Here is a 202,685-nt window from a genome sequence, read left to right on the forward strand (position 1 = left end):
AATCAGAAATACTAACTCTGTTCCATCACTTCATAAAGGTGTTAGAGGTGAGAAAATTGGGGAAGGAAAACGCTGGGTACCATTTTGTTTTGCTTTACCAATAAATAGCAATTCTGCCTCGCCCGCAGGAAAAAGAATCTCGGGCTGTATGTGATGTCATGTATGTATCGGACAATAAATCTGAAAGGATAAGAAGGAATAGACAAATGTGCTGGAGAAACTCAGCAGGTCACGCTGAAAAATCAAGACTCCTTTTATTGTCATGTAATAATAATTTTTAAATGTAAATTTTTAATTTGAAAAAATTTTAGACATACTGCATGGTTTCAGCCCAATTGACACAATCCCTGTATGTTTTGAAGGAAACCAGAGCCCCCGGGGAAAACCCACGCAGACACAGGGAGAACATACAAACTCCTTACAGACAGCACGGGATTCGAACCCAGGTCGCTGGCTCTGCAACAGCGTGGCGTTAACCGTGCTGCCCCTGTAATGTAATGTCCACAAATTAAACTTTTGTCTGCCGTAAGGCAAACAGAGTCACCATGAGTATTGCCCAATGCCCCAAACAATAAGAGAAAGAGAAGCAAAAGGGAGTCCCTTCAGAGTCACTGAGTGTCCGGGGATTCGCCTCCAGCGATTCCCGCAGCCACACAGACTCCTGTTCGATCCATCGGCCACCTGAGCTCCAGATCCGAACCTCAGGAAACCTTCAGCGCTCAAGGCCCTTTCCCTCAGCCCCCTCTCAAATTCTGGCTCCGATACCTGGTTCCCGTGAGCCAGTCACCAGCGGCCCACAGCCTGGTGCAAGACCTCTGAGCGCAAGTCCCCAGCAGCCCACAGCTCGTTTGGGTCCATGCTGGTCTGCTGCCATGTAAGGTCATCTCCCACGCTTCTCTTTCTCAACGTGGTAAAGGGTAACAAGCTTCTTATGTTCTTATAGCACATTTGCGTATCGCACTCGACCCCAGCATCTGCAGATTTTCTTGTTTAACTCTTAAAAGGAAATAGGATGAGATTCTAAGGTAAGGAGTTGGCCAAGCATCATCTATGGAAGAAAATAGATAGTCAAAGTCTTGGGTTAGAGCCCATAGGACATATAAGATTTAAGATTCCTTTATTGTCGTGCAATATTACATGGAATTTGTTGTAAGGCAGACAGATTCACCATTGGAAGAAATTGTCCGAAGTGCCTCTTACAGTCAGAGAAAGAGAGTCCCCCCAGTCATTGTGTTCCCATGATTCACCTCCAGCACTGCCACATCCGCACAGAGTCCAGTTCAAACCATTGGCAGCTGGAGCTCCAGATCTGAACCTCCGACGCGATCCGTGCCCTTGGCACCCTCTCACATCCCAGTTCCATTGGAACAGAAATAGGCTACTCAACCCAGCGAGTCTGCCCCGTCATGAGCTGATCCATTTTACCACTCAGCCCTACCACCCAGCCTTCTCCCCACAACTTCTGATGCCCTGGCTCATCAAGAACCTGTCAATCTCTTCCTTAAATACACCCAGTGACCTGGTCTCCACAACTGCCTGTGGCAACAAATTCCATGGAACAACCCTTCATCGGAAATGGGAAGAGGGAAGGCAGAAGGCCAAGTAAAAAGGTAGAGGGGGTGGGGGTGGGCACAAGATGGCAGATTATGGCTAAATACAAGCTAGGGTGGAGATTGTGGTTTATTGGGGCCAGAATTAGAGGCAGATGTTGTAGCAACAAATTTCATGGCAATAAACCTGATTCTTATTCAGGGTTGGTGGGGGAGGAGTAACGAGAATCAGGGAAAAAAAAACAGGTAGCAACTTGAGGATTCCTCATGGGGCAGCATGGTTAGTGCAGCAGTTAGCGCAATGCTGTTACCACGCTAGCGATCTGGGTTCGAATCCCTCGCGGTCTGCAAGGGGTTTGTACGTGCTCCCTGTGTCTGCATGGGTTTGGCTCTATTTCCTCTGACCCTTCAAAAGTGTACCAGGGGGTGTAGGTTAATGGGGTAGAATTGGGTGGCATGTTACTGTGCCCAATGTCGAAATGTAAAATGGTCCAGTTTTGAGGATTCCTCAAAAATGAGATAACTTCAAACCTTCAAACTATGAACCTCTAACAATGGCAATTTCTGGGTTGAAATGGTCAGTTGACATTTGGGTTCTGGGGCTTTCATCCAGTCCTGGTAAAGCAGTGGTTTTCAAACTTTTTCCTTCCAACTCACTTTAAGTAATCCCTCTGCCATCGGTTGCTTAAGATGGTGAGTGGGTGGAAAGAAAAAAGTTTGAAAACCACTGTTTTAATCGTCCCTCATTGACTCGTTATGTGCACGGCTTCAGAATTTTTCAATTTTTCTCAAGCAAAATATTTCAGAAACAATTGGGTCTAGAGCAGTGATTCTCAACCTTCCCTTCCCACCCACATTCCACCTTAATCCCTGACAGAGTATAGGGATTACTTAAGGTGGAAAGAAGAAGTTTGAAAACCACTGTGATAAAGGGTGAGAAATCAAAATATTGACTGGCCATTTCTACCCATTACAGTCTCCAGGGCAGCAGCGGACCGGCAGCGCAGGCACCAAAAAATGGGAGGAAATCCCCACTGACGAAAAGAAGCTGGGGGAACGACCCTGCAGGTCGGTGACCAAGGCACGGATCAGCGGGAAGTTCCACGGCTGAGGGACGCGTGCAGGTTGAAGGCAACCCGCGGTCGAAGGACCCACACAGGCTGCTGGAGGCTGGCTCCTGGGAACCAGGTATGGGAAGAGGGTGCTGAGGGGGAGGGGCCTCAGGCACTGAAGGCTTCCCGATCAGTTTGGACCTGGTGGCCGATAGATCGGACAGGAGTCTGAGCGGCTGCAGAGGCTGCGGGAATTGCTGGAGGTGAATCCACGGGCGCTCGTCGACTCTGAAGGGACCCTCTTTTGCTCACGATGGCAACTTCGGCACTTGACAAAAGGCAACCTGCTGGCAGGTCGAGAGCCTCTGTGGGAGTGAAGGTGGGCGGGTGGGGGGGGAAATAAAGAATTTAGGGTGAAAGCTCTGCCAGCCTCCGATTGTGCACATGAGAAGGAGGGTTTCAGACCTTGCTGTGTTTGGAAGTTCATTTCCTTTCCTTGGGATGGTTATTTTTGGAGTCCAAGAGAAAGTTGAAATGTGAACTTCCCTCATCTCCCCGCAGGCAGCTTTACACGGCTTGGCAGTCATTTAATCTCCTTCCAACAACTGACCGCTTTCTATGATTTTGCAGGAAACTCAAGATCAGAACACATTGTTACTAAAAGTGAAATCATACCAAATAAACAAAATAATCCCACTTGCACAAGGCTGTGGAGACACAATGGGGGGGGGGATATTGGAAGACCAGACCAGAACTGATCAGCGACAGCTCACGGCCCTCAGAATGTGCAACAACTAGCGTTGCTCCAACATTCCACATCTCCATTACGGTTGGCGCGGCGCCAGCCATCGGGACCAGACCTGGATTCGAATCCCGCGCTCTCTGGAAGGATCAGTTCCACGTGCCTGCATGGGGTTCTTCTGGAGTGGGGGCTCCGATTTCTCCCTACCCTTCAAAAATGCACTGGGGTGCAAACTAATGGGCAGCACGGACTCGAAGGGCCAAATTGGCCTGTTACAGAGCTGAATGTCTAATTTAATTACAGAAGGCACTGGGAAAGGTGCTGGTTCCTGGTGTGATGTTGAGGGAGAAAGAGGAGACCTCTTCTCGGACCCTGTCCATGCTCAAAACACCCTCATAGTGATCTGCAGCAGTCCAGATGGCAAAGATGGCATTCAAAGGTCAGATATGTAGTACCTACAGGACATCACATAAAACCCTGGGATTCTTTTGCCTGGGAGCCAGGCAGAATTACCACTTATCATTGCTACATTGAACAGAGGGAATAATCAGGACATTGGAAAATGAGGGTCATTGCACTTTGAACTCTTGTGAAGTTGTTGAATATTGCATGGTCAATAATTTTCACCATGAGTCAGTGCAGTTGGCGCCGCGGTTAGCACAACTCACCTGGAGAAACAAATGCATTCCCTCGTACAGTCGCAGGCTTCCTCAATCGTGAATGGTACCATGTCAACTGAATCAGAATCTATTGTCATAACATGTCATGAAATTCGTTGCTTTGCAGCAGCGAATATGAAATTACATTTAAAAATAAATTAATTAATGTAAAATCAGTTCTGCTGTCCATTCAGAAATCTGATGGCTGAGGGGAAGATGTGCTCGTCTTTAGGTTCCTATACCTCCTTCCCAATGGTGGCAGAGAGAAGATGGCCTGGGAGGTGGGGATCCTTGAGGATAGAGGATGCTTTCTTAAAGCACCACCTCTTGTAGATGTCCTTAATGGAGTGAAGAACTGATGCCCGTGATGGCATTGGCTAAGTTCAAAACTCTCTGTCCAATGCATTGGCACCTCCGGACCAGACAGCAATGCAACCAGAATGCGCTCCACCTGGAGAAGTTTGCAAGAGTCTTTGGTGACATATCAAATCTCCCAAAACTCCTCACCAAGTATATCCACTGGCGAGCCTTCTTTGTGATCGCATCGACAAGGAATACTGTTGATTGGGGATATAGACTTAGAGGGCAGTGTTGACCTGGTGTCCTTAAGGTTACAATTGTTACAACTGTTAACACCAAGGGCTTCTGTTTGCAACTTATCCCTGAGGGTCAGAACATGCTCGGCCCTGGACTGGAGTGCCAATCCAGACAATGCGCTCAGGTCCCTGAGTGGGAATCGAACCCATGAACCAGAGCAGCAGACACGTTGCCCACTGAGTCACAGCTGACACCTGAGCGTTGAGAATCAGTGCCAACACATATGGGACTGCAGGAAAAGGGTCAGGGTCTTCAGAGAAGCATCGGTGTCGGACGACCTCCAGAAATAATTAGTCTCTGAATTCTGAAATCATGTTGCCCTTGCTCTCCCGACGATCTGTTTGTTACCAAAGAACTGAAAATGGGAGTGAGCCAGTGGGACACAGCAGGGAAATAACCCACACTGAGATTGAGAAAAGGAAGGCCTGAGGCTCTCCAATTCAATCTGTGTGTCAGGAGGTATCTGCGTCCTAATTATTTTTGATTTGCTTTGCTGTTCCCAAGTCTCAGTAATGTGCATCAGGAGCCATCAGCCATCACTGATGCACATTAGAACTCAGAGCATTTCTTCGCAAACAGAAAGAGCCCAGTGGTCCGCAAACAACCAGCCTGTTTCCAGCTAAACCCACACACAGTTCCTGGCATTCATGCCTCACAATGGAATGGTGTCCACATTTCCCAGACACTGCTGTACTCCAGCCTCAACCTGGAAATGCAGCTGCTTGAATCGAATCTCACTGAGCGAGAGAGAGAGCATATCGATCTTGAGTGAACAAAAAGAGGCTGGAGGGACTCAGCAGGTCATCCATAGGTAGACATGATCAGTCAGCATTTTGCGTCGAGAGGATACTCCACCTTCTCAGAGAGATGGTCAATGTTTCAGGTTGGGACCCTCTTTCGAGATACCATAAAGGGGCCATTTCTCTCCTTCATTCCTCCAGCTTCTCTTTGTTCACTCGACATCCTGGTGTCTTCAGTTCACGCACTCCTCAGTTCCCCTGAAATGAGAAGGTTCACCAACAACAAGCTTGCCACTGGAGTTGAGCCAATCTACAAGCAGTTTGATGTACATCACCTCCCCTCAGAATGAAGGTCACCACCTTGGTCACAGCTAGAAGGACTAGTTGCTACTTGCTAATGTGTACTGATGCAACCCAGAGTTCCAAGTTATCCACAACTGATTCACTGATGCATATGAAAGGATGGGCCTTTGATTTCACATTCACACTACAAACATTTTCTTTCCACTCACATACCATCTAAAGTAATCGCTATGCTATCGGTGCTCTGTGATTATTTAAGGTGGGATGTGGGTGGAAAGAAAAAGTTTGAAAACCACTGTTTTAATCGTCCCTCGTTCACTCGTTATGTGCACGGTTTCACAACTTCAAAGGAAATGGGCCAATGACAATTTTCCTCAAGCAAAATATTTCAGAAACAATTGGGTCTAGAGCAGTGATTCTCAACCTCCCCTTCCCATCCCACCTTAAGCCATCCCTTACTAATCACAGAGCACCGATGGCATTGGGATGGCTTAAAGTGGGATGTGAGTGGAAAGAAAAAGGTTGGGAACCACTGCCCTACAAGGATCTCCAACACCTTGCTCCTGTAGTACAAGAGTATTTTCCGTCAATACAGAGATCCAAGAAAATGTGCAACATTTCAAACACGGATGACAAAACTTTAACTGATTGAGGAAAAGGACGAAGATTAAGATTTCAATGCATGGTCTGATAGGGAGTAGTGAAATCTGCTTTCCCATAGACTTCTGAGACATGGACCCTAATGCACCTTAAGGCATTGATGAGACACTGCCAGGATCATCTTCTCAAAATCCACGGTACGGCAATATAAGCCAACATTAGCATCGTCTCCCAGGCTACTGTTCCGGCACTGAGGCCCTTATTTGGGCAGCATGGTGAGTGTGGTGGTTAGCACAACACTGGCAACCTGGATTCGAACCAGGTTGTTCTGGTTTCCTCTCATGTTCCAAAGACTACATTTTAAAAATTTAGACATCCAGCACGGTAACAGGCCATTTTGGCCCATGAGTCCAGGCTGCCTAATTTACACCCCATTAACCTACATCCCCGGTACGTTTTGAACGGTGGGAGGAAATCGGAGCCCTTGGAGAAAACCCACGCAGACATGGGAAGAACATACAAACTCTTTACAGACTGTGCGGGATTCGATCCCCGGTCCCGATCACTGGCGCTGTAAAGGCCTTGCGCTAACTGCTGCTCCATCCTCTCAAGAAACCTAGACTATGATGGGTGTGAGATAGGAGACTTCTTCCCACACATGCTGCCTGACCTGCTGGATATTTCCAGCATTTTATGCTTCAGATCTCCTGCATCTAATTATTTTTCAGCATCCTTGTTGTATACCAATTTAAACCATGTTTGTTCAAGCTACAGTAAAACCCCCAGTAGCTGGAACCTACAGGGATTGGTAGATGTCAAATAAGCGAGTTTTCTGGATGCTTGAGACTCACTGCCTAACTATTACACCTGCATTAAGAATAAGCAGTTTAAAAGATAAAAATACTCTACTGTACTTACACTAAATAAACTTCACTTACATGAATATATAAACCTTAAAGTGTTTTACTTTATTTTCAGTCACATTCTTTGAAAACATTTAACCGTCACTGCATCTGCAGATTCCTCCCCCTCCAATGGAGCCGCCTGAAAGACGAGCAATAACATTGAGGATAAATAACACCTCCCCAATCCCCCAAGTTGCCAGATAAAGCCTTTGAACGCGACGACTCTTACTAAGCAGGGATAAGGAGACATCCCCAGCAGTGAGCGGCATCAACCAGCTCTTCTTCATCCTGGGTGATGACATTGCTGTTTTAAACATGTATTTTTAGCTATTCATTCTCATTTCTAATATTTATTTTCCTTGAATTTTTTTTTGCCGGTTTCTTGAGGCTGTCAGTTATTTGAATTCTGAATAACAGGGGTTTTATCAGCTCCTGTTGCCTTATACCCCCCACCCCCCACTCCCGCATATCCACCTCCAGTTATTTGCCTGAATCAGGAATTATTTGCAACAATTCCTTTTTTAATAAATCTGAACTCTCCTTTAATGTAAAGCATGACCAATTCTTTTAAAGTCTGAGGTTAACAGATACTTGGTTCGTTCCATCGTCAGACTGTTGGCTTATTTATTTATTTTTCCCGTGGCGACATTTCCAGCCATCTGCAGTCTTTTGATTTTCAGCAGATGAATGTATTGTCCTTGTTACAGACCGATTTTAACCATGTTCCTGCCTCAGGTTATCAGTGGGCAACAGACTCAGATCTCAACTCCTCCATGTTTGTGCCAGATAGCCGAGTATTGTGATCTACTAAGCCAATTTGGAATGCAAGAGAATAGCTGATAAAAAGAACAGTTTGAGAGAACCACCTTGTGTTTGCTGAACAACTCGAGCAGTGTCTCAAATTTAAAATTCTTTTCAAAGTTTAAAATTCTTTTTCTCATCGTGACCTCATTGAACACAACAGTTCCTTCTTAGTTCTGCATTGGAGACACTGGGAGGTCGCTTCGTTGAGCACCTCGGCTCTGTCCATCGCAAGAGCGTGGATCTCCCCATTTCAATTCCCCGTCCCATTCCCTTGCTGACATGTCTGCCCATGGTCTCATGCACGGCCAGAGTGAGACCACCCTTGGCTGTAAAGTGCCTTGACATAGCCTTTCTAACAGTGAGGGTCCACCATTCGGTATCGTCCTGAGCCAGCACGCAGGAGGATGGCCATTAAACGTGTTCAATTGCAATTTGCCCCACCCGCCGACATCCAGGCAACTGTCAACTCCTGTGCAGCTATGTGGAAATCTTTTTGCTGATAAACTGGTTCGATGGGATTTCTAAACAAAAATATACAACGTGCTGGAGGAACTCAGCAGGTCGGGCAGTGTCCACAGAGAGCAACGGACAGACAGAGAGAGAGCGAGAGAGCACCATTGAAATTGGTGGCCCCTGGGTTTCTCCTCTACCCTGGTCAATAGTGTTTCTTCCGCAAACACTGAAATAATTATCAACCGAGCAGCCGATTTTCACCTGTGGGATCCCACTGTGCCCGAATCTGCGGTGTTCCCCGAATGGCTACCCTTGCAAAACATTTCCTTGACTGTCCATGCCTTTGGGGTGCCCATGGTGAAGTTGCGAGAAATGGCCATTCTTTCTTCAGTTGCCATGCTGAGAATATCCAACCTTGGGACACTACTTACCACTCACAATTTGTTTCCTGGGGTTTTCCCACCTCCTGCAGCCAATCCCTCCCTCCCCCCCCCCCCACCCCAACATCCTCCAAAACCCAGACGAGAAACTTGTGGCATGTGCAATGAAAACGCCTGAATATCCTTTACAACCTATTTGGTGTTACAGCTGTACTTGGCTATGCAAAACACTTCAAAAAAAAATGTATTTCAGCTTATTTATTTACAGGACTGCAGATTACATTGTTTAACTTGAATTTGATTTGTGGCACAATGGTTTATTATTTGATAGAACAATGTGTGAGTTTGAAGTGCATCTGGAAACAATACTGATCACTACAAGAAAGAGGAAACTAAACTCACCTGCTACTTCAGAAGGTAAAACTAATCCTCAGTTTAGGGTTAGAACTTGAGCTTGCTTCGCTGTGATTCCAGGAAGTTACCATTATTGAGCTATCCTCTGTTTCTCTGTAGCAGAATCATGAATTTATGAGAAATTCTGCTGAATCTTGAAGAAACCACATCAGCGCCTCCTCTTCCTCAGGAGTTTGCAGAGGTTTGGTACAACATCGGAAAACCCTGGCTGATTTCTACAGACGCGTGGTGGAAGGTGACCGGCTGTGTCACAAGCTAGCATGGGGACACCAATATCCCTGTGTGTAAAGCCCTGCAAAAGGTAGTGGACACACCCCAGGACATCACTGGTAAAACCCTTCCCGCCATCGAGAACGTCGACAGGAAGCACAGCCGTCGGAGAGCAGCAGCGATCATCAAGGGTCCACACCACCCAGCACACGCTCTATTCTCACTGCTGCCATCAGGAAAGAGGTCTAGGGGCCACTAGACTCGCACTCACCAGGTTCAGGAACAGCTGCTCCCCCTCCACTGTCAAACTCCTCAACGACAAATTCACTCATTTAAGGGCTTGTGTGTTTTCATGATTTTTTATTTTCTCTCTGTCAACCGAAACCGGAGAAGTTGATGTTTAATGCCATCCAGTTGGAGGGAGCCCAGACAGAAGATGAGGCGTTGTTCCTCCAATTTGCAGAACAAATGGACAGACACATCAGCAAGGGAATGGGATGGGGAATTGAAACAGGTGGCCACTGGGAGATTCCCGCTTCTGAGGTGGACAAAGTCGAGGTGCACAACAATGTGATCTCCCAGTCTCTCCAATGTAGAACAGACAACGGGAGCACTGGGAACAGTAGATGACCGCTGCTGATTCAATTGGAAGGACAGCTTGGGACTGTTGGACTCTGGCTTTAATTTATTTACTCTTAATTTAGTCTATGTGTGAACTGAGTCCAGCGCGTTCGTTGAATGAAGTGATAGGAGAAGGTATTCGGTTCAACAGTCAGTTTATTACACCACACAGCACAGCACAGCACAAGAATAAAACTTAACAGAGCTCTGGGTCAGTCTGTTAGTTCATAGGTCACCTGCCAGTGAGCTACTCCCCGAGACTGACCCCTATTGTCCAGTTGGCACAGTTTATATAGGTCAATCTTATCACACAGAACAAAAGTTGTTTTCCCTGCTAGATCTTTTTGCATAAGGGTTATCACAAGTCATCTCCTGTTTTGCAGATTTCTGGGGTGTAGCATTCCCATGTTAATCCTCCAGGCCAGACTATCCTGTTGTTTAGATCTGAAATTAATTCATCCCCAGATATTTCTAATCACCATTCGGTCCCTGTCTGGCCAATTTCTGCTGTTCTCTTTAACACCTCCTCGTGCCTTAATCTTCCTCCTAGACTGGTTTTCCATTCCCTTTGATTCTTGTGGGCCATTCTTTGTTCTGATCTGGCCTGTGTCTCCTGTGCTACTTCCCACCTCCTTCAGTTGAGCATTCCTCCTAAATCGTTTTATGCATATCCTCTCCCTGTATCTTGGGAGCAGCCAATTTTGTTCAGCCAACTTTGCTCCATGCTGTGACAGCCACTTAGCCACATTCCTCTTTCCCTGACTCATGCAGTACAAATAAACTTATTGATTAATCATTTATTTCATACTGTTTTAACCCCTAGATTCCAACAGTCCCCCTTTTGGTCTCATGAAAATGAGACCAACCACCAGTTAACTTATTAGATAGAGAAATCCGGGTTACATGCCAGGGTTGGCATTTCTGATCCCTTGTAATCATTACACTCTTGAGAGGGCAGTAGGGACAAATACATGCCTTGGGGTCTGGGGATGTCTCTCTGTGACAGCGCTCGTTGAATGAGGCACTGGAGGCAGGGAAGGATGCATGGGATCAGAATCAACGCCAAAACCACAAATCCAGCAACTAGCACTATAGTATGTATCCATCCCCAGTCTCCAGAGAACAAATTTCCCAGCCATGCGCTGCCCAAGGGTCGCCAGGTCTGAACCGGGACGTGAGCTAATTTGCGAATACCTGAAGAAATCTCCTTTACTGCTTGCCCATTGTCATCGATTTTTAAACAACAATAGATTCTACCATCAACAGTCCCCGGAGTCCAATATGTTCTTTAAAGGGACCCATTCAGAAAGTTCTGAGTCCGTAGTTGCTCACAGGTTCTCAGTCGCCGCCGTACGAATCTGTTCCAGTGTCCGTGCTGGTGGGTCCGTGGCTGCACACTGACTCCAATGATACCACGTCTCGCCTTTTCCCTGTAGTCGAACCGCATGGGACGTCCTCTCCACCCCTCGGTAGGGTCCTGTCCACCTGGGCTCCGACCACTTTCTCTTGATGACCTTTAGCAGAATCCACTCCGCGACTGAAGGTATCGGTGTTTCCCCTTCTCTGTTGTGACTTGTGACCTGTTGTGAAAAATCTGACACCAGAGCCGTTAGTTTATCATAATACAGCTTGCATCCCATTGAACTTACCTCATTCTTCGTAGTCTGACTTCCGGCTCCCGGTCCCGGGAACTGGTGCCCCGTTCGTAGTTCATATGGAGTGAATCCTGTCACAGAACTTACCGAACTCCTTATTGACATTAATGCCAGAGGCAACGCATCCACCCAATTTAGTTTGGTCCGTGCCTGTACTTTCCCGATCTTACCTTTTATTGTTTGGTTCATCCTCTCCACTATTTTCTGCCATGTTAATGCCTTCATGGGTAAACGTAACATTTGGAGCATTCAGGATCTTTTCTAGTCTCGTCTGCCTTAACGAAGTCATTGTAAATGCTGTGGAGCTCACAAATGCTACAATACTATGTGTTGTTAATACTGTCAGGCCATGTCCCATTACTATGTGTGCCACCTTTTGTAGAATCTTTGCTACTCCTGCTGCATGTCTTGTACATGGTGGGTGTCTGTCTTCCGTTGGGTCTAGTGTGATACTCCCATACATGAGCACACATCTTCCACCCCCTTTTTTCTGAAAAAGAACACCATCAATTGTGTGTGCTTTTTCAGAAACATCCAAAAAGAAAGGTAGTTTATAATTTGGAATCGCCAAATCTATAGCTGTTGTAAGAGCTTGCTTCAATAGAATAAAACTCATCTCAGCCTGTGCAGTCCAATCAAGTGTAGCTCCCAGATTCCTCATCCCCTGCTCATTCACCAAAGTTCGCAGTGGATGTGTCAACTCACCATACGATGGGATAAACTGCCTACTATAACCTAACAAACCCAAAAACAAAAGCATCTCCTTTACTGTCTTTGGTTTTGGATGATGTAGTATTAGTGTTTGATGTGCCGGGGAAATCCCTGTGCCTTTCGCTGAGACCATTCTCCCTAAAAAGGTGACCACCTGCCTGCAGCATTGCAGCTTTGAGCGAGAGACTTTAAAGCCTGCCTTAAACAGCTGCACTAGCAGGAGACAGGTGGCCTCCAAACAGGAAGCATGATCAGGTGCTGCTAATAGGATGTCATCTACATACTGGATCAGAACTACCCCACCTGGCAGTGCTAGCCCCCCCAGCTGTTCTTTCAATACCTGATTAAAAATTCCTGGAGATAAGATAAAGCCCTGCGGAAGCCTAGTATACCGCAACTTTCTTCCTCTATACGTGAATGAAAACACATCTCTTAATGGTTCTGCCAGCGGCAAGCAAAAGAAAGCATTCGCTAAATCAATGCAAGAGAACCACTTGTGGTTAGGGGTTAAAGCAGTCATGGCAGTATATGGGTTTGGTACTGGAACTGTGGGTGTTCTCACAATACCATTGATGCGCCTTAAGTCATGGGCCATCCGATATTTGCCCGTGTCTTGTTTAGGAACCGGTAAAATGGGTGTATTCCAACTAGAACGCGAATGTTCCAACACCCCTGAATACATAAGGCCATCAATGGTCTTTGCCAAACCTTCCTCAGCTTCAGGTTTGTGGGGATACTGCATCTGCCAAATAGGGGTGTAATCTGACAGTTCGAAGGTTATGGGATCAACCTGCTGACAAAAACCCACATCTGCTGATCCCACTGACCACAGGTTCTCAGTCTAGCATAGGGGCTGAGTCGGGGTGATCCATCTTCTCCCTACCATGAAATCGTTCAATCTGTCTATGCTCAAGGAGGACTTGATCATATGTAATGGACCAAATTCTGTATGCCTGAGCAGATGAGGAGAACTGCACTGTCGGTATTTGGGTGTCAGACCAGTCCCTTAGGGACTTCAAGTTCCGACACATCGGTCTCAAATCTTTTGCCTGATGAGTAGTGCCAATTGCAAGGGTGACATGAGGAATGGCCTCACCTGCCATCTCATACCATTCCAGCTGTTCAGATGTCAGTGCCACCGCAGCGGCCACTCCCTCCTTTCCTATCACTATGTAGTCCGAATTAATTTCCCATTGCCTGCCCTCTACCTCTTCATAAAAGGCATGCTGATACATTTCATCCCCATCCCTATCGTAAAAGAGGGTCATATGGGGGGGTCCGAGGGAGGGGTATACGGGTGTAACGTCTGGATCCACGGCTTCCATTGATTATAAAGCTTTAGCAGCCCTCCCTTCTGTGGGTCCTCTGGTTGCAACAGCCCCCAGTAAATGTCAGCCCATAGTCCCTCCGATGCGGATCCTCCAGCTGCCGCCAACAACATCTGAGAACCGGAATGCAGTGTAGTTACTGAACAGTTCATAGAATATCCATTTGGAAAGGTGACCTCTATTCCGCTGGGTCCACAAAGGATCGATGCTCCGCACTTGACCAACAGGTCTCTGCCCAAGAGATTGGTAGGGCACCTGGCTGACAAAATGTACTGATGTGTAAAAGTCTGTCCTGCCACAGAAGTGACTAGTGGTGTAGAAAACGGCAGATGTTCTGGTGTACCCGAGAACCCTATCAGCTGGACGCTAGAGGATGATGTTTTATCTTGGAACTCAGCGCCAGTGAGTGTTGAAAACCTGGCTCCTGTATCCACTAAAAACGATACTTTCATGTCCATGACTTTCATCTGCAGGAAAGGGTCTGCCAACCTAGCCTGCTCGTGGGTACTCGGGCTCCGTCACTGTGGGCAATATTGCTCCTCCTCTGTCAGCAAAGGGAATTGTCTCCTCGGAGCTAGAGCCGCATAGGGTGCCTGATGTACCAGGGGTGGCACTGACGATCTCTGGGGCTGGACCCAAGGCTCCTGTTGTGGTGGTCCATAGCCCCTTGCCCCCGGGTCCCGAGGCTCCCAAACTAGGGGACAGTCTCTCTTCAAGTGTCCTGGCTGACCGCATCCAAAACATACGGCTGGCTGCCTTCGTGGAGCACTCCGAACTCTCCCTCTTACTCGGAATCCCCCCATTGGACCTCCCATTCTGCCCCCATCGGTGGGACCCGGTGCCCAATATGGGGCCGGGTGCCAATTAGTATCATTCCCTTGTGGTGGCTGCGGTGGCTGCTGAATCATCTGGTTCGCACCCTTTGAGGAAATCTTTTTTTCCTCATTTGCCTTTTGCCTAGCCTCTGCCAATTGAAGCTTAAGGAGTTGCCAGACTCCGTAGTTTGTTTGTCCTCCTTTTGCTTAGCCCTGTAACGTTTCAGGTGATGGGTCAAATATTTTTCCCATTGCTCATTCGAGCAGCCAGGAATATCAGGGTTATTATCTAACGTCTCCCTCACAACAGCTGGCAGTCCGCTTGTTACTGCAGCCCTAAAGAGAGTAGTCTGCAAGGGATCTGCGGCCGGGTGTACTCCTGCTTTATTGGTCCAATTCTCCTTACACTGACTCAAAAAAGTAGAGATCTCCTCATCATCCTTTATGGAAAAAGTCAGGGACTGCATGACACCGGGGGGAACGGGAAACTTATCCCGCATTGCCCCTCCTATTGCCGTAGCATGGTTGGCAAATGGCTCAGCATCGAGGCACCTAGTGATTCCTGCGATCATTTCTACCTGCTGAATCTCCCACAGCCCAAGCTGTTTCCCCAATAATGCTCTCCAATCCCCTATGGCTATCTTATGTCCCATCGTAAATTGGCAGAACTTTCCCATCCACGCTCCACCTCCCTCAGTCGGAGGTGGCATTTTGTCCAAAATACAATTCATGTCAGTGAATGAGAAGGGTTGATACCTTTCCCCAATTTGCGGACCCTCATAAATTAGCGGCATCTGTCTATATCTTTCTGGAAGCCGTACTTCCCCCCTTTCCCGCAACGCATATCCCAAAGGGAAGCGAGGGTTCTCCTGACCCTGTCTTCTGTGTGTGATCATGCTTCCCTCTCTGCTTCTCCTAAGTACAGTAACAGCCGGATTTTTTCAAACCCTCGTGGTACCTTCCCCTGACTCTGAAGCTCTTTCCAAATCTGTTCGTACCGTTCCCTAGCCTGTCCTTCCTCTCCCTTCGGTCATCCTCCCAGTAATTGATTCCTTGTATTTTCCCACTGTCTGTCTACAGATGGGGGAACTCCTCTGTCTTCCCCGAACTCTTGCCCTACATCCCTTATTACTCCTTCCATCTCTGTTCCGATTTTTATCCCTTTAGACCTCGTACTCCCTGGCTCTCTCTCCTGGTAGGATTTTGACACCCTGCACTCTACTTCGCCCCTTTCCACGTTATATAACCACCAGATGACCAGCAGCTCCCTGAAAACAGGTGTTCCCCTTCAGGGATGATCAGAGAGAGAGAGCCAGGTGGGGGATTATGTGTCTCGTGGTTGTGTGAAGTGTCTATTGTTTGTTTTGTGGTTAGCTTGTTAGTTTCCCCCTTTGTGTGAAATGTACATTGTTTGTTTTGCGGTTAGTCTGTGTACACTGATGCCTCACTGTGTGACTGCCTATCCCCACTGTGTTTCCCTGATCCGTATTCTAAATACCTTGCCTCTATGCCCTCTCTACCCTGTAAAACAGTACAATCTGTAACCTCTGCTACCCCTTTTTCAGAAGTACTTAAAACATCGAGAGTAATACAGTGATATACACAGCAACAATACCAGCGTGCATGAAAAAACAGTTAAATGCCGAACACCTTATACAGATACTTATTACTATTATGGTACACGATTCTTAAACAAATGCTTATTACACACTATAGAAACAAATAACTATAACACAATACACCTTATACGGATACTTATTATACACTACTATGGTACACGATTCTTAAACAAATACTTATTACACACTTTAGAAACAAATAACTATAACACAATACACCTTATACAGATACTTATTATACACTACTATGGTACACGATTCTTAAACAAATGCTTATTACACACTATAGAAACAAATAACTATAACACAATACACCTTATACTACTTGGCCAAGTGTCTAAATCTACCTCTCGAGATTGCTACAAGGGGCTCCAACCCCGTTCTACTAGAGGGACCTCAACCTCCTTAGAGGGATTCCAACCGGACCTCAACCTCCTTAGAGGGATTCCAACCTTTTCCTAGAGGGACCTCAACCTCCGTAGAGGGATTCCAACCTCCTTTTCCTAGAGGGACCTCAACCTCCGTAGAGGGATTCCAACCTCCTTTTCCTAGAGGGACCTCAACCTCCGTAGAGGGATTCCAACCTCCTTTTCCTCGAGGGACCTCAACCTCCGTAGAGGGATTCCAACCTCCTTTTGTTTTATTCTTGTCTTTAACTAGGTCTTTTGCAGAGTAGTGACAACGCACAATTTTATCTTTGCCAATAGCAGAACTTCGTTTGAACAGGCGTCTGCTTACCTCACTCTGTTGAATGGTCACTTGTTGTTATCATCACACCACAATCGACCGGTGTTTCGTATCTTTTCTTCCGTCACTTCTCCATCTTCATCACGTCGGGGTCACCAAATTGTTGGACTCTGGCTTTAATTTATTTACTCTTAATTTAGTCTATGTGTGAACTGAGTCCAGCGCGTTCGTTGAATGAAGTGATAGGAGAAGGTATTCGGTTCAACAGTCAGTTTATTACACCACACAGCACAGCACAGCACAAGAATAAAACTTAACAGAGCTCTGGGTCAGTCTGTTAGTTCATAGGTCACCTGCCAGTGAGCTACTCCCCGAGACTGACCCCTATTGTCCAGTTGGCACAGTTTATATAGGTCAATCTTATCACACAGAACAAAAGTTGTTTTCCCTGCTAGATCTTTTTGCATAAGGGTTATCACAAGTCATCTCCTGTTTTGCAGATTTCTGGGGTGTAGCATTCCCATGTTAATCCTCCAGGCCAGACTATCCTGTTGTTTAGATCTGAAATTAATTCATCCCCAGATATTTCTAATCACCATTCGGTCCCTGTCTGGCCAATTTCTGCTGTTCTCTTTAACACCTCCTCGTGCCTTAATCTTCCTCCTAGACTGGTTTTCCATTCCCTTTGATTCTTGTGGGCCATTCTTTGTTCTGATCTGGCCTGTGTCTCCTGTGCTACTTCCCACCTCCTTCAGTTGAGCATTCCTCCTAAATCGTTTTATGCATATCCTCTCCCTGTATCTTGGGAGCAGCCAATTTTGTTCAGCCAACTTTGCTCCATGCTGTGACAGCCACTTAGCCACATTCCTCTTTCCCTGACTCATGCAGTACAAATAAACTTATTGATTAATCATTTATTTCATACTGTTTTAACCCCTAGATTCCAACAGGACCCCGAATAGTGGTGGATAAAATGAGTCTGTGACAGACCTTATCATACACAGCAATCACTGAATGAATTTTTTTCCCACAGTCAGCCACAGGGTAAAATGGCAGGAGCTATTGGCAATACTGGAGAGATTTATGCTGCTTTCCTTGAAGTTGCAATGTTCCAAAAGCTCCCTTGGGCTGCCAAGGTCTTGCCTCATTGTTTCCTGTCTTTTGGTTTCAATGAAGCAATTTCCTACGGTGGCCTTACCTCACTCTGTCAAAATGTAGGACATTATTGTGGGTCCCACAGTGGGAGAAGGATGGAGGAACTTGTCAACAAACAAAGGGCGACATTTTCACTTCGTGTTTGTTACCTCCTGGCTAGTGTCCCGCTCTGCACCCTCGCCTCATCCAAAGCCCCGCTTCAGTATCCTGCACAGCAGGCCCTCCTTCCCATTTTGCTCATGGTCAGAGACCAGATTTTAAAATTCTTGTCTAAAAGTCCTGTGGTAGCCCAGTCTCCATAATCTCCTTCAGACCTGGAGATTTAGACCATGAAGATCTCAAGTTCCTGCAGAAAATCTTCAAACGGCAGAAAAAGAAATAACGGGCAGCCACTGACCTGGAACTTTAACTCTGCTCCTCCTTCCACGGACGCTGACTGATGTATTTTATTTCGGTTTTCCAGCATCTGCAAGAATGGTCACTTTGGCTGGGTATCAGAGAATGGCTGAGATCCACAATCATGACAGAGGAAATTCCAAACATATATCATCACTGTTCCTTCACCGTTGCTGGTCAATAATCGGAGAACACCATCCCTCCCAGTACTGCGGGTGCACCCGTGTCTCAACAAGTGATCCAACAAGATCTTCACCACCTTCTCAAAGGGCATTAAAGATGGGCTCTGAAGCACATGAAGCCTATGTCCCTTAAATAAATAAAAAACATCACACATTGAGGGTGTATTGAGGGGTAAAACACAGGATTCTGTTGACACTGTGGTTAAGTGAAAAAAACACACAAATGCTGAAGAAACTCAACAGATCTTTATCTTTGCTCCATAAAGGCACGGTTTGACCCTCAGGTCTATTGAGGTCTGCTTCTCTACCAAATAACATTGGACAACAATTTTTTTTTCCCCCCAAAAGGTTTGCTTCCTGAAAATAAATTGGGGATTATGATAGACAACTTCAAGCTGAACACAAAAGATCATTTCAGATTTGTTGCATCACGTAGGAAGTTGGAGAAACGTTAAATTCACGTTGATTGAATTTAGCAGGTTTAATCACAGGATGACGCTGGCACATTACGTTAGTTCAACTGACCGAAAAAATGTTTGGCCGCTGATTTTAGCTTGTACGCAGCATCTGATGCCTCTCAGGTCAGTGTCCAACAATAGTCGGCTGGCAGTGATGGATTCCAGTTGCCCTGATACCATTTTCCCACGGTCGCAATGTCATGGTGAAACCATGTTTGTTACTGATGGCACCAGGATCAGCAGGGAAGACGGCCAAGTGCGAATGCAGAAAATTAATTTTCAACAACATGTCACACTTCATGATTTTGTCTGCTTGACGTGGACTTAAAATAGGTCAGGATTTCATAAAAATAGGTTATATCTAAAAAACGGTACGTGATAGAAAATTTTTAAGGTGCTCAGGAGTCAAAATCCATAAAATACTTCCAAATTTGTTCAGGAAGTAAAATCTTTGTTGTCCAGTGTAATTAATTTTAATGATTATCATTGATGAGAAAATGGGAAGACATGGTTGCAAAGCCGCCTTCTGTCAGATTTGCTCAGGGCCTTGACTGGTTTGGGAGTCTGCAGGTCGCTTGATCTGTCGAAGCATTTCCAGCAACATTGCTGGTCTCCAAATCCGAAGCGACTGTAATCCTTTCAATATCGAGTGGGATTTGAATATTGGGGGGGTCCTGTACTGGAGAGTTTAGCAGACAAGATCACATCCTGAGGCAGACACAGGTGACCAGAAACTCAACAGGAAGCGAAGCAAGGAAGTCCGCGGATGCGGTGATTGTAGTGAATCCACAACAGGGTCTGGCGAAACTCAGGAACTGCCACTGTCTAACCAACGTTCTGGGTCAGAGTCCTCGTAAAGGCCTGAATAATAAGCCTGGTGAGGGAATAATAAGGGCAGGGGAAGGAGCTCAGACCAACAGACAAAAGGTGTTATCTGGATGAAGATAGGACAGGGAAGGTGAGAATTGATCGGGGGAGGGGGGTGGCTCTGTGAATACAGAGCTGGGGGGAAAGGGGACAGAAGGATAGGGAATGAGAGAGAGAGAAGGGAGTTGGAGGAAAAGTGACATTGGAATAGCGAGAGAGAGAGAGAGAGAGAGAGAGAGAGGAGGGAGGAGGGCCTAACGCAAACTGGAGATCGACGTTAATGCCATTTGGAATTTGTTGGTGGCCTCAGTTTGGCAGTGCATGAGATCATAAACAAAGATGATGCCCCCATCTTTTTATTCAGCCGCCAGCCTGCTTTTTGCTCACACCTTGACAGGCTCAAGCCCCCCCCCCACCCCGAAACATCGGTTATATATCTTTACGTCCTTATTGAACCTGTGAGACAAGTCGAGTCCCTCCTGCACCTCTGCGCAGAAACTCAGACAGGAAGGTGGATTTTATGAAAGAGAGATAGGGCAAGGTGCTGAGGGAGGGATTTTGAAGGATTGGAGCTCAAAGGACATGTCCCACAAGAGGAAAATGAAAGGGAACCAGGAACGTGCAAAGGACAGTGAAATCGAGAGATTCCAGGGGAGAAGACAGAGGAGTCGGCAAATAATAACTTCAGAATGGATGATATACCTAACGGAAGAGGGATCCCACGCAAGAGGGGCAATACAGGCTCGGACAGTGGCTTTCGAACTTTGGATGTGCTCTTTGTTCAACATTTAGACGTACAGCACAGAAACAGGTCCTTCCGACCCACAAGCCCGTGTCACTCAATTAACCCCTTTGAAGGGTGGGAGGAAACCGAAGCACCTGGGGGAAACCCTCAGGGAGAACGTACAAACTCCTTACAGACAGTGTGGGATTCAAACCCGGGTCACTGGCACTTAATAGCATTGCAATTAGTGCTACACTGACCGCTCCGCCCTTACAGACCGCGGTCTTTGTGAAGGGGAGAGCACAATGGATCACAGTGCCGGAGATCTTGGTTTGACCGCGAGCCCAGGCACAGTTAGTGTGGAGTTTGCATGTTCTCCCCGTGATTGGGTGAACACCCAGATGTTTCCTCCTGGTCGTCTGGTTTCCTCCCACCTTCCAAAGACATGCGGGTTGGTAGATTAACTGTGAATTTCCCCCTCGTGAGTAGATGGGTGGTGGAATCTGAGATAAATAGATGAGAATGTGCAGTGAATACAAAGGAGATTAGTGTAGGATTATGTAAACGGGCAGCACAGACTCAATGGGTTGAAGGGCCTATTTCTATGCTGGGTCAGAGGGTGGGAGGGCAGGGTGAAGAATGAAAAGTGGCAAGAAAAGTTCTTTCGAGACTTTTAAAAATGACAGTGATGTCGAACCTGGTTATAAGTGTAAAACGAAGGCAACCACTGAGAGCCGGTCCTTGAACCCTGACCGCCTCACACTTGCAGCCACTCTTTCTGAGCTCCCGACTGGCCCTTTATCTCGATTGAGCCAGAACTCTCAGCAGGGAGCCTGTGTTATTGTAATGTTTCTGACTTGGCTTCCTGACCATCTTTTTCTCACAGTCTTCAAAAAATAGAAAGCAGGCTTTGGATCCAGATTCTGTGTGGGGGAGTAGAGATGTTGAGAAGTGAGTTCCTCGCTCACAGACCGTAAAAGCTCCCTCACAACTATGTACTCACATAATATGAGGCACATTACCAACACACACACACACACACACACACACACACACACACACACACACATACACAAACACACACACGCTTACACACACACACACACACGCTCACACACACACACACACACTCACACACACACACACTCACACACACACACACACTCACACACACACACACTCACACACACACACACACACACACACACAGAGGCAACATACCGCAAGCAACACGCACACACGAAGGCAAACATACACGCATGCACACACACTGCCACACACGTATACACTCACACACCCATACTCACACACACACATGCACCCACATAGGCAACATGTACGCATGCACACACACACCCATACTCTCACACACACATACCCACATACATGCACCCACACGTACATTCTCACTCACAGACACACACACACACTGGCAACATGCACGCAAGCAACACGCACACAGGAAGGCAACAAGCGCACGCACGCACAAGCAACATGCACACATACACGTATACACTCACACATGGACATATTCACACACATGCACTCATACACACGTACACTCTCACACTCGCACACCCTCACGGGCACATATGGTGGGAAACACTCTCATACATTGAATTACATTGAAACACTATTTTTTGTGTTACCCAGACAAGTTAACTTCTTCCTAGTACAGCAGGCAGTGCAAAAAAAACCCCACATGTTGAAATAAAACAAAAATACAAGGTATAGAGTTTAAAAGTAACAGTGAAATCGAGGAAAGCATCATCTTATTAAATGGGAGATCCATTCAAAATTCTGATAGAAGAAAAGAGATTGACCTTGGATCTGGAGGCTCATGTATCTTCTTCCTGACAAGAGGGGTGAGGAGGGAAGAGGGTGTGACTGGGATGGGAGGGACCCTTTTACAGGTGCCCCCCTACTTACGATGGTCCGACTTACGATTTTTCGAAGTTACAAAATGGTTTGAATCTGTATTTTCAATTTCAATTTCTGTTCTGTTCCCGTGCTTGCGATATGTGGGACATTATTCTCTCGCGATGATGGGCAATGGCAGCATTGTGTGAGAGCGTCACAGCAGACTTCAAACATTTAAATATAAAAAATGGTAGGTGAGGTACTCTTCTTCGACTTACGATGTGTTTGCCGGAGTGTAACCCCATTGTAAGTTGAGGAGCACCTGTATATGTTAGTTGTTCTCTTGAGGCAGTGGGAGGTGAAGAGGAGGTTGGCTTGCTTTTACAAGTGTGGCCTTTCGTAGTTCTTCTATTACTTCCATGTTTCCTGAAGAAAATTCTTTAACCAGGGAGCAGAGAACTCAGACATAGGAGGAGGTGGAACTGTTTGGTAAATATGAAGGGTAATTAAAAAGCAATGCAACTTCTGCACAAAGCTTGGTTGGACCGTTCTTGAATAATTCCAGTCAATGTTTCCAAGGTCTCATGAGCCCATGGGCAGACTTGCCCATGTGGGAATGGGGCACGGAATTGAAATGGGTTGCCAATTAAATTGCTGAGGCACAGTTGGCATGCCGGTTAGCGCAACACTTTTACGCCAGCGATCTGGACCGGGATTCAAATCAATTCAAATCTGGCGCTGTTTCTAAGGAGTTTGTACATCTTATCTGCATGGGTTTCCTCTGGGGGGTCCGGTTTCCTCCCTCCATTCGAAAAAATCACCGGGGGTTGTGCAGCACAAGGACTTGGCCCAATAGGGCCTGTTATCATGTTGTACATGATAACAGAAATAAGTGTTTTCGTTCACTAGAAAAGGACTCATGGCCTGTGTAACATGAAGGAATAGTGAGTAAGTTGAAGTTTAAGGAAGTTAAAGAGGATTACGGCCACCCTGGACAGTCCTTATGCTAAAAGGCCATCATCACTACTGCAGATTCTGCGTAATTCCAATAAATTGCCTCTGCACTTTCCTCAAGGCCCTGACATCCTTCCTGAATGCGGTATGCTGAATTTGACATGATCCTCCAGCTGAGAGCTGGACCGTGATTTATAACAGTTCAGCACAACTTCCTTGTTTTTATGCTCAAGGTTTCTATTTATAAAGTCAAGGTACCTCTTTAGTAGCCTTTACGTTATGCAACGGACCTCACAGACCTACTTATCCACACTCTAGTTCCCTCGGTTCCATTTAAACCTCCTGCAGGTTTAAATTGTTTAATCTGCCTCTTCTCAGACTTCCTTGCTAAAACACATCCCACCTTAATCAACCCTTTATTAATCACAGAGCACCAATGGCACAGGGATTACTTAAAGTGGGAAGTGAGTGGAAAAAGGTTGAGAAGCACTGCTGTAGATGCTGCGTGGCCTGTGGGGTTTCTCCAGCACTTCTGTGTACTCTACGACCCTCAAGGATGGGATTCCAGCTCCTCTGGTGTACGGGGTAAATGTGACGAGGGTTTCTCCCTGTCCTGTACCGTGAGCTCCAGGTAATGACCACCTTTCAGGTGAATTTTCCCCCACTCCACATTTCCCTTTTGATGATTCTACCAATTAAACCTAACGGTGTAAGCACAACGGCCACATGAAGAATGACTGAAATTTCTTGTGGAAAGCAGAGCTTTAGAAACAAGTCTTGGGATTTTTAAAATTACTTTTGATGCTCTACAAACAAACAAAAAAACTTCCTTTCTCTGGCCTCCGGGAAGGTAGGAGTTCAAACAGAAGCACCTCTGTTGTTCAGCACAAGGTCATTCTGGTCATGTGATCTATGGGACTATGCCTACTGCAATGGACACCGATGTCACATGAGGCCCGGCCTCCATTCTTTCTAACTTGTCTGATACATAAAGAAAAAGCAATCGCATTTCCTTTCCATCCGGCTCCAGGAAGAGTTCAGAATCCAGGCCTTTGCTGCCCTCTTAACAGCACTGCATGGTTAAGGAATCCCTTTTGGCTTTTCTGCAGAAAGACGTCGTCATGTTGGGACGAGTATCAGGCTTGGAGGGTTTACCGAGAGACGAGTCTGGACGCAAATCTTACAATCACACGTAACTTTAATTAACACGTGGGAGACAAACAGGGGAGAATGTTGAACTGTGCTCGATCACTACTTCACTTAAAACATGATATAGACATTCATCCAGCGTCAGCGCCAAGGAGGGGCATTCGCAGGCATTGCTCCCCCAACCAAGGTCCTGTGCCCATCCCCCCAAACAGGCACAGTGTTGCACCCATCTACAGGCCAAGCCTTTAGCACAAAACTTTTCTCATTGAAATATATTTTTAATATTAAAACTTACCAACTTACTCATTCTCTAAATGAATTTATATGAAAAACAAACAGAAACAGGAAAGGAAAAATACATGATGTCAGAAGGGAAGTTGCATTGTAACGCGTGCAACGCATATGCGCACGTGACGTCATACTGCGGCGCCACATTTAACAGGGGCAGGGGGAATGCAATCACGGCAGCACGCGGAGGCAGGTAGGCACCGGCCAGCACCCACTCCCCCGCTGAGTGAGTTTTAGAGCTCAAGAGTGTGCCTCCACCAATGCCCCCTGTTAACACTCGCTCTGGCGCTGACCCTGCATTCACCGCACACTTCGGATGGACTCCGACAAAGGCAAACCTACACAGGCAGTCCCTGTGTTAAAAACGTTTGACTTATGGACAACTCATACTTACAAACTGACTGTTCCTCCAATTCGTACATGAATGTCCCTTCTGGTATTCAAGACATCACTGGAACAAGAGTGAGTGTTAACTTTTAACCGTGATCTTTTTCCTTAATTTTTTTGCATAGCAAGGTAAACTATAAATATTTGACTAATTGTCACTCAAATTGTTACATAAAAACCGTACGTACCTTTTAAGAACCGTATGTACCTCTTCACATTACCTACAATTTTGACTTAAAGACAGACTTAGGAATGGAACTCGTTCGTAACCTGGGGACTGTCTGTACTCAACCCGCTCACACACCACAAACAGGGACTCTTACCTGTTCCCTGTACCAATGGGGTTGCGGCTCCCTGCAAGTATTAATCTATCGCAATACTATGGCTCAGCTTCAGTGTAGTGCACATCTTACCCGCGACATGTCAAGCGATGTCCACAGTAGCGACCGGGCGCGGAGTGAAGTCCGGGGCTTCGACCATGAGGCAGAGAGAAAGAATGTCCTGTGCGTTGCTGTTATATACAATGCTAACCTGTGCTTCTAGCCAATAACAACCCCAGGTGATGTAAATTAGCCAACGGCAAGGCGTGAACTAATGGGTGGCCGGAGTCCAACCTTGATTGACAGGTGATGTGACTTCCGAATACGTTTCAGATGGGGAGGACACGTGACCACCCGCAATCCACACATTCCAGACAGGCAGGGAGGCCATGCTTCCTCCGCACACTACAGACGCTGACCTCTGATTGGAATTTATTCCACAGGCCCGTGGTTTTCCCCAAATCCTTGCTCATGGGGGAGTCTGAGCCATGTCACAAAATTTGTCATTCTGTGGCCGCAGTATTGTGCATTACAGATGAAAAATTGCAACAAATTATGGCCCCATAAATATAATATTTAAAAATAAATAATTCATGTAAAAAAGAGAATAAAGTGAGGTGGTGGCTGTGGTCCATTGTCCATTCAGAAATCTGATGGTGGAGGGGAAGAGGCTGTTTTTGTACCACTGGGTGCTCATCTTCAGGCTCCCCTTGGTAGCAGTGAGAAGAGGGCATGGCCTGGGTGGTGAGGATCCTTGATGATAGAGACTCCTTTTTTGAGACACCACCTCTTGTAGATGCCCTTAATGGAGTGGAGACTGATAATGTCTGTGATGACGCTGGCTGAGTTTTCAACCCTCTGTAGCTTTTTCCTGTCCTATCCATTGGCACCTCCGTACCAGGCAGCGATGCAACCAGTCAGAATGCTCTCTTTGGTATGCCTTGGTAGAAATTTGAAAGTTTTTGGCGATGTACCGAATCTACACAAACCCCTTACCAAGTCTAGCCGCTGGCGAGCCTTCTTTCTGATTGCAGCGACATGGAGGCCCCAGGGTGGATCTTCAGAGATGTTGACACCCAGGAATTTGAAGTTCTTTACCCTCTCCACTGCTGACCCCCTCGATGAGGGCTGGTTGGCATCCGCCTAAAGAGCTTCCAGTTCTAATCTGGAGGCTGCAGGAGTGGAAGATTAATCTCCTGGACCCTGTTGGTTGCAAAAGCTAGAATAAAAATATAGAAAGATAGGCCCCAGTTTGGGCCTTGGACCATTGCACACCTGACCCTGCCCCCCATCTGCACTCTAGCCCCACTAGCAGCATAATCCAGACCCAACTGGCTCCTTTCCCAGCAGGATCTGTTCGCATGCCTGACCCCAGCCAATTCCATCCAGAATAATGCATACACAATCTACCCACATACATACAATTACACACACATGCACAACACTCACACATACACAAATACACACACCTCACATTCAGTTACATACACACAATTACATACACTCCACAAAAGGCAAAAGAATATGACTTTACTCTCTTTTCCCTATTCCCTACGTATTGAGTTACCAAAAGTACTCTATAACACTCGTGTAATAATCAAGTTTTTGGGAGTAAATTTTCAGGTCAACTTTGGGGGGAGCGACTACTTTTGACCGGGATAAGTACCTGCGTCATTCAAGGAGCCAGGAGCTCAGATGGCTGAGACTGGGTTGTGAGTCCACGTTCGGGGAGTTAGGAGCTCAGTAGGTGGGCGGCCATGGCCTATAGGAGAGTGTTGCAGCCTGGGCTTCGGGAGCTTGGATGGGTGGACGGCAGGGCCGAGGATCAGTGTTCGGGGGATTGGGAGCTCGGATGGGCAGGAGGACAGGGCCAAATATAGGGGGGGGGGGGTTGGAGAGGGGTGTCGACTTTTACAGTGTCAAACAGAAAACGTATGATATTTGGGTCTAAAAAGGAGGGGTCAATTATTACATGGATACATACAATACTACTCACTACACAGCTGTCTTGTTTATTTATTTATCTATCATTATCGCTCTACCTTCTGCATGTGTTGACCTCCCTGGATACCAAGCAGAATGAAGCATTTTATTATATCTCAATAAACAGTTCAATTATTCTCTCTGCATCCTCACCATCTTCCCCAGTTTCACCTCTCACATACGCAAGAGGGTCGGGTGACAGCAACCAATTAATCTACCAATCCCCTCGAACTTGGGACACGAGAGGAAGCTAAAGCTCCAGAAGGAAACCCATGAGATAACAGGGAGAACATTCAAACTCCACATGGACAGCGTCAGAGGTCAGGATTGAATCTAGGTTTTTGGCACTGAGAGGCAGTGGCTCTATTAGCTGTGCCACATCGGATTTCAAATTTATTGTCGGAGTACATGCATTAATTACGTACAACCCAGAGATCCTTTTTCCTGTGGGCGAGGCAGAATTACCGCTAATTAGTAGTGCAAAAAAACTGTACTCAACGTACACATGTAAACAAATAAAGAAATGTAAACAAACTGACTGTGCAATACAGGGGAAAAAAATCAATAAAGTGAGAGTCCTTAAATGAGTCCCTGATTGAGTTTGATGTTGAGGAGTCTGATGGTGGAGGGGGAGAGCAGCTGTTCCTGAACCTTGTGGCACCGACACCTCTTTCGTTTTGGTAAAAATGTAAAGGTTCCATTATTGTCATGTAATATTACATTGAGAATGTAACAGGCATGAAATTCTTTAACTTTGTCTACCATAAGGAAGACAGAGTCACCACTTTGTCCAGCACCCCTCACAGAAATGAGATCCCAGTGAGGACCGAACTCACGATCCCTGGTTTACAAGTCTGGAATCTAACCACTGAACTATCGGAGACCACACTCAGTAGCGAGAACAGAGCGTGCGCTGGGTGGTGGGGGTCCTTGAGGATCGCTGCTGCTCTCCGATGGCAGAGTTCCCTGCAGATGTTCTAAACGGTGGGGAGGGTTTTGCCTGTGATGTCCTGGGCTGAGTCCACTACCTTTTGCAGGGCTTTACGCTCAGGGGTACTGGTGGCTCCTTACCACACCATGATGCAGCCGGTCAGCACACTTTCCACCCACTGCACATCTGTAGAAATTTGCCAGGGTTTCTTGGCTGTTACCTGTTAGGTGTGCAGATGTTCGCAGCTGTGGATCCCCCATTTTGAGGAGGGCTGTAAAGTAAATTGGTATGGACTGAGGTAGTGAGAGGCAGGGCAATCACGCGAATCCGTCATCACTTGGAATCGGATTAATTGGTCTTCCGCTCACTTGCTGTTTGTGGAAGCTAGCTGCGTGAACAGCAACAGTGAGAACTGGTGTTGAGCCGTCCACGTCAGGAAGGCACCAGCATGCTACTAGTGGAAAGCAAATGGTGAGGCTCTTGGGGCAGCAACTGTAAATATCCAAGGGAGGAAACAATCTTAACAAGCAGAAATCTCTGAACAAAGCTTCACAAAAAAAGCCCCTCTTAATTCATATTTGGTATGATGTTGCCTGTAATACATATCTTGCCTGTTTTGTGCACCATGTTGATTGCAAGCAGGGCCTCCTGACAATTAAAGGAAATAGCTGCCCTTGAACTGAGAGCGGCTGAGGCTTTGATGTCCCAGCAACAAACAGATTGTCAGGCTGAATGAGTGTCTGACACTCCTGCCTGTCACATTCATTAACCCCAGCGAGCAGACGCAGCCAATCACATCCCGCGGTTGTCCTCCGAGAAGCTGCTGCGTGCTGCTTGCTCATTCATTCATATCAAAGTGACTTGGATTGCGTTCAGTCTCCCTGTGGTCACACCGCACATTCTTCAGCAAACGACGGAGCGAGAGCGGAAGTGCCAGTGGTTGTTTAAATCGGAGGGGGCAAGGACCTCGGCTCACACGTGTCCCCCGTTCACCTCCACTCCCCGAGCTGGGGCTCAGCTTCAGTCTCGTGGAAAGGCCGGACCCTTCCCCCACAATGGCCTGTTGTCTTTGTCCGGGACTTTCATTCCCCCTTCGCTCACCTCTTAAGTGCCTGTACTCTTCCCCTTCCTGGACAGATCTGCTAAAAGCCTGTTGCTCACAGAGTCTGTAGCACAGAAACATTTCATTTAATAGGTCACCTAACTACAGGAAAGATATCAATAAGATAGAGAAGATTTACCCGGATGTTGCCGGGATGTGAAGAACTGAGTTACAGGGAAAGGTTAAACAGGTTAGGACTTTATTCTCTGGAGTGTAGAAGAATGAGAGGAAATTTGATAAAGGTTTTTAAAATTATGAGGGGTAAATGTCGATCGGCTTTTTCCACTGAGGTGAGATACAAACCAGAGGACATGGGTCAAGGGTGAAAGGGAAAAGGTTTAGAGGGAACATGAGGGAAAACTTCTTCACACAGAGAGTGCAGGGATTGTGGAACGAGCTGCCAGCTGAAGTGGTGGATGCGGGCTCCACTTTAACGTTTAAGAAAAATTCGGACAGGTACATTGATGGGAGAGGTATGGACTGGGTGTAGTCCACTCGCTGGGAGCTGGCTAACAGCGACCCAGTTCTCTGACTCTCAATTCTTCTGAAAATCTCCACAAACACTCAGTGGGACCAATAAATCGACACAGACTGGAAGGGTCTATTTCTGAGATGTAATGTTCTATGATTCTTCAGTTATGATTTGCTTGGTTAATTGTCTGCTGTAAGTTGACCCTAGCATGTAGGCGAGCGGTAAATTCTCCAGGAGTTGATGGGAATGTGGGAATAATAAGACACATTACTGCAAATTGGTGGTGGGTGCTGGGGGGGGGGGTTTGAAACAGAGCCTGAAATGGAGTCAAGTGGGGACATTAACTACCAGGTAGTTGAAGCTGAAATAAATCTTTGCAAATCATTTTCTGGACGCTCCACTGCTTCACGCTAAATATCTTCGCCAAGTTTCATCAGCAGGAGGGTCTCCGTCCGAGGGTGCTTGTCAATCCAAGGATGTCAGAGAGCCACAGCGTCTCCCAAATCCTTGTCGTGGGAGATTTTGGCTGTTGGCATATTGACAAATGGGTGTGGGTACATTGAGGAAAGGGAGGCACTGTGCCAATAACCTGATCTTAACTAATCCTCCTTGATCCCATTCCCTTGCGGTGCGAAGGGGGTTAAAATCGAGACCTCTCTGTCACCTCCAGTTTAAGGTAGCTTTATTTTGGGGATCGATGAGGGGTGTATCCAGGGTTCGTCCGTCCAGGAGGAAAACCTGATGAGCACGCTCTTGGTATAACAGGCCTCTGCCTCGTCTTGAAGCTGGACATGACATTGTCAGAAGGAGTGAAACACAAAAGTCTACAGATACAGTAAAAACACAGAAATGCTGGAGGAACCCAACGTCCAACGGAGGTAAAGATATATTACTGATGTTTTGGGCCTGAGCCCTTCTTCAAGATCTGAGTAAAAAGCTGGCAGGCTGGGGAGAAGGGCCTGAAACATCGTTGTACATCTTCACCTCGCGGCGAAGGCTCATCAGTGCCTATACTTGGTGTGTCACCAAAGACTCTCAGAACTTTCTACTGGTGGGGGAGCATTCTGTCTGGTTGCATCGCTGAATGGTATGGAGGTGCCAAAGCACAGGGCAGGAAAAAACTCCAGAGGGCTGTTAGCTCGGCCTGCGACATCACGGGCACCAGACTTCGCTCCCAAGAGGCGGTGTATTATGAAAGCAGCCTCTATCCTCAAGGATCCCCCACCACATAATGTATCTTATAGATTGAGCTTTGAATAAATGGGAAGGGGGGAGGGGAGAGGGAGGGAGGGAAGGGAGGGGGGAAAAAATGACACTGTATATATTCAAGAGAAAAATGTCTGTATGTATTTTGGTCAGTATGGTTTATAGTGTGAAAAATTTTAAAAAAGGATCCCCCACCATCTAGGCCCTGCCCTCTTCACTCTGCTACTATCAGGAAAGGGGTTCAGGAGCCCGAAGACGAGCATTCAGCTTCTTCCCTCCGCCATCAGCTTTCTGAATGGTCAATGGCACCACCTCACCTTCTCCTATTTTCTTGCACAGTTTTTTTTGAAATGTAATTTCTGGCAATGTTTTCGCTGCTGCAAGACAACAAATTCCGTGATCTTCCTGACAGTAAGTCCTGGTTCCGGTGGACGCTGCGAGATCTGCCGAGTTCTTCCAGCGTTTGTGGAGATTTTCAGGGGAATCGAGTTAGTTAGCCAGCTCCCAGTGAGTGGCGATGTGCCATTGGCCCCGTCCAGCACTCTTTGGCTCCAGTTCGCATTTCCTATTCTGCTCCTTGTAACCCTGGGGAGCGCTGACATTTTCACCCAGTCCGCATATAGCCCTACACTTCCTGCAGGAGGTCCGAATATAGCCAAGCTGTTAAAATCCTGACAATTTGCTTCAACATTATGATGACTCAGGCAACTGATTGATGGTAACAATTAAGTTAACCACAAGTACGAGTAGTTAACCCTCAAACCTTCGCACACAGGTCCTTAAAACCACAATCGCAGCTTCTCAAATTATCACAGCCTTAATGCAGCACGGTTAAGCGTAGACGGGGACGTGGTTAGCGTAGCGGGTGACGTGGTTAGCGTAGAGGGGGACGTGGTTAGCATAGAGGGGGACGTGGTTAGCGTAGAGGGGGACGTGGTTAGCGTAGCGGGGGACGTGGTTAGTGTAGAGGGGGACGTGGTTAGTGTAGAGGGGGACGTGGTTAGCGTAGCGGGGGACGTGGTTAGTGTAGCGGTTACCACAACACTGTCAGAGGGTCAGCAACCCGGGTTCGAATGTGGCACTGGCTGTAAGGAGTTTGTACGTTCTTTCCGTGTCTGCGAGGGTTTCCTCCCACTTTCCGAAAACGGTTGTAGGTCAATTGAGTGCAATTGGGCGGCACAGGCTCGTGGGCTGAAAGGGCCCTGTTACCATGCTGTGTGTCTACATTTAAAAAAGCACGGGAACTGAAGGGGCCTCAGTCCCTTGAGCTGGTAATCCATGTTTTTGTTAATGGTCTCGGCCCGGAACATCAACTGTCTGTTGCCTTCCACGGGTGCTGCCTGACCCGCTGAGTTCCTCCAGTTTACAGGCATTCGCAGACTCTTTGATTCACCCACCATGTAAAAGTGCATCTACTCCATGGCGTAAAGGAGATGGAGACTCTCTAAGCCACGGAGAGGTCTTCCCGCTTTCTATGGCCCATTACTCCTCATAAGTTTCCTGCCACATTTCCCTTTCATTGATTACGCTCAGCAGATATACAGTAAAACCTCTGGAATCCGGCACCTAAGGTGATTGGTAGATGCCAGATAAATGTATTTTCCGGTTGTTTGAGACTGACTTGCTCAATGCTTAATTAATGTACCCGCATTGAGAATAAACAGTTTAAAAGACAGAAATACTCTACTGTACTAATTTGGGGGTGGCACATAGCGGTTAGCGCAATACTGTTACAGCGCTAGTGATCGGGAGCAGGGTTCGAATCCTGTGTTGTCTGTAAGGAGTTTGTACATTCTCCCCATGTCTGCTTGGGTTTTACCCGGGGCCTCAGTTTGAAACATACTGGGTGTGTAGGCTCATGAGGTGGAAATTGGGCAGTACAGGCTCTTGGGGCGAAATGGCCTGTTACCACGCTGTATGTCTAAATTCAAAAAAATTTAAGAAGCAGTACATGATTGGAAAATTTTAGGGTGATTTTTGTAATCAGCCAATAAAGTACATCTAAAAGTGTTCAGGAAGGAAAATCTTGGTTGTCCAGTGCTCCCAAATAACACATCAAGGATAAACCTATTTTATTTTAATCAAGGGGTCAAACAGGTGGCTTCCACCTCAAAACAGGCCACAATGTTGGCTGATGTAGACCACAAAGATTGACTAAAGGATCTATACTAGGCCATTGTGAATTTTGCCTGCCATGCATTTAAAAAAAATCTCAATGCTGTCAACCACACAAACTAATCAATAGACTCAAAGAAGTTCTACGAAGCAAGAATTGATTTAAGAAAACCTCAAAAGCTGAATTTAAATGAAACTTTGCATAGGGACAGGGAAGGAAAAAAAAGAGAACAAATGTGTCCTGTCTAATGAACATGCTGTATTCCAAATTTTTTATTTGAACCTCTAGTTAAACTGAACGTTCAGAGTAAATCTATAAAAGTGGATTTATCTCTCCATCTCAACATGCTCCAGTAATTGCCTTTGTGTGTCAGATCCCTGCACCTGCTGACCAGCTGTCAAACACAGAGAGAACTCACTCGCCCCTTCCACTGATGGACAATGGGGAAATTATTGGAAAATGGAAGTTAATCACGATTTTACTGACACAGAGTGTGGAAAGAAGGAAGAAGGAATCAGCTAGAAATTATTTCGCTAATGAATCTTGAAGTTTTGTTTAATTCTACTAAAGGGTCAAGTTCATTTATTCATGGGCTTGTTTGATGTGTGTGTGCACGTGTGTCTGTGTATGTGTGTGTGTGATTTGTATGTGGTTTGAGTGTGTGTGTGTGTGTATATAAATATAAGGAGTTCATAACTAGAAAATTATCAGCTTATTGAACACTACAGCAATGTAGCCCTCGATGCCATGCCAACCTATATATTCGTATCAAATTGTTTTTAAATGAAACCCTTCCTAACTCATAACCCTCTATTCTTTTTCCATCTATGTGCCTAAGTGTCTCTTAAATGCCCCTAATTTTCTAGCCTCCACCACCATCCCTGGCAATGCATTCCAGGCACCCACAACCCTCTGTGTAAAAAAAACTTTCCTCCCTTCACTTTTTACAGATGTTCTCTTGTGCTTGCCACTCCCATCCTGAGAAAAAGGCGCTGGCCGTCCACCTTATCTAAACTTCTCAGAAGCTTGTAGACCTCTGTTAAGTCTCCCCTCATCCGTCTTCGCTACCGAGAGAAAACTCCCAGCTCTGCTAACCTTGTCTCATAAGACATTTTCCAATCCAAGCAACATCCTGGTAAATCTCTGCACCCTCCCTGTGAAAAATAATAGCAAAATTCCGGTTAAGAAAGGCAAAAATCACACTTTACAAATTCATGGGTTTCTTCAGTACGGGGCTACCTCTGGTTGCAACATTTCTGAGAGACGAAAGAGTGAAGGGCGAGTAATCAAGGGCTCCTGCTCCCCACGACTAGCCAGTAACCCTTCTGATGCCGCTAGAGGCCAGTAAAGGATTTGATTATAAGCTCCAGTCACGTGAGCAAAGTTCCACACTCACAGCAGGTTGGTTCTTGGCCCAGAGGGTGCCTGCCCTCCAACCTTGGGAAAAGTAAAGAAATAGCTCTTAAAATTCATTCATAACATTAGTTCCGGCCTTCTCTTTGGCAATTACTGGAATGCCTTTAGCATATTTACTTTCACGAACACTCAGTGACTCTGAGACCGACCGATCCTACCCATAGCCCTTTGCATGCTCCCATTCCACTCTGCCTCGATTGATCAATGAGGTTGACGGCTGTTCCAGTCTATAGTTAATAAAAGCCCATCAGTTTCACAACTTCAGTCTTTTGTGAATATTGACGGTGCATCAGGACTCTCGTTTGCCTTTCTCTTTAACTGTAAGGAGCGCCAGGTTATACTAATGATGACTCTCTGCCCTTATGGCTGGCAGACAGAAAGCAATTTTGTGTAATATTACATGTCCTGTACTATTACATGACAATAAAGGAATCTTGAATACCTGGTATTCAAAGAAACAGAACCTCAACTATTCAGTAATATCTCTGAACATAAAGTCCTACAAAAGGTAGTGGACACATCCCGGGTAAAACCCTCCCCACCATCGAGAACGTCTATGGGGAACGCTGCCGTCAGAGAGCAGCAGCGATCATCAAGGGTGCACACCGCTCTGTTCTCGCTGCTGCCATCAGGAAAGGGGTCTAGGGGCCACAAGACTCGCCCTCACCAGGTTCAGGATCAGCTGCTCCCCCTCCACTATCGGACTCCTCAACGACAAACTCAATCAGGGGCTCATTTAAGGACTCGTACTTTTGCACTTTATTGATGTTTTCTCTCTCTCTGAATCGCAGTTGTTTACCTTTCTTTATTTTTTAGCGTGTATGTTGAACACAGTTTTTTTTTGCATTACCAATAAGTCGTAATTCTGCCGCACCCACAGGAAAAAGAATCTCAGGTTTGTATGTGATGTCATGTATGTGCTCTGACATTAAATCTGAAATCAGTATAGGTGTTTATACTCGGACAGACCCTTCAGATCTTTGCTCCTTTTACCTCACTGGCAACTCTGTTTTTTCTTCATCTCAGAACCCTTTTGCAGATCATTGGGATTTTTACCAACCAAATCTGAGCCATAAATCCTACTTGCTCTCAACCGTTGTTCCCTCCGAGCTGGGCATGAGTGCGCACATACGTTTTGCAACCAGCGCCCAAAGGAAATTAATGTGCTCACAAAAGATTAGTTAACTAAAATGATGTAGTTATTAATAACTATACTTATTGAAAGTAATCTCTTAGCGAACTGTTTCTGTTAACTGGTTAGTCAGTTCAACAAGTAGTTAATCAGACTTGCATTAATAAAACATGCCAATACAGTTTTTATTCACCATGAGAGAGTGGCTGGGTCAATATTATCTTGAACCTATTTCAAGTTTACATTTGCACAAATATTCATTGTGCACGTACTTTTGTCACAGGAAAAAAAATCACACAATGCAAGATTTTTGCGTACACTGACCACTAAAAATTAGAGGGAACATTGCTCGCAACTACTTAATATTGATATATTGTACTGTAAGGGCTAGAATTTCCAATGCACTAACGTGAGCAGGGTAGACAGATCTCATCTGCGGCAAGGTGCCTCGGACTTTAAAGACTGGGATAAAGCACCTGAAGCAAATGTTCATAATTTGTGGGCTCCATTACCAGAAATTTGCCAAGTTTGTTGCTGCGACATTATTTATCTCCTGCTCCAGTGCAGGGTCCTTAGGGTTAACAAACAGAAAAACAACAATCAGGGAGCAACATCCCTTAAAAACATGGAAAAAAATACTACAGGTGCTGGAAATATTGAAATCAGGACAAAACTAAAAGGCCAGCCAATGTCTGGAGAGACAGAAAAAGAATTAATTTTTCTGGTCATTTATGGTTTTTAGACTGCAGGCATGTAACGGCACAATCCAGAAATTTCACCGCTACACGGGCCGTCGAAAAGGGAACGTGCAGGAATTTGCAGTCAATTCCTGTCCCGCGATTTATCCTGCAGGACCCCAGCAACTTTTTGGAGGAAGTGTGCAGTGTAAATTCACTCGACAGCATGTCCAACCCCTGGGACTGTTGCTGTCAGGGACTTGCAGTCTAAAAAGGCGCCCAGAGTGAACGACCACACGGGCAGTAATTATGTTAATTTTTTTCCACAATTTTCCCGACTTTGCAGTCTAAAAAAAACTCTTGATCAAGTGCAAGAAGTTCACGTGGTGGCACTGCGGTGAGTTAGTTTTGCTGCCTGCTGACAGTATTGCGATGTGGAGTTAAAAGGATTGGTCAAGGTGTTGGCGGGAGAACATCAGATCAGAAGTCAGGACAACGCAGGTGGAATTTCTTTCACAGAAGTGTTTTTTTTAAACCTTTCCTTAATTTAAAAAAAATACAGCACGGTAACAGGCCATTTTGGGCCACGAGTCCACGCCACCCAATTTACATCCCATTAACCTTCAATCCCCGGTATGTTTCAAAGTGGGAGGAAACCGGAGTCCCCGAGGAAAACCCATGTATACACGGGCAGAATCTATCAACTCCCAACTGTTGGCAGAGATCTTGCCTAAAAATCTGCTGAGGCTGAGGAGTTGTTTTTATATGATTCAGAGCATGAAGGTTTGTAGAATCTAACAATGCAAATGGAGTTGTAAAAAGAAGTGAAACACTTAAGTCTGCAGACGTTGTGATTGCACTTAAAGTACACAGAAATGCTGGGGAACTCACAGCGTCCATAGGGGACAAAGATAAATTGCTGACGTTTCAGGTTTGAGCCCTTCTTCAAGGAATAAGGAAAGAGGCAGAGAATAAACAAAAAACAGGAAATCTCAGAATAGAGACAGTGCCGGCTGGAAGAGGAGTTCAGACCAACAAAAGGTGTTAACTGGACATGATAAGGGGAGAAATTATGTTGTCCGTATGAGGAACTCAGCTGGTCAACAGTGGACTTTATGGAGCAAAGATAAAGAGACATAACCAACGTTTTGGGCTTGAGCCCTTCATCATTAGTACGAGCAAAATGTCGGCAGGTGGCATCATGAGCTAATTGAAAGGGAGAACAGGGTCAAGGGGCTGAATGTCCTCTGAGGGATACTGCTCATGAGCAAGATGTTCAGCATCTGGAAGTGCATCCCAACAAGGATCTTCTGATTTCCATTCGAATGAACTGCAATTTAGTTGTTATTTATTAAAACTCCAGACAGATCTCTTCTATTACAGAATGTGACAGCAACTGTAACAGACGTGTGGACACACACACAGAGGAATATGACTGATGGAATTTCTCTACTTGGAGCCAGCATACACTTAACAGGCCAAATGGCCTTCTTTGCTGGAAAAGTCCTGAATACTGTCCTGTAGAGAGCGGAGTCTTCTTTGGAGGTTACATAACCAGTGAAACAAATTGAGCTCCAACCTATCATGGATATTCCCTTTGCCTCGTCCATTCCTTTTCCTCTGTCAAAGTTCCAGCAAAAAGTCTTCAACTTGAGGTATTATTGAGATTGAGGGTGGCACGGTTGGCGTAGCAGTTAGCGCAACGTCGTTACAGCAATCGGGACCGGGGTACGAATCCCGCGCTGTCTGTAAGGAGTTGGTATGTTCTCCCCAGGGGCTCTGGTTTCCTCCCACCATTCAAAACATATTGGGGGTGTAGATTAATGGGTGTAATTGGGTGGCACGTGTTCGTGTGCCGGAAGGACCCGTAACAATGCTGTACGTGTAAAGTTAAAAATTAATTAAAAAATTTAAAATAAACTTATCTTTTCAAACCCCATCTTACCCATCTCCTGCTTTTTATTTCTAAACCATTCATTGGTAGACCACAAATTAAGGGCTTATGCAGCTTGCTTTCCATGGGCAAACAGGCTGTCAGAATCAGAATCCAAATTTATTGTCATAAACGTGTCATGAAATCAGTTGTTTTGCGGCAGCCCTCATAGTGGAAACATTTCTATAAAACACATTTTGAAATAAATAAAAATAGAGCAAGGAAAAAGAAAAAGAAAGTGAGGCCGTGTCTGTGGTTCATTGATCATTTGGGAATCTGATGGCGGAGGGGAAAAAGCTGTCCTTGTGGCGCTGGGTGCTCGTCTTCAGGTTCCTGGACCTCCTTCCCAATGGTAGCAGAGTGAAGAGGTCATGTCCTGGGTGGTGGGGGTCCTTGAGAATAGAGGCTGCTTTCTCAAGACACCACCTCTTGTGAATAACCTCGATGGGTGAAGACAGGTGCCTGTAATGTCGCAGACTGCGTTAACAAGCCTCTGGATGGTTTTGATGTTTTGAGCACGTCCAGACCAGACAGCAATGCAACCAGCCACAATGCTCTCCATGGTCCGCTTCTGCTGGGATGTCCAAATTTTTAGAAATCGAGCCCAACAAAATGCAGACAACTCCGTCTCATTTACACCTTAATGAAGCAAAACTAGAAATATTTTTTCCCCCCAATACAAATGCTTTAAAAGTCCTAAATGGTGCTGAAGGCAGATATGAGCACAGATTGCACCTTGGAGCACACATGGTGAAACCCCACTGGAATTAAGCAAGAGCAAGGCTTCATTCAGTGATTTGACACCAGTGCTCAAGTTTAATAATGTTCAAGTGTTCAGTGGCAGGAAGGATCAGCTCTCAGAAATCACTTACAGCAGGTCCTCACTTAATGCTGTTCCTGGAAAGTGCTACACTATGTGAAACAATGTTCAGCAAAACCAATTTTCAGATTTATTATCAGCGTATCTGCATGACATCACATACAATCCTGAGATTCTTTTTCCTGCAGGCAAGGCAGAATCACCTCAATGTACACGTGTAAACAGATAAAGAAATGTCGAGAAATGTGCAATACAAAGAATTTTTTTTTAAATCAATGAAGTGTAAAATTAAGAGTCCTTAAATTTTACCATAGGGTCAAAGATTAAAACAAAAGTGAAGTTCCTATGGTTTATTTCTGGTCACAAAAACATCACCAAACTTCTAAATAATGACCCAAAACATTTCTATTAAATAAATATGTGCTCTATAGACATTTAAAAAAGATTAATAAAAACAAATACAAATTATTTGATCCATTTTTATGAATCAGTGAGTGGTGGCGGTCGTAGTGGCATGGGGAGGGAGGTGACTGGGATCCGGCAGTGACCGTCGTCACTGAAGGGTAGAGAAGGAGCTTGGTTGACGCCATCACAGAAGGTGAGGGTGGAGTGACAGGTAGTGCTGATGGCCGTGGTGTCGCTGGAGCTGCAACTGCTCTAAGTTATTGATCAGCCAGTCAATAACGTGTCCAAGGTTTGTACCAGCAGCTTCTTTGTTAGCAGGAAGGATATCAATAAGGTTGAAAGAGTGCAGATAAAATTTACTAGGATGTTGCCCAGACTTCAGGAAAGGAGTTACAGGGAAAGGTTAAACAGGTTAGGACTTTATTCCCTGGAGTGTAGAGGAATGAGGGGAGATTTGATAGAGGTATTTAAAATTATGAGGGGGACAGACTGAGTAAATGTAGATTGGCTTTTTCCACTGAGGGAAGGTGAGATGCAAACCAGAGGACATGGGTTAAGGGTGAAAGGGGAAAGGTTTAGGGGGAACTTCTTCACATAGAAGGCACTTTCAGGTGGCCAAAATACCCCAATGTAAAGCCACCTATTCTACCCCAATGCAGCTGTCAGGAGGCCACCAGAAAGTGGAGAACCCGGCCAGGAGGAGCACTTACCTAACCCTCCTCCTCTAGGTATATTCTCTGGCTCTGAGAATCCCCCATTGCACCTGAAAGCAGCAGTGGGACTATGGCCACAGTCCACAGGAGCCGACATTCGCTTGCACACGGCTCTCCTTCAGCCGGTACGTTCAGGTGACAGAAAGGCGCCTTCTCTGCGGCCACCTGAACGTCCCAGCTGCACTTCCCCCAGCCGCTTCTGCCAGTGCATTAAGTGTCTGAGCCCCTGAAAGCGGCTAGAGAGTGGAGGGAGGTGAAGAGGTGAATATGGACTCAATATTAAAGGATTCAGACAGGTATATGGATGGGAGGAGTATGGAGGGTTATGGTGCAGGTTAATGGGCTAGGCAGAATAACAGTTTGGCACAGACTAGAGGGGCCAAAGAGCCTGTTTCTGTGCTGTATTATTCTATGGTACTAGCGGACTCACCTGTTATCTGTGTTATGCGATTTTGAGTGGTTTCTTAAAACTCTCAAAACAAATGAAACTTGCCACATAGGATTCACTTTCAGCACCTGAGCCCTGTTGTCTCTTCAGTTCTTCAAATAAACTTAAAGCTTTCATTTGTATGGTCTTTAACAAACATGGAGAGTTACGCTGATGCAATCTTCCATCCAGATATTCAAAAGTCTTTCTATATTTTCCATTTCCTCTCTGAGACATTTTGAATGCTGAAAGGGCTGGACTGAGTAGATGAGGCAAGGGTGTTTCGCATGGTAGAGGAGTCTAGGCCAAGAGGTCCCAATTTCAGGATAAAAGGGTGTCAATTTAAAGCAGAGATGCGGAGAAATTTCTTTAGCCAGAGGGTCGTGAGTCTGTGGAACTTGTTGCCACAGGCGGCTGTGGAAATGAGGTCATTGGATGTATTTAAGGCAGAGATTGACAGGTATTTGATTAGTCAAGGCATCAAGGGTTCCAGGGAGAAAGCCGGAGAGTGGGGCTGAGTGGGAGGATGGATCAGCTCATGATTAAATGGCAGAGCAGACTCGATGGGCCGATTGGCCTATTTCTACTCCTATATCATGTGATTCTACTCTGTTAATTTTGTAGCCCCTAAAAGTTAAAATTTGAGCACTAGCTTTAACCTTTTCGGCATTACTGCAATTGTTTGTACAGATTCAGATTTATTGTCAAAGCACATACATGACATCATGTACAACCCTCAGGTTCTTTTCCCTGCGGGCGAGGTAGAATGACCATTTATTGGTAATGCAATAAAAAACCTGACTAAACGTACACATGTAAACAAATAAAGGAATGTGAACAAATTGACTGTGCAATGCAGAGAGAAAAAAAATCAATGAAGCGCTAGAGTCCTTAAATGAGTCCCTGATTGCGTTTGTCGTTAAGGAGTCTGATGGTGGAGGGGTAGTAGCTGTTCCTGAACCTGGTGGGGTCTGTGTCTTGTGGCCCCTACACCTCTTTCCTGATGGTAGCAGTGAGAACAGAGCATGTGTTGGGTGGTGTGGATCCTTGATGATTCCTGCTGATCTCTGCTGGCAGCGTTCCCTGTAGATAATCTTGATGGTAGGGAGGGCTTTGCCCGTGATGTCCTGGGCTGTGCCCACTACCTTTTGCAAGGGATTTTTGCTCAGGGGCATTGGTGTCCCCGCACCAGACCGTGATGCAGCGCACTTTCCGACACCCATTTGTAGGAATTTGCCAGGGTTTCCGACGTCATACCAAACCTCCGCAAACTCCTGAGGTTGCAGACCAAGAGCTCTTCTGATATCCACAGCTCGCTGTCCATTGTCAAATCTCCTAAACCTTTCTAAAGTAATATGTTTTCTCTGTTTTATTGTGGCCACAGTCAGCCAGATCCACAAATCAAGAGATAAATGTTTGAAAAGCATTCAGTTCAAACACAATCACAAAGTGTGGCATTAATTATTTATTCCCATCAATGTTATAACGAAACAGCATTAGTCAAGGACTTACTGCACAGGTTATTGCAGGCATTTTCTTCTGGTTTATTGTTTGAAAGTTACAAGTGCCTCGTGCTTTCCTGCCGTGCCACTGCCCTGCTGGGGTACATAGGGAGCGCTAAAATTAGATGGTCAAAAAATTTCAGCTCTAATCCAATTGCCTGTAGTACATTTGCGTTAGCAGAGGGCTCCCTCGCAATGCAGGATGATTGGGGGACTGAGCGTGCTAAGCAGGCCTGGAGTTTAGAGCGAAGGGAAGGATAGAAAAGTTCTCAACAGGAGGCCACATCCATCCGGGATGTAGAAAGATCAATTCAAAGGGGAACAATATGCGGTACTTCTGTCCAATAAGGAAGTCCTGACTGAAATATGCCATCTGCTGCAACTACAATTGCTGCATTGCAAGTAGCTGTGAAGATTGCTGCAGTAATGAACTTTTATGCATCTGGCTCCTTCTGGGCTGCAGTTGGAGTTAATTGTAACCCGCTCTCGGTTTGTTGCCCACTGTCATGCAAGGGAGATCAGTGGAAGTGTCCGTCAGAAAACTAGTGACGTGTTAGTCTTGACCCCAAGAGCGCGGGGCATTGAGAATTCTCAGCTTTACTAGGATCAGGTCATGAAAGCGGTGTTTTGCAACAGCTTCACAGCGCAAACATCTATTTTACATTACAAAAATAGTGCACGAAAAGTGAGGCAGTGTCTGTGGTTTATTGATCATTCAGGAATCTGATAGCGGAGGGGAAGGAGCCATCCTCGTGCCGCTGAGTGCTCGTCTTCAAGTTCCCGACGGTAGCAGAGTGAAGAGGGCATGGCCTGGGTGGTGGGGCATCTGAGGATGGAAGCTGCTTTCTTAAGACACCACCTCCTGTAGATGGTCCTATATGGAGTGAAATCTGGTGCCTGTGATGTCACAGGCCGAGTTAACAATCCTCTGATGTTTATTCTTGTCCTGAGCGTTGGCGCTTCCATACCAGGCAGTGATGTAACCAGCCAGAATGTTCTCCACGTTACACCTGTAGAAGTTTCCGAGAGCCTTCAGTGTCGAACCGAATCTCCTCAGATACCGCTGGCTAGCCTCACATCCTACCTCACGATAACAGGTTAGCATTCACTGTAAACATATCACTTTGCAGGCACAAAAATCAGCAGGTAGGGAAGGACCAGGGACCAGAGCGGCCATTCCCAAAGGGGGCCCTATGGCTTCCCGTGAGGGTCAAAGCACATTGAAATAAAAGCCTCATTTTCTTTTCACTTCATGTCACATAAATATTTTTAAACTGTTTTTTTTGAAGTAGAAGAGATAAATACAAGAGGACATGGCTTTAGACTGAAAGGGGAAAAGTTTAGGGGGAACTTCTTCACAGAGGGCGGTGGGAGTATGGAACGAGCTGCCATCTGATGTGGTAAATGTAGACTCATTCTTAAGTTTTAAGAATATATTAGCTCGATATATGGATGGGAGAGGTCTGGAGGGTTATAGGATGGGTGCATGTCAGTGGGACTAGCAGAATGATGTTTCAGCACAGACTAGAAGGGCCAGAGGGAGAGAAGTATGGAAGAAACTAAAACTTGACTGCTTCATAGGGAAGGGGGCCATAAACTTTGAGCAGAGTTCTAGAGGGGCAGTAGCCAAAAAAAGGTTGAGAAAGCCTGCTCTGGAACCCTTCTTTTACCGCGCATTGAGGGGCTGAGACCACAGGGAATCCCCTTGTACGACGGGGAGGGGCGGGGGGTGGTGAACGACAAGGTGCCACAGTAGTGGTGTAAATTGAAGAATGAATGTAACAAGGTACAGTGATGGAAATGTACGATGTGACACAAAGGAAGTGAAGACTTTAAATGGTTTCTTTTTCGTAAACAATCTATTGTGAATAAAGTTCACTTTTATAAAAAGAAGAAATGTTTTGCAGTGATAACTATTGGTTGATGTTTCTCGAAACTCGCAAATTCTAGAGTGGACTGGGAGTGTGAAGCCCTTATTCAAGGCCAGAGAGGAAAACCTGAAGTCAAATATTGTTTTATGAAAGAGGCTCTTTTTAGATGAAGTTATTAGAATTGCACTACCAATAAGAAGTAATTCTGCCTCACTCAAAGGAAAAAGAATCTCAGGATTGTATGTGATGTCATGTATATACTCTGACAATAAACATGGAATCTGTCCATTCCAAGCCCACCGGCTCCCATTGCTATTTCAACATCCCTTCACCTACCTGTGGTAAAAACTCCATTCCATTTTCTTTCTTCCTCCCTCTTGATCGTATCTGCTTGCATCCAAGTCTTTTCAAGTTCATTTATCATCAATTGCACCAGTACAACCCCAATGAAACAGCTTTCTCTGGTCCACGGTCCAACACATAGCACACAAACAATACATATACACAGAAACTATATACATCTATTAAAATGAATATTAATAAACAGTAGAGTCTCTGGGGAGTTGTTTTAGCAGGTTACTTTGTGTTGCCCTTATTTCTTGAACATATTTTCTATTCTAATTTGTTCTTATATCCCAATATCTAACCTCTATAGATTGACGACCTTATCTCTTCGTGAAGCCTGCACCCCCTTTCCCTGCATCTTTAAAATTCTATTTCTCTTCTCCCCCCCCCCCCCCCCCACCCAGTTCTGATGTGAAACATGGACTCTGCTTCTCTCTGCAAACCCTGGCAAATTTCTAGAGCTATGTGGCAGAAAGTGCCCTAACCGGCTGCATCACAGTCTGGTGCCCCTGAGCAGAAAGCCCAGCAAAAGCGATCATCAAGAATCCACGCCGCCCAGCACATGCTGTTTTCACTGCTACCATCGGGAAAGAGGTCTAGGTGCCACAACTCTTTCTGTATCACTCCATCAGTTTGTTTACATTTATTTACATGTGTATGTCATGTCAGGTTTTTTTTTGTTGCACCGCCAATGTCATAATTCATCCTGGCCCACAGGAAAAAAGAATCTCAGTGTTGTATATGTCTGACAAATCTGAAATCTGATTATGTGGTCTGGAGGAACTACCAGAATGAGGCAGTACACCTGTGGATTTTAGTGTCCTCTGAGTTAGTACTTTGAAACAGTCTTCTGTTTCTTGTTCTCTCTTATGATCCCTCTGGAGAGAGGCAGTTTGCTTGGCTTGGTCAGCACTCATTGATCATACACAATTTGTTTGAGGTAGTAACAGCAAGAGCTGTAATATTTAGCAAGGCATATGCAGAGATTTAGATTCCAGATTTATGGTCAAAGTGCATGCATGATGTCACATACAACACTAAGATCCTTTTTCCTGTGGCCCAGGCAGAATGGCCACTTATTGATTGTGCAAAAATAAACTGTGCACCACTTACGTATTTAAACAAGTACGGAAATGTAAACAAATCACTGCAATACAGGGAGAAAAAAGTCCTAAAACGAGTCCCTGATTGAATTTGTTGTTGAGGAATCTGATGGTGGAGGGGGGAGCAGCTGTTCCTGAACCTGGTAGTCCGAGTCTAGTGGCACCTACACCTCCTTCCTGATGATTGCAGCGAGAACAGAGCGTGTGCTGGGTGGGGTGGATCTTTGATGGTTCCTGCTGCTCTCCGATGGCAGTGTTCCCTGAAGATGCTATTAATGGTGGGGAGGGTTTTGCCTGTGATGTCCTGGGCTTTGTCCACTAGCTTTTGCAGGGCTTTACGGTCAGGGGTATTGGTGTCCCCGTACCAGACCAGTCTATCATTCTTTCTCCAAGGCTATGGAAATGTTATGCCCCAGTCACCTTATCAAACGCATTTTTCAAAATCTAAATAATTTTATCTCTACTATTTCCCCTCAATCAACTTCTATGTTCTATCCTCAATTTGTCAAACAATTCCTATGCCATCGGTGCTCTGTGATCAGTAAGGGATTGCTTAAGGTGATACATGAGTAGGAAGGGAAGGTTGAGAACCACTGCTCTAGACCCAATTGTTACTGAAATATTTTGCTTGAGAAAAATGGTCATTGGCCCATTTCCTTTGGAGTTCTGAAACCATGCACATAACGAGTCAATGAGGGACAATCAACACAGTGGTTTAAAACAGTAAATGATCCCTTTCTAATCACAGAGCATCTATGACATAGGGTTTACAGAAAGTGGTATGAGTGGAAAGAAAAAGTTTGAAAACCGCTGTTCAAACATGATTTACCTTTCATAAAACCATGCTGGCTCTGTTTAATTTCCTAAATGATTAGCCATTTCCTCTTGAATTATTGATTCTAGCATTTTGTCAATAATAGCTGTTAAAGCAGTGCTTCTCAATCTTTTTTCCCCCCACATTCATATCCCACTATGCCAGAGGTGCTCTGTGGTTAGTAAGGGATTACTTAAGAAAAAAATGGTTGAGAACAACCGTGTTAAACTAACCACCTTGTAATCCTCTGTCTTCTAGTTTTTGAACAAGTTAGTCACATTGGCTGTTTTCCAATCTTCTGCTACCCATCTTCTTTCACTACAGTAGTTACATTACTCCAAATGTTCTAATGGATGGAGTGCTCCAGAAATTGCATTCATGATGAAGGGATGGTGACATTTTGAAATCAGAACGCCATGCAACAGATGACTCCAACCAGAACCATCCCATTCGTCCTGGTTCTTCCTCCAGTTTTCTGTCAACTTGTTCTCTCTCAGACTTCTTCATTAATTTTCCTTCCTTGCATTCTTTTCCAACATAGAAATGGATTACTTTGCTGCCAATTCACCTCTTAGACCAAAAGACATAGGACCAGAAGCAGGCCATTCCATTCATGAGCTGATCCATTCTCCCACTCAGCCCCACTGCCCAGCCTTCTCCCCATAACCTTTGATGCCTTGAGTAATCAGATACCTAGCAATCTCTGCTTTCAAAGCACCCAACGACCTGGTCTCCTCAGCTGCCTGTGGTGACAAATTCCGGAAGTGCAGCAGTTCACGTAGCTACCTCACGACGTGAATTTAGGCTCATCTGCGATCTCTGGTACCATCTGGGTGGATGTTCTCCCTGTGATCTCATGGACTTCTGATGTGTGGTTTCCTCCCAAAGACAGTGGGTAAATTGCCCTCTGCAAATGACTTCTTAGCGTAGTCAAATCTTCTTCCTCTCGTCAGCAATGAGATCACTGAACGACTGATTAACTGCTCCACGATGCAACTATTACTGTGCATTCCGTATATTTTGGCGGATGACCCTTGAACCTACCTACCAAAAAAACACTCTGAGAAAAAGGGGTCATCCTGTAGTCCAGATAAAAAGTGACCATAAAATACTACCCAAAATACCAATTGATGGTTCCATAACCCACCCCATAACAAATTTTAAAGCTACCAGTATATTAAAAAACCTGCTGTCATGTACACAATTTTTAAACCAATAAAAGAATGATAAAATAAAAATCACAAACATTTAAAATCCTTGAAAGTTACTAGCTTTGTCATCTGAGGCAAAGTACTTGGCAAGCACATTCGGAGTCTCACTGTAGATGCTGCCATCATACGGGTCCCAGTCTGAATCTGGGGAGTCGGCTTCGTCATCAGTGTCCCACAATAAATCATCCTCCGTTCGGTCCACTGCGCGAGAGACACCACACCTTTTGGAAGATTTTATTAGTTTCACTTTATCCCAAGCTTTGGGCACAAAACTCACACAGCACACCGAGTGGTGCAGCACACATTGCCCCGTCTTTTGTAAAGGATTTCTCAGCATTCATCATCCAGTTACTTCATCCTTCACATACGATCTTTAAATAACAATTTGATAACTTTTCAAAAACTGGTTGACAGAAGCCACAGACTGAACCGTGAGTCACTTCCCCCACCTACCGGCCACGTCCACCAGCTCAGTCAACATGTATGGTACTGGTATGTTTGGGGCTTGTCTTATACCACCGATATGAGCTAAAACCATGAAATTGGGGTCTCATCTTATCTGAAGTTTGCCATATCCACTGAGATATACTGTATGTATTGTTTGTCTGGATGTGTGTTATGCTTGTATTTGCAGTGTGTTGCACTGAGGACTGGAGAACGCTGTTTCGTCAGGTTGTACTTGTGCAATCAGAGGATTAAACTTGAAATCGCAGGATGGTTAATGGCTTAGAAATTGAGTGCATGGCTACAGAGAAATTAGAGATAACAAAACTGCAGATACAGAAAATTTGAAAGCAGAAATGCTCTTCATCAGTTCAAACAATGACTCCAACAGGCAATGGAACACAGTCAAGTACCATTGTCTCTGGAATTCTCTTTCATCAATGCTTGCACCGTGGCAGCGATGGACAAAATGGTCCTGACACATTCCACATTGGGTAGTAAGAATATTTTCCACCTGATTGCACTATGAAGAGTTTTGGAATTGATTAAGAATAAACTAATCGGGTGATTTGTCAAATTGGATTTGTCCTGCTTCTTGCAGTTGAAGGGCCCACACAGGCTCTGAGCAGCTGGAGACTGGCTCGTGGGAATTTGAGAGGGTGCCGAGGGCAAGAAGGCTTCCTGTATTAGAGGTTAGGACCTGGAGCCCAGGTGATCAATTGATCGAACAGGGGTCTATGGGATCGTTGGAGGTAAATCCACGGACAAGGGGCTCACTTTTGCTTCTTTTTCTCTTATTAGCCTTGGACAATGCTCATGGCAACTTTTTGTTTGCCTTACTTCAGGCAAAAGATGAAGTCTGTCATGTATATTAATTTTTGTATTACAGCTATTCCCCAATATACATCCGAGTTTCGCTCTGACTGACCAGTCGTATCTCAAAATGGACGCGTTAGAAGTATGTTAGCGTGGCATGTCAATTCCAAATCGAGGTCTTCCTCGGCTCCTTGCCAGATCTATCAGCTGATGTTTTTTTCCTCTTGTTCGCCATTTTCTTTGGCGAGTTTAATCACATGGCGACTAAGAGACAGTCACTATTGTACGCACACAGCTGTTATTTTTTTCGGTTCTATGTATGGATGGTCATAAGTAGTTCTATTACGTGACATAAGAAATGGGAGCAGGAGTCGGCCTACCGTCCCATCAAGCCTGCTCCGCCATTCAATAAGGTCATGGCTGATCTGATCATTGACTCAACTCCACCGACCTGTCTCTTCCCCAAATCTACCTAACTGAATCGTAAATATGTTTAATGAAGTAGCCGCAACTGTTTTCCTGGACAGAGAATTCCACCGGTTCACTACTCTCTGGGAAAAAGTTTTTCCTCATCTCCGTCTTAAATCAACTCCCCTGAATCTTGAGGCTGTGTCCCCTAGCTCTGGTCTCACCTTCCAGTGAAAACAATTTTCCTGCCTCTATCTTACCTACCCTTTTCATAATTGTATGTTTCTTTATGATCTCCTCTCTCATTCTTCTGAATTCGACTATCTACCGTGACAATAAAAGGAGCCTTGAACCTCCTTGGGAGCAGATCATACCCAAGCAATTTTCCAACTGTCAGGTAGATCCCAAAGTTGAAACTGTACTGAAATAACTTTGAGAGAGATGCAGATAATTCTGAAGGGCAGGAGGTCTGTCATCTAGTTTCTGGGGCCTTTGCTTGTGATCACATGGAACGAATTGAATTGATTTCTACAATGGCAGGATTTTAGGGAGTAAACTGACACAGTGCATCTGCCTGCAAAAGGTTCAGCCACCTTTAATGCAGTTTAAAAACTCTACACATGGATTGCAAAGAGCAGTTCACTCTCAGTTCTACTTCACCTTCAGTTAGATTGCAGCAGGTTTACACTTGCCCTTGACTGGTGTTCCTCTATACCAAGGTTTTCAAACTTTTTCTTTCCACTCACATTCCACCTTAAATATTCCCTAGGCCATAGGTGCTCTGTGATTGCTTAAGGTGGGATATGGGTGGGAAGAAAAAGTTTGAAACCCAGTTTTATTTGTCCCTCATGGACTCATGTGCAGGGTTTCACAACTCCAAAGGAAATGGGCCAATGACAATTTTTCTCAAGCAAAATATTTCAGTAACAATTGGGTCAAGAGCAGTGATTCTCAATCTTCCCTTCTCACTCACATCCCACCTTAAGCAATTCTTTACTAATCACAGAGCACCAATGGTCTAGGGATTACTTAAGGTGGGATGTGAGTGGGAAGAAAAGGTTTGAAAACCACTGCTCTATATATTTACATAGCAAAATAATGCCTTTGAGCCTCAATTTAGGTAAACAAGAGGTAGGCAGGTGATAGGTGAATGCTTGATGTGGGGGGGGGGGGGGGGGAATAAATGGAAAGATTGCAGAACTTGCAGCTTTTGTGATTCTCTTCAGAAACTTTAGCACGGTCACCGCCACGCTGTTACAGCTCCAGCGACCCGCATTCGAATCCAGTGCTGTCTGTAAGGAGTTTGTACGCTCTTCCGTGTCTGCGTGGGCTTCCTCCCCTCTTCAAAACGTACAGGGGTTGAAGGTCAATTGAGTGTAATTTGGCAGCATGGGCTCAAGGGCCTGTTACTGTGTTGAGGCCACATATTTTTTTTTCTTCACTGATGACTGTATGTTTACAATATTCAAAATAAGAAAGGAATTACATGCCAAATCGATCTGAATAATTTCTAAGGGATCCATGAAGTGAATAATATTCCTTCAAACATAGCCAGATAAAAAAAGAGACGTTCCTCAAACATATTTCACTTATTCTATACAGCACGTGCTAAACATTGTCTGTACAAATATAGGCAGTGTGTTCAATAAAATTGTTAAGCAGAGCAAGATTAGCACTGTCCAAAACTAGGGACTGCTATGAATATCAGACATTGCACACAAAACAAGACAAAGGAGACAATCGTGGACTTCAGGAGGACCAGGAATGACCACCCTCCACTACACATCAACAACTCTGCAGTCGAGAGTGGAGAGCACCAAGTTCCTTGGGGTTCACTTAACTAGTGACCTATCAGGGACACACATCTCCACACTTGTCAGGATGGCACAGCGACTACACTTCCTGAAAGTGGGCAAGGCTACTGGCCACCATTATGTCAACCTTCCTTAGGAGATCTATCAAGAGCATCCTGGCCAGCTATCATAGGGTGATACGGTTGGTGCAGAGAAATAGATTGTAGGTAAATCCACGGGACCATAAGTGTGGCAGAGAGGATCACTGGATTTCAACCCTCTCCCCTCCCACCATCACCAGGATTTTTGTCTGAAGAGGAAGCGCAACACAACTGAGGGCCCCTTCCACCAGCACACAGCATCTTTCAGTTGCTCCCGTTGGGGAAGAGATACAGGGGTATCAGAGCCAGGCTGAGGGATGGCTTCTTCCCACAGGCAGTGAGAACGTTGAACGACCCAAGGGATTGCTCACACTAACCCTCCGAGACTCTCCTATTCATTAAACAATATTTATTTGTATAGATGAAATACTTCTCCTGCTTATTATTGTTCGTCTGTATGTTTGTGATGTCTGATTGTGTGTCTGTGTGTTTTGCACTGAGGACCAGAGAACGCTGTTTCATCAGGTTGCACTTGTACAGTCAGATGACAATAAACTTGACTTAAGAAGCCCCAGTGTTGTTGATGTCGAATTTTAACTGCCATTTTTGCCGTCACAATTTTTATTAAACATTCACTGAGCACACACTGATTCTTATGCACATCATTCACAGAATGCTAGGGAGACAAAAAAACCTGTATTGATATTAATTGTACAAAAAACCCCAAAAGGAAATCTAATTTTTGGTGGTTGCCACATTGCAGGGTCAGTCTAAAAACCGTGTGCAGATTTAATTCTTGAACAGCCACAATAAAAAGACAACTGGACTTCCCTCTTTCCAAACCTGGAATAACTTGAACACAATTTTACTGTTTTGGCATGTTAAAAAAAAACGTAGAATAAAAAAGTTTTTCCTTCACTTAACTGAAATGTAAGATAAAGTAATAATTGGAGATTGAATCTGACTTTTCCATTGCAATCAAGTTATGTCGGTGCATCCAAAATGGTATCACTATCACGGCATGTTTACATCAAGGAAATAATAATCTGTTCCATCTCTGTGATGCCTTTCATATCTAACCCTGCCAAATAAAGGCAGTGGACAGTATGAAATTCACTGGCTCTCATCAGGTAATAGCTTTCACTATACACACAACCCAGGGTGGAGATGCCAATGCTAGCTCCGCCTCGGAGCGATGTGCCAGGCTTCTCAAGATCACTCCGTAGTACAGAAAGAAGGTGGGCTTGGAAATCAGGCTTGTTACTGTGGCTTGGACCGATGCCATAGTTTGCTTGTCAAGGATCCAAGGGAGAGGGTAGACGACTTATGCTGTGATAGATCAGTTATTCGTTGCTTTTCTTCCTGGATTTTGAGAAATGGAAAGGTCAGTGTTGTCAACAAACTCACTGGCAGGACTAACTCAGCCAGTTTAATCACTATGTGACACATGAAATAGGTAAGACAACTCATGCGGATCAAACTGCGGCAAAAAGCAACAACATCGGGGTGAGATGGAGGTAATTCAGGTGGAAATTGAGTGGTTATAAACTACTTCAATCGGTTAATTTTGATTAATTTACTCCAAGAAAGTTGAGACAAGAGAATTAGGATTCCAGAGGAAGGGGGATTGGAAAGGAAGCAGGGGTTCAAGTTCAATCCTGGGAGTTTGTGCAGGACTTGCTGTTCCCTGTCAGTTAACAGGGATGGGTGATACCTTTGGCATCAGAAACGCCAAGTGTGGAGGGAAATGTTCAATGATATCTCTTGATAAATGTTCAGCAATCTGCATTGGGTGATATAGGATAAATGCTTAGAAGCATTTCCAAAGTTGAAAGGACTAGACCAGTAGTTTTAAAACTGCCCTCCCCCCCCCAAACTCTCATTCCACCTTAAGAAATTCCTATACCACAGATGCTCACTGATTAGTAAGAGATTACTCAAAGTGATATGTGAGTGGGAAGAAAAAGTTTGAAAGCCAGTTTTAATCGTCCCTCATTGACTCGTTATGTGCAGGGTTTCACAACTCCAAAGGAAATGGGGCAATGACCATTTGTCTCAAGCAAAATATTTCAGTAACAATTGGGTCTCGAGCAGTGATTCTCAACCTTCCCTTCCCACCCACATCCCACTTTAAGCAATCCCTTACTAATCACAGAGCACTTATGACAAATGGATTGGTTAAGGTGGAATGCGAGTTTAGCGGGGGAGGGGGGGGCAGTTTGAAAATCACTGGCCATAGAGTAGACGTGGCAAATGTTCTTTCCAATGATAAGGGAGTCGAGGATAAGAGAGCACAACTTCAGGGTTGAAGGGCGCCCATTTAAAACCGAAATGCAGAGGGATTTCTATAGCCAGAGAGTGGTAAACCTCTGGAATTTGCTGCCATGGGTGGCTGTGGAGGCCAGGTTGTTGGGTGTATTTAGGTATCTGAATAGAAATTGATCGGTATGTGAAGAGTCAGGGTATCAAAGATTATGGGGAGAAGGCAGGGGAGTGGGGCGGAGTGGGAGAATGGATCAGCTCATGATGGAATGGAGGAATGGACTTGATGGGCCGAATGGCCTAATTCTATGATTTATAGTCTTGTGGTCTAAGTGCAGATATTGGAAATTGTCAAAATTGTGCTGGACTGTGATACTCTCACAATCACAAAACTGGTATTCAATGCCCAAGGTCAGACATAGAGATCTCCTCCAGGATGACTAGAACTCCTGTAAATCTCTGCAAGGAGGGAGGAAAGTCTACCCAAAGCAGCCATGTGGCTCATTAACATGGAAATGCTAGTGAAGCTAACAAAGAAGGCACGAGAAGCTGGGAACTTTTTAAAATTTAGATATACAGCACAGGAACAGGCCCTTCTGGCCCATGACCCCATGCCGCCCAATTAAATTACAACCCCAAACGTTTTTGAAGGGTGGGAGGAAACCGGAGCCCCCAGAGGATAGCCACGCAGACATAGGGAGAACGTACAAACTTCTTACAGAGAGTGCCGGATTCGAATCTGGGTTGCTGGCGCTGTAACCCCTATGCTCACCATTCCACCCTTAGTGGAAGACGAGGTACATCCTCAGCCACGTCCATAAGGACCACCACTCCCAAACTATTGGGAGTAACGGTGGCAGCTGTGTAACCTCTCAACTCTGAAATAATGTGCAGGAAGCTGGGGGAAAAACAAGTGCCTTATGAGGATTGAATGGCGTATATAAAATGAGGGTCTGGACTGAGCAAACAGTGGGAAGCTCTTCCCATTGGAGCAGGGTGGAGGTACAAAATAAAGGGAACTACTAAGAGTGACGTTATCAGTGAGGAGTTTGCACCATTCCCTCCGTAACAGTGTCTTCCACCCTTCAGGTTGTAGGTTAATTGGGTGTATCTGGGCAGCATGGGTTTGTGGGCCAGAAGGGCCTGTTACCGTGTTGTATGTCTAAATTTAAAATTTAAAAAGATTTTTTTTTAAATCAAGCAAGTGGTTGGAATAGAAATGCACTACCTGGCGATGTGGTTGGAGGCACGTTCCACTTTAGAATATTACAGAGACGGAACTGGTGAGTTGCTCTGGCTGAGGACCAGTCACGACGGGCCAAACAAACACTCCATGATTTTACTTGGAGTAGCACAAGTGATTGAGAACAGGAAGTGATAATTATCACAAAACGTGAGAACTGTTATTTATATTAAAACCGTGGCTCAATTTTCATTGGGGGGCAACAGTGGCCATTTGATGTACCGACACAAACAATATTCTCACCTGCACTAGAAGCTCTTGTCTCTTTTTAAATGCTTCAATTGGATCATCTTCAAGAGCATAATTCTCCAGTACGGATCTGATATCTTCAACTCCACTCATAGCAATTGCTGCAAAGCAAAAATAACCAGACATTATACAGTTAAAACATTTCAATGAAGCATTCATAAAACTGACTTTGATGCGTTCATTAGAAAATACACGATTCAGATGTCAGATCACTTAGATGATGGTAATCCTGGTTTAACTAATACAGATTACCGCACCACTATTACACTGCCAGCGTCCTGGGTTTAAATCTGTCGCTCTCTGTTCTACCTGTGCCTGTGTTTGGGCAGCGGGCCAGAAGGGCCTGTAACCATGCTATAACTCTAAAATAAAACAATCAAAATGAGACCTTGTTGTGGTGGGCAGGCCATGGGCAATGTTCATTGTGTGTGAATGCATGCAATGTTGGGGCAGGAAAAGATAGGCCCTCCTGTAAATTGATGAGTTAAGTGCATAAAGGCCTTTGCCAGACAGCATTCAATCAAATGTTTTTTTTTGGTGGAATAGTGTTTTTACCTACATACAGGAAGGCATTCAATGCCATTAAATGTGGAGGCTGGCAAATAGGGAGGTCGCTTTGCTGAGCGCCTTCGTTCTGTCCGCGTCGATGACTAGGATCTCCCAGTGGCCACCCATTTCAATTCTGGGCCCCACTTCTGCACTGACATGTCTGTCCACATCCTCAAGCACTGCCAAGCCAAGGGCACCCATAAATTGGAGGACGACACTAATATTCCGTCTGGGCACTCTCTAGTCAGATGGCATTAACATCTATTTCTCCCGTTTCTGCTAATCATTCCCTGTTCCCTTTCTCTTCCCTATCCCTTTCACCTGTCCTCCAGTTCTCCATCCCTCTCCCTCTCCATTCACAGAGCCATCCCTCCTCCCCCCGTTTGCTGGTGGACCCTCCCTCCCTTATATAACCTATTACCTCCTGCCTCATCCCTTTTTATAAAAGCTGTTTCTTTACAAAATGGGCAGCACGGTTAGTGTAGCGGAGTGGTTAGTGCTACGCTCTCAGAGCGCCAGCAACCATTTCGGCCCACAAGCTGTGCCGCCCAATTTACACCCCATAAACCTACACCCCCGGTACATTTTTTGAACGGTGGGAGGAAACGGGAGCCTCTGGGGAAAACCCATGCAGACACGGGGAGAACGTACAAACTCCTTACAGACAGCGTGGGATTCGAACCTTGGTCCAGTCACGATCACTGTAAAGATGGAGTCACTTGATAGAGATGTACAAGATGATGAGAGGCATTGATCGTGTGGACGGCCAGAGGCTAACACCAGGAGGCATAGTTTTAAGGTACTCGGGAGAGAGTTGGGGGGGGGGGGGGGGTGTTGGGGTTGGGGGTATGTAAGAAGTAGGTTTTTTTTATATACACATAGTGGTGGGTACATGGTATTCGGCACCGGCAACAGTGGTGGAGGCAGGGACAATAGACTATTAGATAGGTACATAGAACTGAGAAAATTTAAGGGTTATTAGGGGAGTTATCTCAAAAATCACAAGATCTAAGAGCAGAAGTAGGCTCACTGACCCATCGAGTCTGTTCCGCCATTCTAATCATGAGTTGATCCATCCTCCCACTCAGCCCCACTCCCCAGAACCCTGACTAATCAAATACCCGTCAATCTCTGCCTTAAATACATCCCACGACCTCATATCCACAGCCTGTGGCAACGTTCCACAGACTCACAACCCTCTGACCAATGGATTTTTTCTGCATCTCTGTTTTACATTGACGCCCTTTATCCTCAAGTTGTCCTCTTTCGTGCTGCAATCCCCTAACTTGGGAAGCATCCTTACCACATCTACTCTGTCCAGGCCTTTCAGCGTTCAAGATTAAGTCAGCACAACACTGAGGGTTAAAGCCCTGTGCTGTGCTGTAGATTTCTATGTTCTAAAGAGTACCTCTTGTATATCCTACCATGGAGATATTTGGGACACAATGAATGCTATTTTAGAAGAGTTAGTTATTAGGAGTGTCACTGATATAGATTTAACTGTGCCATAATGGTCCCCTCTTTTATTATTGGGTTTGAGCTGTTGACCATTGTAAATTCAATCTTTTTGATTAAAATCCACATCTTCAAATTAGACACTAGATACCAATTTAATCCAACTGAAAGCAATTACACTAAATACACTGAGACCAATGTATCTACCATCAATAATGTACATTTCCTGCATGAAACTTTAAAGTAAAGCATCATCTATCCATTGTAACACTGAAAGAGTAGATAGCTTAGTTCTTTGGAATAAATATCTCCAATGACCTGACTATGGGCCAAACACGCACCATACCTCTACTTTCTTAGAGGTGCAGCATCTTCCCCCTTGTTCCTTAACAACTGCTACAGCTTCTCCAGAGAAAGCAAACTTGCTGGATGCATAACAAGGGTACGAGAGCCGCTCTGCTCAAGACTGGAAGCGACAGAACGCATTGAATGCATCTCAAATCATCAAACTTCCCACTCTTCCCTAAGCTTCATCTACTTGGTTTCTAAGGAAGGCAGTCGACAGACTGAAAGAGCCATCATACCCCAGACACCTTCTCTTCTCCCTCCTCCCATCAGGGAGAAGACAAGAGCACGAAAGCCAGTTTCTTCCCTGCAGCCATCAGGCTCCTGAACGAACCCCACAACAGACCTACCATTGTGCCCTTGCTTGGTGTCAATTGATTTTCCTTTTGTTCCGATCCTACACTCTGTAATTATACTTATTATAAGGCTGCACCGACCGTCAAGCACAATTTACACTCATCCCATTTTAATGTCTCACATTTCCATCAACTACCCCCAGCTCTACCAGTCACCTGCATACTTGTGGCAATTTACAGCAGACAACCAATGTACCACCTGGGAGAAACCTGTACAATTACAAGGGGTATCTGCAAACTCCACAGACGGCACTGGAGGTTAGGACAGAACTGGGTCATGGGGGTTGTGAGGCAATGGCTCTACAATTCGAGCCACTGTGTTATCCATTACTCGTTGTGCCACTCATGTCTGTGCTGACATAATAAGTGGATCGATTACACTAGACAACAAAGATTTTGCTTTCTGAACACTTTTGGGTGTATTTTATAGATTTTGGATTGCTCATCATGGAAATCACCTTAAATTTTTTCTATCGTGCACTGTTTTTTTAAGATGTAACCTGTTTTTGTGATGTCCTGTTATATTTTAAGTCTACTAGTATATTGCCCACAAAGCAAGCTGTTTTGGGCATGTACTCAAATGCAGGTGCTATGCAAATGTCGTCTTAGGCCTGGATATGCTTAGTCAGGATAGACGCAGACGGGCTATAAAAGCAGCTCACATATACAGAGGCTGTGCATTACATTGATGTAGATTGAATGCATGTTGGTGCATATGTTCTTCTGGAAAATGCAGAGTGAGTGCTCTTAACAATAGCATTTATTGTCTTCAGGAAGACTCAATGCAGCAGAAATGTTTCGTCAATGTAACATTCTGTTATATTTAAGGCTCAATGATGCAGCACGACTGCACTTATTAAGAAAGCCTATGAGCTCTACTTTGGTTGTAAAATGGGTGACCAAGACAAACCCTGGGCTCCTCATAGTTGTCGTGCAACATGTGCAGCCAACTGGAGAGCTTGGCTCAGAGGTATATTTTGAGATTAAACCTGCTAAATTCAATAAAAGTTCTTTGAATGTTTCTCCAACTTCCTAATTGATTCAGCAAATCAGAAATTATCTTTGTGTTCAGCTTGAAGTTGCCTATCATAATCCCCAATAATATTTTTCAAGAAGCAAACCTTTTGAAAAAATTCCTTGTCCTGTGATATAAAAATAATTCTTTTGGCTATGAAGCACCATGGGACAGCCACAGGTGGTGCATAAATTGAATACTTTACCTTTACACACTAAACCATCGAGGAATGTGGGATTTAAATTTAATTTATTTCTTTCCAAAATAAAGATCCAGTTTTGACAATTACCAAGGAAGAAGAGCGGGAAGAGTGTTCACAGTCTGATCATTGCACGAAGGTCATGGACTGCTAACAGAATGGAGTCAGCCTTCCTTGTATCAAATTCAAAGTGAAACTTTAGATTACTCACACTGTAATTAATTAACATCAAGAGGAAATTTACATTTCCACAAGGGACATTACTTGAGGAGAGGGTTTCAGTTGAGATGTCTCTCTCTCTCAGATCTATTCGGCCACGTATTACAGTAACAAATTCCTTTTTCCAGACCTCCGACATTTTTGTTTTAAAGCCATACAAACAGGTATTCTATGGCAGCTCTGTTTCCCGTTCCAGGCTTAGTAGCTGGAGCCATGACCTGTGCTTGAGGATGGAAAATGGTGAAGAATTTCAATCCAAGCAGGCTCTACAACCTCTGATGTCAGTGTTCCATCCTGTCCACCAAAAATGGGTAGCAGTCCGTTTTTGCTATTGTACCCTCTGAAAGCATTACACCATTACTGAAGGCTTTCAAGCCATGGAACTTGGTTCTTTCCCGTTAATTCAAGAGGCAAATGTCAATGGAGAGGGAAGTCATAAAATCAAATCAAACAGGCTCTTTGTTCAATTCTCTTTGGTTATTGGGAGTGCAGGTGTTTTTTTTTCTTTTCTTTTTGCAAACTTGACAACATTACCGATAATAAAGTTCCTGTCGGTGGCAACACGGGAACTGGAGTCGGGAGTGCAGGTGTGACCTGGAACTTCTCACCTTCCAAAGTTACCAGTCTAATACGGATCCGGTATATGATAAGAGATGTGCAGCTTGGAAACTGGCCTTTGGCCCACTGCATCTGTGATGATCATCAAATCCACCCACATTCATCTTATTCCTGATTAATCTTACTCTGCGAGCACCACACCAGGAGTGAATTAGATTCAAGATTCCTTTATTGCCATGTAACAAAATAGATTGCCTGAAATTTACTTAGTCTGCCATAAGGCAGAGATTGACCTTCAGCAGAAATTGTCGGGCGCCTCTTTCAGTCAGAGAATTTACAATAACGATTAATAGTCGGCGTAGCAGTTAATGCAACACTGTTGCAGCGCCTGTGGCTGGGGTTCGGATCCCACGCTATCTGTAAAGAGTTTGTACGTTCTCCCTGTGACTGTGTGGGTTTCCTTCTGGGTGCAGGATTCCACCAACCCTTCAAAAATGTACCGGGGGTTGGGTGGCACGGACTTGTGGGCCGAAAAGGCTTGTTACCGCGCTGAATGCCTAAAAAATAGCTATCAACAGTCACACCTTTTAGCGAGTGGAAGGAAACCAGTTCTCAAAGGGAAACCCACGTAGTTATCGAGAGTATGAGCAGACTTTACGCAGAGGTCAGGATCGAATCTGGGTGTCCTATTAGACAACTGTGCACGGCGCTGTCAACTTCTCTCCCAATGCCAACCCTGCAAGAACGTGAAATTTCAAAGGTCTCTGCCACTTGTCAAGTGCACGCACTGCCTTTCCAATCAGCTCAGCCACCTTTCCTCTATGCCTCTTACACGCGGCGTGAATGTAATCTCAGACGCGGATTTACCACACTGCAATGGAGAGGAAAAGAGCCATTCTCGCCAGCGGTGGGCACTGCCTGTATCAGCAAGATGGAGAGATTCATTTGCTCATTGCCATCATTCACAGAGAAGATAAGTGCAGCAAACAATATCTATTTAGTTCTGGCACTTTCGTGAATGGCTCCTCAAGGAGGCTTTTTGTGCAGGGTCACCAATGCAATTCACAACATTGGGTTTCATCCAATGGCGCTTTTTTTTAATAGAGGTAATCATTTCACAGAAAAGGGCACAAGAGTCGCCAGCTCCCTGACATTAAATTTAACAACATAATGTCGACCCTCACAATGCAATTTTAAACATGCCCCAAGCCCCTTTCAAACCCTGTGTCACAGATTCTCTTTAGCCCCCGTGACCTTCTAACCTCTGTTCATTCACAGGCACAACAAATATTTAACTTGTTCATAACTAAAGAAACCATTTGGTATTGTTCCCCCCATGGACCTCGGACCTCGGACGATGCCAGATGGCATCACTGCAGCTGCTCGCAGCAACGTGATCTCTGGTAAGTGGCATCACAATGGCAGTGCAAGGTGAATAAGTTAATCGACATCAATAGAGAAAAGAGGAAGAAAAAAATACATTAATAAAACACAAAGGACAAATAACCAGATTGTCATAATTGACCCAAAGGTCTTGGGCACATATGCCTCTTGCAGCTCTCCTACGATTAACTGTTGAGGTACCAGTTGCAGAACTTATTATGGAAACTTTAAGCTCATATTTGTTCAGCGAGGTCGGGGGGTGGGGGGGGGGGAGGCAGACGGGCTTGGGGAGGGGCTAAGCTTAGAGTAGCAAAACATGATAACCCAGCAATTTGAATTTGTGTCACAAAGCCTCTGAGGGAATCCCGGTCTTGAGGATCAGGAGAACAAAACACATCATGAGACAGCAGGCAGATGGGAGAGCTTACTTTTCAGGAATACCGCGAGTTCATATAGGGTTCGGTCATCAGAATTTCCATTCCATTTCTTTAGTGCAATGCCATTGAATGGCTGGAGACTGAACGCTTCCTTTTTGCAATCCACAATAATGACTTTCGAAGGATCTCTATTCAGGCAAGACACATCCTAGATGAACAGAAAGAGAGAATATTACACTGATAAATTAAGTGTCTGGATCAGGTAGCACCATGCCAACATTTGATTTACAGTCTATCCTATTAGACAATATTGGTGCCAGAAACAAATATAAGATCAGGCTTGACCACAGTGCTTCTCAAGCTGAATGGATAGATAATCTGATGAACATGGAGCACCGCAGTAGAGTACAGGCCCTTCGGCCCACAATGTAGTGCTGGCCTATATAAACCTATTCCACAACAATCTAATTCTTCCACCCTCACATCCATGACCCTCTATTTTTGGCAGAACAAATGGCCACTTTCAGCATTCGAATGGCCTCCAGCTGCCAGAAACATCAGGCACAGGAGGAAAAAAATTAGTTTAAGGGACCAGAGAAAATTGATTAAAATCTAAAAGAAAATCCCAGTCAACATGAATTGCATATTAATAAAAAATATTAATATTGAAAACATCGCCGTCACCATCTGTGGATATAGAATTGCCATATTGTTTAATCTAATAATTGTAAACCCATCTGCTCTTGAGTAGAATAAATCAGTCATTATTTAACCAGAGAAAACTACTAATAAAGCTGTTATGCGTCACCTCTTCATAACAGCATAACCTTCTAATTAATTGCAATTAAACCAACCCGCAATCCTTGGACATTCCATCCATATCAAAGGAACAGTTTGATGCCTTTCAGGGAAACGTATCAAAAGTTCGTATGTTTCCATTTTGCAGATATTTGACATTATTCCAGAGACGTATTAACTTGAATGAGGGAGAAACATCAGAAAGCAAGGGGATTTCTTCAATAATATTTTCATGGCACAAAAAAAATGAGCAGGTAATCACATTATGAATACATGGAGTATTCGACTTATTGCTGACATTTAGCCTTGAAAATGAGAAATGTGTAGATCTGAACTTTATGGGTTAGATATTCAGCAAGTGTTGAATTAGCTAACAAAAGAAGAGATGGCTGGAAGAATGACGCATCATTCTCCAAATTACTCGTCCAGTTCTTCTTTTTAATGATCTTTGTGACTGGCTTCTGTCCCACAATCCTGCTGTGGTCCTAAAAGAGAGGGTGCCACGGTTAGCGCGATGCTATTACAGTGGGTTTAAAGCTGGCACTGTGTGCAAGGAGTTCTCCCCGTGTCTCCCCTTTCATTTAAAAATTTTAGTGACAAATTTTCAAGTCAAACAGTGCAAAGGACAACATGTTTCTGAAATAAATAGTAATAAATCCATTAATAGCTGTTGTATGTCTAACTATAATTAAATGTACCTCCTCTCCCCCCTCCTCCCCCCCGAGAAAAAGAAAATTAGAAAAAAAATAGAGAGCAAGAAAACAGGATTATTCAAGACAAGACTAAAAAGAGAGGAAAAGATGAGAGGCTGTCAGGTATGCACCACCCTCCTTCCAGGCCTTAAATTATCTAGCTCTTCGATCCACGGGAGGAGAACAGACAGGGTGCTCCGAAGTGAAAGGGTGGTGGGGGGGAGGAAACGAAAGATTTACAGCTATTTGCCGTAAACATATTTGATTCTCAAACCGTAAGTGATTTTCTCATGGGGAACACAACTTTGCATTTCCGCATTCCATCATAACATTCCTAGATGCGACTCAGACTTCCAGATAACTGCTGTACATTTCCTGGCAACTGCCAAAGTGATCTTTACAAATTGGGTTTGAAATTTGGACAGCTTCACTGTCGATCTTACGCCCATGATGTTTCCCAGTAAAAAAACAATTCTGGGTTTTGTGGAAAATGTTTTCCTATAATTTGTTCTAGGAAATTCCCCAGATCTACCCAGAAGGGCCGCATCTTGGAACATGATGAGGTTGAATGTAGAAAGGTTCCCACCTCAGTGCTGCATCTAAAACATTGGTCTGAAATTTCTGATTTGTTTATTTAATTTTTGCGGCGATATATAACGGATGCAAGAAAATATACTCTACCAGCCTATATCCCTCCCACCCTTCAAAATGTTTGGGGTTGTAGTGTGTAATTGGAAGGCCCTGGTTTAAATAGCTGGAATCGGCTTCTACTGTGCTGTAAGTAAAATTTAAAACTTAAAAAACAATTACCACCAAGACCCAATCATTTTTAAAAATTCTTGGTAACCTTTCTAACTTTCGCTCGTTTTCTACACACCAATTTTACTATTATCTCAACTGTACTCCATGAGATCACAAATTCCCTCTCTCCCGGAGACATCATCTGGGTTACACATGTATGCCAACGCCACCCTGCTTTATCCTCAATCCCCCTCCCCCCAACCCCCGAGAGTGGCCGTGCCTTTCTAACAAACATTCCAAAACCAAGTTGTATAAGAGCTCGAAGATCCTTCGCACTTTGGCAAGACTATATCTATCCTGTTTAAAACTCATCAGAAATTCCACATCCTTGCCCGATTGCTGTGATTGCAAGGTGAAATTAAAGCAGATTGTACACAAATAGCATGTATGACAATCTGAAATTTGAATACATTCAGCCCACCATTCAAGGCTTAATGCTACTCCATCAGTCCCAATGGCAATCCTGCAACAACCTTCATTGAGAACACAAGGTTCAACAGGATGCACTGAGCCTCTGAACCCCACCATCACTCTTCCATTTTCTGCTTACTACAAGTGTCCTTGTCAACCATTTATTGCCCAGCTCTCAGCACTGACTTCAATGTGCCTTGACAACTGCTCAGATTTCAGATATATTGTCAGAGTACATACATGACATCACATACAACCCTGAGATTCTTTTTCCTGCAGGCGAGGCAGAATTACCATGTATTGGTAGTCCAAAAAAAATTGTACTCAATGTTCACACGAAAACAAATAAAGAAATGTAAACAAACTGACTGTGCAACACAGAGAGAAAAAAATCAATAAAGTGCAAATGTAAGAGTCCTAAAATGAGTCCCTGATTGTGTTTGTTGTTGAGGAGTTCGATGGTGGAGGGGGAGAGCAGCTGTTCCTGAACCTGTGGTGTGAGTCTTATGGCACCTATACCTAATTCCCTGATTGTAGCAGCGAGAACAGCGCGTGTGCTGGGTGGTGTGGATCCTTGATGATTGCTGCTGCTCTCCGACTCAGCATTCCCTTTAGGTTCTTGATGGCGGGGAAGGTTTTTACCAGTGATGTCTTGGGCAGCATCCACTACCATGGCTCACTCCATTTTCTTTGCAGCCTTATCCAGCCTACATGTCTTTGCTGAAGTTGGAGAGTTCGGAATTTTCATTCTCCATTCAGATACAATCACTACATTTAAGATGCATTGAGACACAATGAAATAAGTAAGACTGTTGTAATGCGTGGAAATTGGATGAGTGCCAATGGGTGAAAACGTCAACATATATGACATGCCACTGGATAAGAAATACAATCTGACTTGAGGTCTTGTCAAAATCACTGGACATACACAAAATCATACACAGACACACACAAAGAAGTACCTTGATGATGGGATCAATTCCAAAACATTGGTTATGTATATCTTTGCTGTATAAAGTACCCCGTCTGACATGCTGAGTTTATCCAGCATTGTGTTTTTACGTGCACACAGACCCACACACCCACCCTGGATAGCCCAAAAGACATTGAGGAAACATCATGAAATAGATCAGACTTAACAGCGTCACAATAAATGACAGAATGCAGAATCCCAAATGATAGTGTATTTGCATTTTGTTGTCAAGATAGGATGCAAGCAGGGACAGCTTCTCAAAGTCCATTGCTGGGTGTCTCCCAGCCGACATCTAAAGACTCATTTTGCAAAGGGAAGTACAATTTCAAAGACGCATGAGTGTCAATACACAAAGTATGGCTGTAGAGCAATTTGTAAATGCTATTCCCAATCAATTTTTTTTCTTGGCTTTGTGATTTCAGATTTATTGTCAGAGAACATACATCACATACAACCCTGAGATTGAGTGATAAAAGACAGAGGTAAATATGGATTAGATGGTATAAAAAAAAAGAGCCTGATACTTTGCATTTCATATGATAAAAGATTTGACTAAATTATCCTATTTTCAGCTATCATTATATATAATTAAAAAGTGCTCTAGAGATATTATTTTTCCAGTTAGGTGTAGTCAGAAATTATATTGGAAACTGGGTAACATTTTGAAATTGCTACAAGGATGTGGAAAAGTTAACCCATCAATAAGAAAAATTAATTTTCAAATGTATATTAAAAATGGTAATACCCACCTTAAAAAAAGGAAAATCAAGGCAAACCAAGATCTTGATCAATATACAAATGACTGCACACATCACTGGAAGCCTGTCATTTTATGGCGACATTGTACAGTCGGCATACATAGGAGCTATATAGACAGATACGCTGAGTTTCACCAGTGTGGCTTCTTGTTTGATGGTTTTACTGGCGCAGGTTGACTTTTGACAGGGCCAGAAACTGCACAGTGATGAAGGCAGCAGAGCAGCATTTTGTCAGGCGGCAGATGGGTGATGGGAGGCTTTGGAAGCCACTGTCACTCTGCCCCTGCATCTAATGAGGGCTTCAGACTATAGCTGTTGAATGCAATGATTTGTAATTATCAAGAACATTGTTCCAGTTATCTGAAAGCCTACAAATAACGGGTGATGAATAATATATAAATATATGTACACGCACTTGAAAGGTCACTTTCAACTATATTGTTTATGTCAACACCGTATCGTAAATCCTGTCTAATGATTAATGGATATGCTTTAGACACTTGATCTGCACTTCTTCCCATCTTCCAGTGATAAGATGGGGCACGCTTGTAAACTGGCTGAACTGTAAATTCTTTCAATGCAATTACAACGAAGAATTAAAGCCAAAATGGGTCCTTCCCTCGTCTGAAGAACTCAGGTACTACTCTGAATTCTCCGAATAATGCACACACCCCTGAATAGTCTGGCAACCAGGACATAACTCTATCAAGGAACCAGACTGTGTAGCCCTGACCCATAATGGGCAATGCATGCCAATCAGAACACAGAAGTGGAGAAACATGTTTTTGGTCTAAAATAATCAATGTAGATTTGTTTTCTTTCCATTGGAGATGCTTCAATCTATTCTATGATGTAATAACGTTACAATTTTTAAAACTTTGACACCAAAAAATGATTAATTTAAAAAAACAAATTATGGGCGAGGTGGTTGGCATAGTGGTTAGTGTGATGCTATTACAGCGCCAACAATCGGGACTTGGGTTCGAATCCGTGCTGTCTATAAGGAGTTTGTATGTTCTCCCCGTGTCTGCGTGGGTTTTCCCCAGGGGCTCCGGTTTCCTCCCATGCTCCAAAAGAAAACACGTACAGGGGTTGAAGGTCAATTGGGTGGCACACGTTTGTAGGCCGTAAGAGCCTGTCACTGCACTGTATAACTAAATTAAATTAAAATTTTATAAAGCATACTGATGATTAAATTGTATTAGTTTAGAACACATTCAACAAAGAAAATGACTTCCCAAGATACCCTGTATTTTAAATTGGAAAGTACTGGATATACCAATATGGAAGTGATTAAGAATCTGCACAGTCGAAGTTTTGGACCACTAATCTAGGGTCATGAGTTAAAACCCACTATAGATGCTGGGGAATGAACATGAGTAGATGTAGAAAGGTTGTTTCCTATGGTGGGAGAGTCTATGAAAAGAGGGCATAACTTCAGGATTGAAGGGCATTCACTTAGAACAGATGTGGAGGAATTTCTTCAGCCAGGGGGTGGTGAATCTGTGGAATTTGTTGCCACAGGCGGTTGTGGAGGCCAAGTCATTTAAGGCAGAGATTGATAGGTTCTTGATTAGCCAGGGCATCAAAGGTTATGGGGAGGCGGCCGGGCAGTGGGGCTGAGGGGTAAAATAGATCAGCTCATGTTTGAATGATGTGGCAGACTAGATGATTAGCCTATTTCTGCTCCTGTGTCTTATGGTAAAAACTTAAGTAATAATTTTAAAAATGCATAATTTAATAAGAAGGTTGCCCCTGTAACAGTAACCATCTGGTTCACTAATGTCCTTCAGAAAAGGAAGTCTGGCATCCTAATCCAGTCTGACCTCCATGTGACTCGAGACATCTAATGCTTGACCTCTAACTACCTCCTTAGTTCAGGCAGATAGTAAACGTTAGAATTTCCAGCAATGACCACATCCTATGAATAAATTAAAAAAATACAATTTATCTCAGCTGTTACAAAGAGGTTGTGGTTTTAAACACAACTTGTTATACAGTAGCTCTTTGTAATTAACTATACTCTTGAATAAATATCCAGGTACTCCCTGACTTATGACCGTAATTGGGACCAAAGGATTGGTTGTATCTCGAAATGCATGCAAGTTGGAATTTTGCCTATGCGTGTGGAGTATCAAAGTCTTAATCGAATCTTTTTTTCATCATGGATTTGACGATAACAACTTAAAAGCTTCCCGAATTTGTCGATCAACCGTGGCAAATCTTTCCACATCTGGTCCATGCTTATCTTGTTAGTCCGCAACTTGGGGTCTGTAGGCTGGGAACAACCCTCTTGATTCATGTGCACATGTGCGAATCTTTGGTTGGTGCATGTGCACTGGGTTCGCGTCTTGGAGTTTGATTGGTGCACATGTGAGAATTACGCATCCTAATGATATTGAATTTGTGAACTTAACTGTTGCGCATGCGCCAACCAAACTCCAAAACGCAAACCCACTGTGCATGCGCCAACCGAAGACTTGCGCATGCGCACAGGAATCAAGATGGCCATGACCAGCCTAGGGACCCTGAGATGCCAACTAACAAGACAAGAGTGCACATTTTGGCTCTTACCTGCCCTGTATCCCTGTTATAGTTTATTAAATACAACATAATCTGGGTAAATTTTATATTAAAAAAAAATTTCAGTTGTATGTGAAGATGGTTGAAGGTCTCAAGTCGGGGAGTACCTGTACTTTCATGGAAGAGTTGCAATTGAAATGAACAGTTGTGACAACGCTGGTGAGCAAGATAACTGAGGAGTGTGTAGCATCTCAAGATATGGGTGAGGGTACCAATGGCCAAACATGATCACCTCATAGTCTTGGGGACTCACAGAGATTTGGGGAGGGTGTGGGGTGGTTGAGCAGTGTGTGGTAGGATGGGGGTTCAGTGGAATTGATCTATGTAGGGGTGGCCAACCTTTTAATTTAGATATGCAGCCTGGTAACAGGCCATTTTGGCCCACGAGAAAGTTAACTGGGTGGCACAGACTTGTGGGCCAAAATAGCCTGTTACCAGGCTGCAAGTCTAAATTTAAAAATTAAAGGTTGGGCACCCCTAATTTAGAAGAAAGGATGATGGAACATAGAGAAGCAGTCGAGATTGACTGCATGTTCTAGTTCTCATTCAGATTTTGCTACTTTCCACATCATTCTTGCGGAAAGCCTGGAATTCCATCTCTATTCATGTCAAGGTGTAGGCTTGCCACATTTACTTTATCATGCCCATGATTAAAGCAACCCCAGCACAGCTGAGGCTGCCTTGCAGTCTGAAGGAGAGACGATGAAAACAAGAGAATGCTGTCGGTTACACAGGCAAGACATCATCCACAATTTGAACCCTGCCTTAAGAACCTAAGAAATGGATGTAAGACTATGTCAATCAGCTCCTCAAGCTTGCTCCAAAATTTTCTAACATCTTGGTTGAACCAACCTTGGATTCAATAGGACTTTGCTACTCTTGCTCCACCAAACCCCTGGACTTAAATGTCTGTCAATCATTCAATGGCAGTCTCTAAAGCAATGGTTCTCAACCTTTTTTCCCCCCCCACTCACAAAGCAACTTTTTTTTTAATTTAATTTTTTATTTTTCACACCATAAATCACAATAGCCATGATATACACTTTTTCTTTTTCACACATTTACAGTGACTTTTTCTCCCCCCCCCCTCCCTCCTCCCAAGCCACCCCCCCACCCCCCCCTCTCATCCATTTTAGGTATACAATCTAGGTTGCATTCATTCAGTCTCACAAAGCAACTTAACTAATCTATTGACTATTAAAACTAGGTCCACATGGGATCCCATAGGTGCTCTGTAGTTAGTATTACTTAAGATCGTACGTGAGTGGGGAACCACAACTCTAGTGTATTCCCACTAATCGCCCCTTGGCACCTTCTCCTGTGACCCCAGGAAATGCCATGCTAGTGTCCACAACTCCTCCCTCACCACCATTAGGAGCACTTGTGAATCTGTGGGAATAATCGACTGCATCCGGTGCTCTCATTGTGGCCTTCTCTACATCAGAGAGACTGGACGCAGACTGGGAGGTCGCTTCGCTGAGCACCTTCGCTCTGTCCACATCAATGACAGGGACAACCCAGTGGCCGGCCATTTCAATTCTGCACCCTATTCCCTTCACTTCAATCATGGCGTCTGCGGACCTTCGCACTTTACTCAATGACAACCTCTGATTCTTTCAGGTTCAGAAAATTCCAAAGATTCGTGAATCATCGAGAAAATAAGATGCATCTCATCTCCAATTTTAATGCCCAATTCCTTATTTTAGATCATCTCATTAAGGGAAACGTCTTTCAGGAACCATTCTACTCAGAATCAGAACCTTACATACTTCAATAATTTACACTCTTCTAAACAGAAACCTTTTTTCACACCTCAACAGCTTCATCCCAGGAATCAACTTACTGATGCTTTACCGCTCTGCCTCCAATCAGTCCTGTCCTGTCCCTCGGCAGACTCTCTGCGTCCTCAGCACTACCTGTCGTTCCATTAATCTTTGTATCATCTGGAAACGTGGCCACAAAACCATCCACTCCGTCATCTAAATCATCTACATATGACATGAAGAGTAGTGGACGCAACACTGACTCCTGCACAACACCACTAGTCAGCCAGACAGGGTGCCCCTTATTCTCAGGCTTTGCCTTTTGCCAGTCAGTCAATCTTCTGCCATGTCACTAACTTTCCTGTAATGCCATGTACTCCTACCTTACTTAGCAGTAAGTGAGGGTACCAATGGCTAAACTTGATCACCTCATAGCCTTTGTCTGTTCTGCTTGTTAGTCTTCAAAGGAGTTGTGGAAGAAATGTGCTGATCAGCTGCCTCGAGGTCTGGTATGAACACCAACACCCCTGAGGACATCATGGGTAAAACCCTCCCCACTACTGAGCTCACCTACAGGGAGCGCTGGCGTCGGAAAGCAGCAGCGATCGTCAAGGATCCACACTCTGTTCTCGCTACTACCATCAGGAAAGAGGTGCAGGGGCCACAAGACTCGCACCCACCAGGTTCAGGAACAGCTGCTCCCCCTCCACCATCAGATTCCTGAACGACAAACCCAATCAGAGACATTTAAGGACTCTTACTTATGCACTTTATTGATTTTCTTTTTGTTCTCACTGTATTGCACAGTTTGTTTGCAGTTCTTTGTTGACATGTTTTATGCTATGAAGTTTTTTTTTTTGCAGTACCATTTAGTGGCAATTCTGCTACTCCTGCACGAAAAAGGAATCTCAGGGTTGTATTTGATGTCGTGTATGTAGTATATACTCTTGACAATTAATCTGAAGTATTCCCACAGATTTGTCAAGCAAGATAAAGAAAACCGTGCTGACTTCAGCCTACTTATCTTGTGCTTTCAAGTATCTCAAAAATTCATCTTTGATAATGGGTTCAAGAATCCTGCACTGAAGTCAGGCTAACTGGCCAATAGTTTCCTATATTTTGCCTCTCTCCCTTCCTAAAGATTAACATTTGCAACTTTGCAGCCCTCTGGAACTATTCCCCGCTCTGGTGATACTTAAAACATCACTACTCTTCAAATACCTCTTTCAGAACCCTAGGATGTAGTCCATTCAGTTCAGGTAACTTGTCCACCTTCAGCCCATTTAGATTCCCAAGCACCTTCTCCTTAGTAAGAACGACTACATTCACTTCTGACCCCTGACTCTCATGAATTTCTGGTACATTGCTGTCTGGTATTTGGTCCATCCGTCATTTCTTTGTTCCCCACTCTGTGGTTCGGTGGGCGAAGCAGTCAGGGTTACGCTGTTATCAGACCCACGATCAGGACTGGGGTTCGAATTCGGCCTCCCCGTTTCTGCGTGGGTTTTCCCCGAGGGCTCCGCTTTCCTCCCACCCTTCAAAATGCACCGGAAGTTACGTCAATTGGGTGTAATTGGCCGTCATGGGCTCGTGGGCCGAAAAGGCCTGTTACTGTGCTGCATGTCTAAATTTAAAAATTCCCACTTCTCCAGTGTCATTTTGCAGTGGCTCAATGACCACTCTCATTTCTCTTTTACTCTATATATCCGAAAATATCTTTTGGCATCCTCTTTTATGTTGCTGGCTAGTTTACTTTCATATTTTATCTTTTCACGTATGGAGACCAAAACTACAGGCAGTACTCTGCGCCAAAATTCTACAATTTAAATCAAAAAATATCACAGCTCAAGTACTCACTACACTCTCCCCCCAGCTTGCCTGCTGAGAGAAGCCAGTCTTCTGCTACAGAAATAGGTTCCAGTGTGCAAAATGTAATAGAACAGCCTCCAGTACTTTTAAAACATAGATGTATGAAATGAAGTGGTGATAAGAAAGGAATGCGGAATTGATTAAGATTTCTAGGAGAAATCCTATGATCTCAGTTAAATAATATCTTGGGAGTTTTATTTTGCATCCTCCAGAGGACGTTGGCCCTAGTTTTAAGAGTTAAGATTCTTTTATTGTCATGTCATCAGAATCAGAATTTATTGTAATGAACAAGTCATGAAATTCGATGTTTTGCAACAGCGTCACGGGGCAAACAATCATATTATAACCATCTTACGACATTACTATAAAAAAATAAAAGTGCATGAAAAGTAAGGTAGAGTCTATGGTTCATTGATTATTCGGGAATCTGATGGCAGGGGGTAAGAAACTGTCCTTGTGCTCGTCTTTAGGGTCCTGTCCCTTTTTCCCCCCAATGGTAGCAGCGTGAAGAGGGCATGACCTGAGTGATTGGGGTCTTTGAGGAAAGAGGCTGCTATTTTGACATCACCTCGTGATGGAAATGTGACATTACACAAAATTTCCTTTAGTCTCACCGCAAAGGAAAGATTCACCACCAGCACAAATTGCCCAGTGCATCTGACAATCAAAGAGAAGCAAAAGGAGAGCATCCCCACCAGAGTCATTGAATGTCCACGGATTCACCTCCAGGGCTCCTGCAGCCACAGAGCCTTGAGTCTAAACAATCAGCAATCCAAACCTCTGACACGAACAGCAAGCCCTCAGCGCCCTTGGCACCGTCTCGCATCTCGATTCTGATACCTGGCATCTCATTGAGAACACAGTACCTTGGGTCAGTGCAGCACTCCATGAGTACTGGTCTCAGGGGCTTCATGCAACCCACAATGACAGATTTAGGAGGTTTTTCTATTTTTTGTTCCTAAAAAAAGACATTTAGAAGCACCAAGAAACATCAAAACAATGAGATAGCGAGATAAGTGACCAAAGAAACATGAAAGTAAAACGAAGTTGCACAGACACATCAGAAAGCATAATTTGCAAGGATATGAGAGGGGAATTGATGGGATTTCTCTAAGAAGCCAGTATGAACTCAGCAGACCAAATTGTGCCATGGCAATATAACGATTCTAAAAACAGGGACAAGGCAGCAGAGAGTTCCAGACTTTAGAGCAGAGGCCGGCTGTTCCTAACGGAGCAATTAAAATTGGAACAGGCAAGAAATCAGAATTAGAGGAATGTAGAGCTCTATCTCAATACTATAGGAAGAAAGGAGCAAGCGAATTGTTGGGGGGGAGAAACACTTGGAGTTTTGAGGTAGTAAAACGTTCTGCATTCCAAATCTGGATTAAATTTCCACTCACAGTGACATTCTCTGAGTCTGATTATTTCTTTTACACTTGGATGAACAGATAACTGTTTACTTTATACATCTATTATATACAATTCACTCCTCGCCACACCACCCCACCCCACCCCCCTCCCCCCCCAAGACAAGTGTATTGTACAGTTTGTTGGTTAAAAATGTACAAGATGGAACTTCAGTAAAAACAAATAAATAGGGGCAGCACGGTTGGCGTGGCGGTTAGCACAATGCTTTTACAACACCAGTGATTGGGACCAGGGATTAAATCCCGCGTTGTTTGTACGTTCTCCCCGTGCCTGCGTGGGTTTTCCCCGGGGGCTCCAGTTTCCTCCCACTGTATGATTGTAGGTTAATTTGGCGGCACGGGCTCGTGGTCCGAAATGGCCTGTTACTGTGCTGTATGTCTAAATTTAAACTTACATTTTTTTTTAAAATGTAAAAAATTACAGAGAATTAACAAAAAATGTGGATGTAGGAATAAACTAAATATAAAGCAAATAGCAAGGGCACAACAAAGATCAAGGTGTAGAGTCTGTAGGCAGAGAGTGAGATGTGGACAAGAGATTTGGCACCAGTCTACATAATTTTCTTAAATGCCACAAACAGTTGTACTGAAGAGACATTGATATGTAATTAAGCACTCGTGGCTGTAACTACGCATGTCTTTCATCTGGAAATGAAAAGGTCCTTTGGGGAATCAGCCTCTAACACTATGGTTATAGTACTAGCAGTCTTTAAACTATCGTAATCTTAACTACACAGCAGGTCTGTCACTGCCGTTGCTCTCGGCAAGCCCCAGTCTTTTTCAGGAGGGGATGCTGTGTGCTCCAAAAGGCTCCCTGGGTGCCACAGGCCAACAGATGGGAGGTGGGAAGCAAAGGCAGAAGGCTCGTAATAATGCAGGCCACACATACTATTGTAGACATGGTCATTTCAGGGGAAGCTCAGATTACAGAACATGGGCAACACACTGCCTCGTCTGCCCCCAACACACCCCCTTCCCCCAATTCATCTATAAACTTTTGCTTTGTAAATATTGTAGAATTGAAGCTAGTGGCAACAGACAGATGGGATACAGAGGATTACTGAGGCTGTTAACCCTTTAAAGACTACTATAAGTTACAAGAACAAACAAGATTCTATTTCTCTATTGAGCGAGACATGGAAGTCTGCAGAAGCTGTGATTGTAGTAAAAACACAGAGATGTTGGAGGACCTCAACAGGTCTCTCCACATCGACAGGAGGTAAAGCAATATAACTGACATTTCGGGCCTGAGGTATACCTTGAAGAAGGCCTCAGGCCCAAAATGCCAGTTATATATCTTTCCCCACTGTAGATGCTGCAAGGCCTGCTGAGTTCCTCCAACACTGCTGTTTATTTCTCTATTTCCTCATCTCCCCGATGATGCTGCTGGATTCTGACTGAAGTAGTTGCACTTACTTACACATCTGCTGCTAAGAAAGGTCTTCCTCCTCTATCGAACACTGAGATAAAGTTCATATTTTAAAAAGCACAGTAACAGGCCCATTCGGCTCTCGAGCCCAATTATATCCACTTAACCGACAAGCCTGGTACGTTTTGAAAGGTGGGTGGAATCTGGAGCACCTGGAGGAAACCCACACAGACATGGGGAGAACTTCTTACCGACTGCACCAGATTCGAACCCTGGTGCCTGACACTGTCACAACATTGCGCTAACTGCTACACTGAGTGTGCCGCCCTTCAAACTTAAGAAACAGAATTCTTTGATTAAAATCTCCTGATTCTGGAAAAGGTTGTCTGGGCTCTGGGTTTCCACCAGGTTCAGAAACCATCACAACTGCTCCCCCTCCGCCATCAGACTCCTCAACATCAAACTCAGTCAGAGTCTTTTTAAAGTTCTCTCACTTTTGCACTTTATTGATTTTTCTCTCTCTGTATTGCACAGTCAGTTTGTTTACATGTCTTTATTTGTTTATATGTGTACGACAAAAAGTTTTTTTTCCACTGCCAATAAGTGGTCATTCTGCCTCACACACAGGAAAAAGAATCTCAGGGTTGTATGTGATGCCTTGTATATACTCTGACAATAAATCTGAAATCTACACTGCAAAGTCTAAGAGGATCACAGGCAAAGCAAAAAGAGAATTAGGGGTCTCCAAAAAGGAATCAAAAATTAGTTGAGATTTCAGTATTTTGAATATCTACATCAAATGAGTACAGAAAACTCCAATAACCTGATACAGGATCTATACATATACATATGGTCATTGTTTTGCCAAACTACAAGTTATTAATTCTGTTAATAATCCAAAACACCTTTTGTTCACCTTTTATCAAAAGAGAACCACATAATAGTATAATAATTGTTCTAGTGTTCTTAATGAGCATGCAGGAAATGGAACCCTGGTGAGCTTACAGGGAGCAAGGGAAGAGAGAACCCTGGTGATTTAAAAAGGATCATGGAAAACAGGGCTTCACTGAGTTTAAACCAACCATTCTCAACCCTTTTTTTGGGCTACATTCCCCTTAGGACTCTGCTCAAAGTTTAAGGGCCCCCTTCCCTGTGAAGCAGTCAAGTTTTGGTTTCTTCTCTCGTACCAATTGCTTAAAAAAACATTGAAAATATCTGTTACACGAGATGAAAAGAAAACCAGGCTTTTACTCAAATGTGCTGTGGTCCCCGTTGAGAATGGCTGGTTTAACTGAGCAGGGGGATCAGGAAGTTTAAAGGGAGTGTGGAAAATGGGGCCAATGTGAGTTTAAAACGAAGATGGGAAATGAGTTATAGAAAGTAGAAACGGAAGTTTGTAGAAACAGGGCTCTAATGAGTTTAAAAGGAGCTTTGAAAACATTGCCCGTTGAGTCAGGTTTGTTTGACGAGTTTTGAAAGCAGTTGTATTGGGGTAGAAGTGCTATGCTTGAGGTCGAAGAGTAGAGGCTTTCATGATTGAGGCTTCACAAGGTGGCTAAGTGGTGACAAGGCACGGTAGGTAAGTCAAGGCAAAGTCTTTCATCTTTCTTTCTTTTAACCCAGTACTATCTCTAGAGGTAGAAATGGCAGTGAGTGGCATGGTGTACACCATCTGTGCAATGTGAGAGTTCAAGGAGGAGACGAATATCTTTGATAACCACACTGACACAGAGTGAGTCGAGCTGCCGCTCCTCGCAGACCACATGAATGAGAGGGAGCAATAGCTGGACTCATTGAGAAGCATATAGGAAGTAGAAAGTGTTATGGATGAGTTTGAGAGAAGAGGGCACGTGCAAGTTCGGTCAGACAGGTATGTGATGACCAACAAGGAAAGCCAGGCAGTGCTGAAGTCCCCTACTAAGGCTATCGCCCTCTCTAACAAGTATATTGCTTTTGATGGCCTCCCAAAGGAAAGCTCAGCAGTGGCCACATTAATGGCCAAAGTCTTGATTTGTAGTAATAATAGGGGAATGTACTGTCAGGGTGAAGGCAGGTGTTTCTGTGGCCACACATGAGACTATGGGATAGTGCACTGCCTCCTTGGCAGTGTCTTGGAGCAGGTGCTGGACATTCTGAAAGAAAAGGGTGAGCAGGCCAGAGCTCATGGTCCGTGTTGTTACCAATGACATAGACAGGTAAAGAGAGGACATCTTGCAATGAGAATAGAGGGAGATAAAAGGTTAAAAATGAGGACCTCTATGGCTACGATCCTCGTGCCACATGGTGGTGAGGGTAGGAAGAGGAGGATAAGGTCAAATAATGCATGGCTGAAGAGCTGGTGCAGGCAGCAGCTACTTGGGATCTTTATTCACCTATGTTTACTGCCAACACCTTCCCTGTTCTTTTATCAACTACTTTCCTTTCAAGTGCATCTACACTGGAAGTTTCCAGCATTCCCTTGAATAAAGTTTCACATTAACATTCAGCAGGTAAAGTCCATAATACAAGCAGATCAAGCAGTAATATTTCAAACTTCAAAAAAAATAACTGTTGGGTTAGGAGAATAAGACTGATGGGTGCCCTCTGGGACTTGCCATGAACTCAATGGACTGAATGGCCTCTTTCTGTTTCGTAAGGAAATAAGCTGTTGCTTGACCCACTGAAAGTTTCCTGCACTTTCAGCTTTGATGTCAGATAGCCAGCAGTTTTCTGGTTTTCAAATGCTTTGGAATTCCCTCTGAGTACGATCTCATTAGTGGCTATCTCACGGCGATGGATGGCAGTGGAAGCACCCCCATCTGTAATAGCAGTGTTTTCTCCACGTTGGAAACTGGAATATGTGACAGTTCAAATTGAGGGATAATAGCTCTTACACCAGCCAAAGCACTTTATTCAACAACTTAGCAGCTTGCGCCAAAACGATTAGGAAGATTTGGCTCATTGCCAAATTAAATGTCTTATAGAAGTTTTCAGCACCTAGGAATTCACACCCTATTGTAGAGGCATTCTTAATATTCCACAAATGCAAAGTATAAAATCAGGAAAGGGGCAAATACCTTGATGTGGTGACCGTCCATGTAGCGAGTCGCATCCCTGAACAAACGATACATGATAAATCCATGTGGATCCACGCTGTCAATTAATGGATATGCTGTCTGTAAGGGATAAATTTGAAGAGATATCAACAACTAATCTGAATGCATACTCAGAGGTGAGTCAATATAAAACCAATCCCAACACATATACATCACCTAACCTGAAAACAAAATATAGTGGCCGGACATAGAGAACTGACCATGAGAGAGCAGAGTCTGGTGCAAGAATGGAAGGATGTTGTGAATGTTGGTGAAGAGCCCATGAATCAGGGAAGGGGACTTGTCAGTCATGGATGAGGGTCACTAAACTGGATGGAGATTGATTGTGACTGAATGAGCAATCTGTGACCCTGAAGAGAGTGAGGCTGGTTGGAGGGGAAAAGGGCAGAGGGGCTACTGAAAAGGACGGGGCTTAAGGACAGAAGAGCAGACTCTGCTGACCGCTGCTGCCATGGAACCTTCAGAAGTACAAATGAGCTTTAAGTAGGTTGCCTTTAGCCATGTGGCCACCCAAGAAATATGGAATATCTGAGTGAGAATCTCTTATTTGGAGTGAAACACGAGTCTGCCAATGCTGTGAGTGCAGTAAAAACATGGAAATGCTGGAGGATCTCAGCAGGTCTCGCAGCATCCATAGGAGGTAAAGATCTATGACTGATGAAACAAGTTCAACAGACTAAGCAGTAAGTCCAAAAGTCTGAAATAAAGTGATTGGCAAAAAATGATTGGGAGATGAGAATGTTTTGAAAAACGTTGAGTAATATTCTGTTATAAGCTGTCTGAAAGGGTGGCAGAAGCAGATTCAATCGTTCTTTTCAAATATTGTCTTTTTTTTTCATTTTTAATGTAGACACACAGCATGGTAACAGGCCATTTTGGCCCATGCGTCCATGCCGGCCAATTTACACCCCATTAACCTACACTTCTTGTACATTTCGAACGGTGGGAGGAAGCTGGAGCCCCCCCCACCCCCCAGTGAAAACCTACGCAGACACAGGGAGAACATACAAACTCCTTACAGACAGCGTTGGATTCAAACCCTGGTCCCGATCGCTGGCGCTTTAACCAAGGCTTTGGAAAGGACACAGAAGACGTTTACCAGGATGTTGCCTAGTTTAAAGGGCATGTCCAGCACAGAAATATGGGTTGAAGAACCTGTTCCTGTGCTGTATTGTCCAATGTTGTTGATGGAGGAAAAAGGAATTTCAGGATAACAGACCAGGTAGTAGATCTTATTGAATGGCTGTTTTAAAGATCTGCCAGAAAGGCCAGTGATTCTTGTAAAAACACGGAAATGTTGGAGGATCTCAGCTGGACTCGCAGAGTCCATAGAAGGTGAAGATATATTACCAACGTTTCAGGCCTAAGCCCTCCTTCACAGGCTATTTTGAACAAGGTTCAGGCCCGAATTAATCCCTGGGCGATTAATTCTGACTGTCCACCCAATCTTGTAAACCTCTTTCAGGTCTCCCCTCAGCCTCCGACACTCTGGAGAAAACAGCCCAAGTTTGTCCAACTTCTCCCCATAACTTCCCCGTGGGAAGAAGCTGATCCTCAGCCTGATGGCGCTGGCTCTGATCCTCCTGGATCTCTTCCCCTAATGGGAGCAGCTGAAAGATGCCGATTGCAGGGTGGAAGGAGTCCTCAATGATTTTGAGCGCCCTCTTCAGATAACGATCCCGGTAGATCACGTTGATTGGTTGGGGGGGGGTTGGGGAAAGATGGTCCTCTCTGCCACCCTTATGGTCCTGTGGATTGACCTGCAATCATGGTCAGCTCTCCTTCCCTCAGTGGAAGGATCTATGTGCCCTGCACGAAAGGGGATTTCGTGATAACGAGTAATCCCTGTCAAGCACTGGAAAAGCATCACCACAATCTATCACCTCATGATGCTTTTCCAGCATCACTTAGACAAATATTATCATATTTCTGTTTATGGTAAGTGCTTGCCATAAAATGAAAATACACGCTCGAAGATGCTTGCATTTTGTGGCCTTCTCAAGTCATACAAATGCCCATTTTAAACACCACTCTGAATAACAATTCTCCTAAACCATTAAAATCAGTATCAGGTTTATTGTTATGAACGTGTCACAAAGTTTGTTACATCTACAGCAGCGGCATTGTGCATTACCGGTGAAAAAATGCTATAAATTACGACTGTTTGAAGAATAAATAAATAAATTAGTGCAAAAGAAGAGAGAAAAAAGCGAGGTGGTGTCTGTGGTTCATTGTCTATTCAGAAATCTGATGGTGGAGGGGGAAGAAGCTGTTTTGTAACATCAGGTGTTTGAGACACGGGAATTACTCACTGGTTGCGAAGCAAGGTCAAAAAGTAATTGGGCTGCTGCTAAGTAGAGTTAGGGTTAGGGTTAAGTCAGAGTCCACAGAGACAAGCTGGTCAGCCCAGTGTGTCTATGCTGGCCAGCAGCTATTTATAGGAATCCCATTTTACTGCACTTAGGCGGCAATCTTCTATGTTAGGGTTCCATTTAAATACAGTAAAAACCCATGTTATCCGGCACCGATGAGGATTGGAATATGCCAGATAAGTGAATTTTCCGGTCGCTTGAGATTGTGTGTTGCGTGATTGGTGAAATAACGGTGGGCCGCACCAATTTTAAACCCATATTTTTTACCTATTTATTTGCCAATTGCTCGAGGCCGCCATTTGCATGAATTCTGGATAACTCTATTTTTTCACAAACATTTCTATGACTGCTCCCACCTGCATTGAATTTGTCCATCGTTATTGAATGAAGATCTACCGGGACCAATGCCTGAAGAGGGCGCACAAAATCAGTGAACCGGTGCGGACTCGAAAGGCCAACATGGCCTGTTTCCACTCCGTAAATGGTTATATGTCATTCAATCCAGATTTCAACCATCCCCTTGGTGAAACATTTCTTCCTCAGATTCCCTTGAAATCATTTATCCCCTACCCTAAACATGCCTTCTGTTTTCAATGCCTTGCTAAGGGGAAAAATTTCCTTCTATCTACCATATCTATGGTCCTCATAATCCATTTCAATTCCCCGTCCCATTTCCTTGCAGACATGTCTGACCATGGTCTCATGCACTGCCAGACTGAGACCACCAACAAATTGGAGGAATAACACCTCATCTTCTGTCTTGGCTCCCTTAACATAGACTTCTCCGGTTTCCGATATACCCACCCTCCCCCCCTTTCCCCCAGCTCTGTCACTCTCACAAAACCCAATGATCTTTTATTTAATGGAACACAAACTAAACAAAGTAGTTCAAAGTATAGAATAAAATCTTAACTAAATATGTTACTTTGTGGAATACAATCCTATTTGTAATAATAAAACATGCCAATACAGTTTTATTCGCCACGAGAGAGTGGCTGGGCCAAAATTATCCTGAAACAATTTTAAGTTTACATTTGCCCAAGCATTCAGTGCGCACAGACTTTTGTCACAGGAAAAAAAAATTTGCACGACTTAAGATTTTTGCGCACACTGAGGGAACATTGATGCAGCTGGAAAAAATAAGGCTGCAAAATGGCAGATGGAATTTAATGCAGGCAAGTGTGAGGTGTTGCATTTTGGAAGGACATATCAAGAAAGGTCGTGCATACATATGGTAGAGCACTGAGGAGTGTGGTAGAACAGAGAGCTATGCGATACAAAATTCCCTGAAAATGGTATCATAGGTAGATAGAGTTGTAGAGAGAGCTTTTGGCTCATTGGGCCTTCATAAAACAAAGTATTTAACACAGGAGCTGGGATGTTGTCGTGAAGTTTGGCGAGGCCAAATTTGGAGTATTGTGTGCAGTTTTGTTCGCCCAGCTGCAGGAAGGATGTCAGCGGGATTAGAGGACCAGAGAGATTTGCAGGGGAGCTGAGTCGAGGGGAGGGGTGGACAGGTTGGGAACGTGGAAAGGTAAGGGGAGATTTCACAGAGGTGTGCAGAATTATGATAGGCAGGCTTTTCCCACTAGGGATGGGTGGAATAGAAACTGGAGGACATGGATTGGGATGGAGGGGGAATGCTCGGGGGCGGGGGGGTTCATTGGGGGGATCTTTACGTGGAGGAGGTATGGAGTGAGCTGCTAGATGGGTTGGTGAATGGGAGCTTGATTTTGAAATTTTAGAGATTTGTATGGACGGGGAGGGCGTGGTCCATGTGAATGTCGGTGAGACTAGGCAAGATGGTGGTTCAGCACAGACTGTAGGGGCCAAACTTCACCACAACATTCCAGCACCTGTGTTCAATACTTTGATTAATGAAGCCCAATATGCCAAAAGCTCTCTTTACGACCCAATCAACCTGTGACACCACTTTCAGGGAATCTTGTATCTGTATTCTCAGATTCCTCTGTTCTACCGCACTCCTCAGTGCCCTACTGTTTCTGCGCGGTAGCGTTCTGTGGCTTTAACTTCCCAACAGAATGCACAAGATATAGCCTATCTAATGTAGTAACATAACTTTCCTGTTCTCGGCCAGTGAAGGCATATCCCAAATGCATTCTTTATTATTTATCTGAGCCCCTACCCTTGGTAAGCTTGGAACTTCTACACTAAGGCCCCTCTGTATTTCTGGGGTCCTACCTAGCATTGCGCTCATCCTTGGTTTATTGGGCCTGGAAAATTTATCACTTCACATTTTTTAGAATTTAATTCCCTGCCCAGCATGCTGCAGTTTAGTAACAACAAGAAGTTAGCAAATAAACATCCCCCTGCAAGCAGACAGAAACCTGCCACTCCACATTCTTTGTTTTCAGTTCCAGAACAAGTTCATCTGATTTGGATCACTTCATTTGCAATCTTGCTTTAAGAACATCTTTGAATATTTAGTAGTGAGCATGTGCCTAGAGACTGAATCTGTTGCAGAAGTTTTTTTTTGTTATTTACTTTTCAGCTGGCATTTCCCAAACACTGGCTTCACACCAAACCACAGTTCAGTGAACACAAGAAAATGCTTACATTATTATAACACCTTCACTGACTCTACAGTTAATCAAGCAAAAGTAATAAAACAGAGAGCTGAGGATACTCAGTAGGACAAGCAGCACCTGTGGGGAGTGAAACAAGATCTTCCATCAGGACTAGAAAAGTAAGATTAAAAACACAGTGCTGGAGAAACTCGCAGGCCAAACAGTTAGTACGTAACTTCTTTCTTTGGCTTGGCTTCGCGGACGAAGATTTATGGAGGGGGTAAAAGTCCACGTCAGCTGCAGGCTCGTTTGTGGCTGACAAGTCCGATGCGGGACAGGCAGACATGGTTGCAGCGGCTGCAGGGGAAAATTGGTTGGTTGGGGTTGGGTGTTGGGTTTTTCCTCCTTTGCCTTTTGTCAGTGAGGTGGGCTCTGCGGTCTTCTTCAAAGGAGGTTGCTGCCCGCCAAACTGTGAGGCGCCAAGATGCACGGTTTGAGGCGATATCAGCCCACTGATTCACAAAATGGTGAGGCGGGGGTGGGGGAAGAAGCAGAGGCGGGGAGGAGCATGTTACCACAAAGACAGGAGATAATGGGTGAATAAGGGAGGGAGGGCACACCAGCAATGGGGGGGGGGGGGGGGGGGGGAGGGAGGATAGCTCTGTGAATGGAGAGTTAAGGAAAAGAAAACAAGGGGAAAGGAAGGGAGGGGGAATGGGGAGTGGGTTAGCAGAAATAGGAGAAGTCAATGTTAATGCCATCTGGTTGGAGAGTTCCCAGACGGAAAATTAGGTGTTGTTCCTCCAATTTATGGGTGGTCTTGGTGGGACAGTACATGAGGTCAAGGACAGACATGTTGGCATGGGAATAGGGCATGGAATTGAAGTGGTGGAAAAATAAAAGGAATGTTTTACCTTGCATAAAGTGGGAAGGGCAGAGAAAACAGGAAATGTCCAATGGAGCTGAAACCAAGGCTGTCCAGCTCTTGCAGTTGCTTTTTGTGCCATCCAAGAGGGGGAAATGATTTCTGGTTATTCACTGCTGGCTGACCTGTCTGGCAAGAGTGTAAATGAAGAAAGAAGAGAAACTGAAATGCACAATACAGCTGATGCTGGAAACCTGAATTAAAAGGAAAAGCTGAAAATATTCAACAGATCAAGTAGCATCTGTGAATAGAGAAAAGGTTGACAGATCAGAACTGAAACAAATAGAAAGGACTGGTTGACTGAAGGAGTGCAATTCAATGTTGAGTCCTGGGGGCTGCGACCTGTTTTTGCTGAAGCAGTGTAGGAGGTACAAGATCAAGAAAGATTATTAAAAAAACAAGAAGTGAATCCAAAACTAGATGGTAAACTCACCATTCCCGTTTCCGTGGTGAAGATAACAATTTCATAGAGTGGCGCTAACTGCTGGAAAAGGTAGTCTATACCTGGCCTCTTCTTAAACCGCCAGCCTGTGACTAACTTAAAACAAAGACAGAAAGTGTGAGTCAATTTAAACACGTTGAAGCCAGACTCCATATTCAGTGAGCTAAGAAATTTAAGTTTTATTTACAACACAGTAGAAGTCAATTCTGGCCATTTAAACCCAGGCCGCTCAATTACGCCCAAATGAACCTACAACCCCGTACATTTTGGAGCGTGGGAAGAAACCAGAGTCTCCCCCCCCCCCCCCCCAGGGAAAACCCACGCAGACACAGGGAGAACATACTTACAGACAGTGCCGGATTCGAACCCAGGTCGCTGGCGCTGAAATTGCATCACGCTAACTGTGCTACCCTATCCAATGGTACTACACAAATAAAATTATTGGGGTTCTCCTCGTCTAAATTTATCTCTCAACCAAAAAGAACCATCACTAAAAATCATTATTTTGCAAATTATTATCTTGCAATGTTTTCAATGAGTTACTTGATTATTGCCTTTATATTACAAATAGGGATCCCATTGGCTCTCGTGCACAAACAAATGCCCTGTTTTCCTGTGAATACTACCACATAGCCGGTCAATAACTTACACTTTTCACAATTTTCTTCTTTGCCGAAAAGTATCTTCTATCTCTTGAAACTAAGGTGCAGATTTTTTAAACCAGTTGCATTAGCCTTGACAATAGGCATCAGGTGTCCCAGACACCAGAGTCAGGATTCCCCTCATCTTCACCTACCACCCAAACAGCCTCTGCATCCAGCATATCATCCTCCACTATTTCCGCCACCTACTACAACCAGACACATTTTCCCCTCTATTCCCGTCTCTACCTCCTGCAGGAACTGCTCCCTCCATGACTCCCTTGTCCACTCATCGCCCCCTAGGAACCGTTTCCTGCAGCTGCAGAAAGTGCTCCACTTGCGCCCACACTTCCTCCCTCACCACCATTCAGGGCCCCAACCTGTCCTTCCCAGTGAAGCAACACTTCACGTGTGAATCGGCAGAGGTCATCTACTGTATCCAGTCCTCCCGCTGTGGCCTCCTCGACATTAGAGAGCCTGGACTCAGACTGGAAGATCACTTTGCCTTCACTCTGTCCTCTGCAATGACGGGATCTCCCAATAGCCAACCATTTCAATTCCACACCCCACTCCCGCACCAACATGTTTATCCATGGCCTTAACCACTGCCAAACCAAGGGCATCCGTGTATTGGAGCAGCAACACCTAATACTCCATCCGGGTGTTCTCCAATCAGACAGCATTAACATCGACTTCTCCAGATTCCTCTAGGTCACTCCCTGACCTCCCTCTGTCTCCTTTCCTCCAGCTCTCCATGCCCTTCCCTATCGATTCCCTCCCACTATCACCTCAGCTTTTTCTCATGGTGTCCCTCCCATATCTACCTTTAAAACAAAGTGCACCACGTTGAGTCAATTCAAAACAACTCAGAGGCATTCAATATTTGTTTCTTATGTCTTTCATAACATACTGAGGCCAGATATGAAATACATGTTCCCATTAAATGGCACTTTTCTCATAGAGAAATGAGCAAATCAATGCTAATTCCGATTCATCGAGCTGGGAGTCTTCTATAATAACTGAAAGCATGCTGAAGTCACCCACACCCACCCCTCATTTTATACTTAATGTTTAAAACATAGGGTGACTGCACAACCCAGCCCTTTGAAATGGTTTGTGTGAAGAGATTTAATCTGAACTCTAATGCACTTCCAACATCAACTTGTTCGTGCTTCCAGGAGAGAACCCAGAACTTCTCCAAGCTCAAGGTAACATAATAAAACAGCATTTCCAAGAATATTAAATTATAAAAGTTCTCATCATCTTGCCTCAGGACAACTGTTTTCATTATACCTCTACATTGTTTAAAAGTACTGTAATAAAGATCACTGTGGTCCCTCCTCTCTGAAAAGCAGCATATGGGGAGTCCTCACCTCTCTGCAACCACCTGCTCCCTACTCAGGTGCTCATGTTACCTTGGACTGCCCACTCAACAGGTGTGGGTTTCAGCGGATTCAATGAAATAATTAAGCACACTGATACTAGTAGTCACTGCACAGTCTGCGAAATTGTCGAGTCGAAGCTCAACGTGGATTGGAAGTAGAGGTAATGGCAACTGGTCTCAGCACCTCTGAAATCAGGTGGGAAGGAACAAAATCCCTATTTTGCTGTCTGAATTTGAGCATGCATTGGAAACAGCCACAACATTGATGCCCTCAGTAGCAGGCAGACTGGAGTGAAGAGATAAGCACACAAAGAACCATTAATTGAGGAAAGCAAGGGTGGTAGAGCATGGCAAAAGTAATTGGACAAAACAGGCTGAAAAGGAGCAGAAGTGGAAAAAGATTAAGACAGAGCAACTGTTTTTTCTTATTTACTCATTCATGTCAAGTCCACCCTTAATCACCCACCTTTAAATGCTTGTAGCTTGCAAGGATGTTTCAGAGAGCAGAACCCTAAGACTCTGGAGTGAGGCCAAACCAAAATGGAGATTTTTCTTCCTGAAAGACTGAGGTGAATTTCTATACCAATCAAATAACTTCACGACCCTTCAAAAATGTTACAGCGCCAGTAACCCAGGCTGGAATCTGTCGCTGTCTGTAGGGAGTTTGTACGTTCTCCTGGTGTCTGCGTGGTTTTCCTCCCACCCTTCAAAACGTACGGTTGGGGGGGGTGGGCTGGAAGGGCCAGTTACCGTGCTGTATGCTTAAATTTAAATGTTTAAAATTTAATGGTACTAACTTTACATTCCAAATTTATTTAAAGTTAAGTTCTTTTGGTTCCAAGGAGGTGGAGTATTCAGTCTAGAAGTCTTGCAACAACTGTACAGGACATCAGACCATACCTGGAGCATGGTATTTTGCTTGCAATCTTTTTTTTAATGCAGAGATGAAATAGAGTGAGAGGCAGATCATAGGGTGTTCAAATGATTTATTCTTGGGATGGGGAAGGGGCTTTTTTTTTTATATAAGTAAATAGGTGGGTCATAAACTCATTGCAATTTAGATGAGTGAAATGTGATCTTATTGAAACAAAACATTTCAAGGAGGCTGGGCAAGGTAAACTTTGAGATAATATTGGGAATCTGGAAGCAGCATGGTTTCAGAATGAGTGGCCGTCCTTTCCAGAGATGAAAAGGAATTTCTTCTCTCAGAGAACTGGAATTCTCCATCTCAGAGAGACATGAGGGATTATTCATTGAATGTACTTAATGCCAAGAGAAGCCTATGGGGAGATGAGGTCTACAGTAAACAGGCAAGGAGAGTGGAGGGCAAGTTCAGAAAACGTTCATCACAGTGACTGTTGATGCAGCCTCTAAGGGCCAGGTGGCCTATTCCTGGATCTAGATCTACAGTTATCGAAACAACAGGCACGAAATAGAGACCACTTGATGCAATGTGCCAGTGCCAGGTAAAAAAAAAGCTACCCAAACTGAACCTGCCTTTGAGCACTATGTCCACAGACCTGCAGGCTGTGTGTGGTTTGTCCAGCACACCCAGATACATTATAAATGCTGAGCAATTCTCCCCTCCCCATACCACTCTCTCAGGTAGCAAGTTCCACACCCCCACCATCTTATGGGTAAGAAATATTTTCTTCATCTCCCCACTACTTGTACCAATGACTTTATTTCCATGTTCCCTGATTTTGATCCCCTAAGGAAAACAATTTTCTCTATCTAGACACTTGATAAGTTTGTAATACTCAATTAAATCTCTCAGGACTCGAAGAACACTGTGTTGTCCCATCTTTCCTCAGAGTTACAGATTTTAATCTGTTCTTTCCTGTAATGTGCTCAAGGCTTCTGGATACTGGTCTAGTAACCAGTATACCACAATATACCCTGTGGCTTATCCTAGGAAATTTTTTAAAAAGCATTTTTCCTTCAGTGTTGAAAAAAGAACTAGGCATGATGCTTTAATCTGAAAAGCAAGCCAATTAAATAGGTCTGAACATTGTTAGGTATAGTTAGATTAATGATAATAATGTGTTGCAGTTATGGCAGTCAAATAGTTTTTTTAAAAAAAGGCTTTTTAATGAATAATGAAACTTTACTTTAAACAAAACATAGAAAATTCTCTTCATTTTCCTTCCACTTGCTAACGGATGCCTGGAGGTGTTGTAGAATCAGGTGCTGTGAGACTTACCGACCATTCTGGGTGCAGTAACACATCTGTCAGCTCGAACACAACAGTGTACGGTGGCTGGTAATACGGCTCTTTAAGGGGGTCTGGCAGCAGCTTCTGACTGGTGGGCTCAATTATCATCTGGGGAAAAAAAGGAATGAAAGAAAAAGGCAGGATCAAAGAAATGTGCAACAGCTTATGTTACAAGGGCAAATTTGTAAAAAAAACAATACTTTGATCAGGCTGCAGAGGCAGGGAAAGGAAAGTTTCTTTTCAGAGCGTCCCTCCCATCTATTGATGACAACCTCAATGCCACTAGTTTTCTATTGTTGCATACAGAGAGCTGCTGCCTCAGCCAGCTCCCAGCTGTCAGGGGATTACTACACACCTGATCCTTGACGTGGAGCACAGGACAGCCCACCGCAGCCATCGTAACATCGACTGGCGGTAACACAAGTACCCTTAATAACCCATTTATTGCAGTTGTGTGTCAAACACCACCACCCAGTCAGCTGGCTTTGGTCTCTGCCTCCAGAGACAGCTGTTTGCTTTCAGTTGGAGGGGCTGCAATTTCGCTGGTCTGGAAGACCAGCTTTCAGCACAGCTGCATCAGCGAACAATCTGATTTCACACAAAATTTAATGTCCTCAGCGGGTCCGACATCAGGAAGGCAACATTATCGTTTCAAGATTTTAACGAGTGAGATAGGTTATGTTAATACTTTCAAAGGGCTCCGGTGTAGTTTGCAAATATTCTGCGTGATAATGAATTAAAAGTCTGTGTCTAACATTTTAAACAAGAGAGAACAACTAACATTAAAAAATGAATCTCATTAGATCTCTCCCTACACTAAAATGATTTCCTGTATAGTAATGGAATGTCAGGTTTCAGAAAATCATGAGAAAGGAGTCATTGAACTTTGGAAATGGATGGGAGAAAATGATGAGAAATGTTGAGGTTACAGGACATTATAATAAATAACAGAGGAAACAACATCTAAATGTCAGCATTGTCTGATACCCCTTTACTCCAGAGGATTGCAAAATCTTGCTAATCTCTATTTCAATAGTCCATCGATGCTCAGTTTCTGAGTATATTCTAATGCAGACCAAAAGGTTTTGAGGTACCAAAGGAAGTCATGGCCTGTAGTATCAGGGAGAAACAATTAGAGGCAGGAATCTTGTTGAGTTTCAGAGCAAGTCAATTGGTCTAATCCTCCTCCTACTTGTTTGAACTCCACCATGTCCATTCACCATATGGCAAATGGATAGAGTAAGGTCTGAAAAGACACCCGGCAATGCCACACTTTTGGTCGGTGTAGTCTACAATTTTAGGAATTTACTTATTGACCAGGAGGAATCTAGTCACGTCCATGTCATGAATCGCACCTATGAATTGAGTGAATACAGACCGGTTGCATAGCCTGACGAAGGGCTCAAGCTTGAAATGGTGTTTCTGCATCTTTATCTTTGCTCTATAAAGGACACTGATTGACCTGCTGGGTTTCTCCAGCGTTGTGTTTTGACTTCAATCGTGGTGTCTGCAGACTTTCGTGCTATACTACAGGCTGTATGCTGTTCTGCTTAATGGGATAAATATCTCTTCATATTTTTAAAAGACCCACCTGTCTGTAATCTTTGAAGTAGCGATACGTTCTTCGTAACTGCTGGACCACAGGAGGATCTGTAAGACAAAGTGGCAGGCTTTAAACCAATAAATTCTTATTTGCCACCACCATTAAATGGATGCAACACCTCCCTCTAAATTACTTCTCAATAAAGAAAGATTTAACTAACTCACTGTTTGGTACCTTGGAAAAGTAGTACCTTTAAGCCTGGATATAAAGTTATATACAAACATACATAATTTAAACTATTTTAATGACTCAACTAGGTGCTTTTTGTTAAGCCATTTAAATTATTTTATCATCAAATGAGTAGCTGAGGTGAATAATATACCAGTAAAGATGCATTTAATGGAATCTAATAAACACCGAAGGGAGAAATCTGAATGGTATCCTGGCAAATGCTCATGCACAACCCAATAGACTAAAAGGCTTGTGGAGGCCAGAGACAATTTAGGAATTTACTTATTGACCAGGAGGGAATCTAGTCACATCCACACCATGAATTTCACCTATAAATTGACTGAATATTGGCTGTATTCCCAATGAAGGGCTCAAGCCCGAAGCAGTGTTTATGTATCTTTATCTTTTCTCTATAAAGAACACCATTTGACCTGCTGGGTTGCTCCAGCGTTGTGTTTCTACTTCAATCACGGTGTCTGCAGACTTTCACGTTTTACTACAGGTTGTATGCTGTTCAGCTTCTGTTCCCTCCTTCTGCAGGGACTGCTCCATCCGTGACTCCCTCGTTTACTCTTCCCATCCCACTAATCGCCCCTGTGATCGCAGGAACTGCTCCACCTGCGCCCACACCTCCTCCCCAACCATTATTCAGGGCCCCAAACAGTTCTTCCAACGTTGTTTATAAATCTGCAGGGGTCATTTACTGCATGCAGTGCTCCCATTGCGGCCTCCTCTGTATCGGGGAGACCAGACGCAGACTCGGAGATCATTTCGTTGAGCACCTTTGCTCAATGACGGGGATCTCCCAGTGGAAACCCATTTTAATTTCACACCCCACTCCTGCAACAACATGTTTCTTCATGACCTCATGCACTGCCAAACCAAGGCTACCCATAAATTGGAGGAGCAACGCCTAATGTTTTGTGTAGGCACTCTCCAGCCAGATGGCTTCATTAACACTGACTTTTCCAGTTTCCAGCTACTCCCCTGTCTCTTTTCCTCCACTTCTCCACCCCATTCCCTCTCCATTCACAGAGCTATAACCTCCCCATCACTTCTCATATTCTTTTTCTCTTTTGTCCTGCTACCCATATCCACCTAAGATCTCTTGCCTCCTGGGACCTGTGCTCCACCCAACCCCCCCACCACCCCCACCATTTTATTCAGGCTCCTGCCTGTCTGCTTTTTGCTCATACCTTGATGAAGGGCTCAAGCCCGAAATGTTGGTTATGCATTTTTAAAAAATCTTTGCTATATGAAAAACGCTGTACGACTTGCAGAGTTTCTCCAATACTTTTGTGTGGACTAAAAAGCCTAAATTATCCATTCCTTTAAGTTCTAGCAACAGGTTGACTGGAAGAGAAACAAAAAAAACACTGCTAAAATTAAAAATAAATGCTTGGATAAAAATACCCCTAGACCTAGAAACCACAGGTCATTTTTTGATGTGTCACACAGTGAAGGGGCTACCATGATAGCAGTCTCAGCTCCAAGTCAGAAAGTAGTAGGTTCAGGTCTTACTTTATACAAGTTCAGCCTAACAAGCACTGTCTGCCACCAGTTTTTGGATGGTACATTAAAATGATACAAAATCCACAGGAAGCCTAAGGTTCCATCGCACTATTTCATATGTGGGATTTTTTTTCTCGAGTACAGTTATCGATAAGTTGAAATTCTGCCATGCCCGCAGGAAAAAGAACCTCAAGGTTGTATGTGATGTCATGGCGGTACTCAGACAATAAATCGGGAATTATCACTGATTCCTCAGTGTCATTACAGTATCCTCCTCAACCTACACCTGGAAACCGATGCGATTTCATTGCTGTTTGTGGGAGCTTGCAGCAAATGAATTGACTACCCTCCTCTCAAATTATAATAACAAAATAATTCTTTTTACTCCTGTTTGTTGTGGATCCCCCTTTATTGCCCTTCAATTGCATTCAAATTCAGTGGATTTTAGTCATTTTAGATGATATTGATGAGAGGACCACAGTGATAACTTCTGAATTATAAACAAATTCATCTAAGGACATAAAGAGGATGAGTGAATCAGAGTTTTACAGTAATCTGATAGATTAATAACTTTAATTCCAGGGTTTGGTAGAAGGAAGAAAGAAGGAGACTATTTTCTAAACAGGGAGAGAATTCAGAAATTGGAGATCGAATGGGCAGCATGGCTGGCGTAGCAGTTAGCGCAACGCCTTTACAGTGCTAGTGATCGGGTCTGGACTGGAGTTCAAATCCGGCGCTGTCTATAAGGAGTTTGTATGTCCTCCCTGTGTCTGCATGGGTTTTCTCCGGGGGCTCCGGTTTCCTCTCACCGTTCAAAATGAAACAGGAAATTGGGCAGCATGGACTCGTGGGCCAAAATGGCCTGTTGCCGTACTATATGTCTAAATTTAAATTTTAAATTTAAAAAAGAGACTGAGCAGTCTCAGTGCAGGATTCTCTAATTGCATTTGCCTTCCTTGCTACTGACTCCAGATGCAGGTTAACAATGCCAACATTCGCTCTGAGAGAATGAGAATATTTTTTTTTAAAATGGAAAGCTGATGCTTTATAAAGCAGTGGTTAAACCACATCTGGAAGACACCGAGCAGATTTGGACCCCATATCTAAAGAAGAATCTGTGGCATTGGAAGAGTAGGTTGATGAGAATGATCCCGGGGATGAGAGGGTTAATGTTTGATGGTTCTGGGCCTGCAGTGCTGACATTTGGAAGGATGAGGAAGGATCTAAACCCACTGAATATTGAAAGGGATGGATAAAGTGGATTTGTAGAGGATGTTTCCTGAAAGGGGATAGCCGTTCTCAACCTTTCTACTCACATACCACTTTTAACTATCCCTTTGCCATAAGTGCTCTGTGATTAGTAAGGGAGTTGGGGGGGGGGGGGGGGGGAGGTTGAGAACCACTGTTCTAGACCCAACTGTTACTGAAATATTTTCGTTTCAATTTTTTTTAATTGAGTTTAACATTTAAGCATAAATACAGATTTGACAATTACATCATAATTCATTTCTATACAAGTAAACATGTGCAAAAAAAAAAGCCAATAAGGAAAAAAAGTAGATAAAACTACATCGATAAATGCTTATATAATACCTCAAAAGCATCTAATTAAACAGTGGGTTTCAACCTTCTCTTCCCACCCACATCCCACCTTAAACAATCCCTTACTAATCACAGGGCACCAATGACATAGGGATTACTTAAAGCAGGATGTGAGTGGAAAGAAAAAAGTTTGAAAACCACTGGTTTAGAGGGATATAGGCCCAAATGCAGGCACGTGGGATTAGTTCGGATTGACTCTTTGGTCAACGTGGACAAGTTAGGCTGAAGGACTTATTTCACACGTGTATCTCTACACTGGGGCACACTAAAATGTCTAATAGACCTTCCTGGTGGCAGGTTTAATGGACCAGGCAACCTTATTTTGGGGTTCCTGCTGGCTGCATTCCCTGACATATGAGATGCCCAATAGCACTAGGTCTTTACCATCAAGGCTTACATCAGCAATGGCTATTTCTGTAAAACAGGGGAGGACAGCAGTGGTACGGGCAAGAGAAAATAGAAAAAAGATTGAGGTATGTGATCAATGCCCAATTATGGTCGCTATGTCTTACACACATGACCTTTAAGTCGACTGAGCTTTCCATATCCGATTACTGCATAATCAACACAATGGCAAACAACACTGAAGCAGTTTTTACAGTTTAAAATAATTATGCAGTACTTATATTAATGAGCCCATAATAGATCAGTACCAAACTTGAAAGCAGATGAAGACAGCAGCTGATTTTCAACAAGTCCAACGCATCGTATTTCTGGAACTACAGTCTCAGACATCAGCTCAATATAAAAGTTAAAACATTTGAAGTCACCTGGAAATTTTGAAGGGAAGTTTCCTTTAATGGCTTATTCTTATTTTAAAATATTATAATTTCAATTTTCCAAGTTTGCAAGGCTTTTACTCATTTACACAAATTCGTCGAGGTACTCGAGATGGCAGAGGTCGACAGCATCGAGTCCACGCTGCTGAAGATCCAGCTGCGCTGGATGGGTCACGTCTCCAGAATGGAGGACCACCGCCTTCCCAAGATCGTATTATATGGCGAGCTCTCCACTGGCCACCGTGACAGAGGTGCACCAAAGAAAAGGTACAAGTACTGCCTAAAGAAATCTCTTGGTGCCTGCCACATTGACCACCGCCAGTGGGCTGATAACGCCTCAAACCGTGCATCTTGGCGCCTCACAGTTTGGTGGGCAGCAGCCTCCTTTGAAGAAGACCGCAGAGCCCACCTCACTGACAAAAGGCAAAGGAGGAAAAACCCAACACCCAACCCCAACCAACCAATTTTCCCTTGCAACCGCTGCAATCGTGTCTGCCTGTCCCGCATCGGACTGGTCAGCCACAAACGAGCCTGCAGCTGACGTGGACTTTTTACCCCCTCCATAAATCTTCGTCCGCGAAGCCAAGCCAAAGAAAGAAAACAACCTTCCACTTCATAAAGGTGCATTTAGAAAAATTTAAGTCCAGTTTAAGATAGTAAAACATCCAAGAGTCTCAGATGCAATTCTTAGACCACAACATGGTCATCTATTATCCTTGTTTAAAAAAAAAACTTATCAATAACCACAGTAGGGTCCATGTATTAACACCTTGAATTTTCAAAATGTAAGTACATTCCAAACTTCTATAACTGCTTGCAAGTCGAAGTATTTCTCAATTTCAATTCTGAAACACCAGGCTTTAATTTTTGGCACATGTTCCCTTGCCCTTAAACACACAGCAGCAGAAAGTTTCACCTCAAAATAAATCACGCCCTAGCCTATATTTCATAAGTTATAAAACTAGTTTTTATTTCACTTTCAAAATGTAGGTGAGGTCAATTCAGGTTTGAGTGAGAACTGCTGGAGTCAGCCTCTCGTTTCCCACAGGTCTGAGTGGGACGTTCAATGGGTCACAGTGAATGATTAAGCTTCCCATAAAATAACAATCAAATGCTAGGTAGAAAGACTGGCCTGAATGACAATCATTCATTAAGTTATTTTAGCCAATGGACATATTTTTTTTTTCTTTTTTCTTTTGGCTTGGCTTCGCGGACGAAGATTTATGGAGGGGTAATGTCCACGTCAGCTGCAGGCTCGTTTGTGGCTGACAAGTCCGATGCGGGACAGGCAGACACGGTTGCAAGGGAAAATTGGTTGGTTGGGGTTGGGTGTTGGGTTTTTCCTCCTTTGTCTTTTGTCAGTAAAACCCCTGGTATCTGGCAACCTATTGGATTGGTAAATGCCGGATAAGTGAATTTGCTGGTTGCTTGAGATTGCGTGTTGTGTAGATTGGCAAATAAACAGCAAGGCACGCCAATTTTAAACTTCCTTATTTTTTACCTATTTATTTTCTGCAATTTTCTTTTTGCCAGTTGCTTGAATTCCGGATAACAGGAGTTTTATTGTATATTCTTTGGAAAGGGTGAAAGTTGTTGAGTACTGAATGAGAGGAAGACCAAGCGACAGCTCTTGGCCTGTACTCACTGGGATTTAGAAGAAGGAGGGAGGATTTTACTGAAATGTTTTAAATATCGAAAAGAATGGAGAGAGTAGATGGTGAAAGGTTGTTTCCCATGATGGGATTTCCCTGAAATCTAGGACAAGAGTGGACATCAGGATTGAAGGGCATCTGCTTAGAAGAGAGATGCAGAGGAATTTCTTCAGCCAGAGGGTGGTGAATCTGTGGAATTTGTTGCCACAGGCGGTTGTGGAGGCCGGGTCATTGGGTGGATTTAAGGCAGAGATTGATTCTTGATTAGCCAGGGCATCAGAGGTAATGGGGAGAAGGCCGGGCAGTGGGGCTGAGCAGAAAAATAGATCAGCCAATGACTCGATAGGCTGAATAGCCTATTTCTGCTCCTATGTCTTATGGTCTTAACAACAGCTGCCTACGCAGGTACCTGTTAAAATGGTGGTCCATAAAAGTGATGGGCCAGTTAATTCTCCAGGTAAATGTTGAGACTAACAGTCATAAAAAGGAACAAAATTTCACTTCAGAGGTGAGTTAATGAGAACACTGATAGGTACTGGCAAATATTATATGTAAGGAATGAGGATAAATTGTGAAGTATAACTATTGTCAATGGTGCACTTGTACCCCTGGTTATAGATTCATTCTGGCAGCAGATTCTCTCCAAGTTAACCAAAGTTTGCTTTAAAAACTCAGCCTGTATTCAGAATTGGAGTGTGGCACTCAATGTCCAATCTCCTATTCTTCATACCGTTGCCCCACTCTATGTTTATCTTTTTCTTTAATATTTTATCTTTCTGTCCAATTTATCTTTTGTTATTTACCTTTGTAGCACTTGTCCCACACATTGGTCAATCAGCCATCAATAACATAAGATATAACAAACAGCTAGATTTAAAAAAATACCAGGGATGCCAGCATCCCTAAAAAAAAATTAGCTACGTCCTCACGCTCTCCCCACCGGCCATCTTTGACAGATAAGAGAAAACTATTTACAGAGGAGGATAGGTGGCACGCAGTGGTTCAAGGCACAAGTTAAGGGTTAAACTGGTTGGGAAAATTAACCGAATTTTATTCGATTGTTTACGTCAGACAATAGAGAGCAGTACTCTGGTAATCTAGGTACAGCTGGCGGCTCGTGTGCCACTCTATTCCTCCCTGTGCGGCTGGGAGGTGGAGCCAGTTTGGCAGTGGTGACTGCGTAGTAATTACTAAACGCTCCTCTGAGAGGAGTATTAGCATTTTGGTGCCTGATCTTATTCAAACAAAAAAGGAGTGTTAATCAATCATCCGGAGTCCTGCTGAATGATCCCCGATTTGTTTTTTATTCTGATGTTAATACTGAGGAACAGCTGAAACAGATGACTGCTTAATGATTTCAAATGTGCTTTCAGGTGTTAACCTGTGTGCAGCAGGGGAAAGAAGCATGTGGAAAGAAGGATAGATGAAAGGAAGAGACGGAGAGAGGACGGAGACGGAGGGAGGGAGGACGGATAGAGGGAGGGAGGACAGACAGAGGGAGGATGGACTGACAGATGATGGATGGAGGGAGGAGGGACATGGAGGGAGGAGGGAGGGAGGATGGACATGGAGGGATAGAGATGGGGAGGGAGGATGGAGATGGGGAGGGAGGATGGAGATGGGGAGGGAGGATGGACGGAGCGAGGGAGGATGGACATGGAGGGAGGGAAGATGGAGATGGGGAGGGAGGATGGAGATGAGGGAAGATAGAAATGGGGAGGGAGGGAGGATGGAGATGAAGGGAGGGAGGGAGGGAGGATGGAGATGGAGAGAGGGAGGATGGAGATGGAGAGAGGGAGGATGGAGATAGGGAAGGGAGGGGGAGGGAGGATGGAGAGAAGTTGGAGGGTGGAACTGCATACAGGAAATAGGCTGCATTCAACGTTCCAAGAAACCACTGGTGAAAAAGAGAGAAGATCCAGGCACCAGTTGAGGCAGAAGGAAAGATAAATTGGACAGAAAGATAAAACAGGAAATAAAAGATAAACATAGAGTGGGGCAACGGTAAGAAGAATAGGAGATTGGACATTGAGTGCCACACTCCAACTCTGGATTCAGGGGTACAAGTACACCAATGTGGCCCTGTTTATTAACCAATGAGGAAATTGGTAAGTTTTGAATTTGACATAAGTTTTGGAGGGTGCCACACACCCATTGGAATGTGACCATGGGAAACGTAGGGAGGAGATATTTGGGCATGGATCGGAAATAAGAGTGGTGGGATGGTTCAGCTTTTATTATAAAAGAAGATACAAGCTAAACTTCTTAAATGAAGTTTCTAAACTTTACCTCAAGGCACCTAATGCTAAAATTTGAAACTGCGAATAACATTTTGCTGCGAGCATTGAGAAATAAAGGGCTAGGGTTTGAATAGGCAGTGCATAATGATACATTAATGCTTCATGGTCCGTTCAACATATGCTGACCGTGTCAAACTAAGCAGGTAAAGCAACTCAAACATTCACAGAACAGTTTTAAATCAAATCACTCCACTCTGCAAAACCAGTTGCTTTTACATCTCTAATACCTTTAGTGCAGCCTCAGAGCCCGGTTCTATACAGCATTTGGACTCCTGTGGGAGAATGTTTCAAAATTTGCGTTTCTGCTGTGCAATATGTTGCAGGAAAGCAGCTGGGAGGCCTGAGCTCGGAGTCCTTGGGGACCGCCATTTTATCTCAGCCCCCAAAGGTCCTCATTATGCTTCATTACACCATTTGCCACCATGCTCCCTGTAGCCATGCCTAAAGGGCAATGTGGAGCCACGGTAGGCCTATCCTCTCACCCTGACCTGCTGTCCTTACACAGGGTCAAGCGCTGTTAATGCAGAACTACAGCTGTTCCTTCAACCCAGTGCAAACAGCTCCTTTATCCAATGTTTTGCAAATCTTATTAGAATTGTAAAGCGCATTTCTCTGCTCTGGTTCTCTTGTGCTGGTTACTTACCATGAGAAAGCCTTTGAACACATAGACCAGAAGGCTCATTTAAGCATGGAAGGTATTTTGCATTTACAGTGCATGCTTAAACTAGACAGTGAATTATCTTCAGACTGAATTCTCATGTTCCTTGAATAAAACTGAATTTAAAACACACATGAAAATGCATGTGCACCTCCTGTTTACTCAACAGACTTCCAAAGGTCACAGGTTCGCATTCTAGCCAAACGGAGTGTGTTTGTTACCGAGCTCTGATTATCTCTTCCTACCTGCTTCACCATCAATACTAGTTACCTGAAATTTTATTACCAGTCCATAGCTTCTCCTGTTTACTGAGACTGACTGGTGAGTTAAAAGCAGATCTGTTGGAAATGCGATTAGACTGCCTTCACCCTCTGTGTAAATACCATAAATCGAACCCAGGACCCCTGTGGTGGGGTTTTGTCCATTTCACAAAGGAATATAATGGGATGGTTATACCGAGACCAGGAGGTGTAATGCAGACCCCAGTATCTTAAATTTGCATAGACAGATTGAGCAGAACTGACCCTGTTAAACTGACACACTCAGTGGGGCAGCTTGGCTGTAGAAATATTTTTGGCCATACACAATGCAAATATTCAGATGGGATGATTTTTCCCCCATCCAGAATTCACCCCCCCCTCCCATCCTGAAGCCAATAACTCAACCTTGCCCTTTGATAATACGAGCACCTGGCCAAGAACCCAATCTTTTCAGGCATGTCTAGACAGCGAGTATCAGCAGGTCACTTTACTGCAAGGCACAACTCATGCACAATCCCATTCACCCGACTTCCACAAGCTCTCAGGCAGTGATGTTCGACATATTCAGTTGCCAGGAATTCTAGCTGATGTGCACAGCCCTGTGAAACAGCAGTTCCTGGCCTTAGCTAAATCAAGAAAAAAAAAGAAATAAAACTCTAGAACATTACAAAGTACTTACCATCAAATAGGTATTTTGATCATTCATATTCCTTATTTTCTTCTGATTGTGGGGGACATTTCAACCCAGCAAATCAGTGCCACATCTCAGTGAAATCCAATTCCCCCCTACTAATTTTCCTTTTATATATAGGTCAGAATAACAACATGGGCCGAAAGGCCTGTACTGTGCTGTAATGATCTATGTTCAAACCCACTCTCCCTATATTACCATCAGCTTTCCCCAGACTCTACCATCTGACACAAGGTGCAATTGACAGTAGCCATTTAAAGAGCACACCTTGGGGTACAAGAGACCTAGCCAAACTCACTCAGTTACAGAGCAAACAGGCAAACTCCACACAGCAATACAGAAAATGTAACAACCAATGTACACACAAATGGGTCCAAGAAAAAGCAATGTGATAATGACCAGTTAATTCTCTCTTTAATAATGTTGATCCGTGGAAGAACATCAGGCAAAACTAGATCCCTGCTCTCTTCAGTTGGATTTTTTTTACAACAATCTGAGAAAACAGGCAGTTTTCAGCTTAACATCTCACCTCTTAAAGCTCTGTAGTTTTTCGAGATGAGCATGGGTAGTGTTCTTCTCAACTATGCTCTTAAAATTTTGGGTGGGAATTTGAATCCAAGTAAGTCACAGAAGACTCTGCAAGCCCAAGGATTCCAATAGAAAACATCAAAAAATGCAACAGCGAGTCCCAGCAGTTGAGGTGAAAAGAACTAACGGGAAATAATATGGCTGGAACGAACAAGAACAACAGTACTGTGGTTCCAAATCAATTATGGGTTTTACACTGCCACAGTGATAATTTCCCATCAACAATTTTCACACTTACCTTCCAGAGTGGCCATCCATACAGGAAGGGCGTTTACACTAAATACCTAAGTTGCGGTATTTTCATAGGCTGGACGAGGGTCGATGTCGACTGTGACGAAGACCCTGCGTGCCACGTACAGCGTAACCATCCTCAGTGATGTCATTCATCTGCGTCAAAAAAAGTCTCCAGACAGAAGAGCAAAACAGTTCTCGGTCCACAGACCATGTTAAAGTAAGCAATGAGTATGTATAGCATTATTCCAACGAACCCTCATTTCATGAGTTTCACGTATGCACATTTAAAGATCCCACGAGTGTCGCGAGCCGAACGCGTCATCATATACGTCATATTCATTAGCCCATTGTTGCGGACGGCCTGCAGTTCAGTTTAGACTGCAGGCAGTCCACGAAATTGTCTAGGGCTGCTGAAGGAAAAATCTTGGAACAGGAATAAATCTCTCATTTCCATTCCGAACCTTTTACACAGCCTGCGTGGTGGGAATTTAGCGAAAATTTCCTGTTGTGCAGCAGCTGTGTGAAAACCATAAATGTCTGTAAGATTTGAACTTCACTAAACATCTGTCTGATGCATCTAACTTTTTAGAACTGATCTGGAGAACCTGCAAATCGAGGAACAGAAGTTCAAGCTGACTTTGGAATAATCTCAAAACAAGGTTTCCTGTATATCAAAAGTCTGAGTTCTTTTACGAGAGTTATACAGCTATCCATAAACTACTTCTGGACCATTGAAACATCACCTTTTTTTGAACGAACTGTGATTATTTATCTATCCTCTTATATTCATGACATATTGTGATAAATTTAATTCATCCTATTGTTGGTGCATCTTGGGTATAATGTAGCTGCAGCAATTAAGAATTTTGGTGCCTCTATACATTGAACTTGTGTCTCTGACAATAATCTCTCATACTCATTATCTCTAATGAACAAACCTATCATAGAGGGGTTGAAAAGAGGGAAGAATAATGTAAGAGAGCAGACAGCAATTATATATTGTTACATACATTGTTTCCTACAAGGATACAATAGGAGCCCACCTCACTGACAAAAGGCAAAGGAGGAAAAACCCAACACCCAACCCCAACCAAGCAATTTTCCCCTGCAGCCGCTGCAACCGTGTCTGCCTGTCCCGCATCGGACTTGTCAGCCACAAACGAGCCTGCAGCTGACGTGGACTTTTTACCCCCTCCATAAATCTTCGTCCGCGAAGCCAAGCCAAAGAAGAAGACAATAGGAGTCCGAAAATCCAGACTGCTTGGGGATTGGGTCAGTCCGGATTTTCCCCATTCTTGGGCAGTATTTTTAGAATTCAAATTAAAGGAGGAATAAAGAAGAAGTGAACAGGTAAAATGTGATTCATTAGCAAATACAGCATAGAAAAATGAGCAGTTTTAAAGAAAAGTGAAGTGAACGTGACAAAATAAATATTTTACACTTCAAAAAAGTGTGAACCCCTTGAAATTATGTTTAAAAGTGAACATAGTGAAAGAAACAATGCAGTATACAAATGAAAAGTTTGATTGCTCGCTTCATAATGGGGACACATGGTCACTTGTGCCGCTGTTATATGTGGCACTTATGCACGCATGCACACAAAAGCCTGCTAAATTTAAAAAGTTTGAGTTTTCAAGAAGTCTGGATTCTCGGGTGGTCCGAATTTCTGGACTTCCACTGTAGATTTATTTCACAAGTAGATAGTTTCATTCTGGGTGACTGACAGAGTGAATGCAGTGAGCTAAAGGGCCTGATTCTGTGCTGTATGTCTCTTTGATTCAATTATTTCATTTGACTGCAAAACGTTTTCAAATATTAAAATTTCAAAATTGCAAATTCTTTTTTCCTCCATGTCCGCTTTAATCAGCTGTTACAACATTCAGAATGGAACCTCTCTGCCACTCTAAGGTTCCTATGCATTGGCCTCCAATCTATTTCTCTGGAGCAAGGAAGACATAACTAATCTACAGGAAATTATTGAAGACTTCGTCCGCGACGTCAAGCCAAAGAAGAAGAAAGATAAAAAAAAGTGAACCGGTGTGGACTCGAAAGGCCAATATGGCCTGTTTCCGCTCCGTAAATGGTTATATGGTTAATACAGGGGGTGGGGGGCGGGGGGTGGTGGCCACACTGCAATGAATAGTTTTGAGCTTGAATCCCCAAGCTGCGTCAGGGTAGGACTACAAGGTATTCCGGTCAACAGCAAGTAGCCCAGCAGCAGCCATTTATCTTTCTACTTCTGGCCACTCATACCGTAGAACTGCTTCTTGCAACTTTTTTTGTTGGATCACAGGCAAGTAAAGCAAAGATAAATCCTTTAAGAAAAAATTGGCTTCTGAATTTCAGATCCCGGGACCTGTGGCACACTGCACTGAATCAGCAAAAGCTTGGCTTGTCAATGCATGGGGGGAACTTACTCCCTCCATACAATCCAACTGAAAGTCTGCTGCTCATTTATGCAATACTTATTCTCTTGTAACACTGAATGATTTAACTCAGAATACCTGGGAACATTAACATTACGAAGCAAGCAAGCAAGCATCTTAAAGCCAGGAAACCTCTTTGTGTGTTAAACAATGTACTAGCAGCAAAGATAAAGAGACGTAAGCAACATTTTGGGCTTGGGCCCTTCATCAAGGTTTGACAAAATGTAGGCAGGCGCACGAACACCTCTTTGTATTCCTTCAGTCAGCTCTAGCTGATTAACCCTGTTTCTCTAACTCAGACTCCAACCTGTAGCCTATACATCACAGCTTGAATGCCTCGTCTGAATAACAAATCTAAAATCTGTAATGTTTGGCCCCTCCAGTCACACATGACAACATTTAGCGCACAATGACTACACACGGCACGGACAGACACATTTGACCATTTCATGTTAATCTATTAAAACCAATTCATCTCGTTTACACCAGAGTATTAATCTCAGCTAATTAATATGCAAATTGAAAGGATTTTGGTTACAATGAGTGAGTGATTAATTAGTTGGGTGGTTTTGTTCTATGGCCAGTTAAATTTTATTTATGAGCATTTTTTTCTTGTCTGGATGTTAACAGTAAGGAAATTGAGTCTCCAACTAGTAGCCAGACTGCCTCAACCCTTGTGTGCCAATAATTATTACCAGCAGAAGAGAAACAAAATAACACATGGCAATTTTGTCCTTTTCTGAAGTCAAGCTGCCTCAACCACTTTGTGATTATTTATAATTGTGGAGTGGCTTTTCACTCAGCATTAGGGAGCAACCATTTCTCTGCAAACAGAACTCTTAACAAAAAAGGTGTCAAGTACAGATGCTACCACTGCACCAACAGACTGCTCAGCTCAAGTCCTTATTATGGCTTTGGCCCAATCGTTGAGAAAAGGCATGAACTCGTGAGGCTAGGTGAGGTGAGAATTGTTCCCCCCCCCCCCCACTTAGAACTTACATTTTTATTCGTTCGAAAGTATCTCCCAACCCTCCGGGAGGGGTCGATCACACAGGAATGACCAAAAAAACTGATATCCATATCGCACCGCGGGTTTAGACCGAATGCCTGAAGTGTGGTATTTATTCATTAGCCCGTTGTTCGCAGATTGTCTGCAGTTCAGTTTAGACGCAGGCGATCTGTGAAAATGCCATGGGGTCGTGGAGGTAAAATTTTGGATCTTTATGAAAATTGGGAGTAATTTCCTGGATGTAGCAGGTGACTTTGGCACAAGAATATCAGCAATAAATTACAATCATGGCGATCCTTTATACCAGTGCCATTTTCTTGTACTAAACTTATAATATGCTTGATTCCCTTAATATCCAAGGATCCACCAGCTGCTTTCTCTAATATCGTGCACAAGGACAACCCGACGATACAGCATTCTCCGGACCTTGGTGCAAAACATACATCACACACATACAGACAAACCACACATATGCAGGACAAGTATTCATAGATACAAATACATAAATATTGTTTCATAAATTGAGACTCTCAGAGGGTGAGTGTGAGCAGTTCCTTTGGTCGTTCAGCGTTCTCACTGCCTGTGGGAAGAAGCTGTTCCTCAGCCTGGTGGGGCTGGCTCTGATCCTCTTGGATCTCTTCCCCGATGGAGCAGATGAAAGATGCTGCATGCGGGGTGGAAGGGGTCCTCAATAAACTGCAAATGAGCCTCCAGAACTCTCTGGAGTAGAGACTATCATAGATTCAGTACTCTCAGCTCTAAATAGCACACCTATTTATCTGAAATTATGGCTCTAGGTTCTCGTCACCCAACAGTTGGGGGGGGGGGGAATCATTTTTGTCTAGACCTGCAAGAATTTTGTTATGTTCCAATTAGATAATTTTCATGCTTCTAAGCTCAAGAGAGCATTAGTTTAATCTTTCCTCAGGGAACAAACTTACTATCCCAGGAATCAAGTGGATCTATAATGTTCTTAATCTATCGTAGGTATATAATTCCATGTGCAGGAGAACCAGAGCTAAATATAAATGCCCAGATAGGTTTGCAAATCCTCTTGCAATACAACAACCAAGAAAGTGACCAACGACTTTACTCTCTCGGGTGTTTAAGGAAATTCAGCCTGTCCCCGTGGTTTCTTACCATGTTTTACAGTTGCCGTGGAGATTAGGAGCTGTTCTGCCCAAGACTGAAAAAGAGTAGGGTTATGAATGCAGCTCAGGCAATCGCACAAACCAACCTCTCCACCATTGACCGTTTGTACCTCCCACTGCCTCAGGAAAGCTCTCTGCATCCCACTCTAGTCACACTCTCTTTGCTCTCCTTTTAATTACCAATCTTAAAAACATAAACCTCTGGATTCGTGGACAGGTTCTAACCGCTAGGCCAACCATGCCAGTTGAACTCTCAGCATTATTATGTGATGAAACCTGCTAAATTCAATCAAATTTAATTTAATGCTTCTTCAACTTCCTACGCGATACAGCAAATTTGAAATGATCTTAGTGTTCAGCTTGAAGTTGACTAACGTAATCTCCAATTGAATCTCCAACCTTTTGAAATAAAATTGTCGTGGTATTATCAGTTTTATTCTACTTTGCATTATTAGAAAAAAGGCTGAGGTTAACCATGAATTGATTAACAATGAAATAGACTCCAATAAATAAAACTATTAGCAGGTTGGTTTATTTATATACCTTCTTTGCCAACTTTTAGATGTCTGAAATCCCCTTACTGCCAATAATATGCTTTTCTGAAGCATTGCATGGGCATCGTACATCAGAAGTCCCTGAAACTTGACACAGTGCATCCAAGCACCCACAAGGGACATGACAACAGAGGTGCTTTAAATTATGTTTAAATATTTGATTGAGAATTCTGGAGCCCTCTCATTATACAGATTTATTTATTTTAATTGTAAACAAAATTAACCACAGTTTGGCTTGATATTAATTCAAATTTAGGAAGCTGCTGCAATTAAGAGAAAATTGCTAAAACCAAACAAAGGAGGACAAATTTCAGACATCAAGATTGTGCTAACGTTCTTTGAAGTGGTGAAAAACTTGATGAGGCAATGCAGCAGATGTGGTGTATGAAAACTCTAGAAAACCCATGACAAATCGTCACAGAGGAGACCGTTGGGGAAATAAGAGATGTGAAATTTTAAGGCAATGGTTGCAAATTGGATTAAAACTTGTAAAAAGGCAGGAAACAGAGGAGAAGTTTGGACTGATTCTCAGAGTGATTGGAAATAATAAAGTCCGACAAAAGTGCTATATCTCTATTTACAGCATGAATGAATGACTTTGAAATGAAGATCTAAAGATGTGTCAACATCGGTACACAATTTTAAAATAAGGAAAATTAAAAGCTTTATTTATAAGATGGAGAAATAGGGTAAAAAAATTGACTGTGAGCAAAGGGTTAGATTGGTTAAACCACTATTAATAATTACATAGTAAAATCCCTGTTATCCAGAATTCAAGCAATCTGCAGTCTCAAGCAATCGGCAAAACAAATCAAGGAAAATAAATAACATTAAATTAATAGATTTAAAAAAAACAAGTTTAAAATTGTAAATGTTCTGAAAGAACACATAAAGCTTGGTGAAGATGGGAGCAAATATTAGCCAGTGGAGGGCCTTGGTCGTGCTTTGCTCGTAGAAGCTGTTTGAATAAAGTTGAGTGTAACACCAACAGCATCGTCTGGGATCAAGATGATGCCGCTCGATGCTGGGGCGGCTCCTTATCCTTGTTCAGTAAGAGCCATCCCGGTCAGAGGCTTCATCTGCGAACTTGGGGTGGGGAAGGTGGTTTATTATCTCCAATTATAATTCATCTTTTATTTTAATAAAATTCATCTTTCAGGCAACTCCATGGAGGGGGAGGAATCTTCCAATGTAGCAACAGGTAAATGTTTTCAAAGAATGTGACTGAAAATAAAGTAAAATATTTTAAGGTTTATATATTCACGCAAGTGAAGTTTGTTCAGTGTAAGTAGTATTTTTGTCTTTTAAACTGTTTATTCTTAACGCAGGTGTATTAGTTAAGACATTGTAATGTAAGTAGTATGGGAGACACCAATACCCCTAAGCATAAAACCCTCTAAAAGGCAGTGGACACAGGCCAGGAAAAACCCTCCCCACTATTGAGTTCATCGACAGGGAACACCGCCGTCGGAGAGCAGCAGCAATCATCAAAGACCCACACCATCCAGCACACACTCTATTCTCACTGCTACCATCAGAAAAGAGGTCTCGATGCCACAAGACTCGCACCCACCAGGTTCAGGAACAATCAGACTCCTCAACAACAAACTCAATCATTTAAGGACTCTTAATTTTGCAATTTGATTTTTTTTCCCCTCTCTGTGTTGCACTGTCAGTTTGTTTAGGTTTCTTTATTTGTTTCCATGTGTACATTGTGTACAGTATTTTTTTGGGACCACCAATAATTGGTGGTAATTCTGCCTCGCCTGCAGGAAAAAGAATCTCAGGGTTCTAATGATGTCATGTGTGTGCTCCTGACAAAAAATCTGATAGTGGCCTTGTTGAATCAGTAGATACTTCTCAGTGTCTGTGAATATTTCCGTTCACAGGTCTGTGCAGGTTCACAAGTCATGTTCAGGGACTTAGTCTGTATTAGCTACTTTCCATGGGCTCACTCTCAGGGGGACTGATCAGACGTCCGGAGCGATGACCACGGGTGCAAGTGCGCCTGAGGTTGATGCGGTGGGTGCAGCTCACTAATCTCCTGTTTGAAGTAAACGTGGAGTGCATTGGGGAAAGATATGCGGTTGCTTGCTATCCACGCCCTGCCACAGTCATCAGGTATCTATGAGATTTGGCTGGGACCCAAGTTTGGTTCAGTACTGCCTCTTGGCGTCTCCAATGGCCTTCTGCAGAGTGAACCTACCAGTTCAGCCTTGGTTTCCAGTTAAGGAATACACGGATTGCAGCTTTTACTAAATGGCTTTGTTCAGTATGCAAAAACCTGGCCTTGAATCTCTGTTTGACTCACTATAAGCCTGATCTCATCTCCCAGTTCTAATGAGCCTCAAGGAACAAGACCATATCCTTTGATTAAGCACTAATTTCAAACGTTTCTGATCATAAGTGATCAGGACAGCAAAGCAATTCCAGGGTAATAATTCTGACATTTGAGCTCTTCTGGATTCATTTTTTCTTCCTTGATCCATTGCTGCCCCCCTTTGGTCAGACAATCTTTGCTTTTGCCGTTCATCCTCTGCTATTTTCCATCATCCTTTCATGGACCTTTCCTTTGATTTCTTCCACATTTCCACCCTTCCCACATCCATGTACTTCCTGGTTATTATATTTTTTTTCCCCCAGTTGTGAAATATCAAATGTGAATCGCCTGACAAAGCTCTGATTTGCTCATCAGAGACGTTGCCTTGCCAAAAGCATTTATTTCCGACTACAAGGAACCAATTTAAGGCATTAGAACAAAGTCCAACGCAGAATTACTGGGTAGGTGTTTGGTTTGAGAAAATTACAAAGAAATGTAACATTTAAAATTCAGGAAAATTATATCACAGAATTCTTTGACATTCCAGATCTTTGCACTGCTGCTAATTTCATGGAGAGTCTGACATGTTCAAGAATAAGAAGGATCTTCAAAGTTGAAGCACAAAATAAGTCATTCTCCTTTTCTCGGCCCCGCCCCCCCCACCCCACCCCACCAACCTGCACTGTCCATTGGAGTACCTGGTTTTCCATCTGCACACACTCCACAGATGACATTAACATCAACTTTTCCCGTTTCTGCTAACCTGCTCTCCAGTTCTCCCCCCCCCACTTCCTCCTCCCTTTACCCAGCCATCCCTCATCCCCTTGATTGATGCTGTGCCCTCCCTCCCTTCCCCACCTATCACCTCCTGCCTTTGCGACCGCACCTCCACCTCCCTACTCTTTTGTTCGGATGGCTGCCGACATTTTTCCATACCTCGATGAAGGGTTCGAGCCCGAAAAGTCAATTATGTATTTCTACCGTTGCTATTAAAGGACGCTGTTTGACCAGCTGAGTTTCTCCAGATTGTGTTCTTACTGAGTCCATTCATACCGTCTCCACCTTTGAAACTTTTTCAGCCACTTCATTCCCATGCCTGAAATTCTGAAGTGTCAGGTCACTGCGCCCATCTCTCTCTTTCCACAAGAAACCTCATTAATACAGCCTATATCTAATCCACAGCTTGTAACTGCTTCTCCAAAACATATTTTTTATCCAGTTCTGATCAAAGATCAACCTGAAATACAAACGTTGTTTTTTTCTCTCCACATTTGCTATCTGACCTGACCTGCTGGATGTTTCGAGTATTTTCTTCTTTTATTTCAGATTTGTAGCATTGCAATAAATTGATTTTGCCTTTCCTTTTGTTACTCAGAGCTAAATATTACTCAATAATGCTCAATGTGGGAGATGGTTCTATTTTTAAAGAGGCTCTAAGTAAATGATTGCTTTTGCTATTCTGACCAACTTTAAAATGATGCACCAGGTTCATTAATGAATCATTCCTCTGGAGAGTTGGAACTAGATGATCTTGTCCAAGCAACAATTGACTTTTAATGTCTCAAAATGGCTGTAAATGTAGCCAAGCAGCACCTCTTATAAAGCTACACCTTGAGAATAAATTGTCAAAAATGATTTTGTCCAGCTGTCTAAATGCTCTATCTTGGACCCAACACACAAATGGGATCATGAAGAAAGCAGGTCAGCGCTTCTAATTCCTCAGGAGTTTGTGGAGGTTTGGTACGACATCAGAAACCCTGGAAAATTTCAACAGATGTGTGATGGAAAGTGTGCTGACCGGCTGCAACAAGGTCACGTACGGGGACACCAATACCCCTAAGCATAAAGCCCTCCAAAGATTAGTGGACATCACAGGTAAAACCCTCCCCACCATCGAGAATATCTACAGGGAACGCTGCCGTCAGAGAGCAGCAACAATCATCAAGGATCCACACCCCCGAGCACACACATGATTCTCACTGCTGCCATCAGGAAAGAGGTGTAGGTGCCTCAAGACTCGCACCAGCAGGTTCAGGAACAGCTGCTGCCCCACCACCATCAGACTCCTCAACCACAAACTCAATCAGGGTCTCGTTTAAGGGCTCTTACCGTAGCACTTTATTGATTACAGGCATACCCTGTATAATGTATTCCAAGCAAGTTCAGTGCCATGAAAAAAATCGCACTGTTCAAAGCATTATTACAAAGTACTTCAACGTAATACGTTCCAATCCTATAAAAAAGGATATATAAAAATGATCTTTATTGGCAATAAATGAACATCATTTATTTAAGAAAATATATGTCGAATGTAGATTTGTGTCAAATCACTCACATGAGACTTTCACCAAAGTTAGATTGGACCACTGCGGAATAGAGCAGGGAGCCCAATCTCAGCGGGGACTGCAATAACTTTCAACACAGCCACTTAACTCTCTCTATTTCACAGCTCAGTGCTTTTATTTCATATATTTTAAACTAGAGAAGTGGTTTTAAATCTCTTTCTTTCCATTCACATACCACTACAAGTATTTCCTATGCCATAGAGGCTCTGTAATTAGTAAGGGATTACTTAAGTTGGTATGTGGGTGGAAAGAAAATGCTTGAAAACCACTGTTTTAATTGTACCTAATTGACTCGTTATGTGCACAGTTTCAAAACTCCAAAGGAAATGGGGCAATTACAATTTTGCTTGAAAAATTAGGTCTAGAGCAGTGGTTCTCAACCTTCCCACTCACAACCCACATTAAGCAATCCCTTACTAAACATAGAGCATTGATGGCATAGGGATGACACAAAATGGTATGTGAGTGGGAAGAAAAAGGTTGAGAACCACTGTATATCCTATCATCTTTAAGCACCCCCCAACCTTCTTTCCCCCTTCGCATGCAGTACCCTCTTTCCCTTGCATTGATGAAGAGTCCAGACCTGAAACATTGACTGACCAATTTTCCCCACGGATGCTATCTAACGCGATGACTGCATCAAGATCAGCAGGGAAGAAGTCCAAGAGCGAATGCAGGAAATGAATTTTCAATGAACATGTTGCAGTTCATCGTTTTGCATGCTTGAAGGAGATTTAAAATATAACAGGAATTCACAAAAATAAGTTACCGGTATATCTAAAAATGTGATAGGAAAATTTTACGGTGATTTTCGTGATCAACAGCCTAAAATCCAATACACCCAAAGTGTTCAGGAAGCAAAATATTAATTGTCCAGTATTATTAACGCTTACATCTCTGAACGTTTATTGCTCTGTACAGTGACGAAGAACAGTGTTGAAGAAGACTGCTGCTCTGGGAATGACGGTATATCTTTTAAGTTATAAAAAACAGAAACTTTAGACCTCTAGCCACATTCTCCCCCAAGCTCATACAGCACTTTGGGTTTGATATTCCTCAGGCTGTAACTATATTCTACAAACAATTCATTTTGTAAAGATACAGTAAAATTCTTAAAATCCTGACTGCTCGGGGATAGGTCGGTCTGGATTTTAAGATTCTCAAGCAGTACTTTTAAAATTCAAATTTAAGTAAAATATAGAAGAGATGAACAGGTACATTTTGATAGTTTATTAACGAAACATATAAAATACAAAGTTGAAAAAAAAATTATTCATTCATTTCCAGGTTGTCTGTGTACCTGTGGGGCTCACGCCTGCATGGGCGCACATACAAATGCCCGCTCGATTTAAAATGTTTGGGAAATCCAGATCTCTGGATTTTGGGACAAGGATCCCCAATTTCTATCACACATAAATCCTATTTTTTTTTACAAAGAAGACCATCTGTGATCCAAAGTAACATTTTTCAGTCATTATTAAGTAATTTTAAACATTTTTTTTTCTCAAATTGTGCTACTTTGGAGAAGGAAACTGGCTTCTGCATGCCAAGACCAAGCTGAGCCCAGCAGGGCAAACAATTGTAGGTTGATTTTACTCACCATTATCAAATTCATCTGGAATCTGCAGAAAGGAAAAGCAGAAAGAGTGATCAGTTTATGCAGGCTGTTGATCAGCAGGTTGAGAACACGCTACAACACCATCCCATTCTCCCAATTAAGATAGAAATTAATCTCCAAACATATGAATATTCAAATACATCTGTCAATGGTTGGGGGAAGCAGCTGGTTCCCAAATCCCCACCAACACCCATACTGCAAACGCAAGGCAGGTCTGCTGCTAGGCCGAGACTTTATTAGCAGTATGCAGTGGAAGTCAATCCACATATTTATTCCCATCTCCCATTCTATCCTGAAGGCTCTGACTCTTGCCGGGTTTACAAACCACTTGTACAAGTAGACATTCTTTGTTTTAAAGATTGACTCCCCACAGGCTAATCACTGGGTACGAGTGCCAAGCCCAATCCTATCTTCCCGCAATGACAAAACAGGGGGCGAGAACATGAGCTGATTTTTAGCAGACCCTCCCCTAAGCCGCAGACCAATTGTAATGGTCCATTTATAGTTGTGGATAAAATTAGCTATCACAGCAGACAAGAATTAAACAGCACCTTCTGGTTTGCATGGTATCATGTATTAAGCAGTGGCCAAACCAACAGGCAGCTGCACTTGTGTATTTTAAAAGCCTAACACTTAAGAAGTAATCAGGATCAAGAAGAATGGGTATCTGAGGCAGAGATAAGAAATTACACAGACAGTTCAGTAGCAGTGGAAGTTTTAGACAAATAGTCCACATCTGCCTTCAGAAGGAAACAAAACCATCTAATAAGAGTGAATAAATGACTTGATGTACTAAGTGTTTAAATGTGGTGTTCAAAAGGTAGTGAAAAATTGCTCTAATTCTCTGGTTTTTTAAACTACCTTTGAATTTGAAGGTGGCAAATGGAACTCAATTGTTCAGCTCTTAAAATAACGGAAAACGAAGCATCATGGGCCTATTAGCCTGACATTAGTAGCAAGGAAATGCTGGAAATCTAATACAGGTACACGATCCTTTATCCGGACATCTAAAATCCAAAGTCCGGCAAGTGGGGACCGGCGGTTGGGAGAGGCGGCCGAGGGACCGGAGGTCGGGGGAGGCGGCCGAGGGACCGGCGGTCGGGGGAGGCGGCCGAGGGACCGGCGGTCGGGGGAGACTGCCAAGCAGTCGGGAAGGCAGCCAGGAGAGACTGCCGGGTGGCTGAGGGGTCGGGGGACAGGCGGTCGGGGGAGACTGCCGGGTGGTCAAGGGACCAGCGGCCAGGGGTGTCTGCCGGGCGGCCGAGGGAACGGCGATTGGGGAGGGGGGGGCAGCCGAGGGACCGCGGTTGGGGGAGATGGCCGGGCAATTGGAAGGGGATACGGCAGCACAACTTGGGTGGGCTTTCCAAAATCCGGAAAAATCTGAAATTCGGAATACACTGTCCCCCAAGGGTTCCGGATAAAGGATCGTGTACCTGAAGTAGCATGGCAACAAAGATTCTTAAAAAAAACACGATTAGCCTTATTTAGGGAAATGTTGTTTACCAAATCTATTAATATTTAGCCAGCAGGGTAGATAAGAAGGCATTTCAGATAGCATTTATTCATTATGATGCCACACAAGAGAGACAAGATTAGGACTGGCAGGATCGAAGAATTTATTGGAGTGAGTTCACAACTGACTAGTTAATAGAGAGGAAAAAATAAATGAGTCAAGATTGACATGTATGACAATGGAAATCTTTGGAATTCTCAAACCTAAAACAGCACTAGTCATTCAATCAATGAACAACCCGTTAAACCCAATGGAATCAGGAGATAATAGGGGTAAGTCCGGAAAGTGGAGCTAAGGCAGCACTGCCATGATCTTACTGGCTGGGAAGACATTCATCTTTTAATTTCTAAAGGGAGATCTTTGATAGATTGCATTGCCACTGACTCTAATAGAAATCGAAAACTAACTATTCAATATTCCATCTTGGCACTCTCCATCCGGATGGCTAACATCGACTTCTCCAGTTCCTGCTGGCCTACTCCCTGTTCTCCCTCTCTTCCCCATCCCTCTGTCTCCTTTCCTCCAGCTCTCCACCCCCTTCTCCCTCCATTCACAGAGCCATCCCCCCTTCCCCTGCTTGTTGGTGAGCCCTCCATCCCTTATCCTCCTATTACCTCCTGCCTGTGGGACCGTGCTCCTCCCCTGCGACTCCCCCCCACCATTTTGTTCAGGCGCCTGCCTACATTTTGCTCATACCTTGATGAAGGGCTCAAGCCCGAAACGTTGGTATATATCTTTATATTTGCTATATAATGTACGCTGCTTGACCTGATGAGTTTCTCCAGCATTGTTTTTTTTTTTAACTTCAATCACAGAGTCTGCGGACGTTTGAGTTTTATTCTGTTCAATCAATGGGCTTGACAACATTGCTTCTTTAATGGATAACACTCTTGTTTTGAAATCAGGAGGTTCTTTAGATCCCAAGAGCACAATTTCTTTGCAAATACAGTAGTGAAAAACTGTTATATTATCAGGTGATAGCCTTATGGGATCAGTATAACTGTCAGAAACCATTCATGAATGTTTACTTTATATACTCTATATGCATTGACTTGTTCGTCAAACTTGAAGGAGGAATCAAATATCACATCAAAGGATTTGACGTGTGATTTAATAAGGGTGGATGAGCTACCAAGGGTACTGGAGATAATTTTGGTGAAGTTGGGAGACCAAATAAGATGATCTTGGATTTGCCTTCATTTAGCTGCAGGACATTTTGAGCCATCCAGCACTTTATGTCCTCCAGACAGTCAATGAGGCTGGTTATCTTTGCTTGGTTGTTGAGCTTTATCTTCTCCTGAGTATCATCAGGACAGCAGTGGAAGGAGATGCCATGTTTTTGGATGATATAAATCTTCGTCCACGACGCCAAGCCAAAGAAAAGAAATAAGGAGAAGAGAATGGGGCCCAGAGTAGACCAGTGTGGGACCCCCACATGAAAGAATAGCAGAGGAGGATGAAAATTTGCCCATGTTGACTGAGAAAACATATTTATACAATCATATGGCCTCAAACTGCTCCTGTTGTTTGCAAATGGTGTAGTTTTCTACATTGGCACGGTTAGTGAGGCAGTTAATGCAATGCTGTCATAGCACCAGTGTTTAGGACTGGGGTTCAAATTCCATGCTGTCTATTTGTACATTCTCCCGGCGTGGGTTTTCCCCGGGGGCTCCAGTTTCATCCCACCTTTCGAAACATAACAGTGGTTGTAGGTCAATTGGGTGGAATTGGGAGGCATGGGCTTGTGGGCTGGAAGGGCCTGTTAGGTCTAAAAATGTTTTCTTGTTTTTCTTTTAAATTTTAAAAATCGAATAGCTTTCACACTATGTAATGCCAGAAGTGCAATTATGTAGAATAATTCAACAACCCTTGCCAGATGCACACAAATAAACAAGGTATAGTTCATTGAATAGAACAGAATTACAATAGCAACCTGAAGATGCTTTACCAAAAGCGGGGGCATTGAACTATTTCTGGCAACTCTTCACAGCAATTTTCGCCCTTAGTTCAGCAAAGACATTTTCCGTAACTATTCCAAGTAATAAGATAGGATGACAACTGCTGTGTTTAAAACTCTTTAAAAAAAACACCATGACGACACCTTCCTTCATTCATTTATTACTCAAGAAAAAAAATCAGTAGTTCCTGGAAATTTCATGTGAAACTGTCAACCTAACTTAACGTACCCCAGCTTTGTGATCATTTGAGAGCTGGTTTTCACTTGTGAGTTTCCATGTGCATTATAAATGTCATACCCACGCTCCTGTTCGGCTCCGAATCATGGGTCCTCTACCGGCATCACCTACACCTCCTAGAACGCTTCCATCAGCGCTGTCTCCGCTCCATCCTCAACATTCATTGGAATGACTTCATCACCAACATCGAAGTACTCAAGCTGGCAGAGTCCACGCTGCTGAAGACCCAACTGCGCTGGGTGGGTCACGTCTCCAGAATGGAGGACCATCGCCTTCCCAAGATCGTGTTCTAGGGCGAGCTCTCCACTGGCCACCGAGACAGAGGTGCACCAAAGAAGAGGTACAAGGACTGCTTAAAGAAATCTCTTGGTGCCTGCCCCATTGACCACCGCCAGTGGGCCGATATCGCCTCCAACCGTGCATCTTGGCGCCTCACAGTTCAGCGGGCAGCAACCTCCTTTGAAGAAGACCGCAGAGCCCTCCTCACTGACAAAAGACAAAGGAGGAAAAACCCAACACCCAACCCCAACCCACCAATTTTCCCTTGCAACCGTCCCTGCCTGTCCCGCATCGGACTTGTCAGTCACTAACGAGCCTGCAGCAGACGTGGACATACCCCTCCATAAATCTTCGTCCGCGAAGCCAAGCCAAAGAAAGAATAAATGAAATGGCTCAAAATTACAAAAACTAAATTGGAACTATTGAGAGGATTGAGCAATTTATGTCCATTTACAATTCTAAAGGCCATGCAATAAAAGGGCTTTGGATACATCTTTGAAAAGTGTGAGTTAGGACATGCTTAGAAAATTATTAGTACTGTACAACATATGTTCCCGAGCTCCAAACACAGTGGCACAGAATACTATTGAGCAGAAAGGTTAGGTTTAATCTTTATTTAAAAAAACTAGCCAGTCGACAAATGGAGCAATGAATTCAATTCTGGAAGAAGTGACAGTTTCTCTAAAAATTCCTTAAGCCATATCCAAAAAAATTGAACCTTATTACATAGCCAAGTCAAGTGTGAAAAAGAACCTGCCGGTACTTCTTTGGAACATCTAAAACATAAATCTGAAGAAATTAAATTTAATTTCTGAGGAGTTAAATACAATTGATGTATCCGCTCATAGATGTAAAGTTCAACAGTGACCAACTACTGCCCAGTCGCAAGTTCCCACATCCTGAGCCCTTCGGTGCTGTCCTTCCCGTGAGGCCAGACCTCACAGCCTCAAGTCCTCCATATTATCCATAGGGCCTTGTCACAGCTCTGCCACCTTTGTTCACGCCAGTCGCCTTCTAGGACTCTGCCCTCTCGCCTTTCCACTCAACCCGACAGTAGACATTTCCGACAATGCTTTCAGAGAGCCGAAGAACTACCTCCTCCAGAATCGCGGCTTCCTCCGTTTGCCCAAGTCTGAAGCTTCATACCTCTTCATCACCAAAAGTGATGAGAAAATTTTTATGTAAAACAGAATGGTTAGAATGTAAACTACCCACATTGACAGGGTGGTAACACAAGTTCAATGGTAGCATTCAAAAAGGAGCTGAATAAGTACAGTATCTAAATGTTTTGGAAAAGAGTCAGAAGGAGACTTTAGAATTGTGTATAGATGGATTGGACTCAACAGGCCACGCTGTCCCCTTCTGTGTGGTAGCTGGAGACATTTTCTGATTCAGTGAAATTTTTAGACACACTCACATCTAATGGCATAGGCTGATTTGATTCTTAACTGGCGATGGTAAGAATCTCTCAACTGTACCCCTCAGAAACACTTAATTTTTAAATTAAAATAATATCAAGTATAGCCTCTTGGGAGTGAAACATAAAAGTCTGCATCCTGAAGATGTTTCTTTAAAGAGATTTCTGACAGAATTTTTCTCACTGCTCCCCTGCTGCTTTCTAGCATCTTAGGACGTAATAATGTAGAAAATCTACCAAAGGACACAAATATAGATAAAAATTTTGAAAGCACCCACACCACCAGAACTTTAAATAGGTAAAGTGTGTTTCCAGACACATTTAAGCTGCTCCAAATGGAATGTTTCTTCAACAAAGTGCTAAATGCTCGTCACCACAGCCTTACCAGAGGTACAAGGTGGGAATTCGTGTTCCCACAAACCAAGTGTTAGTTCCTAGACCCAGAGACAGATGACCTTACAGACAGTTTTAGATATTCCTGATTATGCAGGAGCCTTTCAAATGATATTGACAGATATTTGTCTCAAAACTGTGACACACGAGCCCTTGAACATGCAAAAAGGTGATGAATGCTGAACATTACTTTGCCAATCGGATTAGGTACATTGCAATATTTTCACATTGAAGCATCACTATAAACTATTCAAAAGATTTTAGAATCAGGATTTATCGTCATGAACTTGTCACGAAATTCATTGTTTTGCAGTGGCGTCATATAGCGCAAACATTCAGATTATATAAAAATAAATAAATAATAGAGGAGAAGTCAAAGTCAGGCAGTGTCTGTGGTTCATTGATCCTTCAGGAATCTGATGGCGGAGGGGAAGAAGCCGTCCTTGTGCCGCTTGGTGCTCGTCTTCAGCCTCCTGTACCCTTTTCCCCGATGGTAGCAGAGTGAAGAGGGCAGGGCCTGGATGGTAAGGGTCCTTGAGGATAGAGGCTGCTTTCTTAAGATGCCGCCTCTTGTCAATGCCCTTGATGGAGTGGAGACTGGTGCCGGTGATGTCGCAGGCCGAGTGTGACAAATAGAATGACCTGCATCACAAATCTATGATTTATTCACTTTATTTTACAATTCTTTCAACTTACTATGGGCTGAGAGACCACCTTCCCCACCTGGCAGCACTAACGCGTGTGGTCTTGCATATTGAATCAAACTTTGGCTGATTCAAAGTTCATTTAAGGTAAGCTTCAGTGCAACACAGCACTTGGGCAGAAAAACTGGAGTTTAGCATGACCACCAGCACATTCCTGATTTCCATTCTGCAATGCATAGGCAAGAGTCAAGAATGTGCAGAACTGCATTGAGGAACTCCCCATTGGTTTTCTTCCATACATGGCATAAGCATGTTTCAACCCATTGATTTTGCCTGAAGCTAAGCAATTATAATATTGTGCCTCAGTGATATTGTATAAGCCACTATAAGATAAGCAGTGCAAGGTTGGAAGGAATGATTTACAAATACATGTACCCAAGTAATATCATGCACTTGAAACCATAAATTGTTGGTAGGAACCACAAAAAAACCCCCCAGAATTTATTGTCCTGAACAAGTCACGAAATTCGATGTTTTGGAGCAGCGTCACGGTGTAACATCCATATTATAACCATCATGCAACATAAACAAGTAATAGGGCATGAAAAGTGAGGCAGTGTCTATGGTTCATTGATTATTTAGGAATCTGATGGCGGAGGGGAAGGAGCCGTCCTTGTCCCGCTGAGTGCTTGTCTTTAGGCTCCTGTACTTTTTTCCTGATGGTAGAAGAGTGAAGATAGCATGGCCTGGGTGTTGGGGGTCTTTGAGGATAGAGACTGCTTTTTTAAAAAAAAAGACACCTCCTCGTGTAGATGGTCCTTGATGGAGTGAAGTCTGGTGCCCGTGATGTCGCAGGCCGAGTTAACAACCCTCTGGAGTTTATTCTTGTCCTGAGAGTTGACGCTTCTGTACCAGGTAGTGATGCAACCAGCCACGGAACACCTATACAAGTTTACTAGAGTCCTCAGTGACATATCGAATCTCCTCGGACGCCTCACTAATATTTGCCGCTGGCAAACTTTCTTTGTGATTACATCAACTTGGAGGATCCAGGACTGATCCTCGGAGATGTTAACACCCAGGAATTGAAGTTCTTGACCCTCTCCACTACTGAGTCCTGGGTCGTGTTCCCCTGACTTCCTCTTGAAGTCCACAATCATCTCCTTGGTTTTGCTGACTTTGAGTGAAAAGTTGTTGTTGTTTTCCATTCAATGAGCTGACCTCATCCCTAGTTGTGATTCTGCCGACAACTTTGGTGTCTTTGGCAAACTTATAGATGGTATTGGAATTGGACACAGTCATGGGTGTGTAACGAGTAGAGCAGTGGGCTAAGCACATATCCTTGAGGTGCGCCTGTGTTGATAATCAGTGAGAAGAGATGTTGTTTCCAATTGCTACTGACTGCGATCCTCTGAGGAGAAAGTCAAGGATCCAGTTGCAGGTGGGGGTACAGAGGCCCAGAGTTTATAGCTTTTGAGCAGCACTGAGAGAATGATGGTGTTGAAGGCCGAGCTGTAGTCCATGAAGAGCAGCCCTAAGTATGATTTTGAGGTGATCCAGAGCCGAGTGGAGAGCCAGTGCAGCGATTGTGATGAAAGGCATGCAGTAGGTCCAGATCTTTACTTCGATCCGTGTTAATTCTGGTCATGACCAGCCTCTCAAAGCATTTCATCACAGTAGAAGTTAGTGCTACTGGGCTGTAATTGTTGAGCTCCTTGGGTACCAAGATCATTGATGCCCTTCTGAAGCAGGTGGGAACCTCTGACTGCTGCAGAGAGAGGTTGAAAATGTCCGTGAACACTCTGGCTAGTTGGTCGGTGAAGATTTTCAGTCCCCTACCAGGTACACCATCAGGGGGTGACGGCTGACAAACCAAAGCTGGCTGTACTACTGTACCTGCAGGTCATACATGATCATCAACCCTTCAACTGTTCTAAAGGCAACAGCGAGTAATTCATGGATTCTGGTCAATTCAATATTATCATAACTCATCCTAATACTTTATCTAAGTAACCATGTAAACTGCCTCCTCAGGCAAGATACTACAAAAAGCAATGAATGGAAAGAAAGCAAACAAGATGAATATAAACCATTTTGGATTCCCATATATCCTCGATGCTCTTATCCCAGACCCTAATTCAGTCGGTTTGAAACCCAATCAACCCATAACCTAGTTTAAAATTCAGGATTCAGGAATGATCAAGGTCCTTGATCCAGTCCTTATTGAGGGGGTCAGCAGTGGAGAGAACCAAGAACTTTAAATTCCTGAATGTCTACATCTCCGAGGATCTGTCCTGGAGCCTCCATGTTAATACAGCACTGAAGAAGGTTCGCCAGCGGCTAGACTTGGTGAGGAGATTCCGTTCGTCACTGAAGACCATAGTAGACTTCTACGGGTGTTCCGTGGAGAGCAATCTGGCTGGTTGCATCACTGTCTGGTAGAGAGGCGCCAACACTCGGGACAAGAATAAACTCCAGAGAGTTGTTAACTCAGCTTGCAACAACATGGGCACCAGTTCACATTCCATTGAGGACATCTACAAGAGGCAGTGTCTTAAGAAAGCAGCCTCTATCCTCAAAGATCCTCATGCCCAGGCCATGCCCTCTTCACTCTGCTATCATCTGGGAAAAATTTACAGGAGACTGAAGATGAACATTCAGCGCTATAAGGACAGCTTCTTCCCTGCTGCCTCAGATTCCGGATTGAACAATGAACGACGGACAATGCCTTACTTTGTCTTTTTCTTGCTCTATTTTTATTTATTTTTTAGGGTGGTGTATAGAAATGTTTGCACTGTTACGCTGCCGTAAAACAACACATTTCATGACATGTTCATAGCAATAAATTCAGATTTGGAATCATCTTAGATTTAGGAACACAACAGTGAAATTTAGATTAATTCAAGAAATCGTTCAAGCACAAACTTGTACAAAATAAGCTGTTATATGTAAGAGAATAGAATTGCACGATTGCGATTAAGACATTTTGCTGCTGAGGAGATGCTGATAATGGAAACTTGCAAGAAGGTGGGGGGTCAGGGAAGTACCACTTCACAATGGTGTGATGGATGGAGAAGTGTCTCAAGTATTTGATGTGTAAAGATCAACCCCAGGGCAGTACCATCAGAATTTAAATTTATTGTCGCTAACATGTCACAAAATTCATCGTTTTACAGCGGCGTCACAGGGCAAATATTTACATAAACCACATTTCAAAATAAATAAAAATAGTGCAAGAAAAAGACAAAGTGAGGTAGTGTCTGGGGTTCACTTGACTTCAGGCCCCTGTACCTTTTTCCCAATGGTAGCAAAGTGTAGAGAGCAGGGCCTGGGTGGTGGGGGTCTTTGAGGATAGATGGAATTAAGACTGGTGCCCATGATGTCACAAGCCGAGCTAACAACCCTCTTGAGTTTTTCTGCCCTGAATGCTAGCTCAAGTTTTTGAGAATGGTGACCTAACAAATCTCCTCACGAGCCTTCTTCGTCACTGCGTCAACATGGAGGCTCAAGGACAGATCCTCAGAGATGTCGGCACCCAGGAATTTGAAGTTCTTGACCCTTCGATGAGGACTGGGGTTAGTTTCTCCTGATTTCCTCCCAAAGTCCACAATCATCTCTTTGGTTTTGTTAACGCTGAGGGCAAGTTTGCTACTGTGACACCACTCAACTAGCTCCTTCCTAAAAGCTTCCTCATTGCCATCTGTGATTCTGCCGACAACCGCGGGGTCATCAGCAAATTTGTAGCTAGCGTACGAATTGTGCCTGGCCACTCCGTCATGAGTGGAGCAGAGGGCTAAGCACGCATCCTCGAGGTGCGCCTGTGTTGATCATCAGTGAGGAGGAGAGGTTGTTTCCAATTCATGCCGACTGTGTCTATAAGCAACAGGATTAGAAGCTAAAGCGAGGAAGGAGGGAACAGACAGGTTCTCAAGACATCTTTGCTCATGATCAACCTGTGGCCATTGCTGGAGAATCCATTTTCTTGAGAGCTAGGTGAAAAAAGAACACATTAATAAAGCATGCACGCTTACACTAGATAATGGGAGAAGCTGTGATGAGAACAAATCTCCAAAGAAAAAGTACCAATCTTACTTCAGAGATTTAAATTTCTAAAACAAACCAATGGGTCTCAAAAGAACCATGGCAAGAGTTAATTTTCATGGTCTCACAAACACAAAGCTTTTGATACAATGCAAGACATTCTTTATTAGATCAACAAATGCAGGTTCAAAGTAGAGGGATGTGTTCAAGTTACTTCGTCAGGAGTGTGCTCTTCAACTATTCATTTGTAATGTGTTAGGATGAGACTGAAGAAGCAAGGGGTTTCCCAGGGAGACTCAAAACATGAAGATTCCCACACAGTAACTTACACTGCAACTAAACTCTAAATTGCATCACTTTCAAAGGGACCTCTGCAAATCATTAAGAAAGGGATCCTTACGCATGGATGTTAAAAGAGACTGGTCAGTGCTCAAATCAGGCGCAAGTACAAAAGGGAGGGTGGGGGGATAGAGCAGAAGACAAAGAGGAAGCAAGCTCATGATTTATTGAACTAAATTACATCAAATAATTCCACTCAAATGTGCTGGGCAAGGCAAATAATTCTGAATTACTTGCAAGTGTTAAACCTCCAAGTCAAAGAGTCAAGGGACCAGTGCAGATTGATGACATAATAAAAGCAAATTGTCGTTGGTTTTGCATTTATAGTTTCAGCTAGTCAACAGTCACGAACGCACTGAAATAAGGAAAGGATTTTACCGACCAGTTGCATCATTCAAGTGCCGATGAATGCAGAAGGCTGCATAAGGTTGTAAACACGGCCGTCACAGGCTCCAACCTCTCATCCATTCAATGTGAAATGGTGCCTCAAGAAGGCAGCTAACATCATAAAGTGTCCCCATCAGCCCTGGTCACAGCCTCTTCTCGCTGCTCCCTTCAGGAAGGTACGATAGCTCGAAGACCACTGCCTCCAGGTTCAAGAGCAATTTATTTCCCACTGGCATCAGGTTCTTGAATCCCTCCTTACTATACTAACCATAAACTACTCTGACGCCCTTAAAAGCACATCTGCACTATTGTGTAAAGCCACTTTTTTCCCTTGAACTATGGTAACTGTGGGTATTTATTAAAATGCAAGTCACAGACTGATGTAAATTGAAAATCTTTCAACTAAGGAAAATGTAGATGGGTAAGGGAAGGGCAGGCAGATAGGAGAATTGCCTGGAGTTGATTCTTGGTGGTTGGTTTCCAAATTAATTTATTATGAAGATGTTCCTGCACCACCTTTTAGTAAGAGGCCCTTCTATCATATGAATGGGTTTTTTTCCAGCGAGCAGTGACTTCATTGCTGGTCTTTAGAGGCAGCCCAACATTTTACTCAAACTGCAGGCTATCTCAAATCCCTGCATATCTTGTATTCAGAATATTCATCTGTAATCTTGATAGTTGACATTGGTGAACAAACTGCGACCTCGCACTTCAAATACGATCACAAAAGAGCAATTTCAAAGACACAAGGTATTACGGTTCAGGGAGCGAGGGACGTTTAAGGCTTCTTACTTTTGCACTATTGATTTTTTTTCTTCTGTGTGGCACAGTCAGTGGTTAACATTATTTCTTTATTTATATGCATACATTGAGTCAGTTTTTTTCTCGCACTGCCAAAAAGTGGTACTTCTGCCTCGCCCCTGCAGGGTAAAGTATCTCAGGGCTGTATGTATTGTCATGTGTGTACTCTGACAATAAATCTGAACCTACATCTATAGTCAATATTAAAAGCACAGTATTAATCCTGGTTTACATTTCCGAGACATCATAATTTTAGTGGTGAGGTACGGGTTCTACAATTGGACGTGATTTCTCCACAAAAAGTACAATCATTGGAGATAGAAACATAGAAGATAGGAGCAGGAGTAGGTCATTCGACCCTTCTCCGCCATTCAACGAGATCATGGCTGATCTTTAAAGTTCAGTACCCCGTACCCGCCTTCTCTCCGTAACCTTTAATAAACTGTGCAAGGCACGTGCACTAAGGCTTGACATCAATAGTCAAAAGCAGGGTGTTCTAAATAAAGGTGAGAATATGCCTAAATGTTCTATCATTAAAAAATCCGACAGTAAAATTCATCTCTCCAAAGCCCACACAAGAATTCATGGATGGAAATACATGCTGTGCAGCAGAGAGCTGAACATGTTGAATCATCTCTGAAAATCAGCCAGTGCCATTAGTCTATCCTCCACTAAGTACATCTACAAGAGGTGGTGTCACAAGAAAGCAGCATCTATCATAAGGACCCTCACCACCCAGGCCATGGCCTCTTCACACCTGCTATCATCAGGAAGGAAGTACAAGAGGCTGAAGACGAACACCCAAAATTACAAAAACAGCTTCTTCACCTTTGACATCAGATTTCTGAATGGACAATGAACCACAGACACTACCTCACTTTTTTGGCACTAATTTATTTTTTAAAATTGTGCATTTATTTGGACAGATCCTTGGGATAGGCTGCTCAGTTGTGTTTTTATATGGTTTTTTTTAGTAGATCAGTTGGGTTTTAAATATATACCCTTTGTTAGGAGAATTATTTCTAATATATCAGGTTTTCTCTCTTTGGAATTTATATGATACACGCCTGTAGACTTGGACAGACCATTTTAATTGTGTTATTTCTATTCTCCTTAAGCTGTATATATTATGAAATGCTAATAAAATTATTGAAAAAGAAAAAAAATTGTGCATTTATGAAATAGTAATTTCCCCCCCTGTAATACACAATATTACTGCCGCAAAAACAACACATCTTGTGACATGTTCATAGCAATAAACCTGATTCTAAACACACTGGATCCAGCTCAATGTAGGAACCCTTTCTAACTTGCATGAATGTAAGTTTTCCAATTACGCCTCTGTGTCAGACTGGTGAAGTTTGAACGATTTGGGGGTTATAAGATGGAGACAGAAGCTATGACTGGAGCGACAATTGTACCAGATTCTCATCAGGAAGTTGCTATTAATTTTTACTTGCCTGTTATATTAAAGTTAACTGCTGGCATTATATGATTAATCTTACCGTTATCAGTAAAAAGAATTGAACTTTTTGAGAATTGCCTTCATGCATTCAGAACTAAACTTTTCACTGGAGCTCAGTATATGTGACACACAAATTTGTTTATTGCAGACAAACATCTGAGGTAAATGTTGGTGCTTCGAAATAAACTCTAAATTTGCTGTAAAACAATTGTCAAATGCTCGATTGTACTTCTTCTACAGGTGAAAGTTTACTGACAGGTTTACATCTCAGCCAGCAGATAATGTGTCTCACACATCTCTCTCTTCCTCCCATCTAAAAAAAAAGATCCCCTGCCCCACCGAACTACTACGGTCTTACCTCAACACCATCTAAAATAATAAAGGCCTTCTTCCTCCTCTCGTCCTGGCCAACTGGCCGCTCTGGATCTTTTGATCACCAAGACATCGACTGTCTCACTTCACCACTTCCCTCTCTTATTCCAATCTCACCTCCTCTGAATGCTCTTGCCCTCCACTCTCTTTGCAACAATCCCAACCTGACAATCAAAACTCGCAGACAAGGGTGGTGTTGTGGGTGGTGGTCTGGCGCACTGACCTCTACCTTGCCGAGACCACACAACAGCTCTCAGACTTCTCTTCCTACCTACCCCTTCCACAGGGCCCCACCAAAGCACATCAAGACGTCATCTCCAATGATATCCCCCAACCTTATCACCTCTGGTCACCTCCCTCCCACAGCCTCCCACCTCATTGTTTCCCATCCCCGCACTGCCGGGTTCTACCTATTACGGATACACAAACTCAATTAGATGGGTTGACCATTGTTTCTCCATACTTCTGACCCATCGAACTAGTATCGTCTTATCTTGCTCCATCTAAAAAAATTAAACAAAACCTCTCCTTCTTTGCTAAAATGGCCTCTTTTAACAGAGATTCCATTTGTATTCTCTTTGCTGAAAGTTCAAATTGAGCATTTACTAGTATTGGATAAAGTGTAAAGAACCTCTTTCTGCCCTTGAGTTAAGCACAGAAACAGATTTTTTTGTTTTCTTTTTTTACATAGAACTTGCATAATTTTTCCATTCTGAACTGTCTCTCTATCTTCCGGGAGTTGGTTGTTCACACAGGAACAACCAAAACTCCAAACATCGCGGGTTTAGACAGAATATCTGAAGGGCGGTATTTGCGGTAAAGGGAAATACTACATTTAGAATGTAACATACATGAAATTCTTTTAACTCTTGTCTGCTGTAAGGCAGACAGAGTCGCCACTTTGTCCAGCGCCCCTCAGAAGGAGTGGAAGGAGGCTCAATGTCCTATTCATTAGACGGTTGTTCACGGATCGCCTGCAGTTCAGTTTAGACTGCAGGTGATCCATGAAAATAATTAGGGGTTGAGGAGGTAAAATGTCGGAACGGGAAAGAGTCCCATATTCCTGTTCTGATCTTTTTACAATTGGAAATCATTTCCTGGAACACAGTGGTGTTTAAAAATTATTATAGAAAATAAGACAGGAGAAGGCCATGCAGCCCTTCAATCTGGTTCCATCACTTAATACGATCTTGGTGAATATATGAATTCACAGGAACCACCCCTCTTTGCATTGCTTCTGGTACATAAAATAATTCGTAAATCTCCAAGATTTCTTTCGTCATTCTTCAGCAAACTCAGATTCACGGAGTCTCTCTTCCCATCCACACGCACCGACCGAGTGCACCAGGATGAATTATGTTTCACTTGCCATTTTCCACGCACTCATTGAGTTCATTTAGCATTTACTCGGCTGCTTTCAATACAGTCGCTCCTCATTTAATACAGTTGCACAATTACAAGTCATTGTGTGCATTAGTAATTAGGGTGAAGCTAAGTAACTCCTCTCAATTCACCTTCACAGTTCAGCATGACAGATGAGAAATTACTCAGCATCTCTTGAATTCAGTTGAATTGCCTTCATTATTTCACAGAGGGAATTAAGTTTGCATTGTGTTCACATGAACAGTTACACAGACTATCTAATTGGGTCAATTATGTCAGATAAGTTCTGTGGAACCATTTTTTTCTGGAATGCCTCCCAGCACACAAAACTATTTCCTGCCATTCTGGCCGCAACTCCCGGCACTGGTGAAATCTCTTATCTTTATGACATTTTCTATCGAATCCACTCCTAACCGTGGCACAGTTAGCGAGCCAGCGACTGGGGTCCAAATCCCATGCTCTCTGTAAGGAGTTTGTACCTTCTTCCCATGTCTGCGTGGGTTTCCTCCGGATGGTCCCATTTCCTTCTAACCTTTAAAAACGTACCAGGGGTGGTAGGTCAATTGGGTGGCTGAAAAGGCCTGTAACTGTGCTGCAGGTCGAGTTTAAAGTTTCAAATTTTATGTGATCAGTTTGCTTCACAATGTAAGCAATGAATACGTTGAGACATTTTGGGGAACTCATTAGTGGATAAAAATCCCACATTTCAAAAGAAAATTAAACTTTACTCAAGTTTCACCCAGCTCCCCAAAGCTTTGGACAACAACACATTTATTTTCAGTATTAAAACCAACAGACATAAAATAGGGTCAACTCCATCAGCACGTATAAATACATCTCATCCACAAGCTAGCATCATTTCATTCATTAATGTCCTACTGCAGGGCTGCCTGAGCAGGAAAGCAGTGACTTTGTCTGGACATGTGGGCAATTAACCGAGTAACAGGGCACAGGCAGGAGAGCATGAATTCAAACTTCAGCGTCAATCTCTTCACCTTATGTCCCAAACAGAAGAGAAGTGTGCTGCATGCTAAAAGCCCACATGCCCATTTGCAAAATACAGATGGCATAAGCTGAGCTCAAGATCAAAAGAACAGCTTTCACATCCAAATGTGAACGTGTGCTACATTCACATTCCCCTTGTTTAGCACTAAACAAATGAGGATGAAACAGATGAAAAAAGTCTGTGGTGCAAGACCTCCAAGGGATTTACCTGCATATAAAAAGACCCCATACTTCAAAATCTGAAAGTATAAAAGTGCTGGTGCTATCGATTCTAGGATTTGCACTTAAAGGTGATGAGGAATTCTCCCACCATACATCTCCATCAAAGAGGGCTTTCTTCCATGTCTGAATGCTCATATTTTCTCACAGCAGAAATGACCATTCGTCCCATCTCTCGCAGAGCTGGCTAATAGATTTCATTTAGACATTTTTTTTTAAAACGAGCAAAGTTAGGTGCAAGGGATTAAACAGCCGTGCAATGGAAATTCAAAACATTACGGGTAGCATGGCATAATAGTGTCAGGTCTTTTTCTCTGACAATAGGTAATTAGAACAGTCATCTCTGCCAATTGCCAAAAAAATTCAGGAATCATCTGCAGCAAGGTGTAAAAAATTAATTTTAGTCTCAATTCAGTCACTGGCAACAAACCGCACATCTGCTGCCATAAACCAGTTGTAGCTTACATCATTAAAATTGTTCAATTAGGGTTTCTGCTACTGAATGTGAACAGCTTTAAAATGCTGCCCTGTTCCTTCTGTTGGTACCAACCCTCATCCTCAGAGGCATGTTGTTCCTTTGTGCTGTAAGAACCATGTTCTCTCTTTTTTATTCATCATTTTTCAGGACATGAACATCACTGGCCATGCCATCATTATCTGTTTAATGGTACTTAGCTACCTTTTTGAATCATTGTGTAGTCCATCTGGTGAATGTATTCACAGTATTGATGGGTTGGTTGCTCCAGAATTAAGGTTTCATCGATGATGAAGGAGCACCAACATATTTCTAGATCAGTAGGGTACGGTACTTAGAGGGGGACTGTAGGAAATAGTTTACCAGTGATTTTCTGTCCTCGGGTGTGGTATGGAAGTAAACAAGGTCAATAAATGCAGTGTATTTTAAATATTGTAAACACTGCAACCGGAGGAAATGAAGTACCAAATAAACTGACTGCTTTGCCCGGATAACAAGAAGATTCATGAAATTTGTTGGAAATTTAGACATCCATATCACACAGTAACAGGCCATTTTGGCCCACGGGCCCGTGCCACCCATTTACATCCAATTGACCTACAGCACCTCCCCCCCACCCCCCCTACATTTCTGAAGGGTGGGAGGAAACCGGGGTCCTTAGAGGAAACTCACACAGACACAAGGAATATGTACAAACTCCTTACAGACAGTGCGAGATTCGAACCCAATTTCCAATCGCTGGCACTATAACAGCGTTGCACTAACCACCATGCCACCCCTAAATAGAGTGTATTCCATCACCCTCATGGCATGCCTTGTAGATGGAGAAGGTTGGGGGTGTTGAGAGACGAGTCACTTTCTACAGGATATCCTCTGATCAACTCTGAGTGGCTGGTCCAGCTGAGTTTTTGGATGATGGTGACCAATATGATGCTCATTCTGGGAAATTCTTTGGTGGAGACAGCTATTGAGGGGCAATTTTGTTGCATGAATGTTACTTGGCACTTATCAACTCATCGCTAAATGTTTTCTGAGTCTTGCAGCATGGAGGCACGGGCTGCTTTGTCGGTTGAAAAGTTTATTAGAAATAACATTGTAAATTCATTAACAATGCCTCCAATTTTGAACTCTTGATGCAAGACAAGCCAATGACAAAGAAACTCAAAATATCAGGGATAGGACACTGACCCAAGGAATTCCTGGTGCAATTGACCTGGGGTTTGGAGAGTTGACCCCCAACCATCTTCTTTTCTGCAAGCTATGACTTCACACCAGGGGCTCAGCGGCTGAGGGACCCACACAGGCTGCGAGCGACCTGAGGTTGGGTTACACGCACTGGCTGCGGGCTGCTGGATAGAGGCTCAAGGTATTTAGAGGGAACAAGGTATCAGAGATGGGATTCGAGAGTGTGCCAAGGGCAAGAAGGGCTCCCGAAGGGCCACGGGTGTTGAAGGCTTCCAGACTGTGTCGGGGGTTTGGATCCAGAGCTAATGACTGCAGAGGCTGCGGGAGCGCTGGAGGTGAATCCACGGACACTCAGTGACTCTGAAGGGACTCTCTTTTGCTTCTCTTTCTCTCTTGCTGCAAGGAGCACCAGGCGATATGGTAGGCAGAAGGCAATTTCGTGTAATATTACATGTTCTGTACTATTACATGACAATAAAGGAATCTTGAATCTTTTCCCCTTGATGTCAATCAGGACTTCTTGGTGTCACACACAATCAAATACCACATGGTCACTTTTTCAATGAGACTCTTCTCTTGTTCTATGCTTGAATAAGGACATAATGGAGCCACGTGGTTCTATTAAAGGGAGCAGATTATTGGTGAGTAAAAAAGCTACGAACACCATCGTATCACCTCATCACTTTTCTGGTGATTGAGAATTGACAGACGCCAAAGTGATTAGCCGCCAGGGTTAGATCTGATCAGTTTTCTTTGAAAAGACATACTGATAATTTGGCAATTATCAAGCTGCTTTCACACTTGCGTCCAACTGAATCGGCCATTCCGTGTCCTGGGATAGGAATGGAGGGGGTTTGGCTTTTCACACTTGACCACTCCTAACTGGGACACTGAACGCTTTCACATTTGCGAGGAGCTATCCCTGGGGTTGGACTGCTCTACCTTCTCCCGGTGACATCATGAAGCATCGAGCAATGGTGGACCTGCCCTAAATCCTGATGTATTATGATCTTGTATTTGAACAAAATTAATCATGCCTAATTATAACATAATTAAGCTTTATGTACAGCCCAGTGTGAGCCCTTCAGCCCCTGTTGTTGCTGTGCCAACCTATATAAACCTTAATAAGAGACCGTAGGAAAGTGCTAGAAATAGCAGACTATTTTAACAGGGAAAGTTGGTAGCATTCGTACACAATTTAAACAGTGTGGGAAAGTTGGTAGCGCTATTGCACACAATAGATAAATACCGTGGGAAAAAGCAATGGCAGACCTGTTCTCCCAGAATGCCGTGCAGCAAAGTAAGGGCTATATGCATGGCTGCATGCATGGAGCACTCATCGAGGTTTCTCTGTCGCACGGCATTATGGGAAGTCAGGTCCACCTTCACTTTTCCCCCCACGGTCTTTATAAATTGTGCGCTATAGCGCTACCAACTTTCCCATGCTGTTTAAAAATTGTCCACTATTGCTATTTATTTCCTCTCATTCCTGCTGCAACTTTCCCATGACTAAGTTTATACCTTCATTTTAATTTTTTCTTCCTTCATGTTCCTGCACTCAAGCAAAAATCGGGTCATTTCAATCCCCCATTGCAATTGCCCATTCTATAATTGCCTCATTGCAACGCTGGCATCTGCAGATGCTGGGGATTGTACGAGGCCATCAATCCCCGGCATGAAATGACTTCATCTGATGCCGGGTATTCAGAAGATTTTTCTTTCACACCAAACACTTTAAAGGCCAACTGACCATTAATTCCTGGGACCACTTGCAAGTGTGAAAGGGGCATCAGGTAGATGTCAATACTGTAACGGTAATGGTCTCTTGCCTGAGACATGACTAGTTCTGGAGCCTGTGACTTCAATACCACAACTGGGGACATTTCTGGTTTTTTTTTTTTTTTTTTTACATAGAATACGTCTTTTTTTTCCCATTCTGAAGTGTCTTCCTACCTTCCAGGAGTGGCCATTCACACAGGAATGATCAAAACTCCAAATACCTGTATCACACCGCAAGTTTAGACAGAATGTGTGGTATTTATATCCTATTCATTAGCCTGTTGTTTGCAGATTACCTCAGTTCCTTTAGATTGCAGGCGATCTGTGAAAATGTCCTGGGGTCGCAGAGGTAAAATTTCGTAATGGGAATTCCCGTTACCAGACTGCATTCTGGAAAATTGGGAATAATTTCCCAGACACAGCAGCTATGTAAAAAAAAAGATCATTGTCAGCTCTTTATTGTATCCATTGCTTGCAGTCATTTCTTTATATCTCATGGAGAAAACCAAAAATGACTGTACCCAAATTTCCGAGCTCATCCCTCCTAAGTCACTTGCTGCTGCCAGAACAGAAATGAGATTGAAAATATTATAAACAGCATTCCAACTTTCCCGTTGTGAATAAATGAACTGCATAATGATACCATGCAGACAGTAAATCCCAGGTTGATTTACTCAACCTGAATTGTCAGCCGGCTGAGCAATAGGGGTGTTCCAATTGGTCTGCTTGCCTCGGGCTAAGGGGAAAATTAAAAAAAATCCATCAGCTGGGGCCTCCAATTCCAATCGTCTTCAGCAAAATCCACTCAAAATAGGATTTGTCAGGGGGGCAGAGTGATTAACACGACACCGTTACAGCGCCAGTGACAGGAGTTCAAATCTTGTGGTGTTTTTAAGGAGTTTGTAGTTCTCTCCGTGTCCACACGGGTTTCCTCCAGGCACTCCGGTTTTCTCCCACTGTTGAAAACGTACCGGAGGTTTAGGTCAATTGGCTGTAATAGGGCAGCCCGGGCTCGTGGGCCAAAATTGAAAATTAATTTAAAAACATTTAGGTTTACATAGATGCCAAGTAACAAGTTCCGCATCTGGGTTGCCTGATATTCGTTCCTGTTAAAAGGTTTTAAGATATGAAATTTTAGGATGCAATTTTGCAACAAGTCCATGAGACTACATTTCCCTGCGATAAACCGACTTCTCTGCAAAACTGTACCCCAGCAAGAGTCCACATCTGTGAAACTATACTTTACTGAAAGTTAACACCAATGGATATTCCAGTAAGCCTACATCTGGAGAAGCAGTTACTGAGATTCTACACCTTTGAAAGCAGACTCAACTAATGGTTGACACCTGGAGAAGTATTCACCATTAAGTTTACAGCTGTGAAAGCATGCCCTGGTAACAATTTACACCTATGAAGTGTATCCCAGGTACAATGTACACCTGTGAAAACATATCACTGTGTAATAACTCACAGAGTTAAGTAGTGTTCCAATTAGTGTCTTCACCGGGTCATTCTTTTTTACAGTTTAACATCTATGGTTAAAATGTTTAGGATATCAAATATCAGTTAAGGTATGTTTATTAAGAAATTGCCCAGGATTTTCTATATTTTAGTCAATAAGGAGGCAGGCCCCTTGCACTTCATGTGTCTTCAGTTCTTTCCCCTCCTATCTCCCCTACCTATGCAAATGTTCAGCTAGCTGTAAGCATACAATCCAAGATGCATGACCAGGCTAACCGACTGCACAGCTGAAGACAGAACAAATACGATGAAATCTGCACCCAAATGGCAGCCCATTGTTTATAAATGGAACGTTCACCAAATGAAAATTCTTTCCTTACATCACATCAGCTTGGTTCTTAGCTAAAAACATCTAGGATCATGAATCCTGCAATACTGGTGCTGCATTAAGTATACTGCGCTACCAAAACATCTCCCGTGATAAAGCCCTTTAAGAGGTATGGGCTTGTGGTAATGCTCCACAACAGTTGCAAGAGTTTTGTTTGAACTTCTCTAACTTTCTAACCACAGCAAATAGCCAAGCATTACAAAATTAATTTTATATTTTATTTTCAACGTCTGCATAGAGCCAAATCCAATTATTGGAGTGGAAAAATAAGTTTCTATCTAATCCACAGAGAATGATAAACAGATGTTGAAATCTCGAGCGGAACACAAACTATTGGAGGAACTCAGCAGATCTGATATCATCTGTGGAGGAAAAGAGATGGACAGATTGAGCGAGTCTACATTCAGGCCTTATGTGGGGTCTGGATGTAAAACATGAAGACTTTACAGAAGGATTGAATGGAGTAGGGCAACAAGATTAGTGCAACAGTTGGCGCAACGGTGTTACAGCGCCAGAGATCAGGACCGATGTTCAAATGTGTCTATATGGGTTTTCCCGGGGGCTCTAGTTTCCTCTCACCATTCAAAACGTACCAGGGTTTGCAGGTCAATTGACTGGGTGGGATGGCCTCGTGGGCCTAAACAGCCTGTTATCGTGCTGTATGTATGTCTAAATTTTAAATTAAAACATTTAAACTCTTTCTTTCCATAATAACAAGTAATAATGTTTCACTAAAAAGGCAGTTTAACTGGATGCTTATATAATATGTAAAAAAAAATAGATTTAATTTTGGAAGGGTAATTGGGAATGAGGTGTGTGGGAGTATTAGAAATTAGCAATTGATCAAACCATTTCCAGAAACAGTCAAGTTTAAAGCAAAGGTTTTCTTCCAAACAAAGTTCCTTTCCTTAAAATTTAAGAACACACCCTCAGAAGGTATTCACCTACTCGGCACCTTACTTTTGTCACATTATCACCTTTATCTTTGCTAATCTTAACTGAGTGTTGCCTCATTGGCACCTAGACACCCTGTTTTGCATTATGCGCTGCTTTTCCTCCCAAGCTTATCATGGTCCAAAAAAGCTACTGAAATCTTGTCCTTCAGAACATCCTGTCTAGTTCCTACTTTACTTATCTTGATGTCAAGAAAACAAAACTCCTAAATATCCTGCTCTAACCTCAGACTCCACTCAGAAGTAAATTATAAAATTCTGTAGGCGCCATGGTTGAAGTGAAAAAACACAAAATGCTGGAGAAACTCAGCAGGTCAAACAGTGTCCTTTATGTAGCAAAGGTGAAGATACAGAACCGAAGTTACGGGCTTGAGGCCTTCGTCAAAGTATGAGAAAATCCCGGCGAGTGTCCGAATTAAAGAGTGGGGGGGACAAAGGCAAGAGATGATAGGTGGAGAAAGGGGGGAGGAGACAGCAGCAATGGGGGGGGGGGGGGGGGGGGGGGGGGGGAGAAAGGATGGAGTAGAGGAACTGCACAAACAGGAAAAGGGGAAGGAGAAAGAAAAGGCAAGCAGGTTTAGTGGAAAATAGTAAAGTCGATGTTAATGCCATCTGGCTGAGAATGCCCTGATGGAAAATAAGGTGGTGTTCCTCCAAATTGCAAGTGGTCAGGGTGGGATAGTACACAAGGCTATGGACAGACATCTGAACACGGAATTGTGACTTAGAATTGAAATGTTGGCCACTGGGAGGTCGCTGTGATTGCGAATAGAGCAGAGGTGCTGAGCAAAGCGATCTCCCCATCTATGATTGGTCTCTCCGATGTAGAGAATGCCACAAAGGGTACACCAGATGCAGTAAATAAGTCCTCTAGATGTACAAGTGAAGTGTTTTTTTGGGACCCCAGGCCATGGTGAGGGAGTAGGTATGGATGCAAGTGTTGTACCTCCTGCTGGCACAGGGGGTGCGATGGGTGGGAAGGGATGAGTGTACAAGGAAATTGTGGAGGGAGCAGTCTCTGCAGAAGGTCGAGAGGAGAGGAAAAAATATGTCTGGTGGTGGGATCCTGTAGTATTTGCTCGAAATTCCGGCAGATAATGTGTTGGATGTGGAGGCTGGTGGGATGGAAGGTGAGGATGAGGGGAATTCTGTTTGTGTCCAGAGGCAGAGGGGGCCAGGGAAGATGAGTGGGAGATGGAGGAGATGCGTATGAGGCCTGTTGATGATGGTGGTGGAGGGAAACCCACATTTGTGGAAGAAGGCAGACATTTCAGAAGATCTGGACTGGAAGACCGCATCTTGAGAACAGATGCGACGGAGTCGGGGAAATTATGAGAAGGGAATAGAATCATTACAGGTACCTATTGTTGCAGCCATCCCAAACACCTTCCCCTGTGCCCACAGGAGGTGCAAAATTTGCGCCCACATCTTCTCCCTCACCACAGTCCAGGGCTCCAAACAAGCCTTTCAAGTGAAGCAACGTTTTGTGGCCTTTTCTACATCGGAGACCAGTCGCAGACTGGGAGATCGCTTTGCTCAGCACCTTCACTCCATTCACAACCAGAGACCTCACAGTGGCCAACCTTTTCAATTCTGAGTCACACTCCCGCTCTCACGCCTGTCCATGGCCTTTTGTTCATCCCATCCTGACCACCTGCAGATTGGAGGAACAACACTATTTTCCATCATGGCACTCTCCAGCCAGATGACATTAGCATCGACTTTACTATCTTCGACTAAACCTGCTTGCCTTTTCTTTCCCCTCCCCCTTTTCCTGTCTTTCTAGTTCCTCGACTCATCCCTTCTCCCCCTCATTGTTGCTGTTCCCTCCCTCTTTTCTCCCCTATCATCTCTTACCTTTGCCATCCCCCTCTTCTCCCCCCCCCAAACTTTTGTTCAGACGCTTTCCACCATTTTCTCATACTTTGACGAAGGGCTCAAGCCCGAAACGTCACTTCTGTATCTTTACCGTTGCTACATAAAGACACTGTTCGACCTGCTGAAGTTTCTCCAGCATCTTGTGTTCTTTTTACTCAGACTCCACTCATTCAGCCAATTTTTTTTTCCTCTTCTAATCAAGGTAAAACATGCTCAGGATCACAACGGAAGAAGGATTTTCTTAAATCAGAATTGGCCTGGTGTTTGGAGTTAAACAAAATCATGGTCGAGAGCAATACACAAATGTGCTGGAGAAACCCAGCCATTCTCGCAGCATCCACAGGAAGGATAGGATCCATCGATCCACCTGTATTCACCTATGACCTCTTACCTATTAGCCTGTGCTCCTCCCCCTGCCCCTTCCTTCCCATCCCCTCCAGCTTTTTATTCAGATGATTGCCGTTTTTGCTCATATCTGAAGGAGGTCCCAGGTAAAACAAAATGTGGCTACCCTTTACTTCCTATGGCTGCTGTGTGACCTGCTGAGTTTCTTTAGCTTATTCTTTGCGTGTTTCCCTCATGTTTGAGAGGTTGTAGATGCTACTGGGATAGAATTAAACACACACATAATCTCTTTAGAGCTATATTGTTGTGACAGTAAAATCCAACAATCTGCCATCCAACTATTCCAAAAATCCCAATGGTTTGACATTCAGAGTCCATATCCACTTACTGAGGCTACAGTTCCAGCACTCTCTTCCACTCAACAGGTTCCCAAGATCTCCTTTACTCATTGGCCGCATCTCCTTCCATTCACTGGGGCCCCAGTTCCCACCCATTCACTCACCAAGGCCCAGATCCCACACTCTCTGCAACTCACCAGAGCCCCAGTTTTCATACTCCCCTCCACACACCATGGCACCAGTTCCCAGACTTCCTTCCATTCACCAGGGCCCCAGTTCCCACCCATCCACTCACCAAGGCTCAGATCCCACACTCTTTGCAACTCACCAGAGCCCCAGTTTTCATACTCCCCTCCACACACCAGGGCACCAGTTCCCAGACTTCCTTCCATTCACTGGGGCCCCAGTTCCCACCCATCCACTCACCAAGGCCCAGATCCCACACTCCCTACAACTCACCAGAGCCCCAGTTTTCATACTCCCCTCCATGCACCAGGGCACCAGTTCCCAGACTTCCTTCCATTCACTGGGGCCCCAGTTCCCACCCTTCCACTCACTAAGGTCCAGATCTCACACTCCAATTTCCACACTCCCCTTCTACCCATTGAGGCCCCAGATACCAGACTTCCTTCCATTCACTGGGGCTCCAATTCCCACATCCCTTCTACTCACTGGGGCTCCAGTTCCCGCATCCCTTCTACTCACTGGGGCTCCAGTTCCCGCATCCCTTCTGGGGCTTGTTTCCTTTCAACTCACTCAGATGACAAAAAATATTTATTTTCATTTTTTTATAAAGATTTATTCCACTGTGAATCATCTTAACGTGAAAGTAAAAGTGCTTTGAGATATTAATAAAATAATATTTGATAGACTGGAAAATCTATTCACCTTGTTCCAATGACTTAAGGATGCCAAATTAACAAAGTTTTACTCTACTATTCACAAAAACACATTGTAATAAAGCAATTAACAAAACAAAATCATCAAAAACAAACTAAAAATTAAGAAAAAGGGAACAGAATTCTGCATGACAAATACTTCAAGTTTTATTCATGATTTGGTGTGAGAATGCTCAGAAATGACAAATACTCTCATGAGCTATGAATGGGTGAAGTCTGCAACGTTGAGGGGCTGTTAAATTCAATTAGAAGAATTGCCTTATGTGTGGCCAGGAAGTGCAAAGCAATGACATGGAAGTCTGACTCCCATCTACTCAAGGATAGGTGGTCTTCAGAGATGAATAGCTGCATCCCACTTGAAAAGGTCATATCCAATCTCAGGAAAGGATATAACACATTCCTAAAAATCTGGCAGCCTTATTTAGAGCAAACAGGTACCTCACTAGCACCAATATAAGGAGACTATCGCTACTGGCTAGCCAGTCGAGCTCCGTAAAGATTTTAACACTGGGGATTAATGTGTCTCCATATATGTTTTACTGTACACACTGACAATGGGATGATCTTTCTTTTTGAATTTCTTTTTGTACATTCTCTTTTTGTTTAATAGGACTTTTATAAGAGAGATGGGGTTCTCAATGCTTTGTATTTGACATGATTATTGATTGTTAAATATATTTAAAATGATAAATAAAATATTACAAAAGAAATTCAATCAGAAGTTGCCATTGGTTTTAAATATGGAATTTTCAAGGAGTCAAATTTAACTGCAACATGACAACAAAGAAACTAAAAAGTATAAACTATAAATTATAGAATGAAATTATTTTCCCCCAATTGGGCAAGGTCACCAGAGGGTATCCAATATCTGTGAAATTAAAGTCCAGCAAAGAACCAATGAGACAATAAATCTGAACTTGAACTCGAGCTGAAAACAACCATCTCCATTAACAACAGCCCCACCACTGATCCTCGTGTCATCTGCAAACTTACTCATTCTACCTCCAACCTACAAGCATAGATGAGGATTACCAATAACAATGGGGAAAATATCAGTCTTCAAAGGGAAAAAAGGAAGCAAAGTACGAATATAAATTTCTATTATTTCTTTCCAAGTTTATTTTTCAAGGCTTTACCCAGTACTCCTGAGGAAAAACCTTTCACTGGAAACACTTGTGATACAAGTAGGAGGATGGACAGGGGCCAGAAGTGATTTTGACTGTGATATTTCCAATGTATTACTGGCCATAAAAATGGCCACTTCCACACAGCATGAAACTCAGGCTTTTAATTACATAAAAATGAACTCATATTCTAGATCAACCAACACCCACAATAAAGAAAATTAGTGTTCAAAAACACTATTAAACTGAGTTGTTCTAAAATAACTGAGCGAAATTCCATCCTCCTTCAAAAAAAAAGCACAAAAGTGAACCTTTTGACCAAGTGCTCAATAATTAAGTCTACACTTTAAGGTTTTAAGGGGTCAATGTGTTTTCTGTAGAAGAGCAAGTTTACAGGATGGTGAGGGTCCTTGAGGATAGAGGCTGCTTTCTTAAGACAATGTTTATTTTATCAAAAGTCCTTTCAAATATTTTTGATCATTTATAAGGAGCATATACAGTTTCACAGAGCACAAGAAGCCAATCATTCAGATTGTTTATTTAAACACACATTCTGAAATTACCAGAAAATGGGATTGGAAGGCATCATATATTAAAGGGTAAATGGAGACCAAGCATCAGAAACGGATTTTTAAGACAGGGTTATCAATGGAATATTTTTCAAAATGTTCTTTATTTGGTGAGCAAATTTAAGTTCTTCAGGGTCACTATCTCAGAGGATCTTTCCTGGACTGAAGGCATCGAGAAGAAAGCAAGTCCGCGCCTCTATTTCCTCAGGAATTTGCGGAGATTTGGTACGATGTCGGAAACCCTGGTAAATTTCTACAGATGTGTGGTGGACAGTGTGCTGACAGTCTGGAATGGGGACACCAATACCCCTGAGCATTACGCCCTGCAAAAACTAGTGGACACAGCCCAGGACATCACAGGCAAAACCCTGTAATTTTATTCCAACAATATGAACCTATATCCTAGTACTTTTAGGAAACTGTGGGGCTGTGGTCCAGAAAAGGATAAAGACGTTTTAAGGAAAAAAAGATTTCAAATGTGATTGGCAGTGCATCGCTGCAGAAGTCTGTGATTTGAATAATGTTAAGCAAGGACAAACACTGAAAATCAATACATCCTTTTACAAAAGAACAAGCTCTTGGGAAATTCCTTCAGTGATGGAAACTCCTTGTAATTATGGTCAGTGGGAATCAAAGCACTCCCTTTGATGGCTGGTCAGCATTTCAAAGTGTCTGTATATCAAAGGGCTACACAATAGCAGCACTTCCACCTCTTAGATAGCAAGGTTCACAGGCACACCTAATGGTGCGTTACTGGCATGTGCTGAGGATAATGTAACACTGTGAACTAGGTGTTAGCATTCTCACCCCAGGCACATGTGAAACACAAGCTGCAGGTGAACCGATGAGAACTTGTAGTTTTAACTCAAATCAACAAAAATCATTGCTTTCAAGCAGATTCTAAGCTTTCTTTAAATGCCCCAATTCAGCTGCCATCAGCAGTACACCCTGCCAACATCTTCGCCTCCAACACAAACACAAAAATATTTTTGTCTGTCCAGATGCTACATGACAATCTCTTGATCCAAAGTAAGCAGGACCAAGAACTACAGATGCCTTTTTGCCATCCCTAGCCCAAAGGTGTTTAAGCCACTTGCTGCTCAGGTAACTTCACTGGCTGACACCAGCTTCTACAACACATTTCTGGCTCTCTGGCATATCTTCCTGAGGACTCTACCCATGGTGCAGCAGCAGTTCTGAACAGCAAGAGAAATGGCTTTGGTGGCAGAGGCCAGTGCAAACAAGGATAACCTGACAACAGAAAGTGAGAACATGTGCTGGAGTAGCCCATCTAGCCGGTCAACCCTGCTCTTCATTCAAAGAGATCATGGCTGATCTGATGATCGGCTCAACTCCACCTACCTGCCTCTTCCCCATATCCCTTAATTTCCTTACTATGTAGAAATCTACCCAACCTTCTTAAATACCAGTATATTTACTGAAGTCGTCTCCACTGCACTTTCAATGGGCAATGAATTCCACAAACTCACCATCTTCTAGGAAAAGCAGTTCCTCCTCATCTCCATCCTAAATCTATTACCCCGAATCTTGAGGCTATGTCCCCTAGTTCTGGTCTCCCCCACCAATGGAAACAACTTACCTACCTCCAGCTTTTTTTTTAATGTCTTTCATAATTTTATGTTTCTCCTCTCATTCTTCCAAACTTCAGCAAGGAGCAAGGGGGAGACGGCGGCCCCGGCCTCGGTCGAGTGAGGCAGGCGGAGGCCCCGGTCCGGACAGGGAGTGGGAGGCGGCGGCCCCAGTCCAGGCACAGGGAGAGCAGCAGCAGCCCCGGCCCCGGTCCGGGCGAAGGGTAGACGGCGGCGGCCCCGATACGGGCAGGAGCAAGGGGGAGACGGTGGCCCCGGCCTCGGTCGAGCGAGGCAGGCGGAGGCCCCGATCCGGGCAGAGAGTGGGAGGCGGCGGCCCCAGTCCAGGCACAGGGTGAGCTGCGGCGGCCTCGGCCCCGGTCCGGGCAGTATGGACCGACCTAGGAGGGGAGGCAGGCCCCTCCAGCCCGGGTAAGAAACCTGCATAGGAGAAGGCCACTCCGAAATAAAACCTACGACCCAAGGACCTCGCTGCCACGTCCCAGCTTGCTTGGCCACGGCACACGAACCATGGGTGTAAAGGGTGGGGCCAGTACTGCGCACACTGCACTCCACCTAAAAGCTCCTTTGCGCAGGCCCGAGGACAGGTCCACGTCCTCCCCCTCCACGTCCTCCCCCTCCACGTCCTCCCCCTCCACGTCCTCCCCCTCCACGTCCTCCCCCTCCACGTCCTCCCCCTCCACGTCCTCCCCCTCCACGTCCTCCCCCTCCACGTCCTCCCCCTCCACGTCCTCCCCCTCCACGTCCTCCCCCTCCACGTCCTCCCCCTCCACGTCCTCCCCCTCCACGTCCTCCCCCTCCACGTCCTCCCCCTCCACGTCCTCCCCCTCCACGTCCTCCCCTCCACGTCCTCCCCCTCCACGTCCTCCCCCTCCACGTCCTCCCCCTCCACGTCCTCCCCCTCCACGTCCTCCCCCTCCACGTCCTCCCCCTCCACGTCCTCCCCCTCCACGTCCTCCCCCTCCACGTCCTCCCCCTCCACGTCCTCCCCCTCCACGTCCTCCCCCTCCACGTCCTCCCCCTCCACGTCCTCCCCCTCCACGTCCTCCCCTCACGTCCTCCCCCTCCACGTCCTCCCCCTCCACGTCCTCCCCCTCCACGTCCTCCCCTCACGTCCTCCCCCTCCACGTCCTCCCCCTCCACGTCCTCCCCCTCCACGTCCTCCCCCTCCACGTCCTCCCCCTCCACGTCCTCCCCCTCAAAAGATGCTCATGGAGGAAAAACCCAACACCCAACCCCAACCAACCAATTTTCCCCTGCAACCGCTGCAATCGTGTCTGCCTGTCCCGCATCGGACTTGTCAGCCACAAACGAGCCTGCAGCTGACGTGGACTTTTTACCCCCTCCATAAATCTTCGTCCGCGAAGCCAAGCCAAAGAAAAAAAAAAACAATCCCAGATAACTCAATCTCTCCTCTTAGGATAATCCCCTCATCTCCAGAATCAACCTGGTGAACCCCCTCTGCACTGTCGCCAAAGCCAGAACATTCTTCCTCAAAGCAAGGAGACCAGAACTGCTTGAAGTACTCCAGATGTGGTCTCACCAGTACCTTGAACAGTCGCAGCATAACCTCCCTGCTCCTAAACTCAACCCCTCTAGTAATGAAGGCCAACATTCCATTTGCCTTCTTCATGGCCTGCTACACCTGGAAACCAACTTTTTGCAATTCATGCATTGGCACACCCAAGTCCTTCTGCACTGCAGCGTTCTGCAATCACATGCCAGTTAAATAATAATCTGATATTCCATTTTTCCTTCCTCACATTTACCAACACCGTGCTCCATCTCCCAGACCATTTCCCATTCACTTAACCTATATTTCTCTGCAAACTCTCTGTATCCTCTGCACAATTTGTTTTTCCACTTAATTTGGTGGCATCAGCAAACTTAAATACTTTACTTTCTGTCCCCCACTTACAGATCGTTTATGTACATCATGAACAGTTGCGAGCCCAACACTAACCCCTGCAGCATCTCGCTCACTACTGATTGCCAAACAGAAAAATACCCCTGTATCCCACCCAACTCTCTGCTATATATTGGTTAACCAATTCTCAATCCATGCTAATGCATCACCCCAAACTCTTTGCATCCTTATTTTCTGTACAAGCCTCTTATGCAGCACCTTAATTGAACCCCTTCTGGAAACCCAGGTAAACAACGACCAGACTAGACCAAGGACAATTACAGGAGTATGTCCGGAGTGATGGCCAGGCTGGATTCCCATCAGGAAGCTGTTGCATTTTTGAATTTAAATTTGATTTTTCTGTTTGTTATTGCTAATGCCATTATTAAGGTTAAATTCTGCCATTGTCTGGATTAATATTGAATCCAAAATAGAGCCAGAGCTCGGCGACCTTTTGTGAGCTGCCTGAATGGCATGCAAAACTAAACATTGCATTTTTGTACACATAACGAGAAGCAAATCAATGAACCTTCTATGATTAAAAGTGCATAATGAAAATATATTTTCCCTTCTGCAGTGTATTAACAATGTGGTGGAAGTTTTAACCTACAAGCCTACACATTTCCTGTTTTTAATAAAAAATCCCACTAAGCACAAGAATGGAAACAACACTGCATTTAGTTAAATAACAGTCCTGCTTAGAGGAAGCAAACTGATGAACTGTTCAGCTTACAGCAGCCCAAGCTCACACCAATCTGCATGAACAATGATTCCCAAAGACTGAGCAGCACATTGTGGTAAAACAGTTATCGAGGAACAGACTAATGTCAGCACAGCAACGACCCAGATTTAAATAGAGCATTTAGCATGGCAAATTATCCCAAGATACTTTGTAGGAACAAACAAAATTTGACAATGAGCCAAATAAGGAAAATGGAGGCAGATGGTAAAAGTTTGGTCAAAGGGGTAGATTTTCTGAAGCAGTCCACATTCATGCTCCAAGTTAAGTATATCCAATTATCAGGATTAAACCACCAAGATAAATAAACAATACAGCCACTGCATCTTTGCTCCTTCTAACCAATTGTCACACACAGCACCAAGCCCCTATTTTCAATTTCTAACACGGAATTCTATGCAAAGGGTTATATAAATTTGAAAACAAAGCACGTACACAAACATCTCCTTGTTTCTCTGAGGGTTCAATGAAACATTAAAAATGTGAATGTACCAATGTGCACAAATGACTCAAAGCTACACTTTGCAAGCTCCCCCCCAACAAGTTGGTCTTTTTCTTGGGAAGGTACATTGGCCAGTGGCAAGAATACAGTCATAGATGGTGAACTAACTTCCCCTTCTGGTTTTTACTTTCTCAGTTCTCCCTTTCTTTGGTTGAGGCCATCTATTCCAGGGCATCTGAGATTTCGTCCTCCTTCAGAATGCACAGCTTCCCCTTTTCGGTCATTAACTCAGCCCTCACCCTCATCTCCTCTATTTCCCACACATCTGCCATGGCCCCTTCCCCTTGTCCTTTCCTACCACCTCACCAGTCACTGCAGCCCTACAATTTCTGTCACTTCTGGTGGGATCCCAGCTGCAGGCAGATCTTACCCTTTCCTTCTCTCTCCATTGAGATTGCACATCCACTCATCCCTTCCCATCAACTACCCTTGTAACTCGTCCTGTGCCCTCACCACTATGATGGGCCTCAAACAATTCTTCCGAGCGAAGCAATGCTTCATTTGTGAATCTGCAGGGGTTGTTTGCTGGATTCGGTGCTCTTGATGCAGCCTCCTCTTTGTCAGGGAGACTGGATGCAGGTTGGGAGATCATTTCATTGAGTGCCTTCACTCAGTCCATGCAACAGAAAGGACCTCCCAGTGGCCAACCATTTTAATTCCCCACACCATCTCCACACTGCCACCTGTCCAGGCCCTCATGTACTGCCAAATTGGGCCACCCACAAATTGGAGGAACATCTTGTATTCTATCTCAAAAGTCTCCAAGCATTAACATTGACCACCAGTTTTCTTTAAACCCCTCCTCTGGTCTCTCCCTTTCCTTACCCTTCAGTCTGCTTTCCCACCCCTTTCCATTTCTTCTCCCAGCAGAGCTACCCTTCTTAGTCCTCTGCCATCTACCCCTATCAATTTTAAATTTGAACATACATTTCGACATATAGCACAGTAATGAGCCCTTTCAACCCACGAGCCCTTACCACCCAATTGACCTACAATCCCCGGTAGGACTACAAGGCATCCGCAATGCATCACTGGAACGACCCCTGCACTTGAAGCAAATCTTCAAATTATCTTTAAAATTTTTTGAAGGTTATCAATTCAAAAAGAACATACAAATATTAAAAACAGGAATAACTCTTCAGCTACTTCACCATTCTACAAGATTGTGACTGTCTTTTGCATCAATTTGTTTTCTGTTCTTTTCTCAAATCTCAATGACCCAATTCAGTTTGAGTTTACAATTCAACCAAACATCGGTGGCAGAAAATTCCTGAGATTCACAATAGTCCAAGTGAGTAAACCTTTTAGAGGAATGGAATTAACTGTAAATTCTTCAGAAAACCAACAAAAGTATTATGGATCCAATTGCCTTCTTTTCTCAATCATAAAGATCTCTTTCTTATCTATTATAGATTAAATGAGAGGTGACAGCATGGGTGCATGGGAAACTCTCTCAAGTTGAATCCCAGCAGAATAGAACGCGAGGTGAGAGCAACTGCAAACGTTCAGCCACACTTTCAGTTAAGATTGTTACCTGTGGGGCATGTGGTGTAAGCCTGTGAACTTTCGGATTATAAAGGGAATTTGATGTTTCCTGTCTGTTCACATTAGTTTGCAAACTGCTGACGATGATGTCTTCACTCAAAAGGGAAAAAGGTGTTTTTTACAGTGCTAAGAGGAGTGTGCCAGGAGCCACACTTCTCACAGTGTGCATCTGATCTTTCTCACCAGTCAAGATAATTAAGAAACATTGAGTGTTAAAACACTGCTACCTTTAACATCAAGGCTTAACAGAAAGCCATGCAAGGCTGATTCTGCAAATGTACTTGGTTTACATACTGCTCCTCTTCCCAATTGTCTGCCATCTCTAGATTACATTCCAGCGATTCACACACAAATCCCTTTGAACATTCAAACTTTTGAAATCTTATTTAATACTCTGCTCTTCTACTTTTTTCCTCCAGAGTTGGGGGATCCAATCTGTCCCCTATCTCCCTCAAATCTCTCCTCCACTGACTGATAATGCAAAATGCCACCCTGCTTCAAATGAAAAACAGTGTATAAATGGAAGCAGTCATTTTTACAGTCGCTACTCTTTTTTACAATCGATTTAGACATGCAGTCCGACAACAGGCCCTTTCGGCCTACGAGCCCATGCTGCCCATTTAACCTACAATCCCCGGTACATTTCGAACAGTGGGAGGAAACCCGCACAGAGGGAGAACGTACAGACTCCTTACGGACAGCGCAGGATTTGAACCCAAGTCCCGATCAGTGGCACTGTAACAGCATTCAGTTAACTGCTACGCTAAGTGTGCCGTAACCATAATTGTGTTTTTTTTTTTGCTAGGTGATCCCAGGTATGAAGAAATACATGCTTATGAACATGGATTCTGAAGCAATCCACAGCCTAATCTTAGGATTCAATCTTCTGAAACTCGACTGTACTTTCTCCAAGGTCAAGAACACCTGAAGCAAGACCAAGTTTTTCCTAATAAAGAGAAACATGTGGGGGAGAGGGGGGGGGGGGAGAAGGAACATTCACCATTGAATGAGAAAATCAACTCTGCCAGAACAATTTTTATCTCCGGATACAAGATCAATTCAGCCTGCAGTTACAGTCTGCTAAGCAAAGAGATGAGCTGGCATGAGAGCACAGTTTGCATCTGTTCAACCACCACCAAAGCATCTATCTAGTAGAGACTGCCTGAGGGAATTGGTTGGGAGGTCAAAAGAAAAGACAAAGGGAATAGCAAAAATTATTTTAATTACATCTCCTACTGTCCTGATTCAAACAGCTTGTCTTGTGAAAACTGAAGTGGTTTCCTCTGCCAGACGGTTCTCAACTATTACAACTTAAAATTATAAGTTCTAATGACAACCACATACTCTCAGGCAGCCATTTTCAACAGGCTCCGTAGGCCCCCACCCCACCAAGAGCCACAACATTTGAAGAGGGCACAGACTGAAATATTTTTTGTTGTTTTTTTATGTAGTCAGTAGGAAAGAAGAACAGAAGAAACCAACTAAACCTGACTGCTTCACAGGGAAGGGGGTCCATAAATTTTAAGCAGCGTCCTAAAGGGGCCCTAGCCAAAAAAAGATCCGAGAATGGTTGCTCCGGGGCACTGAATTTCCAATAGACTTTCACACAGTGTTATCAAGAGCAATTAAAGGTTTCCTACCTTATGTCCAGCTTCATCCACTGAATTACTACCTATAAAAGAGGTGAGGGAGGGGAGAAGAGGAAGGAAAAAATATTTTAATAATTGACAATTGTAAATAACAATTAGATGTTTGAAAATTACAGAGAAGCTATTTATTTTGCCTATTTTTTGACACCATTGCATCCTGTATTCCCTTTTATGTGGCCCATGTCACACTAATGTTAAATGTTTACTCCTAACTCAAACCCTTGCCACCAAGTGGAATTCATCTGGCATTCTTTTAAATCCACTTATTCTTAATAGTCTGCTCACAAGAAAAAGGTTTATGTAAATTTACAGCACAGAAAGTGGCTCAATGTATCTCTTCCCACCAAATAAAACTGAACTTCCCAGGTAACTTCTGCTTCCCACTTCTCGGCCCATTGTCTCGTAGGTTAGAGATCTTCCCGACAACATCCACCTTTAATGCGGGTTAATGCCTCGGGTTCCCATTCAGGTTGGGTTTTGTAATCGCACTAGCACTACTTCTTCAGGTGGAAAAAAATTCCCATCGGCTCCTCTTCTATCCTTCCCAATGAACACATCTACGATCTGCTGTTTTCAACCTTGTTCCTGAGTGAAACGTGATATTTCTGAACACTCAGCCAAGGCCTCCCAATTTTAAGTGGCTTAATCTCTCTTTAGTCTCCTTGCTTGAAGGAAATAACCCTAGCCTCATCATTCTCCTCAAAACTACACAAAACTGTTGTTATGCTTGAGGAATAGGGCATGGATATCCTGTGGTTGACGAACATGCAGATACTCAACTTGGAATCGATATAACCTCAAATAAGCACAAGTACACCTATCACGTTCCAAACGTATTAACAAGCATTAATAAATGCCAAATGTTTAAAAACCTATTAAAGCTACAAATCATTTCCATTGACTCTAATGTAATTCAGAAGCAGTGAGGAGCTAGAATCCTTAAATGCCATTGTGTCAACAAAGACCACTCTCTACTCGAACACACAGCAGGGAGACACTTGATAAAAGCAGTTTGGAAACTGATCATGGTACTTAAGCAGCCGTTCAAAAAATGTATTGGCATGCCTGCTACCTTATCTCACAGTTAAGCATATTCTGTAAATAACGAAGATAAGGTATACTAGGGCCTCCTCATAAATGCCCACTGTGCTCTCTGATGTTATCACACCCTACCCGTATTGCAATGACAAGAACTGCAGGTAGAACTCCATGCATGGCCCAATTAATGTTCTCTCAAGATCATAATTCTCCTCAGTTGGCATATGGTCTTCTCAACCTCACGTCCCATACTTATCACATTTGGGGCCGTATCAAGTTTATTGTCATCTGATTGCACAAGTATAACCCGACGAAACAGCGTTCTCCTGTCCTCAGTGCAAAATGCTCAGACACACAACCAGGCATCACACACATATAAACAATACGCAGCCTTTCCCTAACGACCTATGCTATTACGACCATCTCTACACACAACCGGAAAAAAAAAATGACGCCTGTGTTACATATGATTATGACCGTCTCTCAGTTGCCATTCACTAAGTGCGGTAAACTCGCCAAAGAAGATGGAGAGCAAGAGGAAAACCATCTCCTGCTGATAGATCTAGCAAAAAGCTGAGGAAGACACTCAACTTGGAATTGAAAATATCTTGATTTACGGCTTCTACATGCCAGGCTAACATATCCATTTCGAGATATGACCAGTTGGTCAGAATGAAACTCAGACGAATGTCGGAGAATAACTGTACGTGCAGGACAAGTATTCGTATATACAAATAAATAATATGAATACAAGAGTGTCGGGTGGTTAGAGTGGGCAGCTCCTATGGTCATTTAGCATTGTCATTGCCTGTGGGAAGACGCTGTTCCTCAGCCTGGTGGTGCTGGATTATGTTTCAGATATTAACACCCCTCAAAACTTTTCCCTCTCTCCTTAAAGGGTCATCCTTTAGCTCATGATACCCCTAACATGGAAAAAAAACCAAGTCCAGCAACCATTGATAACAGACATAATGTGGACATCTTTGCAGTTCCTACTGAAGTTCTACAATTCAGTGGTAAGGAGCTTCAATCACAAATCCATAATCATGTTGTCCTCATCAAGGAAGTATGCCCAGGACCTCAGAGACAACATAGCCATTTCCACCTTCAAGAAAGGAAGTACATTGACCATAAGCTGCAAAGGAAGTTGAGTTAAAACCACAATGCTGGAGAAACTCAGCAGGTCAAAAATCTTTGCCATAATTTATAGAGCAAAGAATCATAACCAATGTTTTGGGCTTGAGTTCTTCGTCAAGGTACAAGCAAAATGTAGATATGTGCCTGTATAAAATGGTGGGTGGGGAGGAGCTCAGGCAAGAAGAGGTGGATAAGGAAGGGAGGGTACAACAGTAAACAGGGGGAGGAAGGATGGCTCTGTGAATGGAGAGGGAAGGGGATGGAGAGCTGGATGAAAGGAGCCAGAGGGATGGGGAAGAGAGAACTGACAGTGGTCTAGCAGAATCCAGAGAAGTCAATGCTCATGCCATCTGGTTGGAGAGCGCCCAGGCAGAATATTAGGTGTTGCTCCTCCGTGTAATTAGGGAAATTAAGGACAGGATTAGATTCAAAGGCATATGAAATTTCCACAAGTAGGAGTGAGCCTGAGGATTTGAAGCGGTTTAGAATTTCTAGATAAACTGGGAAAGTGAGCCAAGGAATGGCAAATGGAATTTAACTCAGACAAGTGCTAGGTGTTGCGCCCTGATCAGTTACCCCAGGGCAAGACTTAAGATGGTGAATGGAAGATACTGGGGAGTGCTGTAGAAGAAACAGACTTGAGGGTACAGGTACATACTTGAATGAAAGGGCATCATAAATCGACAGGGTGGAGAAGTAGATGAAAAATCAAAACGATGTGAAAAATTAGAGAATTTATAATTTGGGAACAAATAAACAGCAGATTAACTAAACAATTTTTTTTCTTCTGCTTTAATGGAAGTGAATACAAATAACTTTCCAGGAGTAGTAAGAAAGTTAAGGATAAAGTAATGGGAAATAGTATTAACTGAAAAGAAGTACTGGGGAAATTAATCATACTAATTGCTCATACATCCCAGAGAATTAATAATACCCACTTATAGGTTGTAGAAAAGTAGCTGCACTCTGGGGAGTGGCAGACTAATCTATTTAGAAATGGAGGGCGAGAGCAAAAGGCAAACCACACACTGAACATTAGCAGAGGGAACAATGCAAAAAGAAGCAATAATCAGATTCTTAGAAAATATTCTGTAATAGGTTCATCAATTGGCCAGCGTAGTTAACGCAGCGCTGTTACGGTGCCAGCGACCGGGCTTCAAATCTGGGGCTCTCTGTGAAGAGTTTATACGCTTTCCCCATGTCTGCATGGGTTTCCAGTCCCCCCCCCCCCCACTGTTCAAAACGCACTGGGGTTGTTGTAGGTCAATTGGGCTCGTGGAGCGAAATTTAAATTTAAAAAATTGAAATAGTCTGATTAAAATTTTAAACACTACTTTTCAGAGAAAGGAGCTATCAATGTGCTCCAGCACAACTTTGACCACGTGAGAAATGGTATTTATGAAGATTGGCACAAAGCTATGGACATTAGCAATCCACGCCCCCCCCTACATATTTTAAGACATGATCTATTCAGAGCAGACTCCTCAAAGAACCGTTAGGATACCAATACCACTGTCTTTGCAAAATGCTCCCAACTCACCAGAAGGAGAAGCAAACCAATGTCAGACAACTGCCCCAGCTCTGCTGGACAGGCCACTTCATTCATTCGCCTGATACCTCCATTTTATTCCCAATTCTGTCACAAGGATGGATTATTAGGTGGACAGAAGGAAACATTCAAAGTATTCTTTTTTTTTTAAAATACAAAAACATTTATTCAAAAAATCTCTATTGTCAAATTACATATTCACAAAACTTTTATTAGGCTACAAAGTTTGACAAAACTATGATTACAACGGAGAAAGCAATGTAATTGAAAAATGCTAATAAAAGGAGTCTGCTGGTTTTTTTTATCTTTTGCTACATGCCTTCCTTTTAAATAGCTTTACTTAGTTATAGCACAGCGCCCCAAGGGTACAGACCCACAGAAACAAGTCATGCCTCAAAGCTCTTTTTTTTCCACATCCGCCTAAAGCCTACCTTCTCCACAAATCAAAGCTATCTCAAGGATTCCATTTGATTTGGAAGCACAATCTCTTCTATTGCAATCATACGGGTGAGAGGACAGAACCCCACTAACTACACAATGCAGTTGGTCGAGTTTGAATTAATCTTCTTCACCTTTCGGATTCTTCTTCAGCATTTTGTAACCACTCGACAAATTTCTTCATCTGCTCAAGAAAGACGCTTTTCCCCTTTGCAATATGCGCTTCCTTATACCATTTTAGGATGGCCTCTTCACTCAGAACATCAGCTTTGTAAAATAGTACAATTTTCTGGAAAGCCTTCATAAAGTGGATATTGTCATAGCAATATTCCTGAATTTTCTGGAGTAGGGTCAACTCTGACTGACCTTGGGTACTGAATACTGCAAGGAGTATTAAGATGTTTTAAAGCTTGTTCTGTGACCAGTTCCTCTTTCTCCTTCCATCCAACAGCATTGATTACACAGGCCCAAAGCAGACCAATTATTGCCAAATCATTTCTCTTCATCTCTTCCTTGACATATAGGACTATCTCTCTTATGGGACATTCCTGAGAAAGTTTCTCTTTTAGTTCCTTTTGGAGTTCTTTGCGAGTTCCCAAAGACTGTTGCACCCGTAGGAAGTCAGATAGCTCCTTCAGTCCAACATTTGCGAAATATGTAGCAAAATGTTCAAAGTTTTGTTTATTTGCCGGAAAGAGTTCCAACAACTTATCCAAGTTGGATTTTCTAAGGGATGTAGTAACAGCAGTTGCATCTTTTTCTGCCATCCAAGATTTAAAAACTTTTACAGCAAATGATGCAGATATCCCTTCTTCAACCAAATTATCAGAAAATAGGCTTGTGATCCATTGGCTAATAGGATGCCAGTCAACGTTGCCAACTTTATTTGTTCTGAAGCTGAAAATGCTTTCGGGAATAGCAATAGCTTTTTAGTTGCATCTTCAAATGCTTTTTCCAGATATTTGTAACGCCTGATAAGCTTATTGAAGACCTGAGCATAGTTACGGATTACTTGCTGACCTTCAGCGGCACCAAACACCAGAAGTATTCAGTCACCTTGGTTTTGTCTCCATCATCCATGCATGTTCCTCCTGGGGCTAGCATGCTCCCAGCTATCAATATATCAGAGTATCTGCATAACGTTAATAATCTAGTCTTGAGCCTGTTACATCCAGAAACTTGGCTGCTGCTTCGAGGTCACTCCCTGCCTCATTCAGACCTTGAACGATAGTGTCTCTAAAGACAGTTGCTTCTCTTTTTCACCCCTCTTCCTGGTCTTAAACCGGTTAGCACCGGCTTCTGCAACTTACTCTAACTTTTGGGATGTCACCTCCAGTGGCTCCAATTCTCCTGCTCGGAATTCATGAGGCGGCCAGCCGGACGTTCCAACCTATTGTTCCTCCGTGCGCTTAATGGTCTTACCCAGCTGGCTCAACGGTGCAAGAACTCACTAATTCAGCCCCCCACCCCCACCGTCCCGGCAAGTCGTAAGCGTTCTCCAAAGTATCCTTGAAAAAAAAAATTCAATGTGCCCATCAACTCCGGGGAATCCATAATCCATGACCACTCAAAGTAGAGAAGGTGGGGAATATGAAGCCCAGACACCAGCACATAGAAGCACAGATTAAATAGCAGACGGCCATACAACTGCCTTTATTGTGTCTTTTGCCTCAATGGAATAGAATGTAGTTCCCACATTGACCTCCATCATCTCAAATGCTAGAGAATTGGTTGGAAAGCGAGACATCCTAAATCCCAAAGGAACGTGTAAGAAATAATTTTCCAATAACTGGCCGTTACTATCTTATGCATTGTTTTGCCAATTATTAATCTGAATACTAACTACCACCAACTGCTCTGAGATTGATTTACTTTAAAGTGTCTGATCTCCTTCCACATTTGTCATATCATATTTCAATTTGATAAATTCGATCTCTCATATGAACCTTTTCCATAAGCTTGCCAAATCTAATTATGAATGCTCCCTCAAAAATGCTCTCCCACAGCAACCACTCTTCTGACTTGGCCAGTTCATCCCCAAATACTCCCCTTTTCCCATTGGTCTGACTATGGAATGACTCCCGAGAATGCACTTCAAGAACTCTCCAAGAGTTCTCCAAGAACTCTCCAAGAGTTCTCCAAGAACTCTCCAAGAGTTCTCCAAGAACTCTCCAAGAACTCTCCAAGAGTTCTCCAAGAACTCTCCAAGAGTTCTCCAAGAACTCTCCAAGAGTTCTCCAAGAACTCTCCAAGAGTTCTCCAAGAACTCTCCAAGAGTTCTCCAAGAGTTCTCCAAGAGTTCTCCAAGAGTTCTCCAAGAGTTCTCCAAGAGTTCTCCAAGAGTTCTCCAAGAGTTCTCCAAGAGTTCTCCAAGAGTTCTCCAAGAGTTCTCCAAGAGTTCTCCAAGAGTTCTCCAAGAGTTCTCCAAGAGTTCTCCAAGAGTTCTCCAAGAGTTCTCCAAGAGTTCTCCAAGAGTTCTCCAAGAACTCTCCAAGACCACTCCCATGGTCCTTTTCGAACCTCCCACTGGGACCATTGTGATGTCAACACAGTGTAATCCTGCATCTCTGTGACCCAGTTCACTTGTGAATCAGTGCAGACCGCTCCAATTTTGGAGTAAATGAAATCCCCCTACTACTATTACATAGTAATTTTTACACTTCTCAGAAACTGGCAATATCATGAGCTCTTCCATCTCTCGGAATGTGCAGGGTTTCTTAATATATTGCCAGATACATAATTGCTTGTGTTTTTTCTTCACTTCATCTCATATGACTTCATTTGTTGATGCATATAGCATATTATTCTCTTCAGCAGCTGTAATCATTTCCTGAATGAACATTGTTATAATCCCTTTTTTCTATAACCCACCTTGTTTTATCTGAAAATCTGGTAAGGAATACGGAGTTGCCATTCCCGTCAATTTAATTTTTAATTTGTAGTTTTTTTTAGAAAAAGAAAAATTAAATGTAGACATAAAACACAGCAACAAGCCCCATCAGCCCATGAGCCTAATTAATCTACAACCCCCATACGTTTTGAAGGAAACCAGAGCCCCCAGGGGAAAAACCACACAGACTCGGGGAGTACGTACAAACTCCTTACAGACAGTGCAGGATTCGAACCCTGGCCCCAATTGCTGGCACTGTAGCAGCGTTCAAACAATAAAATATTCATAATTTAAACTCCTGAGAGTCTAAGTGAGTGTTTTTGAAATACCTTGTTGGTAACACACTCTCCTAAACCCCCAATGTAGCTCAAAGGTGAACAAAAGAGAGGAATCCTACAAGGAGATCCTCCAGCAAACTTTAGCTGCTACAGGCTGGGGTGCTGCAATTATTTTCAAAGTTGCTACTCCGGTTCAGCAAGAGAACCAAAGATACAAGGGGATTTACTGATCCTGTGTTGGATACAATGCAATATCATATTTTGGTTAGGTGGTGGGGGGGGGGGCATGGTGGCTATGTGATTATGTGCCAAATAAATCTTCGAATGTTAACTCAACCTTGCATTTAGAATACCATATATACTTGGTTGATCATTAAATTTTTTGATTCATATTTGGGGGGGTGGTGGAATTGGGGGGTGACTTTTACATGAGTCATACTTTTGACCATGGTAAGTACCTATATTGTTCAAGGGGTGATGAGCTCTGATAGTTTGAACAGTGTGTTAAGTCTGCATTTAAGGTGCCGGGGGCTTGGAAGGGCAGGCGGCTGGGGTAAGGATCCGAGGTCAGGGCATCGAGAGCTTGGATGGTAGGGCGGTCGGGGTGTTGGGAGCTCAGACGGGCGTATGGCCGGGGTGAGAGTCCATGGTCGAGGCACCGGGAGCTTGGATGGGTGGGTGGCCGGGCCGTCAGGAGCTCGGATGGGCAATCAAGGCATTGGGAGTTCAGATGGGCTAGAGTTCGGGGTGTCAACGTTTACACAAGTCAAACAAAAACATGATTTTTGGGCCAAAAAATGGGTGGGGTCGACTATTACATGCTATCGACAATTACACGAATATATACAGTATATACTCCCAATCACACTGACATGTGGGAAGTGGAAGCTATTGCACCATCATCTGGAGTTGGTGCCATATTCTGCGCGACCTGCTGTGTTTCTCCAGCACAAGTGGTTACTGCGCTCGACCCCAGCATCTGCAGTACTTCTTATATACGGGTATACCCCACTTTACGAAACTAGAGCATTCCCATGAAACCTTTTGTAAGCCAAAATGGAGGAAAGCAAAGACCCATTCATTACTATTGAAGGCTATTTTCGTAAAAGCGAAAATCCTTCAAATCCTTTCGTAAAAGTGAACACAGGTTTCTTCATTGAAGGGAATTTTCGTAAAGCGAGCATTTGTAAAACGGGGTATCTCTATTTGGCTGCTCCACTGTAGTCTCTTCGAGGATGCTGCGTAATCTGCCGAGTCTCTCCAGCACATTTGTTTATTGCAGTTGACCCCAGCATCTGCAGACTTGCTTGTTTAGCCATGTTCTGCACCTTCTCTGCCCTCGTTGCTGGAGGCACACATGATTTACAGTGACTTCAAGTAGGGTACCTGGCCATAAATATCACAGTGCTACTCCCAGCTTGAATCAGTAGCTTCAGGAGAGAAGAGAGAGAATAGTTCCAGAATGGCCCTGATGTCAACACTGGGAGTAACATGTTGCCTGCCACTGTGAAGATTAATTGACTCCCTGACGGTGTTGGAAAACAATATTTACATGACACATTTTTACTGCAAAGAGAAACACACGTGTCTAAGTGCCAAAATTAATTATATTACAGCTATCCATCCTGCCAAAAATTGTGTTTTTTTTTAAAAAGGAAAGTGTTAAATCAAAACAAATTGCATGCTAGAAAACAACTCAGACACAGGGTCCCAAAAGGCAAGGTTTTTCAAATACGCACCAGCACGCTATTTGAGAAAGTTATTTTAAAACATTAATCTGTAATGTTTCATAATCTTGTTTTAATAAGAAGAAAATTACTGGGGTTTTCCCAATGAATCTTTATCATCTAACCTACAGGAAACACTTTGTGGATGTGAGTGGATCTTACAACAAATAACCCGTCGCATAATTATTGTAAGAGTTAGTGAGTAAAATAGCAAAGGGCACCAATAGAAACCTAATCATGAGTTGTGATCAAGAGGAAAGGAAGAGTGGACAATTGGCCAAAACAGGAGGCAGAGTTATTCCTTGGCACCACAATTTAACACACAAATTTTCATCTACTAAAGAGCCACTTTTAACTCAGTAAAATTCCTACAGAGTAGAATGTTATGACAATCCTCTTGGCTCTTCGATGTTCCCTCTTTCACCAGGTAGCAATGTTCAGTGGAGCCAAAAGATTTTCTTCTTTATTTTTCCACCTGATTTCTATCACCGGTACAACCCCCCCCCCTCAAGCCAGGGACAGATCGGACACAGATTGGGTGATTGAGCATCTCCACTGCATCAGTAATGACCTCCCAGCGGCTAATCACTTCACTTTCATACCCTATTGCCACAATGTCTGTTCGTGGCCTCAATGTTGAGGTTCTGCCACACTGAGGCCACCTGTAAATTGGAGGAACAATACCTTATATTCTACTTTGGCAGTCTCCAACCACAGGGCATCATGTCGACCAATTTCTGTTAACCCCCCACCCCCATCTTTCCTTCCTCCAGGTCCCCATCCTCTTTCATTCATCAAGAGAGCTATCTTTCTTGGCCCTCTGGCCTCTCTCCCAATACTCCTCAACTTCTTTCTGTGCCTCACCCTCTAGTCGTATCCACCTATTAATTATCATGTGATACTCCCACACCCTTTTATTCAGGTGTCTTTTTTTTGCACTCCTGACAAAGGATTCTGTCCCAAAATATTGATTGTCATTTATTATCTATTGTGCTGCATGACCTACTGAGTTTCTCCAATACGTTTGTGTACTGAATTCAGATGATCACTGACTGGTTCCAATAAATAAAACACAAATGAGCACCTTTGCTCTGTCCACATCAATGACTAGGATCTCTCAGTGGCCAACCATTACAATTCTACATTCCCCCACCCCTAACGTTGAGATGTCTGTCCTCACGCACTGCCAAACTAAGTCCACCTGTAAATTGGAAGAGCAACACCCAATACACCCTCTCCAATCAGATGGCATTACCATGGACTTCTCCATTTTCTGCTAGACCACTCCCTGTTCTTCCTCTCTTCCCTTCCCCCACCTAAGCTGTGTAAAGTGCTACTGTTTGACCTGATGAGTTTCTTCAGCACTGGGATTTTACAAACTCGAATGGGAGGCAAGATCGTGTCGACAGGATAAATGACAGGAGAAACTAAATATGACTGGGACCAATTTCCAGTCAATAATACCTTCTCACCTGGCCATTACTTCAACCAGTATCAAATAAAATAACATCTCTATTCTTCAGCATCTGGCTGTTTGAGGGAGCTCCTAGATGCAGAATGTCTATCAGATTTGGGAGTTGGGATGTCATGTTGAATTTGTATAGGATATTGGTAAGGCCAAATTTGGAATATTGTGTGCAGTTTTGGCCACCAGATTAATAGGAAGGATATCAAAAAAAAGGAGAGAGTGCAGAGAAGATTTGCAAGAATGTTATCTGGGGTTCAGGATTTGAGTTAAGAGAAAGGTTAAAAAGGGTAGGACTTTATTCCCTGGAGCATAGAAGATTGAGGGGTGATTTGATAAAGGTCTATAAAATTATAAGGGGGACATATAGAGTAAATGTGGATGGAGATTCAAAAAAAGAAGACGTGGATTGAGATTAAAGGGGGAAAGTATAGGGGAAACATGAGAGGGAATTTCTCCACTCAAAGGGTGGTGGGAGTGTTGAATGAGCTTCCGGCGTAGTGGTGGATGTGGGATCAATTTTAATATTTAAAGAAAATTTGGATGAGAGAAGTATGGAAGGTTCTGGGCCAGGTGGAGGCCAATGGGACTAGGTGGGAGAAGGTGTTTGGCATGGACTAGGAGGGCCGAATTGGCCTGTTTCTGTGCTGGAATTGTTAGATGGTTCGAGTATGGACGTTCCAGGGTTGTCCTATACAATGGCATATCTGGTAGTTTCTTTCACTTGCTGCCAATATCTTTACTTTTACTCAAATCGACAGAACCAGGCAAAAATCAATAATGCAGGAGCATGAACTCAAACAGCTTCCTCCCCTCCTGTCCAGTAGACTCTGGATAAAACTAATTCTCACAGCTAACAAGAGTGCAAAATTCTTAATGGTGCATACCGAGTAGATTGAACAATCAATTTTTTTTAAAAATAAAACTTTTCAAACTTTCTCTCACTTGTGGGCAAAGGGCAACAGAGTAAAACAAACTTTTGGTAAAGCAGCAACAGATCTTCAGAAAGAATTCAGCTACTGGTTTACATTAACAAGACTGAACTTGCCTTTGGAGTTGGACCAGCAACCACACTCTAACCTGTCTTCAAGCGCTCATTACTATTTAGGTGTTATTTGAAAAAAAATTGTCAACCAGCTTTAGCAATTTGAAAGAAAACTAAACGTAGGGTGGCCCAGTTAGCGTAGCAGTTAGCCTAGCTCTGTGACAGCGCCAGCGACCCGGGTTCGAATCCAGTGCTGTCTGAAAGGAGGTTGTATGTTTTCCTCGTGTCTGCGTGGGCTTCCTCTGGGCGCTCTAGTTTTTTTTCCCTCCCTTCCAAACATTCTGGGTCAATTGAGCGGCATGGGCCTGTGGGCCGCATGTCTAAATTTAAAATTTAACTCAAGTTCGAAGCAATTTGAAAAAAAAACACAAGGAAACCCACTGTGCTGAGAGGTCAGGGGAGAGCAGACAAGTCTCTGTGATACAGAGAAAAATATTCTGACAATTCAATCTGATAAATGTAGTTAACTAAAAGAGTCTGTTCTGCACTGTGCTTTCATTTTAAGGTTGTATGTCAAAATATAAATGTCATTGCCATACATGTAATATCTGAAATAAAAACTGTCAAGGGGTATACGAATTTTAATACAGGTTTCCCGAAAGTAGAGCAACCTATGAAATCTTTAGTAAACCGAAATGGTGTAAAGCAAAGAAGCAATCACCATTAATTTAACCCATTAATCTATAACGGCTCGCTGCAAAACAAATGCTGAATGCTATTTCCACTTTTTGCCTTTTTTCATAAGAGTGAAAATCCTTTTGGTTGCGAAAACAAGTACTCACGTAAGTCTTTCGTAAACGCGAAGTGGCGTAAAGCAAATTTTCGAAAAGCAGAGGATACTTATATATTAGACATTAAATGTACATCTGGCAAAATCTTTTACTAGGACAAAACAAACTTTCCTTCTTTTTTGGGGATAAAATGGACTGAATTAACAATTGAAACTCTCCTGTGGCTCAGTGTTTACCTTCCTGGCAATAATCACATGCGTTATATCTTTAGAGCAAAAAAATGTTACAGCAGTTCTCAAAGGGGTTAATGACGGGGAAGGATTTTTATTCCTCAACAAAAATGTGAAACAAAAGGAACCAATTAAGTTAGTCGGTGAAGCAGATGGGACCGCAGGGCAGCAGCAGGGGAGCAGACAGAGTGCCACATGCAGGGGTGCTAATACTTCTGTTAGCTTTAACTGCTGGCACTCGCACACGAACACATGGCAGCAAGCCTTTGGCAGATTTGTCATCAAACTCATTTAGATGAAACACAAACTGTTTGCTCCTCCATTGGAAAAGGTCAAGAAATCCACAAATTCACAAATTATTAGAAAAGCAGGAGCAGGCCAAGGATTAGGATACTTACTGCGGCAGCAAGATAATGTTACTTTGGTAGCGTGCAGGGATAAGTCTATTTACAAATCATCCTGACTAGAGAGGAGTTATTTTTATTATTACCTGCTCTTTTAGCTACCAACTCTCAACCGACATAAGTTATATTCTCCTTTGCAATGGTGATTTTTGTTTAGATTCAACGCTGAACTGAGGTACAAATCTGACTTCCACAGCAACACCAAAGATCGCCTTCTTCCATTTCAGCGACATTCTGCGCCATGACTGTCTAAGGCTGTCTGTCCTCTACCAAAAGGATATCCAAGTACCATTGCAAAATATATTGTGATGTTTCACAAATAAGCAGAAAGCAGAGGCAAATGAAAACCAGGATAAAGATGCTTCGAGATACGCAAAAGTCTGAAAGGGAGAAAAGTGTGGGAAGGTTCAAAGAACAATCAAGGTGAATTTAAAGTGTGAATAAAATGGCAGAAACAAAATAGCGTTTCCTCGAAACAAGACGGAAGGAATCAAAAGATTATACGGTAAAAGGTGCAATGGATGAACCAATTCTAAATTTAATCAGCTCAGAGAAAGGAAATCCAGCAACGGTGAGCAAAATGCGGCAGAACAGATTACATGTTACAAAATGGTGATTACCTTGTACAAGTATACCCCGCTTTACGAATACTCGAATTACGAAAATTCACTTTTATGAACAAAACAGTGTTCACTTTTATGAAAGGATTTGAATGGGTTTTCTGAAAAATCCATTTACCTATCTTGGTATTACAATTACTGGGAGCTATAAACATTGTTTTAAGGATGTTTATAAGTTTTCCACTCTATTTAATCAGGTTTAAATATTATAAATGAGCTGGTCACCTTTATCTTTCTTGATGATTGGTCATATCAATTCCATTAAAATGAACATCTTACCTAAATTTTTGTACCTTTTTCAATCCATACCAATTTTTGTTCCTAAATCTTTTTTTGACTCACTTGATTCGCTTATATCTTCTTACATTTGGCAAGGGAAACACCCTCACTTAAACGAATGGGCTTTCGCTTTTACGAAAATAGCCTTCGACAGTAGTGAATGAGTCTTCACTTTACGTCATTTTGGCTTACAAAAGGTTTCCTTTATATTTTTTTAGACTGCAATGCTGGGAAAATCGTGGAAAAAATTAACATAATTACTGGCCATGTGGTCAGCAAAAGTCCCGGTCGTTGGACGTGCAGTAGAGTGAATGACCAACAACGAATTTTTCCGGTACGATTTACCCTGCAGGCTTCCTCCAAAAAGTTTAGGGGTTGTGGAGGGTAAATCGCGGTGCATGAATTGACTCCAAATTCCTGCACATTTTTTTTTAGACCGCCCTTGTAGCAACAAAATTCCTTGATTGTGCCATTACACGATAGCCTCAGATAGTCAAGGTGTAGAATGTCAGAGATTTAAGCAGGCAATCTGGTGGTGCTGTATTAGATGGGTAAGACACATTTATATCTCAGGTCCTCGAAGGGAAAAAAAAGACAATGAATAAAAAAAAAAATCAGGCGGCACAGACTCGTGGGCTGAAAGGGCCTGTTACCCATACTGTATGCCTAAATTTTTAAAAAATCTTTAAACGGTTCTGGCTGTGACATCAGATGGGGGAAAAGGTGAACATGAAGGTGATAGTGTCCTAATCCTTTCCCTATATTCTCCTCTTTCCTGTCCTGTTGTATGAACTTACTCCTACTCTATGCTCTGGATTAAGGTATATCTATGGAGACACAAAAAACAGTAGAGTCAAGAATCTGGAGTGAAAAAAACTACTACACTGTAGTAGAGAAAAACTCAATGGATCAAGCAGCATCTGTGGGAAGTCCATTATCTTTTACCTCTCCTTTGTTCACTGATCACTACTGGCCCCTGCCTCAGTCCTCCCCCCTCTTCTCTCTATACTGCCCATTCTCTTTCTCCACTCTCAGCCCTGATGCAGGGTCACAGCCATTGACAATTTATTTTCCCCCTCCCAGCTAATGCAGCACAACCTACTGAATTCCTCTCGCAGCTTTTTTTTGCTGAGGTACATAAATGTCTATAAAACTGGGGTCCAGTTCTTTGTCATTAGCGTGGAGGGATATATGTACTCTAGAAAAGCTTTTAAAATCAGATAACATTGATCATCAGTTTTATCCCAATAGACTTAGAAGAGGTGGGATATTTATAATCTAGATCAGCCTTAACATTGGAGGTGGGTGGGTCAGATGGGATTTTAAATGAAATACTTAGAACATTGAGCAGAGAAGGGGGAACTGGACTGTGTACCTGTGCATGGACTATAATTGAACGGAACAAGGCGTCAGGGATACAAGTTGTTAATGAAACCCAGAAATCAAATGGAATGTGGTTCCTCTTTCCCACAAAGGTTCACTGACCTTTAGCTTAACTCCCTAGCTGAAGTAGGGTATACAATGTTCCTGAAGATGTACAAGTCATCTCCTGGAATTGAATCTGGTGAAGTCTTTGACTTTTTTTCTTGCTCCACAGATCGATCTTTTTTAAATGAATATGAATGCAATTGTTAAGAAATATTGAAGATGATATTAATTAGTTGCAACTCAATATGGCAAGTGGAGCCTTTTTCTGAACATTATATGATTATATGATTCTATCCACCTTTCTGCGAAAGACTCGAGGTTGAACATATTATACAGAGGGTAACGTTGCTAAGGGGTGGACTGGAATAGAAGAATCCCTGTCGATAGTCGGCATCTCGGATCTCATCACACAGCTTCACAGCATTTTAAACTTAAACATACAGCAAGTCCATGCCGCCCATTTACACCCAATCGATCTACAACAATCCCCTGTATATTTCTGAACGGTGGGAGGAAACCCACGCAGACATGGGGAGAACGTATAAACTCCTTACAGACAGCGCAGGATTCGAACCCTGGTACTGATCGCTGGCGCTGTGCTAAACACTGCGCCACCTGATAGGAGATGGAATATTCAAAGATAAATGTTGAAAGAAGAAAGAGTCACACAAAAGAAATAAAACAGCTAGATATCTAGAAATATAGTACTGAATCACTTCAGCACTGGATCTAGGTGATGCTTGTGAACCACTGAGTGATTCTGAATTTGCACATGTGCTTGCACAGTGATTTTTACACAAGAGGGGTGCAGCAAGTTGAAAATGTGCCTCCATCTCACTTCATAAATTATATTTGTGCGCATCATTAGTGCATCACCATTTAGTGAAACTATTCACTCCACTTGTTTCCATCTGCTATCGATCAACACAAAACCCTTTAAATTTAAACAAAGCAGGAATGAGCAGAGGACGGGGCCCTCACTGCACTATTTCTCAGCATGTCACTTGCTGAATGAAGGTGGTTGACCACAAACCCACACACAGGAAAGAACCCAAGTTGGCACCGGCTGTGACTAAACCCAAGGTATGTGCTACCATCTGGTGGACAATCTGGGGATGTTACAGGAGGAAAATAGGCTCGTCTGGCTGGGTTTCCAGGCTGGAGGAAAACCTTGGAAATAAATCGCCAATTTTTCATCATCGCTGGTTTTGAATTCTGTAGCTCCTTCCTCAACAGCTCTGTGAGGATACATTTACCAGAACTGCAGCAGTTCTGGATAGGCAACCAATCAATGCCAGATCCTGAAAATGAACTAAGTTGCTCAGGTACAAACATGCTGAAAGTTTGGTAACCAAATGGCCGTTTAAGAGAACGACAGTGCCATCTTCATTGCTAGGCGTAAAAATACAATGCTGGAAAAACTGCTTTATGTAGCAAAGATAAAAGACATTTATTTTTTTAAATTTTAGACATACAGGACAGTAACAGGTCCTTCAGGCCCACGAGCACATAACCAATGTTTCAGCTTTGAGCCCGTCATCAAGTTATGGAAAAATGTAGGCAAGTGCCCAAACATAATGGTGGGGGAAGAGGAGCAGGGGAGGAGCACAGTCCTACAGGCAGGTGGTAATAGGTGGATAAGGGAGGAAGGGCTCACCAGCAAACAGGGGGGAAGGGGGATGGCTCTGTGAATGGAGAGGGAAGGGGTGGAGAGCTGGAGGAAAGAAGACAGAGGGAAAGGGAAGGGAAAGTCTCCTTTCGCTCAAAGGGCTGAGAAGCGGTTCAATTAAGAATAGGTATGATTGTTTAGCCATTCAGGCTGAGTGCAGCTTAGCTCAACGCAGCAGGGATGTCAGTCAGGGCAGAAGATTGCACGAAGAAAGTCAAAACACAATGCTGGAGAAACTCAGCAGGTCGAACAGTGTACATATAGCAAAGATAATGGTACATAACCAATATTTTGGGCTGGAGCCTTCATCAGGATGTTTGCAAGATGTTAGATATCAGAGACTTCCAATGTCCCTGGAGACCACATCTGTGGAAAATGTGTCCAGCTGCAGATCCTTAATGAATGGATCGAATTAACTTGGAATCGTTTGAGAGGCAGAAGTCATAGAATGTACTTCTGAAGATGTGGTCATACCCAAGGTATGTTCCAAGGCAGTTAGGTGACCAGTGGAAAGAATAAGGAGAGGAGACATACAGTGCAGAGTTCCCCTGTGGCCATTGCCCTCAGTAACAAGTATACTGCTTTGAATATTGTAGGAGAATGGGATGACCATCATCAGCCAGGTCATTAACATCACAACTGGCTCAGAGGCTCAGCAGAGAAGGGTGGTCAGGTACAGCATTAGTGGTATGAGACTCCATGGTTAGGGCCATGGATAACAGTTTCAGGTGTCTCTTATCAGTGGTAGGGAAACTATTGTAAAGGCTACTTACAGATAGGATTTGTGCACATTTTGAAACTCATGACCAGATTAGGGACGATCATGGCTTTGTGAGGGTCAAGTCACATGTAACAAATTTGAGTTTTTTTGAGGTGCAAATGATAGCTGAATAGGTAGGGCAATGGATGTTGTATACATGGACTTTAGTAAGGTGTTTGACAAGGTCCATCATGGTTGACTGATACAGAAGCTGCCGATATATGGGATCCATGATGCATTGATAGTTTGGATATGGAATTGGCTGGTTCATAAGAAGACAAAGAGTAATGGTGGATGGCAGTGATTTGGGCTGGAGGCCTGTGACCAGTGGTAGTCCGCAGGGATCAGCGTAATGTTTGTGACATACACTAAAGACTTGGATGAAAAAAGTAGCAGGGTGGATTGGTAGGTTGGTGGACGATACAAAGATTGGTGGAGAAGTGGACAGTGTATAGGATTATCAAAGAATACAACTAGATCACTTGTCAGATATGGGCCAAGAAATCTGAACAAGTATGCGGTGTTGCACATTGGGAGGTCAAATGTAAGGGAAATGTAAGCAGTTAATGGAAGGCCTCTTAAAAGTAGAGGAATCTCAAGGTCCATGTTCACAACTTACTGAAAGTGGCCACACAAGTAGATCGGGTGGTAAAGAAAGCATACGATATGCTTGGCTTCTCTGAATGGGATATTGAGTCTAGAAATCAAGAGGTGACGTTGCAGCTTTATAAAAACAAACTTTGATTAGGCAGCATTTGGAATACGATGTGCAATTCTGGTCACCTTGAAGGGTGTGGAGGCTTCGGAACGGGTATAGGTAAGTGTGAGCTGCCAGGTGTAGTGGTGGAACCACTAAAATCGTAGTATTAAAGGGACTTAGATAAACACAATAATATGAAGGGGATGGAGAGATATCTACCAGGTGCAAACAACAGATTTTTAATTTCATTTGGACATGATGTTCAGCACAGATGTGGGCTGAAGGGCCCTATGCTGTACTCTTCTCTGAACAGATTTACTAGGATATGACCCAGACACGAGGAACTGATTTACAAAGAAAGGTTAAACAGGTTAGGACTTTATTCCCTGGAGCGTAGAAGAATGAGGGGAGATTTGATGGAGGTATTTTAAAATTATGAGGGGTATAGACAGAGCAAACGTAGGTAGGCTTTTTCCACAAGACATGGGTTAAGGGTGAAAGGAGAAAAGTTTAAGGGGAACGTGAGGGGCAACATCTTCACAGAGCGGTGGGAGTGTGGAACGAGCTGCCAGCTGAAGTGATGAATGAGGGCTCAATTTTAACATTTAAGAAGAAGTTGGACAGGAACATGGATGGGTGAAGTATGGAGGGCTGTGCACTTGGTGCAGGTCTGTGGGACTAAGCAGAAAAATAGTTTGCCACAGACTAGAAAGGCCAAAGGGTCCCGTTTCTGTGCTATATTGTCTAAGTGCCATCAAGGCTGTCTCTGCCAAGAACATCACCCACTTCACTGAAGCCCAGTTTCAGTCCACAGATCATTCCTCTGTGGGATTGTCAGAAGAGCGAGGCCTGGAGTTTGACGAGCTATGAGGTATTTCAGAAGTATGTGCAATTGCAGGAATCACACAAAAAGCACAATGAAGTGTGGACTGAGCCAAGCAGGATTCACCTCTCGTATTTTTACATTCCTTCTCAAAAGCCACCTGCTTCCTGCTCCATCTTACTTCCAGACTCTGCCCCTTCCTTGATTCATTTACAGTCAAAAAACTTTTAGTGTTCTCTTGACATCTCATATAATTTCTAATTCTTCTGATAATTAGCCATTAGATAATACCCAAGAAGGAGCTAAGCTTAAAAGTTCTCTTAGCTTTAGAAAGCCTAAGTAAAATTGTCAAAGTAAGGGTTTTCCGAAGCAACACACTGCAAGATGCAGACAACTAGTTAGCCACAGAAAGTCAAATTCACGCAGAGCATTACAAACTTTGAAAACATTCTAGTTGGGCATTTCTAAAGTGCTCATCACCTGAAACGTTATTTCTCTTTCTCCAGATATTGCCTGATTTCCAGAATTTTGATTTTATTTCAGATTTTCAGCAAATTGCACCTCAATCATCATCTCATTATTCAAGATTGAAGATGGTGAGATACAAACCAAGAGGAAATGGGTTAAAGGGAAAAAGTTTAGGGGGCACCTCTTCACACAGAGAGTGCTGGGAGTGTGGAACAAGTGGTAAAGCCGGGCTCAATTTGGATAGGTACATGGATGGGAAGGGTATAGAGTGAGTTTCCTCCCACTGTAAAAAAAAAGTACCAGGGTTGTAGGTCAACTGGGTGTCATTGGGCAGAACCAGTTCATAGGTCAAAAGCCCTATTTATTGTGCTTCATGTCTGTACTTTCTTCTTTGGCTTGGCTTCGCGGACGAAGATTTATGGAGGGGTAATGTCCACATCAGCTGCAGGCTCGTTTGTGGCTGACAAGTCCGATGCGGGACAGGCAGACACGGTTGCAGCGGAAAATTGGTGGGTTGGGGTAGGGTGTTGGGTTTTTCCTCCTTTGTCTTTTGTCAGTGAGGTGGGCTCTGCGGTCTTCTTCAAAGGAGGTTGCTGCCCGCCGAACTGTGAGGCGCCAAGATGCACGGTTGGAGGCGAGATCAGCCCATTGGCAGTGGTCAATGGGGCAGGCACCAAGAGATTTCTTTAGGCAGTCCTTGTACCTCTTCTTTGGTGCACCTCTGTCTCGGTGGCCAGTGGAGAGCTCGCCATATAACACGATCTTGAGAAGGCGATGGTCCTCCATTCTGGAGACGTGACCTACCCAGCGCAGTTTGATCTTCAGCAGCGTGGATTCGATGCTGTCGGCCTCTGCCATCTCGAGTACTTCGATGATGGAGATGAAGTCGCTCCAATGAATGTTGAGGTTGGAGCGGAGACAACGCTGGTGGAAGCGTTCTAGGAGCCGTAGGTGATGCCGGTAAAGGACCCATGTACTACATCAGCATCTAATAGCACTGGACATGTCTTTTCAAAATGTTTCGAAGGACAAACCAAGGTAGGAAGTACACAATAAATGGTAGGTCACGGAGGAGTGTGGTAGAACAGAGGGATCTGGGAATACAGATAAATAATTCCCTGAAAGGAGCATCACAGGTGAAGAACGTTGATCCTACAGCTACACTAGCCTGAATACGCCCACTCTCAGAAGCTAAGCAGGCTCCGTCCAGCCTGGTCAGTGCTTGGATGGGTAAGGTTCTAAAGAAACCTTTTGACACATTGGACTTCATAAATCAAAGTATTGAGTATAAGAGTTGGGATGTTATGCTAACGTTGTCTAAGACATTGGTGAGACCAAATATCAATAAGACTAGGATGTTGCCCGGACTTCAGGAACTGAGTTACAGGGAAAGTTAGGACTTTATTTTGTGGAGCGTAGAATGAGGAGAGATTTAGTAGAGGTATTTAAAATTATGAGGGGGATAGACATGGGTCAAGGGTAAAAGGGGAAAGGGGGAACTTCACACTGAGTGGTGGGAATGTGGAACGAGCTGCCAGCTAAGGTGGTGAAAGTGGGGTCCATTTTAACATTTAAGAAGAATTTGGACAGGTACATGGATAGGAGAGGAATAGAGACCTATGGGCTGGGTGCAGGTCAGTAGGACGAGGCAGACTAGAGGACCTGTTTTGTGTGCTGTAATGTTGTAGTTCTATTGCGGGAATGGTAAATTTCAAATAGTCCTCTGGTTTTTTTTTTCATTTATCTCAAACAATTGGGCTTAAGGTTCTCTTCAAACCAAAGGGGTGCCTGTAAATGCAGCAACGGTAGTAAACAGATAGATACTTGTCTGGAAATTGTACTCAAGTTTTTGGCTTCGATCTATCACTGACTTGGCAGGAAGCCTATTACCAGTAAATGAGAATGTCCCATTTATTTAAATTAATAATGTTATTATAATTAGTAATATTTAATCACTGCAAGTACAAATAATTTATTCATTCTGAACACTTTTCAAAGTTAAAGACAACACATGGGAAGCCACAAATTCAAACTGGAGTCTGATGTGTTTCCCTGAAGTTGAATATGCTTTCTCCACATGGGGACGCTCAAGTCTCAGTAAACACGTTGACACCGCCTTGAGCAACTCATGCAGAATCATTGCTGCCTAAAGATGCTCGAGTTCCCCACTTAAATGTACTTTATGAGAGTTTGTCAAATACTCAAGTATAATGTACAGATGCAGGGAAAGTTTAAACAGGTTACGACTTTATTCCCTGGAGCGTAGAAGAACAAGGGGAAATTTGATAGAGGTATTTAAAATTATGCGGGGACAGACAGAGTCAATACAAGTAGACTTTTTCCACTGAGGTGAGGTGAGAGGACATGGGTTTAGGGGGAACCACACAGGGAGTGGTGGAAATGTGAAACGAGCTTCCAACTGAAGTGGTGAATGCCGGCTCAATTTTAACATTTGGGAAAAATCTGGACAGGTTCATGGATGGGAGGAGTATGGTGCATGTCAGCGTGACTGGGCAGATTAAAAAACTAGAAGGGCTTCTGGCGACTAGAAGTTTTCTGTGCTCCAATGACCTATGGTTCCATGCACTGAGATTCTTACTCACTGCAGGCACACAAGTACCAAAACACCGACAACAGTGCAAATTAACTTATCATGAGACAGAAAAAGAGAATGAATATAAAATAGATAAATACATGATAGTACTAAATATGTGATGTTTTTAATGGGGAGATTCAAGAGCCTGACTGCTGACAGAAGCAAAACTGTCCTTGAACCGAGAGGTGTTGGACTTCAGGGTTTCAGGTAGAAGAGTGGGACCAAGGTGATGGGGATGCAGCACCTCACATAGATGTCCTCAATGGATGGGAGGTTAGAGCTTGTGATGGACTTGGTTAAGTTTGCAACTTTCTGCAGCTTGCTGGACCCTTGAGTTTTCAAACCATGATGCAGCCAGTCAGTGTACAGTTTCCACCGTGCATTTGCCAGTTTGATAAGAGTGTCTGATGACATGCCAAACGTCCTTGAACTTAGATGTGCCGTCTTCGCATTCTCTGCATGCAGGCTCCAGAGATTTCCTCCTATAATGTGGACTCCCAAGAATTTGAAAGTACTAACTCTATCCACTGGCATTTCACCAATGAGGGTAGGTACATGGTGCATCTCTCTTCCCTTCCGTATGTCCACAATAAGTTCCTTAGTCTTGTTGATGTTGCGAGCAAGATTGGTTATTTACAACCAGATTCTTGATCGACATCCTATATTTTGACACATCGCTATCCAATATTCAGCCAACAATAGGGGTGTTGTCAACAAATATATAGATTGGATTGCAGCTAAACTTGGCTACAGGCTGGCACAGTTAGTGTAGAGGTTAGAACAATGCAGGTACAGTGCCAGCAATTGAGACCGGGATTCGAATCCAGCACTGTCTGTAAAAGGTTTATAGGTTTTCTCCGTGTCTGTGTGGGTTTCCTCCCACACTTCAAAACGTACCGGGGGTTGTAGGTTAATTGGGAAGCACAGGCTCGTGGGTCGAAACGGCCTGTTACCTGCTGCATGTCTAAATTTAAATTTTAAATTTAATTGTGACTGTACAGAGATGAGAACAGAGGACTAAGCGCACAGCCTGGAGGTGCCTGTGTTTTAATATGAGCGAGGAGGTTGCCAATTTGCACTGATTGGGATCTGCCAATGAGGAAGTCAAGGGTCCTGTTGCAAGGGGAGGAACAGGGTTCCAGATCTGAGTATGATTATTAGTATTTCTGGTATTTACTGTTATTGCCCATTTCAATGTCCCACCATTGAACGGAAACAAGCTGGTGGTTACTATAGATAATGACCCACTCTACGAACTTCTTGCCTATCATCCACAAAATACTTTTGGTTCCATTATGTACATTGACTAAATCACAAAAAATCAACCAGTTCAGAAAAGGTTCACCAGATCAATACCTGGAGTGGATGGGCTGTCTTACGAAGAATCAACCTTTTCTTCTCCCCACTCACATACCACCTTAGCAAGGGATTACTTAAGGTGGTACATGAGTGGGAAAAAAAGCTGAGAACCGCTGCGTTAGACAGACTGGCCATGCGTTTCTTTTGAGAATGATAAGGGGCTTCATTGGAACAGAAGGCTTCAAGGAGTCTTAACAAGATAACTGTGGAGAGGGTTTTCTCCTGAAGGAGAATCCAGAGCTTTGTTTAAAATTAAAGAAACAACATGGATTTTATTTTCCACTCACGGGTCTTTGGAACTTTCTTACCCAAACAGTGTTGGAAGCAGACAGAATATTTTAAACCAAATGTAGATGCACTCCTGTTATGCAAAGGACTGAAAATATTACTCATGCTAAATAAGAATGCAGATCTGAGGTTTAAATCAAATCAACCAAAATCTTATTAAATGGTGGAGAAGAGCAATGGGACAAGGACTCTGGCACCTAACTTTTATGTTCATTTGTAACTACCCTCTGGTGGAAAGAATGGGAAAACTCATCATCAGAGCAGCTGAATGGTGCCAGCAAGGGATTATCCAATCCCAATTCCAAAATTGGCAAACATGGCTAAAACAGAGAGAGTGTGAACAAGAGGGCAACATTTGGGGAACAAATTATCCCCATGAAATTACTGCAACTAGCTGTGGTACACGCCCTGGACATCTCCCAAAGCCTTGCAACGCCAGTGTACTCAAAAAGATTTGGCAGTCTCGACAAGAGAAGAATATTGGCAACAAATCAGGTAGAAGGGTTGGACTGGAGACAAGACCAAGACAACCAGAGTCAACATCAATTTCATTATGTTTGCATGCACATGTACAAAGCTGGAGTCAACACTGCATCTTGTGCCAAGAAGGAACTTTCTCCAGCCCAAGCTGAGACCTTAGCTTTAGAAAGCCCAAGTAAAACTGTAAAAGTAAATGTTCTCTGAAGCAACACATTGCAAGATGCAAACCACTAATTAGCCGCAAAAAGGATGGTCAGATTACACTTTGCCAAGAAGTATTTAAGAGCCTGCAAAATTCTGATGAGACCAAGATTAACCTGTATCAGAGAGGTGGCAAAATTCTGATGAGACCAAGATTAACCTGTATCAGAGAGATGGCAAAATTCTGATGAGACCAAGATTAACCTGTATCAGAGAGATGGCAAGAGCAAAGTGTGGAGATCCAATAGAACTGCCCAAGATCCAAAGCAGACCACCTTCGCTATAGTTTGCATCTTGCAGTGAAACATCTGTATTTCTGTTCATGAAGTCTTCTACAGACCACAGTCATTCCCTCATGAGGAGTGTTTCTGATCCATTGGACATACGTTTGGGAATTTTCTTCATTATGATGAGAAATTCTTCTGACATCAGCAGTGGAGGTCTTCCTTGGCCCACCAGTCCCTTGGTGATTACGGAGGTCACCAGTACGCTCTTTCTTCAGAATGATGTTCCAACCTGTTGATTTTGGTGATCCTAAAGTTTGGGCGATGTCACTTACAATTTTATTCCTGTTTTTCAGCCTCATAATGGGCTTCTTTGAGTTTCATTTGCACAAATCTGGTCCTCATGTTGAAAAATGGCAATTAAAGACTCCAAATGTGATCAAAAGCTTAGAAGCGAGCCTAACTCTCTTATATCCACACCAATGAAGCAATTAAACAAACCTGAGTACTCACCAACACCTGTGAAACCAAATGTCCCAAATAATATGGTGGCCTGAAATGAGGGGACGATGTATAAAGCGTCCTGTAATTTCTACAAATATACAGATAACCAAGAATAAAATCTGGGATGTGCACTTTAATTACATGTGAATTGTTTGATTACAAATTTAAAACTGTGGAGCACAGGGGCAAATAAAGGAAAGAAGTGTCCTTGTCCCAAACATTATGGAGGTCACTGTATATCCCCAAGTTCTAGTCTCCCCCACCAATGGAAACAACTTACCTACATCTATCTTATCTATTTCTACGCTTCTGAAAGATCCTCTCTCATTTTCCAAAATTCAAACTATTGGAACTAATCAGCTCTAATACAAAATGAATAGCCAGGTTTTCGAGTTCAGACGTACTTCAGACCTTGTTAAGTTGTTACTTTATCCTATCTGTGACAGTCAGCACCCCTTCCAACGTTTTCTGCAGCTTAAACCAATTGTCATGTGAACACAAAATAGGTCTGGAAGCCAAGACCTCAAAACACTCTTAGACGGTCATCCTGAGCACTTTTATCATTCCAATTTCTTTAAACTAAATTCTATGCCAAGAACATTACAGCACAGTTCAGGCCTTTTAGCCCTCAATGTTGCACTGACCTACATATTCCTATCAAAAAAATCATTTTTATATATTACACACACACAAAACCCTTCCAACTTCATAACCTTCCATGTTTCTTTCATTCATGTGCCTGAGTAATAGTCTCTTAAATGTCCCAAAGTTTCAGCCTCCACCATTCCTGGCAATGCATTCCAAGAACCCACGACTCAGTGCAATAAAAACCAACCTTTGATGTCTCCCCAAAACTTTCCTCCCTTCACTTTGTATAGAAAAGGTGAAGATACCTTCACCGATCTTATAATCTTCTTAAAAACGATGCCCAAACTCATCCAGCACTCATTAGAACTTTTCTATAAAATACTCTGATAATGCTCCTATTTTTTTTTACTTTAAACTACTGTACAGGTATTAAAATTGACCTGTTCACGGAAGAACCCTTCTCACTGCACCAGGTACAATGTGGCAAGAAACTTAAACCAAAGTTCCTGTTTCGACTCCCACCGTGAAAAAACCTCAATATGTGCAAACTTGGTGGTTTAAGAAAATTATTTCTCTCCATGGTCTGTAGTAAAGCCTGACTAGTCCAAGTACTGTCAACAAACACCATCTTATCCCTTGCTTTAATTGTTGCTGAATCTACCTATTAACTTCAGTACTCGAGTTGCTTATTTATCCAGTAACTTAACCATTCAAGAAAGTCTGTCAGGATCTCACATCCACTTGGGATGGAAAATAATGTATAACACAATCCTGGAGAACTCAGCAGGTCAGACAGTGTCCTTTATATAGGAAAGATAAAGATACGTAACCAAGATTTCGGGCTCTTCATCAAGGTATGGAAAACTGTCAGCAGGCATCCAAATAAAATGGGAAGTGGGGAGCAGCATGACAGCAAAGGCTGGAGGTGACACGTGGAGAAGGGAAGGGGCATAGCAGCAAGCAAGGGAGGAGGGATGGCTAGGTGGAGAGAGAGGGAAGAGTGTGGAAAGCTGAGGGAAAGAATGGGGGGGTGGGGGGAAGGGGAAAGGAGAGCAGGTTAGCAGAAACCAGAAAAGTCGATGTTAATGCCATTTGGCTGTAGAGGACCCAGACAGAAAATCAGGTGTTGTTCCTCCCATTTATGGGTGGTCTTGGTGGGATAGTACACAAGGCCATGGACAGACACGTGAGCATGGGAGTGGGAAGCAGAACTGAAATGGTTGGCCACTGGGTGGTCCCTGTCACTGGTGCCCAAAACTTTGGTTACGTATCTTTATTTTTGTTGCACAAAGTACACAGTTTGACCATCTGAGTTTCTCCAGCATTATGTTTTTACTTCAACCACAATGTCTGCAGACGTTTGTGTTTTACAGACTTGACTGGGAGGCAACAGAGAGTACAGGAACAGCTAAAGGAGAGACGAAACAGTGGAAGCAGACAGAGGTGGGTTGGGGGGGGGGGGGGTGAGGGCAATTACCTGAAATTGGAAATTCAATATTTATACCATTATGTTTAAGCTGATCAGGAAAAAACTTCATATTTAATCAATGCAGGAGGCCAAGTTTCTGGAACTCCAAGTGTTTGCAACTACACTAGGACAGTTGACAAAAGGAAACCCCAACAGGTGACAGACAGGACATTGGTGAAGTAGTGATGCTATGGACCTGTCTGCAACTGCACCATGACAGTTGATACAGGAAATCTGAGCAGGCTACATTAGTGACAGGTGACACTATGGATCTGTTGTCCCAGTGACACATGTCTTCACTGTGACACAAGAAATAAAAGCTCTAGCAGGCAACAGAGAAGACACTGGAGATGGGGGAAAATGTGGGGATACCATGGACCTGCTGCACAAGTGACCCCTGCCTGCAATTGCTCCGTGACAGTTAACGTCGGAAACTCAAGTGGGCGACAGAGAAGACATTAGTTGGAGCCCGCAGCGACCCCTGTCTAAAATTGCTCCATGACAATTGATGTAGGAAACCTGAATGGGTTACATTGATGAAGGGAGAAAACGTGGGGCAACGTGGACCTGCTGCCCCAGTAACCCCTGCCTGCAACTGCACCGTGACTGTTTACATAGGAAATCTGCTTGGGCTCCATCAGTGAAGGGGGAGACGTGGGGCCCCGTGGACCTGCTGCCCCAGTAACCCCTGCCTGCAACTGCACCGTGACTGTTTATATAGGAAATCTGAGTGGGCTCCATCAGTGAAGGGGGAGATGTGGGGCCCCGTGGAACTGCTGCCCCAGTAACCCCTGCCTGCAACTGCACCGTGACTGTTTACATAGGAAATCTGAGTGTGCTCCATCAGTGAAGGGGGAGACGTGGGGCCCCGTGGACCTGCTTCCCAAGTAACCCCTGCCTGCAACTGCACCGTGACTGTTTACAGAGGAAATCTGAGTGGGCTCCATCAGTGAAGGGGGAGACGTGGGGCCCCGTGGACCTGCTCTCCCAGTAACCCCTGCCTGCAACTGCACCGTGACTGTTTACATAGGAAATCTGAGTGGGCTCCATCAGTGAAGGGGGAGACGTGGGGCCCCGTGGACCTGCTGCCCCAGTAAGCCCTGCCTGCAACTGAACCGTGACTGTTTACATAGGAAATCTGCTTGGGCACCATCAGTGAAGGGGGGACGTGGGGCCCCGTGGACCTGCTCTCCCAGTAATCCCTGCCTGCAACTGCACCATGACTGTTTACATAGGAAATCTGCTTGGGCTCCATCAGTGAAGGGGGGACGTGGGGCCCGTGGACCTGCTGCCCCAGTAACCCCTGCCTGCAACTGCTCCGTGACTGTTTACATAGGAAATCTGAGTGGGCTCCATCAGTGAAGGGGGAGACATGGGGCCCCGTGGACCTGCTACCCCAGTAACCCCTGCCTGCAACTGCACCGTGACTGTTTACATAGGAAATCTGAGTGGGCTCCATCAGTGAAGGGGGGGACGTGGGGCCCCGTGGACATGCTGCCCCAGTAACCCCTGCCTGCAACTGCACCGTGACTGTTTACATAGGAAATCTGAGTGGGCTCCATCAGTGAAGGGGGGACGTGGGGCCCCGTGGACCTGCTGCCCCAGTAACCCCTGCCTGCAACTGCACCGCGACTGTTTACATAGGAAATCTGAGTGGGCTCCATCAGTGAAGGGGGGACGTGGGGCCCCGTGGACCTGCTGCCCCTGTAACCCCTGCCTGCAACTGCACCGTGACTGTTTACATAGGAAATCTGCTTGGGCTCCATCAGTGAAGGGGGGACGTGGGGCCCCGTGGACCTGCTGCCCCAGTAACCCCTGCCTGCAACTGCACCGTGACTGTTTACATAGGAAATCTGCTTGGGCTCCATCAGTGAAGGGGGGACGTGGGGCCCCATGGACCTGCTGCCCCAGTAACACCTGCCTGCATCTGCACCGTGACTGTTTACATAGGACATCGGCTTGGGCTCCATCAGTGAAGGGGGGGACGTGGGGCCCCGTGGACCTGCTGCCCCAGTAACCCCTGCCTGCAACTGCACCGTGACTGTTTACATATGAAATCTGCTTGGGCTCCATCAGTGAAGGGGGTGACGTGGTGCCCCGTGGACATGATGCCCCAGTAACCCCTGCCTGCAACTGCACCGTGACTGTTTACATAGGAAATCTGAGTGGGCTCCATCAGTGAAGGGGGGACGTGGGGCCCCGTGGACCTGCTGCCCCAGTAACCCCCGCCTGCAACTGCACCGTGACTGTTTACATAGGAAATCTGAGTGGGCTCCATCAGTGAAGGGGGGACGTGGGGCCCCGTGGACCTGCTGCCCCAGTAACCCCCGCCTGCAACTGCACCGTGACTGTTTACATAGGAAATCTGAGTGGGCTCCATCAGTGAAGGGGGAACGTGGGGCCCCGTGGACCTGCAGCCCCAGTAACCCCTGCCTGCAACTGCACCGTGACTGTTTACATAGGAAATCTGAGTGGGCTCCATCAGTGAAGGGGGGACGTGGGGCCCCGTGGACCTGCTGCCCCAGTAACCCCTGCCTGCAACTGCACCGTGACTGTTTACATAGGAAATCTGAGTGGGCTCCATCAGTGAAGGGGGGACGTGGGGCCCCGTGGACCTGCTGCCCCAGTAACCCCTGCCTGCAACTGCACCGTGACTGTTTACATAGGAAATCTGAGTGGGCTCCATCAGTGAAGGGGGGACGTGGGGCCCCGTGGACCTGCTGCCCCAGTAACCCCTGACTGCAACTGCACCGTGACTGTTTACATATGAAATCTGAGTGGGCTCCATCAGTGAAGGGGGAACGTGGGGCCCCGTGGACCTGCTGCCCCAGTAACCCCTGCCTGTAACTGCACCGTGACTGTTTACATAGGAAATCTGAGTGGGCTCCATCAGTGAAGGGGGAGACGTGGGGCCCCGTGGACCTGCTGCCCCAGTAACCCCTGCCTGTAACTGCACCGTGACTGTTTACATAGGAAATCTGAGTGGGCTCCATCAGTGAAGGTGGAACGTGAGGACCCGTGGACCTGCTGCCCCAGTAACCCCTGCCTTCTACTGCACCGTGACTGTTTACATAGGAAATCTGAGTGGGCTCCATCAGTGAAGTGGGAACGTGGGGCCCCGTGGACCTGCTGTCCCAGTAACCCCTGCCTGTAACTGCACCGTGACTGTTTACATAGGAAATCTGAGTGGGCTCCATCAGTGAAGGGGGGGACGTCGGGCCCGTGGACCTGCTGCCCCAGTAACCCCTGCCTTTAACTGCACCGTGACTGTTTACATAGGAAATCTGAGTGGGCTCCATCAGTGAAGAGGGAGACGTGGGGCCCCGTGGACCTGCTCTCCCAGTAACCCCTGCCTGCAACTGCACCGTGACTGTTTACATAGGAAATCTGAGTGGGCTCCATCAGTGAAGGGGGAACGTGGGGCCCCGTGGACCTGCTGCCCCAGTAACCCCTGCCTGCTACTGCACCGTGACTGTTTACATAGGAAATCTGAGTGGGCTCTATCAGTGAAGGGGGAATGTGGGGCCCCGTGGACCTGCTGCCCCAGTAACCCCTACCTGTAACTGCACCGTGACTGTTTACATAGGAAATCTGAGTGGGCTCCATCAGTGAAGGGGGGGACGTCGGGCCCCGTGGACCTGCTGCCCCAGTAACCCCTGCCTGCAACTGCACCGTGACTGTTTACATAGGAAATCTGCTTGGGCTCCATCAGTGAAGGGGGGACGTGGGGACCCGTGGACCTGCTGCCCCAGTAACCCCTGCCTGCAACTGCACCGTGACTGTTTACATAGGAAATCTGAGTGGGCTCCATCAGTGAAGGGGGGACGTGGGGCCCCGTGGACCTGCTGCCCCAGTAACCCCTGCCTGCAACTGCACCGTGACTGTTTACATAGGAAATCTGAGTGGGCTCCATCAGTGAAGGGGGAACGTGGGGCCCCGTGGACCTTCTGCCCCAGTAACACCTGCCTGCATCTGCACCGTGACTGTTTACATAGGAAATCGGCTTGGGCTCCATCAGTGAAGGGGGGGACGTGGGTCCCCGTGGACCTGATGCCCCAGTAACACCTGCCTGCATCTGCACGGTGACTGTTTACATAGGAAATCGGCTTGGGCTCCATCAGTGAAGGGGGGGACGTGGGGCCCCGTGGACCTGCTGCCCCAGTAACCCCTGCCTGCAACTGCACCGTGACTGTTTACATAGGAAATCTGAGTGGGCTCCATCAGTGAAGGGGGGACGTGGGGCCCCGTGGACCTGCTGCCCCAGTAACCCCTGCCTGCAACTGCACCGTGACTGTTTACATAGGAAATCTGAGTGGGCTCCATCAGTGAAGGGGGAACGTGGGGCCCCGTGGACCTGCTGCCCCAGTAACCCCTGCATGTAACTGCACCGTGACTGTTTACATAGGAAATCTGAGTGGGCTCCATCAGTGAAGGGGGGACGTGGGGCCCCGTGGACCTGCTGCCCCAGTAACCCCTGCCTGCAACTGCACCGTGACTGTTTACATAGGAAATCGGCTTGGGCTCCATCAGTGAAGGGGGGGACGTGGGTCCCCGTGGACCTGATGCCCCAGTAACACCTGCCTGCATCTGCACGGTGACTGTTTACATAGGAAATCGGCTTGGGCTCCATCAGTGAAGGGGGGGACGTGGGGCCCCGTGGACCTGCTGCCCCAGTAACCCCTGCCTGCAACTGCACCGTGACTGTTTACATAGGAAATCTGAGTGGGCTCCATCAGTGAAGGGGGGACGTGGGGCCCCGTGGACCTGCTGCCCCAGTAACCCCTGCCTGCAACTGCACCGTGACTGTTTACATAGGAAATCTGAGTGGGCTCCATCAGTGAAGGGGGAACGTGGGGCCCCGTGGACCTGCTGCCCCAGTAACCCCTGCCTGTAACTGCACCGTGACTGTTTACATAGGAAATCTGAGTGGGCTCCATCAGTGAAGGGGGGACGTGGGGCCCCGTGGACCTGCTGCCCCAGTAACCCCTGCCTGTAACTGCACCGTGACTGTTTACATAGGAAATCTGCTTGGGCTCCATCAGTGAAGGGGGGACGTGGGGCCCGTGGACCTGCTGCCCCAGTAACCCCTGCCTGTAACTGCACCGTGACTGTTTACATAGGAAATCTGAGTGGGCTCCATCAGTGAAGGGGGGACGTGGGGCCCCGTGGACCTGCTGCCCCAGTAACCCCTGCCTGTAACTGCACCGTGACTGTTTACATAGGAAATCTGCTTGGGCTCCATCAGTGAAGGGGGGACGTGGGGCCCCGTGGACCTGCTGCCCCAGTAACCCCTGCCTGTAACTGCACCGTGACTGTTTACATAGGAAATCTGAGTGGGCTCCATCAGTGAAGGGGGGACGTGGGGCCCCGTGGACCTGCTGCCCCAGTAACCCCTGCCTGTAACTGCACCGTGACTGTTTACATAGGAAATCTGCTTGGGCTCCATCAGTGAAGGGGGGACGTGGGGCCCCGTGGACCTGCTGCCCCAGTAACCCCTGCCTGCTACTGCACCGTGACTGTTTACATAGGAAATCTGCTTGGGCTCCATCAGTGAAGGGGGGACGTGGGGCCCCGTGGACCTGCTGCCCCAGTAACCCCTGCCTGTAACTGCACCGTGACTGTTTACATAGGAAATCTGAGTGGGCTCCATCAGTGAAGGGGGGACGTGGGGCCCCGTGGACCTGCTGCCCCAGTAACCCCTGCCTGTAACTGCACCGTGACTGTTTACATAGGAAATCTGCTTGGGCTCCATCAGTGAAGCGGGGAGGTGGGGCCCCGTGGACCTGCTGCCCCAGTAACCCCTGCCTGCAACTGCACCGTGACTGTTTACATAGGAAATCTGAGTGGGCTCCATCAGTGAAGGGGGGACGTGGGGCCCCGTGGACCTGCTGCCCCAGTAACCCCTGCCTGCAACTGCACCGTGACTGTTTACATAGGAAATCTGAGTGGGCTCCATCAGTGAAGGGGGGACGTGGGGCCCCGTGGACCTGCTGCCCCAGTAACCCCTGCCTGCAACTGCACCGTGACTGTTTACATAGGAAATCTGAGTGGGCTCCATCAGTGAAGGGGGGACGTGGGGCCCCGTGGACCTGCTGCCCCAGTAACCCCTGACTGCAACTGCACCGTGACTGTTTACATATGAAATCTGAGTGGGCTCCATCAGTGAAGGGGGAACGTGGGGCCCCGTGGACCTGCTGCCCCAGTAACCCCTGCCTGTAACTGCACCGTGACTGTTTACATAGGAAATCTGAGTGGGCTCCATCAGTGAAGGGGGAGACGTGGGGCCCCGTGGACCTGTTGCCCCAGTAACCCCTGCCTGTAACTGCACCGTGACTGTTTACATAGGAAATCTGAGTGGGCTCCATCAGTGAAGGTGGAACGTGAGGCCCCGTGGACCTGCTGCCCCAGTAACCCCTGCCTTCTACTGCACCGTGACTGTTTACATAGGAAATCTGAGTGGGCTCCATCAGTGAAGTGGGAACGTGGGGCCCCGTGGACCTGCTGTCCCAGTAACCCCTGCCTGTAACTGCACCGTGACTGTTTACATAGGAAATCTGAGTGGGCTCCATCAGTGAAGGGGGGGACGTCGGGCCCGTGGACCTGCTGCCCCAGTAACCCCTGCCTGTAACTGCACCGTGACTGTTTACATAGGAAATCTGAGTGGGCTCCATCAGTGAAGAGGGAGACGTGGGGCCCCGTGGACCTGCTCTCCCAGTAACCCCTGCCTGCAACTGCACCGTGACTGTTTACATAGGAAATCTGAGTGGGCTCCATCAGTGAAGGGGGAACGTGGGGCCCCGTGGACCTGCTGCCCCAGTAACCCCTGCCTGCTACTGCACCGTGACTGTTTACATAGGAAATCTGAGTGGGCTCTATCAGTGAAGGGGGAATGTGGGGCCCCGTGGACCTGCTGCCCCAGTAACCCCTACCTGTAACTGCACCGTGACTGTTTACATAGGAAATCTGAGTGGGCTCCATCAGTGAAGGGGGGGACGTCGGGCCCCGTGGACCTGCTGCCCCAGTAACCCCTGCCTGCAACTGCACCGTGACTGTTTACATAGGAAATCTGCTTGGGCTCCATCAGTGAAGGGGGGACGTGGGGACCCGTGGACCTGCTGCCCCAGTAACCCCTGCCTGCAACTGCACCGTGACTGTTTACATAGGAAATCTGAGTGGGCTCCATCAGTGAAGGGGGGACGTGGGGCCCCGTGGACCTGCTGCCCCAGTAACCCCTGCCTGCAACTGCACCGTGACTGTTTACATAGGAAATCTGAGTGGGCTCCATCAGTGAAGGGGGAACGTGGGGCCCCGTGGACCTTCTGCCCCAGTAACACCTGCCTGCATCTGCACCGTGACTGTTTACATAGGAAATCTGCTTGGGCTCCATCAGTGAAGGGGGGGACGTGGGTCCCCGTGGACCTGATGCCCCAGTAACACCTGCCTGCATCTGCACGGTGACTGTTTACATAGGAAATCGGCTTGGGCTCCATCAGTGAAGGGGGGGACGTGGGGCCCCGTGGACCTGCTGCCCCAGTAACCCCTGCCTGCAACTGCACCGTGACTGTTTACATAGGAAATCTGAGTGGGCTCCATCAGTGAAGGGGGGACGTGGGGCCCCGAGGACCTGCTGCCCCAGTAACCCCTGCCTGCAACTGCACCGTGACTGTTTACATAGGAAATCTGAGTGGGCTCCATCAGTGAAGGGGGAACGTGGGGCCCCGTGGACCTGCTGCCCCAGTAACCCCTGCCTGTAACTGCACCGTGACTGTTTACATAGGAAATCTGAGTGGGCTCCATCAGTGAAGGGGGGACGTGGGGCCCCGTGGACCTGCTGCCCCAGTAACCCCTGCCTGCAACTGCACCGTGACTGTTTACATAGGAAATCGGCTTGGGCTCCATCAGTGAAGGGGGGGACGTGGGTCCCCGTGGACCTGATGCCCCAGTAACACCTGCCTGCATCTGCACCGTGACTGTTTACATAGGAAATCGGCTTGGGCTCCATCAGTGAAGGGGGGGACGTGGGGCCCCGTGGACCTGCTGCCCCAGTAACCCCTGCCTGCAACTGCACCGTGACTGTTTACATAGGAAATCTGAGTGGGCTCCATCAGTGAAGGGGGGACGTGGGGCCCCGTGGACCTGCTGCCCCTGTAACCCCTGCCTGCAACTGCACCGTGACTGTTTACATAGGAAATCTGCTTGGGCTCCATCAGTGAAGGGGGGACGTGGGGCCCCGTGGACCTGCTGCCCCAGTAACCCCTGCCTGCAACTGCACCGTGACTGTTTACATAGGAAATCTGAGTGGGCTCCATCAGTGAAGGGGGAACGTGGGGCCCCGTAGACCTGCTGCCCCAGTAACCCCTGCCTGTAACTGCACCGTGACTGTTTACATAGGAAATCTGCTTGGGCTCCATCAGTGAAGGGGGGACGTGGGGCCCCGTGGACCTGCTGCCCCAGTAACACCTGCCTGCATCTGCACCGTGACTGTTTACATAGGACATCGGCTTGGGCTCCATCAGTGAAGGGGGGGACGTGGGGCCCCGTGGACCTGCTGCCCCAGTAACCCCTGCCTGCAACTGCACCGTGACTGTTTACATATGAAATCTGCTTGGGCTCCATCAGTGAAGGGGGGGACGTGGTGCCCCGTGGACATGATGCCCCAGTAACCCCTGCCTGCAACTGCACCGTGACTGTTTACATAGGAAATCTGAGTGGGCTCCATCAGTGAAGGGGGGACGTGGGGCCCCGTGGACCTGCTGCCCCAGTAACCCCCGCCTGCAACTGCACCGTGACTGTTTACATAGGAAATCTGAGTGGGCTCCATCAGTGAAGGGGGGACGTGGGGCCCCGTGGACCTGCTGCCCCAGTAACCCCCGCCTGCAACTGCACCGTGACTGTTTACATAGGAAATCTGAGTGGGCTCCATCAGTGAAGGGGGAACGTGGGGCCCCGTGGACCTGCAGCCCCAGTAACCCCTGCCTGCAACTGCACCGTGACTGTTTACATAGGAAATCTGAGTGGGCTCCATCAGTGAAGGGGGGACGTGGGGCCCCGTGGACCTGCTGCCCCAGTAACCCCTGCCTGCAACTGCACCGTGACTGTTTACATAGGAAATCTGAGTGGGCTCCATCAGTGAAGGGGGGACGTGGGGCCCCGTGGACCTGCTGCCCCAGTAACCCCTGCCTGCAACTGCACCGTGACTGTTTACATAGGAAATCTGAGTGGGCTCCATCAGTGAAGGGGGGACGTGGGGCCCCGTGGACCTGCTGCCCCAGTAACCCCTGACTGCAACTGCACCGTGACTGTTTACATAGGAAATCTGAGTGGGCTCCATCAGTGAAGGGGGAACGTGGGGCCCCGTGGACCTTCTGCCCCAGTAACACCTGCCTGCATCTGCACCGTGACTGTTTACATAGGAAATCGGCTTGGGCTCCATCAGTGAAGGGGGGGACGTGGGTCCCCGTGGACCTGATGCCCCAGTAACACCTGCCTGCATCTGCACGGTGACTGTTTACATAGGAAATCGGCTTGGGCTCCATCAGTGAAGGGGGGGACGTGGGGCCCCGTGGACCTGCTGCCCCAGTAACCCCTGCCTGCAACTGCACCGTGACTGTTTACATAGGAAATCTGAGTGGGCTCCATCAGTGAAGGGGGGACGTGGGGCCCCGTGGACCTGCTGCCCCAGTAACCCCTGCCTGCAACTGCACCGTGACTGTTTACATAGGAAATCTGAGTGGGCTCCATCAGTGAAGGGGGAACGTGGGGCCCCGTGGACCTGCTGCCCCAGTAACCCCTGCCTGTAACTGCACCGTGACTGTTTACATAGGAAATCTGAGTGGGCTCCATCAGTGAAGGGGGGACGTGGGGCCCCGTGGACCTGCTGCCCCAGTAACCCCTGCCTGCAACTGCACCGTGACTGTTTACATAGGAAATCGGCTTGGGCTCCATCAGTGAAGGGGGGGACGTGGGTCCCCGTGGACCTGATGCCCCAGTAACACCTGCCTGCATCTGCACGGTGACTGTTTACATAGGAAATCGGCTTGGGCTCCATCAGTGAAGGGGGGGACGTGGGGCCCCGTGGACCTGCTGCCCCAGTAACCCCTGCCTGCAACTGCACCGTGACTGTTTACATAGGAAATCTGAGTGGGCTCCATCAGTGAAGGGGGGACGTGGGGCCCCGTGGTCCTGCTGCCCCAGTAACCCCTGCCTGCAACTGCACCGTGACTGTTTACATAGGAAATCTGAGTGGGCTCCATCAGTGAAGGGGGAACGTGGGGCCCCGTGGACCTGCTGCCCCAGTAACCCCTGCCTGTAACTGCACCGTGACTGTTTACATAGGAAATCTGAGTGGGCTCCATCAGTGAAGGGGGGACGTGGGGCCCCGTGGACCTGCTGCCCCAGTAACCCCTGCCTGTAACTGCACCGTGACTGTTTACATAGGAAATCTGCTTGGGCTCCATCAGTGAAGGGGGGACGTGGGGCCCGTGGACCTGCTGCCCCAGTAACCCCTGCCTGTAACTGCACCATGACTGTTTACATAGGAAATCTGAGTGGGCTCCATCAGTGAAGGGGGGACGTGGGGCCCCGTGGACCTGCTGCCCCAGTAACCCCTGCCTGTAACTGCACCGTGACTGTTTACATAGGAAATCTGCTTGGGCTCCATCAGTGAAGGGGGGACGTGGGGCCCCGTGGACCTGCTGCCCCAGTAACCCCTGCCTGTAACTGCACCGTGACTGTTTACATAGGAAATCTGAGTGGGCTCCATCAGTGAAGGGGGGACGTGGGGCCCCGTGGACCTGCTGCCCCAGTAACCCCTGCCTGTAACTGCACCGTGACTGTTTACATAGGAAATCTGCTTGGGCTCCATCAGTGAAGGGGGGACGTGGGGCCCCGTGGACCTGCTGCCCCAGTAACCCCTGCCTGCTACTGCACCGTGACTGTTTACATAGGAAATCTGCTTGGGCTCCATCAGTGAAGGGGGGACGTGGGGCCCCGTGGACCTGCTGCCCCAGTAACCCCTGCCTGTAACTGCACCGTGACTGTTTACATAGGAAATCTGAGTGGGCTCCATCAGTGAAGGGGGGACGTGGGGCCCCGTGGACCTGCTGCCCCAGTAACCCCTGCCTGTAACTGCACCGTGACTGTTTACATAGGAAATCTGCTTGGGCTCCATCAGTGAAGGGGGGACGTGGGGCCCCGTGGACCTGCTGCCCCAGTAACCCCTGCCTGTAACTGCACCGTGACTGTTTACATAGGAAATCTGAGTGGGCTCCATCAGTGAAGGGGGGGACGTGGTGCCCCGTGGACATGATGCCCCAGTAACCCCTGCCTGCAACTGCACCGTGACTGTTTACATAGGAAATCTGAGTGGGCTCCATCAGTGAAGGGGGGACGTGGGGCCCCGTGGACCTGCTGCCCCAGTAACCCCCGCCTGCAACTGCACCGTGACTGTTTACATAGGAAATCTGAGTGGGCTCCATCAGTGAAGGGGGGACGTGGGGCCCCGTGGACCTGCTGCCCCAGTAACCCCCGCCTGCAACTGCACCGTGACTGTTTACATAGGAAATCTGAGTGGGCTCCATCAGTGAAGGGGGAACGTGTGGCCCCGTGGACCTGCAGCCCCAGTAACCCCTGCCTGCAACTGCACCGTGACTGTTTACATAGGAAATCTGAGTGGGCTCCATCAGTGAAGGGGGGACGTGGGGCCCCGTGGACCTGCTGCCCCAGTAACCCCTGCCTGCAACTGCACCGTGACTGTTTACATAGGAAATCTGAGTGGGCTCCATCAGTGAAGGGGGGACGTGGGGCCCCGTGGACCTGCTGCCCCAGTAACCCCTGCCTGCAACTGCACCGTGACTGTTTACATAGGAAATCTGAGTGGGCTCCATCAGTGAAGGGGGGACGTGGGGCCCCGTGGACCTGCTGCCCCAGTAACCCCTGACTGCAACTGCACCGTGACTGTTTACATATGAAATCTGAGTGGGCTCCATCAGTGAAGGGGGAACGTGGGGCCCCGTGGACCTGCTGCCCCAGTAACCCCTGCCTGTAACTGCACCGTGACTGTTTACATAGGAAATCTGAGTGGGCTCCATCAGTGAAGGGGGGGACGTCGGGCCCGTGGACCTGCTGCCCCAGTAACCCCTGGCTGTAACTGCACCGTGACTGTTTACATAGGAAATCTGAGTGGGCTCCATCATGAAGAGGGAGACGTGGGGCCCCGTGGACCTGCTCTCCCAGTAACCCCTGCCTGCAACTGCACCGTGACTGTTTACATAGGAAATCTGAGTGGGCTCCATCAGTGAAGGGGGAACGTGGGGCTCCGTGGACCTGCTGCCCCAGTAACCCCTGCCTGCTACTGCACCGTGACTGTTTACATAGGAAATCTGAGTGGGCTCTATCAGTGAAGGGGGAATGTGGGGCCCCGTGGACCTGCTGCCCCAGTAACCCCTACCTGTAACTGCACCGTGACTGTTTACATAGGAAATCTGAGTGGGCTCCATCAGTGAAGGGGGGACGTGGGGCCCCGTGGACCTGCTGCCCCAGTAACCCCTGCCTGCAACTGCACCGTGACTGTTTACATAGGAAATCGGCTTGGGCTCCATCAGTGAAGGGGGGGACGTGGGTCCCCGTGGACCTGATGCCCCAGTAACACCTGCCTGCATCTGCACGGTGACTGTTTACATAGGAAATCGGCTTGGGCTCCATCAGTGAAGGGGGGGACGTGGGGCCCCGTGGACCTGCTGCCCCAGTAACCCCTGCCTGCAACTGCACCGTGACTGTTTACATAGGAAATCTGAGTGGGCTCCATCAGTGAAGGGGGGACGTGGGGCCCCGTGGACCTGCTGCCCCTGTAACCCCTGCCTGCAACTGCACCGTGACTGTTTACATAGGAAATCTGCTTGGGCTCCATCAGTGAAGGGGGGACGTGGGGCCCCGTGGACCTGCTGCCCCAGTAACCCCTGCCTGCAACTGCACCGTGACTGTTTACATAGGAAATCTGAGTGGGCTCCATCAGTGAAGGGGGAACGTGGGGCCCCGTGGACCTGCTGCCCCAGTAACCCCTGCCTGTAACTGCACCGTGACTGTTTACATAGGAAATCTGCTTGGGCTCCATCAGTGAAGGGGGGACGTGGGGCCCCGTGGACCTGCTGCCCCAGTAACCCCTGCCTGTAACTGCACCGTGACTGTTTACATAGGAAATCTGAGTGGGCTCCATCAGTGAAGGGGGAACGTGGGGCCCCGTGGACCTGCTGCCCCAGTAACCCCTGCCTGTAACTGCACCGTGACTGTTTACATAGGAAATCTGAGTGGGCTCCATCAGTGAAGGGGGGACGTGGGGCCCCGTGGACCTGCTGCCCCAGTAACCCCTGCCTGCAACTGCACCGTGACTGTTTACATAGGAAATCGGCTTGGGCTCCATCAGTGAAGGGGGGGACGTGAGTCCCCGTGGACCTGATGCCCCAGTAACACCTGCCTGCATCTGCACGGTGACTGTTTACATAGGAAATCGGCTTGGGCTCCATCAGTGAAGGGGGGGACGTGGGGCCCCGTGGACCTGCTGCCCCAGTAACCCCTGCCTGCAACTGCACCGTGACTGTTTACATAGGAAATCTGAGTGGGCTCCATCAGTGAAGGGGGGACGTGGGGCCCCGTGGACCTGCTGCCCCAGTAACCCCTGCCTGCAACTGCACCGTGACTGTTTACATAGGAAATCTGAGTGGGCTCCATCAGTGAAGGGGGAACGTGGGGCCCCGTGGACCTGCTGCCCCAGTAACCCCTGCCTGTAACTGCACCGTGACTGTTTACATAGGAAATCTGAGTGGGCTCCATCAGTGAAGGGGGGACGTGGGGCCCCGTGGACCTGCTGCCCCAGTAACCCCTGCCTGTAACTGCACCGTGACTGTTTACATAGGAAATCTGCTTGGGCTCCATCAGTGAAGGGGGGACGTGGGGCCCGTGGACCTGCTGCCCCAGTAACCCCTGCCTGTAACTGCACCGTGACTGTTTACATAGGAAATCTGAGTGGGCTCCATCAGTGAAGGGGGGACGTGGGGCCCCGTGGACCTGCTGCCCCAGTAACCCCTGCCTGTAACTGCACCGTGACTGTTTACATAGGAAATCTGCTTGGGCTCCATCAGTGAAGGGGGGACGTGGGGCCCCGTGGACCTGCTGCCCCAGTAACCCCTGCCTGTAACTGCACCGTGACTGTTTACATAGGAAATCTGAGTGGGCTCCATCAGTGAAGGGGGGACGTGGGGCCCCGTGGACCTGCTGCCCCAGTAACCCCTGCCTGTAACTGCACCGTGACTGTTTACATAGGAAATCTGCTTGGGCTCCATCAGTGAAGGGGGGACGTGGGGCCCCGTGGACCTGCTGCCCCAGTAACCCCTGACTGCTACTGCACCGTGACTGTTTACATAGGAAATCTGCTTGGGCTCCATCATTGAAGGGGGGACGTGGGGCCCCGTGGACCTGCTGCCCCAGTAACCCCTGCCTGTAACTGCACCGTGACTGTTTACATAGGAAATCTGAGTGGGCTCCATCAGTGAAGGGGGGACGTGGGGCCCCGTGGACCTGCTGCCCCAGTAACCCCTGCCTGTAACTGCACCGTGACTGTTTACATAGGAAATCCGCTTGGGCTCCATCAGTGAAGGGGGGACGTGGGGCCCCGTGGACCTGCTGCCCCAGTAACCCCTGCCTGTAACTGCACCGTGACTGTTTACATAGGAAATCTGAGTGGGCTCCATCAGTGAAGGGGGGGACGTGGTGCCCCGTGGACATGATGCCCCAGTAACCCCTGCCTGCAACTGCACCGTGACTGTTTACATAGGAAATCTGAGTGGGCTCCATCAGTGAAGGGGGGACGTGGGGCCCCGTGGACCTGCTGCCCCAGTAACCCCCGCCTGCAACTGCACCGTGACTGTTTACATAGGAAATCTGAGTGGGCTCCATCAGTGAAGGGGGGACGTGGGGCCCCGTGGACCTGCTGCCCCAGTAACCCCCGCCTGCAACTGCACCGTGACTGTTTACATAGGAAATCTGAGTGGGCTCCATCAGTGAAGGGGGAACGTGGGGCCCCGTGGACCTGCAGCCCCAGTAACCCCTGCCTGCAACTGCACCGTGACTGTTTACATAGGAAATCTGAGTGGGCTCCATCAGTGAAAGGGGGACGTGGGGCCCCGTGGACCTGCTGCCCCAGTAACCCCTGCCTGCAACTGCACCGTGACTGTTTACATAGGAAATCTGAGTGGGCTCCATCAGTGAAGGGGGGACGTGGGGCCCCGTGGACCTGCTGCCCCAGTAACCCCTGCCTGCAACTGCACCGTGACTGTTTACATAGGAAATCTGAGTGGGCTCCATCAGTGAAGGGGGGACGTGGGGCCCCGTGGACCTGCTGCCCCAGTTACCCCTGACTGCAACTGCACCGTGACTGTTTACATATGAAATCTGAGTGGGCTCCATCAGTGAAGGGGGAACGTGGGGCCCCGTGGACCTGCTGCCCCAGTAACCCCTGCCTGTAACTGCACCGTGACTGTTTACATAGGAAATCTGAGTGGGCTCCATCAGTGAAGGGGGGGACGTCGGGCCCGTGGACCTGCTGCCCCAGTAACCCCTGGCTGTAACTGCACCGTGACTGTTTACATAGGAAATCTGAGTGGGCTCCATCAGTGAAGAGGGAGACGTGGGGCCCCGTGGACCTGCTCTCCCAGTAACCCCTGCCTGCAACTGCACCGTGACTGTTTACATAGGAAATCTGAGTGGGCTCCATCAGTGAAGGGGGAACGTGGGGCTCCGTGGACCTGCTGCCCCAGTAACCCCTGCCTGCTACTGCACCGTGACTGTTTACATAGGAAATCTGAGTGGGCTCTATCAGTGAAGGGGGAATGTGGGGCCCCGTGGACCTGCTGCCCCAGTAACCCCTACCTGTAACTGCACCGTGACTGTTTACATAGGAAATCTGAGTGGGCTCCATCAGTGAAGGGGGGACGTGGGGCCCCGTGGACCTGCTGCCCCAGTAACCCCTGCCTGCAACTGCACCGTGACTGTTTACATAGGAAATCGGCTTGGGCTCCATCAGTGAAGGGGGGGACGTGGGTCCCCGTGGACCTGATGCCCCAGTAACACCTGCCTGCATCTGCACGGTGACTGTTTACATAGGAAATCGGCTTGGGCTCCATCAGTGAAGGGGGGGACGTGGGGCCCCGTGGACCTGCTGCCCCAGTAACCCCTGCCTGCAACTGCACCGTGACTGTTTACATAGGAAATCTGAGTGGGCTCCATCAGTGAAGGGGGGACGTGGGGCCCCGTGGACCTGCTGCCCCTGTAACCCCTGCCTGCAACTGCACCGTGACTGTTTACATAGGAAATCTGCTTGGGCTCCATCAGTGAAGGGGGGACGTGGGGCCCCGTGGACCTGCTGCCCCAGTAACCCCTGCCTGCAACTGCACCGTGACTGTTTACATAGGAAATCTGAGTGGGCTCCATCAGTGAAGGGGGAACGTGGGGCCCCGTGGACCTGCTGCCCCAGTAACCCCTGCCTGTAACTGCACCGTGACTGTTTACATAGGAAATCTGCTTGGGCTCCATCAGTGAAGGGGGGACGTGGGGCCCCGTGGACCTGCTGCCCCAGTAACCCCTGCCTGTAACTGCACCGTGACTGTTTACATAGGAAATCTGAGTGGGCTCCATCAGTGAAGGGGGGATGTGGGGCCCCGTGGACCTGCTGCCCCAGTAACCCCTGCCTGTAACTGCACCGTGACTGTTTACATAGGAAATCTGCTTGGGCTCCATCAGTGAAGGGGGGACGTGGGGCCCCGTGGACCTGCTGCCCCAGTAACCCCTGCCTGCAACTGCACCGTGACTGTTTACATAGGAAATCTGCTTGGGCTCCATCAGTGAAGGGGGGACGTGGGGCCCCGTGGACCTGCTGCCCCTGTAACCCCTGCCTGCATCTGCACCGTGACTGTTTACATAGGAAATCGGCTTGGGCTCCATCAGTGAAGGGGGGGACGTGGGTCCCCGTGGACCTGATGCCCCAGTAACACCAGCCTGCATCTGCACGGTGACTGTTTACATAGGAAATCGGCTTGGGCTCCATCAGTGAAGGGGGGGACGTGGGGCCCCGTGGACCTGCTGCCCCAGTAACCCCTGCCTGCAACTGCACCGTGACTGTTTACATAGGAAATCTGAGTGGGCTCCATCAGTGAAGGGGGGACGTGGGGCCCCGTGGACCTGCTGCCCCAGTAACCCCTGCCTGCATCTGCACCGTGACTGTTTACATAGGAAATCTGCTTGGGCTCCATCAGTGAAGGGGGAACGTGGGGCCCCGTGGACCTGCTGCCCCAGTAACCCCTGCCTGCAACTGCACCGTGACTGTTTACATAGGAAATCTGAGTGGGCTCCATCAGTGAAGGGGGGACGTGGGGCCCCGTGGACCTGCTGCCCCAGTAACCCCTGCCTGCAACTGCACCGTGACTGTTTACATAGGAAATCTGCTTGGGCTCCATCAGTGAAGGGGGGACGTGGGGCCCCGTGGACCTGCTGCCCCTGTAACCCCTGCCTGCATCTGCACCGTGACTGTTTACATAGGAAATCGGCTTGGGCTCCATCAGTGAAGGGGGGGACGTGGGTCCCCGTGGACCTGATGCCCCAGTAACACCAGCCTGCATCTGCACGGTGACTGTTTACATAGGAAATCGGCTTGGGCTCCATCAGTGAAGGGGGGGACGTGGGGCCCCGTGGACCTGCTGCCCCAGTAACCCCTGCCTGCAACTGCACCGTGACTGTTTACATAGGAAATCTGAGTGGGCTCCATCAGTGAAGGGGGGACGTGGGGCCCCGTGGACCTGCTGCCCCAGTAACCCCTGCCTGCATCTGCACCGTGACTGTTTACATAGGAAATCTGCTTGGGCTCCATCAGTGAAGGGGGAACGTGGGGCCCCGTGGACCTGCTGCCCCAGTAACCCCTGCCTGTAACTGCACCGTGACTGTTTACATAGGAAATCTGAGTGGGCTCCATCAGTGAAGGGGGGACGTGGGGCCCCGTGGACCTGCTGCCCCAGTAACCCCTGCCTGCAACTGCACCGTGACTGTTTACATAGGAAATCTGCTTGGGCTCCATCAGTGAAGGGGGAACGTGGGGCCCCGTGGACCTGCTGCCCCAGTAACCCCTGCCTGCATCTGCACCGTGACTGTTTACATAGGAAATCTGAGTGGGCTCCATCAGTGAAGGGGGGACGTGGGGCCCCGTGGACCTGCTGCCCCAGTAACCCCTGCCTGCATCTGCACGGTGACTGTTTACATAGGAAATCTGAGTGGGCTCCATCAGTGAAGGGGGGACGTGGGGCCCCGTGGACCTGCTGCCCCAGTAACCCCTGCCTGTAACTGCACCGTGACTGTTTACATAGGAAATCTGAGTGGGCTCCATCAGTGAAGGGGGGACGTGGGGCCCCGTGGACCTGCTGCCCCAGTAACCCCTGCCTGTAACTGCACCGTGACTGTTTACATAGGAAATCTGAGTGGGCTCCATCAGTGAAGGGGGGACGTGGGGCCCCGTGGACCTGCTGCCCCAGTAACCCCTGCCTGTAACTGCACCGTGACTGTTTACATAGGAAATCTGAGTGGGCTCCATCAGTGAAGGGGGGACGTGGGGCCCCATGGACCTGCTGCCCCAGTAACCCCTGCCTGCAACTGCACCGTGACTGTTTACATAGGAAATCTGCTTGGGCTCCATCAGTGAAGGGGGGACGTGGGGCCCCGTGGACCTGCTGCCCCTGTAACCCCTGCCTGCATCTGCACCGTGACTGTTTACATAGGAAATCGGCTTGGGCTCCATCAGTGAAGGGGGGGACGTGGGTCCCCGTGGACCTGATGCCCCAGTAACACCAGCCTGCATCTGCACGGTGACTGTTTACATAGGAAATCGGCTTGGGCTCCATCAGTGAAGGGGGGGACGTGGGGCCCCGTGGACCTGCTGCCCCAGTAACCCCTGCCTGCAACTGCACCGTGACTGTTTACATAGGAAATCTGAGTGGGCTCCATCAGTGAAGGGGGGACGTGGGGCCCCGTGGACCTGCTGCCCCAGTAACCCCTGCCTGCATCTGCACCGTGACTGTTTACATAGGAAATCTGCTTGGGCTCCATCAGTGAAGGGGGAACGTGGGGCCCCGTGGACCTGCTGCCCCAGTAACCCCTGCCTGTAACTGCACCGTGACTGTTTACATATGAAATCTGAGTGGGCTCCATCAGTGAAGGGGGGACGTGGGGCCCCGTGGACCTGCTGCCCCAGTAACCCCTGCCTGCAACTGCACCGTGACTGTTTACATAGGAAATCTGAGTGGGCTCCATCAGTGAAGGGGGGACGTGGGGCCCCGTGGACCTGCTGCCCCAGTAACCCCTGCCTGCAACTGCACCGTGACTGTTTACATAGGAAATCTGCTTGGGCTCCATCAGTGAAGGGGGGACGTGGGGCCCCGTGGACCTGCTGCCCCTGTAACCCCTGCCTGCATCTGCACCGTGACTGTTTACATAGGAAATCGGCTTGGGCTCCATCAGTGAAGGGGGGGACGTGGGTCCCCGTGGACCTGATGCCCCAGTAACACCAGCCTGCATCTGCACGGTGACTGTTTACATAGGAAATCGGCTTGGGCTCCATCAGTGAAGGGGGGGACGTGGGGCCCCGTGGACCTGCTGCCCCAGTAACCCCTGCCTGCAACTGCACCGTGACTGTTTACATAGGAAATCTGAGTGGGCTCCATCAGTGAAGAGGGGACGTGGGGCCCCGTGGACCTGCTGCCCCAGTAACCCCTGCCTGCATCTGCACCGTGACTGTTTACATAGGAAATCTGCTTGGGCTCCATCAGTGAAGGGGGAACGTGGGGCCCCGTGGACCTGCTGCCCCAGTAACCCCTGCCTGTAACTGCACCGTGACTGTTTACATAGGAAATCTGAGTGGGCTCCATCAGTGAAGGGGGGACGTGGGGCCCCGTGGACCTGCTGCCCCAGTAACCCCTGCCTGCAACTGCACCGTGACTGTTTACATAGGAAATCTGCTTGGGCTCCATCAGTGAAGGGGGAACGTGGGGCCCCGTGGACCTGCTGCCCCAGTAACCCCTGCCTGTAACTGCACCGTGACTGTTTACATAGGAAATCTGAGTGGGCTCCATCAGTGAAGGGGGGACGTGGGGCCCCGTGGACCTGCTGCCCCAGTAACCCCTGCCTGTAACTGCACCGTGACTGTTTACATAGGAAATCTGAGTGGGCTCCATCAGTGAAGGGGGGACGTGGGGCCCCGTGGACCTGCTGCCCCAGTAACCCCTGCCTGTAACTGCACCGTGACTGTTTACATAGGAAATCTGAGTGGGCTCCATCAGTGAAGGGGGGACGTGGGGCCCCGTGGACCTGCTGCCCCAGTAACCCCTGCCTGTAACTGCACCGTGACTGTTTACATAGGAAATCTGAGTGGGCTCCATCAGTGAAGGGGGGACGTGGGGCCCCGTGGACCTGCTGCCCCAGTAACCCCTGCCTGTAACTGCACCGTGACTGTTTACATAGGAAATCGGCTTGGGCTCCATCAGTGAAGGGGGGACGTGGGGCCCCGTGGACCTGCTGCCCCAGTAACCCCTGCCTGTAACTGCACCGTGACTGTTTACATAGGAAATCTGCTTGGGCTCCATCAGTGAAGGGGGGACGTGGGGCCCCGTGGACCTGCTGCCCCAGTAACCCCTGCCTGCAACTGCACCGTGACTGTTTACATAGGAAATCGGCTTGGGCTCCATCAGTGAAGGGGGGACGTGGGGCCCCGTGGACCTGCTGCCCCAGTAACCCCTGCCTGTAACTGCACCGTGACTGTTTACATAGGAAATCTGAGTGGGCTCCATCAGTGAAGGGGGGACGTGGGGCCCCGTGGACCTGCTGCCCCAGTAACCCCTGCCTGCAACTGCACCGTGACTGTTTACATAGGAAATCGGCTTGGGCTCCATCAGTGAAGGGGGGACGTGGGGCCCCGTGGACCTGCTGCCCCAGTAACCCCTGCCTGCATCTGCACCGTGACTGTTTACATAGGAAATCTGCTTGGGCTCCATCAGTGAAGGGGGAACGTGGGGCCCCGTGGACCTGCTGCCCCAGTAACCCCTGCCTGTAACTGCACCGTGACTGTTTACATATGAAATCTGAGTGGGCTCCATCAGTGAAGGGGGGACGTGGGGCCCCGTGGACCTGCTGCCCCAGTAACCCCTGCCTGCAACTGCACCGTGACTGTTTACATAGGAAAATGAGTGGGCTCCATCAGTGAAGGGGGGACGTGGGGCCCCGTGGACCTGCTGCCCCAGTAACCCCTGCCTGCAACTGCACCGTGACTGTTTACATAGGAAATCTGCTTGGGCTCCATCAGTGAAGGGGGGACGTGGGGCCCCGTGGACCTGCTGCCCCTGTAACCCCTGCCTGCATCTGCACCGTGACTGTTTACATAGGAAATCGGCTTGGGCTCCATCAGTGAAGGGGGGGACGTGGGTCCCCGTGGACCTGATGCCCCAGTAACACCAGCCTGCATCTGCACGGTGACTGTTTACATAGGAAATCGGCTTGGGCTCCATCAGTGAAGGGGGGACGTGGGGCCCCGTGGACCTGCTGCCCCAGTAACCCCTGCCTGCAACTGCACCGTGACTGTTTACATAGGAAATCTGAGTGGGCTCCATCAGTGAAGGGGGGACGTGGGGCCCCGTGGACCTGCTGCCCCAGTAACCCCTGCCTGCAACTGCACCGTGACTGTTTACATAGGAAATCTGAGTGGGCTCCATCAGTGAAGGGGGGACGTGGGGCCCCGTGGACCTGCTGCCCCAGTAACCCCTGCCTGCAACTGCACCGTGACTGTTTACATAGGAAATCTGAGTGGGCTCCATCAGTGAAGGGGGGACGTGGGGCCCCGTGGACCTGCTGCCCCAGTAACCCCTGGCTGTAACTGCACCGTGACTGTTTACATAGGAAATCTGAGTGGGCTCCATCAGTGAAGGGGGGACGTGGGGCCCCGTGGACCTGCTGCCCCAGTAACCCCTGCCTGCAACTGCACCGTGACTGTTTACATAGGAAATCTGAGTGGGCTCCATCAGTGAAGGGGGGACGTGGGGCCCCGTGGACCTGCTGCCCCAGTAACCCCTGCCTGCAACTGCACCGTGACTGTTTACATAGGAAATCTGAGTGGGCTCCATCAGTGAAGGGGGGACGTGGGGCCCCGTGGACCTGCTGCCCCAGTAACCCCTGCCTGCAACTGCACCGTGACTGTTTACATAGGAAATCGGCTTGGGCTCCATCAGTGAAGGGGGGACGTGGGGCCCCGTGGACCTGCTGCCCCAGTAACCCCTGCCTGCATCTGCACCGTGACTGTTTACATAGGAAATCTGCTTGGGCTCCATCAGTGAAGGGGGAACGTGGGGCCCCGTGGACCTGCTGCCCCAGTAACCCCTGCCTGTAACTGCACCGTGACTGTTTACATATGAAATCTGAGTGGGCTCCATCAGTGAAGGGGGGACGTGGGGCCCCGTGGACCTGCTGCCCCAGTAACCCCTGCCTGCAACTGCACCGTGACTGTTTACATAGGAAATCTGAGTGGGCTCCATCAGTGAAGGGGGGACGTGGGGCCCCGTGGACCTGCTGCCCCAGTAACCCCTGCCTGCAACTGCACCGTGACTGTTTACATAGGAAATCTGCTTGGGCTCCATCAGTGAAGGGGGGACGTGGGGCCCCGTGGACCAGCTGCCCCTGTAACCCCTGCCTGCATCTGCACCGTGACTGTTTACATAGGAAATCGGCTTGGGCTCCATCAGTGAAGGGGGGGACGTGGGTCCCCGTGGACCTGATGCCCCAGTAACACCAGCCTGCATCTGCACGGTGACTGTTTACATAGGAAATCGGCTTGGGCTCCATCAGTGAAGGGGGGACGTGGGGCCCCGTGGACCTGCTGCCCCAGTAACCCCTGCCTGCAACTGCACCGTGACTGTTTACATAGGAAATCTGAGTGGGCTCCATCAGTGAAGGGGGGACGTGGGGCCCCGTGGACCTGCTGCCCCAGTAACCCCTGCCTGCAACTGCACCGTGACTGTTTACATAGGAAATCTGAGTGGGCTCCATCAGTGAAGGGGGGACGTGGGGCCCCGTGGACCTGCTGCCCCAGTAACCCCTGCCTGCAACTGCACCGTGACTGTTTACATAGGAAATCTGAGTGGGCTCCATCAGTGAAGGGGGGACGTGGGGCCCCGTGGACCTGCTGCCCCAGTAACCCCTGGCTGTAACTGCACCGTGACTGTTTACATAGGAAATCTGAGTGGGCTCCATCAGTGAAGGGGGGACGTGGGGCCCCGTGGACCTGCTGCCCCAGTAACCCCTGCCTGCAACTGCACCGTGACTGTTTACATAGGAAATCTGAGTGGGCTCCATCAGTGAAGGGGGGACGTGGGGCCCCGTGGACCTGCTGCCCCAGTAACCCCTGCCTGCAACTGCACCGTGACTGTTTACATAGGAAATCTGAGTGGGCTCCATCAGTGAAGGGGGGACGTGGGGCCCCGTGGACCTGCTGCCCCAGTAACCCCTGCCTGCAACTGCACCGTGACTGTTTACATAGGAAATCTGAGTGGGCTCCATCAGTGAAGGGGGGACGTGGGGCCCCGTGGACCTGCTGCCCCAGTAACCCCTGCCTGCAACTGCACCGTGACTGTTTACATAGGAAATCTGAGTGGGCTCCATCAGTGAAGGGGGGACGTGGGGCCCCGTGGACCTGCTGCCCCAGTAACCCCTGCCTGCAACTGCACCGTGACTGTTTACATAGGAAATCTGAGTGGGCTCCATCAGTGAAGGGGGGACGTGGGGCCCCGTGGACCTGCTGCCCCAGTAACCCCTGCCTGCAACTGCACCGTGACTGTTTACATAGGAAATCTGAGTGGGCTCCATCAGTGAAGGGGGGACGTGGGGCCCCGTGGACCTGCTGCCCCAGTAACCCCTGCCTGCAACTGCACCGTGACTGTTTACATAGGAAATCTGAGTGGGCTCCATCAGTGAAGGGGGGACGTGGGGCCCCGTGGACCTGCTGCCCCAGTAACCCCTGCCTGCAACTGCACCGTGACTGTTTACATAGGAAATCTGAGTGGGCTCCATCAGTGAAGGGGGGACGTGGGTCCCCGTGGACCTGCTGCCCCAGTAACCCCTGCCTGTAACTGCACCGTGACTGTTTACATAGGAAATCTGAGTGGGCTCCATCAGTGAAGGGGGGACGTGGGGCCCCGTGGACCTGATGCCCCAGTAACCCCTGCCTGCATCTGCACGGTGACTGTTTACATAGGAAATCTGAGTGGGCTCCATCAGTGAAGGGGGGACGTGGGGCCCCGTGGACCTGCTGCCCCAGTAACCCCTGCCTGCAACTGCACCGTGACTGTTTACATAGGAAATCTGAGTGGGCTCCATCAGTGAAGGGGGGACGTGGGGCCCCGTGGACCTGCTGCCACTCACCGAACACATAGACCACCCCGAAGGCGCTGCCCGCCCCCAGTAGCCCCGCCAGCCTCAGCACCATTTTCTTGGCGTAGGCCGTGCTCTGCTTCTGCTTCCGCTCCTGCTCGGTGCCTCCGCCTCCGCCGCCGCCGCCGCCGCCTCCGCTCCTCCCGGCCTCCGGGCCGCCGCCTCCCGCCTCCTCCCTGGCCCGTTCCCGCTGCTGCATCTTCTCCTGCAGGATGGCCTGGGCCAGCCCCCCGGCGCCGGGCCCGCGCCCCTCGGCGGACAGGGCCCGGCGCGACTGGGCCTGCCCCTCCTCACTCCGCGCTGGGGCCGCCACCCGCTTGCGTCCGGCCCCCGGCCGGCGATGGCGCAGCACTTGCCCGCAGAAGTTCCGCGCCGACCGGCTGCACATGCAGCTGAGCGACGCCGCCATCTTAGAACGGAGATCCCGCCCCCTGCCCGCCGCCAGCCAATCCGGTCGCCCGTCCGCGGGACGGACGTCATCGCTGACCTATGGGGAGCGCCCGTGCTCACTTTCCTTGGACTCCCGGTCTCATCCAATCAGAGCAAAGGGAAGAGCCGACGCAGCGTGGCGCTGCCAAAGGTCAGGAGAGCCACACGAGACTGGATTTGGCCCCAAATCCACGGGTTTGAGGCATAAAACTCCATCTTAAACTGCACAACAGTTTTTTCCAAAATGTTGGGAAGGACCAATCAAGAACGTGCATGTCAGGGCACTGTGATCTATTAATAGCGTTTAAAGAGATAGGTTATGGGGGGTTTTAGTCTGTAGGTTATTCAAAATGCAAGAGCCTGGCTGAAGCCAGTCATGCAGGCACCGGTGGCTTTGCAAAAGACAGTGTTTGGAAGGTGGAATGTGAGGAGTCAAACAAGTGCTGAGTCAGAATGAATTATGATGGGTTAAATGAGGGTTAAGCAAGTCGAATAAAACAGGGGTCTTCAAAATCAGGATAGCAAGTTGATCCATTTAGCAAGTCCTGGGGGTTGATTCAGGAGTAGGAACAAAGACATGACACTTCCTGGTAAACAAGTTTGCAGAAAGGCACGAAAACTGATAAGAAGTTAGAAGACACGTCGGCAGAATTACCTAATGCTAAGCCAATCCAGGAGGCAGAAGAATGTTAAGGGGGAAGGTACTTCTGTACTGAAGTGGAATGTATAAAAAGTTGGGTAAGCCCCAGTATGTGTGTGTTTTCCCATGGTAAGGGGAAGCACCCAACTTTGCACTGTTGTAAAAATAAACATTCTTTGTTCTCAATTTTGGTCTCCAGTGAAATCTGTGGAGGCCCCTCTGCTTCTCACAGAAGGAAATCCAAAAACGAGGTGCAAATGCGAGAGTCCAGGCTCAAAGTACCGATAAAGATCTTTCAAGGATTGGGTTTGAAGCCCTGTAAGAAGTTCTGGATTTTTAGAAGCAGAGAGAGAGGGGAAAGAACCAACAGGATTTCTTTTAGAGAGAGTTCTGCAGTGGCTTTTGGGGGGCTGCAACATCCTGGTTGAAACCCCCCCCCACCCCCCCAATTTTGAAGACGGGTTGTGAGTTCTGAGTTCAGTCTATTCAAAGTCTTTGTAGTCCTAGCGAGAGGAATTGGCTGACTCGAGTGTTTCTCTTGAAATAAGGGAATCAAAAGGAACTCTGCGATGACCTGGAAGAAGAGGTTATCGTTTAGAAAACCCATGATGGGGCAAGTTTCTTTGGCAAGACTGAAGTGGCTGACTGGAGGTAATCAGTCCAACGAGCAACAAATCTCTCTCTGAAACCAACAAGAACCATCCTGAGCGGTAATCAATGACCTTTAAGCACCAAAGCCTGGTAAAAATTCATAAATGTTAAAATCTGTGCACAGTATAAGAATTGCCTGAACCAGTGAACTTGGAGGAGTGAGAAGTTAGACTGTGAATTAAAGAACTTTCTGAAACATGTTACATACACGTGCGTTTAGAATTAGAAGGGGATTAATAGTAATAAGTTAAAGTTTGATTCTGTTTTTGTTTAAAAATTAAAAGCAACTTTTGTTTAAGTAACCATTTGTCTTTGTGAATTTCTATTGCTGCTGGGTTTTGGGGTCCTCTGGACTCGTAACAGCACACTCACCATGTGCTGGGTGGTGTGGATCCTTTATGATTACTTCTGCTCTCTTGACTGTTCCATGTGGATGTTCTTGACGGCAGGAAGGGTTTTGCCTGTGATATCTTGGGCTGTGTCCACTAATTTTTGCAGGTCTTTACGCTCAGGGGTATTGGTGTCCCCATACCAGACAGGTGGCCAGCACACTTGCCACCACACTTCTAGAAATTTGCCAGGGTTTCTAATACCAAACCTCCACCAACTCCTGAGAAAGTAGAGGCGTTGACATGCTTTCGTGACAATGCCATTAGTGTATTGGGTTACGTAGGAAGTTGCAGAAACATTATTGAATTTAGCATGTTTAATCACAATGTTTTGCCACTGATTTTCGTTTGTACTCAGCATCTGAAGCCTCTCATGTCAGTATCCAATGTCAGCCAGCATTGATGGATTCCAGTTTGATTCCCACACTGTCTGTAAGGAGCTTGTACATTCTCCCAGAGTTGATGTGGGTTTCCTCCAGGTAATCTGATGTCCTCCCACCCTTCAAAGCACTGTAGGTCAAATGGGTGAAATTGGACAGCACAGGCTCGTGAGCTGAAAGGGCCTGTTACTGAGCTGTAAGTCTTTTTTTTAAAAGCGGATGCCTACTTGAAGTGGAGGGGAATGCATTATGTTATCAGAAATCTTGAGCAGACAGAGAGATGATGATCACCAGAGAGTGATGCGCCTCAATAAGGACAAACACTCTTGAAGAACAGTCAGAGTTCTACACCATGACTGCAGAACCTCTGGCCCAACTTGTCCATGCTGATAAAGCTAGTTCCACTTACCTCTGTTCGACCCAGATCCCTCTCAACCTTTCCTATCCACATA

The 202,685-nt window shown here is 45.6% G+C and overlaps 1 protein-coding gene and 1 pseudogene across 3 annotated transcripts; both read right to left on the reverse strand.

The window, feature by feature from the left end:
* Positions 1-51,006: 51,006 nt before the first annotated feature.
* timm50 (translocase of inner mitochondrial membrane 50 homolog (S. cerevisiae)) lies at positions 51,007-200,166 on the reverse strand. Of its 3 annotated transcripts, none has more exons than XM_069909403.1 (11): positions 199,736-200,166; positions 147,848-147,879; positions 132,247-132,375; positions 112,038-112,059; positions 90,174-90,232; positions 88,571-88,690; positions 84,334-84,438; positions 78,037-78,135; positions 61,588-61,744; positions 55,075-55,181; positions 51,007-52,688 (listed from the first exon to the last, which is right to left on the reverse strand). In XM_069909403.1, exons 1-11 carry the CDS (start codon positions 200,151-200,153, stop codon positions 52,587-52,589), a joined length of 1,350 nt encoding a protein of 449 aa, XP_069765504.1. In that variant the 5' UTR covers positions 200,154-200,166; the 3' UTR covers positions 51,007-52,586. The 3 variants fall into 3 exon arrangements, with proteins under 3 accessions (XP_069765504.1, XP_069765503.1, XP_069765505.1); XM_069909402.1 differs by having other exon boundaries at positions 199,797-200,025; XM_069909404.1 differs by lacking the exon at positions 132,247-132,375.
* LOC138748696 (eIF5-mimic protein 1-like) lies at positions 150,347-154,077 on the reverse strand (annotated as a pseudogene).
* Positions 200,167-202,685: the final 2,519 nt, after the last annotated feature.

This window comes from Narcine bancroftii, chromosome 13, assembly GCF_036971445.1.
Source record: "Narcine bancroftii isolate sNarBan1 chromosome 13, sNarBan1.hap1, whole genome shotgun sequence".
Taxonomy (NCBI): domain Eukaryota; kingdom Metazoa; phylum Chordata; class Chondrichthyes; order Torpediniformes; family Narcinidae; genus Narcine; species Narcine bancroftii.

What these genes read in the sequence shown, in the direction of transcription:
- timm50 (XM_069909403.1), bottom strand. Translation starts at nt 200,153, where the DNA reads ATGGCGGCGTCGCTCAGCTGCATGTGCAGCCGGTCGGCGCGGAACTTC. An exon ending in TACTGCACCCAGAATGGTCG is followed by an intron (nt 84,439 to 88,570) that starts GTAAGTCTCACA and finishes CTTTGTTTTAAG; the next exon opens with TTAGTCACAGGCTGGCGGTT. An exon ending in ACTCGCGGTATTCCTGAAAA is followed by an intron (nt 55,182 to 61,587) that starts GTAAGCTCTCCC and finishes TTTGCTTTGCAG; the next exon opens with CAATTGCTATGAGTGGAGTT.